The 288,358-nt window shown below is 39.7% G+C and overlaps 3 protein-coding genes and 1 pseudogene across 3 annotated transcripts; 3 read left to right on the top strand and 1 right to left on the bottom strand.

The window, feature by feature from the left end:
* Nucleotides 1-62,558: 62,558 nt before the first annotated feature.
* Nucleotides 62,559-148,542, top strand: PPP2R5A (protein phosphatase 2 regulatory subunit B'alpha). The gene is made up of 13 exons (XM_036753697.1): nt 62,559-63,793; nt 109,869-110,065; nt 118,639-118,740; nt 123,386-123,478; nt 129,978-130,108; nt 132,032-132,091; nt 134,623-134,731; nt 135,465-135,518; nt 140,149-140,199; nt 140,478-140,597; nt 140,688-140,815; nt 141,942-142,043; nt 147,257-148,542. Exons 1-13 carry the CDS (start codon nt 63,586-63,588, stop codon nt 147,390-147,392), a joined length of 1,491 nt encoding a protein of 496 aa, XP_036609592.1. The 5' UTR covers nt 62,559-63,585; the 3' UTR covers nt 147,393-148,542.
* Nucleotides 148,543-151,921: 3,379 nt separating this feature from the next.
* Nucleotides 151,922-188,855, bottom strand: PACC1 (proton activated chloride channel 1). The gene is given in 9 exon segments (XM_036753387.1): nt 151,922-152,771; nt 157,317-157,424; nt 160,486-160,630; nt 162,519-162,661; nt 166,024-166,175; nt 170,835-171,044; nt 182,213-182,303; nt 188,636-188,761; nt 188,763-188,855. Coding segments are annotated over 9 exon segments (1,230 nt in total). The 3' UTR covers nt 151,922-152,609.
* Nucleotides 188,856-195,884: 7,029 nt separating this feature from the next.
* Nucleotides 195,885-213,887, top strand: NENF (neudesin neurotrophic factor). Its single transcript, XM_036753712.1, has 4 exons — nt 195,885-196,105; nt 209,779-209,839; nt 212,811-212,914; nt 213,530-213,887. The coding sequence occupies exons 1-4, from the start codon at nt 195,932-195,934 to the stop codon at nt 213,704-213,706; spliced, it is 516 nt and encodes a 171-aa protein (XP_036609607.1). The 5' UTR covers nt 195,885-195,931; the 3' UTR covers nt 213,707-213,887.
* A 67,163-nt stretch (nt 213,888-281,050) lies between these two features.
* Nucleotides 281,051-282,153, top strand: LOC118848518 (annotated as a pseudogene).
* The last annotated feature ends 6,205 nt before the right edge of the window (nt 282,154-288,358 follow it).

Here is a 288,358-nt window from a genome sequence, read left to right on the forward strand (position 1 = left end):
GAAAAACCAACACTCTTTCCCTTCATCCTTCACACCCATCTAGCTGCCCCCCTTCACTTATAAATTTCTCGAAAAAGTTGTATATGCTCAATACCTCAACTTCCTCATTACACATTTCATCACCAAGCTCTAAGAATCTGGCTATTGCTCCCATCCCTCTGTTGAACTGATTCTCTTAAAGATTGCCAATGACCTTCTAAATGCTTAATCCAAAGGCCTTTTTTGGGTCCCCATCCTGTCTGATCTCTCTGCAGTAGCTGACAATCTTAAATATCCCTGTCCCTCTGGATTTTCTCTCCTCCTTTGACTTCAGAGACAGTATACTCTCCTGGCTACCCTCTTACCTTCTAACAAGCCCTGCTGCCCGCTGTCATCCTCTTCCTGATCCCTTAAGTTGGGTGTCACCCAAAGTTCTGTCCTTGGCCCACTTCTCTTCCCTTTCTGTACTCTCTCTCTCCCTTGGCAACCTCATTCATCCCCACTGACTCAACTGAGATTTCTATATAAATGATTCTCAGATAAGATCCATAGGTCTAGTTCTTGCTTTTCTTCCAAGCTCCAGATATGTATCAATAGCTGCCTATAGGATATCTCTGTCTGGATGTTCTATAGTATTTTTAATTTAACAAGTACAAACCTGAGCTTTTGTTTTCCTCAAAATCTAAATGCTACATGTAGCAATACCACTATTGATCTAGTCTCCCGTGTTTGAAACCTAGGGGCAATATTTGACTCTTCCCTCTTTCTCATCTCTTATTACTAACAAGTTGACAAGTCATGTCTAGTCTGTTTCCTCAGTATTTCATAAAAATAATTCTTTCCATTCTTTTCCTTCTGCCACCACTCTAGTACAGGTCCTCATTATGACCCACCTGGTAATAATCTCCTGTCAGGTTTTCCTTCTTCTACTCTCCTCTCTCTTCAAACCATCCTTCCATACAATTCCCAGTCTTACCTTCCTTATCCATTCATCTAGTTACACTCAAATCCCCATAATGACTTCCCCTTCCATGAAGTAAAGTTTAAATTCCTTGCTTGTCATAACTGACCTACTCACCATCTCCCCAACATGTCCCAACCCTTAACATCTTAATGCAATTGCTCATGATAGTCCTTATATCTGAAACATCATTCCCCTTCTGCCTCGCTCCATCTGTCAAATCCCAACCCAATAGTTCAAGTCAAATTCTCACTCTTCCTAGAAACCTTCTCTGACTGCTATGACCAACTGGTCTCAGAGTCAGAAATTTCTGTGTTCAAATCCTGCCTCTTATATATACTAGTTGAGTGACCTTGGACAATTAACAATTTTTCAGGGCCCACCCAACTATCCAACATGATCAGTTGCAAAGAAGATGCCAATCTTCATTGGCAGAGGCAGTTTCATCATAGGGAGATCCCTATGCAGATGTAAAATGCTGGTCATAGTCATAATGAGAGGCTATCAAAGCCGGAAGGGACCTTAAAGATTATCTAGCTTATCCCCTCACTTCACAGAAAAGGAAGCTGAAAAATATAAAGGGAAATTGACTTGCCCATTCATGTAAGAGTGAGAAAGATCTTTGCCATAGTGGAAGGAATGCAAGGATGTTTCAGGTTAATTTGCATGGCTTTAAACTCTAGCTTCCCAGTTCCTCATTTTATTCATTCCCTATGACTGACACAACTATTTCATGTCCATATTCATGAAGCTTTTCCAAATCTTTTCATTCCTCCTCAAACCTTCCTTCCACAGCCCTCCTCCTCTCACCCCCTCAGCTGAGAACCTTGCTTTACACTTTACTGAAAACAGTGTGGCATTTATTGATCATTTCCTCTTTTCTCCCTTCCCCTCATATTCAGCTCACATCACTTATATGCCTTCTCCTACTACCTTTACTCCCGGCTCACATAAAGAAGTTGCCCCTGTTTTTATTCAGGCAAATTCCTCTACATACACACATATTCCCATTCCATTGAATCTTCTCCAAAAGACTGATGCCTCCATCAAGCCCACTCTCTCAGTAATTTTCAATCTCTCCTTGTCCTGGTTGCTTCCCTGATACTTCCCTTGTCATTGAAACAAACCTTACTTGATCTAGCCAGAGTTGAATGGGATTGTTGTTACAGTGAGTCAGTTACTAGGTCAGGACTAGAATGCATATCTATGTCTATATATGTACCTTGACTATTTGAGGCTATAGAAGTTGAGCTGTGAGAGAGAAGTATTTAAGAACCATTGCTAGAAAGATTCCCCATTACTCTTGCGTTGGAGTTCAACCACAAGGCTCTTAACCTGGTAACAGGTCACTGGACAGGATTTCTGAGGGATGGGGAATGATGGTGGTGGTAGTGATGGGTTTCTCACATGTTGTTATCAAGAGACCAGTTTGAGATAAGAAGAGTGAAGGTCTGTGGTTGATTGTGATTGTTCCTTCCAGCTGAAAAGTAGGGGCCCACACTACAGGCTACCAGTCACATACTAGCATGTCCTAGTCAGAGGTGGGGAGCCTTTGGCCTCAAGGCCACACGTGGCCCTCTAGGTCCTCAAATGAAGCTCTTTGACTGAATCTTAAACTTCATGACGTCAAAGGACCACACTTGAGGACCTAGAGGGCCACATGTGGCCTCGAGGCCACAGGTACCCCACCCCCACTAAAGAGTGATCTGACATAGGGTGAAAACATTTTGCATACTGTTTTAACTGGCTGACCATAGGGACCTTCTACATAATAACCCTGGTTAACAGACATCCAGACAACTGAACTCCTTAAGCAGTTGGCACTGTGGGGCAATAAGAGACTAAAAGTCACAAGTGGAGACCAGGAAGACATTGTTCCTCCCCAAACCCCAGGATCTGAATTCAGAAGCTTCTTATTTCTGAAGCTTTTAAATAAACAAATGAAAAGCCTCCAAAAGTCACTATGGATGACTACATATATTAATTATAGCCACCAATGATTACAAAGTCTACTGTAAATTAGTGGGGCTACAGTTTAGATGAACTCAGTGACTCTATTTAAGAGTAGCATACCCTACAGGGATTATCCTGAGGCAATTAGATATTTTAGGCCAAGCATTTTTTTTTAGACCAATCACATTTAGCTATGTGACTGAAGTGGCCTCTGAGTCACTTGGCTAAGGAAAGGGATTGCAGAATCCAGCCTGGGAGAAAGGCCAATGATGGACCCTGGGGAAAGTGTCCAGGAAAGGGAAAGTTAGTAGATACTAAGACATTTTGTAGCTTCCTGCTTTGCACCTCTGTGCTTTCAACTTATTGGGAAAGTGATTTTGATTGGAGGGGAAGGGTCAAGCTCTGATATAACTTTACTCTTGGTATCCACAAGAAGCATCATCATCATCATAACAACTTGTTTTATGTAGATCTTTAACATTTGCAAAACACTTTACATAAGCTATCTAATAATAAGAATAAATATAAATAACAGCTAACATTTACAAAGCACCTACTATGTGCCAGGCACTTGCTGAGGGCTTTACAATTATTATCTCATTTGATCCTCACAACAACCCTGGGAGGGAGGGAGGTGCTATTATTATCATTTCCATTTTGCAGATGCAGAAACTGAGGCAGACAAATATTAAATGACTGGTCCACAGTCAGAAGGCTTGTTATCTCATTTGACCCTCACAATGACCCAGTGAGAGAGGTCCTATTATTATTATTTTTCCCCATTTTACAAATAAGAAACTGACATTTAGTGATTTGCCCAGGATCACACAACTAGTGAACATCTGAGGCAGGATTTGAACTCTGGTCTTCCTGACTCCAAGTCTAACATGTTAGCCATTGGGCCATTTAGCAGCCAGCAACTTAATATTTCCCCATTTATTAATCAGTCAACAGATCAATTAATCAACAAATATTTGTGCATAAACAAGAGACTGTAGTGTATAGTAAAGAACATTAGACTCAGAGTCAAAAGCTTTGGGGGTAAATCAAATCTTGACCACCATCCATCTGTGTTCTCTTAGTCAAGGTATATAACCTCTCCAGGTTACAGGAGAAACTTAGGACCTGAGCTTCTTCACCAGTAGCATAGAAATTTAACCAATATTAATCAATTGTCATAACAAGGAGACCAAAAGACTCACAAAAGTACCTTAGTCAACAAACATTTGAATTCCAAGACAAGCAAAGAAATTTGATAGCCAAGGGCAACCAACACCAAATTTAGAATAATAAACTTAATTGTAAAATCTTACAGGAAAGAATGCTAGAAGAATAGGCTTATTATTGTTCATAAAACAATAGGAAGGAATGGAGACTAAATCTAGCTTTAAAAAAGCTTGATGAGAGATCTGACTGAGCAGTCATCTGAAGGCATTTAGCTAAGAAAGTGGAAGGACGATAAATGAAAGAAAACTGAAAAAAAAAATAAAGCCCTGAAGTCTTTTTTATGAATGCAAATATTTAAATAAAAATAACTTTTCATCATCAGTAATAGAATCACCATGTAATTAACAGAATAGTCGTCACCCAGCCTAGTCTTGTAACTCAGGTTCCAGAGTGGAATGAAATGAGGCATTTGCAGAACATCTGACACTTAATAAAACAAGTTTACTTTTCCATAGCAGGGAAGGGGTATTCAGTGAGGATACAGTATTGATTCAGCTGGGTATAGCTTCCTTGCTTCTGTGTTGCCCACAAAGGTCATCAGTTAGAGGCTTGAGGGAAGATCAAATTACTACTTGCACCTTGTATTGTATACTTAGGGCAATGAGAAAAAGTTAAAGCAATAGCTCAAGTCTTCAGATTCAGAGCCAATTAAGCAAAGAGAATGATTTCAATTCTCTTTAAACAAAAACTGGCCAAGTCTGTGTGGGGCAGGGATTTAGGATATTGCTCGCATCACGTTGGACTTTAATATGGCAATACCAGATTGGTTTATAGAGGAAATAGGACTTGTTAGTCCTATGGAAAAAGATGGGAAAAGCAGCTGGATACAAGTATATACAGAGTAGTACATAGAGTATAACACACAATTGTGAGAGTATCAGACAATCAATTCACAAAATATCTGAAGGAAGACAAAACACCCGAGATGTACAAAATTATGGACTTTATTAATACCAAAAAGCAGCAACGGAGAGAACAGCAATTACCAACCTATATGCCTCCTTTCCCAACTATTTAAATTTTTTATTGGAATCATTGATGCAACATTTTCAACAAGAATATTAATAGAGAATAGGCAGGCGTTTTGCAAGCAATGTTCTGTAGTAGAACACATCTTAACCATCACAAAATTGACTAAAAATATAGAAAGTACAAGATCCCATTTTGCTTATTAATTTGTTGTTTATGAAAAGTGTTCGATTTGATAGAGCAACACACTCTCTTCTCAAAAGGTGCATCCTATTCACGCACCAAAATTACTCAAGATTCATTGAAAGCCATAATAGCGGAAATAATTTTATTCTGATGACACTTGTTAACATCAGGCAAAGCATAAGCAAGGAAATTTATGTTTAGCAAATGTGCTCTCCACTGTCATAGAGAAGATCCATCACAGAGTCCAAGTTGAAGAGGCATTCCTGACAGACAATAAAGTCCTACAGATGCTTTTGTTTGTGTATGATAGTATGCTGGTTGTATCAATTGCTAGAACATTGCAGAGTGTGTTAGAAGAGTTAACCATCCACATGGGTGAAACCAAGTGGATAAAAATGCCATTTGTTCAAATCATGATGTGCAGCAACCCTTTGAGCCCATTTAACAAAATATCTCAGATAAACAGCGCAAATGAACAATAATAAATTGGGCATAAAATTAAATATGAGAAAAGAAGTCTAGATTGCTTTGTAGAAATGGAAAGATTCCTTTAATGACCCTACACTTGTCCCAGAAATGAAAGCCCATCATTTTAGTTCCGATATTCTACTACTGGTCTTCTTGTCTAGTTCCTTGTTGTGGAATACTGTAGTTTCCAAAGAATTAAAAATGAATGTCACACAGATAGCAAGGAAAATGTACTTTATCGTAGGTGTGAGCAGCCTGCAATACATAAAAATAGGAACTATGAAAAGGAACAAGAACAAAGTACTTCGTCAAAGAAAAGGATAATCAAAAAGGCTATGTGCATGTAGAAAGAGCAAGAGGTAATTAACTAGTAAACAGTTTATGGGTTCCCCTAATGATGTTAGGAGAAGCTTGTTGGATAGAACCTCTGTAGTGAATTTACAGTAATGCACACACAAGAATCACAGAAGTTGGACTCATTTGAATGGGGCCTCATCACTGGAGGAAACATTTACTGCTGCTGCTGCTGTTTCTGTTGTTCCTATACTTTGTTAAGGTCTTAGATCCAGTTGAGTATTTGAATAGTGCATCCCGGACTCTTGGGTTCTTTCCTCTCCTGGCTAAGTAACTCAGAGGCAACTCAGATCTTCCTGTCACTGGCCTTACTATACCATAATACTATACTATACTATACTATACTAATATAATAAATATATTTATTTTTATTTATATTATATTATTATATAATAAATATATTTATACTATACTAATATAATAAATAATATAATAAAAAGTACCATAATAAACTAGAAATTGCACATTCAACTAATGGTTAAAGGAACTGGGGATTAATCAACAAGTATTTATTAAGAGGCTACAATGCACCTGGCACTCTATTAGGTTCGAATACTAATACAAAGAAAGAAACAATCCCTCTCCTCGAGGAGTTTTTACACTATTTAAGTGAGTGACAGAGATGGGAGAGAACTAGGAGATTTTAGAATGGAAAAAAGAATTTGGTGGGACATAATAGCTGTCTTCAAGGCATCTAGGTGACATAGTAGATAGAGCATCAGGCCTGGAGTCAGGAAGATCTGAGTTCAAATCCAGCCTTAGACACTTACTAGCTGTGTGACCCTGGGCAAGTCACTTAGCCCTATTTGCTTCAGTTACCTCATCTGTAAAATGAACTGGAGAAAGGAAATGGCAAACTATTCCAATATCTTTGCCAAGAAAACTCCAAATGGGGTCATGAATCGTCAACAACAACAATCCATTTACCTAATTTTTTTAGATAATAAAATTGGGGCTGACAAGGTGAAGGTCAATTCAAAAACCACTGATTGCAGGTACCTAATATGTTCAAGGCACCATACTAGGTGATGAGTCTACAAGATCAGAAACTTAACTTACTCTCAAGGATGTTAGATTCTACTAAGGGGTAGCAGCAGATTCCAGCATGTGAAAACAAAGCAGACAAGGAGAAAACACTGTAGGCTGGGGAGGGGAATCCAGAGAGACTTCAATCAGGAGATGGTATCTGAGCTGTCCTTCTAAGGAAGAAGGACTGAGAAAGGAACAACTTGTCTAAAGTCACACCTCAATTTAGTGTTGGAGTTGGGACCAGTAACTGGGTGTCCAGCGTCTAGGTCCAATATTTAAGTGGTTTAGGAAGGTTAATTTGCCCTGGTACGCTGGAGAGATTTGGCTTGGCAGAGGGAATGACCCAGGACAGGGAGTTTAGTTCATTGGACCCACACCTTTAAATGTGATTACTTTAACAAATACTTTCCAAGTGCCCCAATGCCTCATTCAGAACCAACTCCTTCTTTATAAGTGAAATTTAATTTTGGAAATACTTGTCATTTCTCAGGATTTCTGAGGTTTCCTGTTAGAACGTTTTGGAAAGATCTTTTTTTATTTCCCCCTTCATTTATTCTGCTTAGCTAAAGTCATCAGAGACAACTTGAACTTTATATCTTTACAAGGCCTCTTTCAGAGTGTGCTGAAACTGCCTTAGATGGTCTGGTTACTAGACTGAGGGGATGTCATTAGGAAAGTGCTGGATTTCTCAAAGTTCATAAGATCAGCTAAAACACCATGCATAATAAGAGACTTCCTTCCCCAGGAGTTAGCTGGTTCTCATATCCATGCAGGTCCTTATATTTATTCCCAGGGGGAGGTTCCTCGCCTGAGTCAGATTGTTTACGAAAAGTTGTTAATCCAGAGTAAATGAGAACTATTCTCCACTCTCTGAGGCTGTGGGAGAACTGTGGCATTGCTCCCTTAGAGATCTCTCCCTACAGAAGAACAGGCTCTGTAAGGAATGGGCATTAAAGGAAGTGATTTGTTTCACTGCCAAGCTCTAGGGAGTTTGGTATTTATAATGTTTGATGCTTGACTTTTTACATGATTTCTCCAGCTCTTACATTTTACCCCAAGGGCAAAGGCTAGCTACAAGGAGCAAAGGCTCGGGCCCTGAACTCAACATCCCTGCTATTGACCAATAGCAAACAACTTGACTCTAGCTTACTGACCAGTAGGTCATGTCAATTTTCAGCCTTGTCAATTTTGCCAGTTTGCAAGGCTGGTTAGTTCAGGTAGCTGGGGGAAAGGGAATGAGGCCAAGGTCATAGGTTTCCATCCATACAAGGGTCATTTAGCATTGCACAGAGTAAAGTCCTCCTTCATTATAACATGCTATAAATCTATAAATTGGGCCAGCCAATTCCTAAACACAAACTGCTGGCTCAGAGGAAAGAGCCTGGCCTTGGAATAAGGAGACCTGGGTTCCCATCTCATGTCCACTATTTAGGATCAGAGGATGTTTTGCTGTTCAGTTGTTTCAGTTGTGTCCAGCTCTTCCTGACCCCATTTTGGGGTTTTCTTGGCAAAAAATATTGGAATGGTTTGCCATTGCCTTCTCCAGCTCATTTTATAAATGAGGAACTGAGGCAAATAGGGTTAAATGACTCAGGGTCACACAGCTAGTAAGTGTCTGATACCAGATTTGACCGCAGAAAGATGAGTCTTGCTGATTCCAAGCCCAGTGCTCTAGCCACTGGACCACCTAGCTGTCCCCCTAGGATGGCAGATGCAGAATTGGAAGGGACTTCAGAGGCCATGCAGCCCAACCTCTTTATTTTATTAATAAGGATTTTCTTCATTTTACAGATGAGGTGGTCTAGGTAAGTTAAGTTTCTTCCCCTGATTTTTAATTTGTTCTCCCCAAGTTGGTGACTTCATACAGTTTTGTCCCTCTCTCTTGCACCTAACAGATAATCTAATACTGTAGAGAGTACCATTCTAGATCCTGGGAGATATACTAAATTGCCAAGTCATGTCAATTCTTTTTTTTTTTAATTTTAATCAATAAACATTTATTAAGCACTTACGGAATATACCATATTAGGGATACGAAGGGATCCCTAGGTATTGGGGAGATACAAAGACAAAGCTGAAACAGTCCCTCCCCTCAAGGATCTTACATTCTACTAGTGAGAAAGTCACGTCAATTCTAATATCATATCTCTCATTGGTAATCCTTCTCTCTATTAGCATGGCCACCAATTAAATTTAGGATCTCAGACCCTTTTTACTGGACTACTACAATGGCCTCCTAATTAAACTGCCCCCTCCCAGGGTCTCTCCTCTACCATCCATTCTGCACACAATTGCCAAATTAATCTTCTTAAATCATAAGTCTGACCATATCATCCTCTGCTCTACAATCTTCAATGGTTTTCACTTGCCTCTAGTGTGAACTATTCACTCCACAGCTTGGCCTCTCAAAACCCTTTATAGTCTGGATCTAGTCTACCTCTCCAAACTCATTTGCCATTACTCTCATTCATGAACTCTTTATTCTAGTCAAACCTATCAACTTCTTGTTCCTTCAATTCAATGTGACCTCTCCTGTCTCTATGTCTTATGCAGACTGTTGCATATGTTGGAATTCCCTTTCTCTTAACCTCTACCTCCTAAGATGCTTAGCTTTTTCCCCAAGACTCATCTTGGCAGCTACTTCCTACAGGAAGTCTTCCCTGATCCTCCTCATTGTTAATGTTTTCTTCCTCCTTAAATCTCCTTACATCTGTTTAAATGTTGTGTCTTTGACAGTAAGCTCCCCAAAGGCAAGGACATTTTTTTTTATTTTTGTTTTACATTTTCTTCATATTTACATATTGCACATTTGGGGAAGGGAAGGGCAAAGGACTGACCTGTAATTTCTTTGGTGTGGGGAGCTCCTCATACGTATACAGATGAACATCTCCCTTACAATTTATTGTCTTAGAGAGTTGTTCAGGGCATTTACACATTAAGTGACTAGCCCACCATTTAGCAGGGCTTAACACTCAAGGATGTGGAAAATATTGGGATCTTACAGCAGTCAGCTCACTTGTGTGGCTGCCCCACCTCAGCCTTCCTTACTCAGAGCTTTACTACTAGTCAGTTGCCTTCCTCCTTTCTCTCCCCCGTTATATCCACTCTCGACACATAAACTCACTGAAAGTTTTGTGTGTAGGCACTGATGAGCCCTGGAGCAACGAGAAATTTTACAAATTATAACCTTATCCAATGAGAAAATGTCCCTATGTAGTCCCGTGCCACCATAGTATTGGCAGAGATAAAAGATTGCCAACCTCTCTGCCTCATTACCTTGCAAAAGCAATCTCTTATAGGTCCAGATAAGACCTACTATAAAATAATTTCCTTCAATATCATGGGCTCATTCTTGTTCCTAGCAGATCTTGGAATCATTTATGTGATCCTGTATCACCCTCATATTTTCTACTGGTCTAAAAAAATTACATTTTACTACCCTAACAGCAATACCTTCCGCTTCTCCATGTGGCCACTGACCTTGTCCTCCGCCAGCCAACATCATGCATACTGGTCAGTGTCTAGTGTTCCCAAAACTAATACAGTACTCAGTTTTTCCACCTCAACTATGATTGTGAAGTTAATTTAGATATCTTCCACCATGTTCCAGAATCTTCTGAGTTTTGTTTTTCAGGACCTTCTGGATCCCAGTTTAGGGATCTCTTTTTATGACCTTACCTTACCCAAGATTCTAAGCTTCTTGCCTAAATAACCTATGTAGTTCACACCTATCTTTATAAGCACTGCCTCTAAATACATATTGCTAAAAAAAAAAAGTCCCAGTTTATAAACATATTGTGGCAAATGAATGTGATAAGATATTTCTGTACTGTGAGAAATGACAAATACTGAAGAATTCAGAGAAATATGGCAAAATATGTGAACTGACAGAAGGAAATATGCACAACCAAGAAAACAATTTATACAATAACTACAATGATATAAAGAGAAATAACAAAAGAAAACCAAACCCTGTGTAATGTTGATGACCATGTTTGGCCCCAGAAAAGAGTTGAAAAAATAGACCTTTCCTTCCTTCATTGTGTGTGTGTGTGTGGAAACTATAGGTGTGTAATATTACATATGCTGTCAGATAATGGTTGATGAATTGGCTTTGCTGAATTGATTCATTTTTTTTAATCTTTATGATAAGGGTTGGAATGCTAGGAAGAGGCTGTGGTAAATCTATATTTGGCAATAAAAGTGATGTGAAAACAAAATATATCAATAAAAACAAGATAGTTATCAGAGATAATTTTTCAAAAGAAAAAGAAACACATCAGTTTGACAAAAAGGAAATAGAATTTCTTGGGCACCTAATAAGCTAGAAGGGTATTAGGATGGATTCCTGGAAAGTGAATGTGGTGCTGCTGTGGAGAGACTTCCAAGACCTTAGAAAAATCCAGGGAGTGTGGGGTTTGTTGTTCCACTTAGACAGTCTACTAAAAAACTAAAGAGGAAGTTATCTCCTGTCCTCTTCTTTCCCTGCACATTAATTCCAAACATCTTTTTATGATGGAAACTAAACTCTAATTTATCAATAAAGATAAAGCTAGATGACTATAATGACATGGTGCCCATGACTTCAGAAAAATGTCTAGGACAAAGTGCAACTCGAGGTGGTCAGGGAGAGGGGCTGGGAAGAACTGCTTGTGTCCAAAGCAGCCATTGACACATGGCTATCCTTGATGGACTACAGCTATGCCTTGATGAAGCATAGCCCCTAATCCCCATATGTAGTGATCCCCAGAATTCAAGTTTAAGCCTCTGCGGTTTGCCTACAAAACCAGTGCTAGTATTCGGGTCGATTCCATTTTAAAATCTTATACTTCCCTGGAAGCCTGAACCGACCAGCAGCAGATATTCTCTTCTGAGAAGTAAGTCCTCTATCATGCTGAGAACTTCGTGGCCACCCAGTCTTCCCTTGACCCTCCCGAGTTTAATTAACAGCAATAACTGACTACACTACTACTACTACCACCACCACCACAACTACTACTATCACCACCACCACTATTACCACCAACATTACTATACCACCACCACTACTACTACTATCCCTACCACCAACCATATTATAACTATGACTACCACTACCACTACTAATACTATCACTACCACCAACACTATCACTACTACTACCACTGCTACTACTACTACTACTATCACTACCACCAACAATATTATAACTATGACTACTACTACCACTACTAATACTATCACTACCACCAACACTATTACTACTATTATTAATATCTTAATTATCCAGTCCTCTGGGAACGAAGCCATTTTATAATGAATTTGGTTAAGCAAAAATTTTAGTTCTGTGAAGCAGTATCGGTGAATATCATATAAATCATTGGTTATGTTGCTACTAGGCTATAAGCAAAGGCAGATACTAGGCATCTACCCCAAAGGGTTCGTTGACAAAAGAAGAAAGGTTCGATACACAAGAAAATATTTACGGCATCACTTTTTGTGGTAGCAAAGAACTTGAAACAAAGTAGATGATCATAGATTAGGGAATGGCTAAACTAATTGTGGCACATGAATGTAAGAGAATATTACTGCTCTGGAAGAAAAAACAAACATGAATACAGAGAATAATGGAAAGATTTAGTATCAACCAATGTAGAGTGAAATATATAGAGTCAGTATAACAATATACATAATGACTACAACAATATAAAATTTTAAAATGACATTCGCAAAGCAACGAAATAAAAAGTTGCAAAATGATAAAGAACAAACATGGCCCCAGAAGAAGAGCTATGGGAAAACACTTCTTCCTACTCTTTTGCAGAAGAGGAGCCCAGTCCACAGTTGTAGGAACATTGAATGTGTTGACTTTTTCAATGAAATTCTTTCTTCTTCTTTCTCACTTAGAAAAAAGTTCTTTGTTATAAGGGATGGCTCTCTAGGAGGGAAGGGGATAGAGGAGGAAATCTAGGAGATGCAAAAACAAAATACATTGATTTTAAAATCTATCTTAAAAGTACATATACATAGGGCTTGTACATATGTCTGAATAATTTCAATTTGTCCTCAACAGTCATAGAGTAAAAGGGTCCACCCTGGACAGAATTCTGAAGTCAGAAAAGTTTGCTGTTCTCCTCAGTTTCCCTTTTCTGTGCCTCCTCTTTCTTGTTTCCTTCCACCTATCTCCTTCCATACCCTAGGGCCCTCTAAACCCCTCCATTTAACTAAAATAGATAGAAGAATTTAAAGCTTTCCTCCCAGTATAATGAAGGTAGAGCACACCCCACAGAGCATGTATGAAGCTAAGCAGAGCTCTCCCTGGCCACTTCTGGGGGCACATGTGCTCAAGACTGAGGGATCTGAGGCTGATGCAGCAATTCATTGGTCTGAGAGACAGCAGGAGGAGTAGGGAACTGTGCAGAAGATGACTGGCCACTGAAACTAGAAGAGCCACCCACTCAGCAGACTTTAAAAGGAGAGCCAACTTCTACTCCTGATCTCCTCTTTCTTTCTCCAGGATATATGGCATAGAACTCTTTCTCTGGGTCTTCCTGTGGGTGATAGAGTGGCTCCTTCTCTGAACTGCCTCACCGTTTGCATATGTCAATGAGCACATGTACTGCCTAGGTGAATCGTTATGCATTCACCTCAGCTCTGCACTGTACAAACAACTCCATCAAGGTCCCTGTCTCTTAGCAAGCCAGAGTGTGATGTGAGTCCTTCTTGCTGTCAGTTTTCATCTTCTCTGAGAAGGGTGTGATTGCAGAAAAACTCCTTCTTCTTCCTGTCAACTCCAGCTGAGGAACCCAAGGGCTCCAGAGCTCTCAGTCAGGAGATTGCCACCAAGGCTGGAAATACCCACCTCAGGATTACTTTTTTAGACACTTTCTCAGGGAAAGAAACACAAAGCAGAAAAGGCAACTGGGGCCCAAGATCCAGCCTCAATGCACTTAGGGCAGCATGTGTGCTCATTGCCATATGTGAACAGCCACCATAGGAAGTCCCAGAGAGAAAAACTTCCATTCCATGCCTTCAGGAAGAAGCAAGTAAGAGCAGAGCTTGATTCTCCTTTTAAAGTCTGCTGTGAAGCCCTTCTCCCTAATGTTGTAATGAAGACAAAGAGATAGCCATACCATCCCAGAGTCTCTGGACATAGCCAAAGGGAGTTTATCGCTTATCCATCTGTACTGCATGGGGTATGAGATCCACATTACAACTGCTGAAGTAATTTCAAACTTGGCAGAATTATTTTTGAATTGAGGAACTTCTGAAATCATATACTAGTAAGGCTATTCCTGAAGGTGGACCTAATTTAATTGAGAGGGTGGGAGTGGAAATGTCTTGCAGATGACAAGAAGGCAATTGGTATCCTTTTCTTATCAGATGGTTCCCACTGGAAGACTGGTCCAATTAGCTGATGCATGCTACGGACTGTTTTGGAGAGTTGCCTGGTAGGCCCTTGCCTGATCTCAATTCCCCCAAATTTCCTAATTTGACCACAGGCTCTAGTCCAAACCTTTACTCTTTCTTTAACCTTTCTCTTCTTATCTAAGATTCCCTGATTCACGTTTTATGTATCCTGGCATGTTTGACCCTATCTTACTTGGGGTTTGATATTTTTCTACATAATAAACAATCCCTTCTCATATAATGAAAATTGTCCCCACTTGAATTTTGTTTGAAAGGCCTCATGCAGAAAAAGGCACTTGAACAGAGTCTTGAAAGAAACCAGGGATTTTGAGAGCAAGAGGTGAGGAGGGAGATCATTTCATTCTCATCTTTATATTCCATAGAAGAAACTTAATAGATGCTTGTCAAATGAATGAAGGATCTGTGCCACTTTTCCTCACCAGTAGTAAGATCAAATTATACACTCAAACACAGATTCCTGATGGATTTCTCAGCCCTTCTTTTCCCTTTAGATAAAGCATTTATTAAGCACACTGTACTAAATAAGCACTGTGAACACAAACATAAGCCTTCTACCCCAAAAAGGGGCAGCTACATGAATAGAGCACCAGATCTGGAGTCAGGAAGATCTTCTGAGTTCAACTCGGACCTCAGATACTTATTAGCTGTGTGACCCTGGGCAAGTCACTTAACCTTTATTTGCCTCAGTTTCTGATCTGTAAAATGGGGACACGCTGGAGAAGGAAATAGTAAACCACCCCAGTACCTTTGCTAAAAAATAAAAAAAAAAACCCCATGGACAAAGTCCACAAGGTCACCTAGAGTTGGATATGACTAAACGACTGAATAACAATCCTCCCCCAAAACCACAGCTACTCCCCTTAAGGAGTATACATTTTGAAGGGGAAAGACAACACAGAAAGGAGAATTGCAAAGTAGGAGGATTGGGAGGGGAAGGTATCCACATGAGACCAAGGTGGAGAAGTCCAGAGTCATGAGTGGAGAGAAAGGAAGTGAACATGGGCCTAGGTGCTTCCTGAAAGGGTGGTTATGGGTAGGAACTCACCAATTGGAGGAGGGAGCCACATGGGACAGAGACATCTCCAGGGTGAGATATCCTTCCCCTGGGTATGACCAATAAATGTAATAGAGGGTGGTTATGTGCAATAGCAATGAGTGGGTGGTCCTAACCTCAGCTTAGAATGGAGGGGAAGGCTGTAATCAGGAAAAAAAAAACATAGGATTTTTGTTTTCTGGTGGTTTGAAAACTTTGGTATTGAAATGGACTTTTTAAAAAGAGCATTCTTTGTTGGCCAATGGCTCTGAAATCATCTTGATGGTTTAGTTAATCATTTTAAATGGGTCTTTCAAAGTACATTCAACTTTTCTGTTAATAACAGGGGGAGAAAAATGGAGGGGGCTATACTTCAGTTCCTCTATTTTAAGGAATTGAGGGTTTGTCTTCCACAGGATTACTCCTGAAATGCCCTCACTGTTTCTTCCTTCTCTGACTCCAAACATTCAATAAGGGTGATTTGGTATAGGAGTCTCAAAGTCCATAACCTTCACCTAGCTACCAGGCCATTGTCTATGATGCTAGGCTACTGGGCAGGGCAAATAGGGCTAGGGCAAACACGGTACAGGAATTCTGGCGGGTGGTGATAATAATGACTCTTTGTGACCCCATTTGGGCTTTTCTTGGCAAAGACGCTATAGTGGTTTGCCATTTCCTTCTCCAGCTCATTTTACAGATAAGGAAACAGGCCAACAGGGTGAAGTGACTTGCCCAGGGTCACACCTAGTAAGCACCTGAGGTCAAATTTGAACTCAGGAAGATGAGACTTCCTGACTCCAGGCCTGGCACTCTGTCCACTGTGCCACCTAGCTGCCCCCATTTGGTAGCATAGGACCAAGCAAAAGATACACGATTAGTAGTGTATATGGTTCATGGGACTATACTGAGGCGTGAATTGGAAGGTGTGAGGCGTCGTGAAGGGTGTTGGATTTGCAATCAGAGAACACTGGGTTTAAATCTTGATTATCACTAACTGTGGTCACTTCCTTTCTGGGACTCAGTTTTCTCCTATGTAGAATGAGGGAACTGGTCTAGCTGACTTTTAACAGGTCCCTTGCAGCTCTGAATCTATAATCTATATAATCTATAATCCTAATTAAGATTAGGAGAAGAACATCTGGGCAAAGAACAAGGAATAATGGGCCCTGCAGCAGGTCTCTCTGGAAATGTGAGATTCCTGATGAATTTAGAAATCAGCTGGTCAGTCAACACTATGGATTAAATGACGATTTCATGAAGATCCATGATCCAGCAGCTACAGGGAGGTTTGGAGAAAAGAGGAGACACAACACCCTTAGGGACATTCTATTCTAATGGGGTAGACATAGTCCCTGAAAACAAAACAAAATAAAACTTCAGATCACTTTGGGAGCCTTAGTAAGTACAGCAAATAGGATCTAGACAAGAAGTACTGGGTAAAAAGGGGGGGTCCCTTTGTCACTTCAAGAGCCAGAATCTCATTGCAGGACAGCGCTATATCCCAAACTTGAGAGCTGAGGCCCCAAAAACTAAGGGAATGTATACTCACACTGTATTTTTTTTAAGACAGACCAATGATTTCATTGGTATAAGGAAATTTGGATGAAGAAACTCACTACATCAATTCAGATCAGTGCTTCAGCAACTTAGCATCTGAGAGAGTTGCCCAGGCTACTACAAGCTTAAGTGATATGTCCAGTCAGGGTCACATAACCAATAATAGTACTAAGAGATGGGACTTGAACCCAGGTCTTCTTGGCTGGGAGGCCTCTTTATTCACAATTTCACACTGCTTCTCTTGCCCACAAGATCATTAGCTATATTGAATATATTGAATTATAATTATATTGAATATATATGTATATATATTTATATACATACTGATATATGTATATGTAATATTGAAATCAATCAGTCTGGGCAGGGATTTAAAATAATATGAATATTAGCCACATACAGCATATCATTTATTATATTTATATATTTTATATTTTATTGATGGTTTACAAATTATTTTCCTGTGTTGATGACAGTTGCACAGAAGTATATCCTTTGTATTCCAATTATATTCCAGTTCAATAAATATTTATTAAATGCCTATTTCCTTAATGTGTGAACAATTTGTATTGCCACCCTTCCTTCCAAAATGGTCCAGGTGGTGGTCCAGCACTTAGTTCAAAATCAATGTAAGTGCTTAAAAAGTGTTTGTTGGTTAATTGACTGGTAACTGGCTTTGCCAATGGGCTCCTCATCTCTCCATTAAGTTTGGGTCCCATTATTATTACTGGTATTATTACTATATTGCTAACAAAGCTCTTAGGAAATATGAGCCTCACATTGTGGCTTTGCCTTTGGAAGGGAATGTTGTGGTCATCCCTCCTGTATGTTATCTGCGGATCACCTGAAAATACAAACAACCGTAATAGCAACCACAACAATAACGCATTTCCATAGTGCTCTGAGGTTTCTAAAGGTACATTTTTCACAACAGTCCTATGAGGTTGATAGAATGATTATCGCCATTTTACAGACAACAAAATTGAGGTTCAGAGAAGTGGCAGATAAAGACACGAAGCTAGGTCCTGGTTTTTGTTTTTTGTATTACATACATATCCTGCTGCTAAAAAAATAATACCCAGAGCCTAGTTCTTAGCACCCTGAGGAGAGATGGGATTTGCCCCAACCTATTTCACTCCTACCTGGGTAGATTATCGAGTCTGTGGGAGTATCTGTAATCAAAAACAAAGTATGTGGTCTCTCTTGAATTTGCCTTGGGGAATCATGGCATAGGCTAGTGTTGGGTACAGTTTCAACATCTTTGGTGGGGTGTGCTACAACTTCAAAGAGAGACTTGGGAAGGAAAATCTAATCTGCCCAGAGGCCTCCTCAGGAGCCAAGTTCCAAGGTCTCTTGATTTTCTACTTCTTTATAAATTTTATTTATTTATTTTCAGTTATTTCATTGCCTCAAAGGGAAACCACAGAGGATCTACATTGTTTCTTGTAATCAGTTCAGGTCAAAGGCCTCTTGAGGAGGAAAATGAACTTAATGAGTTCTTTGTATCAATATAATGAAGCAGGAGACCAGGCAATAAGGATTCCCGTCCTTAGAGCATGTGCAGTGTGTTTTCCCTGCTGGCATTCTTCGTGGAAGCTTGATGAACCTGCCTCTGGGGATGTGTGATTGTGTGTGCTGAAAGCATCTTGCTCAGTTTAATGTTTAGGTCAGTATCCTTTGACAACTTTCTGTTGGTTTGCTGTGCCTGAATTGAGTGTGCACACAAAAAACATTAATTAAAGTTTTCTGTGTACCTGGCAGCTTTAGAGGGAGGAGAGAAAGAGGGAGGGAAGAAGAAGAGGGGAAGTAGGAGAAAGAGAAGGAGAAGGAGGAAAAGGAGGAAGAGAACGAGGAGGAGGAGGAAGAGAGAGAGAGAGACAGAGAGAGAGAGACAGAGAGACAGAGACAGAGAGAAGCAATGGTACTTGCCTTATCTCTTCACCCAGGCCACCATGTGGTCTCATACTCCTCTTTTTCTTCTCTTCCTGTGTGTTTATTCTTTCCTGATCTTAGGAGAATGAATATTAGAGACTAAGTGTTTCACCTTGTGAGCTTTGAAAGGTCAGTAGAGCCACCAGAGGTCCCCTAACATGAGTCCATAGCAGAATTTGATGACAGCTGAAGCAGCCAAGCCCAGGGAAGGAGCCAGGCCTGGAAAGCAAGTTGCTAGACCTAGTCCAGCAGTGAATCAACCCAGCAGATGAGAGGTTTTGTCTTATAAGCAAGGAATACTACGCCCAGAAGTGAGCTTGGTGAGAAAGATGTTGGTAGTTACACTTTAAGTACTAGTCCATTCTCCTTAGAGTCTGAGGTGGTAGAGAAGAGATTTTGTTCTTTGGTTCTTGCTAACTCTACCAGGATAGAAGTACAGGGGCTACTCATGGGCCCCCACCCACTCTGATTAGCTCAGCAGATTTGACTTGCTCCGTTTTCTAATCTGGGCTTGTTCTAGCTGCCCTAGGCAAACTGGTGGCACCTGTTCCCAGGGGCTCACTATATTAATGCTGAATTTAGTGGGGACACCCGATTGTCTTAGCCCATGGCAGTTCAGAACTCCCAAGCTCAAGAGATCTATAAGATGTAACCTCACTGATAGCAGGGATTACAGGTATGTGCCCGTTCTTGATGTCTTAATAAATATCCTTTTGTTAAAGCTATTATACTATTATATTCTGTTGTTTTATTTATTATTTATTTTTAATTATTTTGTTAATTTATACAATTAAACATGTTATTTATATAATTTTATTAATATCTAATTTTGTATTAATTTTATTTATTGTATTAATTTTATTAATTTCTATAATTTAATATTTAGTAATTTATTGCTTTTTATATTAACTTGTCAAAATGATATTAGGGCAGTAATCACTGGTTAGATGTTATTGGGGAAATGTTAATTGGCAATTAATTATATTAGGGGGAATATACCAGTTGGGGGTTTTTGTGCTATAGTATAGTACAAAAGACAGTAATGTACCTCCCAAACTCTCAGGGTTAGCCATAGAACCCTGAGGGAAAGAGTAATAGTAGCTTGACTCTGGCACCCCAACCTGTTAATGTGACTGTGAGCTGGGAGTCTAAGCCTGTTCCTGCCCAACATCTTCATAGTTAAATTACTCAGGCCTCCAGTTCTCTATAATGAGCAAAAAATTCAAAATGAACAAAATCTATTTAGAAATAAGTTTCATCCAGCCATGCAAATTGTGTTCCAAGCTATTCACATTCCTTACAGCCTTTCTGTGTGGCCACCTTTTAACACTTTTCCATGGGAGGGTGGTCAGAGAATCCTTAAGTGGAAGAAACTGAGACAAGACATTCTTCTTTCAAGCAGGTCTACAACTAAAGAAAACTCTTTGTCAGCAGAAAAATAAAATACACTTTCTCTTCTCTCAAGAAAACTTCCACTATTTAATAGCCTGGATCTCCTTAGGTATACTTTAGCCTATTTCTTTCTGGTTAGCTTTCAGGGAAGATAAAGATGAGCAGTAGCCTTTTTCAGTGGTTCTTCAGGTATTACAGACTATTAAGTAACCTCTTTTTGAAAAGCATTGCTTCTGACTCCTTGCTAAGGCTTGTTATAACATAGGAAGGTCAGAATGATACCAATGCAAAGTATCTGGCACATGGAGACTTTGAAACACAGTTTGCACAGCAGGATGAACTTAATTTCTAACTGGAATTTGTCCTCAAAATTATGGGAGCATAGATCTAGAGCTGGGAGGGAACTCAGACACCAAGGTATCATTGGAAGTACCAAAGAGAGGATGATAAATCCAGTGTTAGCCTGCTTTCCCTTATACCACTCCCTGAGATAACTGTACCTCACTCTTAATAATCTATTCTGATAATTGGAGGGTTGAATCCTGGGTAAAAGCCAGAGAAGCAAAGGAATATTGATGACTCACACAGCCTGTATGATCTGCCCCCTAGAAGAGCACTAGAAATATAGCCAGAAGACCTCAGTTCAAATGGTGGCTCCACCTCTTCCTAGCTGTGTAACCCTGGGCAAGTCACGATTCCTGAGTTTCGGTTTTCTTACCTTTGAAATGGGAAGATTCTGTACCACAGCTAGTTAGCAGCAAAGCCTATACTAGAAGCTAGGCCTCCTGGTCTAGCGGTCATTGCACTGCAACGGTTTGCCTTGCGTTGACTCTTAGGCAATTAAGTGACGGTAGTAATCATACTCATCAAATGTCAGGGCTGGAAGAGAGATCTTGTTACTCAACCTCCTCATTTTACAGATGAGAAATAATGATGGCTCCTATTCAGATGACTCTTTCAGGTTTTAAAGCTCTTACCTTACGACAACTCTATGAAGCAGTTCGGTGGTGGAATGGATAGAGCACTAGGCCCAGGCTCAAGGAGACTTGAATTCAAATCTGACCTCAGATATTTACCTAACCTCTGTTTCCTCATCTGTAAAGTGAGGATCGTAATAGCACCTACCTCGCAGGGTTATTGTGATGATAAAATGAGACATTTGTAAAGTGCTTTAAAAAACTTCAAAGTACTATATAAATGCTAGCTTCTATTGTTGTAAGTGTAAGATCAATCTTCAATATAGTTCAGTTAACTTCACTGAGATCCATGACCATTCATTTTGCAAATATCATTATTCCTACTTTATGGAAGAGGAGGGTTAAGGAGGCTGTCGTTTACTTGGGCTAATTAGTGACACAGCTGGAAAATTCAACACATAATTGAACCCCAATTAGGTCTTAAATGTGTTTATTAGTCACAAGGATGATGAAGAAAAGGTATGGATGACTCAGCACAATCCGTTCCCACTCCTGGCCACTACAAAAAAAGCTCACGTCCTACAGAAAGCAAGTCAATAGCCAGAGTTAATTTGGGCATCACAACTGGGACTTTGCTCCAAGATGACAATATGGCGGTGGTGGTAGCGAGCTTCCTCCCCAAGGAGTCACCATCCCTTAACCACATACTACATACCCCAAATGTCTCCCTGTCCCTTACCCAACACCAGACCACCATCCCAAAGTATCCCTATGGTATCCATCTTCCAAGCATTCTTCATTGCCATACCCTTCTGTCTCCTTCCAAGTGAGAGGAGATGAAGGACCATCAACTATGATGTAGGGATTTTGATGAGAATCTCTGGGGAATGGGTTGCCTCTTCATCCAGCACAATTGCACCCAAGCATCCCAAACTGAATTTGTCCTGTGTGCAAGTGTTCCTAGTTATGGCTCTATCGATAGCAATCCTTTTCTAAAATGATAACAACTCATATTGATGATTATAAACATACCTCATATTTATATAATATTGGAAAGTTTAGAAGGTGTTTTCTTCCAAATAGTCCTGTGATATAGGTCATTTAAGCATGAATATTCCCACTTTACAGAAGAGGAAACTGAGGTTCAGAGAAGTTAAGCGATTTGTACATAATTTATATTAAAAAAGTTTCCATAAAACCTCATGAGATAGGAAATATAAATATTATTATTTCCATTTCATAGAAGAGGAAACTTAAGGAAGTTATCATTTACTTGAGCAAATATAAGTAGCAGAACTGGGAAATTCCACACAAAGAAATCAGAATTGTTGACTACAAGCAGTTAGACATTTAAATACTTGCTGATAATGGCGATAAAGACTTTCTAACAATATAACTTGGCTTTGCAAACCTACATCAAGCTTGGGAACAGACCAATCAGAGACCTATAAAATGAAAATAGAACCTAAAAGCAAGAGATTTATGAGTTCATTATGAGCAGAGGCCTGAAATTGGCTTGAATGTTAAAACAAGATGAGACAATTTTCTTATGGTAGGTGGGAGGGAAAGAGAGAAAATAAGATATCCTTGGACAGTTTGAGGGAGAGAGCCAGAGGAACCTCTGGGACATCTTGACCACTTATTTGCAGCATTACTAGGCTCGTCTTTTCAAAAGGTGTGTCACCGGATGAGTCTAAGCCAAGATGATCGTCCTAATTGCTTGGTGTGGCTTAAATGTAGTCAAGAGGTCACTTAGGGAAAGCAATTACTTTCAGTGAACAATGACTTGTCAAAAATTACTTAGGATAATAGGATGAGAAGCTTGAAGAAACTTTAGAAATTATTTAGTTCAATATTATTTTACAGATGAGAAAACAGGCAAAAGAAGGGTAGGGGACTTGACCAAGTACACAGAACTAGTCAACCAGGTTTCAAACACACCTGTTGAAGAGTAAGGAATCTTATATCTAAGAGTCTAAGAAAGGTGAAATCAGACATTGTGGCACACATGAGCTGCTTGCTCTGAGGTCATTATTTTCTCTGATATCTTAGGTATGGTTCTACCTGAATTCGAGTCTCCTCAAGGTTTCTGCCTGACCTGCCACTGTTAGAATCACAAAGCCTGCTAGGGAATATTTTTGTGTTTCTTTCCAACACTGTTTTTCCTGAAGTTTGTAAAATCAGAATAACTAAAAAGCATTGGGGCTTATTGACAGAGAAAGATCTGGATTCAAGTCTTGCCTCTGATATCCCCAGGCCATGTGATCGTGGGCAGGTTCTTTAATCTCTCAGTGGCTTTGGAAAGTCTAAAACTGTAAATAGTAGCAGCTATTTCTCTTCATTGGTGGAGTTCCTTTGGCACAGTTCCTCAGCACAGTGCCTGGCACGTAGTAAGAGCATAATAAACGCTTGTTAACTTGACTTACTGAAGTCTTACACCAATGAAATCACAGGCACACTCCCAGCACCCCCAACAAAACAAAAACAAATGGCAACTGAATGCCTGTGCAATCTGGAAGTTTTGGTGAAGCAAACTTTAAGATATAACAAAAAATATTATTAGTTAATATTTTTAGCTTTAATATAATACAGTGGTGATATTTCTTTGTCAGAACCATTGCTAGTATAATTAGGACCAATGCACCCAGTCCTCATGGGCATGTGTAGAGTGCATCAGCATGTTTGGCTGATGTGATTCCCCACGGAGAAGAGTCTCTGGAGCCTGCTGTCAAGAGAATTGTAATAATGTATAATGGAAGTGCTCTAAAGAGACTTCGGAGGATATGGAGATATTCCACAATGGCTTCTGGCCCACTCACCCCAGAATAAATGGCAGCCTCTTTGTCTGGCTGGAACTGGAGGTGGCTTCAAGAGACTTCTCTATTATTGAACTGCTGCTCTCAGTTTACTCCTTTCATTGATAGTGTCTGGTGAGAAATAATTCTGTAAGAAGAGAGGCCTTGAGCCCACTTCCTCTGAGGCCAACGTGGAGCCCCATGAATGAAGGCTTTTGATCTATACCTACCTTGCTGTTTGTTCTTTTTTTAAAAATGTAAATAGTATTTTATTTTTTCCAATTACATATAAAGACAATTTTCAACATTTATTTTTTTTATAAGATTTTGACCTCCAAATTTTTCTTCCTCCCTCTCTCCCAATCCCCAAGCAATCTGATATAGATTATACATGCTCATTCATGTAAAACATATTTCTACATTAATCATGTTGTGAAAGAAGAAATAGAACAAAAGAAAAAAACAAAGAAAGTGAAAATAGTTATGTTTCGATCTGCATTCAGACTCCATCGGTTCTTTCTCTCAATGTGGATAGCATTTTCCATCATGAGTCTTTTGGAATTGTCTTGGATCATTGTATTGCTGAGAAGAGCTAAGTCACTCATAGTTGATCATCACACAATGTCACTGTTACTGTGTACAATGTTCTGTTTCTGATCATTCCACTCAGCATCAGTTCATATAAGTCTTTCCAGGTTTTCCTGAAATCTGCCTTTCCTGAGATCATCATTTCCTAAAGCACAATAGTATCCCATTACATTCATATACCACTGATACTTGTTCTTTTGTTTTAGGTAAAGGATATTAATCTGGAGGCTGCAACCATTTAAGGTCTCCCAGGAGAGTGAGCTGACTGAGTGGGCATTTAGGAATCCCAGGAGCTCAGGAATTGGATACATTCTGGTATTTTCAGCCAGCCCAGCATTGATGCTCTGAGAATCAACCTTTGTGATCCAGTCCAACAGTAGTTGAGAGGAGGATTCATCTGGTAGAGATGATGGATTTGGACACAAACTTGGTGGGACTAATGCTGTGCAGAAATAAACCGCATTAAGTCTGAGCTCACTCTCCCTAGAGCCTAAGGTAAGATAGGGCAGAATGTGCCCCCAAGATAATAGGGGAAATAGTTATACTTTTATTCATGTTATATCTTTAAAATAAATATCCCTTTGTAAAAGTTGATTGATAATTTGTTAAATGGAGTTAGGGAGCTAATCACTGGTGGTTAAGAGTGGGAAGAACACATTAGGGGTGTTCAAGCCAATGACATTAAAGAATAGATACTCCAAGCCCTTGGGGGGTACCTCTAGAACCCTGTGGGGATATATGTTCTACCTTGCTCTGGGAGAGTGAGGCCTGAGAGAGAGATTCACTACACTGCTATCCCCATCTTACAGATGAGTGAGTTGAGGAAACATAACATATTATGTCTCAAAGTATGATTAAGTCAAAGCCAGAATCACCTGAAGCCACGCTGCCTAGCAAGCAGAGTATGTTGTGCTATGTATTTTGGATTAAGTTGGAGGAGGGCAAAGGAAGAAAGGGAATATTCCTGACCTAGGACTTCTTTTATTAGAATCAGGAATTCTCAGAGAAGAACAGTGGCTAGTACAGCCTTATTTAATTCTTCTCTCCCCACTGCAACCTCTTTCCCTCCCCTCTAACCCCCAAACAAAGAAGGTTGGCAAATAATTTTGTTCCCTGGGGCAAGTTCCAAGGCCTATGCTTCCCTCCCCTAAACCCCAATTTTGGGGAAAAGAACTGTGTGGAAAAACAATCCTGTAATTTAAACTATATTTATAAATCTCAAGCTTTGTCTAGTTCCTCCCTGTTCTTTCTTCACTCTCAACCTAACAGGAGGTTCCTATTTTCACAAAAGCAATCAAAGGAAATAGACTGTCATTGCAGGTCAAATACCCGTTTAGAAAAACATGGCAGGTTCTGGGGGCTCCTGTGGCTCTAGCTTTAGCTCTGGGCCCCCACCTGGGCTAACCTTAGGAGGGTTTCCCTTGATGTCTTGATCATAGCTATCCTACAGGCTCTACTGGGCCTAGGACGGCTCTCTCTTTTTACAATTCCCATTGGCACTGTCCTAAGACAACAAGAGGGAGTTAAAAACCAAAAGCCAATGAGTTAAATCTGCACAATGATCAGACAGGCTTGCCTCTTGGAGATAATTCAAATGGAAAAGAAAAGAAAAAATTCAGGTCATTGGCCTTTTTAAACAGACCGCCGGCAATATTTACTCCTCCTGAAATAGCAGTCACATGAAATAAGACTGTGTTCAGTAATGCCTGGAAAACAAAAGGACAATTTATAGGCTGCCACGTTCACTGAGAGCCCTCTGTTTGCTGGGCAGGGAAGGCTGTTTTCTGGCGGTGCTCAGCCATCTTCAGCACCCAGCCTGGAGGAGGTCAGGAGAGTGAGACAGATACCTGGAAAGCCTCACCCTGGATTTTATGAACTGGGAGAGGAAATCTGACCGTTTTGGGCAGGGCTGTGAAGAGGGTGTGGCAGGTCTGGTCTCCACCACTCCCTGGGGGTAGGGACAGCTGTATCCATAGCCTTAAAGAGAGATAGGAACTGTCTTATCTAAACTTTCTTTCTCACTAGGACCTGGCTGGTTGAGGACCATAGGAGAGTGGGACCTTAGATTTAGAACTGGTTGGGATCTTAAGGGAAATGGAGTCCAAGCCCCTGATCACACAAATGTCGGGGTAGAGACTACAGATGTAATAGGTAGGTAGGCTTTCTTTGGCACATGTGCCACCGAGGCAAAAGACCCTCTAGAATTCTTACTGTATGTACCACCTTTTTCCTTCTTTCTCCCTCATTTCTCCTTTCTCCTTAGTGTATGGCTTAGACCTTTTGTTGTCCTGCTCATGGCCCTGGAGACCAGGCTCCTAATCCCTAGGCTAATGAGCATTTGTTAATTGCCTCGGCTAATTCCTACTGGGATGCATGCAGACTTTCTTGTGAAGCAATCCAAGTACATGGTCTTTGCCTAAATTTTTGGAATCTATCAGAACAGCTGTCTGTTTTCCAAATGGACACTAAATGAAATATATACTTAATATATCTTAATATGTTTATATATCTTAATGTATATATCAGTAAATATATCTTACTTTTTAGAGCACCTTCAAATCTATTACCTCATCTGATCTCCACAACCACCCTGTGAAAGAACCAGAGCAAATGAAATGATAATTAATTTATGAAATTATGAAATAGAGGCAGGTACACGTGGTTCTTTGGGTACTCACCAGGAAAGACCATGATGGCAGTGGGAAATGGGGATGTAATCAGACCTTAATAAGGGACAGAGGGTGTCAGGGCAAACAGCAAAGAAAGTACAGACACAGAGAGCAAAAAAGAGGACAGAGGCAGCCAGTCTGGGGAAAGGAGATAGAGTGATAGAGGAAGGCAGCAATGGAGAAGAGGATGGGGAGGCAGGAAGGACAGCTAGGTGGTACAGGGGATAGAGCAAAGGGCCTGAAATCAGGAAGACTCATCTTCCTGAGTTCAAGTCCAGCCTCAGACACTTACTAGCTGTGTGACCCTGGGCAAGTCACTCATCTCTGTTTGCCTCAGTTTCCTCATCTGTAAAATGAGCTGGAGAAGGAAATAGTAAACCACTCCAGTGTCTTTGCCAAGAAAACCCCAAATAGGGTCACAAAGAGTCAGACACGACTGAACAACAACAACAAAATGAAGAGGGGGAAAGGAACAGATAATCATTCATGTAACCATGGATTAGAGTTGGGGCCACTGGGCAGCCCAGACTGGATGAAGAGGAGTTTGAGGTCTCAATTTTATCAAGTTTTATGTGAGAAACAGACTAATTTGTATCTGTGCCATCTTAGGGTTAGTTCATTAACATATCTAAGTCATCTCAAAGTTGTCAGTAAAAGTTAACATGGTCACACCATCTTCTGCTGGTCTAAAAGTGAATATCTGGAACTTGTCTGAAGTTTACATAGGGCATAGGATTTACATCATAGGACCAAAAGTCCCTGACAGCAAAGCTTAGGTGGCTTCCCCTGAGTTAACAGATACTATCAGGATTTGATTTTTGGTTAGCATACAATATGATTTGTAAATTATGCTCCTTTGATCTTTGGGAGAGTCTGTATATGACTTCTAGGTTCCCCTTTTACAATCTTACTTTCTGCCATTGCCACTTTATACTGACTAATTATAAACTTATTTATTATACCAACTAGAAGGTTGGGGTGAGGGTGATCATAGGAACTACAACAAAATACAATTTTAAAATAGCAATTTTTATTTTTCATATAATATAAATATATCATATATAAAATACATATAGATTATATAAAAATAGAAATTACATATTTAGTTTAGGAAAGTTTCCCTTTTCCTGTTGATACTGATAATGAATTACTTAATAAGCATTTGTTAAGTGCCTACTAATATGCCAGACACTGGGGGATACAAAGCCAGTCAAAGAGACTGTCCCTGCCCTCAAAGAGCTCAAAATCTAAGAGACTAAAATTCAGAGAGTAAATTATTTCCATTTTATATATGAGGTGACTAAGGATGAAAGAGGTTTATTGAAAGCCCCTTATTTAAAGAGTCATGAATTTGGGGAAATACGGGGGCATGAGGAGTGGGAGAGAGAAGACAGAAGGGAAGGAATAAAAAACAGTAAGAGTAGTTTTTTACTGGGACTATATTCTTGATGCCGGAGAGGGACTCCCCAGAAGGCAATGTGTCAGTCCTGTAGTCTGTGATGAGCTCTGTTTCATATACTTTAAAAAAATAATTTGTATATTTTTAGTTTGCAACATTTACTTCCATAAGTTTTCAATTTTCTCTACCTTCCTCCCCTCCTCTCTCCTCAAGACAGTGTGCAATCTGATACAGGCCCTGCATATACATTCTCATTAAACATATTTTCACATTAGTCATGTTGTATAGAAGAATTAGAATGAATGGGAGTAACCATGAGAGAGAAAAAAACAAAACAGAAAAAGAGAACAAATAGTATGCTTCTATCTGCATTCAGACTCCATAATTTTTTCTCTGGATGTGGATGGCTATATACTTCTTTAAGGGTAAACATGTTCTTAAATCCCTAACTTATCAAAATTTGGATATTTTGTTGAACGTTATTTTTTATTATTGTCTTATTATTTATGTCAATTAAAATTTCATATCCCAAACAAGATTTATATTGAACATTTAAGTTTTCATTTTACAATGAAAAACTGGCTTGCTTGAACTTCAGTTTTCCTGCTGATACTCATATTTAGTGGAGATTAGGTCACTGGAGACTTAGACAATGTACTCATTCCATGATTTTTTCCCAGATCTTTTCTATGTGAAATCCTCTATGGGCAATTCTCCCAAATTGACATTCACATTCACAAGTCGGGTCCCAAGCGAGGGGCTGCTGCACCCAAGGGATCTAGGGTACCCTGTGAATCCCAGCTCTTATAGACCGCATAATTGTTTCCCATTAACAACCAGTAGATACAATTAGCTCACAACAAAAGCAGAGTGAGAATAGTACCTACAAAGTATCCCCCCAATATAAGACACATTCTTCCACAAATGCACACGTACATACAACACACACACACACACACACACACACACAAACACACACACACTGTCCTTGTTAAAATTGGACAGAAATTTATAACATAACAGTAATGAAGCATACACATAGGGAGTATGTCTATGGCCAAGACAACTCAACTCTGGTACTATGGGAACTCAAAGTACTTTCTTTCTTCATTCAGTCCTTTCTGTAACTCAACTTGATTGTCAGGACATGTTCTCTCGAGTCCCTATTTGGTTCGCTTTTCTTTCTTTCTTTTTTTTTTGTTGTTGTTAATTGATTTTTATTTTTAAAAAAAGATAGTGTTTTATTTTTTCCCCAATTATGCGTCAAGACAATTTTTAGCATTCATTTTTACAAGATTTTGAGTTCCAAATTTTTCTCCTTCCCTCTCTTCTCTTCCCTCTTCCAAAAATTGTAGGCAATTTGACATAGGTTATACGTGTGCTATCATGTAAAACATATTTCCACATTAGTCACAGTTGTGAAAGAAGAAACAGGTCAAAAGGAATAAAAACATGAAAAAGAATAAGGTAAATGGAAAAAAATATGCTTAGATCTACATTCAGAATCTACCAGTTCTTTATCTGGATGCGGATAGCACTTTCCTTTGTGAGTCATTTGAACTTGTCTTGGATCATTGTGTTGCTGAGAAGAGCTGAGTCATTCATAGTTGATTTTTATGTAATGTTGCTGATACTTTGTACAATGTTCTCCTGGTTTTGCTCATTTCGTTTTGCATCAGTTTGTACAAGTCGTTCCAGGTTTTTCTGAAATCTGTATGTTCATCATTTCTTATTGCCCAATTACAGCCCATTACATTCACATACTACAGCTTGTTCAACCATTCCCCAATTGATGGGTATCCCAATTTCCAATATTTTGCCTTCACGAAAAGGGCTGCTATACATATTTTTGTACATGTAGGTCCTATTCCCTTCTTTAATGAACTCTTTGGGATACAGACCTAGTAGTGGTATTGTTAGATCAAAGGATATGCACAGTTTGATTGCCTTTTGGGCATAGCTCCAAATTGCTCTCCAGAATGGTTAGATCAGTTCACAACTCCACCAACAGTACATTAGCGTTCCAATTTTCCCACATCCTCTCCAACATTTATCACTTTCCTTTTTTGTCACATTAGCCAATTTGATAGGTATGGGGTAGTACTTCAGAGTCATTTTAGTTTGCATTTCTCGAATCGAAAGTGATTTAGAACACTTCTTCATATGCCTGTAGATAGCTTTGATTTCTTCATCTGAAAACTGCCTATTCGTATCCTTTGACCACTTATCAATTGGGGAATGACTTGTATTCTCATAAATTTGACTCGGTTCTCTACATATTTGAGAAATGAAGCCTTTATCAGAGATACTTGCTGTAAGGATTGTTTCTCAGCTTTCTACTTGTCTTCTAATCTTGGTTGTATTGGGCATTTTTTTTTTTGGTACAAAAGCTACTTAATTTAATATAATCAAAATTATCTATTTTACATGTCATAATGCTCTCTTATTTGGCTCTCTTTTCTGATGACAGTGGTCACAGTCCTTAAAGTTGCTTCCAACCTGGAGTGACTATCTCTCTGTATTACTGTCTCTCTGGAGAGTGTGTCTGCTCAATTGCTGGCTTCTGCCCAGACTCTCCTGAATTCATGAACTCTCTATCTCCTGGCAAGGCTATGAATTTTGGGGCCAGTAGCTCTGCCATTTGATGCCATAACGAGTGTGTGCAGGGAAGAGGAGAAAAATAAATTCCTACTCCTTTCCCATCCAAAAGGTGAAGAGCTGGCTTTCCCCCACTTTCTTCTGGCTTTGTAATTCACTAGAGCTACTTGGTTGTCCAACAGTCTCCAAGGCTTAGATACTGCAAATTCGAAGGGATATGGCCACATTCTTTGCTCACCCAGTGGCCCGGATCCCTTTAATTCCATCAGAGAAAAGTGTTCAAGCTTCATAAAGAGATCGCTGGGTGTTAACACCATGTCACCACATTAATTCACTGCCATGTGTGATTATGGGCAGCTGGGTGATACAATAGATGGAGCATAGAGAAACCTGAGTTCAAATCCATCATCAGACGCTTACTAGCTGTGTGTCCCTGGGCAAGACACTTAACCCTCTTTGCCTCAGTTTCCTCATCTATAAAATGAGCTGGAGAAGGAAATGACAAACCACTCCAGTGTCTTTGCCAAGAAAACCCCAAATAGGGTCATGGAGCATCAGATACAACCAAACAACAGCAACAAAAACAACAATATATTTGGTTATATCTACATCAACTGAGCTTAAGTGGAGGGACCAAATTTCTACCACATTTACATCTGAGTACGAAAATAATACTCATGCCATTGAGGAATTCTGTCACTCAATTTAGTCAGTATCTTTAAAGTACCAACTTTTTGCTTAGCCATCTTAGCACTATAGGGAATACAAAGAAGCATATGAGAGATAAGTATATCAGACATAGTTCTTTCCTGCCTTCAAAGAGATTACAATGTAATTGGGAAGATAAAATGAAAAAACATGATATGATTGTAGAACAACATAACTTCATATTAAGCATAAATTGTATAATAAACACAATAAAGGCTACTAGAGTCTAGGGAAATAGCTATACATTTAAATCTTTACCACAAAGTGAAAGTTTGCAAAGGCATCTACTTCCAAGCCCTCTGTTTTCGTCAGACTCCCTGAGCATCTCCCTGCTCTCCTGATCCTCTGAGTTAGGGTTGCTGGCATGGCCTGCTTTGTGGAGGTCACTGATCTTGGATGGGGCACTGTTCTATTTGTTGATGACCTCATTATCTTTGTTTCACAATATTACAAAGATCTGGGGATACAGGGATGTCTAGCAAATTTCCTGACCCATGACTGAGATATTGAGTGCCATTCATCTTTTCCAGCCACAGAGTAAATTTATTTTGCCAGACAAGATCATGATGTTTGATTTGTCTTTTCAGCCATTGTGCACCCTTTTCTTCCCCTCCCCCAGTAATTTCCCCTTCTAGTTTTGGAATTATGATCAAGTTGACCATTATTCCTGAAAGAGATGTGTCAATCTACTCCTCTATGGCCCCACTTACTATGCATGTAAATTTCTGGAGCAAATTGCCCCTTCATGGCCCCTATTCCTCCTTTATTGTTATTTACTTCATTAGGGTAGTGACTGACTTTCCTTCTGCATTCCCAACTCTTAGCTTTTAGCCCTGTGTTTGGTGGATAGTAAGCACTCGATGATGCTTTATCATTCATTTATTCCTTCATTGGTTTCTGACAGAGATCAACCTTAGTAAGGCTGCCAATTTGATATTGATCTTTTTCAAGGTAGACTAGACTCAAGGAATTATACATCAGGAAGGATCCTCTTTTCCAATCCCTCTAACTTTTTAGAGGAAACTGAGGAAACTAAGTGGCATGGTGGACATTGTACTGGGCCTAAAGACAGTGAGACTCCTCTTCCTGAATTAAAATCTGACACTTACTAGCTGTGTGACCTTGGACAAGTCGTTTAACTCTATTTGCCCCAGTTTCCTCATCTGTAAAAGGAACTGGAGAAGGAAATGGCAAAGAACTCCAGTATCTCTGCCAAAAAAACTTCAACTGGGGCCATGAAGAGTCAGACACAACTGAAAATGGCAAAGCTTAAAGGGGTTATAACATGTCCAATGTAGTTAGTGGCAAAGCCACTATGAGAATTCAGGTTTGTTTTTTTTTTTGACTCAAAGTCAATTTTCTTTTGAGAGGTCTATGAACTTGAACAAATCACTTAACTTCCTTTTACCTCAGTTTCCACATCTGTAAAATGAGGATGTTGTTCTAGAGAGAAGGCCTCTAAGGTCCCTTCCAGTTTTAAAAGTCTATGAGTCTATGAAGTCCATGTTAGGTTAAAGCCTATTCGCTGCAATCTATTCAAAAGTTACCAAAATGATGAAATTCCAGAGGAAGGGAAGATTTTTCTATGTTTAACTGAAACTTAGGTTCACTATCCCCAGACTTCGACAGTAAGTTTTACATTTCGTAGCCTGCCAAAATGAAAACTTGAGTTCACATGATCATAGATGGAGGATTAGAAGTCATTTAGTCCACCATTTTCATTTTATGGAGGAAGAAACCAAGGCCCAAAGATGTTAAATGATTAGCCCAAAGTCACACAGGTATTAGGTAGTAAACATTTGAGCCTAGTATCTCCTATTACCAGTTGAATCTTCTCACAATAATTTCTTCTTTTTGGTGTCCACAGCCTAGAAATGGTTACCTTCCACAGTTCATATATTATGATTACATACTGGTTTTGAAGACGACCCTGCTCCCTCCTGACCTGATAACCACATTGCTCCTCTGACAACCTGGATTTTATACGGGGATCTGTCTCCAGAGGCCCAGACCAGGTTGAGTGTTTATTCAGCAAGGTTTGGATGAATAGGGGTGTCATTTCCTTGTTCAGAATCTGGCAGGGTGCCTGTTCCCTCCTGAGTGGGCAGGAACCAAAGATGGCCCATGCACGCTATCCTCACTTCCCGTTTCCTTGCAGGCCTGTTCATGAACGTGAGCTTGGATATGGATCACATCTGAGACCTGTGGTTTCTATCCCAGATCTCTGTCTTCCTGGAAGGAGGATTGGGTGAAGAGGGAGAGGGGTAGAATGATAAGATTAGTTTATTCTGAAGGAATGTTTTCTGAGAAAAATGAATTTTAAAAGAAAAGTTAATCAGATCTGAGAACAGCAAAGCCTGCTGAGGACAAAACCTTGTGGACTTGGTATTTGCAGTAGATGCTTAACAAATGTTTATTAAATGAAAAAATGCTAGTTCTGGGCTAGATGCTAGTAGAAGAAGGAGGCAGGTCTAGTCATAGAGTCATAGGCTTTTTAAAAAGTGCATGGAATTCTTAACATTGCAAAATGCCATTGCCAGAAGGGACCTTAGGAAATCATCTAGTAGTCTAACTCTCTCATGTTACAGATGGGGAAATTTAGGCCTAGAGAGATTAAGTGACTTGTCCCATAGAAAGAAATTTTAAAGTAATCTTTGCCTGTAGAGCAGAAGCTAAGTATTGAGTGGGGATGGTGGCTGGGAGGGACTATGCCTGGATTCCATCTTCACTATCCCCTTCTTCCCCTCCTCCCTCCCATCTTCCCCCATAACTAATAGTACTCTTAAGACTCCTCCCCACAAAAAAGGGTTCTAAGGCCATTGGCCAGATGAGTTTTGTAGGCAGTGGAAGGTGAGAGAAATTAGAAGCAAAGGGAATGAGTCCAAACAGCCCAGGTATGGAGGAAAGTCAAGAATTTTATGTACATTTGTCCCATATAACTAATGAGATTGGAAGCTTCACAAGGATACGAACCATGAAGAAAGGTTTAGTCCAGTGATATCAAAAACCAATAGAAATAGGGCCTCTTTAACAAGGATCCCCTTGGGTCGCATATTGACTTAGCTTTAAAATGCACAATTATCTATGTTTTATTATATTTTAAAATTTGTTTTGTCAAATATTTCCCAATTACATTTTAATCTGATTCAGGCCACACTTTGGAGTGCAATGGAGTGGGATTTGTGGTCAGGAAAGCCAAGCGTAGTCAATAGCCTCTTGCAGCCAGGTTTTCCTCATCTGTAAAACAGAGATTATGATAATGGCTCTTACCTTACCAGGTTGTTTGGGTATCACAGGAAATAATGTATGTGAAGCTTTCTATAGTATTATATCTTTTCTGTCCTCTTTATCTGTCCATGGTACCCATTACAATAATCTACGCACAATGTGTGATCAATAGACACTGCTAACAGTGTTTATCAGTTGTTCAAAGACTGCTGCACATTGGAGGTGATTATTGTTCAGTTGTTTCAATCGTGTCTGACTCTCTGTGATCCCCTTTGGGGTTTTCTTGGTAAAGATACTGGAGTGGTTTGCCATTTCCTTCTCCAGCTCATTTTACAAATGAGGAACCCAGCAAACAGGATTAAGTGACCTGCCCAGGGTCACACAGCTACTAAGTGCCTGAGGCTGGATTTCAACTCAGGAAGATGAGTCTTCCTGATTCCAAACCCAGTGCGCTCTCCACTGTGCCACCTAGCTGCAATATAATATGAGACAATAAAAATAACAAATGCTTATTAAGTGTATGATGTATGCTTAGTATCTTTTAGGTACTAGACAAGTCGTAAAATTTCAATTAAATATAGTTCTTGTTCCTAAGGGAACTAGGGAAGGGAAGGATTCATATAGTCCCTACTGTGTGTCAAGCGCTGTGCTAATATAGTTATTATGTCATTTGATCCTCACAATAACCCTAGCAAGTAGGTACCATCCCACTTTTACAGTTGAGTAAACTGAGGCAGAGAGAGAGAGGTTAAGTAATTTGCCTAGGGTCGCATAGCTAGGAAGTGTCTAAGGACAGATTTGAATTCAGGTCTTCTTGACTCCGGGAAGGTGGCTCAATGGATAGAGCACTGGTCTTGGAGTCATGAAGACTCATGTTCCTGAGTTCAAATCCAGCCTCAGACACTTACTAGCTGTGTGACCCTGGGCAAGTCACTTAACCCTGTTTGTCTCAGTTTCCTCATCTGTGAAATGAGCTGGAGAAGGAAATGGCAAACCACTCTAGTGTGAGAAGATTCAACTGGTAATAGGAGATACTAGGCTCAAATGTTTACTACCTAATACCTGTGTGACCGTTTGTGAAGGAACAACTCCACTATCCCAAATGGGGTCACAAAGAAGTGGACGTGACAAACGACTAAGCAACAATGACACAAATTAATGAGTAAGATTTGGAGAGGTAAAAGACATTTCAAGCATGGAAAACTGGGTGAGCAAAGGCTTGCGGTTGAGCCTGGTATGTTTAGGGGCCAGTGAGAAGATCAGCCTCTTGAGCAGCAGTGGCAGGCAAAGTTAGATAGGTAGGGTGGGGCTAGATTATGGAGAAATGTCTGGAATGCTTAACTGAGGAGTTCAGAGCCTATACTGTAGGAAATGTGAAGCCGGGGGAGGAAAGCTTTCTACTGCCTCTCCTCTAGGCACTTAGGAAATCAGTGACTTAGGAAGATTATCCTGTAATCAGTGTGTAGGATAGACATAGAAGGTGTCATAGCAGTCTAGGTGAGATAAAGGGCTTGGTATAAGAAGGTGGTATAGTGGCCAGTGACCACAGTGGTAATAGAAAAGAAGGATACATGGCGGAGATGTTTCACAGGGAGGAAGAATTTAAAATGGAAAATAAAAAAAGAGAAAGAAAGAACTTGGAGGATTTGGTGACAAACACCATTTAGTTCAGTCCTTCATCACCTCTTGACTAGAGTATTATAACTGACTCCTAATTTGTTTTTCAGGCCTTTTTCAGTCAGTCTGACTCTTCATAACCTCATATGGGGTTTTCTTGGCAAAGACACTGGAATGGTTTGCTATTCCTTCTCCAATTCATTTTGTAGTTGAAGAAACTGAGGATAACAGAGCTAAGTGACTTGCCCAGGGTCACACAGCTAGTAAGTGCCTGAGGCCAGATTTGAACTCAGAAAGATGAGATTTCCTGACTCCAAGCCCAGCACTCTACCCGCTCTGCCACCTAGCTGCCCCCTAATTTGTCTCTCTTACTCAACTCTCTTCCCTTTCCAATCCACCTTCCATACAACTACTAAAGTGATTTTACTAAAGAGCAGATCTGTCCACATTATTCCCTCACTCAAAAAATCCCAGAGGCTTCTAATTTACTCTAATAACAAATATTATTTTGCCTTTATTATCTCATTTTATTTTTTGACTTATAAATTTTCAAGATTTTTTCTGTTAACAAGCATTTAAAAAATTAATCTATCCCTCCCCTCCCTTCAACTGAGAAAATTTTTAAAAGTCCTCAAGGCATAGTAAAACAAATTCTGAAATTAGCCATGTCTGAAAATTTATGTCTCTTTCTGAATTTTAAGTTCATCACCTCTTTATCAGAAGATGAGTGGCATCTACCATCATTCTTTTGGACTTGTGATTTAATCATTGTGATGATCGGAGTTCTGAAGTCTTTCAGAGTTGTTTTTGTCTATGACATTATTCTTGTAGAGAATCTTCTAGTTCCCATCTCACTCTACTTCCCAGTTTCCTCTGAAATTGCCCATTTCATCATTCGTTATGGCATGGCCATATTTTATTACAATCATATACCTCCATTTGTTTAGCCATTCTCCAATAGGACACCCCCTTTCATTTACAATTTTTGGATACAATTTTTAAAAAGCAATAAACATTTTTGCACATACAGCATAGCTAGGTCAAAGGGTATGTATAGTTTGGTAACTTTCTAGGCATAGTTTCAAATTGCTCTCCAGAATAACTAGACCAATTCACAGCTCCACTAACTTTGTACTAGCATCCCTAGGGGTGTACGGCCTACTAGCATGTGTAGAGGTGTGTGGAATATTTTAGGGAGAACTAGCATCTCTGGTGGGGGTGGGGGTTTCTGGGCCCTCTTCAGGGCTACTTATCTGATACCTTTGGCATGTACAGTAGCTACTCTCTGTTAAACCATTTTGGCAGAGGGGCTAAACCAGGCTAAGGGTAACTGAGGTTAAAACCCATTGATGAGTTAGCACATGAAGACTTCCCCTGGTGGAATGGGCAGATGAGGACAGTTTGTTCTAATGGCCCTGAAGGTGGCTGAAGCAGACACTGTGGAGTGCTTAGAGTTTGGTCAGGCATTAAAGATGACAAGGTCATCCACTGCATCCCGGGCCATTGCCAGTCCTCTTGGCTTTTGTCTTGCCACTGGACTTTGATGACTCTGGAAGAGAAAGTGAGGCCAATGACTTTATACAAGTCAGCCTCACTTAAATCCGATTTACCTGAAACTTAAGACATCATTCTTCAATGTCTTAGGTCCTCTTCAAAAACAAAAGATGAACAGCAAACTAGCATGCCTATTTTGCCACATTCCCTCCAGCATTTGTCTTTTTCTTCTTTTTTCTTCCGAGTCAGTCTGATAGTATGGAGGAGAATCTCAGTTGTTTTCATTTTCATTTTTCATCAATTATTACTGATTTAGAGCATTTTATATGATTATTGAAAGCTTGTATTTCTTCCTTTAAAAACTGCTTGTTTGTCTCCTTTGGTTGGGAAGTAACTTTTAGTCTTATTATCCATTTGAATCTGTTCCTTACATATCTTGGTTATGAGACCTTTATCAGAGGAGCTTGTTACAGAGACGTTTTTCCCTAGCTACCTGTTTCCCTACTACAGTAAATTTGTTCCTGATCTTCTCTGTTACTAAAAGTCACAAACTCTTCCCCATTTCAGAGATCCAAAAGGTAATTTCTTCCTTGTTCCTCTAATTTGTTTATGATGTAGCTTTTCATATCTAGTTCACAAATTTATCTGTAGCTCATCTTGGTGTATGATATATAGTATTGGCCTAAGCCCAACTTCTGTCAAACTGTTCTCCATTTTCCCAGGAGTTTTTGTCCAATAATGAGTTCACTCTGTCCAATTATTTCCTCTAATAATTGGGGTCTTTGAGTTTATCCAATACTTTGCCACCATATTAGCTTCTGTACTATGTAGCTAATCTATTCCATAGATCACTGCTCTCTTTTTTAACCAGAACCAAATCACTTTAATGATTCTTGCTTTGTAGTACAATTTCAGATGTGCAGTACAGATTGAGCTAGGTCTCCTTCCTTCTAATTTTTTTTTCAATATTATTCTTGAGATTCTTGACTTTCTGTTTATATGAACTGTTATATTTTTCTAGATCTATGAAATATTATTTTGGTCATTCTTTTAAAATTTCTCTTTTTTGTTTACATTTGATCGTATAAGTAATCAGTGTGGTAAGTCCATATGTAAATAAATGTGTGTATAGATATGTATACACACATACACACACATATGTTTTAGGGGCAATTGCTCAAAAATTTTTACTTTTAAAAGTGTGCAATCAAGAAAGTCTGGAGACCATTGTTCTGTACCCTAAGCAACTAGTAGCCTATAGATGCTACATTTGGGAAGCCAGCAATGGTGCTGTGGCCAAAACTGTGGATTTCAAGTCAAAGGACTTGGGTTTAAATATTGATTCTGTAACTTTGGACAAGTGACTTAACTTCTCTGGATTTCCCTTGGCACAGTGCCTGGAACATAATTAGGTACTTAATAAATGCTTTTTGATGGACTGACAAGAAGACTTCCAAAGTTCCTTTTAGCCTTCAATCTATGATACCATGACCCTATAAATGTTGCACGCTGACTTACTGATTACTTGTTTGTCTCAGCCTCATAGATTGTTGGGAAGATTCCTCTAACATGACTCTTTTTATAACTGAGGAGCAAACAAAGGGGAGAAAGGTCCAACAGTGGCAGGATTTTGAGAGCAAAGTTTCTTCAACTGCCTGGGGAAACAGGGTAATGTTATGCAACAAATCACTTCAGGGTAAAAAAGGCACATCAGGCCTTGGTCCCTCAGCTACTTGGAAGGAGGCAACCCCTTTTCTCTTTCTCTCTTTTGGATCTGTTAATATAAGAATAGTAAAGAGATGAAAAACTAAAGTTAGCAGGTTCAGATGCCTTTGTGATACCCTAGGAAGGTAGGTTTATCTTTTTGTTCTCTGACTTCATTTCACCCTGATTTAAAAAAAAAAGCACCATCTGAAAATGACATTTAAGACCAATGAGAAATGGATGCTTATGTTTTCTCAACTGTCTTCCTTCCTGCTAAGAAGTTTTCAAGTTTTGCCCTTGCCTTCTTTTTTCCCCTCCAAACTCTACCACAAACCCACTTCCTCTCCCAAAGACCCAGCCTACTTAACTACCCTCCCTTGTCACTTCTCCCCTGCTACAGGTCCTCTTCCTCTCTCATTCTAAAAAGCTCATAGATGTAATGCCCTGACTGCCTGGTCCTGGTGGAGCTCCTAAGCCAGCAACTCTACAAAGAGCCTGTACTGGGGAGATGGATAATCTTGAGAGAAGGCTAGCAAGAGTCAGTAAGGGTTGTGGGCTGAGTGTTCTGGTTACAGGCATGGTCTTGCATACCTTACTGAGAGCACTTTGGGCTGCCATTAAACTGCAGGAAGGTTGGCGTCTTACCACCTGCTGTCTCAGACAGATCATCAGAGGCTAGGAGCTACTTTTAGAGAACTGGTGAATTGGGGCCCAGGGCCAGGCTATCCCAGGAGGTATGTGGATCTGTGCCTGGTCAACTGCAAGGCAATCTGCACTTTCTCAGGGGATTGTTTGCCAAGATTCACTTCTACTATGCCTCTTGTCCTGGATCCTAGTCATTCTAATGTTAATGGGGCCAGTGTCATGGGTTGATCTCCATTTGGGTCCGTTAATTTTAAACTGTTCTGCCACAGACAGCATCTCTATTCCTAGCTATTCCAATTCATGCCTCTGATAATTTAACAAGCCAGTCACCACTAATGGAAAATAATAACAACTAACTGAAAATACACACCCTATGACACAAAAGACATCATTAAGGATAGGTAAACCAGTCATGTAACATATTGCTGGTATTCTCAAATATTAAAAGAATCAGAATAAGTGAAAAGCTTCCATGGTTCTTGAGTGGGCCCTCTTTTTAACGCTTAATGGAAAAGCACGTAACCAAATAGGATGAGACAGTATTGTGATTTGTGTCTATAGAGAAAAGCTCACAATGATAAAGTTACTGATTGATTTATGTACCTAAGTATACTCTAATAATGTAAGTCAGAAGTGGTTTTTTTCAAAATGAAGAAAGCAGCATAATATTAATGATGATTCTGTGTATCACTTAACATCAGTCTTTAGAAGGTCTGGCCCTAAAACATGCTAGCTTTCCTCAAGATGCTGAAGTTCCCACTGTATTAAGTTTTTGCCCTGATTATAGGTCCAAATACATTAAATCTTTTTCAACTTTTTCACAATTATCCTCACCTAATGTATAGAGGTCAACTAATTTTAGGGCATCCTCTCTTAGATTGTAAGCTCCCTGGGGGCAAAGGTGGTGTCTTTTGCTACCTTTGTAACTCCCTATGGAGTAAAGTTCAGGACATAAGAGAATTTTAATATTTGCATGAGGGACTCTCTGTGCCACTCTCTAGTCCAGAATAAACATCTGCTTACTAGTTGGAACTGTAAGTTATCTCACAGAACTCTTCTATTAAGTCCATTAACTTGAGTTATGACTTGAGTACCTATTGGGGTGCTCGTTACAATAGTTTGTGGGTTTCCCTTCTCTGAGGTTTATTTCAAATATAAGCTTCTGTATAAAGCCTACACTGATCCCCCTCACCTTAACTCCCTATTATAAAAGTGCCCTTCTTCCTCAACTCTTCCTAGAGAACTTTATCTGGATCTCAATTTATTTCTACCTACTTTGCTCCCTACCTTGCATTATACTAACCTTTGTACATGTTGGACCCACCTCCCAACACCCACCTTGAGAACAGACATGATAATTTTTTTAATCTTTATATCATTAGTGCCTATCACAATGTCATTCACATTGCAGGCACTTAAGTGTTTGCTGAATTTGTTGTTTACAATTCTTTTTGGAATTTTAGAGAGAGAGGACAGACAACATACTTTAAAAAAAAGTTGTAGAACCACACACAAAGAAATATAGGAATAAGTGCAACAAAAAATAGCCCATGCTATACAGAAAGGCTAAGGGGCATGGAAATGTGTTGGAAAAATTCTACTTATAAATAAAGAACTGAGAGAGACATCAGAAGTCTTCTAGCCCCCTCATTTTATTTTGTTTATTTTTAAAGAATTTTAATTACATATAATACAATAGAAAATAACATAACAATATAATACAATTTTATTCAACTTTAAACAGTTAATAAGTGACATAGGTAGAATTTGAACCCAAGTCCTCTGACTCCAAGTTCAGCACTCTTTGCATGGAACTAAGCTAGTATCTTGTAGGAAAAGGATAAATTTGGAGCAATTTTTTTTTTTTAAGAAAAAGACATGGTTTAAGGAGAAGACATTCATAAATCACATAAGATCACAGAATTCAAACTAGAATGGACCTTAGAAATCATCTAGTCTGGTTCCCTCATTTTATAGGTGGGCAAAGTGAAACACAGAGAGTTTCAATGATTTGCCCAAGGTCATACAGGAAGTTAGTGGCAGAACCTGGATTTGAACCCAGGTCTGCTTACTCCAAATCCAGAGTTCTTTTACTAAACTAAGTATTCATGGCCCAGATCAATAAGTGTCTTTGGGATCCTAGATGTGCCAAGGAGGATAATAAGTGCTGAGGAAGCTATTCTTCTTTTACTCCTCCATGACAAAGCCTTAAGAAAACCTTATAGGTTCTCTTGCAAACAGGAGACACAGTGGCTCTGGGGTTGGAGATCCTCTTTCCTGATGAAGTACAAAGAGGGGCAACCTCAACGTCCTTTAAAAGCCCCCTTTAAATAACCAAAAAGAGGCAGACCTCAGTTATCAAAAGATGACAAATCGTTTTCCCTAAAACAACCTTGAAAGGGATGGAAAAGTCCATGCTGCTTTAGACTGTGTAAATCTATCCTCTTTCTGGGGAATTCGTCTTCCTTCTTTAAAAGGCATACCCTTGTTCAGAAAGCTTTAACTCATATATCTGACTCATTCCCACCAAAACAGTTAAAATACCCACTTTAAATGTCCAGGAAGCAGTGGGGGTTGAAGGAATGGACTGCCTTTTTAAATGGGCTTGCTTCTTTCAAAACAGGAAGTGGCATTTGGCCAACTTCATAAAAAATCGTCACTAGAGAACATTTATTCAATAACTAATTATGTAATATGACTCTGGGTTGGACTAGAAGGAAGGGTTTTTTGAAAAAGGATAGGGTAGAACGATAAAGAATAATAACAATTAACATTCATATAGCTCTTTACAATTCATTGATATGGGTATTACAATCATAATTATCCTGATTTTACAGATGAGGAAACAGGTTCAGAGAATAACTTACCTATTGGTCTCACAGTTAAGCCTGTCAGAAGTGGGATCTGAACCCATATTCTCCTTATTTCCACTCTAGTACTCTATCCACCATTCCATGCTGCTTCTCAGGAAAAGAAAAGGAAGTGAGAAAAAAATAGGAACCAGATTCAGCTCTACCTACCCTTCCATTTCTCAGTCTCATTCTTTGTGCTTACTGTTGGTATAGAGACTGGGATAGCCTATTTCCTTGAAGTCCCACAGTAAATAGTTTGTTTTTTGAGTAATCAGTTGTTGTCCAGGGGTGACTGCTGAGTTAGCTCATGAATCACAATACAGTGCATTAGAATATTGTATTTGGGGACCAAAAGGAACTATTAGGATTGTTTAGTCCGACCTTTTCATTTTATAGATATAGAAATTAAGGTCCTGAGAGGTTGTGATTTGACCAAGGTCACATGCTGCTAGATAGTCGGAGAGGCAGGACTAGATTCGAGGTCTCATCTCTATTTCCAGTGCCCTGCCACTGTGCCATATGGGTTCACTGCTTATTGTATTGCAGAAATGAAGTAATAACTCTGAGACGAGAGCTGAACTGGTGCTATCCTGGAGATAGAGAGCACTTGCAATGCTCTGTGGCTCTGTCCCCTCTGGGACCTGTGCCACCACCACAGAAGCTTAAAGACTAACTGGCCCAAGGAGGGATCAAACCTATGACACTGGACTGTGTAACTGTGCTGTGAGATAAGAACACATACTTATTGTTTGCTAGAGAGCCCAGAAGAAGATATTTGCATTACGTGGTCAGAATTACAGAAAGGCTACCTGTAGCCAGAATGGACTTTGTTTTCTTTGAATGACTCAGCTCGCCTCGTTGAACTTCCCTGGACGCTGCGGCTTGCTCTTCCGGGGCAGGACCAGAGCTTCCTGTGTGATGAGTCGTGGCGCTGGCTGAGGGGAGGTGTGTTAACATGGTCTACGCTGGGGGAGGGGCCAAGTCAAGAACCAATCGGCCCTGGTTGTTCAGACGGCGCTTGATGATGTCAAAAACTCTATAAGAGGGGAGAGGACAGCTTGAAGATCCTCCTTTCCTTTTCCGGTTGGAGCCAGAGACACCTACAGCCGAAGCTGAGCTGCCGGTAGCAGAGCTGACTAGAGGCTAGTGGGTAATCTTCTTACCGTAGAGGGGAAGCATGTGTACGATTTTGCCTTATACCATCTTGCTTCTCTGTGGCCTTCTGATTACCCTTGTAAGGCGGACTTATTGGGCCTGGAAGCTTTTGATGAAAATATCAAAATGGGGACGCTGGTTTGTGGGCTTGTTATTGTGGAGTGTAAATACATGCTTTAGTTCTCCTGCCTTCTGCCTAGAGAATTCCTTATATCCTGCAGTTCCGGACCTTTTAGGCACATATGAGATTCTCTTTGAAATCATAAATTCTGCCTTCCTAATATATTTGGCGACGAGGATGGGATCCTCCTGGTTTCCCTTGTACATCTGGGGAAAGGCTGGGAGGACAATCCTAGTCTATCTAGGATGGGATCCTCCTGGTTTCCCTTGTACATCTGGGGAAAGGCTGGGAGGACAATCCTGGTCTCCATCTAGGGTGGGATCTTCTTGGCTTAGTTTCCTCATTGTGTTCCATTTAAAAAGAAACATTTCCCATCTGAGTTTGGCTCTGATATTGGATCTCTGCATAACTGAAATTTCAACTAAACTGGAGATGATTTTATTTAAAGGATAATAGCCCATACTTGCCTACTCTTTTTGTTCTCTGTTTTAGTTAACCTTGTCGCTAGTTCTGTCTCCTGCAGGTTTAAGCACCCTGCAGTTTCCGGTGACTGCCTAAGTACATAGCATTCTTGGAATTCCTGCCAGCTCGCTAAAGAACTGAACTCTAGAATGGGACTCTTTGGGGCAGGGACACCTCTACATCCAATTTCAGCAAGAAGAAGCTATGGAAAATGAGACCTTCACCCATTACCCCAAGATTTTGAGCCCCAATTGTTTGAAGGGGGGAATGATGATAGTGTTCTGTGTACTTATTTTGTGTTATCCTTGCTATATTGTTTTATTGTTATGATATTATTGATCCTATGTAATGGATACGAAGATCTAGGGGTGGACATTTGAATTATTAATAATTATTTTGGGATGATTGATTGAAGAGATTATCTGGCTGGGATCTAGGGGTGGATCACATTTGAATCATAAACCAATATTTGGGAATGTCACTGAATGATATGTTTTGCTTTATTGTGAATGATATGTTTTAGTTTCCTGCATAATTGGATCACAATGTTCTAGGATATATAATTTAATTTGAATTATGATTGGATTGTGCATCCTAGAACATTGTGAGGGGTGGAGTATAGCCAGAACGGACTCTGTTTTCTTTGAATGACTCAGCTCGCCTCGTTGAACTTCCCTGGACGCTGCGGCTTGCTCTTCCGGGGCAGGACCAGAGCTTCCTGTGTGATGAGTCGTGGCGCTGGCTGAGGGGAGGTGTGTTAACGTGGTCTACGCTGGGGGAGGGGCCAAGTCAAGAACCAATCGGCCCTGGTTGTTCAGGCGGCGCTTGATGATGTCAAAAACTCTATAAGAGGGGAGAGGACAGCTTGAAGATCCTCCTTTCCTTTTCCGGTTGGAGCCAGAGACACCTACAGCCGGTAGCAGAGCTGACTAGAGGCTAGTGGGCAATCTTCTTACCGTAGAGGGGAAGCATGTATACGATTTTGCCTTATACCATCTTGCTTCTCTGTGGCCTTCTGATTACCCTTGTAAGGCGGACTTATTGGGCCTGGAAGCTTTTGATGAAAATATCAAAATGGGGACGCTGGTTTGTGGGCTTGTTATTGTGGAGTGTAAATACATGCTTTAGTTCTCCTGCCTTCTGCCTAGAGAATTCCTTATATCCTGCGGTTCCGGACCTTTTAGGCACATATGAGATTCTCTTTGAAATCATAAATTCTGCCTTCCTAATATACTACCTCATTTTTAGCTAGGCAGGAATGGCTTCCTGGAGGAGGTGAAGTTTCTAAAGGTCTTTAGATATATGCAGGTAGAGAAGGCTGGCAGAATGAGAGGAAGGCAATTCTCATGTCCTGGAATAAACAGACTGGGATATCAGGGGGAAGGCTCACTGATTGTAAAATAATTTTTCAGATATTTGGGGCAATATGTTACTTTCTAGAGATGGGTATGGCTGGAAATAATGACTGTTGGAGGGGATATGGAAAAAATGGGGATCAGCTGTGGTTCTGGGTATGTTCTAGGGCAACAGTTTTATATTTTCCTCCTTTGTCCTTGTTCTCATCTTAACAAAACAGCTCTGTCTTCCTTGCTTCCTGCATCAACTCCTTTCTGGCCTTCCTTGTTATCTCAAACTTTCTTCTACATCTTCCTCTCTAGATGACACTTACAGAGGATAATTTCCTTTTCCTGAGTTGGTCTCTTGCAATTTTTCTAATCACCATGAAGCTCCAATGTGCATAAGATTGGGACTAGACACAAGTTGTGGTACATGATTGTGAGGGAATACTACTGTGCTATAAGAGACGATGAGCTTGATGATCTTAGAAAAAGCATGGATAGACTTGCATGAAATGATGAAGAACAATTGTTTTAAGAAAAACTTTGAGTGATGTCATTTTAACTATTATAAATACCCAAATCAACTACAAAGAAGGGGGAAAGAGTTCCATGATAACTTTATTATATATTTAAAAGGAATAGCAGGTTATACATAATAGATTTACAGTTTTACGTACAATCATCCTTTTTCCCAATTCTAGTATGTTATGAATATGGTTGTTTCATTTCTTAAGTTCAGAATAAAATAAATTAAATTGAAAAATAAAAGACCAGTAGGGCCGCAAACCAGAATCAGGAGAGCCAAAGTAAGCACTTAGGGATGAGGGTTTGAGGCAAGGCAGGCAGGGAGGTAGGACAGATCCCACATAGGACAGGGAGCTATGTAACCTCATGGATGTCATCAGAAGATTTGTGTTTGAATCTCAGCATCACTATCTCTACCTCAGCTCTGTGACAAAGGCAATTCGGTTCACCTTTTTGTGCCTCCTTCCTAATCTGTAGGAGGGGTAAGATGTACTACTTTCATCTTGGGGTTACTATGAGAATCAAATGAGATCATGCATGTAGAGCATGTTGTACTCATAAAGACTACAAAAAGACAACTATAATTATTTCACAAGTAGAACTCCAAGGTGAGGCAAGACCTGTGCTGCAGAAAACAGTCACAAATTACAAACAGGAACCACAGCTCACAGCAAGAAAGAGGAAAGAAATGACAAAAGTTACCAGAGGCAAAGAAGTATTGAGGATCTGAGATGTCAAACATGCCCTAAGCCAGATATTTGATATGCCCTCATAGTAGAGGTTAATAACTGATCCTCCCAGGTGAGGCCAAGCAACAACTTGCCTGGCTAAGGGCTTCTGTAGGATAGTCATTCAACCTTCCCTGGTGTGTTGCAACACTGAAAAATTTTTGAGAAGAGTTGTTATATGATGAAAGTGGCTTCTAGGAGAGCTAATTTGGTGGTCATATACAGGATGGATTAGACAGATTAAGATAGGAGTAAAGGGACCCCTTTACTTGACTATGTCATCAGAGGGAAGGGGCCAATTGGAGACGATACATCCAGCAGAGAGAGAAACATCAAGGACAAGTATGAACAAACTCAAACACAAATGAATACAAGAGGATAGCTACCCAAGGAAGAAGCTTAAGGAAGTATAATTCTACTCCCTGCCCATCTTAATAGTGGAGAGAATGCTAGTTACCCTAAAAAGGGACCTATTCTCAGAACCCAAAAGAAAGAAAAGGTAATGCCAGGACTTGTGAGGTATTCCTTTGTCCTGTATGTTAGTTCTCTCTCTCTCTTTCTCTCTCTCTCTCTCTCTCTCTCTCTCTCTCTCTCTCTCTCCCTCTCTCTCTCCTTCTCTCTCTCTCTCTCTCTCTCTCTCTCTCTCTCTCTCTCTCTCTCTCTCTCTCTCTCTCCACATATATATGTACATATTTATGTGTGTGTATGTGTGTACATATATATATATATAAAAGCCTCACTATCTTTCTTCTTTATGTTTGAGCCCACTTTCCCCAGGATCCTTAGATATGCAGGGGGACAATGTGCCCCAGTTTTTTGTGGGGGAAATGTTTTGTATCAACTGTTCTTATTATCACCTTAGTAAATAACCTTTTCTAAAAGCTAATTAAATTAAATTAAACTAAATTGAGTCAATGAAACCAGCTGGGAGGCAGTACCCCTGAGGTAATGTGATAAGGTCCTAGCCTAGTAGAGTTATCCTTTCCATATCGTGACTTTCCTCATTCTGCTTTCAATAGATCATGGGTTGGCGTAAGAAATTAAATGGGAATTTGAGGAAAGTTTTGTGGAAGCTGCAGACCAACACCCAAAGGCCAGCAGATGACACAGAAAAAACTTAGAAATTCAGAAATGCATAAATTATATGTGTAGTATTGTATAATGTCAACATATTTTATCTTTTAATACCATAACAATTCTTCTCTAGTACGAAGGGAGAGCCAAAATATTTTGCATGGATTTTCCAGATTGCATGGGTGCCACACCCCAAACCCCTGCAATGTGGAAGGTATAACTGTGTAACAACCTCTGGCAAGGCTTTGGGATGTTCATGAAGACTGGAAGAACTACAATTCCCAGGGTCTTTGTAGCCTCCAAAGCCTTTCCAGAGGTTGTTAGTAGGATGAGGGGAAAAGGATACTGATTTAAGAAAAATCACCCTAATTTTTTATTCTTACATTGCCTTCCTATGCTTTATTTTCAACTTCTTTTCTTCCAAATTCCATTTTCCCTACCTAATCCTCTCTCCATTCATCATGCTTTTGCCACACTCCTCCCCTTAACTTTATTCCTCTCCTGGTTTCTGCTTTTCTATATTCCTGCTTATCCTGGTATCTCCTATTTTTTAAAAAAAAATCTGCCCTCATTCATAATGTGACCTTCATTCTGCTTGTCTTTTGTGCTGATGAAACTTCTCATTCTAAAATCAAATAATCAATTGTCTCCTGACCAAACCAAATTGTTTTTTCTTTCTAATCATTATTTCACTCATACTGACACAGATCACTTCTTCCTCTTCTATGCCCCCTTCCTCCCTAGGCATCTGTGGAATTGTATTTTCCTTGTTTTCATTTTAGCAACCCATCTGTTCCTTTAGCTTTTTCTGTATCAGCACTTCATTCTCCCTTTTCCTGTGAGTGGGCATCTCTCAGGGCTCTGTTCCCAGACCCTTTCTTACCTCACAACTCTTTCTCAAGGACTCTTCCTTCCCTTCAGTGTGATAATCTGATCTGTGTTACCTGTTGTGTCAAACACTATAAAATAGAGTCATATAGACCCAAACAACTTTTCTTCTTTCTGGTCAGGCCTTTCTAAGCTGTTCTATTTGCTTTCCCCACCCAAATTTCTAATTGTCCTCTCAACCTCACCATTTCTAGGATATGGATTCTCCATTATTCTGTTCCCAAATTTTTCTTTTTTATGCTGGTATGTGTTCATTACTCTTAATCAAGTCTGGACAACTTCAGAAAGCAATCAGTCATTCAACAGTATATGTATGTGAGTAACCTGTTATTTAAAGAAATTTTTTTTGAGAATGAAGTAGAATGAAAGACATCATCAAGTAAGAACAGACATAGCCAGGAAAGTCAGTCAGTCAAGACGCATTTACTAAGCACCTATTATGTGCCTCAGCACAGGCAATGTGCTAAGTGCTAAAGATACAAAGAAAGGCAAAAGACAGTCTCTGCTCTCAAGGGGCTCATAATCTAATAGGGGACACGATATGCAAACAACCACTAAAAACCAAACTACACACAAGATAAATAGGGAATAATCAACAGAGAGAAGATACTAGAATTGAGAGAGATTGGGAAAGGCTGCCTTTAGAAAGTGGGGTTTAAATTTTTTTAAGTAAATTTTTATAAAGTTTAGAACTTTATGTTTTTTAATAAGGTTTCATAAGTTTTGTAAAAGTTTCACTTCTGTTTCTTACACCCTTATAGTTATCCCAAGTATTGCTCCCTTTCCTCCTCCCAAAGAGCCATCTCATATAACAAATAGTATTTGAGGGGAGGGGAAGGAAAAAAAATTGGTTTAACTGATCAACACATTGAAAAAGCCTGAAAACCTGTACAATGTGTAACACCTGTGGACCTTCCATGCCTACAAAGGCGTAGGTTGGGAGTGTCCTTTCACATCTCTTCGTTTGAGTCCTGTTTGATCTTTGTAATTTAGTTATATTCACTTTTGATTCTTTGGTGTGTAGTTCTTCTTTCCATTTAGATTGTTGTATTTACCGTGAATGTTGTTTTCTTCGCTTGGCTTATTTCACTATTCATTAGTTCCCATGCTTCTCTGTATTTGTTACACACATCATTTTTTACAGCAGAATAATATTTAATTACATTCATGTACTAAAATTCAGCTTTTCCCCAATTTACAGGCATTTACTTTGTTTCCAATTCTTTGATATCACAAAAAAAGTGCTGCTATAAATATTTTGGTATATATGGAGACTTTTTTCTTAACAATGGCTCTCTTAGAATATAACCCTATAATAGTATCTCTGATTCAAAGGGTATGGGCATTTTAGTCATTTTATTTGCATAATTCCAAATTGCTTTCCAAAATGGTTGTACCATTTCATAGTTCCACCAATAATGTATAAGTGTGCCTATCATTCTACAAGCCCTCCAACATGGAATATTGTCATTTTTGCAAATTTTCAGGATGTAAGACAAAACCTCAGGTTTGTTTTGATTTTCATTTCTCTTATTTGTGATTCAGAACATTCTTTTATGTGGTTATGAATGCTTTACAATTCTTCTTTTGTTAACTATTTGTTCATATCCTTTGACCACTAAACTTTTGGGGAATAACTATTGTTCATATACATGTATATATTTATTAATTGCTTACATATCTTGCTATATAAGCAATTTATATATAACATATATGTATATGACTATATGTATGTGTATGTATATGTGCATATATATGTATATGTATATATATATGTGAAACCCTTATCAGAAAAATTTGATCTAAATTTTTTTCCTCATTCAATCACTTTATCCTTGATGAATTAATTTTTTTCTGTGCAAAAGTTTTTGAATTTCATATAATCAAAGTTTTTTATTTTTTCTTTTGTAATGCCTCTATCTCTTGTTTGGTTAAGAGTTCTGATACCCATAGCTATGAGAGCTATATTATCTGCTTTCCTTTTAAACTTTTTAATATTATAATCTTTAATATTAAGGTCACATATCCATTTTGAATGTGTTGTAGAGGATGATGTAAGAGTTTGGGCTAAGCCCAATTTCTAGCAGATGGCTTTCCAGTTTTCCCAGAAGTTTTTATTAAATGAGGACTTTTTACTTAGTGATTTCTGTTTTCCACTTTATCAAATCCTAGGTTATTGAGTTCTATCATTCCTGATTTTTCCTTATCTAGTCTGTTCAATTGATCTAGCTTAATATCAGATGGTTTTTATGACTGTTACTTTATAATATAATTTGAGGTCTGGAAGAGTTATTCCGAGAAGGTGGGATTTTAGGTGGGACTTGAAGTAAGCCAGGAAAGCCAGGAGTTGGAGATGAAAAGAGAGCATTCTAGGCATGGGAGAACAACCAGAGAAAATGCCTGGAGCTAAGAGATAGCAATGTCTTACTAAAGGAATAGCAAGGAGGCCAGTGTCACTGAATCAGAGAGTACACGGTGGGGTATAAGGTGTATGAAGACTGGGAAGGGGGGTGGTGTTAGGTTACGAATGGCTTTGAATGCCAAATGAAGGATGAGGTGACAGGGAGTCACTTCAGTTTATTGAGTAAAGGGAAGGTGACATGTTCAGATATTCACTGTAGGAAAATCACTTTGGTGGCTGAGTAGAAGATGCACTGGAATGGGGAGAGGCTTGTGGCCTGGAGGCCAACCAGCAGTTTATTACAATAACTCAGATGTAAGTGTGGGAGCAGAATCAGAGGAGAGAAGGGAGTGTATTGGAGAGGTGTTACAAGGGTAAAATTGAATGGCCTTGCCAATAGAATGGATGTGGGGAGAAAGAGATAGTGAGACCTGGAGGATGAAACCTACATTGCAAACCTGGGGGACTGGGAATATGGTGGTGCCCTTGACTGTAATAGGGAAGTTTGGAAAGGGGAAGTATTTGAAGGGAAAGATAATGAGTCCAGTTTTGGATATTTTGAATTTAAGATGTCTACTGGACATATGGTTCAAGATGTCTGATAAGCAGTTAGAAATGCAAAACTAACAGTCATCAGAAAAGGTGGGGCTAAATAAGTAGATTTGAGAATTATCAGCATAGAGTTGATAATCAGATACATGGGTACTGGTGAAATCACCAAGTGAGGTAGTCTAGAGGGAGAAGAGGACTCAGGACAGAGCCCTATGTGACACCCACAGTTACTGGGCATGATCTGGATGAAGATCCAGAAAAGGAGACTGAGAAGCGATCAAAAAGGTAGGAGGGGAACTAGGAGAGAATGGTGTCCTGAAATTTTAGAGAGAAGAGAGTATCAAGGAGAAGAGGGTGATTAATAACATTAAAGGCTGCAGAGAGGGCAAGGAAGACAAGGATTGATAAAAAGCTATAGTAACTGGCAATTAAAAGATAACTTTGGAAAAAGCAATTGTAATTGAATGATAAGGTTGGAAGCCAAATTGTAGATAATTAAGAGACAAAGGGGGGAAAAAGTAGAGGTACCTATTGTAGATGGCCTTCTGTAGGAATTTTTTTTTTTTTTTTTTTTGCTTTTTGGCAGGGCAATCGGGGTCAAGTGACATGCCCAAGGTCACACAGCTACTACATGTGTCAAGTGTCTGAGGCCGGATTTGAACTCAGGTCCTCCTGACTCCAGGGCCAGCGCTCCACTCACTGCACCACCCAGCTGCCCCCTTCTGTAGGAATTTAACCACAAAAGGCAGAAGATATATGGGATAATAGCAGGGATGGAAGGATCAAGTCAGGGTTTTTTGAGGATGGGGAGGCATAGGCAGGTTTGTAGGCAGTAGGGAAGCAGCCAGTAGATAAGGAGAGATTGAAGATAAATGAGAGAGTAAGGATGATAGGGGCAGGTAATCTGTTGGAGGAGGCAGGATGGAATGATGTCACTTATGCAAGTAGAGGGGTTGGCCTTGATAAGGAGAAGGGCCACCTCTTTGTGTGAGCTAGGAGTGAAGGAGGAGATAATGGTAGAAGGCACTTGAGTGATATGAGATGAAGAGGAGAGGTGATAGTGAGATCTCAGTAAATGACCTCAATTTTTTTTCAGTAAAAGGTAAGGTAAGATTCTCAAACTGAGAAGGTGGGGAGAAGGGGAACCACTGGAGGTTTGAGGAGGCATGAAAAGATTTGGAAGAGTCTCTGTGGAGAGTGGAATAGTGAATTGATTAGGGAAATGTAAACGGATTGCCTAGCAGGAGTGAGGGCCCAGTTGAGATTATGCAGTATAAATTTATGTAGTATAAATGTGTAGTTGCATGATTTCCTTCACCTTCATTCAATGGCCCATGTGTAAGAGTGAAGGCAGTAGATGGTGAGAGTAATACAAGGCTGAATCTTGACAGGGCACAATTGGCATTATGATTAGGGGGCAAGGGACTCAAGAGGAGGTTAGTATAGAGTTGAATTGGTTCATCAAGGGGTAAAGATGGGGAAAAGGGGAAGTGGAGCTAGTGAGGCCCTGGGAGAGAACTGAGGGGTAGAGAGTTTGTACATCAGTTAAGTCAAGAAAGCCAAAATGGATATCCTGATACTGCACCAGTAATGACAAAATATTAAAAGATCCAGAGAAAAGAATTCAGTGCTTTGGTTGTAAGGGATGATAAAGGAGATACAGTTGACCGCTGTTCTGATCAGACTTCTTAAGTCTTTTGAAATTATTCATTTTTACAGTGTTGATGTTACAGTAAGTTGTTTTCCCAGTTCTTTACTTAGGTTTTCATGCAGATGGACAGACTGCAAAACCCTCACACATGAACCAATACGAAACAGGAAAGGGACATTTAATAAGCTAAAGTTAAATTTTTTTTTCTCCCCTGGACAAGGGTAGAGGTAGGAGATCCAGTCTCAGAAAAGTATCAAAGATGATCAAACAGCTCCACAAACTCATCATAGGTACAAATGTTTAGTACTTCAAGGCTGTGTGAAGTGAAGAACACCCTTTCCATTTGTATCCCCTTTAGCTTGCTTTGAACCATGGACAGTCCATCCAATGCAGTGAGAGGGGGCAGTCTAAGGAGGTGGCTAGCTAATTTCATGATAATACTCTGCTTGGACCAAAAAGAATACTAAAGAGCAGGCAAATAATTAGGCCATATTGGCTATATCACCATCATGCTATCTGGCCCTCCTGGAACCCCCCTTCCACTCCTTTCTGCCTTTTGAAATTCTATTCAAACTTCCACATAAAGCTCGTTTGTCACCTTTTCTGAGAAGCATATCCCGGCTACCTCTATGCAAAATGCTATCTCCCTTCTCTGAACTCCCTGAGTTCATACTGTCTAAACCATAGTCATATCATCTATTGTCTCACATTCGTAATTATCTTTTCATGTGTATATGTCTTAGCTCTTCAGTGATATAAACTTCTTGAGGGTTGGGACTGCATTCTATGCATCTCATATAAGGCCTAGCATAGAGCCTAACATAGCATATTCCTTGAATATTGTAGGCACTCAGTAAGTATTTGTTGACTAAATTATTTGAATTGCTTTGAGTTCTCTGCCTATAATGCCATCATTTGTCCTCTGAGGTATATTCCTTGTCTGAGTTTCTTATCTGATTCTCACTTGATTTAAAACATGGTACATATACTTATATCTCTCTACAAACTATAATTTCACTTTTAAGAACCAGGCACTGTAGCCCCAAATAAGCAACATTATAGGATTCATGTCACTGATTAAGGAAGCTCTTGGTGTTGAAAGTACCTTTCTTTCCAGTTCCATTAAAAAAAATCTAGAGAAGGTAACAGGGAAAGGGAATAGAGAGAACATCTGGCTCCCACATTGACCTTTATGAAAGATTAATGGGAAGCACCAGAAGTGAGATTGCAAATCAAGGAACCATTTCTGAAAGTGAAATGGATTATCATGAAAAAACTTCAAGGTAGACACAAGAGGGAATAACAGAATTACAGGACTCAGACAGACCTCAGCAAATAACTCCCGCCATTCCAGCAGGTAAATAAGAATATTTTCTGTGTGAAAGAGCTACCAGGGAACATTTTGTGGAACATAGTGGTTGCTCTCCATGATATCCATTCATCCATGAATGTTCTTCAAACATCCCTACACTTCCCCTTAATTACCCATTATAGGCCTGTCATCTCTGTACCCTTCATGAAATTCTATTCATACTTTTTGACTTATCCCTTCCCTCACCACCCCCCTCCCCCGCTCCCTGCCCCAATCCAAAAGCACAGAGCCTTTTACAGAGTAGGTAGGCATTGGTGAATCAAATACATGAATATTTCAACCATCTGAGCCAGTGGTTGAAGGTGACTCAGTAGCCCCTTCAATTGTTTTGCCACCTAATAGGAAAGAACTTCATTATGTCTAACAGCAGTATCTTCTGCTTTAATTTAAAGTCCATATCCTCTTGTTTAGTATTTCACAGACAAAGAGAATAATTTGATCATCCTCATCAAGGCCTTTTCACACACTGTCCTTGGAAACAGAAATTAAATTACCCCTAAGCTTTCTTCTTTCTAAAGAAAAGAAATCCAATTCCTTTAAACTTTTCTCATGTTTTCTAGCTGTTGCCTAAATTCTTTTCAGTTTTTCTGAAGGAGGAAAGGAAGATATAGATATGCATATGTAAATCAACTGTGTATATTAATATAGGAACGAAAGTTCTAGACATAAAAACATTGGAAATTTTTAAAAAATCAAAAAGTATTGAAAATATAACTCAGAGTACTAGAACTGTTTTTTGATAATGCTTCTTGACATGAGAGACAAGAAAGCTAGTAGAGGTGGGATGGACTGGTTACAACATTTCGAAGTTGATGTCTATCTGTAAGCCTGGTTTAAAGCAACAAAGCCAAAATGAAAGATGTATAAATGAAATACACACACACATATGAAAGATATATAAATGAAAAATACACAGACACAAACACACATTATATATACGAAACAACTCAAGGATATTCTTCTCTTTAAAGGTTATATTGACTTTTCTATTTATAAAATGGTGGGGAAGGAGAAGTGCTGAAGTAACAAATAAGCATCTGCTACTGAGTGGACAGGGACTAGGGTTTTGTACCTGCTCGTTTCCATAAGGAACTCCTTCTTCTCTAGATTCAAGTACTCAATAGCACTGGATTTACTTCTTCAGGAGCCTAGGCTCCAACAAGAGGACTTAGACTCTTCTTTCTCACTCTTCTGCAAGTTAAGTCTCCACCCTAGTAGCATAGGGACATGATTTAAAGTTTAAATTATGGCTCAAGTCTAGGTCTCCCTAAAGTGGCAAATGAACAATATGAATCAGGTATGGGACAGGTATTTTATTGCTATGCACAAAAGAAATGCTACGTATAAAACACCCACAATGGCTTAAAACAGAATTCAGTAACAATTTGTAACTACTGTTAAAAATCTGCTAGGAGGTTGATACTTAAACCTTAAAAGAAGATAAAGAAGCTTTCAGGACTGCTGATTAGGTATTTTACACTTCAACTTTTCAAAACAACTCCCAGTACATATTTGTGGTAAAATGTGTCTGGTCTGGGCCAATCCTCTTCTTGTTAGTGGTTATCTTTTTGGATGAAGAAACTCTTCTTGCTACCAGTCAGCTTCTTTCAATAGGTCTAGGACTTGAGACCTTTTGTACTTACAAGGTTATTTCCAAGCCTAGACAGATCCACCCTGAGGTTGATGCTCAGCCACCTACTCAGAAAAGGAAACACAAAGTGAAAAAGACAGCTATGGGCCCAGGCTCCCTTAGCTGAGTCTATGCTCCATGTGGGAATGGGGTGGGGGGTGGGAAAAAGAAAGGAAAGAAACAAGCATTTAAGTGTATGCTATGCGTCAGACACTGTGCTAAGCCCTTTACAAATATTGTCTCATTTAATCATCACAACAACCCTAGGAGGTAGGCACTATTATATCCCCATTTTACATTCAAAGAAACAGAGGCTGATTGAGGTTAAGCGACTTGTCCAGGGTTACACAGCTAGTGTCTGAGGTAAAATTTGAACTAAGGTCTTCCTCCCTACAGGCCTAGTGCTCTATTCATGGCCTAACCCTCCTACCTTCCTTGTGGGAGTTTAAAAACAGAATACACTACCTGCATATGGGAGAGTAGAAGCAAAGATACTGAACCAAAAGCAGTCTCTTGTCTCACCTGACGCAATCCCCTTTCTCCTTGCTGCTGTCGTGGGATGGAGAGACGACCGTAATACTTCTTAATGTTTGCCGTGTCATACCAAAGTGACAAGCTTTTTTTCAGTATTGGGGGACTACATAGGAAAGCACACCCCAAAGATCCTTTATGGTCAAACAGAACCAGGAAGAGCATCTCTGAGCATGCTCCATGGGATGGTTCTTGTTACACAAATGCTTGCAACTCTTGCCTCCCAGGTGGTGTTGCAAATCAGACGAGACAGTGTAAAATGCTTTGTGGCCACAAAGCATTATACAAATTGTCGCTGTTTTATTTCCCCATTTTCAACCTGCCACATATACTGAAATATGCCAGAGGTATTTGCCAACACTGGCATGCCCCTCCTTCCCTCCACACTACCTGAAATCCTTTTTTGTTATCAAAATCAGGATCAGATCTGGGGGAAATGTCATGTGCGATGGAATCACTGAAAAGTTCTGTTACAGAAGCAGATATCCCGAAAGTAGACCAAAAAACATGTGGCTGGGTGAATGGAGGAGGGGTGCTGGAGAGTATTTTTCCTTAACGAGCTTACACATGTAGGCACATACACACAACACATTTTCAGTTTTGTCCACAGGGATTATAATTTCCTCTACTGGGTAATTACTAATCTGTCCAATAGAATCCTGACTTTCTCTGTCTGGAACTTACTCTCTTCCTTTAAAATTCTGCTTTTAAAATCCTCTCTTCCAAAAAAGTTTTCCCAGACTAATTCCAACTCATTCTATTTACTCCAATTTTTCCAGCTACTCCATCCCAACACTCATAAATGTAGCTTTATACATCTGCAACTAGTTATGTACTGTATTTGTTTGTTTTCTGTTGTATAACAACTCAGATTAAGACAGTGCTTGAAGTTTTACAAAGCAATTTCCTTGGAACTACCCTGAAGTAAGTAGAACAAATATAATTTTCCCCACTTTAAAAATGAAGAAATTGAAGTTCCAAGATTTTTAGTGACTTGCCTACATTTACACAGCCAGTTAAGTGACAAGAGAAGGATTAAAACCTAGGTCTCTTCTAAGCCAGGACTGGTTTTCTTTCTACTGAACCATATTGCCTCTCTCAAATATGTTTTGCCTCTTATATTCTATTCAAGTATAATAAAAATTCATGGGCTTAAGAGATCACATTTTTTAATGAAAATGAGGTCCAGGGAGCGACTGGAGAGGTGAAGTAACTTGGCTAACAGCTAATAAGGGACAGAAGAGAGACTTCTGATTCCTTGCAGAGTGCTCTTTCAACTTTGGGGGCATAGGGCTGAAATGGAACCAGCTACTTACTACCTTTATGACCAACGGAAAATCATTTAATCCCTCTGGGTCTCAACTGTTTTATCTGTAAAGAGGCTGGACTGATGAGCTCTAAGATCCCTGCTTGTTCTAAATTCATGACAATGATTCTTTCTTCATTGCCAAAAGATAATATTACATAGCAGTGATCTTAGAACTGACTGACATCAAATAATATCTCAAAAGCCCTAAATGAAAACAGACATTATAAATGACAGCAAGAATCAATCATTTATTTTTTAAAATTATTAAATACTATGTGCAAGAAACTAGATCATGATGAAGAAAATATGAACATCCTCTAAGACTTCACAGTCTAGAAGGAAAAATAAGAACTTTAGACCATAGGATCATATGGCTATAGATCATTTGGCTTCCTTAATGTATGGGTCTTATTACCATTATGCTGCAAGTTTTAAACCCATTTTTTCCCATAGAAGCTGGGTGTATTTGAGGGAGAGTATGCCTCAGGTTTATGGAGTAAGTGTTATCTAGGTATATTTTTACTTTTATCACCTTAGTAAATGCCTTTGCTAAGAATTTATTGTATCTACTGGCTTACTGTTTATGGGAAGCACACCAATGGGAGCTCAGAAATTATATTTGTAGGAACAGCCACACACAGTGTTATCCCTAGAATTCAAGGTAACCATCACCCTCCAAGGCCCTAACCCTGGAATGAAAGTGTTAAATTAGGGAGTAGCTGGTGAAAGAACTGAGGCATTGAAATGACTTGCCCAAGGTCTAACAAATGCTAAGTAGCATAGCCAAATTTGAACTTAGGCCATCTTATTCTGGATCCAGTGCCTCTTCTACTGTATTATCCTGAGTCTTGATAAGTACAACACAAATCAGTTTTTAACTGCTGTATGAATGAGACAGTTAATAAGTGCGATGGAAAGTCCTGGAAAGGAGGACTGAGCTCATCAGGGAAGGCTTCTTGGAGGGTTTGATCTGGGCCATGAAAAAAGACAAGCATTTTGAAACACCTCGTAAGATCATAGAGTCACAGATTTAGAGTTGGAAGAGATCTTAGAGGACATAGACCAACCCCCGTCTATTTAACAGGTAAAAAAGTTTAACCCTAGAGAGACTGGCCCAAGGTCATATGAGAAAGAGGCATAACTGAGATTTGGTGTGAAGAGGAGTAAATAAGCATTAAATACTTACTGTGTGTTAGCCTCCCTGCTAATCACTTTAAAGTTATCTCAACTGATCCTCACCACAACCCTGGGAGATAGGTACTATTATCATCCCCATTCTACATCTGAGGAAACTGAGGCAGACAGAGGTTAAAGGACTCAGCAAGGCTTCAGAACTACTAAATGTCTGAGGCTGGATTTGATCCAGGTCTTTCTGACTCCAGGCCTAGCCCTCCACCCACTGGCTGCCTCTGATTTGAACCCAGGTCCTCTTGCCTTCAAGTCCAGCTCCTATGATATAGATTGGGGGAATAAAAGCAGGTTCTAGGCCAAGAATTATTAACTTTTTCGTGTCATATCCCCTTTGGCATTGTAGTAAAGACTTTGGACCCCTTTTCAGAACAATGTTTATATATAATATATATAATACATAGGATCACAAGGGAAACCAATTATATTGAAATGTGGGTATAAAAATATTTTTAAAAAAAAGTTCACTGACCCCAGGTTAATATATTGCTGTTGTTGAGTTCTGTCTGACTTTTCATGACCCCACAAGGGGTTTTCTTTGCAAAGATACTGAAGTAGTTTCCTATGTCCTTTTCCTTCTCCTTTACAGATGAAGAAATTGAGGCAAACAGGGTTAAGTAACCAGCCCAGAATCACAGCAAGTAACTCAGGTCTTCCTGACTTCAGCACAGTGTCCTATCCATTGTACTACCTAGCTGCCCTTACCTTAAGTGAAAGGAAAATCATAGAGGTGGGAAAATCAAGGTATATTTTGGGAAAGTGAATAGATTTGGTTTAATGGATGGAGCTGTCATATCAAGGATTCTTGAACTTCTGTGTGTGTGTCATGGACCTCTTTGAGAGTTTCCGGAGTGAAGCTATTGCACCCCTTCTTAGAATAAAGAGTTTTTTAATGCATAATTGAAGGAAATGCTCAATTTCAGAGGTTAGTGAAAATAAAGATGTAATTTTTTTCCATCCAAGTTCACAAACTCCCTGAAATCGACACCCCGGGGAAAGAACCCCTCTTAGGGTAATGGTACCACAAGGACTAGGAAGGTCTTTAAAAGTTAGGCTTGGAAGCCCTGGCTAAGACCCTGTACTTTAACGAAAAGATAGTTTGGAGAAAGGTAGTGAGCAGGAAGCAAGGTCGGGCCAAGGGTACATGGCAAGTTTCTGAATAAACAGGGCAGTTTTTTTGTTTTTTAAGCGAATATGTACTCTCTGGTTAGTATTTGCAGGCCTTGAGTTGGGGAAGGGAGGGAAACCTCTTGTTTAATCCAAGAGAGCGGTCTGGAGGACGTCAGCCTTGGGGCTTTTTTGGAAAGATGTGCAGGTACTTCAGAACCTAGAGCATGTGCTCAAAAAGAGCCGGAGAGAGGGGAGGCGCCTGAATTCCCCAAGACACGTAAAAACTTTGGGGAAGGGTTTTATCTCCAACGCCCGCCCTTAGAATCCTTCCCTTCCCTCCCCTCGCGTTCCCCCAGGATCCCCGCAGCCCGTCAATCAGCGCCCGCTCCAGCCCCGACTGGACCGTGATGCTGCCCTTCTAAGTGACTGATCACCTGGCGTTCTTTCCTCCCCGCGCCCGTCCCTATGGTTGCTGTCAGTCGCTTCAGTCACTCATTGGCCAGCGGGCCAAGGAGGTGGGCGGGAAGGGAGGGGGGGGGGGTGAGGAGAGCGTCCGGCAACGCCAATCCCCCTACTCCTTTCTAGTCTCCCTGGACTTTCATTGGCTACCGGAAAATTAACAGGCGTCCAAGCAATCGCACGCGAACACACGTGTGTATGTATGTGTGTATGTGCGTTTGTGTGCGTGTGTGTGTTGGGGGGCGACTGTACTTCCCCTCTCCCACTCCGGAGTGTTGGTTCCACTGCCGTGACGGTAGCAGCGCGCGTCCCTCCCTTCATTGGCGATTGGTTGAAAGACATGTCCGTCACACAGCAGCCCCACCCTCTTTCCCCTCCTACCCTGCCCTCCCTACTCAATCTCCCGAGCTTTTCTAGGTGCTACCCTAAGCCGTTTGATTGACTGTGAGGCGTGTCCCGCCTCTCTCCGATGGCTTCGGTTTGCATTGGCTAGTAGTGCCTGTCACTTCTGTTTAGTTCACCACCCCTTTATAGGTTCTATCCCCTATTAGCAGCTCCCCTCCAGCCTCTGGGAACCTTAATTAGCTTCAAGGTTTTCGTCAGTGACACAAGCTGCTCTTCCTCCTCTTGCTCTTCCCCTCCCCCGCCGCAGGCCCCTCCCTCTCGCTCGGCGAACTCCGGGCTAGGAGCGCTGGCGCGCACACCCTTCCCAGTATCCACCACCCTCTCAAGTTGTAGCGGTCGCTTCGCTGCGGGGGTTGGCCGTGGGCTGTAGACTGGCAGGCGGGCGGGGTGGGGGAGGGGGGTTTGAACTTGGCGGCGCGGAGCAGAGCGGCGGTGAGCTGGGACTGGTCCGGAGGATCAGGGACTGCGGGTCCACCTCCTGCTCCGGGAATGAGGGGCGGCCACTGACCAGAAGCAAGGAGACACCGAGGGGGTGGGGGGGGACACCACGGTAGCGGCGGGTGGTGGCAGCGGCAGCAGCAGCTCGGGCCGTGCGGAGCCCCGGGATGGCCGCGGCGGGGGAGCCCCCCGGCAGGAACACAAGCAGCGGCAGAGGCAATTGAGGCACTCTCTTGGACGGTCCTCTGCTCCCAGGACTCCGCAGAACTTCCCTCCAGCTCCGCACGCCCTCGACGCCCGCAGCCCCCAACTTCTAGCAGCCCGGGAGGAGCGCGTGCAGCGCTGGGAACCCGGCCCGAGATGGGGCTCTGAAGATTCGGAGGGCGGCCGGCCGGCCTGGGGCAGGAGGAGCAAGAAGAGAAGGAAAGGGGTGCTTCGGCAGCGCGGGAGCTGGTTCCCCTTCTCCCGGGAGCCGAAGGTGGGGAGGGTGCGGGCAGTTGGGGGTGACGGGGCCCGGAGGGGGGGGCTTCCGCTCCTCCTTCTCCTTCTCCTCCTGCCGTGACCGCTGCTGCCGCCGCCTCCATGCAGCGCCAGCCTGAGCTGCCAAGCTCGGCGGCCGCGATGTCGTCGTCGTCCCCGGCCAGCGCCGCCATCTCAGCCTCGGAGAAAGTGGACGGCTTCACCCGGAAATCGGTGCGCAAAGCGCTGAGGCAGAAGCGCGCGCAAGGCTCGTCGCAGTTCCGCTGTCAGAGTAGCCTGCCCGAGCTGCAGCCCTTGCCCCAGCTGAAAGGTAACCGCAGTCCCCGCCGTCGGCCCCGCCACCGCTGGCCCCGGGCCCCGGCCCCTGCTCAGGCTCTCCCTTCCTCCTCCTGGCCACGGTCACTCCCCATCCCGCCACCTCCGGCTTGCCCTTAGCCCTCGGGGTGCAAGAGGTGTCGGTTTCACCTCTTTGTAAGTGCTGAGCTGGTGATGTTTTTGTTCCCGAATACACTGCCCCCCCTCCGCCCCAAATCCAGTCTCAGAACCACCCGAAGTATTGAAGGCCTCCTGTAGGGAAAGTGGCGGTGGCCTTCCCCTTCTCACTAGCTGGAGTTTGCAACCACCTTGGTCTTGCCTGCGGTTCTGATTTGAACTCAGGTTAAACTTATGCACAATTCTGCAAAGCTCGTCTGTCTCCTCCTTGCTTTAACACTGTCGGGGTTTCTTCTCATCTTCCGACTTTCGCTTTCCTCGGGTCGCCTCACTTTTCTCTGCTACTCTATGTCTTCCCTTTGGCTTCTAGGGTAATGACTAGGCTGTCAACACATAGACACAGACACAGGCACACACACACACATACATACATACATGCATACATACACTCAAACTCCCCCTCCCACTTATTACTCCTAGAGGCCATATTGATGAAGACTGCTAATGTAAACAGCTGCCCTCTTGGTTGGGTTTTAGGAAATTAAGTTAGGTATTTCTTTTTAAGTGAAACTTTTCACTGGATAATGCAGAACAAATGCATTTTTCAGCTTTGGGGACCAAGAAGACTTTACAACCACTGTGGGCTCCGAATGCATCAAGGGTAAACTTGGAAAGGGATAAAATGAAGACAATACTCTTCAAAGTACTATGAAATTTTCTCCACTGAGTGCGTTGTGCCCAGTTCTATAGATTTATATGGCAATTCAGAAACACATTCTGTCCTAAGCTGTGCAGAGAAAATTAGCAATCTCATTGGATTTTCCTCTCAGTTTTTAAGATTTTGACTGAGTTGTTTCCCTGGTGTTATTGGGAAATACTGTAATTTTCCTCTTTCTCTAACAGAAGTACTTTGCGTTTGTATAGTTTTGACGGTTTATTGGATAAGGATGCTGTCTGAGATTGAAGTAGGATTCCATTTGACAGTTTTAGAAAGCAAGTCAGTAAAAGCTACAAAGACTGGCTAGACACCATGGAAGAAATTCGGTAAAAATTTAGATTTTTTTCAAGGCCTGAAAAATAAAAGGTTCATAGTCAGATATTGAACTATGAAATACACAGAGTGATATTGAACTATGAAATACACAGAGTGCATTTTAAAATCTTTTCTCTCTGCTTTGCCCACTCCTAAAACCAATCTGGTTCCCAGCTGTGTAAATCCAGTTAAGGCTGAAAGAAGCCCCAGAGAAAACCTTTATAGTGTATATGAAATCTCTAGAACTGTTTCTGCTTCTTAAGCTCTAAGCAGAAGACATTCTTCTAGGAAAAATAAGGCAGGTACTGAACCAGAACCAAACTGAATAGAGGTATGAAATTTGTGAATTGTTGCCTCTGTTATCAACTTTAAGCTTACTCCTTAGTATGTTATAAAAATTAATTGGAGCCTACATATCATGGTTACTTGAGTTCATTCACTGGTAGGCATTGCCAAGAAATATTTTAGAGTGATGTCATTCACATCTATAAGAAACTTGAGTTGTTTGATCCTTTGTTTAACCTAAATAATCAAAATTGGGGTTTTTAAAAAGCCATTTAGCTCTAACTTATCAATTTGATTTTGTAGTTAGCTGAAAGAGCATGAAATAGTTTTCATTTCACTATGTTAAAGGCAAGTTTAAAGTACAGCATAAATTAGCTTCAAACTTTTTCATTCTATATCCACTTTTAACTGCTAAATAACAACAACAAAAAAATAAGCAGAGAACAAAAGTTCTTAATTATCCTGTAAAGTAAGGAATTCTACCTTTATAAGTTTCCCCTCCCCCAAACCCTTAGTGCTGTTCATACTGTCCTAAAAGGTAATTGGAGAGATGGTTGCTCCATTTCATATGATTGGTGCTAGCTTACTGCTCAAGGTCAAATGTAAGTGTGTTCTTTATAATGGCATATAGTTTGAACAAGTGAAAAGGTATTCATTTTATTTAGTGTTTGGTCTTTGAGGAGGGTAACAATAAAATTAGGGTGTTGTAGCAATAAATGTAGCAGTGAATGTAGGTTTGATTTTTAGACTTATTAGTGAAAATCACCTTTTGAAAAACAAACATTCCTTAGGAAGGTGCTATTTATTTAACAAAATGAGCTTATGCAAATTTAACCTTTCTTTGCCCTATTTACACCAATAGGGACGACTAGGTTAATTTTAATAGAATTTCTAAAATGCTGGGAAAGCACATTTTAATCCATTGCTTCAATTAGCGTTACTTGTGCTTAATTAATGTAAGAAACTAGTGTGTGGCATTGTAGGTACCAAATACAATATTTCCCCCCTTGGCAAGTACTATTGATTTTCTCATATGCTTAGATATAGCCCTAATAAACAAAGAAAGACTGTAGTGTATGTGGGAAATTGCATATTCCTCCATGCCCTCAGATTTTATCCTACTATAAAAGTGAAATAAGTATACATATGCATTCAGAAACTCTCATGTGTTTGTACCAACCTGCTCATGTTACAACTTTGTTCACGTAGGCCCAGTGTTGGCAGGGTGCCAGCTAGCTTTCTCCAGTATACCATGTGCAGGGATTACTTAACCAAATAATCCAATCTTTAGTCTATCTCTATAAGAAGCTCATTTTTGTAAAATGATTTCTAAAATGGATTTTGGCGTTTTATGGGGAAAATGTAAGTCTTTAGCAAATCTGTTATCCTGAAGAGGAAGCAAGTGTTTAAAAAATAATATGGGCCTAAAAAACACCACTACTTTGAATTTGTATAGCACTTAACTTTTTTTCAAAACATCTGTTGTTTCACTTGAGCCTCCCAACCACCCTTAATGATAAAATAGGACAAGCTTATTAAAGTTTACATGGCAATAATAAACACTTTTTTTGTTTATTTGAATTTACTTCAGGACAAGGTGTAATTACAGTTTTCCAGGGAAAAAATTCCCCTCTTCTCCCCAACCCAAGACTAAGGAGCCACTTAAAGTTTTCCATTTTTTATTGCAGACATTATTATCAGGTATGTTGGGGGATCAGCCTTGAGTAGGTGTGGAAAACAGATCAGACAAATGTCTATATTAATATAGATGTAACTTGCTTTAAGGCTGGGGTTCTTAACCTTTTGTGTGTCATGGAACCCTTTGATAGTCTCTTGAAGCCTGTAGACCTCCAACTCAGGATAATGTTTTTAAATGATTGAATGAAATGCTCAGTTTCAGTTAGATGTTAGTGAAAATAAAGATGTAATTTTTTTCCAATCCCCTGAAATTTATCCATGAACTGGTGGTTAAGAACCCCTGCTTTAAGTAGACTTGTTATTTTAAAACTCAGATTTTTACAAAAGATAAGTTATGAAATGATTTGCTTTTCAAGAGGATTCACAATGTAATTTATTTAAATAATAAATTATTTAAATTTCTCATAACTTACTTGTCAAATAAGGACTCAGATTTATGTAATTACTTAAGTCTGGTTAATTTACATAGCTTACCTAGTACTTCTAAAATATGACTTGGATGTATATTGAATTTTTGTAAATCAACATTTGCCAGTACAAATGCCACATTCTTTAGATGCATTTGTATAGAAGTGAGTAAGGTAAAAAATAAGCTCATAAAAAGGATGCCGCACTTATAGACCAAGAAAAAAGCAGACGGAACTTACAAAATGCATGGTGACTTAGCACTTGGAGAAGAGTAGACACTCAGGAAATTGATAAAATAAGAAATTGGGGACTGGAGGGTCTCATGCCCTGGTGGAAGTTGGGGATAAAACACTCACCCAACTATCAATCAGATAGTATATTTTGCCCCTCATCTTGCAGAAGTGATCAGTGCATTTATTATAATAGTGACTATAGATGCTCTGCTTCCTTTTAGAAAAATATTCCAGAAAATGCAATTTTCCAAGACTGAAATTCTTATCTCCTGAAATCTGAAAAATTTTCTTAGAATTTTGTTCACAAATATACAACCCACCCCTCCCCCAACTTTTTTTTTCTGAAGTTTTATATAGCCTACAAACCTTGGTTTTATTTTATCTAAATTATTCATTTACACTGCTGTAATGTTAAATAGGAATGTTTACATTTTGTATATTTTTTAAAAATTTTGTTTATAGTGGATCTGAGAGTTGTAAAGTTTAAAAAATAATTTTTAAAATGTGTTTATAAATGGATATATGTATATATATATAAATTTACATATGTACATACATGTTTGGCCTTTAATTTGATCATGTTAGCAGCTTGTTCTTGAAGATCTATCATGTCCCTAGAACACAGTTGTTTTTATTTATTAGAATATGGATCTAAGACTAGTTCCTAAATATAGTATCCATTGCTAGTCTCCACATACAGACTTTTCTATTTAAGTCTTTCAGTCTTGTACATGCCTATTTAGGATCAAATTTCTCTTTTTCCAGTTCATTGCCTTTTCCATTCCTTGATGAGAATTATTTTGTAAATGTCTAATTGAATAGAACAAATCGCATTAGAAAATAAAAATTTACTTAGAGAGCCTGGGCAGTGAGACACTTCATTCCAGTTTCTATGTTTTCTTTTTCTTTTTTTTTCTTTTCTCCCCCAAGTGTTTCAATGTCATCTCAGACAAGTTGTCTTTGAACTTCAATTTCTTCTTCTGAAATTTGTCAGTGTCTACTCCCCTACCCCTGTCCGACCACAGGAGCTAATGTAATGAAGTACTATCATTTTGGGGTTGAAATTATTGCTTTCTGACAGGATTGGCTTTGATTAATTAAGAACAATTGAGAAGTTTGTGGAATTATACTTAATTTTTTTATTAGCTTTGAAATGATTTTCAAGTATATGAGAGAGATCAATTTCATTATTCCATTTATAGAATAGCTTAAGTCCATAACTGAGATATTTTCCTATTGATTTTGGCCTCTTTTGACACCTATGTCATTTTTTGTTCTTGGTGATTATAGCATGTTTGCTGTTTCTATTACTTTTACTACTCTCTACCAAACCTCTCTTATTCCATGTGTGTGGCTCATTAGCTACTTACATGCTAGTTTTTGAAATAAGAAGAGAGCTTTTGCTAGCTTTGATGTGGTGGAAGTGATCCCAATCCTTGTTTTTTTTTTTTTTTTGGTTTTTTTTTTTCCTCTACTTCTCAGGGTTTAAGAAAAAAACCCAACTTTTTTTTTCATTTGGCAGTCATGTTAGTTATTTTTAGCTCATGAGATTTGGTGGAGTCAGGGCTAGGACAGGCCAGATGGTATAATCTCAACTGACTTCAGCTTTTTTTTTTTAAACTATGTAAGGTGCAATGATTATGGAACTAACTCATTCTCTTTGGAATATGGAACTGGTTTTTTGTCACATGTTCAAAACAATTTTAATATTACAAATTTATCTGTGATCATTACCCAATAAGAGTCTGTGGCATACTAAGTGTTAAACAGATAAAGTTCCTCTTATGGAACTTAGCTGTTGTATTATGCACATACATGTAACTCTTCCTGTCACCCCTCCCCACAAGATGTCTTCATATCTCATTTAATCCACACTAGCAGACTAAGGAAGGTAGAGCAAGCAGAAACCAGACCCAAGACCCTTTCCACTGCTTATATGATACTAAAGCAATTAAAATAGAAACAAAAACTCACCATCAGTGTTCATTTCTACAAGAGTTTTTGAAATGTACTTCTTCTCAGTGTATTTTTGTCACATCATGATCACATTTAGTTTTTAAGCTTTCTATTGATCTAGAATCCTTACCCTCCAGTTAAACTTTTTGTGTTTGTTGCTCTGTAAACATATTCTTGTTTTTTATAATGAATTGGAGTATTCATTTTGCTTCTTTACTTTGACTGAAAGATCCTTAGTTTCATCTTTTTAGACATTTCTTCCACCAACATAGTAAATCTATCACCTGATACAAATGTCATGCTCTGACCCCCTCAACTTCTTGAAAGTAGGAACCAGGCCTTCTACTCCTGTATAATATAGTTTTTTCTTATAATGTTCTGCAATACATTTTGACCTATTAGATATAGCAGCAAACTCATATCGACTGTTACCATTAATTGATTTCACATAGACAAGTTGAACATTTTGTTTATAAAACTACCTGTCTTGGTAGTTTTATCAAGTTTTCCCCCCTCCCCCCAAGGTTTTTTTCAACCTCTTCATTTGTCTTTAGTGCTTCTATACCCCTGAAGGATCTTTAGTCAAGGTCTAAATAAAGAATACTTTGGAAAAAACCCAATGAACACCAATAAATTTTAGTGTTTAAAACCAAACCTCTGCTGAAGTCATCTCCCAGCATCTCATTGTGATGTGAAGGGTGTAATCATGAGGTTTCGAAAAGGCTATGATAGTTGAGTTAAGGTCCAGTATTTCCTACCAAGGTGGAAAGGCTTTCAGTATTGGCTAGCAAGAGTCTTGTATTTTTTGTCTTTTAAAGATCAGACTAGAGACTCTGTGTTGGTGGAAGGAATATGTATCTCCACTGAAATCACCATCCTTGAGGTAAAGTTGAGCACTTAAATTCTTGACGATATTAAGAAAATGAAGTGTCCAGGTTTATGTTTCTTGAGTTCAAGTTTAAAGTAAGAGATTTTTGACTCCCTGGTTCTCTGTCTGAGATAAGTGGCAGGTGATGTTGACAAAAGATTTGTTTCATTGTGGCTAAAAAAGAATTGAGCACCTTTGTTAGGCAAATACTTTATTTGTATTGTGGTAAGCCTGATACTGAATGAATACCATATATTTGTGATTAGACAGACTAGAGCTGTATGCACTGATTTGTCGTATTTAAAGTGAATTGTTTGTCAGAATATTCTTGGGAGAACAGAAAGAGAACAGAATTAAAATATATAATCACTTGTAGTAAGTTCACCATTATGTAACGAGAACTGAGTGCTTTTTCTCTTAAGTTTTATATGACAAGGTAGGCTTATGCAAAATGGGCTTTACTTGTCTGTGCAGGATATGGACTAATAAGCAGTTTCAAGCCTACTCATTATGCATATCTTTTGAACTCTCTTTTCTGAAGGAAAAAGTGTAATATTTCACATGTATTTTGGAGGGGAGGGAAATAATGAAGAATTTTAGAGAGCAAGTGTTCCAAAGATAAACATTGATACACAACGTTCATGCAGTTGTTTTTTTTTTTTTTTAATGCTGAGAAATGACATTCACCAAGTCAAAATCATGGTTGTGTTACTGACTTGGATACTTAAGGTGAATAAAGAATTTCTTGGGAACAAACTCCTCCTGGTGGAATAATGCTGTTAGTTGCATCCACAGTAGCATTACTAGCATACTTTGTTATTTCATATATAACTTGAAAATTGATTCAATGATTTTGTTGATAAAAATTTTCCTTATTTAATTTCCTTATTTAATAAAAATAATTTTCAGATCTGTGGAAAAGAAAGTTTTAAATTTGTGAATTCAGGCCCTCTAAAAAAATTTGCTTTTGGTAACAGACTGATCCAGAGATCTAGCTAAAAAAGATTAATTAAGGTATTAAGTTTTTATACTAATCTTTTTTTTATTAGTAGATATCTATGGTGGTAGGTATAGGATTAGAAATATACAGCAAAGGAATATCAAGTTTCTGCTTAAATCACCTTATAATGTTTCTAATATGTTGTAAAGACTGACTTGTAAGGATAGTTCTAAAACTGTTCTTTCTGAATCAAAGGAAAGATTAGATTGTTATTCAAAGTCTACTTTGTTTTTGTCTTTAGGGCATATGACAAATGGGTCAGAATAGAGAGATTTTCTTATCCTTGCTTGAATTAGCAAAACGGTATTTCTTTCATTGACTGAATGTCTATTGAGTAGCTAATGAAGTAACTCTTCTAAAAATATGGTATTTATTGTTTATTCCAAAGAACATCTGTTCAAGCCAAAAGTAAAGTGTAACTTATAGCAAAATAGGATCTGCTGTTTTTTTAATTGTACTTTCAGGATCAAAGTGGGGAAATTGGTTCAAGGCTTTGAAACTTGATGTGAATTTCTTTCCCTTTTGAAACCATAATATAGTAATATCTTGTTTTATAAGTTAGGCTTTTTTGAAATATAATTAGAAGTACCACATAAGCAAACTTATAAGTAAGATCATAGCATAGAATTGTAGCTTTAGAGCTAAAAGGAACCTTAAAGGTCATTTAGTCCAGCCATCCTCATTTTACAGGTGAGGGGAATGAGGCCTAGAAAGATTAAACAATTTGCCTAAGGTCAAATATATAGTAAGTAGCAGAGCAGGGATTTCAACATAACTCCGAATTCAGCACTCTTTTCGCTGCCCTGTTTCTTCATCCATACCATGTTTTTTAAAAGCATGTGTATTTCTCAAATTTTGCAGAGTTGATTCTTTGGATTTGTAACAAACGTATTCAGTATTTTTTTAAAAAAACTTTCTGGTTTATATACATCTATTTACTAAAAATTATAATTTTGGAAATTCAAAACTATTTCCAGCCAAATAGGAGGTAGATGGTGTTTTTTTTGTTTTTGTTTTTTTTTTTTAGAGAGAGAAAAATCTACTTGTGTGGAAATTTTCATTCTTATAAATATCATTTATTGACTTAATTATATCTGAAATATCAGACTTATAATCTGTATTGATTTCATCTTTTAGAGTTGCTGTTGGAATTATATCAGCATGAAAATGAAGAACATTTGCATTTCTAACAGTAATGAAAATTGAATAGCTCTTTTTTATGTAACAATGAACATGAGAAATATTTATTACCACTGAGGGACCATAAAATGAGATACCCAGGTCCAGTATATTTTCATTACTGGATATGGATCTCTTTATTTTGTAAATGTCTTTTGAAATCTTTCTTACCCAAAATTAGGATATTTTGTGTCTCCATTTTGGTCTTGATTTATTTTGTTTACTTATATGTTTACTTTTTTCCTTTTTGAAATAACCTGAGTTTTGTAATCAAAATAATTTTATTAAGTTTTAAAATGAGAAATAAGACAGAGGTGTTCATGTGTTTTGGCTAAGGTCACCTGACAAATTAAGAGCCACTGAATTTAGTCATCTAACGAAGAATTTTGATTTAGGAAAATTGAATGGACTGAGTTGTAGCTTTGGCTATCTTCTTGCAGAAACATAACATAGTATCAGAAGAACTCTAGGTAGGAGCACAAAAAACAAATTAGAACGAGATTAGATTCAGAGATATCTTGATTTTCTCTTCTTCCATACTATACTGGTTGAATGGTGTGGGGGGGGAGGGGCGAGGGGCTTGGGTTCCTGTAGACCATGTCATGATTCTAGTCTGACTACTATTTTTCACCACAGGAATAGGTATGTAAGTAGAAATTGGATGCTCACTTCACAGAGATGTTCTTGGTGGGGGGTGGAGATTCCTGTTTTGATTGAAGGTGGATTAGGTAACCTCTAAGGGCTCTTTTAACTCTTAAGATTCTATTTCTATGATTTTAGCTTTTGTTGGGATAGAAGGTGGGGGGGGGGGGAAAGAGGTGAAGAAAGCAGTGACTATGGGCTAAGACTGGTTCTCTAGACTGGTGGTAGGAGATTAATTCCTGGACTCAGTGTAAGTATACGTGAGTGAATGATCTGCTACTGACTTGTGTCAAGAATGTATTGAGTGCTTACAATATTTAAGATACCATGCTTGCTTGGTGCTGGAGATAAAAAGGCCAAATGAAAAGTTACTCCCCTTAAGAAGTTTACATTCTGTGGGGGTGTGGGAGCAAGAACATGTAAGGAGATGTGTAAATGCAGGATAATATGAAAAATTAGATTGTGTGTGTGTGTGTGTGTGTGTGTGTGTGTGTGAGAGAGAGAGAGAGAGAGAGAGAGAGAGAAGGTGGCCCATGAATTGACCCTTGAAGACCCTAGAGATTCTAAGAGGTAAAGGTAAGGAGTGAGTACATCTAAGTATGAGGAGCAGCAGTGTCCCATGTGTGGGACATGTGGAATATGGGAGATAGAATGTCAAGTTCTGAGAAAAGCAAGTACATTTATTAGACTGGAACATAATGTATAAAATAAGTCTAGAAGGGTCAACTGGAGCCAAATTGTGAATGGCTTCTAGTTATAAAGGCCAAGTTCAGGAATTTGTACTGTCAATCATAAATATAAAGTGCCTACTGTGCACCAGGCACTGTGCTAAGTGCTGAGGATATAAAGGGGTTACCTCAAGGGGATCATAGTCTAATTGGAGAGACAACAAACAAACAACCCTGTACAAACAGGACAAATTGGAAATAATCAACAAAGGGAAGGTACTGTTTTGGAGAACCACCAAAGATTATTGAACTGAGGAGGATGTTGTAAAACTTGTGCTTTAGGAAGATTTTTTTGGTAGCCATGTGGAAGATCAATTGGAGAGAGGAATAGGAATTGGAAGATCGAGGAGGAAACCTATTTTGGTCATCCAGGGGAGAGGTGACGAGCACCTGAACTAGAATAGTAATCATGTTGTTGGAAAGAGAGAAGATGGTTGCAAGAGACGTAGAGATAGTCAAGAAGAACTAGACAAACTGGTTGGATTTGGTGGGGAAAGAGGAAGAGGATGTAGGGGTTAAAATAGCCCTGAGTTTGTAGTCACAAACTAGTCAGGCAATTGAAAGGATGGCAGATAAATACTTAGAAGGGGAGGAAGACCAGTTCCATTTTGGACATGAGTTTGAGATGCCTATGGGCCATGCAGTTGGAGATATTCAGCAGGCAGTCAAGAGAGAAACTAGGTCTGGATATCTATCTAGATATAGCTATAGCTACAGGTCTATATTTATATGGATCTTGATATCTATAGCTAGGCATCATCTGTGCAGAGGCGATAATTGAACCAATTGGACCTGATGAAATCACTATGTGTAGGTGTAGAAAGAGAAGATGGCAAGGGACAGGGTACAAAGCAAGTTATCTTTCAAAAGCTCAGGTCTAATTAGGTCACTGCTCCCTCCTTCCCTCCCCCCTACTCAATAAACACCAGTGCCTCCCTGTTCCCTTCAGGATTAATATAAAATCCTCTATTTGGTGTTTCCCCCACACCTTTCCAGGCTTCTTGTTTTACACCCTGCATTTTTGATCCAGTGGCCTGGCCTTCTTGAAGAAGACACAGGCTATCCTCAATTTCTGGAATGCTCTCCCATATCTCCATCACCCGGCTTCCCTGGCTTCCTTCAAGTCCCAACTAAAATCCCACATTCTATAAGAAGTCTTTTCCAGTATCTCTGTGAATTATTTCCTATTTACCTTGTCTGTAGCTTGTTTTACAAGGTCTTTGCATATTCCCTACCCCATTAGACTGTGAACTCCCTGAGGGACAGATATTATGTTTTTACCTTTCTTTATTTCCCTAGTACTTACTACAGTGTTTTGGTACATATTATTGTTTTTCAGTCATTTCAGTCATGTGTGACTCTTCATGACCAAATTTGGGGTTTTCTTGGCAAAGATACTAAAGTGGTTTGCCATTTCCTTTTTAAATTCATTTTACAGGAAACTGAGGCAAACAGGGTTAAGTGACTTGCCCAGGGCCATACAACTAGTAAGTGTCTGAGGCTGGATTTGAACTTGGGTCTTCCTGACTTGATGTTCTGTCCACTGTACTGCCTATTTCAAGTTCCAGATTTTCTCCTCCCCAGTTTCTCCCCCATCCATTGAGAAAGGCAAGCAGTAGGATATCAATTATATGTGTGAAATCATGCAAAACATTTCCATATTACCCATGTTGCAAAAAAAGGGGCAAGGAAAATAAAGTGAAAAAATTATATTTTAATCTGCATTCTGAGTTTATCAGTTCTCTCTGGAAGTGAATAGGATTTTTTATCGTGAGCCCTTAAGAATTGTCCTATATCATTGTCTTTAGAATAGCTAAGTCTTTCACAGTTGATCATTGTTACAATATTGCTATTAACGTGTACAATGTTCTCCAGGTTTTCACTTCACTTTGCATCAGTTCATATTAGCGTTCTCAGTTTTTTAGGTGACTTTTCCTACCCATTTAGTACAGTGGCAGAGGATGGTAGCTTGGTAGGGTTTGTTTTGATTTGTATTTTTAAGGATGAGAGAGAATTGGACATATTTGTATGGAGCGAGCAATTCACCAGTGGATGGGAAGAGATAGAAGACGAGAGAGGCAGGATGGTTGAAGAGACAGTCTCCCAGAGAAGAGATGGAATAGAAGCAAGGTCCACCCTCTTTTTTAGAAACTGGAACAGAATAAGAGAGAACTGGGCGGATGGGGGCATTGTCGAGGGGTTTTATTAAGGTACAGAACAAGGAAGAAGAAGGATCTTGGGATGAATGTCTTGAATTTTTTTTTTCTTGGTAAAGCAGAAGGTGAGCTAATGAAAGGAGAGACTGGGAATGTGCTGTAGGAGACTTGAGGAGAAAAGAAAATCTGGAACAGCAGCTGTGGAAAGTGTGTAGAAAGATAGTTAAGGAGTAATGAAAGGATAAAAGTGAGAGGCCTGAGATTACCTAATTTATAGCAGATCCAGTCTACTTACTGTCTATGGTGCATCGAGCACAGAATTATTAGGAAGCTAGTCTTTGTAGCTGTGTAACCAAAGACTACAATGTTATAATATAGCCAAGATGGCAACAATGTAATAACTGAGAGAAAGTTTTTCCTGGCAAAACAGTCGTAACTTCTCTTGGAACTTTAGGCCTTCTCGTATTTGAGTCAGTAGCTGGCCTTTTTCACGGTTACTTTGTAATACAATTGTACTGATACTTTTTTTAAAATTGCAATTGAGAAAGCTTATTCTTACAGATACTATTTCTAAAAGTAAATTATCAAATATATGGAAACAAGCTTATTTCTCATTAGGAAATACTGAATTAATTTCTCATTAGAAAAGACTGAATTCTTTCAGAGGCAGTGTGGAATAGTAGATAGTGTTAGATTGGGAGTCATGAAGAGACAGGTTCAAATCCTGCCTTGCGTTAGACACTCAGTAGCTATGTGATCGCTGTTTCTGTTTATTCATTTGTAAAATGGAACTGGGCTTCGTGGCCTCTAAGTGCCTTTTCACCTCAAAATTTGTGATCCTATTACTTTAATCTCAAATTCCATCAATCAATGGAAAAATATTTCCTAGAAGATGTTAACAACCATTATGTAGTTGGAGTAATATCTTTTAACTATAGTAGCAGATCTTTAAGTCAAGAAGAATGATTTTCTTAAGGTGAACATAAATTGAGGGATTTATTTATCCTATGTTTTCATGTATTTTGCAATCCATGTCAATTTACCATCTTTAAAAAGGCCTTACTTTCCTAATATTGAAGTTTAACCCGTGGCTTGACTTTTTAAAGGCCATTTTTTTTTTTAGCTAAAAGGGACAAAGGTAGGAAGTAATCTACCTTATGATTGATCCCTATGAACTCAACTTAAAATTTTCTTTCTTATTGATCTATCACTAAGAATCTAGAGCATATTTCTTTCTTTCTTTTTTTTTTTTTGGAGGGGGAAGGCAAGGCAGTTGGGGTTAAGTCACTTGCCCTAGGTCAGCTAGTAAGTGTCAAGTATCTGAGGCTGGATCTGAACTCAGGTCCTCCTGACTCTAGGACCAGTGCTCTATTCACTGCACCACCTAGCTGCCCTAGAACATATTTCTAGGGTTCCATTTTTCTTTTTCTGGGATATCTTGTTGACTTTTTGCCTTTCTCTTTCTTCCTTTTTATTTCCCTGAATTTCAGCTTTCTCTCATATAGAATAAAAAAGAATCTGTTAAATTCTTATTTAGTAGTCATTCCACCCATGAATAAGTTATCCTTTGGTATACTATTTCTAGTAAGTTAATTTAAATATGTTAAGTGAACTGTCATGATTTCTCGAAATGTTGGTTTCAAAATGTTGTATTTAAGGATTCCTATTCCACTCTGCAGGACAGCTAGATGGCACAGTGGATAGAGTGCTGGTCCTGAAGTTTGGAAGACTCATCTTCCTGAGTTCAAATCTGGTCTCTGACACTTACTAGCTGTGTGACCCTGGGCAAGTCACTTAACCCTGTTTGCCTCAGTTTCCTCATCTGTAAAATGAGCTGGAGAAGGAAATGGCAAAACATGCCAGTATCTTTGCCAAGTAAACCCCAAATGGGATCATAAAGGGTTGGACATGACTGCAATGACTGACCAACATCCTAACTCCACCCTTCAACCCCAGGAGAGAATAAAGAGTACTTTTTCTGGTACTTGTAGTTCTCTTAATATTCATTCTGGTCATCACAGCACATTTCTTATGCTCAAACAGAATTAATGTTTTTTGGGGGGAGTGTACTGGTGTCATAGATGTATTACAGTAATTTGGCTAAGGGAGAGGGGTAGTATGAGAGGTAGCAGCTGAGCTGTTTGCTTAAGAGCAGGGATTTTTGGTGCAGGATAGAAGGAGGAGTTGGTGGGCAAAAATAGAGCAGCTCTTAGGATAGTTTTGGGTCAAGGACAAAAATTAGAAAATAGTGGTAGAGGAAGAGAGTAATAACTAGAAATCTGGACTTTTTACCTGGTGAATTCTTTAATGAAATGTCAGCCCCCGAAGGGTATACTTAAGACTTTTTACATCCCAGTAGAGTATTTAACACAGTATGTGCATAGTGAAGAAATCAGTGCAGAAAAATGATAGGGTAGAGGAAGGTGGGTGGAAGTTTAATTTGTCACTTAGATTCAAAGAACCTTGATTTCATTAAGACAACCTTTGTTAGACTTCATTCTGGGTTATGTGAATCAGTCCAAGGGCTTCCTTGAGAAACAGTTATGATGATTGATGAGTATGTACAGGAAACTAATTTGCTTTGTGTTCTGTGGTTGTGCACAGTATGTGTATTCTGTCAATGTTGTTAATTGCGAGAGACTGGTAGAAATGCATCATGTGACAAGTTTACTATGTGTTGGTCTAGATCAATTTTTGAGGAGATCCAGTAACAGAGGGTGCATAATCAGTATTTTGTTCTGAGTTGGCAGGGCATGTATAAAACAACCAAATGTCCATTTGTATTCTTATCTTTTCCTATAAATATTTTTCCACCAATACCTATGAATCAACATGGTAACAATGAAAAGTACTGAATTCGAGTCAAAAGACCTGGGTTTGAGTTCCTCCACTACTTTGTTGTGATCTTGGGCAAGTAACTGGACTTCCTCAATTTCCTCATCTGTAAAGTAAAGGAAATGGACTAGGTCACCTCTAAGGTCCTTCCAGCTCTATATCTATGAGTTCCCATTGGGGATGACTGAATACTTGAAACAACTACAAAGCAAGTTTAATAACCAAGATAGATGATGGCAAATATCCACTAACTTAGTTTGAGAACTAAATGTCAAATGAAAGAGAAACACAAATGTGAGTGACCACAGCAAACTACAACTTGTGTTTATTTCTAGTGATCTAAGGTCCTTTTCAACTCTGAAATATCTGACCTTTGAAATTATACTGTATATATCTGTCTGTTTACATGTTGTATCCCTCTCAGTAGAGTATAAGCTCCTTGAGGGTATGAACTTTTTCATTTCTTTCCTTGTACTTCTAGTACCAAACACAATGCTTTGCACATGAGCTTTTAATTAAAAGAAATTTTTTTGGGGGGGGTGGGTGGGATTGGATTGGACCAGGTTGCAACCCACCTATTCTCCTCTGTTACTAATAGAGTTGCCTTAGGTTCTGAGAGCCTGAGTGACTTACTCATGGTCACACAGTTCAGTGTTAGAGGTGGAATATAAACATAGGTCTTCAAGACTCCAAACCTAATAAACTATCCCTCCTGCCAATTCACTTCTCAGTCCAAATGGTACCAGAACAAAATGTTCTTCGTGTTCCCAAAAAGTAGATATGTAGTCATTCTTTAAAGACATGTAATGACAGGGAATTCACTACTTCCCTCACCAACCCATTCCCCTCTTAGATAGGTCTAATATTTAGGGAGGAATTTAGAGTAATGTATATAATATTGCACTTGAAGTAGAGAAGACCTGAGTTTGAATCCTGTCTCAGATACTTAGTGTAGGTAGGTAATCTTACTTAAGTCATATAACCTTTATCTCAATTTCCTTGTCTATAAAATGTCAATCACAATATAACTGACCTTACAGGGTTGTTATAAGAATCAAAGAATGTCTGTAAAGCACATTGCAAAATATGAGCTGTTACAGGAAATTGTTCCTTAAATCAGGCCTGTCCACCTGTAAAGCGTTCATCTTTGCAATGTTAAATAATATTACATAGCATAGGGCTGACTGCAGATCACTGGAGGATTTTACCAATAAATTCTTTGCACCTTGACATTCACCTATTAATGACTACCATTTAGATTCAATCATTAAACTAGTTCTATTTCATCTTCTTTGGGAAATTTTCTAATGGAGTTATGATGACTGTGTTTTGAGGATGTCATTGGTAGGAGGAGAGTTCTATTCAGGTACAGGTTTTAGCAGACCACTGAGGCCAACTTTTGAGATTTTAGGATTATTCCTTTCTTCCCAACGTATAAGGAGGGTGGAGAAGGGAACCACAAGATAGAACCTTATATGGCACCCACTTTTAAGATTGGAAGGAAACTATGAATTAATTCATTGTTCTGGAACCCAAGGGAGAAGAGAGTTTCAGAAGATGTGGGTGGTCAGTCTGCAGTGCCAAATGCTGCTGAGATATCAAAGAGAATGATCACTGAAAAGAGTCCATTGAACATAGCAATAAGGCAGTCACTGGTGACCATAAAGCTCAGTAGTTTCTATGTAGACTTATAAGCAGGAAAACCAGCTTGCAAGATGTTCAGGAATGATGGTTGGCAAAAAAAAAAAAAAGGAGAGTTGTTGAGTAAATCATTCTTTCCAGATGTTTGGTAGTGAATAGGACAAAAAAGGGTGATAGCCTGAAGGAATAAGCATAACATGGAAGAGTGTTTAGGAGAGGGGACATCTGAGCATGCTTGTTGACTGAGAAAATGAATCAGTAGGCCGTGAGAGAGAGCACAATTGTAAAGATCCTGCCCCAGTGAGTCTGAGTGAGAAGATCAAGACTGTGTGGTATAAAACAGGTGATTGGGGTTGGAGTGGGTTAGAGGTGGTGAAAGAAGAGAAAGTTTAAAACGGTTTCTATGGATAAATTGGACATAAATTTTGCCAGAAATGAATAATATTTAAAGCCCTCAACAGTTTTGCTCCATCTGTCTTTCTAGTCTTCTCATATGCTATTCATTTTCAAAGATACTATCTTCTGTTGAGACTGGACTGCTTGTCTTTCCCAATCTTACTCTTCCTTTCGCTGCCTTTGTGCTTTGGCGCATATATTGTCCCATACCGGGAATGACCTCCTCCCATGTCTCTGTCTCTTTTAGATATTTCCTTGCCTTCAAATCCCAGCTCAGTTGCCACTTCCTACATTTTAATTCAACCAACATTTTAAAACTGCTGTATATAAGATATCATGTTAAGTACTGAGGATTGGAAGGAAAGTGTATAGTGGAATGCTGGCCTCAGAGTCAGGAAGACCAGAGTTCAAAACCCATATATTAAACTTACTAGTTGTGTAACTATGAGTAAGGTGTATTTCTAAAATGAGGAAGGGGAGAGTAAGAAGCATTTATAAAGCACCTACTGTTTGCCAGGCACTGTGCTAAATGCTTACAAATACCATTCATTTGATCCTCACAACAGGTGAGGAGGTGTTGCTGTTATTTTACATCTGAGGAAGCTGAGGCAAGGCAGTAAGTATCTGAACTAGCAAGTGTCTGAGGCTGGATTTGAACTTGGATCTTCCTGACTCCAAGCCCAGCACTTTATCTACTTTGCCACCTAATTAGAAATAATAATACTTGTAGTACATATATTGCAGGGTTTTTGTGAGGCTCAAATGAAATTTTATATACATATATATGCAGACATATGTAATATAGAATATGGTTCTGCAGACTTTGAAGCACTATGTGAAGATAAGGGACTATGACTGGAGAATTGAATTTCAGGTTTCAATATCATGGACCTGTGACAATTTCAGGTAACTGTAAGGTTGAAGGCATGGCTACCTTGGTCATGAAGTAGAGTGGAAAATTGTGAGGACATGGGAGTTGAATTGAGGGGAAAAAAGGTATTGAGATTATAAATGAGGCTACTGAAGTCAACCAGGAAAATGACAAGGGAAAAGAGAGTAAAATTGTGAACAAGGTGCTGGCATTCGTAGCTTGGGAGATGACAGTGACAATTAGACTACTCTCAAGGAGCTTATTTTCTATCATGGGAGACAATTGTACAAAGCCAAGAAATAAAAAATCAAAGCAAAACAGTAAAATAACAAGTAGCTAGGGAGGGAGGGGACTGATAGTGGGTGGAAAAGGGATCAGGAAAAGCTTATGTCAGAGGTAGTGCTTGAACTGCCTCTAAAAGGAAGACAGGAATTCTCTGATGTGGAGGTGAGGGGGTTGAGCTTTCCAGGCATCTGGGACCATTTCAAAGGGATAGAGATGGGAGATGGAAAGGAAATGGATTACTGTGTGTAAAGAACAGAGAAGTCGGTTTAACTGAATATAGAATGTGAGGGAGGGAGGTAAATGAGTAATACGTCTGGTAAAAAGGTTGGGGACAGGTTGTGAAGGACTGTAAAAGCCTACTAACCACAGGACAATGTGAGTGGATAGTATGTAATATAATGGCATCATAGTCTAAAGGGGAAAGGGAATGAGCATTTATATAGCACCTACTATATACGTGCCAGTTTTTGAACCTTACAAATATCTCATTTGAGATCAAGAGCAAAAGGAGAGATTCTTGAATGATGGTGGCAGATCAAGGGTCTAGAAGGCTAGTAGTTGTTTTTGAATACTATACTGTGGTAGTAGTAAACTTAGAATATGAATTAAATGAAATAGTAATTTATGGCCTGCAATTTATGGGCTGGCTAGTTTGTTAGGTAGGATTCCACTGCTCTCATGTTTTCTTATGGTTAGGTACCATCAAGTTAATTACCAAACTGGCGAGATTCAGTAGTTTTTCCATTTGTGATGATTTTGAATTCTCATGAAAAAAAAGCCTTAAAACTTAAGTTTCAATATTAGTCAAAACCATAGAAAATATCTGAGACTGAATGTTTTCATTAAGTTACTTTTATAATAACCTGATCCACCAAAGTATCAAATAAAAGCTGAGTTTAGACTCTTGGTTATTAACGTTCTAGGGGTGATGCCAAAAAAAGCGACATGTCCTATATTCCATGCCAGTTTCTTAAATTAGAATCTTGGATTGCATCCTCAGCGTGTCACTGTGGTGGGATTGCTGGGTTGCTATGATACAGTGCTTGTTCTAAAATTTGTAGCATGAATCGTATAGGAGATCCTACTTCAAATTTCAAATATGTGAGCAATAGCATTTGGAATATTTGGTACCTTTTTTTAAAAGTACAATTGTACTTGTCAAACAGTTAACTCTCTTACCTCTATCATATTATTATCATGAATCATATTTGTCAGTTATTCTTAAATGTAAAACAGAATTGAGCAAGAACAGTTTCAAATAATTATCACTAATGTTATAATTCTTTGAAATCAATCTAACTTTTTAAAGAAGGAAATGAGTTTCATCTTCTAATGGCCTTCATAAAATCTCAATATCTTTCTATGTCTTGATAAAATTTCAATGTATTTAAGGTTTTGAGAGATTCTGTATATTAGTGGGGTTTTTTTTTTTCACATGAAAGGGATGGTTTTGATTTGTAAAGTTTATTCTCATATATGTCAGTGTCCACAAAAGATTCATTTAAAAGCTTCTGAATTCTTCATTGTATTAGACTTTTAAACTCTTTGTTTCCCTAAACCATCTTTAAGCTGCTGTATTAGCAAAGTTGTACTTAGCCCTTAATTTTTGAGTTTTTTTTTTATATTTGGCCTATATATTTTTAATGTTTTGTGAATAAGGTCCCCTCTGTTTTTGATCTGGTGGTATAAATGAGGGAAGATGAAAGGGATCTTCTACTGTATGGCAGTCATTCACACTCCCAAGTATCTATCTAAATGAACAGTGAATGAGGCAGGTACAATACCCTTGGCATTATTTATTTGTTCTTTTGGGTTTTTGTGGTCCCTCATAACAATATGCTCCCCTCCCCTCTTTCTCTTCCCTCCTCTACTCCCTTCTCTTCTCCCCTGTCCCTCTCTCCACCCTCACCTCCCCACTCCACCCAGTTATTATCATAAGGATAAGAAATTATGGCTAGGGTAAGGAATTTCAGTGTTCACTGAGGGGGGGGGCGGGGAGAGAGAATACTTGAAAAGATAAGAAACTGGAATGTCATATTTCATAAACAATCATTTTTGACTATCAGTTGAGGTGAGAAATTCAGTGAAAATTTTGTTGTAAGGATATTAATTTAATGAAATATATATATCCTTTCTGTCTAAATGAGAGCAGTTCTCTCTGTTGATTGTTGATAAGTCTGTTTCATTGCTTTTTGATATGTTTATTTTCAGAAATTAATTGGTATAAATATTAAAAATTCAACAAATTTTATTGGCTATGCAAAATTTAAATCTAAGGATGATCCCTGATCCCCAAATTCCTAATGTATCTGAAAGCCAAATTTAAGGCATTTATCCTATTTTCTGGGAGGTTGTTTTTTTTTTTTAAATTTTCTATGACACTACTTTTCTTAATTGGGGATAGTGTAATTTCATTGGTTCAGTGAATTCTTCATTAGAAAACTCCTTCTAGCAAGGCAAGTCAGCACTTTCTCTTCAATTTATAATCTTATAGAACTGCTTAGAGCACCAAGAGTTGTTTTAGAGTCACACAGCCAGCATATGTGAGAGGGAGGATTTGAACCCAGGTCTTCTTGGCTTTACAACCAAGCTTTCTATTCTGTGCTAGGCCACTTCTCTAGATCCCTTTATTATATGTAGATTATTAAAAGTTCATTTTTAAAAGCAGGTTTTTTTTACATTTTCTCCTAAATTTGGCAGTAGTTGAGTTTTCAAACCAAGAAGTAGAAAAAATGAAAACAACATTAATCCAATTGAATACTAGAAGGGTTCTATCTAGTTTCCTTCTTTTGTAGATGAGGAGATGGCTATTCAGTGGCAGTTGATACTAGAACTTAAGTTTCCTGCCCATCAGTTTAGCCTTCTTTAAGTAAAATGTATAAGATGAGTTATGTTAAGATCAGACATTTAAAATAATAAGCCATACTGTTATGAAGGTTTTCCTGGTTTTTTAAAAATTTGCATTACAAAAGGACAGGAAAATAATGGTATGGATGCCCCCAGACATTTACAGAGCACTCACTCTCAGTTCTATCTCAATTGATCCTCACAACCACCTTGAGGGATAGGAAAAGGACTTTCAGAGAAGTTAAGTTACCTGCCTGTTAGAGCAGCTGGTTAGTCATTGTCTGAAGCTAGATTCAAACACTAGTCTTATCATTGTACTTAAGTTCTTTCCAAATAAATGAAGGAATAGATTTTTTTTTAAAAGCAAATCATCTGTGGGACTGTAAAAAGCAAAATTGACTGCAGATTTTTGTTCTCATCAACCTATTAACTTACTACTTCATGTATCGTTTGGTGATATCCCTTGTCCTTTTAGCTTTCTCTTCTTGTATTTTTCCCTGTTCCCTCTTTCCTCTCCTCACCGCCCCCCTCCCCCCCAATTCAGTAGATGATTTGAAATGTGGTTACTTTTGAAAATGAAACAGCCATCCATATTAAATCTCTGGGTTTCTCAGAGACTTCCTTGAGGAGAAGTTAAGGATGGAGGGGAGTTTCCCAGGAATTTTGCTGAGGCAAATTTGCCCCTGTAAAAAAAAGACTTGGAAGGACAAATTGTAATTGCATGGGGCTTCTCTAGAACTAGGATTTCTAGCCCTTTACTGCATACAGTCTGTACCCAACAGATGGTTTTAGGGCATGCCCTTGGCCCCTGTTAGTATGAATAATTGAGAATTGGTTGCAGTCAGACTAGAAACTTTATGATAGCATAGTGTGTCCTAAGAAATTTAATTTGAGAGATTGTATTTGCTATCTCCCTGTCACTACCCTACCCCTACAATATCTTAGAATGTATTTAAAATAGAATGCTCAGAAACTTTTTCACCTATATGCACAATTGGTGTTTTTGAGAGTCTGAATATGAAAATATGTTCCAAAAAAGGCCTATAAGAGGTTTCATTTTCACACAAAATTTTGAATAGCTCTACTCAGACATGTTAAAACCTCCCCTTCTTCCTATGGTTAAATACATCCAGAGCCATAAATAACAGTTCTCATAATATCTTAACAAAAAAGAAAACCTTGAATGACTTATTTGAAGTAAATCCTGATTTTCATAATTTCTATTAAAAGAAAAAACAGCCCTCTGTAACCCATATCACGTAGCTGCCCAGGGAAGAAGGGGAATCAGATCTAAAAGTATGTGTTAGGCTTCCCAAATGCCATTTTGGTTAAAAACACTCACTATTTCATCTTAAGTCAGGCCTCTACAAACTTGTGGTGGGGGTGATCTAGTCAATTTCTCCCCTCCTCCAAATTTAAATATCTTGAGGAAGATCTAAGAATTCTTCAGTCTTAAACTGGCAATGGTTGAGGGTGGGGCAAAGAACACTAAGAGGGAAGTCTTTGGCTTCCTGGGAACTATGGGGAAGAAGTGATATTATTGACTTTTTAGCTTTCTCACCTCCTTACTAGAAATGGTTTTGAAGGAGGAAAATTATAAATGGTTGTTTCTTTATTAACATGATTGGTTTATAATCAAGGGATTAGAGACCCCTCATAAATAAATGAATAATTTTAGTCGTTTAGCAATGTTAACATATAAAGATGTCAGAATGCTAGAATTTGGTAGGATTTATTTTTGAAGAAATAATCTTTGTTTTAGAATTTCCTGGGATAATATTGTGGTGTAATGAATACCTTCTCACCAGATAGCTAAAATCACTATCTCTTTCTAGAGAGAAGAATTGCAGAAGCCATGAAGCTAGGAGGGGATAACTAACACTTTGGATACAAAGGTTGAGATTCAAAAGAATCTTGACAGGCTAGAACATTGGACTGAATTGCCTAAAATGTGCCAACAACTAAATACAATAGTCCAGATATAGGATGACCAGAGCAGGATACAGTAGAATTCCATTCTTAGACCTCAACAATACATCTCTCTTAGTATAGTCTAAGGTCACAATAATATAAACTAAAATGATAAAATGAATTAAAAAGTAAGACTTTTGGGAGTACATCAACTACATAAGTATGAGACAGGAGAGTCTTGACTAGATAGCAGTTAGTGGATTATAAATTAATTATAAATCAGTAGTATGATATAGAAGCCCCATAAGCTAATGCTGTCATAGGCTACATTTTTTACAAGAAAGCTTTATCAATTGTTAGGAGGGAAAAAAAAAACCCAGCCATTTCTGATTATAGTCTTCCCTCCAGTGAGACTTCTCTTGTAACCAACGTAAAATAAAATCCTGTCACATGTTAGTGTATGAAACATTCCATACCCATAGTTCCCTACGTTCTCAATGAAAGGAAGGAGGTGCATTAACTCATCTCTTAAGGGTCAAGGCTCAATCATTATTATATACTGTTCAGTTTAATTTTATCATTTAAATTTATATTATTGTCATCTTAGACTCTATGAAGAGGCTTTATTGCCACATTTTAGGAAGAGCACTGATAAGCTGGTGAATATCCAAGGGAGAGCAACCAGAATGACAAATGACCTTGAGGTCATGTGACATGAGGGACTGGTTGAAGGAAAAGGAGAAAATGACAGGTACTCAATAGCTCTCTTCAAGTATGTGAAGGGCTGTCATACAGGAGAAAGATTAGACTTGTTTTGGGTGGCTCTAGTCCTGCTTTGAGAAAATCTGTTTTAGAATGTCCTAGGAGGATACTAAGTTCTAATGAATACCTGTTTACCAAACACCTAAAATCACTTGCTGTAGATGAGAGAAAATGTGTGGCAGTCTCAGAGAAGTAGACTTGGAAAGTTTTTCCTTATAGCAATCCTCATTATCTGAGATGTCCCAAAGTGGAATAGATTATCTCTCAAGAAAGACTTCATCAGAGGTCTTAAAGCAAAGGCTAAATAATTACTTGCCAAGTATATGTTAGAGTAAATCTTGTTCATGGACTTTGAGATCTCTCCAAATCTTGAGATTTTGTGATTTGTAGACATTTTACGCCAGCACTAGAAGCTAGTAGAATCATTAAAAAATTAGGCAAAGAGATAAAAAAAAATATGAATTTGTTTCACTTTCTTTCCCCCCCAAACTTTTGTTCTTTCTCCTTATCCCTGTCTCTGTCGATGGTATTGTCATTCTTCAAGCATTATCTGGATTAAGTTCTCTAATGGGTTGCTACAGGTCACTCTTTTGGACCCTAATCTATTAAATATTTTTTAATCAGTGATTCGAATAAAAGTATAACTACATGCTTATTAATTGTTAGATGATGGGAAGTTTGAAAGAATAATTAATATATCAGATGACAGAATTAGGAGTTCAGAAGGTCTTGAAGACAAAAACAATAGACTGAATCTAAGGAGGGGATATTTAATAAATAAACATCCATTGCTGTACTTGGATTTTTTTTTTTAAATCATCTTCACACATACAGAATGCAGAAGACATGACTAGACAGCAGTTCATGTGAAAAAGTCCAGTGAGGGTTAATGGACTGCAATCTCAGTTGATGTGACACATCAAGAAATTAAGGTGCTTTTAGGCTGTGTTCATAGAAATATAGAGTCCACAATAATAGGTGATGGTCCCACTGTATTCTTACCTGATCAGATCATATCTTGTGTCCAGTTCTAAGTGCCATATTTTAGGAACAGCATTCATAAGCTGTGAACAGCTAAAGGAGGGTGACAAAAATGATGCATGGTGTACTAAGTTTTATTGAGAACAATGGGCTCGTTGATCCTGAGGTAGGGGAGACTTCAGCAGGATTTATTTGCTGTTTTCAAATATTTAGAGTTGACACTTTGACCACAGCTCTTTTAAAGAAGAGAGATTAGAGTTATTCTACAAGTGGTCCAAGAACTTGGAACCAGTGGGAGCAAGTTCTAGGGAAGCAAGGTTTGTTTTTTTTTTTTCCCTAGTGAGGCAAAGGTTCCTAATGGAGCTGCACAGAAAAGGGATATGCATTGCCTTCTTTTGGGGTAGGCAATGGGTTCCCTGTCATTGGATATCTATAGATAACCACTTCAGTTGTAGAGGAAGCAATCCCTATTTCAAGTAGGGAACTGGGCAAGATATTTTCTGAGGTTCCTTCCAGTTTAGATTTTGATGATTTTGTTCCATTTTTAAGGCTCTCCAACTGTACCTCACACTTCTCCCCCCTCACATAGTCTATACTCCAAACAGGCTGGACTATTTGCTATCTACTAAACATGCTCTGCATTTTTATGCTTCTCCCTTTGCTTCCATTATTTCCTTTCTTTTGAATGCCTTCCTTTCCCTCACTCCACTTCTGACTTTTGACGTACTATTACTGTCTCTCAAGATCTAGTTCAGATATTCCTCCACAAAGCCTTTACTATTCTCCCCTACTCAGTAAAACACAGTGTGAGGAAATAGACTTAACTTTGTATCATATTTATCTGTATAACTATGCCTTGTCTTTCCCTATTGGATTCTAAGTTCCCTGAGGATGGGGATAAATGAACGAAGAAGCATTTACTAAGCACTTGGTATGTGCAAGCTACTGTGCTAAGTGCTACAAACAGAAAAATAAGACAGTCCTTGCTTGCAAGTAGCTTCTAATAGAGGGAAACACATATCAAAGGTTTCAGCTGCCAGTCAAATGGAAAGATTCCATGGTTTTTAGGGTTCAGCAGAGCAAAAGGTAATACATCATCTTGAATGTCATTTCCACTGATAAAATGAGAACATTTTCTGATGTTGGACCATTTGCCAGTACTAAGGACTTCGGTGAGAAATTTCTTTTCTGGGACTCGAGTAACTGTGGCTGTAACACCTGCAGAAGCACTTGCCATCTTATTTAATTTTACATCTCTTCTGGCATCTAGCCCATTATTGAATGAAGGCTATCTTTGTTGAAGGCGTACATATTCCCTTAGCCTATGCAACTATTTTTCTACCTAGCAGTTTGAGACTACAAAGGAGAGTCAGAGAAGATCTCCAAGAGACTTAAGTGGAAATCAAAGGCAGTTTGGCAAATTGAATGCATTCACTGACCTTTTGTTAGGGTTGAAGTTAAGTGGAAAGGGGCCTGATACAGTTTCTCATTCCCTTGCTCTATACTGCTGAATCTTTTGCTTCAATTACACTGTTGTTACTAAATATCTTAGTCCAGCTTAACTAATAGCGACAACAAAAGGAGATGATGGTAGATGATAGATTACTTCATTATTATTTCAAGGAGGTATAATTTTATCAATGTGGATTCTCCCTCCATTGATGCAGATTGTAACTCGTCTGTGTCTCAGATTTTTTTTTTCATGAATTTAGATGGCCAGAAAAATCCATCATCTCATAGCCAGCTTGATTATGAGCTGCTGTGAATTTAGCTTTGTTAGTCGTTAGATACAGACACTAAATTGCTGAGCACATATCTAAATTGGTAGAACTTTTTACAGTTTGCATTACATTGGCATAATTTTCAGGAACCCAGAGATAACTTTCGTCCCTTGATGCATCACAAAAAGACTTTAGTGAAAGTGTGTAGATTAGCAGAAAAATATAATTAGAACTGATTTTGGCTTTTTTTTTTCCAAGGATAATACTTGAGTGAATCAGTGATATTGATGTAAATATCCTCAACATGGTGAAGATCACAACTTTTCTGTTCCTTCTTATGTGACTTTTGTCCATATCTTTCCATAAATCTGCCATAAAGGAGCCACCCAATGTGCTAGAGGCCTTCTTTTGTTTCTTTTAATGTTTAGGAGCTACCAGTGCAGTATTGAGATTCTTTCTCCATCTGTTGTCCCATATTCTTGCTCCATGACTGACCTAACACATTCTCTGATTTATACCAGGCCCTTGAGGATTTTTTATGCCATTTCTTTGGAATGTTAAATTTTACAGAGTTTCTGCATATAATGTTACATGTGTAACAAAATGGCAATGGTCATTTTCCGTTCACTTTGTTTTCCTTATGTGTATGGTTATGCCAGTTATTCAAATGCCCGTCAAGTATTTCGATCCTAGGTTTGTAGCATTCTATGCATGTTATCTTTGAGTAAAAGTGTTTGGAGAGTATTGCCAACTATGGAGAATCCTTTTATTTGGACTCTATACAAAAAAGCTTTCATAACACTGGTCTGGTGTACACCTTAGATGAGCTTACCTGTTTCTATTTATGCCTTATTTAATTTTTATACTAAATTTTGTTTAACAATCAGTGATATCCATGGACGTTATAAAATTTATCATGATGATAAGATGTCAGAGACACATTGAGTGAGGCAAATGAGTATATGCTTTGTTCTGTATTAAATGAATTTTTTGAAATCAACAAACAATAAATGCAGAAATCTTATTTTTTATAACTCAATTAGCAAGCATTTATTAAGAAATTACCATGTATTATATATCAGACATTGTGTGAAGTGTGGGGAATAAATAAAATAAAAAGCAAAAATAATCCCTGCCCACAAGGAGCTTACGTTTTAATAGGAGATAATCTGTATATAAACAGGTACATACTGGTTGCATATAGAGTAGATGGAAAATAATCTTAGAAGAGAAGGTACTAGCTGCTGGGGAGACTGGTACAGGTCTCTCGCTTTTGAGCTGAGTCTTGAAGCAAGCCAGAAACTCTTTAAGAGGCGGAAGTTAGGAGGGATGACATTCTAGGCATGGAGTTAGTGAAAAGGAGGAGAGTAGATGAAGGTATGGTGTTTGAGAAACAGGAAGTAGGTCAGAATGGCTGAACATGGTACATGGTACATGGAACATGGTACATAGAAAGGAGTAATGTATAAAAAGACTGGAAAGGTAAGAAAGGTACCAGGTTATGAAGAGCTTTAAATGCTGAAGTTTATATTTAATACTAGACTATATTGAGTGGGGCTGGGGGTGAACATGGTCAAACCAGCACTTTAAGAAAATCATTTGGTGTAAAAAATGGATTGGAGTAAGAGACACGCTTGAGACAGGGAGACCAATTAGGAGGTTATAGCAGTAGCCAAGGCAAGAGATGATGAATACCTCCATGAACTAGGGTGGTAGCTATGTGAGTGGGGAGGAAAATATATATGAGATGTTATAGAGATAGAACTAACAAGATCTGACAACTCTTTGGAGAGGTGGGGTGATTGAGAGTAAAAAGACAAAACTGGTGCCAAGGTTGTGAACCTTGGTGATTGGGAGGATAGTGGGGCCTTCACCTGTAGTAGGGAAGTTCAGAAGAGAGGCAGGTTTAGGAAAAATGAATTCTGGTTTGGACATATTGAGTATGAGAAGCCTATATCCATCAATGGTGTGATTATAAAGATGGCTATTATAGAAAAATTTTGTTCAAACTTGACCTTGAAGCAATGAGGAAAATACGTCCTTCCTTTCTTTACAGAAGAAGTAAAGGCCTGTGATGTGGAACTTTGTGTATACTGTCAGACTTAGTTGACATATTGGTTCCTTTCACTGAACTGCCTTTTCCATCTCTTTTTATTCTTTATGACAAGGGTTGGCTCACTGATTAAGAGAAGGATATAATTTAGAAATGAAGATGATATAAAAACAAAAGCATCAATATAAGTTTTTTTAAAAAAGGAAAGAAATAAAAACCTGTCTTTTTCTTTGTTCTCATGTAGCATATTGCCCTTGAAGCATGGATAGCCTTGATGTATACATAGACTATTCTGACAAAGCTTCTACAAAAATGGAAAAGTATTCATGTAGGTTAGTAGTTGCTGACATCTTCTTGGTTTGCTTTTTGAGTTAGAATACCATCTGGTCTTTCTAATTCTTTTGGAACCTTATCCTTTTTGTGAGAACTTGAAAATCACTCCTCGAGTACCTTTAAAATTGTGTCACCTTCTGCAGAGATTTTTTTTTCCCCTGTCTGTATCTTGTTAGATCTAGCTACTTTTTCCAACTTCATATTTAAATGTCATCACCATTTTCTCACATTGTTCAGAGTACTGAGGCAGTTGAGACTCCATATGTGATTCTACTACCATCACTAATGATACTAGATCACTGTAAAAATGCCATGAGATCTTGTGTTCTGAGAATGAATGGATTTAGTCAGGGTCATGTGACATGCAATTAGCTCATTCTTCCCTCAACAGTTTGGTGCTGTTTTGTGAAGCAATATTTCTGGTAGTCTTTTGTGACCTTCTGTCATGTTTTGCAAATGAGCTTGTATGCTAAGCCAATGTTGCTCTTGACTGCCATGGTTTTCCCTTTAACAAAGAAAGAGAGGAGAGCAAATAACTATTGGCTGAGGCAGTTTGGGGCTTTTTTGGCCACCTCGCTGCAACTGTTCTATGTTTCTAAATTTCTCCAAGAAATGGTGATTGAAGAATAACTTGTTCATTGTCTATTTCCTGATTTTTGGTGTCAATAGCTTATTTAAACATGTTGGATTGGTTTGTACATAGAGTCTTCTTATATTTAGCCTCCTAATGTCTCCTGAGCGCTAGTCCTGCATCACTAACTACCTTGTGGATATAGGTTTATATGTCTAATTTTCTATCTCAAACTCAGCATGGTCTAAACAACTCTTTAAAACATCTTTACCCCCAAAACTACCTCACTTCTTAACTTTCCCATTTCTGTTGAGGATGCCTTGATTCTTCCATTCATCCATGTTCATAATTTAAGACTTCCTTGTTTCTTCACTCTTCCTTATCCCACACATCCAAGCAAGTTAATAAGTCTGGCTGATTGATTTTTCCTCCAATGTCCAGTCATGTGGCCAGTACCCTGATCAGTCAACAAGCATTTATTAAGTGTTTACTTTGTGCCGAGGCAGTGTACCATGCCCTGGGGATACAAATACAGATGAAACAGTCTGTAATCCTCAGATCCTCATAATTACTTGGAAGGACTATGGCTAGCCTTCATATTTATATCTCTTTCTCAAATCTCTCCCCGCTCCAATCCTACATATTGTTCCCAAAGTGATATTCCTAAGCACAGGTCTGACTGTGTCACTCTTCTACCAAGAAAGTATTTATGGTCTTCTGAGAACCTCTGGCCTCTTCATTGCTGGATGAAAAAAAAATCACAATCTAAGAATGCCAATAGTGAAATTGTGTTTTGTTATTTAAGGTCTCTGTGATTGTGTCTCATTCTTTGTTCTAGTCATTGTCAAAGTGAAAGGGAGACTGCTGGTATTGAGGGACTACTTTGGTCTTATTTCGTCAATTGCTGTGGTCAGTTTTTTGCCTCTTTCAACTCTTAGCTCCATGATACAATGAAGCATTGAAATAGAACTTCTATAGCTGTCAAGAGAGTTTCGTTTCTTAAGTCAACATACCTGGGCATAGAACACTTTTTGTGAAATTTATCTGTGGTTGAGAGAGCCTTGTTGGTCAGTGGATGATAATTTATTCTGTCATTTTATTTTGGTGATATTTTGGTATAGTCTATAATATTTTCCATTGTTTTGTAATTTTCTTTTGTTAATGCTCTTGAGAGTATTAAAGATTCCAAAATAATGGAAAAGATTATGATTGCATCAAAACACCACAAATACACACACACACACACACACACACACACCACAAGCACACACACCATTTTTTAAGTGCCTCTATGTGACATTACTAAGCTCTGGAGATACAAAAAAATAAAAGACAGTCCCTGCCCTCAAGTACCTCCCAATCTAATAAAGGAGACAAGAAGCAAACAAATGTGTATAGCAAACAAGCTATATACAGGATGCATAGGAATGAAGAGGGACTGGGATGTTTTGTGTGTATATATGAGAAAGAGAGGAACTTCTTCTTCATTCTCTTTGTGGCAAGTCAGATTTTTGAGGTTCTTCTTTTAGCCAGATTAATCTCCCTGAAAATGTGGCTTCAGTCATGTCACTTCTTTGCTCAAAAATGTTAGAATATAAATAGATTGCAGCTGGCTACAGATAAAATCCAAATTCTTTAATCTGACATTCAAGGCCCTCTATCATCTAACCCCATCTTACTTGTTAAATCTTCTCTCAGTACCCTTGTACATAAACCCCCTTTATATAAACTTCATCCAATACACCTTTCACTTTCCCACTTTTGCTCTCTTTCCTGTTTCTTCCTGTCGTTGCTAATTAAGTCATATTAATCTCCCAACATCTAGTATTTAGCAACTATTTGGGGAAGGCTTTCTTGTTACTCTTGTATCCACAGTGATCTCTCTCTCCTCAAAACTTTGATGTCAAGTGCTGTCTGTACTGTTAATTTGACATTTAACCATGTAAAATTTTTTGTCCTCGTTTACCCTTATGATGATGGGCAAATCACCTAACCTCTCATTGTCTGCATGTGTCAAATGGGATGATACTTGCACTAACACAAGATTATAGAAGAAAGCACTTGGATTTACCAAGTCCTTCCTTACATAATGAGGATATAGTATTATTAATAATATTTTCATGGGTGTTCATTTCTCTTCCCTACCTAGAGTACAAACTCTCTGAGGATAAAGGACTGGATTTATGCTACTTTTTATCCTTCCCAATGATCTTCTCACATTATGATCTCAAATATTTTATAGGTTAGAGAATTTCATCAGGTATTTTTGTTTGCTTTAAACAGTTTTAGATTATTTTGACTGCCCCCCCCCCTCCCGGAATATTTTTTTTAAAATCTCAAGATAATTTTCACAATGCCATTTTATTTTTGTCATGTTTTAAAGTCCAAGACTTTTAATAACAAACCTGAATAGAGTGGTCTTAAATGATTTAGAAGTTTGGATGTTTTAAATATCAGATTAATTTAGAGAAATTAGATTAACCACATCTGAATAGCTCAATGCTATTTGTGTTTAAAATTACTGTGTTTAAAATACACACACATATGTGTGTATCCTTTCTGTATGTCTTAGTTAGCCTTTAAAAGATCCAGATTTCATTGATAGCTGTTCCCTCAATGAGCACAGAGTATAACCTCTTTATCATTTTAAAAATGAGAAAACTGAGACAGAGGGAGGTTGTGAATGAACTGCATCTCATGAACTACCAAGTGTAAACCTGGCATCTATCACTACAGATTTGATCCTTAGTTTTCTAGCTCCTTGTCAATGTTCTTTCCATCGCTGGCTCCCTGATGTTAGTTACCACAGAATTCTTAGGTCAATAAGCTTTTGGGGGTGGTTTTGTTGTTGTTGTTTATTTTTGGCTTTGGTTATTTTGCTGGAAGCCAGATCAGTGGCCCTCTTAACAAAAGGTATATACATGTGTGTGTGTGTGTGTGTGTGTGTTCATGTATTGGGAATACAATTTTACTCCTGTGAACATTGTTTCTTGGAAACTTATGTTCCCCTTGGTTGCATTGTCTTACATGTAGTGTGCACTCAGTGAATGTGCTTTGAATAAAAGTTGATAGATGAATCATGTAGTTTAAAAAGTACAGGTATTCTTTTTAAAAATCTGGAATTATAAGAATAGATAAATATTTGTTTTACAAAAGGAATCATCATGCTGTTTTTTATTTGTTGTTCAATTGTATCCATAAATGTACATTTAGTAAATATAATTTGATTTACAAAAAGAATCTAGGAACATGTCTATACTAAGTAATACATATGTATTCTAATTAATAAAATCCCTCAGTTAATTCCATTGAACTCTCTTCACAATTACTGTGCATTTTCCCTGCATTTATATATAGTACTGTTTGTATCATGTCATGCACTTAATAATATTGCTTTTTAGCAATATCTAATTATTTCCTAGTTATGCTTTACTTCCTTCAGTGTCCTTGGGGAAAGGGGAACATCTATCTTCTTTTGCCTCCTCCCCAGTTATCTAACACACCTTGTGCTCAAAGTGGCTGCTTTATAAATGCTTATCCCCTTAACTCCAGTGGTTTAAGGGGAATATATGCTTAGCACATATGCAATTCAGAATACATCAAATGATTATTGGATATAGTAAGGGAGTGGAGAGTTCTTGAAAATTTTGACAAGCAGCATGATAACTTTCTAGTAACCAGAGCAGGAATATAATAAAAGGCACCTATATAGCATAGCAATCAGCTGATAGACAATGATTTCAGTTTTTTATTTAAAGTTCCCTTGGGAGTATTTTATATAAAGTGAAAGCCATTAGTAAATCTCATATACATAGTGCCAAATATGAAAGAAACTTGGAGTTTCAAGCATAGGAAGGTATACTATGAAATATCAATAGAAAATAAGAAACTTTTTTCCTCTGGAAAAGAAGTATTGCACTGGAGATCTATGTGCTAGTATCTAATAAATATCAGTTGACTTTGAGGTTCAGAAAGTCTACTTTAATAAGGAAACAGCCCAATCTTATGAACTTTATGGTTATTACTTTCTGTGACCTTACTGCTTCTAGTGATCATGTTTGATATATTCTGTTTTCTCAGCTATTTGCAAAAATGGATTTAGCAGATATTAATTTCTGTATTACTCTGGGGTTTATTGTTACCAAAATGGCAACACCAAAGTACTAACATTAGGATCCTCAACATATGCAGAATATCATAAATGTTCAACACTATCTTTACTGGGGGAGCTATGTCAGGTTGCATGAATTCAGGTTCCCAAAATAAGTTCTTTTTTTCCTAGTTGATTCAACAAACTACATTCTAAAGGAGAGCAGAGTGATTACTTCAGGAATCTTTCATGTACTACCTGAAGCATCATTGACATCAACTCATGAGTGACCTTGGGCCAGTCACTTATTTTTTCGTATCAGTTTTTATGATTCTTTTTTCTCTAATGGTAGAATCTGGTTTTCTTGTCACCTCCAGCTTCACAAATCTGCCTTGTTCAGTACCTCTTCATTTGGAGAAATAATCTGCTGTGTTAGAAGTAATTAATTGTGGTTTCTGTTAATACAAAAGCAGACTGAGCTGGAATGGCACTCATTCCTACCTACCACATAATTTTCCGATTGATAAGAAATTCATTGAGTGTTTTAGAAATAATAAAATGCTTTCTGTAGGCTTTAATATTTTAAATTTCATTTTATTTTTTCACGGCATATTCAACAAAGTTCTTTGCTAAATATCAGGAGCAGGAACAGACCTTGTTTGAGTAACTGAATGGATGAAGAGCTGGACTTAGTCTTAAAGAACTGGGTTCTAATCTAGCTTCCTTCATACCAACTACATGATCATGATGCTGCTTCCTCATCTATAAACAGAGATCATATCTATAGTACCTACCTCATAGGGTTGGTGCAAGGTGCTGTTGAAATGTTCATTTCATATATTAAGAAACATAGGATGGAAGAAATTTGGCTAGTAAACAGTTCCTGTTAAAAAGTTCTAGGGGAGAGAGGGTTCCTTTAGAGTTCAATATGCATCAACAGTGACATGGAAGCAAAAAATAAAACAAAACCCCTCAAACCAAAACCAGACTGTAATTGAGAGGCACAGTGTTCAGAATAAGGATCAAAAGATCTTGAGATAATAGTTCTGCTTTACTCTGCACTGATTAGGTTTCATCTAGTGTATTTTCAGTTTGGGGTCCCCATTTCTGGAAAGACATAAATAAACTGGAAAGGATCCAAAAGAGAAAGATGAGAATGGTGAAAGGAAAGGAGACAGGACCATATTAGACTCTCTTGAAGCAACTGGATTACTTTTGGTCTGGAGAAGAAAAAATTTAGGTGGTACATGTCATCAGTTTTCATATGTTCAAAGACCTATAAATGAGAAGACTGACTAGATAGAACTAGTTGTTGTTCTTCCTTCATTCTTGAAGAGGACCCATGACATGACAAAGGTAGTTTGACTTGTGAGTGAGTTGGATACAACCAGTGTGATGTGTGGAAGGAGCATGGAGCAAGGAAAAGAGAGCTGAGTTTGGACTGTAGGATACCTGATTTCAAATCCAGGCTCTGCCTTTTATTGTCTACTATTTTGAGTAGATCATTTCACCTCCCTGGTCCTCCGTTTCATTACCTGTAAAATAAGAGGTTTGGACTAAACAATCTCTTAAGGTCTCTTCTAGCTCTAGGTCTATGGACCTTTAAAAAGGTCTCTGTCAATGTCAGCTATCCATACGTAATAATGCTATTGAATTGCACATTAAATATAGTTGTCTTTAATTTTAAGTGGCTTTGGTTCTACATATTTTCCCCAAATGGCATAGGTTTTCTTTTGAAACCATTTGAACTCTAAATTTGTCCCCTTTTTTGTGCTGGCATAGCTTGAATCTTAAATTTCAAGATTTTAAGCCTAACATGCAGGGCCTTCTGACATCTTTCTTTGCTGGTATCTCAAGTCATTAATACAAATTCCTTTAGAAAAAAAATCTTTCCCCAGAATAAAATCTGTGTAGTTCTATTTTGTTCTTATTGATAACTGCCATGCTTTGTGACTATTCAGACTAGGTTCCTTTATAGTTTTTTCTCCCTAACTAGATTAAATTGCTTGGTGTCATTTCTTTTCCCCTGTTACTCCAAAGTGGAGCCTAGAATCATGTTCTCAGTAAATACTTAATCAAATCTTTAAAAACTTAGTAAAAATAAATGTTGGTATGTAATACTCATGTAGTAGAAATTAATGGTTACATTTATAACCTTGTATGCCTTTAAATTGCTAGTGAAAATTAAGGTCTGCTTGTTCAAAGAAATCTTCTATAATTATATGGCTCATATGAATGAATTTTGTGGTCCTTTTGTTTTAGTTTCTAGTAAATACTTGTTTATGTCACATGAACTTGTATCACAATTGGCCTCCTAGCTGAGACTTTTAAGGGTGCAGAAGACTGACACAGTAGCAAGACTGAATTAACCTTGGAGATAGAGTTACGAAGTCAGGGCGCAGGAAACTTGACCTCACTTAGGGTAGCTTTAATTGTCTGTAATCACCAAACTGTTGCAGCCTAGGTCACTAGCTATGTATTCCATAGACACTGAAGCAATGTGGAAAATCAAAAACCCACTGGAAATTATCTGAATAGAAATATGTTATACTAACTAATGAGGCAAAAGCAGTTGGATTTTTTTTTTTGAAGTACTGTAACTAGTTCAGGGAAAGCAAATAAGCTTTTGGTCTGATCTGTGACCTTTAGTAAATATCTGAGTTTGTTTCTAGCAGCATTCAGGTTTTGTTTTTTAGAATAATTTAGAATGGGATGCATTATGTAGCTAAGGGATTTCTTTTGGAGAAGGGAGGAATGGATGTTTTAAAGCCAGTGTGTCCACGTAAGGTCTTAGGATACCTCAAAAGCTGGCTCTTGTGATCATCTGCTTGTGCAGAAGCCTGACTGCTACTTCCAGTTCCCTCCTTGTCTGGAAATGGCAGTGCTGCTGTGACAAATACTGCTTTATAAAAGAAGAGAAGAAGCTCAGAATTCTGGTCATATGTGCTTGGAAGTAGGTGAAGATAATCCCTTTGTGACACAGTGCCTTGCACATAGTTGGGCCTTAATGAATGTTTGACTTGAATTATTGATACATGAAAATGCTCAATTCTATCTTCTTACCAATTGAATGAATATCCAGACATATTCAGTGTTATTTAATTAAAAAGTTTTTATAAATGATAAAGACCTAACAAATAAAAATTTACAATCTCATTTCTATGTCCTCATAAAAAGTAAGTGGTTCACTGGCCATAGGTTGTACAGCCCTGATCTAAAACATTGATTTACAGAGTGTGGCTCAGGGACCTCTGGAGGCCTCCAAAGCTTTTTATTGGGGGGAGGGGTCTGAAAGGTCAAAAATATTTTCATAATAATGCTAAACCATTTTAATTTCTAACACAGCAAAAATCAATAGATACGAACCATATAAAAATGCTTGGAATGGTCAGGTCTTCAGTAATTTTAAAGAGGGTAAAGGGGTCCAGAGCTAAATGACAGCAGAGATGTCACTCAACAGTATGCTGCAAGTATAACCAGAACTAAATTAAAATGTAATTGAGTAATATTTAATAAAATAAATAAAAATACAATAGAACATAGATAATGTTAATATGTGGTTTTCTAATTCAATATGCTACTGGCAGAAATCTCTGCATGTTTTAATAGCCCTGAGTTTAGTGGTTCATTTCTATTTGAGTTTGTCGCCAACTGGCCTAGAGTGTGGAATTTCAGTAAATGTTGCTTTGGTAGCTCTAACCAAACTTAATGGTTCTTTCCTCATGCCCCTTTTTGTGATCCTACCAGATAATTTAAATTCAAGCTTAGCAGTGATTGTGTCAGTTGAACCTGAAGTGTTGACTAACAGCCTAGTAGCTGAACTCTGTGCCCATAACTGCATCTTTTTCAGTCTGATTTGCTAAAATTTATTCATAGTCTGTGTCTGTCTCTCTGTCACAGTCTGTCTTTCTCTTTTAGCCTACTTGCTCTTCTGTCTCTCCCCAACCCTTCCTTCTCCCTTCTCTGTCCTAATGCTGCTAAAATAAAGAAAAGCTCACTTACATATTAAAACTCATGTGGTCCTAATTCTGGTTGTAGCCACTTTTAAACTAATTGTAAACTAGGGAAAGTCTGTATTCAGTCTGAATTAAGTGTAGTTTCTGGTGTTATATTTTTTCCCACTTACACAACAAGTGTTCACAAATATAAAGATAATACCAAGAAATCATGTAACACTTTCCTGATGTTTAATCTTATATTTGGGAGAGACAAGGCTGCCTGGTTAAATAATTAGAGGAATAACTTAAAAATACTAAATTGAGTAGTGCAAGTAGTACCGTTGAAATTCAGACAAGGGAAAAATCAATGTGTACCCAAGTTAGTGGACAATCTACTGGGGAAGTGGGAATTGAGCTGGATATCAAAGGTTCCCATATAGGGGATAAGAAAGCTGTTTCAGGCTTTATTTTATGATTTTCTTTTAAATAATTCTTTTGTCAGACAGTTTTTTTATTTCAAAAGATGTGTTAGGCATGGGTTATGGCATATTTTGTTGGTTTTCATCATATTCTTTGGACCAAAATTTTTTAGAGGGAACACAACTTCATATTTATAATGAAAAAATTTTTAAAGCAGTTTTAAAAAATTAACTATCCAGACTTTTCAATATCTTTTTTAAAAAACTGTGATATAACTGTATTTTAAATTGAAGTTCCTAGAATATTCATTACTTCTTTTTTATTGTCTTATGGCCAAGTTCAAGTTTCTTCATATAATGATGGACCTTTGATAAAAGTACCTGTTAAGTGCTCAGCCTAGCAAAGTGTCATGTATGGAGCAAGCTTCCAAAAATACATTGAATGAAGAAATGTTGACTTCTTGATGATACTAGAATATTATTAAGCACCTGCTATGTGCCAGACACTGTAATAGGAACTGGGGTCACAAAGACAAAAATAACAGTTCTTGCCGTTAAGGAATTTACGTTGGATCAGTAGGAAACACACACACATGAGTATATACAAAATATGTAGTTATAAATGCTAAAAAAAAAAATAGAGCTTGTATTTTATGCTAGGGCAAGGGGTCTTTGACTATTTTGTGTCATGGACCCCTATGGCAGACTTGTGAAGCCTACAGATTCTTCCTCAGAATAATCTGTTTAGATGCATAAAATAAAATGCATAAAATTACAAAGAAAATCAATTATGTTCAAAACACAGTTATTCAAAAAAAAGTTTTTTAAAGTTCACAGACTCCAAGTTGAGAACCCCTGTCCTGCAGGTAGTGGGAAATACGTAGAGCCACTTGAGCAGGGGAGTGAGGTGGCCATATTTATTACACTTTAGGAATATCAATTTGTTCCACTGTGAGGAGAATGGGATGGAATGGGGAGGGGACTGTGGAATCAGTTTCTTTGAAACATCATTGAATGCTGATGAAAGAGGTGTGATCATTGCCTGAAGAGAAGCTAGCTGTACTTTCTTTGGCACGGCAGTGTCTGAGAATAGTCAGATTTGTCTAGCCTTCATGCTATACTATCAGCCATGTGATGTAGTGGATGGTGTACTGGCATCAGGATGACCTGAGTTCAAATATTGCCTCCAATACCTATGAGCTGTGTGACCCTGAGCAAGTCACTTATCTCTTTTAACCTCAGTTTCCTTATCTAGAAATTGAGGATAATAATAGGACCTACCTCACAGGGCCCTCATGATGATAAAATGAACATATGTAAAGTGCTTTGCAAACCTTAAAAGTACTGTAGAAATACCAGTCATTATTATTTTCGTCATCATTATTCAGGACTTTCTTGCCAAAGTAGAGTGCAGGCATGAGTGAGCCAGCAGGTGCTAGTAATATATTAGTAGAACTATGTTTTGCTTCCAACTAATTAGAGCAGGGCTAGACAGCTTGGAAGTTGTTACTGAGAGATTGAGCACAATCCAGGTTGAAGAAAAATAAGGGGATATAGGACAAGATGAAACAAGGGGGTCTGAGACTTCATATGAGGAGTCAAGCTGAATAGGTAAAGGTGAGGTCACAGATGCAAACCAAGGTTGGATGAGAGGAGGAACAGATAGATAGATGATATACAATGAGCCTGATTCTAATCAGAGAAATCAAGAGGGTATTGAGGTGGCTGAGCTGAGGCTAGAAACAACGGTGGAGATCTCTCTTCCAAGAGGAAGAGTTGTGCCATCAGGCGCTTATAGTAAAGTGGAATGGGCAGCTCAGGGCTTTTTGAATAGTCCAGGACTAGAAAAGAACAGTCCTGTCTTGCCTGAAAAAGAGGTTCAGTGGGACTGGTTTTGTTAGGCCAATGTCTTCTTAGTGTCTTCGAGCATCAGAATCCTTTGCAGTAGAGGCAATGCTAATAGGTCCTAGAAATTTACCGGGTTTGGGAAGCCCTCTTTATGTTTGATTCTTCCCTCAAATTGGGCATCAGGGCCCCTGACAGCAGTGGTGTTTGTTTATTTGCTTGCTTTTTAGTGCTGTGATTTCAAAGTAGATAGCTAACTAAATGCAATATCTGGTTGAATGTCAGAGGATCATAGCATCTAGATCTAGATTAAACATCTAGAACACTTATATTAGAGATGAAAAAATATCTTCTAGAGATGATACCTACCTTTGTCAAATATGATAATCAGGAAATAGGATCACAAAGTGTTTTTTCATAAAATCAAGGGCATCTGCTTGTAGCACATCAAATATTTCTTTTACAGTATGATACTGGACTTATGGTTCTACACAGGGGCCTTACCATTACCAAGAGACTATGACTTCTCTGAGCCAGGACAAAGAATTAGAACACAGATGGTTTTTCCCGATTGCCCTTATCATTGCCATAAGACTCTTCTAAATGGTGAACTCCTTGGATGCATTTAACTTTGAAAAAAAATCCAATTTATATACACTTTTTCAAGAATACATTTATCAGATAAATGTGAATATGCTTACATAGAAATAGCAGTTTGCTAGTAATGTATTCAGAGGCTTCAAGAATCTGTGATTTCATCCATGAGTATCGTTTCCTTTTGACGATCACAGCTCCTATCGGTCTTACAGTTTTTGTGGGCTGTTAACAGCTAAGACTGGTGGCCACTGCTGTGGTGCTCAGCTTCTCCAAACTTTATTGCCTTTCTACTATCTGTATTCAAAATCTTTTCAGCTTTCTAGTATCTCCAGACCTTGTAATCTGATGGCATGGTCTTCAGGATCTCAGGGGGAGCTCTAGACTCTGCTGAAGCATCAGAGTGGTACTTTGGCGGAAGATACAAGTAATTTAAGTTGAATAAAATTTGCTGGATTTGTTGAGAGGTAGAGATATGGATTTTAATAATGAAGTTCCTAGAAAGCTGAAACCATCTTTCATTCTGGCTTACAATGTATCATGAATGTTTAAAAATATTTAATATTGAGAATTGTGTGTAGATGTAGAGTTTTAAGAGACCTCAGAGGCCCCTTAAAGGTGTTGGAGAGATTATGGAAAGGCAGGCAATGTTGGTTGAGCTGTGAATTGGTATAACCATTCTGGGAAGCAGTTGGAAGTTATACCAATAAAGTGATTAAAATGTCTGTACCTTTTGACCCCAAAATTTCTACTTCTAGGCTTGTACTCCAAGGAGGTTACTGACCAAAAAGAGAGGCTCCTTATACACTACATTATTTATAGCAGCACTTTTTGTAGTAGCCGAGAACAAAAAGCAAAGTAGATTGCTATCATTTGGGATTGTTGTTTGTCCTATGTTCTAGAAGAGGACCATGACATCAGGGAGGTGATACCATCCACCTTCAAAGGGAAACGGCAAGAGTTTACAAGGAGCCCTGCTTTTATATCTCCAGATATTCTGTCAGTTGAGGAATAGCTAAACAAATAGTGGTCCAGGACAGTAATGGTATATTACTGTGCTATAATCAACAACGAATGTGATAAATATGAGAACCATGCAGAGGCTTAGAACAATATGTGAAAGAACTGCAAGGCAATCAAAACCAAATGTATAAAATTACAAAGGTTCAACTTGACTGCAAAGAAGAGATATAAGAAGACACACCTCTGCACTCTTTTTGCAGAGGTGGGGGTCCACAGATGCAGAACACCATATATAATGAGATTTTTTTAAAAATATGTTGGTTGGTTTTGCTGAATTTTTTCCTTTTATCCCTATTTTTAAAAAAATCTTTGTTATAAGAGAGGGAGAAGAAGAATAGAGTGGGAAAAATAGACAACGTAAAAAGGAACAAACGATACCAGTAAAATCTAATTTTTAAAATAGGAACTGCCACTGTAACAATATCTTCACATACAACAGAAATTTTCTGTTCACCATTTAAAAGAATCCCATAGTGATGTTTTACAAAGAAACAATTTAAGGACAATTAGGAAAAATCATCTGTGTTCTGATTCTTTGTTCAGATCCAGGAAAGTTGTGGTCTCTTGGTAATGGCCAGACAACCTATATCTATAGCCTTACTTTCAGTATTATATCTATACTGTCTTTTACACGCATCTTGAACCTCAGAGAAGTATTCCCAACTAGCAATAGTTGACAGCCAACTCCTTTACAGCCTTAGCAATCCTTTTGTGTTTTGACTCTCACCCTCTCCTGAAATTTTATTCCTAAAAGTTGCCACATGCAATGTCCTTTCTAAGTCCTCATTCTCTTTGACTTCTCTATGGGAATTGTCACCATTGACTAATGTCCATCTTTGAAAAGCTCATCCCTTGGTTTCTGTGACACAGTATCTGTTCTTCCTTTCTCTGATTATTTCTTCTTTTTCTTTTCTGGCTCTTACTGTAGACATCACCCAAGTTTCAGCCTTGGCCTTCTGTTCCCTCTTTATTTTCTACTCAGTGATTTCAGACACTGTCATACTTAACATGATCCCTTCTCTTAAACCCCTAAATGTATACTTCAAGTCCCTCACCCCAATCTAAAGGTCATGCTTGACTTTCCAACTACCTGCTAGACACTTCCATTGAGTTGTCTGCAGTCACCTTAAAATATAGGGTCTAAAACTGACCTCACCATCCTGTTTCCTAAACCACCTTCATCTTTCTGAACTGATTTCCATTAATGAATGCCACCAACAGAAACTGTGTAGTTCTCTTAGATTTTTACCTTTTACTTGTTAAAATCCTGATATTCAATTAGTGGCAAACTCCTTTTGGTTGTTACTTAAATGTGTGTGTGTGTTTCATTATCTCCACCACCATCCTAGTTTAGACCCTTATCACATACCTGGATAATTGCAATAACTTTCCAAGTAGTCTCTTTATAGTCTTGTTACTTAAATCTAATCCATTTTGCATACCTATTAAACATCTGGATGACCGTATCTTCCTAAAACATCAATTTCATTATGTTGCTTTCCTATTCAGAAATCTTCATTGTCTTCCTCATTACCCACAGGTGGAAGTCCAAACTCCTTACTTAGCCAGATGTTCGGGCTTACCACAAATCATATTCCCGACTAGCTTTCTTCCTGTGTAAATCTTTGGTTCTAGCCAGACTATTCTACTTATCATGCCCTGAACATTCCTCATGCTTTGTACCTCGGCCCATGCTTTTTCCCTTCCTAGAATGCCTTCTCTGCCTATCTGAATCTTAATCATTTTTTAAAGCCCAGCTCAAATTCTACTTTTGTGAAGCTTTCATTGTTTCAATCACAAGTGGTATCTCTTTCTAAAGTCCTATCATGCTAATTTGTTTAGTGCTAGTAATTTACTACATGCTTAGAATGTTTTCCCATGTGTGTATCCCCTTAACTAGCTTTTAAGTCTTGAGAACAGGGACCACAACTCTTACCACTTTCTCTCAGTGTCTAGCATTACAGCTTGAATATTTTTGGTATTTAATAAACATTTTTTAATTTATAAGATGGGACATATAGGAAAAGGTGCTGCATTTTGGTAGCATAGGAGTTGGCAGCCTTTCAGAGGTGACTGCAAAGTCTTTTATTTATTCACTCTACAGTTTCAAGTTATAGTTAACAATAGCCCCTTTCCAAAAGCATTGTGGATTGGAAAACTTCCACCATTTCAGCCTAGTATTGGAGTATAATTTCATTATAGGTATGCTTTATTTCTCAGGAGAAGACACATAGACTTGGATAATGGAGATAAGATCTCTGTGACACTTAGTCCCTACTATTATAGAGGAGGATGTGTAAAAAGAATCTGGACCTTTTAAGAGGGAACCTATGTATGTTGAGATATAAAAAGAAAGATGAAAAAGCTATGCAAAAGGAACACCTGAATAAGGAAGCTGACCCCAGAGACTCAAGGAAGGAAACTGCACAGGAGACTATCTGCCCTGAGATTCAGATTTATGGCTTCTGCTCTCCCTTTTGAACTCTACCATGGCTTCCACAAATATCACAATTTGTAACAGTTATTTTTAAAACATTCACCATGTAAATGCTGGGATAGAAAGGTGAAAATTATAGTCCCCATTCTAAAAAAGTTATAGTACGGGAAATGAGAAACACGTAAGTATAATACAAATTCAAATAGTATCAAAATAAGCAAGAGGGAGACAAAATGCTGTGAGAGGAGGAGAGAGAGATCACTGTGGGAGAGTGGTAGATGAATTAGGTAAAGTTTCATAGACAATGTGGTACCTGTATTGAACCTTGATGGAAAAGAAGAAAGGTCTTTAACTGTCGAAGATAGGAATGGAAAGAGTCTATTCTAGACAAAGCACTCATTATGGACAAAATGGAGAGATGTGGATTGGATAATACTAGAGTTAAAGTGGGTTCAGAACTAGTTGAATGACCAGCCCAAAGGGATGATTAATTTACTGCTAATTGAGCTCCTTTGATGGAATGTGCCATTGTTCTGCTCAATATTTTTAAATAATTGGATGAAGATATAGATAGGATAATTTGCTTGAAGGGGTGACTAATACATTGAACAACAGAAATAAGATCCAAAAAGACCTGTGTTGGCTAGAGCAATGGGCCAAATCCAAGGAGAGGAAATTTTTAAAGAGAGAAATGTAAAATTTTCTGCATGATTGTTTTTTGGACCCAAATACAGGATGTGAAAATGTTGCTAGGCAACCATTCATGGGGAAAAATATATTTGGATTTTAATGGACTACATGCTCAATGTGAGTCATCAGTGTGACACAGCAGCTAAAATAGTAATGCCATCTTTGTCTTCATTAAGAGAGGTGAGGAGTCATAATATCTAGAATGAGGGAGGTGATAGTCCCACTATACCCTGCCCTGATAAGCACCACACGTGATACTGAAGTTCTAGATACCATATTTTAGGAAAGACCTTGATAAATTGGGGTGCATCCAGAGAAGGACAGCAAGGTTGGCAAGGAAACTGGAGACCATGTCAATATAAGGATCCACTGAAGGAACTGGAGATGCTTATCTCAGAGAGCAAGAGACCTTTAGGGATCATAGTGGCTGTATTCAGCTATTTGAAAAGTTGACATGTAGAAGAGTATTAGACTCATTTTACTTCATGCCAGTGGGTGCAGCTTGGACTTGAGAGTTGGCACTTGGAGAAGTACAGAGTTAGACTTGATGTAAAGTAAAACATTCTCAGCCAGTAGGGTTATTCAAAAAAGCTAAATAGCCATTTGTTGGGGATTTTATAAAGTAGATTCTTGTTGAAGAATGCAATGACCTAAATGAAATTGTAGGTCATTTTTAAGGTTTGCATTGAATCAAGAAAGGATACTTGTGGTATGGTAGAGATCACTACCACTACTGTGGAAGAGTCAAAAGACCAGATTTTGAGTCTAGCTTTGCAATCTACAGGCTTGTTAGGGGGCATGCTGTTTCATCCCTCTGGGCTTCATTTTCTTCATCTATAAAGTGGAAGGGTTGAATTGGATTATTTCTAGGATTATTTTTAGTTTAAATAGTTTGTGATTCCAAATACAAGACATGATCCTTGCCTCCAACTCATACATAAGAAAGTTAAATAACAATTTAAAAAATTTTGAACTGTTAAAAGCAATAGACCTCTTTTGCTAACTTAATTTTTTTATGCACTACTAGGAAAACTGTTGCCTTTGTAGGAAGACAATATGAAAATAGTACCTTTTAAATCTCTGTAATGGTTCTGAATAGTCTATAATTTGTTTACTTGTGCTCTGGAAATGTCCAACAACTAAATAAACAGGTCCCTTGAAAAAACTTTAACCATTGAGCTGATTATTTGAAGTCCTTATTAGATATAAAGTTCAGAATTGAAACTCCATTTTTATTGAAATATTTGGAAGCATTTGATTTATAATACTTATAATCATGCTATCATTTGTCTTAGTAAATTTTTTTTGTGATGATAAAATTTTCTTCATATATTCTACTTGAAATGTGGTATTGGATCCAGGTTTCCTTCCCGCATTTCAAAATGCATTTCTTACTATATTTCCATTTTGATACAAGTACTTTTGTGTGAGATTTTGCTTCAAGAAATAGTTTGCTTTAAATATTTTAAGTCAACTTTTGAATAGATAAATAACACCCATGTTTTTCTATATTTTTGTCTATAGATGCCTCTTCAAATGAACAACAAGACCTTTTCTGTCAGAAGTTGGAGCAGTGTTGCATACTATTTGATTTCATGGACTCCGTTGCAGACTTAAAAAGCAAAGAAATTAAAAGGGCAACGCTGAACGAACTGATTGAGTATGTTTCAACAAATCGTGGTGTGCTTGTTGAATCAACATATTCTGATATAGTGAAAATGGTAAGCTTCTAGATTTATGTTCCTTTAGATTAACCCCTGATTAAAATTAGGTGTGACTATATAACTGTCCAAAGTGATGAAATTGCCTTTTTAAAAAAGCAAATATCTCAGAATTTATATATCCAAACAGTCACCTTGGAAGCTGGCTACAGCTACAGAAGAAAACAGAAGGAAGACCAGAAAGAATCACAGACAAGTAGGACAACTTTGAAAGTTACATATTGAATTTATTTTAACAATTATTAAAAAAAACAAGTTATACACAATAGATATAGTTTAACATACAATCCTCTTTTTTATCTACTGTGTATATGGAAATACCAATTTTAATTTTAAAATTAATTTTAAAATTAAATTTTAAAAAATCAGTTGAAGATGAGTTAGTCAAAGATTTGGTAGGCATGTTTTACTTCCATTTATTAAGTAAAAGAAGAGATGCTCAATTCATAATTTACTTGTGAAATAGTAAGATTTTCTTTTTATCACTTAGAATTTACCTAAAACTTTGGCAGAAACATTTTGTTTATAGGTGCTTAGGCCAAAAGTTTAAAAAGAGACTTTCTGTCCTCAGTGTCCAATTCAGTAAGCATTTATCAAGCTTACTACATGTTTTCCTTCCCATATTTTCATATTCCATTCCATTCCATCTCTGGGCCTTCATAGTGCTGCATCCAGATGATGTGCCATGTCTAGACTACTCTCCCTCCTCACCTGTACTTCATGGAAGCTCTGGGTTTTTTTTTTCCAGATCATTGCTCAGCTGCCACCTTCTTTAGAACAGCTTTGCTAATCCTCTTATTCGTTGGTGCTTTCTCTCTTGAAATTATTTTGCTTAACTTTTTACCTATTTTGTATGCACTCATATTCTTGTATAGGTTATATCTACCCCGTCCCACCAGTACAATGTAAATTTCTTGATCCTAGAGTCTGTTTTCTTTAGTTTCTGTCTAAACAATTTTTGCACTTAGTGTGTTTTTGAATGTTTGTTGAAATGAGCTGAAGTCACAAAGATTGAATAAGACTTGATCTCTGGCCTCCAGAAGCCTAGAACATTGAAGAAAGGGACAAAAATAACAAATCAAAGTATAAGTAACCATTATAGTGGATGAAGATCTGCTTGTCCTTTGAAGTTTTAAAAAAATAAAAAGGACCTGGGTTCAACCTCCCTCCCACACATCTGAGCTGAGTGACCATGCAAAGTTCAAGTCAGGCCCCTGGCTGGTCAATCTGTGACACATCTCAGCTGAGTGGCTACAAGGCTAGTGTTACTTAATCTCTTAGGGCCCCGAGGCAACTATGTCTTCAGGACCAATTAAATTGTGGTTCTGACTGGAGAAAAGCTACTATGAGATCTCACTGAGTACTTTAAAATTATAAAGAAGATCTAGTCCAGTTCTTTCATTTGACAGTTGATGAAACTCAGGCCCAGACAAGGAAGGAAAGGAAATCATCACTGAAGCATAAAACTTCAAAAGTTAAGCTTTGGGTTTTGTGAAGAAATCATTTTACTGCTTTTACCAGAGGTGCTGGAGTTAACATATCCAGATTTAAGTGATGCCTATTTGTTTTCATGAAAGTGTGATTACAAACGCAAATGTAATCTTTAGATTCTAAGCCTACATATAGGAAGTTTGCCAAGGCGGGTCAAGTCCGTTCCATATGAACATCATTGAAGAAATTGAGGATGTTTAGCTTGGGGAGAGGAGAGGACAGAAGAGAGGAGGAGGAAGAGGAGGGGAGGGGATGAGAGGAGCAAGGAGGGGAGGGGAGGGAGGGGAGTGTTCCATGTAGATTAGCTTTTTTGTTGTTGGCCTCTGAGGGCAATATTAGCATATAAAGAAGAGCTTCCTAACCACTGGAACCCCACACTCGAATTCCCCTGTCTTTTGGTCTTCGTGCAAAGACTGGATGACGTGTTGTGTATGTGTAGAGGGGAATTCTTGCTCAGGTACTGGTTGGATTATGTGACTTCCAAGGCCCCTTCCAACTCCACAACTCTGTGCTTCTCTGAGGTTGTTTATTCTAAATAGTATCAGTAGGTAGATGGCATGAACTAAATGGAACCAAGAGGTGCATTTGAAAACATGCAACTTAAAATGTCAGGTTCACAAATTGGGTCACTGTCTGTTTTATTAAATGAGTAAAATGAACAAAATAATATTTTACTTCTGTGGTTATTGAGCATCTTATTTTGTAGTGCCTGTTAATTACCAGTAAAACAGATGTACTTTTTAATCCTACGTTCAAATCAACAAAAATATTACCTAAATGCAGTTGATGGGAGGGATCTGGGCCCCTTAAAGGAAAGGCCCTTGAACTTTACCACAAATTTCAGGAACCCAATCCCTGGCATTCACCTGGAGCATCTGGCCCACCCCAGTCCACCATGATTACTTAATTAGTTTACTTGACACTCCTTAATCTTACCCACGCCCCTTTCTCTGTTATACTGGACCACTCCAGGCTACTTTCCACTCCTTAATCCTGTCCAGACCTTCCCACACTCTTTCTGTATAAAAGTGTTCATTTTGCCCCCATTAAATTGCTCAGATTCTGAAAATCTGGCCTGCTTCTGTTGGTGTTACAGTAAACTTGCTACTTGGACTGAAAGAAGGCTTGAGTGGTTGAATTCTTTTGAGGCAGACCCTCACGCTGTAGCACCCCTAGACCGCAACACAGCAAGTAAATGTAAATAAATTAAAATCTAGATTATTCTCAAGTGGTAGTGCTTCTTCTACCTTCTGATTTAACTCAGGCTCCTCCTCTATGTTTGTGGTCAAAGGCACTATGATATAATGAGTCTTCTTTGAGACAAATGATTATGAAATACTAGGATAGATGTTAAATCAAGCACCCATTAAATGCCTCTAAAAAAGATCTCTACTCCCAGTCTATTAGGGTGGATGATACAAGAAAGCACTAAGTAGTCTACAAAATAAATATAAATGCACATGAAAAGTATGAGTCAAATGTGAGAACTGAGGAGGGAAAGTAAGTTCTGTTGAGGATAATCAGGTCCAACCTTCACTTGAAATTTCTGTGCCTGAGATAAGGAGCTAGAAAGATAGGTAGATAAAATATTTAATATGTGCCAATCACTGCGCTTAGTACTGGGGACACCAAAACAAAATAATCCCTTCCCTCAAGGGGCATCATCTATCCTAGTCAACTGTAAAGCGGAGTAATTGGGTGTGGGGAGAACAAGGCATCTGGTTGGTATTTAGGTGGGGCAGAGGGAAAGAAATGAGCAGCCTGGCTGGGACTTTTGGTGATGTGGATAGAAACAATAGTATGAGCCCTCAAATCAGTTTGACAAATTTGAAGAGAATATAGAATCCTCATATACCAGTTCACCTAGGAAGCCAAGACCCTTCTTGAGGAAGGGAAAGGCCAATCAAGGAGGAATTTATCTGAAATGCTGGGAGTAGGAGGTGGGGTGGGTAGGGTGGGGAAGAAAGCCAATTCCTTCCTGTTTAACCAATCTGGCTAACTAGATGCTAACCGGGTTGTTTAGGTGCTGCTTTCAGTGCCTTAAGGCAAAGTCTCTCCTGGCTTTCCATCCTAGTTTAATCTGACCAAGGAAGACTTCATGAAAGAGGTGGCATTAGAAATGGATCTTGAAAGATGGTTACAGTTTCAGAGATAGAATAAGATGCTTTGGGCATAGGGAATGGTATGCTCAAAGACACAAAAGGGAAGACTTCAGGAAGCTTTGGTGCACGGTGAATTTCAGTACAGTTTGGCTTGAGGGGCAACAATAGGAAAGAGCTGGATAGTTAAAGTGCCACAGATTTTGGAGGACCTTGAATATAAGGCTAGGCATATGTGTGCCTAGTTCAGCACACAGTAAAGAGCCATTGAAGAGCTTTGATCAGAGCAGTTGCATATATATATACATATATATATATGTATATGTATATATATGTATATATTTATATACACACACACACACATATACATATATATTTATGAAGATTAGAATGGCAAAGAGTTGAATGATTTGCAAAGAAGAGATCAGAGGCTAGAAGACCACTTAGACAAATTCAGTCATCCAAGTGGGAGATAAAAGTCTGTATTAGCCTTCAAAGTTCTTCCTATGTTTAAATCTCTCCATCCATCAAGTTGGGGGTGGGAGGGTGGGGGAGGGGAGCCGAAGAGCTGCTTATCAATTGGGAAATGGCTGAACAAATTATGACATACAAATGTAATGGGATATGATTTTACTATAAGCGATGATGAGGGGGTGGTTTCAGAGAAACCTGAGAAAACTCGTTTGAACTGATTCAGAGTGAAGAAAGGAGAATCAGGAAGACAATTTATACCAAAGCAAGAATATTGTAAAGACACACAACTTTAAAAGACTTAAGAACTCTGGTCAACTACAATTTTAGAGGACTCATTATGAAACATGGTATCTACCCCCTGACAGGTAACGGACCCAAAAAACAGATTGAGATATATCTGATTTGGACACAGACAATGAAGGAATTTGTTTTGCTAGACTGCATATTTATTGCAAAGTTTTTCTAGTTTTTTCCTCCATTGGTTCAAGGGAAAGAGGAGATAGAGAAAATAGATTTTTGTTCTTCTAAAAAATTAATTTTAAAAAGACTTGAAAAAATTCTTCATTGGGCATTGGGGAGTAAAGCCTCAACATGATGAAATGAGCAAATTTTTAATAGCAACAGATAGGGTGGAGAGAGACACCAATCAAAATTAATTTGGCTCTATTAAAGTCCAAAGATGGTAAAAATGGAAGAACAAGATATAAATACTAATAGCGTCTTTTGCCTTAGAAATGTGTATCTGCCTTTTGGTGGTAATGAGGTACTTTTGTGCCAGTGGAATACTCATTGACCACCTAAAAATTGATATGTGTTTTATTGTGAGAGAGAACCCTATTTCAGTATGAATTATGCTCTATCAAAGATGTTATTAATGTCCTAAATCCCTGTCAGTGTCTATTATAAGGAACTCATTCTAAAGCTTAATCTAATGCAGGGGTTCCTAATCTTTTTTTCTGTCAAGGATCCCTTTGGCAGTCTAGTGAATTCTGTGAGCCTCTTTTTAGAATAATGGTGTATCGACTACATTGATAATTGAAGGAAATGTTAAATTTTACTTAGAGGTTAGTGAAAATCGATGTAATCTTATCTCATCCAAAATCTTAGGCTGTCCTCAGATCTGTCCATGGACCTCAAGTTAAAATCCGCTGTTCTAAAACAATATGGTATCCCACCACATGTGTTGGCTTTTGCTTCAGAGGGCTTGGATTTGAATCCAAAGTCTGCTATTTGCTACCTATGTGATTGCGGGCAAGTTACTGTATTTCTCTGAGCCTGATTTCCTTACCTGTAGAAACAGATGGTGTGTAGTGCTTAGAACATTGGGCCTGGAGTCAAGAAGAGCTGAGTTCAAATCCAGCCTCAGACAACTAGCTTTATAGCCCTGGGCAAGTCACTTTACCCTGTTTGCCTCAGTATCCACTTCTGTAAAATGAGCTGGAGAAGGAAATAGCAAACCACTCTATAATCTTTGCCAAGAAAACCTCAAATGGGGTCATAAAGAGTCACAAATAACTGAAATGAATGAACAATAACAACTTCTTCTTGTTGTTTTTTAAAAAGGGGGTTAGACTAGATAGATATGTAAGGTATCTTCCAGCTCTAAATCTTGTGATCTACTGTGGTGTGTTCTTTGTTTACATTTTTATTTGCTTTTCTTTATAAGTCTCTAGTGAAGAAAATGAAAATTTCTCTCTTGTCTTTAGTGACTTAAAATATTTCTTGATTTGGAAATCTTTGTAGCTTTTAAGAAGACATCTATATTCTCCATTAACAAAATTGTTGACTCTAGAGACAAAAGATATGTTGTTGAGTTGTTTTCAGTCATGTCTGACTCTTCGTGACCCCGTTTGGGTTTTCTTGGCAAAGATACTGGAGTGCTTTGCCATTTCTTTCTCCACTTCATTTTGCAGACAAGGAACTGAGACAAACAGGTTTAAGTGACTTGTCCAGGGTCACACAACTAGTAAGCCTCTGAGGCTAGATTTGACTTGTCCAGGGTCACACAGCTAGTAAGTCTCTGAGGCTAGATTTGAACTCCTGAAGTTGAGTCTTCCTGATTCCAAACCCATTGCTCTATTCATTGAGACACCTAACTGCCACAAAAAACACTATTTAAGTCAGATTGGTGAAGGTACCATGCCCTAGTCTAGTAAAATGTGATTCACTGTCTTAGATCAGGTGAAATTTAGTTTCTGCTTTTGAAAAGTAATGAATATTTAATTGAATTTTTCTGAGTAAGAATGGTTCTTCCCAAGTCTGTCAAGACAAATCAAGCAATGATTAGGCACCTATAAGAGCCACACACTGCGCCAAACAATTACTAGGGTTACAAAAAATGGCAAAAGCAGCTCCTTCCTCAAGGAGCTCATAGTCCAAATGGGGGCAAAAACATGTAAAGTATAAACAAAACATAGCAAGGATAAATTGGAGGCAATCTCCAAGGAAAGGCATTAGCAATGAAGGGGTATCGGAAAAGGCTTCTTGCAGAAGGTCTTTAGCTGAGATCTGAAGAAAACCAGGAAAGCCTTGAGGCTGAAATGAGCCAGGAGAGAATTCCAAGCATGGGAAGGAGATAGCCAGTGAAAATGCATGGAGTTTGAGAAATGGTGTATTGTGATCTATTAACAAGGAACAACAGGGAGCCAGGTGTCATGGAGGGGAACAAGGTAGAAGACTGGAAAGGTAAGAAGAAACCAGGTTATGAAGAATTTTAAAAGTTAAGCAGGATTTTATATTTGAGCCTAGAGGTAATCAGGAACCATGTTATTTGTATATAAATAATATAAGCGGGACAGCTAGGTGGTGCAGTAGGTAGAGCACCAGCCCTGGAGTCAGGAGGACCTGAGTTCAAATCTGGCCTCAGACACCAGACACACTTACTAGCTGTGTGACCTTGGGTAAGTCACTTAACCCCAATTGCCCTTCCTTCCCCCCTCCAAAAAACAAAAACAAAATAATATAAGCAATGTGAAACTAGCTGAGCTCTTAAATTGTAATGACAATCTGACTTGGAAAAATATTTGGTTGTTAGTTTATTTTGAGGTATGACATTAACATTAATTTAATTTTAGATAAAGCAGGTAAATCCTCATGACATTGTTTCAAAGAACCTGAATATCCAACAGTTTATGAATTAGCATACGTGACATAATATCTTACTATTCTGAATGTTTTATAGTTTTTAAAAAAAACTTAAAATACCACATGCTAAAAACCAAATCTATATTTCCAAGACTGACAAACGTTATGATGATTATTGATAAGTCTTCTCTCTCTGAGAGAATTAGGTATAAATGACAGTCCTCTATGTGACTAAAGGGGGTTCAGTGGGTTCATGAGTCGTACCAAGAACACTTGTCACTTATTGAATGCTGCATCAGTGATAATAGAGACCTGTTGATTTATTTATGATAAAACTGAAATTTCAGTGAAATTGGCATCCAGGACCCTGATCTTATTTGCTGGTCCCTTTCAAATGTTTAGTTCCCTTTGTCTATGTCTGGGGGTTATAACTATGTAATTTAGTCAGCCTACTTAAGCTAAACTGTAAGACTGGGGTTTTTTTGTTTGGGGAGGGGCGGGTGGTTTGGGGGTGGTGGTGGTAATAATGTTTAGTTTACTTGCTGTCTCCAAATATTATTTCCCTAGAAGGCTTTGTGAATGTAGAGGTGAGATACAAAATAAATTTTTCTGAGGGAGCTGTTTACTGTATTTAAAAAAAGGTTGAATTCAAATGAACAAATTAAGTGCTTCCTATGTTATGTTAGGTGCAGGAGAGACAGGGGAAATGAGCCAGTCAATACCCTCAAAGAAATAGGAATTAGACATCTACACAAATGAAGAATGATACTGTCCAGTGCAGAAAGAATTTGCCAAATATTTGAGAGGTAGGAGCATATTGAAGAATTATACCCATGTTTTATAAAGCAAGCACTTAATAAAACTCTTGTTGACTTTTCAGATTCACATCATCTTTTGCAAGAAAATGAAAGAAAGAAGTAATAATTCAGGGAATATAGGAGGGAGAACCAGCCCTCTTCGGGTCTGGGATCTGAGGTCTGATGAAATCAAAGAGAGAGATTAGAAATAAAGAAAGCAAGCAACTTGTCTTGATTTTCAAGAGAGAAAGTTTTTTTTTCTTTAAATCTCACTTGGAGTTGTGGAGTTAACCCTAAGCCAAACCTTTAAGATATGCAAAACACTTAAGAAATATTATCTCACTTGGCCCTTACAATGATCCTGGGGTCATTGTTTTATTGTTCCCATTTTAGGGGTAGTGAGATAGACTGGCTGAAGTTAAGTGACTTGTCCAGGGACAGATAGTTAAAAAGTATTTGAGGCTCAATTTGAACTTGATTCTTTCTGACTCCAATTCCAGGACTCTATCCACTGTGCCTCAATTTCTGAGTTATCAAATAATAATCTTAAAAATAAGTCCCTTTTGATTGTCAAACTGTCCTTATCTAACAACAGAATTTAAGTCTATAAATGTGTTTTTGTTCATAGATCAGTGTCAATATCTTCAGGACTCTTCCTCCAAGTGATAATCCAGACTTTGATCCTGAAGAAGATGAGCCAACCCTTGAGGCATCATGGCCTCACATACAGGTGTGAAACAGAATTGTATGTTGACTATGAATCATTCAAAGTGAAGATAATTCTTCTCTGCTCATTGTTGTATATTGTAGATTCTGATTATTAAATTCATAGATAAATTTATTTTAAAATTTACCCACTTAACAGTTTCTTGCTTTCTAAAGAAACAATTAAACGTATTGAGAAGTCTATTCCTTAAAGTGTCCTCAACTACCGTCTGTTTTTCCTTCCTCCTGCACCCCCCCAATACTGTTATTTTTTTCTGTTTGAGTAGGCTTGTGAGACATGAGGAAAATGTTGAAACTAAAGGATTTTGACTATTGCACAGAATTAATTTTTTTTTTTTTTGAAAATACAGATGCATCATTAATGCGCAAAAAATGTTAATAACAAGCAGCTGGGTTGTAGAGTGGATAGAGCGCTGGGAAGACTTGTCTTTCTGAGTTCAAATGTGACCTCAGACACTTAGTAGCTGTATGACCCTGGGCAAGTCACTTGACCTTGTTTGCCTCAGTTTCTTCATTTGTAAAATGAGCTGGAGAAGCAAAAGGCAAACCAATCCAGTATCTTTGTCAAGAAAACCCCAAATGCAGTCACGAAGAGTTGGACATGACTGAAACAATTGAACAAGAAACAATCATCCTTACATATGTCAATTTTAGCAAAAGACTGAATTTAAAATTTTGACACTGCAATTTGATCACAAGAATGATACAGGTAGGTGAAAAATATCACCAGATATACTGGCTTAAGGTATTAACAGAGTCAGGAAACAACATACTATATAGGTTCTTGAGATTTTTTATTTTTAATTGTCCAGTGTATCATCTTCCCACTGGAGCACAGCTTAGGAATGCGTAAAGTATGACCATCTTAACAACTAAGTATCTTCAATAGGCCTGAAATAGGAAGGATAGCCATCCTTTAAGTCTTACTTGATACCCCCTTGAGGTTCTGTAGTACTTAAGTAATTCCATTTTATCTTCTAGAATTGTTTGGTTCTCAAAATATTTGCAATAGGTGCTTGTTAAATTTATATAGCTTTTTAAGCAACAGCAGGAAATTATTAGATTTGCTCAAAGTGGAAGTCGAACTGAAACTACAAATACTATACAAAATTTATAAATTTTGTTTGCTTTTTACATTGGACCAAAACAATTGTATAAACTGAAACCGAATTGTATAAACAAAATATTTGAGGTAGTTGGGACTTGTTGCCTCTGAAGTCAATGAAATTAAATTAATTTTTTTAATCGGCAAGTAAGCTAGCAAGCAGAGTTTTGAGATGTCAAAAAAAAAAAAACCAAAAAACAAAACCCACAACTTAGTTGTCAAATAAATTGCCAGCAAATTTAAGTTCTACTTGAAAAAGGTATTATAGGCGACTCCCATTCAGATTCCCACAATTCTGGACTCATGACCCTTCTACAGAATTGGGGCAAATTTTAAGAAAAAGATGTTTACTTAATTTTCATTTACTGTTTTTAAAGTAGTACCTATTTGCATATAAACACTGAATTTAATTTAATTCAGTACTAATTTAATATGATGCTTTCTATTTAATCAAAACTTTTATGTACAATTGGATCCTTACTCGGCAAATTTACCTTCCCCCCGAGTAATTTTTCCTCATATGACATAGAAACTAATGACACTTCTTTACTAATATTCTGTATTTCAGGCATAACCAAACAATCCTGACCTTTCCCAAAGTAAATTTGAATTAATAAGACTTTACAATATAGAGCAAGGAAATTCATGTATGATTTAAATTAAGAACATTGGACTGGGAGCCAGGAAACCTAGATTTTAGCTCTGCTGTTAGCTAAGCAAGACATCTAACCTATCTGAGCCTTTGCTTCTTCTTCCTGTCAAATGAGGTGATTGAACTACATAACCTGTTCAAAGTGCTTTCCAATTCTAGGAGGCAAACAGGGTGAAGTGACTTGCCCAAGGTCACACAGCTAGTAAGTGTCTGGTGCAGGATTTGAACTCAGGTCTTCCTGACTCCAAGCCCCGCACTCTATCCACTGTGCCACCCAGCTGCCTCAATTCACTTTTGGATAGTTTCAGTTGTTAAGTTTTTTGTTTTTCCAGATGTCAATCGTAAATTTAACTTTTTGCAATTTCCACCCCTTCTTCCTGGTTCTGGCCTCTAGGGACAAACGGAACAAGTTTAATCTATCTTACACATGACAACTGCTCATCTGTTGAAGATAATTATCATATCCACCTGGAGCCTTTTCTTTTTTATACTAATCAGCCCCAGGTGGCTCAACCAGTCCTCACATCGCATGAACTCAGGCCCTTTACCATCCTCATTGCCTACTCTGGGAATGCCCTCAAGCCTGTCAGTATCTTTCCCAAAATATGGCATCCCACTGAACACAGCATTCCAGACATGATCTGGCAGCTCAGAGTACATCTTGTATATTGGGACCCACTTTCCCCCCCAGATGAATATATTATCTTAATATACTGAACCCATTCCCCACCATCATCATGTGCATTTGGGAGGAAAAATATACCTAAAAAGTTCTAACCAAAATAATAATAATAATCCTATTTGAAGTGTTAAGGCCCTCTACATTCCCTAATCCTCAAGTTTCAGTAATGTCTTGCATTCCCGTTCAAAAAATAATCAAATTCACTTAATTGCTGAAGTGATATTGTGTTTAAGTGGAATTTCTCTTCAATTAAAATATAAATATTTAAACTAACTAGCTCTCATTTTCATTTATCTGATATATATCTTTTGGTAGTTTTTCTGTTGGGGGTCATTTTAAATGTTCATGGAAAGGAGTGAGTAAAAATTCAGTACAATAAAATATTTGCTGGGCTTACTACATGTAAACCAACTTCACTCTCCTTGGTCCTTGAATATCTTATCCCGGTGTCCTGTTGCTATTCATCCCTTGCTAAATCCCAGCCCTAGATTGCCCCACTCCCAACACACACACACACACACACACACACACACACACACACACACACCTCTATCCACCTTTTCTATTCCTCTTTCTCCATCAGCATTCAGCATCAAAGGCCGCCCAGCTACCAAATGGGTCTGCTGAATATTTGTTATCTAGTTTCCCTTGGAGCTTCACTGCAACATTCCAGTCCTTTTATTCTTCCCTGATAGATGCTGTATTGTATTCCCTTAAGCACATGTTCCAAATGTTATCTTCTATTTTCTCCAGAATTGTCTCCTTTCCTCCTTAGCTGGTGATGTTGGGGAGGGGGGAGAAGATGTCATTGGTGGCAAAGTTCTTTTCTCAGCCCCCCATTGCGTGCTTCACATTACTTCAGCATCATTCTCCAGAATCTTCTACTTTGCTCTAGTCTTGGACAATGAAGCTGCCCTTCTCCTTGCTAGTTCCCCCCAGCCCCCTTCTTTCCTTGATCTCATCCCTTTCCTCTGGTAGCTTGCTTCTTCCTTTGATCATCCCAGCTTCCTAATTTTCAGAGCTTTTTCTTATCTACTGGCTTCTTCCTTGCTGCCTGAAAATATGCTAAAATATCCCCTTGATCTTCACTTGACCCCTATCATCTTCTCTACTTATATACTTCTTCCCTTCACAGCAGAATCCCTAAAAACGGGCTGTCTACTGCATCGCCTCCACTTTCTGCCTCCCAATCACTTCCCTCTTACCTCCCATATTTAATCAGCTTTATCTCCCACATTTGTGCCTTTGCGTAGGTTGTTTCTCCCCACCCATGCCAGCAATGTTCTCCTTCACCTCTGCTTCTTGGAGTCCTTAAATACCCTTCAAGGCTTAACCCAAGTCCACCTTCTTCCAGAGGTCTTTCCTGATTCCCCCAGTTGTTAGTGATTCTCTTTCAATGTAATGTAGATTTACCTTGTACCTATCCTGAATTTACTTATCTTTGGCCGTGTTGTACTGATATGCTCCCTCCTTTAGAACATAAGCTCCTTGAGGGCAAGAACTGTCTTTGCAGTTGTATTCCCCAGTGCCTAGTACCTAGCAATCATTTAATGAAGTTGATTTTTTTCAATTTTGGACTGTTACAGCTTAAACAATTCTGTTTTACTTCTCGAAATAAGTGTATAGGCAAAATCACACCAATTATTAATAAAAAGCTTAATTAAAATTTTTCTTTAATGTGATTAATGAGCTAGCTTACCAATTTTCAAAAAGCACATGCATCTGCAATCGTCATTTGGGATGGAATGAAAGGTTGCTCTTTTAGAGTAGGTCCAATAGTACTCCTGTAGGAGACCAATTTCATAGCATTTTTGAGAAGTACCCATTCTGGTTCACATGCCAGCCAGCTTGCTCTTCAATCTGGGAAAATTCCATTGCCTCTGTGACAGCTGGTAGGAGTGATGGGAGAGGAGGGTATAACTCCAGCCTAACTAGTCAGATCTCTTAATATGAATTGCGGGTCATGCCTCCAGAGGACTAATGATCTAGATGACCTTCAGGTTCCATTCATATCTGCTCCTGACTCTAATTGCTTCCTGGTATGTCTATGCTGCCAGCCTCTGTTCCCTTGTCTAGAATCTATAAGCGCTTACTCTGTTTTCTAAAGTTCACTCCAGGCTATGTGTGTTGCATGCATATCTACTATTAAATAGAATCTTGGCAGAGCTGTATAACAATTTCTTTATTTGCCCTTTAAATTTCTGTTATAGTTGGTATACGAGTTCTTTTTAAGATTTTTGGAGAGTCCTGATTTCCAGCCAAGTATTGCAAAGCGATATATTGACCAGAAATTTGTACAGCAGGTAAGGAACTCTTGTATTTTAAATTATCTGGTAATTAGAAATTAAGATTGTTTTATTAAATACAAGAATAAATACATAAGATAGAAAATTTACTTCATTTGGTCTATGCTTCTATACATTTTCTTGGACATTTCAAACTTCCCCCACCACTACCCTCCATCCAGGAAGATCAGCTTAATTTCTCAAAGGCCTTCTTTTATAGTTGGTGTAGCATTTGTTATTCTTACAAGACTATTAAAGTATGTCCATTTTTCAGATCTGTGTTCAGACATATTCCATCTTTGCAACAGACGTAAAATAGTTGCTGGTGATGCAGGGCTTTGAGCAAAAGGTGAACTTCTTGTAACATGAGTCAAATTAATTCAAGTTTCCATAGTTCTTTCATGTCTAACACAAGACTCAGATTTTGCACTGTTCCCTCCAATTTCCAGAACAATGCTAGGCTGTGGTAGCTATGGGTTAGTTTTACTTCCTAAGCCTTGTCAGAAAGCACTGCTTTCCCCAAATGCTGAAGTAACAGCTACCAAACACCTTTCCTTTATTATGCAGGCAGGTTGGGACTCTATCCAGAAGAAAACTTTAATGTAACCTGAAAGTTACTTAAATGCATTTTGTGGTCAGCCCCACATGCCTCTGATAGCTTTCTCTTTCTCCCTTTCTCTCCCACTTTCTCCCTTTCTCTCTCTTCTTCTACCCCTCTTTTCTTCCTCTCATACCTTTCTTTTCCATCACGTAGCAAGTCTTTCCTCCTCTTTGCCTAGACCTTTCATTTTTGGAGTGTCTGGTGTGTATTCCTATCTAGCTTCAGACCCCATCTGTATTTCTGAACTCACACAAATCCCGGGATCCATCATGGTACAGTGGGAAAAGCACCAGGTTTAGAGTCAAGAGGACCTGGGTTCAAATCCCAACTGTGCTCCTTTAGAACCTGTGTGATATTGGGCAAGTCACATCCATTCTCTCTGTTTTACTTTGCCCATCTCTAATATGAGGGAATTGGATTAAATGGCCTCTTGGTTCCCCCCCACTCTTAAGTCTATGATTCTGGCATCTGTACAAGGTAGCTAGACTTCTATAACATTAACTAAGAATTTTATATACAGTCTAAAACTATCACCAAACATTTTAGTTTTGAGGTTAGACTGGGCCTGCACAACCTGCAGCCAGTCAAAGGATTTCCTCTGTGTACAAAGGATGTTTTCCTGTACATTTTTAGTGGGTCACCTGAAATCCTCTGACATGCCGCAAGCCACCCAAGGACTGTAAGCGGCCAGCAAGCCACAGGTTGTGCAGGCTCGGACTAGACAAAGGTTTTGAGTTTTATGTTCTAAAGGACTAGATAGACAAGTCTGATAAGTCAACCAAATTTAGGAACTACCAGTGATATAAAGATATTTTAAATGTTTAAGTCCTAAGCAAAAATGAGATTGAGTACTTTTGTTTTCATCATGAAAGGGTTTTTTTTAGATTTCAGATTTTTTTAGATTTTTTTTTTTGTTTCATTTTGAAAGACCCTGATGTTAATCTTTTGGTGACCTTTTTATGCCTTCCTGTCAAATCCTACCTCCTGACCCATGAAGTTCCTGACTCTTCTAGGTTTTTCTTTGTTTTAAATAAAATCTTTCACATAATTTCATGGCACCTTTTCCAGGGCTATTTATATTATACTTACAGGATACTGGGAGAGGTTCAGTGATTAATATGAAGGAGTGGATGTTCATAATAGAATTTGTGGCTTCATTTAGGGGAGGTATTTTTGGGTCAGATCTGCACTCTTCAAGTAATTACTGGACGTTTGTGACCGTTGTGTTAGAGATTAAACTTTATTTGCTTAATTTAGGTGTTTGTTTTTATCCAATAGTTATCCAAACTCCTTTTTTAAAAAAATTGAACAAATGCTAGGGATAAAGAATATTGTCAGCCTAAGATAACTCCCTTAATAATTGCCTGAACATATTGCATTAGTTTAGCCATTCAAAAAGCATTTAATAAAATGTATAGAAATTACTGTTTTATTTTTAAAGTCTAACACTACATGCTTCAAGTCCCTTTCAGTAAAATTAGTCAGTTTAAGTTAATGAAATTGGGCTATTTAAGTAGTTGAGACTATACGTGTGTGTGTGTGTGTGTGTGTGTGTGTGTGTGTGTGTGTATTTCTTTATATGGATGTACATTGTGTGTATATGAGGAAGAAAAATTTAAGACTTTAAAGTCTGAATGTCTGGACTTATGACATCATCTTAAATTTACTTGATACAATTTATAGCTGGTTTTCATTTTGCACATTCTTTCTTAGTTCAGGCATCTCACTACAAAAGCATCCCTGATTTCATAGCTATGACCTTTGTGAAGTATTCTTAATTAATCTCTACATTCTAGGTGAATGGATTGGGAAGCCAAAGCAATGTTTTGAAATTAATATGTGGCAAGTTTTAAGACCTAGAACTTTATAAAATTGAAAGAGTATAAATAGGTAAATATCTGAAAAGACATATTTACATAGCTCATGTTTGCCATAGTCTGAAAAAAATTTGTCTTTTAATGAATAACTAGGTTGAGGAGGTTGGCTTGTTTTAAAGTGTGTGAAATAATCTACACTTGATTTGGGAATAATCTATTTATGACCTTAGCTATTATATTAATAGATCCTTCTGTTAAAAAGTAAATATGGCTTAGTACCTTAAATATAAGATACAGGATTGGGAACTTGAGTTTAAAAATGTTTATGTTGGGCGGAGCCAAGATGGCAGCTGGAAAGCAGGGACTTGCATGAGCTCCCCGCCAGGTCCCTCCAAAAACCTATAAAAAATGGCTCTGAACAAATTCTAGAACTGCAGAACCCACAAAATAGCAGAGGGAAGGAGGGCTCCAGCCCAGGACAGGATGGTTACTGGGTAAGATCTATCACACGGAACTGGGAGCGGAGTGGAGCAGAGTCCAGCGTGAGCCGTGCCTGGACCTACCAGACTGGGAGCCCGGCAGAACAGTCCCTAGCATCCTGAATCAGTGAGCTGTGGCAGTTACCAGACTCCTCAACCCACAAACACCAAAGATAACAGAGAAGTACTGCAGAACCCACGAAATAGCAGAGGGAAGCAGGGCTCCAGCCCAGGACAGCCTGGATGGTTGCTGGGTAAGGTCTATCATGCACAGAGCTGGGAGCAGATCCCAGCGTGGGCAGCGGCAGGACCAACCAGACCAGGAGCCAGGTAGAACAGGCCCTAGTGCCCTGAATCAGTGAGCTGTGGCAGTTACCAGACTTCTCAACCCATAAACACCAAAGACAACAGAGAAGGTTAGTGGGAAAAGCTGTGGAGAACAGAGTGAAAGGAGTTCTCCCTTTGGCCATCATCCGGGGGGCAGCAGGGGTGGTGCAGCTACAGAACTACAGCTGCAGTTGCTTCCAGCCCCAGGCCCACCTAGTGGGAGGAATTAAGTGGCGGATCAGAGCAGGAGTGCAGAGCCTGTTTAAGATCAGAGTCCAGTCAAGGTTGGTGGTTCTTGAGGGGGGAGGAGTGCTGGTGTGGCAGAGCTGGCTGTATAGAAATAGCTCTGAAAACAACAGCACATCCCTTCAAGCTTGGAACAAAGTACTCTCTACTCTACAAGCACTCATACCCCAATGAAAAACTCAAGGGTCAAGTAGTTGGCTGGGAACATGGCCAGGCAGCAGAAATGGACTCAGATTCAGACTCAGACTTTGGAATCAAAACGTACAGCCAGAAGAAGTCAACAAAATCAAAGAGCCCACATCAAAAGCCTCTAAGAAAAACATACACTGGTCTCAGGCCATGGAAGAGCTCAAAAAGGATTTGGAAAAGCAAGTTAGAGAAATAGAGGAAAAACTGGGAAGAGAAATGAGAGTGACACAAGAAAATCATGAAAAACAAGTCAATGACTTGCTAAAGGAGACCCAAAAAAATACTGAAGAAAATAACACCTTAAAAAAATAGACTAACTCAAATGGCAAAAGAGCTCCAAAAAGTCAATGAGGAGAAGAATGTCTTGAAAGGCAGAATTAGCCAAATGGAAAAGAAGGTCCAAAAGACCACTGAAGAAAATACTACCTTAAAAATTAGATGGGAGCAAGTGGAAGCTAGTGACTTAATGTGAAATCAAGATATTATAAAACAGAACCAAAGGAATGAAAAAATGGAAGACAATGTGAAATATCTCATTGGAAAAACCACTGACCTGGAGAATAGATCCAGGAGAGATAATTTAAAAATTATTGGACTACCTGAAAGTCAGGATTAAAAAAAGAGCCTAGATATCATCTTTCAAGAAATTATCAAGGAGAACTGCCCTGATATTGTAGAGCTAGAGGGTAAAATAGAAATTGAAAGAATCTACCGATCACCTCCTCAAAAAGATCCTAAAAAGAAAACTCCTAGGAATATTGTTACCAAATTCCAGAGCTCCCAGATCAAGGAGAAAATACTGCAAGCAGCCAGAAAGAAACAATTTGAATATTGTGGAAACACAATCAGTATAATACAAGATCTAGCACCTTCTACATTATGGGATTGAAGGGCTTGGAATACAATATTCTGGAGGTCAATGGAGCTAGGATTAAAACCAAGAATCACCTACCCAGCAAAACTGAGTATCATGCTCCAAGGCAAAATATGGGTTTTCAATAAATAGAGGACTTTCAAGCTTTCTCAGTGAAAAGACCAGAGCTGAATAGAAAATTTGACTTTCAAACACAAGAATCAAGAGAAGCATGAAAAGGTAAACCACAAAGAGAAATCACAAGGGACTTACTAAAGTTGAACTGTTTTGTTTACATTCCTACATGGAAAGATGATGTGTATGATTCATGAGACCTCAGTATTAGGGTAGCTGAAAGGAATATACATATGTGTGTGTGTGTGTGTGTGTGTGTGTGTGTGTGTGTGTGTGTGTGTAGAGAGAGAGAGAGACAGAGACAGAGACAGAGAGAGACAGAGGGCACAGGGTGAGTTGAATATGAAGGAATGATATCTAAAAAATAAAATCAAATTAAGGGATGAGATAGGAATATATTGAGAGAGGGAGGGAGAAAGGGAGAGATAGAATGGGGTAGATTATCTCACATAAAAGTGGCAAGAAAAAGCAGTTCTGTTGGAAGGGAAGAGGGGGCAGGTGAGGGGGAATGAGTGAATCTTGCTCTCATCAGATTTGACCTGAGAAGGGAATAACATACATACTCAATTGAGTACCTTACCCCACAGGAAAGAAGGAGGGGGGAAAAGGGGGGATAATAGAAGGGAGGGCAGATAGCAGGAGGAGGTAATCAAAAACAAACACTTTCGAAAAGGGACAGGGTGAAGGGAGAAAATTGAATAAAGGAGGACAGGATAGGAAGGAGCAAAATATATGTTGTCTTTCACAACATAAGATTGTGGAAGGGTTTTGCATAATGATACACATGTGGCCTATGTTGAATTGTTTGCCTTCTTAGAGAGGGTGGGTGGGGAGGGGAGAAAATTTGGAACTCAGTTTTAAAAATAGATGTTCAAAAAAAAAGTTTTTGCATGCAACTAGGTAATAAGATACACAGGCAATGGGGCATAGAAATTTATCTTGCCCTACTAGAAAGTAAGGGAAAAGGGGATGGGAGGGGAGCAGGGTGACAGAAGGGAGGGCTGACTGGGGAACAGGGCAACTAGACTATATGCCATCTTGGAGTGGGCGGGAGGGTAGAAATGGGGAGAAAATTTGTAATTCAAACTCTTGTGAAAATCAATGCTGAAAACTAAATATGTTAAATAAATTTAATTAATTAATTAAAATGTTTATGTTGAACACAAATTTAGCCATTTTGACCTTTTTCTGTGAAACTAGTATAATTCTGACAGCTTTTAGTGGTGGTATAACTTCCCAGTCAGCCTTTGAAGTAAGGAAGACTTAGGATATGTGGTGGCTGTTTGTCCCTGGCCTCATATCCTGAATTCTCAGCACCTTCTAATGACTACCTAAGATTCAGAGCAGGTGCTGACCTGTTCCATACCAGTGAAATCTTCAGTCTAGGGCCCCCTTAAAAAAAAAAAAAAGCTTAGATGTATAAATCTTTCCAATAAACTTGATGTTTGAATGTATATATTTTTTAAACTGTAAAACGGTTTTATTAGTGATTTTAAATCTATGGTTTTATCTTCAAAAAGCACATAAAAAAGTTTGCTTACATTTCGGCATTGTATATGGGAGAAAACCATGTTCTTATAGAAAGATATATAATTAGCAAACAAAAAAAAAACAAAAAAAACACACCAGTGCTAAGCTAGAATTTTGGGAGGTTTCCCCACCTTTCTTGGGAATATGAAGTAATTAACTTTGCTGTTAAACATTTACGTGTCTTCACTTTTCAGTTACTAAGAACAGAATTGAGCCCAGAAAAGGGGGGCAGGGGAGGGGTAGTAGTTCTACTTAGATAGTATGATCTAGGAATTGAAAGTAGAATGAATTTTTAGTTTGATTATTTTTTAAAAAGTAATTTCTCAGACTTTTTTTAAAGCTCTTGGAGCTTTTTGATAGTGAAGATCCCAGAGAGCGTGACTTCCTGAAGACGGTTCTGCATCGAATTTATGGGAAGTTCCTTGGATTAAGAGCATTCATCAGAAAACAGATTAACAACATTTTCCTCAGGTAAGTAGACTGGATATACAACTTATCCCTTTCTTTTGCACATTATTTGTTTCACCTAGGCTTCATTTGGGCTAATTTTTGAGCATTAAGAAATCTACAGGTTAAGTAATAGCTTCCAGGTAATTTTTTAATAAAATAAAGACTACTTTGTAGTGTGATGTTAATGTTTATGTCATATTTGAGATTCACTGTAGTGCTAATATTTACCCAGATATGTACTTACCTTTCATCTTTTTAATAGAATAGTCTCATAAATATTTGCATTACCTGTCCTAGCCCTAAATACCTAAACTTAGTCTTTTTTTCCTTTTGGTTCAGAAATATTTATGTAAAGTATTGAAGACCATTGCTGGAAATAAAGAGGGTCTGCAGAAGAATTAACCTCACTGGCTGATGTTGAAAGCCTTTGGCCCACTTAGTTAGTGGTTAATATAATGGAAGGCAATGGTATAACTGAGGTCAGCACAGGGCATGTAGATGACCAAGGAGAAGAGTCTTGACTTTCCGCCTCAGCACTGGGACTGTGATGAACCTCCAGAGTGGAACTGAGAGGGACAAGGAAGGAATACAAGAAGGGATGGTGCCAGGCAGTTCCCAACTATGGGGCAGGAGGAAGTCCATAATGCTCTTGGACTCCTGGATGCCGCCTCACTCCATTCTTCAGGACAGTTCGGAATTTGTATAGAGGATCAAGGGTCTTGCTTTAGTTAGGTCTCTTTGCTCTCCTACCTCTAATGTCGCATATAGGGAAAGACTGGTCAGTTAGGAAACTGAAAATTTCAAGGCTGTAAGAGAAAAGAAGGAGTAAGGTAGAAAGTGGATACCAAGCAGAAGATATGGTCATATAGACAGTTTGTTGGACAGAGAGAGATTAGGCCTAAAAAATGCCGAGATTTTTCTGGCCCCCAACAGAAAGTTTTTAGTATTGTCACTCTAACCCCACAAGGTATTCAGTAATTTATTTTGATACAATTTTTAAATATTTAAAACAATATTAAGAAACAGTATCTAGTTTGCTATGTTACCAAAATCAACTCCCTATTGAATTGTACAATATAATGGAAAAAAGTGTAAGTAGGAGAATTCACTGTGAACTTTATAGTCTTATACCCTGTGTGGTTTTTGTTTTGTTTTTAAAGAAGTCTTAATGTTTTATTTTAGGCTAGTAGTCTAAACAAATGGCCACATAGAATTCAACTTTAATTTTTCTAATGTAGTTAATGAAATATATCAAAAGTTTCTATTGTTACTGTTTTAGAAATGGAAGTTGGGTGATGGGTAATTTATTTTACTAAAATAGAATGTACATAGAATATCTGCTCCTCAAAGACATTCTTAATTTGGATGCCTATCTCTTCTTGTGAACCTATAGCATCTTACAAGCACTGAAGGCACTCAATAAATAAATGCAAGTAGAATTGAAACTTGGAAAATGTGGGTGGGGGAGGGGAAAAGAGACCTGAATAATTCAAGAGTCAGACTAATAGGGCTTTAAAATGCTTTTATTACACTGATGTTATTTCCTTAGCTGTTTTGATTTGACAAAACCCATCCTTCCTCCTCATTATTGAGGTAGAATATTTCAGTTAAAATGTTCTTCTAAGGCTGACATGATTCTCTTAATGAGTCATGATAAAAGTAGATATGATTTAACAGGAAGTTAGGCATTCCTTGACCAAATCAGGAATTCCTTCACATTTAAGAGTGGAAAGATTTTAAGTTTGAATATTCTTTGATAGTGAGAGCAAGCACCATTGGTCCCCCGCTCTGATCTTAAGTGATGTCACTTAAGACAAAACATATTTGTTTTAACTGATTGTATTTGGTGAGAAATTGGTTTCTTCCTACTCTCTTCTGTCTTTTAGTTCGACTTTGCTGATTTTTTTGACTAACAGTACCTCCCTTTTAATTATTAAAATGCAGGTTTATATATGAAACAGAGCATTTTAATGGTGTTGCTGAACTTCTTGAGATATTAGGAAGGTAGGTCACTTTTTGATAAATTTTCTTAATAGATCTCAAATGCTTTTTGCATTATAATTTTGAGTTGCACTGGGGGTATAATTTAATGCTTCATGTTTAAAAATATAGCACAAAATGTTTTTCAATTGAAACCTTATGGCATCATAGGAGGTCGGACACTTGAAACATGACCATGTAAGAAAATCTGTTGCAGAGTAGACATCTTGCTTTTGAGGTTGTGGCATGTTTCCTGCATGAGCCCTCTAAACTGCCAGACTCCTTCCCATATGCCTTTATTTAATTTGAGGTTGAGGGCATATGGGGAGAAAAAGGAATTAAAGAGAGCTATAGGGAATATTGATAGAGATTTTTACAATTAAATTGTATTTTTAAAACTTTAACATCTGTTTTCTCTTCCCACATCCTTATCCCATTGGTGAGGAAAAAAAAATCCTTGTAACAAATATGCATAATCTAGCAAAACAAATTCCCTCTTTGGCTATGTCCAAAAATATGTCTCCTTCCGTAACTGCTAATAAAGATATATTAAAAACGTATATTAATCTATCTTTCTTACAGGGATATGAGTCTAAAGTTATAAATTTAAGTATCTTACCCTATTTTCATTACATAAACATTGTAACTCTTCTCACTGGGGGATTTTAGCCATATGTTTGGAGATAGTTTGCAGGTAGAAGTACTCTGATCAAAGAAAGAAGAAAAGGACCCATATGTACAAAAATAATTATAACAGCTCTTTTTGTGGTGAAGAATTGGAAACTGAAAGAATGTCCATCAAGTGGGGAATGGCTGAACAAGTTGTGTTTTATAAATGTGATAGAATACTCTTGTAAGAAATTATGAAGGGGGCCCTTTTAGAAAAACCTGGGAAGACTTGTATGAACTGGTAAAGAATAAAATGAGCAGAACCAGGAGGACAATTTATACAATGATAATGTTTTTTAATTCAACTTTATTTTTAGTTCCAAATTATCTCCCTCTTCCTTTACTTTCCCTCAGCCATTAAAAATGAAAGAAAAACAGAAACCATTAGAAATACATATAGTCGAGTGAACAAATGACCAAATTAGAGGGGAGGGGGGAGGGAGAGGGGAAGGGAGGGAGGAAGGAAGGGGGGGGAGAGAGAGAGAGAGACAGAGAGACAGAGGGAGATAGAGAGAGAGAGATTATGCTTTAGTCTCTACACTTTGGGTACATCACTCCTCTATCTGGAAGTGGATAGTGTGATATATTGAGTAATAGTAATTATTATATATATATATAATATATATAATATATTATAGTAATTCTAAATTAGGGCTTATCTTTGTGCTGCTTAGGGTTCCTAAGTCTTTCAAAGATGTTGATCTTTACAGTATTGTTATTAAATAAATTCATGCAAGTCTTCTCAAGTTTTCTGAAACCATACCTTCATTTCTTACAGCACAATAGTATTCCATCACATTCATATGATATAACTTGTTCAGTCATTCCCCAATTGATGAGTACCATCTCAGTTTCCAATTCTTTGACACCACTAAAAGAACAGCTATATATATTTTTATGAATATGGATCCCTTTTCTTTTTCTTGCATCTCTTTTTGGGTAAAAACCTAGTCACAGTATCATTAGTTCAAAGGGTATACACAGTTTAATAGCATTTTGGGTATAGTTCCAAAATGCTTACCAGAATAGCTGGGCCAGTTTATAGCTCCACCAACAGTGCATTACAGTACCTATTTTCCCACAGTCTCTCCAGCATTTATTTCCCTTCTCTGCCAACTTTTTATCAATGAAGTAGTCTTACAAAAGGATTGCAAAGACAAACAACTTTGAACTATGCAGGATCACTGGTCAATGCAGTGACCAACCACAACTCCAGAGGACTCCTATGAAACATGCTACCCACCTGCTGATAAGAGGCAATTTGTAGATGAGAGGGTTTTTTTGGACATAGCCAATGTGGCAGTTTGTTTTGCTTGACTATACGTATTTGTAATAGGGATATTGTTTCACTTGTTTTCTCAGTAGTAGAGGGAGGAGGAGGGAGGAAGATGAGAGGAAGAGAAGATAGATTTTCTTTTGAAAAAAAATAAAATTTAGCTAAAAAGAAAAGAAATGCTTTGGCATTTTCGGGTCTTATTGCAAAGCGAAGGAGAATTTACCCTACCTATTTATTTCTGAACAAAGAAAATTTGTATCCAAGTAGAAATTAGGTTACTAGTTGTCTTAAAAGTTTAAGAAAAGGAAATTGTGTGTAGAGAGGGTATATATGTGACCTTGGGTGAGTGATTTCATTTCTTTGACCCCCATTTTCCTCATCTATTAAATGAAAATGATGTATAGTTGATGATAATTTTGAGTCCCAATCATCTGAACGTTACTGAATGACCTAAAGGGAAAGTTAGTAATAGTCTTTGTAAGTTAATTTACCAGTTGCTGAATCATAAATCTATAGACTTAAAAGAAGTCATCTGGGAACACGTGGATAAATACTTTCACCACACATGAACAAAGACAGAGTAATTGTATTTACTGCTTATATTTTTCAGTATTATCAACGGTTTTGCCTTGCCTCTGAAAGCAGAACATAAACAGTTTCTAATGAAGGTTTTAATTCCTATGCACACTGCTAAAGGATTGTCTTTGTTTCATGCTCAGGTAGGTTCAGAAAAAAAATTGAATGAATTAATAATATACTTTTAAAGTCCAACATGGATAGAAGAGGTGAGAAATATTTAGCTAGCTCATTTTGTAGATTGCCCTATAGTATATACTCACATGTGTTATATCATGCAGATTAAAAGATAGAAAGCAATTAATTTAATCACTAGTGAATAGAGCCAGCTTTAAAATGAGAAAAGATTTGTATTTAAGACCATCTCTGATGGGGTCTCTGGTATATAACTTTGAACAAACTTTTTAACCTTTCCTAAACTTAGCTTTTCAGGTCTCCTCCAGCTAAAACATAAAAATGGGATAAAAGTGTATATTGAAACACACTGAAAACCAAAGTACTTGTCTCATTAAAATGGCCTGTAAAATTGTGATATTGGCTTAAGACAAAATGTATTTTAAAATCTTGTATTTGCCTTTTTGTTGTATGTTATTTTGTTGTATATTCTGCATATTGTCACAGAGACAGTAATTCAATGTTTTCTATATTACATGAAGACAATAATATATTTTTATATATGAATGAAACTTTGGAAATAGTACAAAACTCTTCTATTTCCAAGTTGAGAAATTAAATACCTAGTTATATTAGAAGTTTGCATATGTCAAGATAAGGTAACATCTGTTAAGACATAATTTCTAGTTATTCATGTTCTAAAACTACATCTTTAACTGTTTCTGCACAATAATATTCATGTAATTGTCACTTGTGTTTTAGCTAGCCTATTGTGTTGTACAGTTCCTGGAGAAAGACATAACACTAACAGAACCAGTAAGTGCTTCACTTATTTTTATGTGTTCAGTTATTATAGAAATTAGAGAAATGGTATGTGGTGCTAGTAATGCACGTGAAACTTACTTTTCTAAGAGTTGTATGTAAAGTTAAAGACCTTCCAACAAGTAGCGTGAATAATGAAAATGTAGATGTTTAAAAATAAGGTACTTTAGATGACTAGATCAAGTGATTGTGATATGGTGTATTGGAAACTAGTGAAATTAAGAGTTTTAAAAGACTCGCTAAATCAGTTATTTCTTAAGTAGCTTTTAAAATGTGGCATTTTCCCCTACCTTGGTAATCAGAGCCCAAGATTCAAGTTAATTCTTTAGAGGCAAACCATTTCTTTGTCCTTGATGAAGATAGTATTGCCCCATTTCAAATTGTAAATTAAACAGTATTTATTAAGAAATCTCAATTACTACTTGCCACTAAAATGAACCTCATGCAGACTGATGGTAGAATAAAGGTCATGGGATTTCACAGGACTATATTACTAAATTTTAAAAAATTACTTCTGATTCAAGAGTTATATAAATAACATGAAGTAGAGAAATAGGCAAATATGAAGACAAACCTTATATTTTTAACTCAGTGAACCCATTTGACCTTTAAGAAGCAAGTCTGGTGTTTGATATCCAAAAACACTTTAGATAAAGAGTTTATGGAAAATAATGAAGTATTTGAAATACTAGAATTTCTTTATGTAATATGTCTTCTGGAGGTATTTTTTGAAGTGCATTTTTTTAAATTTATTTTTTATTTTTAGTTTACAACACTCAGTTCCACAAGTTTTTGAGTTCCAAATTTTCTCTCCCTCCCTCTCCTCCCCCCTCCCCCCCAAAATAGCATGTAATCTGATATAGATTCTACACACACCTTCACATTGAACTTTTTTACATAATAGTCCTGTTGTAACAAAGAATTATAACCAATGGAATGAATCATGAGAAAGAAGAAATGAAACCAAAAAAAGAAGGAAAAAAAGAGCAAATAGTTTGACTCAATCTGCATTCAGATTCCGTAAATCTTTCTCTGGAAGTAATGCATTTTTTTAAAATTACTGAGTATTATTACTTTAACACTGTCAACATAAAGTAACAAGAATCATTTCTCTACTACCCCCACCTCTTTTTTTTTTAATTTAGAATTCCTCTTGGAGACAATTAAAAGCACTTTTTAACAATGACAGGCCAGAATAAAAATATTAACAAATACACTTAAGTCCACATAAACTAAACAAGGTGAATATAAATAAAATTCAGTAACCAATTCTGAGGCTTATGCCTCACCCAAATCTACAGGCACACTCACTAGAATTAACAGTAAGAAAACCTTTTAAATAGCTAGTCACCCACTCATGCATAGTCAATCAAGCTTTGTGCTGCATTAGTAGTAAAGAAAGCTGATTTCATTTAATATGTGTAAAACCTCTTGGGAGGGAATGGGGTAGGGTTTTGTTTGCTCTTAATGTGTTTTAAAAATACTTAATATTTACTAGGAGGACTGCCATCTGTAGTCACAGGCTTTAATTAGGTTTCCTTCCTTGAAATTTGTAGCAAGCATTTGCACAAATTTAAATCCTGGTTTCCTTGTCAAAATTTTAAAACCCATTGTCAGTTGCAAAATAGAACCCTTGCAAAAAAGATCCCACACCTTTGGTGCCTGTTCTCAAAACCCATTATTCGCAGGGCTTGCATAGTATTTGGGCACAATTTGTACAGAACCTCAGAATCTGAGTTAGGACCTCAGGACCATCCATTTGGGACCTAAACCTAACCAAGAATCTCAAACCCAACCCAACTAAATTCCAATGAGAAGGTACCACCTCTCTCTCAAGACAGCCATTATGCTTTTGAACAGCTTGGGTAGGAAATCTTCCTTTTTACAGTGCCCAAAATCATCTTTTCTACAATGTCAGCCCCTCTGGAACCAAGGAGAACAAATTAAATCCTTATACATGACAGCCCTTCAAATGCTTGAAGATAGATTTGTGTTCACATCCCTGGCCAATCCCCAAGCCTTTTCTACTCCATATTATTAAAAATTCTTTGGTTCCTTCAATCAGTTCTTATATGGCAAAGCCTCAAGGCCTTTTATCATCATTGTAGCTCTCCTGGAAGCTTTCAGCATCCTTACTAAAAGGAAACAGGTGGCTACCTGTTTTAAACAGCATAACTTCTCTTCCTAAAATATGGTCCAAGGTAATACCAAGTAGTAACTTCTAGAGATATAGGAATTTGGATGCAGTATTGGGTAATGGTTAAGAAGAGAGAGTAGTTTCTGTGCCCTCCTCCACATATATTCATAACATTTTTTTTTAAATAGAGAGTTTTAGGCCTGTTTAATGGCCTAATACTATTTAATAGTTTATGTGATTCCATTCCCTTTTCCCGTTAAGGAAAACAGTTTTCTGGTCTAAAAATGCCAGGAAGGTCACAGTCATTTATTTTACTCTAAGTAGATTTCAAAGTTTGTGTCAGGGCATAATCCTATGTGTTTTTATACTGGAACATTTCTGAATCAATTCAAATAATGAAAAATATCCCAATTGTAAGTTTTTTCTTCATGCATAAAACATTTGTGATTTTGCCTCAGTCTTATCTGGCTGTTGGTTAATACCGATTTCATTAAGAAGACCTACTTCATAAATGCTAGTATGAAGTAAGATTGTCATAGGATCATACATAGATAGCTCTAACACAGTCACTTTAAAGAAAAGCAAGTTGAAACTTTAAGTTACTTTCATGTTTGTCTTTTTCTACACATTTCATAGGAACTTAATACTAGAAGGGCCCCTAATGGGTCATTTAATCTAGCTTATTTTACGGTACTATTCCAGATTACCTAAAGAAAATTGTTTTCTATCTCCAGGAAGTGTGATTTCATAACCTCTATCTGTATTAACAACCCCTAAGGTGAAGTTTTTGTGTATACATTTTCTCACAATTTAAACTTTTTTTTTCAAATTATATCTTCTGGAAATATAAAATTCTATTTGCCCTCATTCTTTTGTAATCTTTCACATTCCCAAAGACTTTAGGTTGTCCCTCAGAGTCTTTAGTCTGAAGTTATACATCATTTCCTATGCTTAATGACTCATAATATCTGAGTGTTAGACAAACTTGACTTTAATTGGTTAATGAGATACACGGAGAAAGTTAGAAAGTATCACCATAAGAGTTTATGAACCAAAGTCTAAAATATGTATGATCTGATAGATTTAAAAAATGCATATTCTTATTAATTTATATATTTGATTTAAAAATATATTTATATGTTTTATTTATTTTTATATATTTTTCTTTCTTAAAATGTATATTAAAGTTTGTTTCAAAATGAAGTTCCATTTATTTTTATGCACTTCAACAAACACTAACTTGCTTGCTGTATATAGATTACTGAACTAGAATGCTAGGTAAGGCATCAAAATGATTAAGAATGAGATCCCTCTCCTTGAAGCTTAAGACTGATTTAGTGGAAAGAAATACAATGTGTATACAAATAGTAATAATATTTCTAAATCATTTTAAATAATTAAAAATTATATTGTATATAAAGAAATAAAGGTACATTCTCTGCTTTAAGTTATGTTTGTGAAGCCTTGTGGTCAGTAAACTCTTCAAATTTGTATCATGTGCTTAATGAAGATATATCTAATAGTAGTTGATTACATGACCTGTTTGTGTAAATTAAGACTCAAGAAATTGACTCCTTGGTATGACATCATGAAACTTAGGGGAGAGGAACATACAAAGCAATGAAAGAAAACCATGTCTGATTTACTATAGTAATTGAAACCCACCCACCCCACCCCCAAATCCATTACAAGTCAAGAAAATATGAAAGGCAGCACAGGTAATTTATTAAATCTAATCCTTGGTAAAGAGCTTTAAAATTTTAAGGAAAATTACACAAAAGGCAGCCTATTAATGTTATGTGAAATTAATATTATGTGAATTGCCAATAAATCTAGATACTTGTTTTCAATTAATTTTGAGCCAAAAAAAATGAGAATGAAGTATGGTGCTATCATAACTATTTATATTTGAAATTGAACTGATTCAAATTTTTATTCTTAAAATTAATCTTGATGTCTATATTGCTTTCATAGGGTCATAGTGATATTTTATTAGAAAGGGAAGATGTAACATTAAGTCTTTAACTGAGATGTGCCTGTCCATCATAAGCACTAATATAATCACCATAATGGTGGCGTGTTTGGTCACAAGAAAGGTAATATGGTATAGTAGAAGAGAGAGTGGAATCTTGGAGTCAGAAAGCCTGGGGTTCAATTCTGTGGTTTGCTGTTTATTTGCTTGGGGAGAATACTTCATCTCCTGAGTTTTTCTTCATCTGTAGAATAGGTGTGATAATGGCTGCCCTACCAAGTTACAGACTTGTTCAGAGTATATCAAATGTGGTAATATATATAGAAGTGTGTTAGCTGTAAATACTAAGCAAATAAAAAGTGTTATCATTAATTAGATTTAAGTCCTTAAGTACACTTTAAAATTTGTTATGGTTAATTGGAATTTATTAATATGTCATTATACCATTTAGAAGCTTAATTAAGTTAGTTTAAAAAGTAAATTTTGCCTGCTATTAAAAGTTTTCTTTTTCTTAGGTGATCAGAGGATTGCTGAAATTTTGGCCAAAAACATGCAGCCAGAAGGAGGTAAATCTTAGAAAATATATTTTGACTCAATAAAGTTTGTGTTTATTTTAATAAAAACATCCATCCCCTCCCCCCCATAGCTGTATCTTCTCATTAGCTAGTCTTGGATTAGTTTCAATATTTCAATATTCAATATTCAATTTCCATAAAAATATCCATTTAGGATTTGTATTTCTATACCCCTCTATTTGGACATAGAATTCAAACTTTTTTTTTCCAATAGGTGAATGCTGTCAGTGGTATAATTTCCAATTTTTTATTGTTTCTTTTTCTCATAGGTGATGTTTTTAGGAGAAATTGAGGAAATCTTAGATGTAATAGAGCCAACACAGTTCAAGAAAATTGAAGAGCCTCTCTTTAAGCAGATATCCAAGTGTGTGTCAAGTTCTCATTTCCAGGTTTGGTAGCCTATTTTCAGTGAATCTATTTCATTTAAAAATTGGTCTTTTTTGTTTTCTTGTTCTAACCTTGCAAAATATCTGTTTCAGGTTGCAGAAAGGGCATTGTACTTCTGGAATAATGAATATATTCTTAGTTTGATTGAGGAAAATATTGATAAAATTCTTCCAATCATGTTTGCCAGTTTATACAAAATTTCCAAAGAACACTGGAATCCGTATGTATTTCTTTTTATACTTTATCTCATTCGGCCTCTAAATTTTACTTAACCTAATCAAGTTTGGTAGTCCTCTAAGCACAGCCTGTCCTAGTCATTCCTTTCATCCCCTTGCACTCATCTTTGTAAAATTTTGTATATTATTATGTATGTCTGTTTTTAACGTGTGTTGGTTGTCATTCTAGCTGTAATTATAATCTCCGTGAGGGCAGGGATTATCTCATACTTTCTAAGGTCACAGCATCATGGATTTAATGGTGAAAGGAGATCATTTAGTCCAACTTCTTCATTTTCCAGATGAGGAAACTGAGGCCATAGGAAAAGATTTGCAAGGTCTAAGGTCACACAGCTAGTAATAAGCAGAGCTAGGATTTGAAACCAGATGATCTGAGGGAAGAAGCATGATAGAGTAGAAAGGTCCCTGGAGTTTAAGTCAGAGGATCTGGTTTAGACACTGGCTCTGCCAATCACCTGTGTGACCCTGGGCAAGTCATTTCATCTATCGGAGTCTCTTTCCTCATCTGTGAAACTGGGATTTTTAGGTCCAAGAGACTGGATGAGACGGTATATAAGGTCACATGCAACTCTTTGGTCTATGATCCCCTCACTCCAAATCCAATATTCTCTCCACTATAGTTAGTAGGAGATCAATAAATACTCAAGCTTGATGGATGGATGGACCCATGGTCTCTTTATTGAGGGTGCTTATCTCTTCAAAGTGAAAAATTTTATTAATCTATTCAAAGCACAAAAACCATAATCACTTTGAATTGATTTTATGTAGGCTCTTGCTCTAGAAGCAATACTACCTTAGTATCAAAGCTAAGTCCTGGCCACTAAAAGTCCCAAGATTGACAATTAGGTCTCTCGTTTATCGTATAGTAAACTTCTTCACTGCAGGAACCCTTGCAATGCTGTTGCTTTCTTCTTATCATCTGCCTTGTGGGTCAGAATGATAGCATCATAGCTAGGGGGCACTTTTAACTCTCCCCTTCCACCTTTATTCCTGGAAATGCAGTGTCTCAAACAGAGTGAAACATAGAGCAGAAATGAAAATAACCATGCTTAATTCAACCAAATGACCTGTCAACATCAGTAACAACAGATCTGGATTCTTTTGTTCTAGGACCATTGTAGCACTAGTATACAATGTGTTGAAAACATTAATGGAGATGAATGGCAAGCTTTTTGATGATCTTACGAGCTCATACAAAGCTGAAAGACAAAGGTATTTATTACTTTAAATGACTTGAGTGTCCGTGGTCGGGGTCCCCGGTGTTTCATATTGAAAATATCCATGTGCTATTTAATCCTGACCAAAATGAGAAGTGACTTCATGAAGATATATTTTAGAGTATCTATTGAAAAGTTAATTGTATTTTGAGCTTTACACTAAATAAAACTATCCAAACAGTACCCACAAATCATCTTCACGTGTGCTATCTCTTTTTAATAGATTTATGCTAAGCAGATATAGCAAAATTTTGTCATATCTTGGAAGAGACATTATATAACTTCAGTAGTATAGGTCAGCATTTCTCCAGACTAATTTGGCTACAGAACACTTGGGTTTAAAATACAGGATGGAATGCCCCTTTTTTATTGTTCTGCTTTGTATAAGGAAATGCTTGTTTTCTTTGATAATTACTAAGTTCAGAATTTGAAAAAAAATATAAAAATAAAAACTGTGATGAACCCATGAATGCCAGTCCAGGAATACTGTAGAGGATGGCATTTCCCAAAGGCAAAGGGGTCTGTGGAAGAATTCTGGTCCAAAGTAGAAGAAATAAGGCCTATTTTCTAACCCCAAAATCTCCACAAGTAATATTTTTGATCCAGATATAGCATTATTGTTTTTGGAAGAAAAACTATAATTATAAATGCCTTTTCACATTGTACAGACCATTATGGTTTTATGAAACAGGCATAGATGAATACTGGTAATCATCAATAATGTTTTTATATACATTGCCCAAATCTTCCATTCACCTAATACTGACCACAAATATATACAGCTAAATAAAATGTGTCCAGAAAGCTAGTATCCATCTATACTTTCCTATGGATGATGTACTTTTTATAATTTTTTCCTCAATCATGTTAAACAATTTTTAACTTTTTTTTAGTTTTGAGGTCCAGATTCTATTGCTCCCCGCTCCCTGAGACAGTAAGCAATCTGATATAGGTTATACATGTGCAACCGTGTAAAGCATTTCTGTATTAGCTATTTTGTACAACAAGACTCCAGGAAGGAAGGGAAAGGAAAGGGGAAAAAAGTGAAAAATAGTATGTTTCAGTCTGCATTCAGACAATATCAGTTCTTTCTCTGGAGATGGGTAGCATGTTTCATGATGATTATTTTTAAAATGGTGTTTGTTTTCATTGACCCTTAGAATTTCAGTTGGAAGACACTTCAGAGGTCATTTAATTCAATTTGTATCTTAGCAGGAGTTACTTTTACAACATGTCAAGTGAATGGTCATGCAGCGTCCGCCTACAAATCTCCACATTTAGTGGCAGCCTAACCTACTTTGGGGCATTTTAATCGTTAAGACATTTTTCTTCATGTCAAGCTGGCTGCTTCTCTGCTATTTCACCTCAATCTGACTTCTGCCCACTGGGCAAGTAAGACAAGCCTGATCCTTCTCCAGGTGATAGCACTTGGGCTGCTTGAAGATGATGCTGTTCAGTTGTTTCAGTCATATCTAGTCTTCTCTGGGGTTTTACCTGGCTGATACTGGATACTGAAAGATATTGGAGTGGTCTGCCCTTTTCTTCTTTAGCTCATTTTACAGCTGAGGAAACTGAGGCAAACAGGGTTAAGTGACTCGCCCAGGGTCATATACCTTAGTAAGTGTCTGCGTCGGTATTTGAACTCAGGAAGGTGAATCTTCCTGACTCCAGGCCTTGTGCTCTGTGCACTATGGCCCCTACCTGATAATACCTAAGCCCATTAAGTCTTCTCTTCCCCAATCTAAGAATCCTCAGTACCTTTAACTGATGCTTGTATGGCCTGGTTTCTTGTCCCTTTTCTGTCAAGGATGCCTGTCTGAATGTGCAGCCACTTGTGAATATTCTCCCTAAAATAAGGTAACTGGAAGAGCACTTATGTTCAGTGGAAATGTGAGATTCCAGAGCAGTATTATAGGATGAGAATATTTCTCCCTCTGGAGCCTCTGCTTCTATGAATACAACCTAGTTTTTGACCGCCATGTGTCATTGTTGAGTCATTGAGTTTCTGATCCATTAGAACCTCCAGGCCTTTCCTATGTGACCCATTGATTTGGCGTCTTATATATTTTAAAACTAAGTGTACATTTATCTTTATGAAATATCATTTTACAAAATTTTCCCATTGTAGCCTAAAATCTTTGGAGATTATGATTTTTGTCATCCAGTGTGCCAGCTCTTTTCCTGAGCTTTGGGTCGTCTCAGGCTCGTTAAGCTCACGTGCCATCAGCCAAGTCATTTATGAAAAGGTCAAACTGACCAGGGCCAAGGGGCAGACGCTTGAAGTATTTCTCTAGAAAATCTCCTTTCAGATGGACATTGATCCACTAATCACCAGACCAGGTCTCACCATCAATATCTCTTGGCCTTGGCATCCCCTTGATCTACCAGTCTAGTAACATCATTACCTTTTGTTAAGGATTGGTTCGGCATGATAGAAAATCATAGCTTTAGAGCTTGAAGAAATTTTATCTCAACCTAGTTTAACTCTTAAGTTTAGAAATGAAGAAACTGAGGCACAGAGAAATTAAGTAATGTGTTCTCAATGAAACCATAGTGACTCTTTTTTTTTTACTGATGATTTAATGTTTTCCCCCAATCACTTGTAAAAATAATTTTTTTAACATTCATTTTTAAAAATTTTGAATTCCATATTCTCTCCCTCATTCCCATACTGGCTCCTAATGATCACCTCTTTCTTCAGGGCTTACAAACCATCCCTCCTGTATGTTCTAGAATTTAGATAGGAATCAAAGTCAGACACGTGATAATTTAAAGAAACTATTTCTCCCCCTTTCTCAGTTGCAGTAATTTAATACTTTCTTCTCTCAAAAAAACCTTTATTTTTAGCATTCTTTTTTAAAATTTTGAGTTCCAATTTCTCTCCCTCCTTCCCACCCATTGAGAAGGCAAGCAATATGATATCAGTCATACAGTCATGCAAAACACATTTCCACACTAGCAAAAACAAAGCAAGAAAAAGAAAAAGTAGGCTTCAGTCTTCAGTCATACTTCATTAGTTCTCTCTCTGGAAGTAGATGGCATTTTTTTCCATTGGTCCTTTGGGATTGTCTTGGATCATTGTCTTGATCAGAGTACCTAAGTCTTTCACAGTTGATCATTGTTACAATATCCCTGTTACCATGTATGAAGTTGTCCTCGTTCTGCATCAGTTCGTACAAGTCTTTCCATGTTCTGAAAGTATCCTGCTCACTGTTTCTTATAGCACCGTGATGTTCTATCACATTCATATACCACAATTTGTTCAGCCATTCGCCAATTGATGGGCATCCTCTCAATTTCCAGTTCTTTGCCACCACAAAAAGAACTGCTATAAATACTTTTTGTACACATAAATCCTTTTCCTTTTTCTTCAATCTCTTTGGGATATAGACCTAGTAGTACTATTACTGGGTCAAAGGGTATGCCTGATTTTATAGCCCTTTGGGCATTAGTTCTCTAATCGATAGTGATTTCGAGCATTTTTTTCCCATTTGACTATTAATTGTTTTGATTTCTTCTTCTGAAGACTGCCTGTTCATACCCTTTGATCATTACAATAACTTACTTTCTAAGGTTTTTCAGAGATCACCAAAAATAGTTCAGCAATAACATCTAAATCTTTTGCTTTAAGGTCATTGAGAGCAGCTTTTACTGTGTACTCCTTTATGTTGCCTTTCAATTCTCTGTGAACCATTTTTGTTGTCCTTCCGAGTCTGAAAACCATTATTCTTAGTAGAAAGAACAGACACAAAATTAGGTCTTTGAGTATTTTTGCATTCTTTTTCCATTATCATTGATCCATCAACTCCCAGTAGCTGTCTAGTCTTTTCTTTGATCTTTCTCTTTCCCTCATGATAACTTCCAGAAAAATACTTTTCATTTAGAGTTTTGGTGCTCCTGCCATTCTTATAAGACCATCCCACTCTTTTGTTATTTGTTTCTAACTCCTTTACCTTGCATCCATCTTTTCCACATGTCTTTTAGAACTCTAGGTTGGTCATTAAGTTCCCTTTAGAAGCACATCAATCTCTTTAGACAGTTCCCCCATTTCTTCTTCATCAGAATTATTTGTGTTATGTCATCAGAATTTTGTTACTCAGAGTGGACCCATCCTTCTTCACCTGACATCTTCTGAGGCCCTGTGTTTTTCATGATTTTAAAAATAAAACTTTTCCATCATCTAGGAGGTACAAACATGATTATATTCAACGTTTCCTTATTTGTTAGTGACTCTAGGACAGCATGCTCACTTTTATTCTCATTATTTTTGCTTTGGCCCCTAATGTCTCCTCACTGGCCAGAAACACCAGAATAAGACCTCCCCGCTTCATTGCTTCCCTCACCTTCTGAAGCCTGAAATTATCAACAAGGCAAATCATCTCTCAATTGCTTTGCTTTTTTTTTTCTAAGCAGAAAAAGAGATCTAGATGATATCCAGACAATTAAAGCTTTCCCATCACTACTACCGGCCTTATTCTCTTTGTTTTTCATTGATCTTTTGGACCACCTTCCATTTCTTCCTTCCAGCTGGATGTCTTGTAATATACTCACCCCACAACGTTGCTTCTGTCTCTCCATCATCTGTGCTTTCCACCATGCTTAGTGGGGGATATTTTTGCTTCTGAACTGTTCTTGCACAGTTGTTTGTAATTGACTTCACGAATCAAGTTACAACAAAGACAATATTTTGAAGTCAGCACTATTTTTTATTGGGAAGGTGGAACTCATATATGTCATTGGCTCTGAATCAACCAGTCAGCAAGTATTTATGAAATGCCTGCTATATGTCAGGCACTGGGGTTACAAAGAAAGCCAAAATCGGCCCCTGCATTTAAGGAGCTAACAGTCTAGTGGGAGAGACAACATGCAAATAACTATATGCAAACGAGTTATAGACAGGATAAATTGGTCAGTAGATAAGCATTTCCTATGTAGAAAAGACAGTCAAGTCTCATAAGTCGTTACCTCCAAGGCTTCGTTTTGGGGCTATAAAAATGAGAGGAGGAGTGCACATACTGGTTTGTTGCTTGAGATGAGGCAGATGCATCTTATTTGGGAAATAATAGGAATCGAAAGCTTTCATCAAAGTATGGGTTAGTGAATGTGGATGAAGGCTGTTCTCCCCATCAATGTTATGATGCATGCTAGGTTTCTCTTAGCCCTGGTCTAAACACTTCTGATTGCAATTGTTTTCGATCTTTTCTGCAGAGAGAAAAAAAAGGAATTGGAACGTGAAGAATTATGGAAAAAATTGGAGGAGCTAAAGTTAAAGAAAGCTTTGACTGAAAAGCATAACAGTACTCGCAGTGTGCACAATGCACTCAACAGTACAAGTGCCAAATAAACGAAATGATGATGACTTCTGCTTGAAAGGCAGACTTTTTGTACACACTTTTTTGAAATATGTAAAAATTTGCAAAGGAAAAACCTCAACAGTATAATGTAATTAAAAGGCCAATTTTTTTTTTCTGGCATCTGTAAATGAAAAATTTGTGGACTAAACATAGCCATATGTTACATCATGACCACAGTATATTGTAACTTTTTTGTCTAATCATTGATTTATTGTGTCACTTCTGAGGTTTCACAGAAATGAATGAATTTTTATTATCCATGATACGAGTGAGATAATTATGGGAGTGGTGAGAATTATGACTTGAATTTTTTTTGATTGTGTTGCATCGCACATAGATGTAGTAGTCTGCTCTGTACATTTTTTAAATGTGCTTTTCACTTTGCTGCACACCTTGGTTGAGTTCTAGGAAAGGCAATATTTCCTAAAATAAAACTAAGGCACAATCCTTCCTTTCCTTTTTCCTTCCAATAACACAAAGGGAGGAATAGCCTAGCTTGCCCTTTTACCTTTTGTCCTTAAAGATATTACTGTATTCTGGAATTTGAGTGAAAAACTTAAAATTTCCAGGAAAAAAAAATTGTGATATTTTTAAAGCACAAGTTAGAAATAAAAGCTGGGAAAATAAACCAAAATTCTCCAGAATGTTCCTCATGGTCAGCTGGAGAACATCCCCCTTTACCTGCCATCCCATTAATGACATTCACTGGTCAGCAGGCAGCTTCATAGAAGAGCGATGATGACGTGATCTCTGACATTACCTCTCATTCATTCCTCCTCTCTCCTTCCCCCATGAAGCACAGGGCTGAAGGCAGGGCCTCTGGAGCCCTTCCTCCATCCCTCTCTCCATCTTTTCCCCCTCCCCCCACTGATGGAGGCTTTGGGTCATTCAGTGTGGGGATGCAGAGCTCTAATGATCACTGCCTGGCTTTATTTAAAAGAAATGCAGTACGCTTCCTGAATAGAAGACTCAAGAAACTGATTCTAGGGGGCCTTGTACATTTTTACTTGATCAGATATTTCTCACATCTTTTGTTATCAGAGTACCATTCCAATCTCTTGCGGTTGCATAGAAAGCTGTTTTGTAATGGAAGATCTTCACTGAGGGATTGAGCAGCATTTAATAAAGTCTATGTTTGTAGTTTGTCGTATTCTTTCTTTGTCTTCTGACCACCAGGCTCTAGAAATATCACCGATGGAATTATCCAGCAAGGTTCACTTGCTAAAATAACTGAACACAAGTAAGAAGCTTACCCTGGTGTAAAGGCAATGATGGAGCCTGTAGGTATACATGCTGTTTACCAAAACACGAAGGTGAGTGTTACAGCCAGTAGTGATCGGCAGCCGTCAGCTGGAGCTTACCCTGGTGTAAAGGCAATGATGGAGCCCGTAGGGATACGTGCCGTTTACCAAAATGTGAAGGTGAGTATTATAGCCTGTAGTAACTGGCAGCTGTCAGCTGGAGCTTACTCTGGTGGATTGGTTTGTAGGAAATTTTAAAATCCTACATTGGCCTCCCCAGCATATCACATGGCCCATGGGAACTTAAAGAATACCAACTAATTCGAAAATTAGTCTTCATAGAATAGACACAGAAAGATCCGTTGTAGTACAAACCATTGCTCTCCTGTTAGCACAGATTGTTTTTGGAAGAAGTCAAATTTTTTGGAGTTAACTGCCTCAGCTATCCATTCTCTTGCCAGGCTTTCTTAACTACAAGTCTGTGAACCTAGGTGAGCCAGAGGAAGAGGGTGTCAGGCCTGGAGTCAGGAAGACTTGAGTTCAACTACGGCCTCAGGAAGTTGCTAGCTGTGTGACCTTGGCCAAGTCACTTCACCTCTGCCTAATTTTCCTTAACTGCAAAATGAGGATGATAATAATAGCACCTACTCCCCAGGGTTGTTGCATCAACTAAGATAATAATTGTAAATTGCTTAGCACAATGCCTGGCCCCTAGTAAGTGCTGTATAAATGTTTATTAGCTATTGTTTCTGTTTTGATATTTTGATAACTATTCTTCACTATAATTGGTTTTCTCTGTAATCCTATGTATTTTACTTGACTCATTTAAAAGGCAGTAGCTAGGTGACACTGGATAAAACACAGGGCCTGGAGTCAGGAAGCCCCAAGTTCACATCCAGTCTCACACTTGTTCTAGCCGTGTGACCCTGGGCAAGTCACTTAACCTCCATCTGCCTTAGATTCTTTCACTGTAAAATGAGGACAATTATAGTACTTACCCCACTGGGATGTGTGAGGATTAAATGCGATAGTATTTGTAAAGCACTCAGCCCAGTGCTTGGCCCATAAAGGCACTTAATGAATACTTGTTTCCTTTCTGCTAAAACATTGAGAAAGAGTTTGTGACACAAAAAAAGGCTAAGAACCCCTTTACCCATAAAAGTAGCCATCCTTTCTTTGTGGACTCTGGGTTATTTCCCTTGGGTGCTAAGGATCCTGCCTTTTCTTGCAGAAGCAGCCTTCTCTGAAGTATTCTTGACCATGGCTGGCATCCTCCCCTAGAGTGTGCTCGTTGGCCCAGAACAAGGTCTTTCTAGATTCCCATTCCCTCATTCGAATCCCAGCCACATCACTTATGAGCTTGTGTGATCCCAGGCAAGTAACTTCTCTGAATCTCCATTTTTCACAGTTTAGCAACGTCTGGCACAGAGTAGGTGCTGTATAAATAAATTTCTCTTCTGTCCTCTCCTCTTTTTCCAATCTGCAAAATAGGAATAATATACCACTGCCCCCTTGTTGTGAGGAGAGCTCTTTGTAAACTTTTAAAATGCCGTTACTCAGAGTGCTTTAACTAAAGATACCAATTTAATGCCAGCCAGCACTAACTATACTGACAGTAAGATTCAATGAGCGACTCCCAATCAAGAAGTGTGGGTGAAGGAGAGGGGCCAGCAGCAGCAGCTGCCTTCCAAGAGAAAGAAGGGTAGGCAGGCAGCCTTATCCTTCTGCCTGCTGGGAGGCTCCCTTTCTATAAAGGTTCTATTTTAGGCTAAGTAATAGGAGTACTTTTTTTTTTTCACTTGAAGAGTGGGACTACAGTACAGGCTTTGGCTTGGCTATGTAGCTAATTATTTTAACAGTATTTTTCTTTAAATAGCTAAAGATGCTTGTATCCTTTTCTGATTCTCCAAAGTTTATTCTGTCAAAATGCATTTTAAAGGGTCTCTGTGAACTTTCTATGATATAGGCAACACAGTTCAGGGTGGCCTTCGAAGTATGTTTTTATTAAGTTTTAAGCAACACTAAAGTAACCCGTCATCTTTAAAAGATATTTATTTCTAAAATACCTCTAAATGAGGCTACTTTTAGTCCCATTAATGTAAGCTTTCACAAGTGTTTTTTGAAATAAATTGTATGCTTGGCTCTGCATTTGCCCTAGAACAAGATGTGAGGAGAAAGCATCACTGGGATTGTTTTCTCATGCTTTTGTGGAGGGGAAAAATTGCAAGGGACAGTTTCTTTTGGATGGGCTTCCTTAGTCAAAGGCAGAATTCTTCCTTCCCTGATGGACACAGAACAAATGTGCCTCAATTACCAACTTGGAACACCCTCCCCCCTGCTGCCCCCCACCATTTTAAGAGCAGCAGCATAGTGTTGAAACTGCTGTTATAATTGGATCCATGATTGCTTATGCAACTGGAAGACTTCAAGAAATCCTGCAGCCGTTGTCTACCTGTTTGTAAAGTTCATTTCTCTGGCACCGGGGGCAGCTGATGGCACAGCGTATACAGCACTAGACCTAGAGTCAGGAAGTCAAATCCAGCCCTTAGATACTTAGTAGCTGGCCGACCCTAGGCAAGACACTTAACCTCTGTCTGCCTCAGTCTCCTCAGCCATAAAACGAGGATCATAATAGCACCTACCTTCCCACAGTTGTGAGGATCAGATGAGATATTTGCAAAGTATTGAGCACAGGGCCTGGCACATAGGTGCCATTAAATGCTTCTTGCCTTCCCCCGCTAAGTACTGAGACCCATCCCACTGGAATAGAAGCATTAAAAGTCACAGACCAGACCAGTAAGGGGAATCTTAAACTGGTGGAACCATGAAGGGTACAAAGAGTTAGCACAGTTCATTTGTAGAGCCTTAATGGGGGCCAGCTTGAACAGGAGGCCACTGTCACTTCCCTTGTGTGCCCCTTCCCACCACTACGCACCGCCCCCCTTCCCATGTTCCTTCCCTCTTGACATGGAGGGACTGCAGCTGAACTGAGAACCGGATTATTTTGGAAGGGTAAAAGTGTTAAATATTTCTCTCTTCCTCCTCAGCATAGAAATTCTGGCACATTTTTTACTTTTAGAGAAGTCACAAGATGAAGGAGCAGTTTCAGCAAATGCATTTAGGCTAAAAAGCCTGCTTAGACCTTCCCCCCTCCCCCCATCTGGGCTGGCTTCCTCCCCATGACATTTGTTCTCCCCACTACCTGTCCTCATGTCAAATAGAACTGGTTTTTTCAAGCTTTTGTGTGGTTATTGATGTATAACACTCAGCCAATTAAGTGAAGGGCCATTCAGGAGACATTTAATCACTCATTTCAAGTAGCTTTAAAAGATGTTATGTTACTTCATATTCCACATGAAAAAGCCTGGCAGCTGCTGACAGTCTCACGCTGATGGGAGATAATGCACTTGTACTACAGGGCAATGCATAGACTCAGGGTGGGTGCCAGACCCCAAGCTCTCCTAACTGCTGCCCCGGTGGATGCGGAGAAAAGTCTGATTTCCTAGGAGCACCATAACCATCTTAAGTAAAAGATCCGCAGTTCACCTGGGAGGCTCTTAAAGCAGCTGTGTTTCCTCAAAACCATAGAAGAATGTTGAAGTGAATCTCAAACACAGAGAAAGATATATCACAGCATCTTACACAGTTGATTGGTCAAGCTTCCTGGACTCCCACCCCTGATCTGCATGTTGGTCCAATTTTTTAAATGGTTCATTAATAACTTAAACATTTAAATAACTTTATGAGTTGCAGTTGGACCTGTCCTGAGCTCCAGTCAGCCTCTTCCTGGGCCACGTCAGGAGGGTCATTTTTCCAAACCATCACTTTTAAGCATGACAAATATTCATTCGGGCAAATGCAGAATTAGTGGTGACTGGCCAGCTTTGTCGCACACAGCTGGGGTGTTAGCATCCATCAAGTTCATGGTTCTACCCAGTGTATAAGTGATGTCCAGCACAGATGCATTCAGCTGATGTGGTTGGTTGCTTGACCCTTCCTTTTCAGGTATCGTTTTCGGATTTTGATCATCCACTTCACACTTAGTTTGGCAAACTCTGCTGCCTTGAATAACGCTAAGAAGGCCCCACAAAGAAGAGCAATTGTATTCCAAGGGTTGGCAGTGATGATCTGAAAAACAGAAATTCATTTAGTTTTTTTTTTGGTTGTTTTTTAGTCGTATCCAGCTCTTTGTGACCCCATTTGGGGTTTTTTGGGCAGAGATATTTCCTTTTTCCATTTCCTTCTCCAATTCATTTTACAGATGAGGAAACTGAGGCAAATAGGGTTAACTGACTTGTCCAGGGTCACACAGGTATCAAGGCCACATTTGAACTCAGACCCACACACAGATTCGAATTTAGGCTTTCCTGATGCCAGGCCTGGCACCTTATCTACTATACCACCTTGCTGCCCCAATGTAAGATTAATTCAATTTTTTAATTTAGTTCTGCAATACTCATTATTTCCCATTAAGTAAGGGCCTCTCTTTGAATACTTTCCTGAAAAGACGGTACCAATCCAATAAGTTAAGATCACCATTCCTATTTTTTCCTTTGCTTTTTTTTTCCCTTGGTGTGTTTCCTCTCAACATTCTGCAACTCATACTTGGCACTTTAGCCATGATGGTCCACTGATTTTGTTAGAATCTGTCTGCCTTACGTATTCCTGTCTCCAAGCTTTTACTTACACCGCGTCCCTCACCTAGAATGTCCTTTCCTCCTTTGCATCTCCAGAGCCTTCCCATCCTTCAAGGCCAAGCTCAGGGGTGCGGAACCTGTGGCCTCAAGGCCACATTTGGCCCCCACTCAGTCCTCAAGTGTGGCCCTTCGACTGAATCCAACCTTCATAGAACAAATCCCCTTAATGAAAGGATTTGTTCTGTAAAACTTGGACTCAGTCAAAAGGCTGAACCTGAGGACCTAGAAAGGCCACATGTTCCTCACCCCTGGCCTAGCTCAAATCCCATCCCCTTGGTGGATATCCCATTTCCCTTACCTATGCCTCTTTCAAACTCCTACTCTATGTACCTAATTATACAATGAACTTCTGGAACTTTTTGTATACTGTCTTGTACAGTGTTGGAATACCTGTACCACTCTGTCTCTACACAGATCCTATATATAAGCAGTCTTTGACACCAATTGTGGCTCTAATACATAGTGTGGGAAATAGACAAAAGCACCTGCATTCACTCTGGGAGTAGAGTACATCCATGATACATGGTCTTTGCTGGAACTCACACCCATGAAACTTATCCACTGGAGATATCCCTGAGGAGAGAGCCCTCTGCTACCACATCAGGACAACTGAGTGACTGGATTGTAAACCAGCTCTGCCTCTGAGGTGTGCTGTTGTGAGGTCAATACAAGGTGGTTTGAGCCTTTTGTAAAGCTGGCCCATGACTCAGGCTCAACATTTTTGAGCTCAAAGGGATACTGGCATTTATCTAGGTTCAATGGTTAGCAAATTTTCTGCAATAATGTAACGCTTCATTTTGAAGAAAACTTTAAAATCCTTAGAGTAAAATTGTATTATGCAGGGTGTCCTAAAAGTCTTAGTTGAAAGCTTAAATAACTTCAAAAGTATAAATGTTATAAACTTTAAAAAAATTTGACAAGTAAATCATCTAAAGTTTCAAGATATGAACGTTTCTTAGTAAATTCAACTTAACCAAAATCTTGTGCTGTATGTGGTTCTGGATGATCTTCGAACTCTATAAAAACTCATCAGCTGCTGGTCAGTAACTGAAAAGAGATTGCATTTGTAATCATGGCCATTAAGAGGGGCAGCTAGGTGGCCCTGTGGATACAGCACCCGCCCAGCAGGCAGAAGGCTCTGAGTTCAAATCTATCCTCAGGCACTTGACACTTACTAGCTATGTGACCTGGGCAAAAAATTGGACACATAGGCAACAGTTTTGATGTAACCCCACAAGAAAAATATCAGGTGATTGAGGTGACCAAGAGAGAGGACCCCCTCTACTAAGCCCCTGGTCTAAGGCTGAGAAACTGTCAACGCACAATGAGAGGGTGTCCTATGTTATTAAATTTAAATAAACTTCCAAATGATATTTAAAATTTGTGGGGCAGCTAGGTGGCGCAGTGAATAGAGCACTGGCCCTGGAGTCAGGAGGACCTGAGTTCAAATCCAGCCTCAGACACTTCACACACATACTAGCTGTGTGACCTTGGGTAAGTCACTTAACCCCAATTGCCCTGCTAAAAAAACAAAAATAAAAATTGTAACATTTATACTTCCCGAAGCTATTAAAGCTTAAACTGCATTAAGACATTTGGGACACCTTATTTAAAAAAAAAAACTAATGGTAAGGCCACCTATTACTGTTACAAATAAGATTGATTTTAAAAAATAAATTTTAGTCTGAATAACAACTACAATTTAGTGAGAATGATTGCTTTTCAATAAATTGCTTTCTAATTTGGAATAATACTTGGTGAAATAGCTCACCTTATATGATCCAACCAATTTTCATTTTCCCCTTAAGCCAGTATTTAGTATTTGGAAGAAACTGTCTCAGTTTACAATACTTTTGCTTAAATTTTAAAGTCATCTGAACCAGGCATGGAACTACTTTTTAAAATTTGGTTAACAGAATGAATCAAGATCACTAGGAGCAAATCTGATAACCAGCATTTCTTCTCTGTGGCATCATGAATAAAGAACCAGTCTTCCTTCTGGGAGGACCAGCTTACAAGTTCTGCCTCAGACACACAAGGCTGTGTGACCCTGGGCAAGTCATTTTGCCCTCAGTGCACTAGGCAACACTTAGATAAGACTGTAAGTTACCAAGAAGGTGATGACCTGCATAGGTTAGGAGTTTCTTCACACAGGAGTTCCCTGTGCCAATGAAATTACAGGTCTAGGCTTTATCCTGCATGTGGGATTTGGTATCCAAACCCCGTTCTCAGATGGTTATTCAATTTTGGTTATATATGACTTGCTTTCTATCTTTCCAAACTTCCCAAACTTGCCCCAATTATTCATGACTTGGTTCCAAAAATAATCATAGATTTTTTAAAAAAATGCATATAAACACCCCAATTGTTTTTCACACCTTCTGCCAAGATATCGACCTACATGATATGCCATCAGGCACATTCATTGTTTCTAGACCAATAAGATGCCAACTTCTCCGTCAAGCATCTATTTTGATTAAGGGATGACTTTCTGCCTCGGCTGAAGGCATACGATGTTACACCATGCTCAAACAATCCAGGGAAGCAGAGAGGTCTGTCGTGGGTCCTTGTCTGCTCTAACAACTGTTTTCTTTGGGGACTGCTCTGAGAATTGATCTGTTCTCATCTAGCTAACACTTGGGTGAAGTCACAACCACTCTGGACAGCCAGGTGGTAGGTACAGCGGATAAAGTACTGGGCTTGGATTTAGGAAAAGTCCAATAAATTCCTCTCAGATACTTCCTAGCTGTGTCATCCTGGGCGAGTTACTTAACCTTGATGTACCTCAGTTTCTTCTGCCTGTAAAATGGGGATAATACTACTTATCTCTCAGTGTTGTTATGAGGATCAGTGGGATAATACATGTAAAACATCTTGTACACTTTTAAGATTTATTATTATTATTATTATTATGGTTATTTGCTCATAAGTAAACCAGGAAGATGATGATACTCTCTACTTCACAAAGTAGTGAAGAGAATCAGATGAAACTTGGTATGTAAAAAGCTTTGTAAATCGTATACCACCATATAAATGTAAGTTATCGCCCCCCTTAGGGTGTAAGCTCCTCGTGTGTAGGAATTGTTTGACTCATTCTATTTGAATCCCCAGAATCTAGCGTGGTACCTCTGACACAACGTAAGTGCTTAATAAATACTTCTTCGTGGACTGGTCTAGTCAAACCCCCTCGCTTTGCAAATGGTAAAATAAGACAGAGATGCCATGATGGTGATAGCACTTATGTAACACATGAAGTTTGCAAAATACCTTACATGTGCTGTATTATTGTTTTTAGATGCTAACTTCAGCTCCTGTTGGATGGAAAAACTAGTAAAAAAAATATTATTATTGGGTATTATTATTACACCCATTTTACAGAGAAGGATACTAAGGTATACTGAGGTTAAGTGACTTGTCCAGGGTCACCCAGTTAGTAAGTGTCTGAGGTCAAATTTGAACTCAAGATGAGTCATCCTTACTGTAGGCCTGGTGCTCTGTGCACTATGGTGCCACCTAGTGTCCCCAACTAGTGAGTGAGGCCTGACACTTGTAGCTATAAGGCAAAAGGTGATTGAACTTGGGTCTTCCTGGCTCCAGGTTCACCTCTCCATCCATCCCACCACCTAGTTGCCGCCAAAGGTCACACGCTAGGCAATCATCCAGACTTCTTCGCCACAATACCACCCCTGACGAGGGGGCACTGATTTTCATAATCTCTTATTTAAGGAAAAGTTTGCCTTTTGCTACCTTCCTGGCCACTTTACTCAATTATTTGTACTTTTCTGCTCTGGCTGCCTATGGCAATAGTCCCTTTGGATTTTTTTAAAACTAGTTTTTTCTAGATTACATCCAATAGGAATGAGCTAAAGTTTGCATATAAAAAATACGAAATGAGGACATTTTGCCCAAGGAAAGGAAGCCGCATCCCACACCGTAGAGGGAGGGAGCTAACCAGCTAATTACAAACATTACTTACATCTTGGACTTTCTGAATGAAGGGATCTTTCCACTCAAAGACCACAAAGAACAACTGCACACTTTTTTCTGCTTCTGGCCTCTGGTCAATGTAGTTCACCACACTTGTCTGGAAGGAGAGAAAGCAGAGTTACCATCCTCACTGTGCAACGCCCCTCCTTCAGACCCTCCTCCCTTCCCTTCCTACTTCACCGCACACCATCAGACCCAGGAAAGTCCAACAAAAGGATTCAAAGTCTGCATCTGCTGGCTCTCCCCATCTCTCCCAGGCCACACATGCTGGGACATGGGTCCAATCCCACTGCTGATCAGAGAAGCTTTGACCTGCGTTTCTGACCTGGACTGTTAGGCCCCTCCCTAGAAAATGTGGTTCCCTCTTCTCCTCCTTCCCTATTACCGGGAGCTCACAATACTGATACTGTATGTACATAGTGTAGTCACCTATTTGGTGTAACCCATTGCAACTTAGCACTCCTGAGCTCAGGGCCAAGAGACAGCCGGGACCCTGAAAGCAGGGATTACAGGACAGCACCATGCCGGGCTAAAATCTGCATTTCTAAGGCACACCTATCACTACAGTCACGCAGTTGTGGCCCAGTCTCAGAAATTCCAACTCATCAAGTTCATCTGTTGCTTCAGTCCCTGTACTCACAACAAACCCACCCTGGACCAAACCTTCATCAACTCTTCCCTAAATGCAGTATTGTAGTCTCTTAATGGGCCTCTGCCAGTCAGTCAACATTTATAAGAGTTTACTATGTGTCAGATATTACTATGTGTCAGATACTATGTGTCAGATATTGGTAGATATTCCTACATGTCAGTTACTATGTGTTGGATATTGTCAGATATTACTATGTGTCAGATATTGTCAGATACTATGTGTCAAGGAAAGCAAAAACAAAGTTGCTGACCCTCAAAGAGCTCACATTCTAATGGAGGAGAGGTAATGTGCAAATAACTCCCACACAACATACAGACAGTATGAATGGAAAGGAGGCTCAGAGGGAAGGCACTAGCATTGGGGGGTGGAGGGGAGGGAGAAGGTGTTGGTTGGTAGGAGGCTTCTTGCAGGAGGAAGCATCTGAGCTGAGCTTTGAAAGAAGCCAGAGAAGCCAGGAAGGAGAGATGTGGAGGGAGAGCATTCCAGGCATAGGAGACAGCCAATGAAAAAGCATGGAGTTGGGAAATGGGTGTCTTGCGCAAGAAATAGCCCAGGTCAGTGTTACTGATGCAAAGGTGAGTCAAGTGTCGCATCTCCATCCAATCCATCTTCCACATAGCTGCAAAACTATGATGAAAAACTGGTTTTCCTAAGAGACAGGTCGGACTACATCATTCTCTTGTTGAAGGATCTTTAGTTGTTCCTCATTGACTCAAGAACAAAATACGTTCTGCCGTTTGACATTGAAAGCTCCCAGGATTTGGCTTGAGTCTTTTAGTCCAAGCTGATTATGCTCTACTTCAGACTTTAACTTACTTCCCAAAGCTTAGCACTGTGTCTGACACAAAGTGGGCCCTTGAATGCTTGTTGACTCTATATTCATTCTACATTACATAATCATACATTCTACATTATTCTATATATTCTCAACATCCCAGCCAAACTGGCCTAATTGCTATCTCTCATACACAACAGTCCATCTCCTGCCTCCATGTGCCTTTGCCTTGGCTGTGCCCCCTGTTGGGAATAAATATTTTACCTCTATTTTTTTGGAACCTGTAGGGGCCTTCAAAGCTCAGTTTAAGTGCCATTTCCTTCAAAGAGCTTTTACTGGTTTCCTCTACTTTGAACAGCATTTCTATCCCTGTATTTTTTTTAAGTTTTATTGATGCATTGTTTCTTTCTAATTTGTATCATATCTCTCTCATGAGGATTTTGGTATCCAAGATGTGTAAATTATATACATATATATGTATATATAAAACATCCATTCCTCAAAAGATAAGTAGTCAAAGGATATGAACAAACATTTCTCAAAAGCGGAAATGCAAAGTGTTCACAACCATATGAAAGAATGCTCCAAATCACTAATAATAAGAGAATTGCAAATGAAAACCCTTCATACTCTGAAGATTGGCAAGAAGGAAAAAAATGTTAATGCTAAGACAGTCCCCAGATACAACAAAACATTTATAGCAAAGAAATGGAGATAAAGGAGAATGGCAGAATAAATTGTGGTAAATGAATATAATAGAACAGGGGTGGGAACCTGCATCCTCGAGGGGACTTGCTCTGTGAAGGTTGGATTCAGCCAAAGGGCCACACTTGAGGACCTAGAGGGCCACATGGGGCCTCAGGGCTACAGGTTCCCCACCCCTGTAATAGAATATGACTGTGCTGTAAGCAATGATAAATGTGATGGATACAGAGAAGTACGGAAAGAGCAACATGAACTGGTGCAGAGTGAAGTAAGCAGAGCCAAAAAAACCAATACATGTGGTGACTACAATGTAAATAGAAAGAACCCTAACACACACACCCAAAAGTGAATGTAGCAAAACTATAAAGCTCCAGCATGACTTGAATGAAGAGATAAAAGAGGACACTTCCAACCCACCCCCTCCTGGAGGTGGAAGGTCCAGAGGTGTAACATATACCTTCAATCCATTGATATGTTATGCTGCTTCCCCACCCCCCTTCATTTCCTTTTTTTTTTTTTTTTGATCTCTAAAAAAATACTGTTTGGGGATATAGGGAAAAGATACTGGGGAAAACCATGATGTAAAAAACTAAAGACATTAATAAGAACTTACTTAAAATTATAACCTTTGCTTTTACATCACCTTCATTTGCAAATAAATCCCACCCAATTTTCCACACATCAGGCCATTCCTTTTAAGAATAAGTGAGAAAAAAGGCAATTCAGAAAAATGAACCAATACATCAAGTGAGCCTGACAATATATGCAATATTCTATACCCACAATTCCCCACCCTCTGCAAAGAAGGAAGGACAAATGAAGGACATTTTCTTATCTCTCCATCAAGGGCTTGCTCTTTAAGAGGTTTGAGACCTCTCAAGGGTACCAGACTGTTACTAGTTTTTGATGACCATGATAACAAATGGTCAGCTTTAGACATCAGTAGAGAAATGCACACGGTCACCCACGAGGGGTCTCCTATCATTTCCATATTCCCGGTGCTGAAAGGAGCCTAGAATCAACTACCTCCTGTCGGAACTCCACCGCTTCCCGTCCATCCTCTTCTTTTGTTTTCACAAGTGACATCTTGACCCAGGTCCGGAAACCCCCAGAGAATTTCCAGCTGGAATAGGCACTCTCACAGTCCTGCATGAAGCGTACTTTGTCTGGGCTTGAGAGGAAGGGGAAGGGTGAGATAGGAGAAAAGGACATGCTTATTTATAGAATTAAAGAATAGGAAAGATCGTGGCAATCATCTCATTCAAATTTCCCCATCCCACCTTCCAGAGAAGGAAGTTGTGTAACTAGCCCAGGATCACTGAGCAGCAAAGCCAGGTTCTGATTCCTAGTTGCTCTGCAGTCCTGAGAGGAAAATGTAAGCAGCTAGACCCAACATCCTATATCCACTCCAGAGAAATTCCTTCTCTAGAACTTGCTACCTTCCAAGGCAGGCTGTTTCATTTCTGGATAGTTCTGTTAAGAAGTTTTTCCTTACATCAACCATGGTACAGTGGAAAAATGCTGAATTTGGAATTAGAGGATCTCATTTTGTGTCCTGAGTCTCCCTCCTACCTGCATGACCTGTAAAAATGAAGGGATTGAACTACATGTCTTCTAAGGTCCCTTCAAATAAAATCCATGATCCTAAGCCTAAATTTGCCTCTGCCAGATCCACCCACTGCTCTCAGTACAGCCCTCTGGGGCCAAACAAAATAAGTTTAATTTCTTTTCCATATGACAGCTCGGGTCTCTGCCAAGTCTTCTCTTTTCTTCTTTTGATTACACATGCCCTGTGTTTTTTTTTTTTTTCAGCTGATCCTCATATGACACGATCTCAGGACCTGTCATCATCCTGTCTCCTACATGTCTCACTACTCCTTTGCAAACTCTTTGGCTAAATCTGTTCTATCCACTATGTAGGTATACTCCAGAGCACTGTCTTAGAATGTCCCCTCTTTATGCCCTTTCTCAGTGATCTCATTAGCTTCCAGGGGTTTAGTTATCATGTCCACCCAGATGACTCTCAGATCTACATATCTCACTCTTGTCTCTCCTAAACTCTAATTCCGTATCTCCAGCTTCCTGCTGGACATCTTTACCTACACAGCACAGAATCCCAGAGGGCTAATGATGAAATATGCTACCTGATTCATGACAGACTCAAGTTGTGGAATGTGAGACATTCTCAGATACAGTCATTGTGGGATTTTATTGTGCTTGACTATGTATATTTGTCACTAAGGTTTTCTTTTTCTTTTTTCTCAGCTTGGGCAGGGGAGAGAAATGGGAAGAGCTAGGAATTGAGTTGCCCCTCCCAAAAAAAAGGAAAGAAAGGAGGGTTATTGAAACATGTCTTTGAAATGCACAAAAGAGAACAGAAGGGAAGCCAGAAGGAATCGCGGACAAGGACAGCTTTGAAAATAACATGTAAAACTTATGTATTTCAAAAGAAATAAGTTGTACATAACAGAGATTCCCAGTTTCTTGGACAATCTTCTCTTTCTATTCTATTATACATAGGGAAGTGTGCATTTTAGTTGATACTTAAGTTCAAAAATTTTTTAAATCAGGAAAAAAAACCAAAATAGACATCTTCCTCCTACACACTCTTTCCTCACATCTGTTTTGGAGAGATTTGACAGTGTTACATAGGGATAAAGGGCTGGCTGAGCCAAATGACCTCTCAAGGATACTACTAGCACTAGCATTTGGCAGAATACTGCATCCTATGTCTCACTAATTTCCCTGTCACCTGTGCACAGCTATGTGGTTTAGTTGTGATTACAATCTCTGCCAAGATCAGATTTTTAAAAGGTTTGCTGTAAAGGAAGGGTAGTGGGCTTCTCCAGGTCCTCTTCTGGTCTTGGGATTCTGTTTCTAAAGAAAGTCAGGGAAGACAAATAGCTCATCCAGATAATTTATTCCTCTTAGCCCTGCCAGATCTGTTTCGAACCCAGAGATTCCAATGAAGGCTCCTGATCCTCTGTGAAGATGCCTAGACTAGACTGACCTATCCCAGCCCAGCCTAGCCCAACCACCCAAGCCTAGCACAGCCCTACCTCTGCACAAACTCCTGGAAAGAAGAGAAGAGGAGGTAATCAATGGCACTGAAGTCTTCATTGGTTTCATTCAGGCGGAATTGAAGGAAGACCAACTCTCTCTTCTTTACTTCCCGGGGTCCCTGGACGATCAGAGCATATTTCTACAGCAAAGAAAAGAGCAAACACAGGAGTCAGAGCTGTGGGCTGGGGGGGAGGAGGACATGGGGAAGGGTCTTTGATAGCTCTCCTCAGGCCATATCCTACTCCATTCAAGCCTTCCCATCCTAGTGAAAAGAGCCGATGGCTTCCCTTTGCTCTGCCTACTGCGCGAATCACATTCGCTCTTCTTCAGAGTTATTCACCTGCTCTTTCCCCTCCACTCCATCCCTATCATCCAAGCCAAGCTTTACAGCACATGAAATGAACAACAAATCTCAACCTTTACTAAGCCCCTGCAGATGCGTGTCTAATCAGGAACTGCCACATAACACATGAATGTACTGGAATATTGCTGGGCCATCAGATACAATGAACACAAAGAGAAGCATAGAAAGACATCTATGAACTGAAGCAAAGTCAAGAAGGGAATGCAGTACAGGGAAACTGAGCTATGACTCTCAAGTGCGGAAACCTGGGTTCAAATCCTGCCTCTGCTGCCTAGTACCTGTGTGATCCTGGGCAAGTCAACCACCCTGGACCACGATTTCCTCCAGAGGTTTCTTCTAGAAGATCTAATGGCATTATGAACTAGAAAACAGGGTACCCCATAAGGACAACGACGTAAATGAAAAGAATAACAGTAAGTGGGAAATAGTACGATTATAAGGAATGGTCAAGCTTGGCCTCAAAGAAGAAAGGAGAAAATGGGCCTCCTTCCCTTTTATCATTCTTTTTTTATTATTATTTTTTGGAGGGGGGAGGCAAGGCAATCAGGGTTAAGTGACTTGCCCAAGGTCACACAGCTAGTAAGTGTCAAGGGTCTGAGGCCGGATTTGAACTCAGGTCCTCCTGTCTCCAGGGCCAGTGCTCTATTCACTGCTCCATGCAGCTGCCCCCTCCTTCCCTTTTTTTTAATAGAGGTGGGGGACTATGGCTGCCATACTAGGTTGATCTGTCTGTTAATTTTGGTAAACTTTTTTTTCTTTTGTCCTTCTTTGTTATTAAAGATGGAGACAAGAGGGAGGTATATTTGTAAATGCAGATTTCCCTTCATCCTGGAAACTCACTCCAGGCCTGGAGTTCACACTATCCCTCTGATTGGATGGATATCCACTTAAGGAGAGTGCCCAGGTCAGTCATGTTTTCATTCCTCTTTAGGCTGGACTTTCTCTACTAGGCTCCCAGGTTCCATTCTCCTTTTTAGGTTCCTCTTCTGTGTTGTCTTCCCCTATTAGAATGAGGGGAATCTCCCCCTTGAGAGGACAGACTTTCTTTCCACTTGTATTTGTATTCCCAATGCCTGGAATAAAGCGCTTAATAAATGCTTGTTGACTGGTGAACTGATGCAGGTGATGTAAAAGCAAAAGACTTCAATTTTAAGCATTTATGGAGTATCTACAGTGGGCAGAGCCCTGTGCTAACCACTAGGGAAATAGAAAGAGTAAACAGTCATTGGCCATAAGGAATGGAAAATTTAGTAAGGAAACACAGCACATACACCTAATAGAGGTTGGACTTTACTTGACTTTGAAATTACACCTCCGACACTCAGCAGCTTTGTGATCATGGGGAAGCCCTGTAATTTCTATGAGCCTTCTTTGCCTCACTTGTAAAGTGGAGATAATAAGAATACGTGCCTTAATAATAATAATACCATGTAGTGATAGGTACTACAAGTACTAGATAATTATAACACCTGGTAATCTAGGCACCTGGGTGGTCCAACGGGTAGAGAACCAGGCCTGGAGTCAGGAAGATCTGAGTTCAAATTCAGCCTCAGACACTTACTAGCTATGTGACTCTGGGCAAGTCATTTAACTGCTATTTGCCTCCATTTCCTCAACTGTCAAATGGGGATCTACTTCTCAGCGTTGTTGTGAGAATCAAATAAGGTAATATTTGTAAAGCGCTTAGCCCAGTTCGTGGCACATAGCAAGTGCTAATTAAATGTTAGCTATTATTATTATTATTAAAGTGGTTAGCAGGGTACATGGTACACAGTAGGTACTATATAAGTGCTTATTCCCCTTTCCTCTTGCCTTTGAAGGCTTTTGTGAGAATTAAATGAATTAATGTATGTAAAGAACTTAGCAAAACTTAAAGAGCTATGTAAGCAAATATTAGGCTATATCTTTAGATTTCCCCTTCAACAATGGTATGAAAGTGGGACTGGAAGAAGGAAGACCTGTGGCTGTCTAGGCCAGTCATAAGGAGGGCTTACGTTTAGTAGATGCAGTGAGAATAGAGAGGAGGGGTTATGTATATGTAATATGTAAATGTATATGTAATATATGTAATGTGTATGTGTAACATCTAACGTGTAATAGGTATATGTATTGTGTAATATGTTATGTAATGTGTATGTGTAATATGCATGTGTGGTATGTACATGTAACATGTATGTGTAATATGTATGTCTGTTGCATAATATGTTAGGTGTGTGTTTAATATGTATATGTACATGTAGTGTGTGGTATGTGATAAGTATATGTAGTGTGCATATGTATATGTATATAATGTGTATATGTAATCTCCCCTATTAGAATGTAAGCTCCCTGAGAGTGGGATTGGTCTCATTTTTATATCCTCAGCAATGAGCACAGGACCTGGCACATATTAAGTGTGTAATAAATGCTTACACATTGATTACAGAAGTAGAAATGGTGACAGGGCTGCTAGACTCTTGGTTTCTAGGGACAAAATTTCCTGGCTTGGTGGCATCTCCCAAGATGCTATTAGGGAGTTGTCCTAGAACAAGGTTAGGGGCTAGGATGCCACATTTACTACCTCATCTAATCCACAGACCTGGGGAGAGTCCATGAATGCCCTAGAGGGAAACCTACCCATAAGAATGCCAGAAATCAGCCTCCATCTTTTAAGCCTTCTTCCCTCAGTGACAATATCTGCTGCTCCTCACTACCACCTCACCATTGGCCCTCTCCATCACACACACTGACATTCATAGAATTCCCCACTGAGGCAGAAGAACGTTGCTTGCAAAAGAATCTTGTGCTCCCAGGGGAAGCCCTTTCTACCTGTCCTCAGACAGAAGCTATGCCATTTCAGTATCCCATGAGGTGCCATTTGTAAGTTGTCTGATCATTATTAGGCAAGGCCTGGAACAAATTTCACTTTACCTGCCCAATGTAAGGGATCTTGCTGGGGCTGTGTTCACGTTTATTCCATTTTCTGCCCTCACAGAGGATGTTATTAGGAAAACGGGGACCCACCCAAAGAATCGTCATCAATCAGCCTCTCAGGGCCAGGCTGGAAAAGGAGTTAATGTAGCCCACATGGCCAGAGTCCATGAGGTCTGGCGCTCCCAGGCTGAGTTGGCTCCTGGACCAGCCCCCAGGAGAATTACCATGGTTTGGTTGGAGAAAGGGTCCGTGTAATTAATCCTCTTGGTGGTGCAGTTCACATCTCCTGGCTGCCCGGGCCTGTTCAGAGGGGGAATGACGTCATAGTGGTGCTTGCAGCTTAACAACTGAGCCTGCCCAGGGTATAGGGCAATACCTGATTTGGGGGGAGAAAGGAAACAAGCAAACATCAGAAATCCTCAGGGTCCCAGGTTCGACACCTTGTATTTCTTGTACTTTTTGCCATCAGCAAGCTGTATAAGGCAACCTGTGAATTAGCAAAAGACAGCCTTGTCTTGAAGGCTCAGGGTCTGATTAGGGACCTGGATTCTTGGCTCTCAAGAAACTCCCATCATACTGCTATTACTCCTATGAGTACTACTAAGTCCAATTTCCAAAACACTTTTAGGTTTACAGAGTACTATCCGTTATGTGCTAGTGGGATATATGTACAAGTATTAAGATGCCCCATTTCACAGATGAGGAAACTGGAACTTGTAGAGGTTACATGATTTGCCCAAAGCCATCTCTTGACTTCCAGTTCTAGCAGTCTTTTCACTAAGTGATTCTTTCTACAAATGCTGGGAGAGCTACCATTCATGATCCAGGAAAATTCAAATCCTATCTGACGTTTATTAGCTTTATGACCTTACTAATTACCTCCCTGGCCCCAAATTTCTTCATCTGTAAAATGTGTGGGGGTCAAAGGATATGAACAGAAAGTTCTCAAGAGAAGAAACCCAAGCTTTCTATAGCTATATGGAAAAAATGCTCAAAATCAGTAATAATTAGGATAATGTAAATTAAAGAAACTCTGAGGCTCTACCTCACACCCATCAGACTGGCAAAGAGGAAAATGGCAAATGTCAGAGGGGCTGCAGGAAAATAGGCAGGCACACTTGGGTATTGTTGGTGAAGTTGTGAATTGGTTTATCCATTCTGGTTTTTTTAAAAGCATTTTTAAAAAAAAAAAATTGTCCCTCCCAGAAATCTTCATCGAGTAAATAAGAAACCAAACCTCCACATTAAAGGCCTACATAGAAAAAAAAAAAGTATGTCTTTTTCTGCATTTTTAGTTCATTACCTCTCCTGTCATGGAGTGAGTGGTCTGGCCATTCTGGAAAGCAATTTGGAACTACGCCCAAAAGGTCACTAAACTGTCCATACCTTTTGACCCAGCAATACCACTATTAGTCCAGTGCCTCAAAGAGGTCCAAGAAGGAGATAAAGGATCCATATGTACAAAAATATTTAAGGTAGCTTTTTTTGTAGTAGCAAAAAACTAGAACTTAAGGGTTTTTTTTTTCTGTAGTAGCAATAAATTGAAACTTAAGGGAGTGCTTACCTATTGGGAAATGGTTAAACAAATTAGTGTGTAATATAATGTAATAGAATATTATTGTGCCCCAAAAAATGACAAAGTGGACAGTTTCTGAGGAAATTGGGAAGCGTGATGCAGAGTGAAGTGAGCAGAACCAGGAGGACAATTGATACGTTGTTAAAATGAGCAATTCTGAACAAAATGAAGAACTCTGATCTCTATAACAATCAACCATGATAAAGAATGGCATTCACCTCCTGAAAGGAAGCTAATAGACTAAATACATAGAATGGCACTCACATCTTTGGACACGACCAAACCTGGAGATTTATTTTGCTTGACTATGTGTATTTGTTACGCCCCTCCCACCCCCCACCAAAAAAAGAAGGTTGGATTAGATCTCCTCAGAGGTCCCTTCTAGCTTTAGGAGGCCCATGATCCTGGATAAAAGCAGCCTCAGACTTTTCCAAAACTGGCTACGGAGTCAGATGCAGACACTTTGCCTGAAAAGGTGGTGCCCTGCAATTTGACACTACACCAGAGGTGTGCTGGTATATGTTTAACAACTAACTCTCCAGTGGGAGAAAAAAAAATCACAGCACAAAACACTTTTAAGTTTAATCTAAAATTAAGTTTAACATGTCCTCTAACACTTTAAGTCTAGACAATCCACAAAACAATAAGTCCTGGTTTGTAGCATTTGCTGATTTCCAAGGTGGACATGATCACATTAGAAATTTAACAATCAGCTCTCAAGAACTCCAGCACATCACTGCAGTACGCCCTTGCCGAACATGGGTCACCCATGAGGGCACAGACTTATCCCCACATTCTGCCAGAGTGGAACAGTATTGTCTATTCCCTTCATGGGAAAAGACACAGTTGCTGGTTCAAACAGGATGCATTCTTAATTTAAAAAAAAAATAGAGGTAGGTAATTTATGTAACATTTTAAAGTTAACAAAGCACTTTCCTTAAAACGCCCCTGTGAGGTAGATAGTGTAAGTATTATCCCCATTTCACAAATGAGGAAATTGAGGTTCAGGGTAGTTAATAGAGTTTACCAATGTTAAATGAATCTAAGGCAGAATATGAATTTACATCTCCTGACTCCAAGGCCACAATCATTTTACATACTACAACATGTTGCCTCACATTATCTCCCAAGCAGAACAAGACACACAAAGGCAAAAAGTCCAGCACAGAGCCTGAGCCCCACTGCTGGAATAGACGGTAGATAAACCACTTATTAAGCACTGCTAAGGGCTTGGGGATACAATGACAAGAAAGCAAGGCAGTCCCTATCCTTAAGGACCTTCCTAAGGAGGGAAACAACACACAAAAAAATGTTGAGGGAGGGGAGTGGATGTGGTGTGAAAATGGCAGAAGGAACTTGGAGGTCTGCTCCTGGGAGCACAGTCCAAGCTCCTAGCATAGGGGAGATGAGTTAGTGAGACTCAGATCCAGAATGGAATTTCTCCCTTGTTCGTTCCCCTGTCTTTTGAAGGATGAAATTATTGTAAAAACAAGTCTCGAAGTTATTAACTGCTCTGTTTTTCTTCCCTAATGCCTCTAGGATAAAAACATAGATTCCTCTGTTTTGCTTGTAAAGCAAATTTATCTTTCCAGCCTCAATCCAACCCAACTTGCCTTCTCTCTGTTGCTAACATGTGGCACTCTCTCTTCTAATTCTGTAACTTTGTACTGTCTGTCCCCCATATCTAGATTTTATTCCCTCCTCACCTAAGATCTCTCTTCCTTTAAGACACAGCTCAAGTACCACTTTCTACATGAAGCTTTTCCCAGTTCCTCCCAACTTCTCATGCCCTCCCCCCATGACTTTGTGGGGTTTTTTAGTTTATTCTCTTCATCTCTGATCAGTAACTTGTTTTTGTTTTTGTCATTTGTTTTTGTTGGTTTTCAGTTGTATCTGACTCTTCATGACCCCATAGGGGTTTTCTTTTCTTTTCTTTTTTTTTTTGGAGGGGGGAAGGCAGGGCAATTGGAGTTAAGTGACTTGCCCAAGGTCACACAGCTACTAAGTGTGTCAAGTGTCTGAGGCTGGATTTGAACTCAGGTCCTCCTGCCTCCAGGGCCAGTGTTCTACTTACTGTGCCACCTAGCTGCCCCTCATGTGGGGTTTTCTTGACAAAGATAGTGGAGTAGTTTGCCATATCCTTCTCCAGCTCATTTTATAGATGAGGAACTAAGGCAAACAGGGTTAAGTGACTTGCCTAAGTTCACACATCTGATAAGTATCTGAGGCCGGATTTGAGCTCATGAAGATGACTCGTCCTGACTTCAGGCCCAGCACTCTATCCACTGCATCACCTAGCTGCTCTGTAGCCTGTCGTAGCTATATTTTAAGCTATGGCCCAGAAATCTAAACCTCATTCACCACATCATCATCTTGGCTTGTTTGCTTCCCAAATCAGATTTTTTTTCTCCCTGCACCCCTACTTTCAGTGGTGAACATTGATGACAACACCTGCTGAGCTCCTCTGATTTTCCTTCTTTGGCCCAAGCTTTTGTAACCTTGGCAATGCATTCTAGCTTCCTTCCAGTAGCATTTTTGCCATTATAAATCACCAGAAGTAGACAGTAGTAATCTATTCTGAGAAGTCTTGGGAGGTTTTTTTGTCATGTCTTGCATCCAGGTAGGCAGCAGACCTTTGCTGTTATCTTCAGACGAATAGAGAGCTACCTCAGTACCCCTGAACAAAGAGTCACTGACCACCATAACTCCCTTCTCTTCTTCCTCTTACCCTTACTAACCTGGCAGCACCCCTGACTCTACTCTAATCATCATCGCTGAAAAGTTAAGTAGTAATATTTCCTCCTCTGAACACCCAGCTCTCTCCTCTTAAAGAAGAATCACAAATGGGTTTTCAGTTCAGAGTACAGTGGTCCTTCTTCCTTTCCTCCTCAATGTAACATCCTCCCATTCCACCTCCAACATACTGGGATAGGTCAAGTTTCCCTTCTGCCATCAGATCCTTGACTCCCAACTGCCTTCGGCCCCTAGAGCCTAGAATAGGGAGAGGCACACTTCAAACTCTTTCACCTTCTCTTGTGAGAAGAAAGCCAGCTTGAACAAAGAGCGACACAGAAATCCAAATCCCCACATCTCAGATACACCTAGGATCACAGGATTGGGAGCTAGAAGGAACCTTAGAGACTATATAGAGTGTAATCTTCTCATTTGACAAATGAGGAAACTGAGACAAGGAAAGTGGAGTAACCTGCCCAAAGTCACAGGGGTAGAGTATAACAGAGTAAGTTATAGAGCCAAGTAAAACAGGGCCAAGATTTGAACCCAAGTTCAGCTCTCTCTCTCTGCTATACCAAGCTGCCTTCTCATGCACTCAATAAGGAAAACCACAGAATGTGAGTGTCAGATTTCAGTGCTTCAAAGATCTTTCAGCTCAACCGTCTTTTGATTGAGAGCTAGGGCCTGAAAGACAAGCTGGCGAGGGGGGTTGGGAGCAAGTCTTACCTGGCGCATCGTAGCGGTCTACCTCCTTGTAGGAGACAGACATGACTGGATGCTTGAGCTTCTCCCGGAAGTCAGTGATGGTCTGGTAGACCAGGAAGACAGCCACGGCCATGAGCAGCAGGTAAATAAAGATTAACAGCACCGAAAACACATTCTTCAGGCACGCCTTGCTGAAGCGGATGCTGCTGATGACAGATTCGCTGTCTACGACTGGGGAAAGACAAAGCAATGATGACAAGATTATCCCTCATCTACAGAAAAAGATGCCCCTAATCTACCTAATCATAAGACACTCAAATTATGAGTCATCTTCCCACCTGTAGGGATTAGCTGCACAGACACATCTGCACTCACTCATCTGGTTCTCCTGATGATAAATGACATTTATGAGTTGGTTGGCTAGGATGGGGGGCTATGGGGTGGCCCATCACCATAAAAATTGAGGAAAGGTAACTTAGCCCTCACAAGAACTGAAACTTTGACCTTTACCCCTATATTTGGGATTTAAAAGAACTATTGGTGTAGACCAGGGATGGAGAAATTTTGGATTCAGTCAAAAGGCTGTACTTAGACACCTAGAAGGCCACATGTGGCCTCAAGGCTGCAGGTTTCCCATCCCTGTGTGTATAGGCTATTTATAATAATGATCTAGTTTAGGCATTTTTGGATATTCTACACCTGTTATGCAGGGATTCTGGAAACCACTAGAAAAACTGTTCAGTTTTTTTTCTTAATAACCAGGATAACTTAAAATAAACTGAGGGGGGCAGCTAGGTGACGCAGTGAGTATAGCACCAGCCTCAGAGTCAGGAGGACCTGAGTTCAAATCCAGCCACTTGGCACACTTACTAGCTGTGTGACCTTGGGCAAGTCACTTAACCCCAATTGCCCTCCAAAAAAAAATAAACTGAGGCACCACCTGACACCCCCAAATTAGCAAAGATAGTTAAGAACAATAAAATTCAACATTGGAGGGGTCATGGCACACTATTAGATTGCTGGTAGAACTGTGAATTCTGCAGTCTTTTTGAGAGCTATCTTGCAATGAATTACAAAACTGATTATACCTTTTGAGTAAGTGATCTCACCACCAGGTCCATCTCCTGAATATGTTATTTAAGGGGAAATAAATGATTTATTATAAAATATCAATATAATAACTTTATAAAAATGAAAAACTGGAAACAACTTATATGGCCAATGACTAGGAAAAGATGGAATTATGACCTATTAATGCAACAACATTATTTTAAAAATAATAAATGTGAAAAATGCAATGAAATGTGGGAAAATATCCTGATATGGATGAAAGAAAACAAAATCAAAACAATGAATTGCATGCTGTGACTATATTAAAAATAACAGCAACAGAAATCTGATAAGAATGCAGATAGAAAGAGATGGCGTGGAGCATAGAACTCTACCAGCCAGAATCCATCATAATTACATTACGATAAGATCTCTTGGCTCCATAAATGCCACCATTCCTGCTCTTTTGTATTTTGTTTTGTTCTATTTTCCCTCAGTTGCTTGGTGAAGTTTCTTCAGGGAAAATCATAAGCTTGTTTTGGAGGGACTAAGGGATGAAGAGGTCTTTTCGCCCATATCTAGGATGGGAGAAGTGGGAGCCCCACTCCCCCAAGAGAAAGCAGTAGCAACAGTCTCCATTCCTTGGATGAAGCTTCCTCATGCATGATGTCAGAAGTTAGGGAGAGCTGAAAGGCAGCTCTGATGGCTGATCTCTTCCCACCTTAGCTTTCCCTCTTGCATACTCTCCCTTCTCCTGGTATCATTCTCTGGGGCTTCAAAAGCCCACATCAATAACGGTTACTCTTTTACTTGAGAGGGCCAGTGGAAAGGGCACTGGATTTGGAACCAGGAGACTGTAGCTTCAAATTCGTGGCTCTAATGCTTTGTAGCTCTGTGACTGACTGCGGGCAAGTCACTTAACCTCTTCAAGGTTCAGTTTATTTGTCTATAAAATGAGGATGATAAGACTTGAACTATCTACCTCACACTGTTGCTGTGAGCAAAGTGCCCTGTAAACCTTAAAACGCTACGTAAATGATTATTATTATTAATCTCGATTCTATTTTAGCCACCTATTGGCAAAGTCACACTGGAGACTACCTCATTACTTGGAACAACTGATTTTCCAGTGCCCTGTTCAAGAAACTACAATGGCTGCCCTCCTACCTCTGAGATAAAATAAAAACTCCTTTGTTTGACTGGCAAAACTTTTCACAATCTGACTGCAGCCTACCTTTCCATGCTTATTACACACTAAGCAGTCTTCTTCACGCACTCTATGTACCAACCAACATTCTATGTACCAACAGGTACTGTCCCCAGTACCTGTGCTGTTCCACCAGAGTGCCTGGCACTCCATGCCCAGAATTCTCTCCCTCCTCTCCCACACTTCTTAGAATCCCCAGTTTCCTTCAAGGTATAACTCAAGCCCTTCTGCGTGAGGACTACTGTGATCTGCCAAGATCAGTTGCTCATGTCTTTCCCACCCAAAGTTGCTTCATATTTATCTGGGTACCTGTTGTTTCATTGCAACACCATCTAAACTCCTTTAGGGCAGGGGCTGTTTGTATTTGTCTTTGTAACCCAAGCATCTAGCAACTGCCCAGCATATTAAAGGCATTTAATAATCTCTTTTTTAAAAAAAAATATTTTCCCTCAATTACATGTAAAGACAATTTTAACATTATTTTTATTAACAATCTCTTGTTGAATAAACGAGTAAAGGCAGGGAATGGAGGGCTCTCACTCTCTAGCCACAAGCTCCAAACATTTTACCCCTCCCATCTACACCAAATCCCCTTCCTATTCCCAGGCCAACAGCTTCCTTCTGTTCTCACCTAGCTCCCAGAGTCAGCCATTTCAATGCCATACTCTCTAAGACGATAGTTGGGGAGGGGGGAGCAATTCGAGTAGGGACAGGCTCCTCTGGCACCATGTTCCAATGACCTCCCATCTTTCTTCCATCATTATCCTTGAGTCCTCACTCTCACCACAAATATCTAATTAGCTGCCAACTATTGGCATTTCTACCTCCACGATATCTTCTCAAATTTGTGTCAGATTCAGGCCCTCATCACCTTTCACCTAGACTTTTGACACAGCCTCCTAGATGTCTCCCTACCACTCGCTCCCCTCTCAAATCCACCCTTGATATGGCTGCCAAAGTAATTTACGTGAAAGGCTGTGAATTGCCTAAATTGATCATGTCACTTCCCAATCCAATGAATCGCAATGGCTTACTGTTGCCTCTAAGACCAAACATAAGCTCCTCTGTTTGGCTTCTAAAAGCCTTTTCCCACTCTGGCCCCAATCTGCTTTTCCTGATCTGTTGTACAATACTTATCTTCCTCTATTCTATGGGCCATTGAAACCAGCCCTCTCCGTGTTCCCCATGTACAACATTCGATTTTCCAGCTCCCTACCTCTCTACAAGCCTGGAAAGCACTCCCACCTCATCCCAATCCAGTTAGGGTCCCTTACTTATTTCAACCTTGTGCTGAAGAACTACCTTCTACACAAAGCCTTCCCTGATCTTTGCCCTCCAAATTTATATTTCTTTGGCATATTTTTTACATATCCATATTTACATACATGCCATCTTCCTTGATCAAATGTAAATGCCTTGGACTGTTCCCTGTTTTGTTTATTTTTTTTGTAGCCTCTGTGCCTAGCACTGTGCCTGGTATATAGTGTTTAATAAATATTTCTTGACTGAGTATGATCTTCAATCTCTTCCCTTTCATGAAGTCCCTCCCCTCTGTTTGCCAATATTCTCTGAAATCCCCACCTTAAAAAAAAAAGCATCACCACACACACACACACACACCTTTCCTCAACCTTAATATACCTTCCACATGTCTTTTTCTATCTTCTTCCATCTACCTTCTTTGCTTCCCAACCAGACTTCTCCAAGTTTGGAGTGATGTCTTCACTGCCTCACTACTCACCTGCTCCTCAAACCCCCAAGATCTAATTTCTATTCCTACCTTACTGAAATTACTCTCAAGAGAGTAGAAGTCACCAAAGACCTCCTATCAGATGCAATGGCCTCTCTCAGTCCTCATTTTCCTTGTCGTGGGTAGCATGTGACAGTGAACTTCCCTTCCTTGAAATTTTTCCCAGAGTTCCTGTGAGAAATACTCTCTCCTGATGTTTCCACCTCTGCAGTCATTCATTCCTTCTCCATCATTGGCTCCACCTCCCTGCTCATTCTGTACCACAAATGTAAGCATATCACAAAATTTAGTCATATGCTCTTTTGTTCTCTTCCTTTATGATTTCATCTGCTCTCACAGATTCAACTATCACCTCTACTCATTCACTTTCAAACCTCCATGTCCAGCCCAGACTTCTGTCTTGAACTTTAATCTAATGCCACCGATAGCCTTTTAGACATCTCCACATGGATATGCGATCAGCTAGGTAGTACAGGGGATAGAGTGCTGGGCCTGGAGTCATGAAGACCTGAGTTCAAATCCAGCCTCAGACACTTAGTAGCTGTGTGACTCTGGGCAAGTCACTTAACCCTGTTTGCCTCAGTTTCCCCATCTGTAAAATGATCTGGAGAAGGAAATTGCAAATGACTCCACTATCTTTGCCAAGAAAACCCCAAATGGGATCATAAGGAGTCAGACACGACTGAATAACAATAAACAACAAACGTGGATATGCTACTGTCATCTTAAATTTAACATATCAAAAACTGAACCCATGATCTTTACCTCAAAACTAGCTTTCCCTCTGGACTTCCTTGTTTATTTCAATGGTCCCATAATTCTACTAGTCACCGAAGGTCAAAACCTTTGTATGACTCATGAAATTCCCTTCCTCTCCTGGACCTAATTTATCACCAGATTCTATTACTTTTTCCCATGGTGTGTCTCTTTAATCCATCCCTTCCATTCCAAATATTACCAGCTCTAGCTGAAGCCCTCACAACTGAGCTATTACCATAACCTCCTAACCAGCCTCCCTGCCTCCCATCTTTCCCATATCAAGTACATTCTTTACGCTGCTACCAGGGAAATTGTTCTTAAAGTACAATTCTGAGCATGTTGCCACGTGGAATAATGGTAAGAAGCAATGAATTAGGATTCAGGAAATCAAAGGTCCATGATTAATCCTGGCTCCAAGACCCACTTGCTGAATGATCTCTCTGAGCTTCAGGCTACCCATCTATATGATTTCTTAGAGATTTATTACCGATCACGTCTCACCTTCCCCATACGACGTGGAACAGAGTTCTGGAAATGATATATTCTATAGCATAATATCCAAATCCTTAGCTAGGCATTCAAGACCACCCACAGCCACTCTTCCAAGCTTTTCTTTCACTAGTTAATAAAAATTATATTAATAGCTAGTGGTTCAACATGACTAATGTGGAAATATGTTTTACATGATTACACATGTATAACCTATATCAGATTTCTTGCTGTCTTGGGGGGCAGGGAGAGTACGGGAGGAGGGAGAAAAATTTGGAACTCAAAATCTTACAAAAATGAATGTTGAAAATTGTCTTTAAATGTAATTGGAAAAAATAAAATACTCTTTTTAAAAAAATTTAAAATATAGCTAATGGTTAATACTCTGTTGGTGGAGCTATGAATTGGGCCAGCCATTCTGGAAAGCCATTTGGATCTATGTCCCCAGAGCTATTAAACTGTGCATACTCTGAGCAATATCATTACTGTATGTCTATGCCACAAAGAGATCAAAGAAAGAGGAAAAGGACCCACATGTACAAAAGTATTTATAGCAACTCTTTCATGGTGGCAAAGAACTGGAAACTGAGGGGGTAGCCATAAATTAGGGAGTGGTTGAACAAATTACAGTATACAAATGTGACAGAATATTATTAATATTGCAAGAAATGATGAAGGAGATGGTTTCCCAGAAACTTGGAAAGACATGAATGAACTGAAGCTGAGCGAAGTGAGTAGAACCAGGAGAATTTATGCACTAACAATATTGTAAAGACAATGAACTTTGAAAGATTTAAGAACTCTGATCAACAAAATTACCAACAATGATTCCAAAGGACTCGTGATGGGAAATGCTCCACATTTTCTGGATGTGGACTCAGAATACAAATTGAGACTTTTTTTGGATGTGGAAAATGCAGAAATTTGTTTTACTTGACTATAAATGTTTAAAAAAAATTACCTTCCTAAAAATAGCTGGTATTTGTATAGCCCCTTAAAGTTTGCAAAGTGCTTTACAAACATTACCTTGTTTGATCCTTACAACAACCCTGGAAGGCAGATGCTATCATTGCTCCCATTTTACAGAGGAGGAAACTGAGGCAAACAGAGGATAACCAACTTGCTCAGGGAAACACAACTAGTGTCTGACCCTGGGCAAGTCACTTAACCCTATCTGCCTCAGTTTCCTCACCTGCAAAATGAGCTGCAATTTCCAATTACATTTAAACAGCAAACCACTCCAGTACCTTTGCCAAGAAATCTCCAACTGGGGTCACAGAGAGTCAGACACAATTGAAATGACTCAACCACAAAACGTTTCAAATAAGAAAAGTTCTTTTAAAACATTTTAAATTGAATTGCTGAGAAAATGACTGTAATTTCCATACCCTTTAACCCTGAGAATCCACTGCTAGGTATTGACCCCAATCAATGCCATGACCAAAAGAAAAGTCCCATATACACCAAAATATTGAGAGCAGAACTTTTTTGTAAAAGCACAGAGCTAGAAACAAAGCAAACACCTATCAATTGAGGAACAGTTTAGACTACGCTGAGATATATCAATAAAATAGAATATTATTATGTTGTAAGAAACCATCAACATGATGAATACCAAGAAACATGGGAAGATTTAGAAACAGATTAAAAAAGAGAGCCAGGAAAGTTATCTCCATAATGACTACAACCACGTAAATGCAGCAACTACAATGACAACCAGATCGAAACTGAATGCTTCGAAATTATAGTGATCAAGCTCAGCCCCAAAGAAGAGATGGGAGAACACAACCATCCCCACAAAAACCCATTGCTTTATTTTTTTTTTCTGATGAAGGGGATGAAGGCGTGGCACACTGCATATAACATCAGACTTTTTTTTTTTTACTGTGTTGGTTAGTTTTCCTGAACTTTTTTCTTCCTCTTTTAAAAAATTCTTCATTATGAGGGATGGCTCCCTAAAAGATGGCAATAAAAGGATATTTTAAAAAACAAAACAAAAACTGAATTGCTGGATTCAACTCAACATGCATTTATTAAGCACTTACTGTATACAAGGCACCATGATAAGAATTCCAAGATGAAAATGAAACAGTCTTACTCTGGGTAAGTTCACATTCTGTTTGGTAAAAAAAGGGTGGCAGTGAAATATATGTACACAGATAAGTAAATATGGAGCATTTAAAAAATAAAGACAAGACAATTCCAAAGGACATATCAAGAAAAATGCCATCTACTTCCAGAGAGAGAACTGATGAACCCTAAACACAGATTGAAGGATACTATTTTTACTTTTTTTCTTGGTTTTTTTTTGGGGGGGTGGTTCTGTGTTTTCTTTTGCAGCATGGCTAATATGGAAATATGACTTCACATGTATAATCAGTATCAAAAGCTTTGCCTTCTCAAGGAGGGAGGAGGGGTAGGAAGGAAGAGGTGAATTTGGAACTTAAAGTTTTTTTTTAAATGAATGTTAATTTTTTTTACATATAATTAGGAAATATTTAATGAAATAACTAAAAATATATATTTTTAAAAAGAAAACAAATACCAAGTCATTTCAAAAAGACCCTACATCTTTCCAGGAACTTCTAGGCCATCTCTGATCTTAGTCTCCCATCTCTTACTGTAATCTTAATGGTGTCTATGTCTATTCTTTAAAAAACAGTTAAGTCAGGCCTTTTTCTCCTAAAGGCAGGAAACAGGGGTCTTGGCTGTCAGTGGAACTTCCTAGAAAACACTCCAGATCTGAAAACAGAAGATGCCAGCCTGGGGCTTCATTTCCTGCCCTGACGGTTTGTATAGTGCCCCGGAGCCTTAAACACAGAGACTAAAACACAGAGAGGCTGGGGAGGCTAAATTCCCTGCAATCACTTCCTGACTAGTCTCTCCTTCAATAAGAGAAAACACCAAAGAAAGATCCTCCCATGGAATCAGCCTGGCAGGTTCTCACATTCTTTTAGTGGGTTAAAAAAAAGTCACCTTCACACAAACAGGATGGCAAGAGGGATAGCTGGAGAGCAGTTCAAGTAGAAGTTTTTGTTTGCTTTAATGTAGCTACCAGTTCAATATGAGTCTCTGTGGCATATGGTATGAGAGTCATGAGGGTGCTAAACCTCAGGCTGCACTGAGAGATGCGTAGTGTGGATACTGAGGGAGGTAATAAGGCCATTGGCTTTTAACCTGCTCACATCACATTGGGAGTTGATTGATTGGTTGTGGTCCTTCGTCCTTGGAGAGGACCAGAATAACATCGCTATGTTGGGGTCAAGGTGCAGTGTGTCTGATTATGGTTGATCAGACCAACATGAGCTCTATCTTGGGTCGGGCACAAATAGTCCATAGGAACATTTGGAATGGAGGTGATCTCATGTTTCTTTTGAGCTACTGCAATTCTACTTTGATCATAGAACATAGTGCCTTCTTTGATGTGGGCATGGCACACTGAGAGGTCCTTGGCCAGTATCTCCCATGTCATGCAATCGATTCCAAAGTTCTTCAGAAAGGCCTTAAGAGTGTCTTTGTATTGCTTCTTCTGACCTCCAAGTGAGTGTCTTCCTTGCCTGAGTTATCCATAAAAGTCTTTTAGGCAAACATACTTTTGGCATTCAAACAACACAGCCAACCCATCGGAGTTGTGCTCTCTGTAGTAGGGTTTGAATGCTTGGCAATTTAGCTCCAGTGAGGACCTCAGTGTCTGGTCCAGTGTCTTTCATGCTGGCACACCATGCTGGACGGTCCCGTACCAGCATCTCTCATGTCTCACAATTGATTCCAGAGCTCTTCAAAGAGACCTTGAGAGTGTCCTTGTACATTGGAAGTCCTAATATTTAGTTCTGTGCACCACACTTTAGGAAAGGCATGGACAAACTGGAGAAGACAAACTCAGAAGACAGTGATAGGACTGGAGGACCATATCATTTAAGCATCAGTTGAAGGAACAAGGGATGTTTAGCCTTGAGAAGAGAAAACTTAGGGGACATATGGTATTTGTATTCAAGTACTGGAAGGCCTGGAAAGAGGATTAGGCATGAAATTTATTATGTAGACTTAAAAATACTTATAAAATGGAGATTCATGGTTTCCTATACAATCCCCTTTTACTGTTCTGCTCTTTTTTCCTAGTGTTAAAGGTCAAAAGAAAGTCCAAATTTTTAAAAAAGAAAGAGAATTAGATTTGTTCTGCTTGGGCCCTGAAGGCAGTACTAGGAATAACAGAGGAAGCTGTGATATATTTGGAGCTTAATTTAAAGCCAAAATTCCTAACAATTAGAACTATCCAAAAGTGAAATGAGCTGTCCCAGAAGGCAGTGGGGTTTGTCGTCACTGGAGGTCTTCAAGAAAAGGTTGCATGACCACGTGTTGGTTGTCTTATACAGACTAGATGGCCTCTGATGTCCCTTTCAACGCTAAGCTTTTGTTCTGTGATTTCTCTCCCTCGGCTCAGGTCCCTGGGAGACCAATGGTTCTTGCTCCCTTCAGGCAAGTGAACGGAAGATGCCTATCTCCTCTAGAGAGCCTTCTCTGACTAAATGCATGACAGCCAGTGACTTCATAGACTTTCCTAGTTCATTACCCTCCCTGATGCAAGTACTGGAAGAAAGAGCATCAAGTTTAGCCTAAATCTACTCAGAAACTTAAGAAAAGCCAAGACTATCACTTGTCAACTGACCTGCCTGGCAGGCTGCAGGTGTACCTATCCCAAAGATAACAAGTACTCATATTCTCCTAGCACTTTGAGGTTTACAAAGCAGTTTTTCTCACAACAACCCTGTAAGATACATAGTGCCAGGGTTACTATCCCATATTAGAAGATAACGAAACTACGGCTCAAGGACTTGATCACAAAGCTAGTGCCAAGAGATAAAATTTGAACCTAGGGCTCCTGATGAGTCCAGATCCTATCCCACTATACCAGGTGTTCTTATCCTGGGGTCCATAAGCCTTTCCCTTTTTAATACTGGAATAACTGTATTTCAATATAATATAATATTCAATATAATTTCATCTGTAATCTTCTATGTATTTTGTTTTGTACATTTAAAAACATTATTCTGAGGAGTCCACAGAGTTTACCAGACTGCCCAAGGGGTCCATGACTTAAAGAAAGTTAAGAAGCCTGGTACTGAATGATGTCTGAAGAGAACTAAAGAGGATTTCCCCAAGGGCACTGGCACATGTGCCCTGAAGGGCACTTTGAGGAGTAACCCTTTGGCAGGGATGGAGGCAGTGGGAAACCTCTGAACTTCTAGATATTCCACGAAGTGGCCTAGTTTGGCATTCGAACAGCGTGGCCAATCTGTTGGAGTTGTGTTCTCTGCATTAGAGTTTGAATGCTTGGCAATTTAGCTTGAGAAAGGACCTCACTGTTTGGTCCAGTATCTTTCAGGTTGCAAGAAGACCTGGGATTGAATCCTAGCCCTAATGGTATGACCTTGAACTAGGCACTTCAACTCTGAGCCTCAGTTTTTTCATTTGCAAAATGGAAATAAAACTTACACTACCAATCTCCTAACATTATAGTGAAAAGGTGTCTTGTCAGCCTTAAAACACTGTGTGAACACGAGTATTGGTTATTAACCATGCTGGACCATGCTATGCCAGTGTTTCCCATGTCTCTCACAACTGATTCCAGAGTTCTTCAAAGAGACCTTGAGAGTGTCCTTGTATATTGGGAGTACTATATTTAGTTCTGTACTATATTTAGTCCTAGTGTCATTGAGTTTCCCCAGACAGATTTGGGGGAAATCAGCCCACCCCAGGATGTTAGACACAGCTAGACAGAAGGGATGTCATCGCCCATGAGTCCTCTGTCGGCAGAACCTTATTAAATATGTATAGCTTCAGAAATAAGAGAACAGGGCCCTGTAACAAGAGCACCATCTGGGACAGAAGAGCATGCTCAGCAACCAGACACCAGAGGCAGATAAAGGTGTTCACTCACCTACTTGGGGCCATTCTCCAGTCCCTGGGTGTCTCAAAGAAGGTTCTTGCTGCTCCCAAGGCTTCTTTCAGCCTTTACTGAGGACTCTTCACACCAAAGCCATAGGGATACATGAGCTCTACTCCAACCCAATCCACTGTACTCCTGCTCCTTCTCCCCTTTTCACCCCCTACCCCCTCTATCCTGGTATTCATCCCCCAACTCACCTGGCAAAATGCCCGAGCCTTTGGAATCCTTCCTTTCTTTCTCCTCCACTCTATCTGAGTTCTCAACCACTTGATCCAGCTCTTCATTTAGCTAAGAGAGAAAGACCATCAAGCAAAGGATGAGTAGTGAGTGATAAGGAACCTTCCATATCACAAGTGGCCAGCCTCATCCTCAGGGACCCTCCCCTTCCCCATTACACCAGTGTGTCATGGTGCAGAAAGCACCGGATATATTGCAGAGGACGTGGGATTGAATCCCAGCTCTAATGGTATGACCCTGAACTAGGCACTTCAACTCTGGCCTCAGTTTTTTCATTTGCAAAATGGAAATAATACTTATACTACCAGTCTTCTAACATTATTGTGAAAAAGTGCCTTGTCAGCCTTAAAACACTAGGTGAACACCAAGTATTGGTTATTAATTCATTCTGCTCTATTCTCTTATTTTAATGATTTCTACTTTATTACCCCAATCCAGAAAAGTAGCATTGCTACTGCACACTGGAAATTATTCTCCATTCTACTCCTCTTCCTCTCATTTCTATTATTTTTTTCTCTTCTCTTTTTCCTGTCTTTCCTACCTATGTTTTAAGATTGCCAATGATTTGAGGTGATGCTCATCAGTTGGAAAATGGATGAACAAGCTGTGGCATGTGATTGTGATGGAGAACTATTATGCAATAAGAAATGAAGAGGGGGGATGGTTTCAGAAAAACCTGGGAAGACTTATATGAACTGATGTAAACTGAGGTGAGCAGAACCAGGAGATAATTGCACACTGTAACAGCAATATTGTAACAAAGATCAACTATGAAAGACTTAGCTACCCTGATCAAAACAATGACTTGAGACAATTCCAAAGGATTCATGATGAAAAATGCTCTCCGCCTCCAGAGAAAGAACTGATGAACTCTTGAGTGCAAAATGAAATATAAGTTTATCACTTTATTTTTCTTGGGTTTTTGGTAATATGGATAATATAGAAATATCTTTTGTACGATTTCACATGTATAATTGATATATTGCTGGCTTTCTTAGTGGGTGGGAGGGACAGAATTTAGAACTCCAAATTTAAAAAAAGAATGTTAAAAATAAACAAATTTAAAGAAAAAATAGATTTTAGAGGAGATCAAAGAAGAGAGAGAGAGAGAGAGAGATAGAGAGAGAGAGAGAGAGAGAGAGAGAGAGAGAGAGAGAGAAATTGCCAATGACTCCCAGAAGCTCCACTTAGTCCCTGATACCCAGTTGCTAAACCCTAAAAGGGATGTGCTCTGTGGGCAAGCAGACCACTCTACCATTCATTGGCTTCATGATCTTGAATACTGTAAAATGGGGATATGTGATAATAGCAGTGGTAATAAAAATAGACCTTTACGTAGCTTAGTTAGGCAGGTAGAACAAATATTACAATCCTCTTTTTCCAGCCAACTGGCTGATAAGTGCCAGAGTTGATATTTGATCCCAGTCCCCTAATTCCCAAGTCCAATGTTTTTGTTTTGTCCATTCAATGTACCACACAGACTTCTCCATGGGTACATATCATCACGCATTATGGCATAAAGAATCTTAAGAGTTGGAAGGATCTTTAGAAATCATCTGTTCTAAACTACTCATTGCAAGAATATCTTCTGCAACAGCCTCTGCTTGAATACTTCCATTGACCAAGAGCTCACCACTTAGCACAAATCAACCCATTCCACTGTTGGACAGTTCTAGAACTAGAAGTTTTTTTCTTATCTCAAGCTGAAATTTGTCTCAGAAATTCCTACCCATGCCTGTTTCTGGACTAATAATACAAAGCAAGCCTAATATTTTTTTTTTCTACATGGCAGCCTTTCAAATGTTAGAAGAGCTATCCTGTGCCCCAGAAATCTCCTCCAGACTAAATTCTTTGTACTGCAAGGCTATCAGAAGGACAAGGATAGGGACTGGTGTTTTCACCGGTATAAAGAATTTCCAGGTGAGGAGACTCCCTCTACGTATGCAGATCAACACCTTCTTGGCAACTTACAGAGCTGCCTAGAACACTGAGAGGTTAAGTAACTTGCCCAAGGGAGTGGAGGGAAAGTGAACAAGCATTTATTAAGCCCCTACTTTGTGCTAGACATTGTGTTGTGTTTTGCAAATATCTCATTTGATCCTCAACCTGGGAGGTAGGTGATATTATGATCCCCATTTCACAGTTGAGGAAACTGAGACAGATAAAAGTTAAGTAATTTGCACAGGGACACACAGTTGGTGTCTGAGGCTGGATTTGAATTCAGGGCTTCCTGACTCCAGGCCCAGAACTCTATCTCTACTTCGCACATACATACACAAACACACATAGCTGCTTCTAAAGTCACAGAGTTATGTATCCTAGGCAGTATTTGAACCCAGGTCTTCCTGTCTTCAAGGCCAACTCTCTAGTCACCACGCCACAGATTCTCACCAAAGTGATGAAATAGCATGAGAAAGTTCTCTGAATTTTCAAGGTGATTCTATGAGAATTCAAGTCATCTTGATAATTATTACTATATTTTTAAAAAGAGAAACAAAGTATGAAAGCAACTAGACAGATATTGAGAAGGCTGGTAGTGTGACAGAGAGAGGGGGCTGGGATAGATAAGGCTTGCCACAGCTCAGGGCTCAGAGACTTAAGGAAACATCTGAGGTAGCTGTCGCCAAAGCTTTGTTTTGTTTAGTTTCTGTCTAGACCTATGATCAGACCAGATCTGGATCCATATGTTAGCGCAGAAACTTGTTTCATTGATGAGATTAGCAAATAATGGCATGGGATATTCAGGAATTTAGGAACTTCCTAACGTCAAGGTTAGTTCTCTATTTGGTAGGTCATGCTGCATTTCAAAGATCTAAAGAATATTTGAGTTTCAGTTGCTTATTTAGGTCAATGGCACAGCAGCACTGAAGGACCTGCCCTGTGGTAGCTGGCCCCTTTCCTTTCCCACAGTCTTCTAGACCCCTACTCCCTCCCCCCAACAAAGTTCCATATATACTTTCCTAAAGCAAGTTCCAAACATGCTCACTCATTCACATGACCCAGGCCAAAGAAATCTGCAGTCAGCAAATGTTGTAACCCCAAGCTAAATTCTCTCCCAAAGCAAGAACTACATAGACAGCTCTCCAAATTGCATTTTCCTCTGGTATGAATCAAAGGGCAAGAATCTCAGAACACGCACTGGCTACACTCTATTTCAGGTATACAATATAAGGATGATCAAAACAAATACGAATGACTCCATACCTAACCATTCTTTTTTGTCCCTGCAAGAGCAATGATATTATTTCAATGACAGAATGGCTGCAGATAGTTAGGGAAGCTTGGTCCAACCAAAATGGAACATGTGATTCGAATCTTCCCAATGACAGGAGGTATATCGCCTTGGACTGAGAGTTTCCAGGAACCATGTCTCCACCAGATGGTCTGTCCCATGGTTCTCAGTCCCGTTCAGTCTTCTCTACATATAGAGAGGTAGTGTGGCTCAGTGGATAGAATACTTGGAGTCAAGAAAGGCTGAATTTGAATCCTATCTCAGACCCTCATAACCTGTGCGACCCTTGACAAATCTCTTAAATTTTTTTAATCTTATCTATAAAGTGGGGCTAATAATAGCACCTACTCAGGGATGGTAGTAAAGATCAAATGAGATAGACTATAAGAGCCTTGAAGGCAAGGACAGTTTCATCTTTGCCTTTGAATCTCCAGAGCCTAGCACAGCCACTAGCATAGAGTAGGTACTCACTGCTGATTGACTGAAATGAGATGATGTATATAAAGTACTTGACAAACTTTAAAGTGCTGTGTAAGTGGGACTTCCTGTTATTACAATGGATATTGAATTGAAAGTATTCAATGAGGAGAGTTAGAGATTCCCAAAACTAGAATGATTAGCTTGGGAGGGGATTTCCCATTCCTGGAGTTCTTAGCTAACTGAATACTTCTTGGAGGACTGTAACAGCAATTTAGATTTGAAGATCTTTCCCACCCATTAATAGGCCATGTGACCTGCTTATATCACAGGAAGCCTAAGCCACATGTAGTAGGAGGAGCTTACTGAGAGGAAAAGGAAGTTGTGTCACAGGAAATGCTGAGAGAGAGCTGTTACGACTGTTAATGGCCGTCATGATAGAGCTGAGGTAAAGAAAGTCAACCTGTGATAGTTGTATTGTGAGTTTGTTTTTGGGAAGACCCCAGCAGGGGGTCAGAGAGGTTTTGGGATGGCTAGGCTCCATGTTGTGATATTGTGTTTTAAGTTCCTTGCTGTTATGATAAAGTGGGCTTACTGGTTGTGGGAGCAGATTGTTTGGTTATGGGATACGGTTCTCTGGTGTCTGAATAAATGTTTTACTTCTTCTACCTTCTATATGGAGAGTCTTTCATACTTTGTGATATAGAACTACATAGGTATATTCATAATTATCGTCAATGTTGTGTTTATTGCCTTGCTATTACAGGGATGCCATAGAGCAGAGGTGTCAAACTCTGCACCAGCCCCTAGTGTGGCCAGAATCAAAGTAAAATGTAATTGGGAAATGTTTAACAAAATAAAAGTGTAATACTGCATAGATAATGTTAATTTGTGGTTTTCTAATGTAGGGTTTAGTGACCCCTGCTTCTATTTGAGTTTGCCCCCACTGTTGTAGAGATGGTCTCTGAGATGCTATTATTCTATAGCCAACAGTATACTACCATCAATAGAGATGGAATGAAGGGAGAAGAAAAGAACCTGACCCAGAGCCAGGTTCTAGTACTGGGACTACCATTAGCTAGCTGCATCGTATAGTTCCTTTGCCAGTCAAATGGGGATAATAATACTCCACCATACATATTTCCCCCAATCTCTATGAAGATACAAAAAAGTTATGAGAATTTAGAAAAGGCAAAAATTACTTTCAGCTAGGAAAAAGCTTTGAAGAAGGAGCAATTGAGCTGGCCCTTCAAGGAGGGGCTGAATTTTGGTAGACAGAAAGAGGCATTCCAGGCAAAACAAAGACTAGAAAACATGGGACACAACTGAGGAATGATGAGCAGACCAACTTGGCTAAAACTAAAACTGAATGTATATGTATAGAGAAATTGGGAGACAAAGTTGAATTGGTATAGAAACCTTGAATTCCAGGCAAGGCTGTTACAATTTTGTTCAAGAGGTAATGGCCAGCCATTGAAGTTTTTTGACCATAGAAGCGAAATTATAAAATCTGTATAGGAATAGCAACTGGATCCATAATTTCCCTGGCAGAAGGAATTCCACAATAAGGAAATTCTACCACTGCAGGTCATTACTTTTTCTGCAACTTAAAGTCTTATGAAAAGGTCTAGAACACAGAGAAATTAAGGGACTTGCCCACAGTCATACAAGGTATGTGCAATAATGTGAAGGATGGATTGGAGAAATGAGAGGCTGAAGTATAGGAAAAAAAGTTAAAAGGCTATGCAGTTGTCCTGGTGAGGTAATAAAGAGATGGATGTGGATAGTGGGAATAGAAAAGTCAAGTCAGCAAAAAGATGCAAGAGACATTTTAGAGGAAATATTAATTAATTGACTAACGGGTCTTGGCAACAAGCTGACTAGAAATGGGGGGAGGGAGGGGAGGGATGAGAAAGAGGAAAGGAGGAGTAGTCTAAGACTGATACTGAGGTTTCAAGCTTGGGTGACTATATGAACAGTGATGCCACTGGTGAAAAAAGGGAAGTCAGGACCTGTTGGTTTGGGGGAGGGGAAAGTGAGTTTGATTTTAGATAGCTTGCAGTGCCACTGAGCCATCCAAATTGGAAACGTCCTTCCAGCAGGAAATGTATCTGATTGGAGCTCAAGAAAAAGGCCCGGGTCTGAAGAACAAGATTTAGGGATCATTTGCACAGAAGTGGTAGTTAAAGCTGTGTGAGAGGGTGTCTTCGATGAGAGAGAGGAGATAGGTGAAAGTTCTTGCAAAAAGTTAATGGTGTATTTGGGTGTAGGGTATTATCATTATTATTACATTAATAACCAGTCTGGCCATGAGCCCTAAGGACCTGGGAGGAAAAGGGTGATGCCATCTGGTCACGACGGCAGGAGAGTAAAGGGCATTTCTAACTTGTTGCAAACATTCCGCTCCCTATGGCAGTCCAGGGGTCCCAGCTCCAGTCTGGCTTCATTTCTGACAGTGCTGGAGATGCAGAAATCATTCACCTGCTGGTTATTTAATTACTCCTCTTCGGGTTATGGGGCTTCATAACTGTCCCAGCAAGTGAAGACAGCCCGAGTCCTTCTGCAGCCAGTTTTCTTCGTCCTTTGCGCACACACACGCACACACACACACACACACACACACACACACAATCTCCAGTTGCAACTAGAGCTTGAGAAGGTGACGCCCACGACCTTCCCCCCACCTTCCCCGCCACCCCAATAAACTTTTCTTACTCCCCTGGCTCCCCAGTACCTCCTGATAAGATGAAGACAGCTCCTGTCTGATCATGGCATCGATTGAAAGAGATGCTGCAGCCCGGAGCCAGCACTGGTCCCCAGGGGTGAAGAGTAGGAAGAAGAAGAGGAGGACCGCAAGGATGGGAAGCAGCAGGAACAGCGAACAGCGAGAGGGTAAATGGATTCGACAGAACCTTACCGGGAGTGCCGGCCCCCCGGGAGGCTCTGGGGCGCATGCGTCTCTCTTGGAGATGATTGTCAGGGTTGAAGGAGGACTGATTTCAGAGCCTGCTGGGAAATGTAGTCCTCCATTGGGAGCGATTCAGAAGCTGTTGTTAACTGCAGTACAGGAAGGAACTGGGCCAGTTTGTCCAGTTGCGCAATTTTTTCCTCTATAATTTTTATTTTTTTTTCGATGGGAGACGGGGCAGTCGGAGAGTTGAGTGAATGGGGGGAAAAAAGGGTAGTCAAGTCGGAAGTATGCTAGAGTCTTGTAATTTCGAATTCCTGGAGACATGAGCGTGACCCGAGGGTGCAAGCTTTAACTTTGGAGTCCAAGGTTAACTTTAGAGGAGAACTTGACGTTGCCCACGTGACTGCTCTGGAACTCAGTGGCCACATCTTCCCGCCTCAGTCCTCAGAGATAACAAGTGAGGCCTCCCATACAGCTGGGGATGAATGGCCTTTCTTTGTGTTTCTGTGTGAGGCTTCAGAGGAGAGGAGCAAATAGTTGGCTGCTTATACCTTAATGAATGCAGCTCTGTGCCCACTGCAGCTGCAGACCTGGATGCCCTCTCCTTCCAGTGTGGGAAGGCAACTCCCCTCACCCCAAGCACATTTGGAAGTATAAACAAGAATTAGCTTTTTCTTTTTTTAATGGGCAAGCAATCAACATAACTTGGGGGTAAATGCAGAATGTTATAGCTGGAAAGGCTCTTTGAGAGCATCTCATCTAACTGGCTCCCCATTTTATAAAAAAAAAAGGTAAACTGAGGGAGGCCTCAAGAGAGGAACTTAGGGCGCAAAGCTAGTTGTCCTTGGCTTTTTCATGTCTCTCTTCTCTTCCTTCGTTGAGGATCTAAGGTGATGCTACTTCCAGGAAGCAGACTTCCTTCAGCCTTTCCTTATATCCCCAGCACTTAGCGCAGTGGTTGACACCTGGAAGGTGTTGAATAAAGGTTTACCGACTCCCTGATGGACCTTCACTGTACTTTCCTCTGAGCAAATCACAAGTCAGTATCTTATTCAGTACAAGACACCACTGCTTAGGAAAGAAATTGTTTTTTTTTCTTTTCATTTTTAATAATATTTTCTTTTTCCCCAATTACATGTAAAGATAATTTTAAACATTCTTTTTTTAAATTGAGTTAGGAAAGAAATTGTTAAGCTAGAAGAATATCCAGAGGAGGGCATCCAGAATGGTAAAGGGCCTGAAGTTCATAGGATAAAATGATTAGTTAAAGGAATAAGGATGTTTAGTCTGAAAGACAGAAGATTTAGAAAAAAATGCAATAATTATTTTCAAGTTTTTGAAGAGCGTTTATATGAAAAAGGAGTTGGATGGTGCTTGGTCCTAAGTAGGCCACCCCCTCCAAGTAAAACTAGGAGATTAATTGTTCTCTGCCCCTCTGTTAATTCAGTTGAATTTGCCCTAGAGGCAATTAGCTTCTGGGTCCATTTACTTAGGGCCCTGGGGGCAGAACTCGGAGCAATTAGATAAAAGTTATAAAAAAAAATAAATGTAGACCTGCTTGTTGTTGAGTTAGGCCAGAGGAAGAGAGGAAAAGGAAAACTAAGCTTCATACATTTCAAATCTATTTATCTACTTCTAATCTCTCTATTGACTTCCAGTCTCACATCTCCAACTGTCTATTGTACATCTCAAATTAGATGTAGACATCTTAAACTCAACATTTCCAAAACAGTTCTTCTCCTGCCCCCAAAACCTCTCTTCTTAACTTCCCTAATACTATTGATTGTGCCTCTGATGGGGGTGCTTGAGTGCTTTGCTTGGACCCTAATTCTAACATGACATTTCTCTTTAACCTCTGCTTGGGTACCTGTGCCTGGACCCCAATTCCAAAACCACGTCCAGTTCTAAAATCACATCTCTCCCTAGCCTCAAAATACTGTCTCAGGCAGTCCCTCTCCAGTTCAAGGGCAGCAAACCCTAGCAACACACTTATCTCTCCTCCTGATACTGTGGCCAGCTGCACCTATAGAATTTATTAGTTTGGACTCCCTGTGTACATGCTGAACTGGCCTATTATGTGCATGCTAGACCCAGACATATGTATACTCCTTTACATTTATCTTGTCTAACAAGACATTTGATGGAAGCAGCCTGGGTATTTCCAGTCAGCCCTGACCATTAATTGACTTAAAAAACCACACCTCCATGTTGCCCCACCTTGGGCTGTTTCCCAGTGAATTCTGGGTAAGATACCTATGCAGTAGATACAAAAAGTGCATGTTCCTTTAAGAACTGATCACCCCTTAACCACTCCCTAATCCCACCCCAAAACACCTAATTGACATGTTTCACCCCCAAATCTCTTATAAAAGCTCTCTCTGCACCCCTCTAAGGTTGCAGGTTCCCTAAGAACTCTTGCCTGCTGTAAAGTGTAACAAATCTTTGCCACCTTGACTTAAAAAATGCTTGAGATTGTGAATTCATTCCAGATGGCCCTGAACCTCTCCAGTACTTGGGTCCTTGAGAGGTACTCCTCCTCAACAACCCTGCCTGGGAGCTCCAGTCTTGGGGTTCCTAGACCTCATCTCCCTCAACACCTCCATCCTCCCAGTCACCCCAGCTGGTAACTTAGGTGTCATGCTCAACTTCTCACTCTACCCCCACCCCCCCCATATCCAAATTGTTGCCAAAGCCTGTGGATTTTACCTTCATGAAATCTCTCAGACATGGACCCTTCTTTCTCCTGACACTACCAACCACCCTGATTCATCATATTGCACCTCAGCTATTGAAATAGCCTCTAGACTGGTCTGTGTAGCACTAGTCTTTCCGGTACATCCTTCACTTAGCTGTCAAAGCAAACTTCCTAAAGTACAAGTTTGATCATGTCACTCTCCCCTCCCCCAATCCCTCACCACTCAATAAATTGTAGTGATTTCCTATCAATGTGGATACAAACAGTGCCCTAAGAGTTACTTTCTCAGGCCCCCCGAGGGGGGTTTGAGGCTCATTCTGTAGCCCATCCTGTAACTTGAGATCCTGTAATTTAAGGGTGTCTTAATGCCCTTTCCCCCTTATCTTGAAATACCATGCAACTTGTACCAAAAGAATTGCTTTTGTCCCCCTTATCCTGTGTTCCTCTATTCTGTCATTCATCTTCCTCATCCTGTCATGACAATTTTTCCATATTCTGTAAGCAATCATCTTCCTCATCTTGTTTGTAGTTTTCGTGTCCCCAAATCTCCAACCCCCATAAGAAATGCTAAAAATTACATCATCATCCTGAACATCTTTTTATAAGCATAACTCCCCAAACATTGGGATCTCATTTAGCTTTCTTGCTGAGGAGGCCCATGATGCTTTTTCACATAAAATAAAAAGCTCTCATCGGCTAAAAGAGGAGGTCTAAGTGAATTCTTTCACACCTGAACCTGCTCTCCCAACTCTGACCTCAAAACTATTTTGGAGGAATCAAATATAAAATCCTCCATTTGGAATTCAAAACCCTACAAAATCTGCCCTCCCATACCTTTCCTATCTTCACACTTTACACTACCACCACCACCTTGTTCTCTAAGATCCTGTGGACTCCTTACTGTTCCTCCAACAATACACTCTATCTTCTATCTCCATGCATTTCCCCACATGCCTGGAATGCTCTCTATCTTCATCTACACCATCTACACCTGGCTTCTTTGGCTTTCTTCAAATCCCAGCTAACATCCCACCATCTACAAGAAGTCTTTCCCAATTCCTTAATTCCTTTCCCAACTTCCTTAATTCTAATACCTTCCCTTTGATGACTATTTCCACTTTATCCTGTATATAGCTCCTTTGAACATAAATATTTAGCTTCTTTGTACATAGAGTGCTGGCACCCACTAGTGCTAGGTGCTTAATAAATGCTTGTCCTATTCCTCTTTCCCTAGCCCCCACAAAAGACATGGAATTCAACAGTTTACAAAAAATTAAAATAGTTTCTATCAGAGGGCAATGGAGAGAGCTACATGGTGAGCATAAGAAGGCTGCAAAGTGTAAGCAATGAGGAACTTTATAGAATGGGACTAAAAGATGTCAGTCATCAAGGAAATGCATGATGGGAAGAGGAGATGGACTAGTAATGCTGGGAAGACTCTGTTGGTATCCTGTTATTGTCATTAGATATTGGGAATGTTAGATGTCATTAGAAATTTATCATGCTAGGTGGACCCCCCAAGTGGCAAACTTATGTGAACACATGTCGGGGTTCATGGGCACCCCAGAATGTTGGGTGCACCATAATCACAAAGAGAAGCTCAGTGTGTTGAATAATTAGCTTGGACCATCTCCAAGTTAATAAAGGCATTTATTGGGGTGATGCACCCAATGGGCCTTGCTCCCCATGGGAAGCAGAACACTCAGCCAGGTTAGGTATCTGGTCTATATACAGTCTGACAGGATAGGGTGAAGGAGAGCAGGAGAAGGGGAGGAGGAGTGCTGCTCCACAATGTCACCTAGTCCATACAGACAAGCAAAGAGAACAGGAATGGAGAGGGGAAGAGCTGTTCTGGAATATCAGGTAGTTAGGGGGTGCTTTGTAAAAGCACACAGACAAATCCGGAGTGGGGGTCTTCAGTGCATAGTCTTCTTGATCACTTTTCTGGCTGGTCACATCCTGCATCTTATCTCACATCTCACATCCTGTGTCCTGCTTGCTCCATCTGCCTTGAGCACCTCACCTCATCTCACACACATACACAAGAGTCAAAGACACAGGATGGTCAGTCACAGTTGGTTTGTGCATTGCAGAATTGTAGAGAAATTATTAATGAGATCATAGGACCTTTGAGTTCATTGTTCATTCCTTTGGTTCTTCTTTGTTCAAGGCCAAGGGTTTTAGGAGAGAATTTGCCCCTATGTTTATGCCCCTATGTTATGCCCCTTGTACGTTTATTTGCCGTATTTAATTATATTTATTTGTTCTGAATGTTCATTTGATTGTTTTTGTTAGTGGTTATTAAGTTTATGATAGAAAAAAATCTTTTAATAAAGCCAAGGATGGCATGTGGGGCAGAGAAACTGCTCAGTCCAGTACCATGAGCTCTTTGCTGCAGTAGGTAGGTAATGAAATCAAATATGAAAATCAGTAATGAGGAGACCCTTTGAGAACAAGACTGACATTGACAAAGCCCTTGATCAGTCAGTGTATCTTAGGGGAAGATCTCATTTTCAGGGAATATGCCTTTGAGGTTGGTTGCTTTTTTAAAGTCTGCAAACTCCTTGGGTCTAGTTATCTAAAATCATTCAAACCAACAGTTCCAGATTACACTGTGGCCTTCAGAGTCTGTTTGAAGGGCTCCACATTTGACTAGTTGGTTGTTTTATCAATGAGGAAACAATTGGAATAACTTATTTACATAGCACTTTCAGGTTTGCAATGCAAAACTACCTTGTGAGCAAAACCCAAAGAAGGCATTTTTGCTGCCCAGGCAAAGTTTAAAAATTTAATAAGCCCCAACAATTGGGGAATGACTGACCAAATTACAGCGTATGAATGTAATGGGATATTATTTTGTGAAAGAATTGATGAAAGGGATGGTTTCAGAGAAACCTGGGAAAAATTGTATGAACTGATCGAGAGTGAAGGGAGCAGAACCAGGAATAAAATGTGCACAACAACAACAACAACCCTGTAAATACAAACAGCTTTGAAAAATTTAAGAACTCTCTGGTCAATGCAATGACCAATGATTCTCCAAAACCAATGATGAAACACCTTTCCTGACAGAAAGGTGATAGATTTGCAAGTGACAGAGATATAGAATGAATGATCCTAAATTGATGGGAGGTAGCTAAAAGAAACCTAGGATTTCCTTTCTCCACAAAAGGCTTAGTAAGTACCCAGAACTGAGAATAAATGCTCAATAAATGCTCAAATCCGGTCTGTGTGTCTAATTCAGCATATATATAGCAATGTGTTCCTTAGCAAATCACTTAACCTTCAGTGACCTGAGGCAACTCTTAAGATTTCAAGGTGTGGAGAATGGTCAATCCTCAATGGCAGAGGAAGTGTCTTCCCTAGGAGTTCTCTGAACCAATGAAATCACAAGTCCGGAGCAAAAGAAAAACCTAAGTATCCAACAAACACTGTATCAATGTATTTTTTTAAACATAGATAGATTTTTATATTCTTTTAATATACACAATATCTCGATGGGTTCTTCTTCTATATAACTTCTTCATTTACGTTGTTCAAATGCAAAGCTCACGCTTGCCAAAAAGACTATTTTATGGAGAACTCACACAGAGCAAGCGTTCACATGGTGGTCAGAAGAAGTGATACAAGGACACTCTCGAGGTCTCTGGAATTAATTGTGTGACATGGGAGGACAGGACCAGTCAGCATGGCGTTCCCACATCAAGGAAGGTGCTGTGCTCTATGGGCAAAGCTCAAAGGAAACGCAGGATGCCTAAGTTTCGAGTATCGACCCCAAATGTTCACATGGACTCTTGGTGCCCGACCTGTGGTAGAGCCTTCTGAGCTCGTATTGGCCTGATCAGTCACAGTCGGTCACCTTGAATCTTGACTCAAGCATAGCCATTTTGGTCCTCTTGGAGAACAAAGGACAACAACCAACCAACTTCAAAGGTAGATAGGAAGAATACAGGACTGAGGTCAGAAATCTGGGCTGTAGTCCCTGAATTTGTCAATAGCTCCTTGCGGGACCTTGGACAATAATAACTGTCACTCATATAGCAATTTAAAGTTTGCAAAGTGTAAACACCTTGCAGGCATTATTACTCTCATTTTGCACATTGGACACTTGGAGGCCGTGCGGCCCACCTAACCTCACGCAACTAATAGTCGCTCAGACTCTGAATTCAGCACGCCAGGTAGACTGTCTCACTAAGTCTCCTCTATGGGCCTCAGTTTCTCCAGCTGTGAGACAGAAACGGAGGGGGAGTGTTGGGAGGACATCGCACTGGCTGATGTCTAAGTTCCTTCAGGCTCCAGGATGGGGCGGGGTTGAAAGCCTGCCCAGACCTAGGGCGAGGCGGGCCGGGGCGGGGCTGGGAGGCTCCGGCTCTTTGGACTCTGCCAGCCTGAGCCTCCCCCGCCGGGCCTCCCAGCCCCTCACTATGGCGGCTCCCGGGCTGCTGAGGAGACTGCGCCTGGGGCAGTTTCTGCTGGCGGTGGTGCTAGCCTTGAACTTGGCCGCCGTCCGGGCCCAGCAGACGCCGCGCACCCCAGAGCGGGGGCCCCCGGTGCGGCTCTTTACAGAGGAGGAGCTGGCCCGCTACGGCGGGGAGGAGGTAGTGGATGGGGCGGGACGGGACTTGACAAGATGGCCTTGAGCACAGACGGACTGATTCCCAGGACTGACGGACGGACCGAAAGCCCAGCCCAGGACTCTCAATCCTGGGAGTGCGGGGGAAGGGGAGGGAGGGGAGCTGGGAGACTCGGGGGGCTCCAGGAGAGGTGGCAGAGAGACCGCGAGTGACTGGGGCTGGGTCCAGTCTTGGGCCAAGGGGCGGGACTTCCCGCGGCGGACGTAGGGAGGGGGAGACTGTAGCCATAAACCGAGTCCGGGGCTCCTAAGGGAGAGAGAGAAAGGAGAAGGAGGAGATCAAAGAAGGAGCTGTGTTCCTAGCAGAGGCCTCATTCTGTGTCTGACCTCTCCTCCCCCTAGTGAAACCCCAGGTAATCTCCTGGATTTTGGTCCTAAATCACTAACTCCTTGTGTGACCTCTGGGCAAGTGGCTTCCCTTCGCTGGACCTCAGTTAACTCATTTGTAAAATGACGGAATTGAACATCTCTGCCTCCCTGCTTTCCTGGCTTCCTTCAGGTCCTAGATAAAATCCCATCTTCTACAAGAAGCCTTTCCATATTCCCCTTAATGCTAAAATCTTCTTTCTACTGAGGATGTCCAGCTTATCCTGGGTATATTTCGTTTGTACGTAGCTACTTGCATATACGCTCCATGTGTGTCCATTAGACTGCTCTTTGAGAGTCTTTTGCCTTTCTTGGTGTTCCTAGCACTAGGCACAGTGCCTGGCACATAGTTGGGGGTTAGTAAATGCTTATTGACCTACTGACCGACCTTGTACAGGGTGTAAACACATAGTTTTTTCTTCCCTCTCCCCCATCATTTTAACGTGTTTCATAGTATTTCTGGGGGCGCCTTAATATAAAATGTCTGCATATGATCTTTATCCTAATGCAGGCTCTCTCCCTCAACCCCCTAATCTCCTAGTAAAACTTCAGTTACCCTCCTAGTGTGGTGAGTAATGCCACCACTACAGGACAGACTATCCTACCAAGGCCTTGTGTGATCCCAGCTTAGATCATCCTGACTTAGTTTCTAACAACTAAAGTTGTCTTCAATGCTGAAAATTTATAGGCAATGACCTGGGGAGGGGGCAAGATATGAGTTCAAATCTATCTTCAGACACCAGGTGTATGCTTGCTACTTAACATCTCTCAATTTCCTCTCCTGGAAAATGGAGATAGTGGCACCTCTCTCCTGGGGTTGTTGTGAGAATCAAATGAGATAATATATGTAAAGTTGTTTCCACTCTTCATGGCCCCATTTGGGGTTTTCTTTGCAAAGATACTGGAGTGGTGATTTGCATTTTCTTTTCCAGCTCGTTTTTGCAGATGAGGAAACTAAAGCAAATAGGGTTAAGTGACTTGCCCAGGGTCACACAGCTAGTAAGTGTCTGAGGCCAGATTTGAACTCAGGAAGATGAATCTTCCTGACTCCAGGCCTGGCACACCATCCTAGCTGCCCTTAAAGTGCTATATAAATGCCAACTATTATTGTTGTTATTATTATTATATAGTAAAGTCCCAGTGCCCAGAGTGTTTCCTCCCCCACCCAGGACACTCCTAACACTGACTAGCATACTCTTCCTCCCACCCCATCAGAAAGTCCTTTTGCAATGTAAAAAACTCACAGTGTCTAAGAGTAAGTTTCTTCTCTGTCTTCCCACCTGTGCCCCAGATGGACTTCCCAAGGAACAAAAATCCCTAGTTTCAACTCTGACAAAATTTACCATTTCAACCTTTCTTCATTTGAACACCCAATCCCGGCACCTTTCCTTACATTTACTAGGCCTTTAATTCACTAATTAGAGAGAAACCATAGCCCAACATAGCCTTTCTACTTCCTTGTATGCGATAAAATTCCAAGCAGGAGACAATACATATTTCCACTTCTCATACATGCTGCTCTTTCCACCGCCTGTACCACTTAGGTTGTCTCACAGAATAATCTAGTGCCTGAGCTTGGATTTTTCCCTGGTTATTTCATGTGCATTGTGGTATAATGGAATATAATGGAATGAATATATGGAGTTCAGCAAGCCTGGGTTTGAGCTCCACCTCTGCCCCTGTGACCATGGCCAGGCCGATCAATCACTGAACTTCAGTTACCTCATCTGTAAAAATCAGTATAAGAATGCCTGCCCTACATCACAGGATTGTGAGAATCAGAGAAGCAGAAGGACTTTGTTAAGTTATCAAGTTTTATATTTATTTGAACAAATACTGATTAAGCACCTACTATGTGGGAAGCACTGAACTAGACCAGTGTGGTTTGTTCCATGAACCATTTTCAACAATAACAAAAATGTGCTGTGAACCTCCAAGGTGATTAAATACACTGCTCATATCTTTAGATTTATTCATAAAATGCTTACTAACTGCAAGGATATCTTTTGCCACCCAAAGCTCTAAATTAACATTTACATTGTGTTATAACACATCACAATTACACAATTTTGAACCATAACATTTTATTCTATCTATAATTATGAAAACTAAATATAAAACTATAAAACCAATTAAAAGAAGTAATCCAGAAAAATCTGGCATGTTATCTGTGAGACTTCATATTAAATTTTTTTTTGTTTTACAAATTTTGTTGAACAAAAATAACAATTTTAATGATATAAGTTACAACTTTGAAGATGTTTAAAATAATACTATAATCACTTATAAACTTAATTTTAATGTTGGACTTTTATTTGAAGAGAGGTTTGCAATATTTGGCTTAACAACAAATACAGTCAAATCTGGTTCCACGTTAAGTTCATTTCTGTATTTTGATTTAAAGCAAAAATAAAATGCAAATGCTTTCTCACATAAATATGAAGTGGAAAATGATAGGAAAATTTTACAAGTTCTCTTGCTGAAAGATAGAAATTCATTTTTAACTTTTAGTTACCTGAGCAAATGACTTAGAATGTATAAAATGTTTATTCTACCGGCTAATGACAAATACTGTATTAAGTGATAAATGCTCTTAAAGTGAAATTGCATATATTGTTTCATTTAAATATAAATTAATCTTTATAAGGAAAGAATCTCTTCAGACAGGATTTCCTTCTCTTCTAACAATGGCACACCAGCTATACCATCACAGAAATTCACTGACCAGTGTTACCATTGAGTTCATTTAAAAATTCACCAGATAGAATAACAGTAAGTAACTAATAAGTAGTAACTAAGTAACTAATAAGCAAATAAGTAGTAGTAACTAATAAGCAAAAGATAAGTTTAAATCTGAAAACAACCTTAAAATTACTATAGGTAATATATGGTTTGCTTATTCAGAACATTTGTGATAGTCCCTGATGGTTTCAAAATGGCTTGTAAGACACATACCCAGTAAGCATGGTTTTCAAATGGTCTGACATTTGCCCTGGAACACAAACATTGCTCTGATGCAGTGTACAGAACAATGAGAGTATTTACATACGTCTGACCATGCTTTAATTGTTTAATGGTCCAATTTAAGCAACTGCTAAATAGCAACTGGCGGGTAGGTGATGCAGTAGATAGAATGTTAGGTCTGGAGTCAGGAAGAGTCTTCTTCCTGAGTTCAAATCTGACCTCAAACACTTACTAGCTGTGTGACCCTGGGCAAGTTCCTTAACCCTGTTTGCCTCAGTTTCCTCATCTGTAAAATGAGCTGGAGAAGGAAATGGCAAACCACTGCAGTATCTTTGCCAAGACAACCCCAAATGCGGTCATGAAGAGTTGGATCCAAGAAAAAAACAAGTGAACAACAACAAAAACCAAGAACCACTGGTATAGATAATAAGTACCCTAGGAATTCAGAAAAGAGAAAGCTCATGGGATATTATGGTAGAAAAGGCTTCATGGAGGAAGTGCAAATTGGGTTAGGCTTTGAAAGATGAGTAAATTTTGGATTGAGAGATAGTGGAGGGTGAGAGGATATTGTTCTATGGATGTTGGGGGATGGGAATGATAAGTGGCAGAAGTGAGCATAGTTTTATATGAGGGTGAAGTCTGGCAAGATTTAAGAGTCTGTGTAGTAGAGGAGAGAGTGATGAGGTCACATAAAGAAGGTAGGGGACTGACAATGATACAAGAATAACTGTTAGAGACATTTATCTCAGAGGAAGATTGAGATGTGAGAGTGACTAAAATCTTTAACATTTTCTAAGCTTTGAGACACACATTAGGTCAGCACTTGAAGAACATTTGTTGACTGGCTGCCTTTGGATTAAAGGTGCTAGGTAAATGACTATTGTTTATTTTATCATAATTATTAAGTTATTGAATCAATTCTGCTATATAAATGAATAGAATTTTTTTTTTGGTGTCTGAAAAAAATTAGGCTTTGCTGGTGTAAAATCAGCTTCTGTACCACTTTTGTCTTTGTATTCCTAGGTCCTAGCACTGTGATTAATAAATGCTTATAGACTGATTTTCACCTTGGCAATAGGATTCTATGGTATTTACATTTGTCTGAGGCTAGAGCTGATGCGTCTCCTTGGGAAGGATATTTAGCAAACCCATGAAATTTTCTTTGTTCAGGCTGAAAACAGCACTGAGTCCTCCAAGAAACACTCTGATCTCCCTGATCAAAGTGATCTCTTTTTACTGCTATTTTACTAGAGCACTTTCTATGGATCTCTTTTAGGCTTTCATTACATTCTACCTTGTGAAACTTACTTATGAACTTTCCTTGTCTATTACATTGTAGCCTCCTTGAAAGCAGAGACTGTCCTTTTTTCTTCTGTGTATCCCAGCACCTGGAACAGTGTGCCTTGCACTTAGAAATCATTTAATAAATGGTTGACTTCAATTGAATTGCATTGTGCTTGAACTACCAGGCTTTTCATCCATGAAACTTTGCATCTGACAAGTCTTGCATTTCACATCAGTTAACCAAGCTCCATGAGTGCTTTCTGATCAGAGGATAAAGCATAGCTTCCATTCATTATTTAGCTTTTGGAATTGAGGAACAATATAATTAACAGGATAATTTACAAATTTCCCAATTGTCCACGTGCTGATGAAGGTGAGGGTGAAATATTAACAGTGAAGGCAAGGGGGAAGGGGATGGGAAGTGCTTTTTCTGCTGACTACCGATGCTGGTGATCTTGGTGAGTAGGTGGGCTATTTAGTTTCTTAACAATTTTCTCAGAAGGAGGAGATTCACTCGCTTTGTCATTGACTGATAAATGATATTTTTCCTGTCTTAGTGAGTTGGTGTAGGGAAAAAGACCAGGGAAGAATCAGCTTATTAAACAAAACAGATGTTGGGAAGAGATTAGATTTGGGGAGTAAAGCCTGCTGGCTAACCTCTTAGTCTTTTCATTCTAAGACAAGATATTGTCCATTATCTGCAAAGAGTGGAACTACAGCTATAATCATCTTGTAGGAAACTAAGTATGAATAGGATTCATTAAGGATTCATGAAGTGGCATTTACCCCGTCAGAGAAATAGATTGTTTCTGGCCTAACTTCTGGCTTCTCAACAGCAAGTCCTCCCTCCCCACCCTTCTCCTGGTGGAAATACGTCATTGCAAGCTGTGGTCCCGTTTTAGGGACCATGCTTAAAACAGTGCAGGGCACATAGTAAGTCTTTAATATATTCTTAATGGCCTGACTTGACACTGGTCTAGTCTAGAGGTGGGGAATCTGCTCTGGTCCCAGTGGATAGTGTATTGAAGTATGGAAATAATTAGAGTTGATACAGGAGGGAGACAACATGGTGCAGTAGAAAGAGCCCTGTCCTGGAAATCACTTGCTCTCTGTGGGTCTCAGTTTTCCTCATCTGTAAAATGTGTCCATTAGACTAAGCAATCTCATAAGTCTCTTTTAAATTCTAGGATTCTATGGCTCTGGGAGGCTGACTGAAACAAGCCTCTGGTACATGAATTAATATAGCAACCCTCTGGATTTAATATATATCCTGAGTAAGCGGCATTTTCCTATACTGTGATCTTGTCTGTCCTACACTGGGAGTGCCACTCCCTCAGCTTATTATGCCAGCTGTCCTTAGGGCCATTTTTCCCAGAAATTTCTAGCAATGTACAACAGGGTCACTAGTTTTATTTTAATGAACAAAACTTTGAAATTATCCAAAACTGAATTTTATCCAGTACAATAAAGGCTTATTCATTCAGAAAGGACTATTATGGAGAGACATAAGGCAATTCACAGTGATAAAATGCAGGATAAAATCAGATACAAAAAAAATGAGAACAAATTTGCCTCTACATTAGAACTTAGGTGGAAATTAAGTAATTTCTTGAGGGGAAGGGGTAGAAAGCTCTTGTTCCGTTCTATGAGGAGAAAAGAGGAACAAGTGTGAGATTTATGCACGGACTATCAGTGGTCTGAGGGCATGTCAAGGGGCAAAGTGCCTACAACTTATCAGCCACAATGCCAAGGCCTACATCTCAAGATCTCTCTTATGGTTATATCTTGGAGACCTAGTATCATTGAATCAGTTTTTCAGCCCATTATTTCTTGTATTCTTTCTTTTTCTAAGTCATCACTGTCTCAGTCTTGTCTTACAGTCATTATATTTTGTCAATATTCAACCCGGGGTCACCACTTTCTTTACTTATACTCCCAAGACAATGGTGGAGAAGGAGGGAGGGGCAGCCAGATCTACTACTGGTACAAACCACTTATAGTTTAGTCAAACAAAGACACGAGCTCTGGCAGTTAGAGGTGGGATGGGGAGTGGACTGGTTGTTCCCTAGGAATCTGTGACTTTGTTAAGCAGACAAAATGTACACATGTGGTATATTACATGGTAGTATATCTGTTTTATCCTTTGTCGGGGAGGACTGACGTGCCATTGATTAGTGCATCAGGGAACTCTCCCAGCCAGTAGCCAGAATATATCAGAAGTGGAAACTGAATCCAGGCCTTCCTGGCTCCAAAGCCAACTCTCTGAATTCTCCATTCACCACTTCCGGTTGCCTTTATATGTGTGTTATTTATAGATGCTTTATTGGGGACACTGATCCACTGAGGAAGGCCCAAGCCCTCCCTTACTTTCATTACTTAGAATTCATGACTTTTTCCAGGGTCCCATTACCAGGCCCTGTGTCTGAAATTCCCTCCCTCCTCCTTTCCGTCTCTCAGGATCCTTAATTTCCTTTAATGTTCAGCTCAAGTACCGTATTTCCCCATGTATAAAATGCACCTTAATTTTGGGGCCTGAATTTTGAAAAAAAATGTATTACATAAAGTTATTGAACTCAAGTTTTATACATTTGCTCATACCTTTCAGGCATCTTTTGGGCAAGTCTGGTGCATGCTTAGTACATTCCGTTTCAAGAACCTGAAGCACCAGTTGTGTCCTCCTTTGAAATCAGTAACTTCTTTTTCATCAGCAATTCTTCTCGCCTCATGCTGAACAATCTTTGTGGACACAGGAATTCCAATTGCCCTTTGCTCTTCAATCCATATCTTCAATTCCCTCTCTAAATTAGGCCATTTTGCTGACTTGCCTCTCATGGCCTTCTTCTGCCCTGGCATTTTCAGTAGGGTTTCTTCTTCCCGTAGCCAATCTTGGATTGTTTTCTCAGTTGGAGGAGGACCACACTTACGTTCAGCAGCACGATTTCTATTCACTTTTGCAAACTGGGTCACTTTTAACTTGAATTCAGCACTGTATGAAAATCTTTTCTGAGCCATTTCAGGGCAGAGCGTGGCAAAATGTAACCTAGTGTACTGTTGACAAACTCGAAACAATGAGCACAAAGACAAGAAGTGAGAAAAAGAGGGAAATGCAAGTAAAAAAATCTATAACAATGAGTGCAAAAGCAAGCTCGAAAAAGCAGGAAATACGAGTAAAAGAAAAAATCTACAACCACTGTCTAAGACACACCCAGTTTTTAGACCCCAAATTTTTCGAAAAAGGGTACATCTTGTAGATGGGGAAATGAGATAATATCTTCTACACAAGGCTTTTCCTGATCCCTTGTTTGCTACTGCCCCCCCATTACCCTGTACTATATTTATTTTACATATGACTTTTATGTACTTATATGTGTACTTGTTGTCCCCTCCAGTAAAATGTAATTTCCTACAGACCAGGGATTTGTTCCATTTTTGTCTCTCTATCTCTAGAACCCAGTACAGTGCCTGGTCCGAGAATTTATTGATATGACCAGATGTGTAATTATAACTCTACCTGGGGCTCAGGGAAATCATACATTCAGTGATTTGGACATAGTATGTGCTTAATCAATGTCTACTGAATGGAGAAGTGAATTCAGGCATGAGTCAGAAAGGAAGTAATTAATCATTTAAGTCATTCCTGACGGTAGGCCTTCTCTCCATCATGCTTTCCTGAATATAAAAGAAAAAATACTGATTCTATATTCTGCGTTTTAGACACGTCTGCCAATCACCATTTTAAAAAATTAATTTAACATTATTCTACATCCAAACATGTCTAGTTTAGAGAGAGAAGTGTCCAAACTGGAATAATCCCCCTACGTCCTCAGACATGTCGCTAATACCATTTGAAATAACTTTAAGAGGAATCTTGAATGAGGGAAAAGGTCACAAGATTTTTTTTTAAAAAGTTTGGGGTTAACGACTTTTGATAGAACAATAGTTACTTAATCGTTTGGGGGAACATACCTAGAGAACCTTTCTCCTAAAATTATCCACCCCTTCTTTGACCACTTTCCTCAAGGGCTTCCCCCCAGCTATTGTGTAGTTGCAAAGCACTTTGCATATATTAACTCATTTGATTTTCACAACAGCCCTGGAAAGTAGGATGGCTAGGTGGCGCCATAGTGCATAGAGTGCCAGGCCCGGAGTCAGGAAGACTAATCTTCTCCTGGATTCATATCTGGCCACATGGAGTCAGGAAGACTCATCTTACTGAGTTCAAATTTGGCCTCAGTGTGACCCTGGGCAAGTCACTTAACCTTTTATTACCTCAGTTTCCTCATCTGTAAAATGGGCAGGAGAAGGAAATGACAAACCACCCCAGTATCTTTGCCAAGAAAACCCCAAATGGGGTCATGAAGAGTCGGACACAACTGAAATGACAACAACAAAAAGCTTAGTGTCTGAAGCAGGATTTCTGCTTTGTTCTTCTTACTCTAAGTCTAGTGCTCTATCTATAGCTCCACCTGAAATAATCAAAGGCATTTCCTCCCTCTGATCAATACCCTAATCCTTTCAGGAAATGGGGAAAGAAAGACCTGCCACTAGATGAGTCCATACTCTTATGCCTTCATGGGAAGAGGGAAAGCAATGATCTTAGATAAACAGGTGGTAGGTATTTCTTGCTCTGAGTTGGATTACCCATCTTGATCCATTCGCTGGCATGTCAGCTATTGTGCTGGACCCTTTACACACTTTTGTAAAGGGAAAAGTCTGTAGAGAACTTTAGAAATATTGTTCCTTAATATTTTCAGTTGAACTAAAAACTTGTTTTTAATAAGCTTCCATATAGTGCCCCTGGTAAAGTCCCACATTGCCTTCCTTTCTTTGCCTATCATTTCTCCTGCTGCTTTTCTCCTAATTTATATCAATTTCACAAGCTCAAACTCTGACAGGAAGCTTTCTGGCTTACCTGCACTGTAATGACCCTTTCACTCTCAGGAGCTCTCAACCTTAATCGTTTTCATAAAATACTAGGGCTCAGAAGGACCTCAGAGGTCATCTAGTCCAACCCCTTCATATTACAGATAAGAAACTGATGCCCAAAGATTTTGACATCTCTGCTGGTTAGCATAAGAGCTGAGATGGAACCAAGGTCTCCTGACTCCCCTTCCAGGGCAGGGATGCTGGAGTGGTTTGCCATTTCCTTCTCCAGCTCATTTTATAGATGAGGAACTTACGAAGATGAGTCTTCCCGATTCCTAGCCCAATTCACTGGACCACCTAGCTTTCCCCTATTCCCTCCTCCTGTTCTTACCTTCAGTGTAGCCCTAGGTAAGCCTAAGTGAGTGCAAGACTGTTAATAAAAGTTCATATTGAGTGGCCTTCAAGGCCAAAACTCATCTTAAAAGAGAGATCATCAGCCTGGAGTGGGGGGAAACACAACACCCCAAAAGCAATGTACTAATGAACATTTTGAACTCTAGAGAAATAATAATGTCTCATTATTTTATTATCATAGATGATATTTATGTTATCCTTAATTACTCATGTAATGCTTTATATCCATTATAAGCAAACAGGTTAAGTGACTTGCCCAGGGTCCCACAGTTAGTAAATGTCTGAGGCCAGGTTTGGACTCAGGAAGGAGTCTTTCTGACTCCAGGGCTGACGCTTTATCCATTGCACCACCCAGCTGCCCAGAGGTTAGTCATGCTAGCTACTTAAGATCAATCCTATACTTGATCCTATAATAATATGGCCTAGAACTTCACCAGAAAGCAAAGTCAAACTCAGTAGTTTGCAGCTTCATGTGTCCTTCCTCTTTTAAAAAATCAAGACAACATTTTCCCTTCTCCATCCTCCATTCTCCATGATCTTTCAAAAGTCACTGATAGAGACTTAGTGGCTACATCTCTTTTATTTTTCAATCATTCTGGACACATGTGTATGTGTGAGATCTCTTTGATTAGAATTAAGTTCCTTGGGAGCCAAGATGGTGGTTGGAAAGCAGGGACTCACTTAAGCTCTCTCCCAAATCCCTCCAAACACCTGTAAAAAATGGCTCTGAACAAATTCTAGAGCTGCGGAACCCATGAAATAGCAGAGGGAAGCAGGGCTCCAGCCCAGGATGGCCTGGATGGTTGCTGGGAAGGGTCTATCACACAGTGCTGGGAGCAGAGTACAGCCCAGAATGGCCTGCCTCAGGACCAACCAGAGCAAGAGTCATGCGGGTGGAGCAGGACTTAGGGCCATGAATCACTGAGCTGTAGCAGTTACCAGACTTCTCAACCCACAAATGCTGAAGACAACTCAGCAGGTTAGTGGGAAAAGTGCTGGATCAGGGTGAGAGTGGTCCAGCCCCTCAGTGACAGCAGCAGGAAGCTCCTGTGGCTGCTTTCAGAGCTCCAGCTGCAGTTGCTTCTGGCCCCAGGCCCACTCAGTAGGAGGAATCAAACTGTGGCTCAGAGCAGGAGTGCAGGGAGCACTTTGCTAGTGCAGAGGCAGGGTTCTTTTGCTTTGTCCTGCTTGGATCTGGGTCATAGTCCTGGTTGGCAGTTCTTGGGGGAGGAGGAGTGCTAGGGTGGCAGAGCTTGCAGTGATGGTGGAGTAGAAGTAGCTCTGAAAACAGCAGCGCAGCCCCCAAAGCTTGGGACAAAGTACTCTCTACTCTACAAGCAGTCATACCCTGACAAAAAGCTCAAGGGTCAAGTAGTTGGCTGGAAACCAGCCAGAAAAAAAAAACAGGCAGTGAAAAAGGACTCAGACTCAGACTACAGAATCTTTTTTTGGTGACAAAGAAGATCAAAACATACAGCCAGAGGAAGTCAACAAAATCAAAGAGCCTGCATCAAAAGCCTCCAAGAAAAATATGAATTGGTCTCAGGCCATGGAAGAGCTCAAAAAGGATTTGGAAAAGCAAGTTAGAGAAGCAGAGGAAAAATTGGGAAGACAAATGATAATGATGAGAGAAAACCATGAAAAACAAGTCAATGACTTGCTAAAAGAAACGCCCAAAATACTGAAGAAAATAACACCTTAAAAAATAGACTTACCCAAATGGCAAAAAAGCTCCAAAAAGCGAATGAGGAGAAGAATGCCTTAAAAGGCAGAATTAGCCAAATGGAAAAGGAGATCCAAAAGACCACCGAAGAAAAATACCACCTTAAAAATTAGATTGGAGCGACTGGAAGCTAGTGACTTTATGAGAAATCAAGAAATTATAAAACAGAACCAAAGGAACAAAAAAATGGAAGACAATGTGAAATATCTCATTGGAAAAACCACTGACCTGGAAAATAGATCCAGGAGAGATGATTTAAAAATTATTGGACTACCTGAAAACCATGATCAAAAAAAGAGCCTAGACATCGTCTTTCAAGAAATTATCAAGGAAAACTGCCTTGATATTCTAGAACCAGATGGTAAAATAGAAATTGAAAGAATCCACCAATCACCCCTTGAAAAAGATCCCAAAAAGAAAACTCCTAGGAATATTGTTGCCAAATTCCAGAGCTCCCAAGGCAAGGAGAAAATACTGCAAGCAACCAGAAAGAAACAATTTGAGTATTATGGAAACACAATCAGGAAACACAAGATCTAGCAGCTTCTACATTAAGGGATCAAAGGGCTTGGAACACGATATTCTGGAGGTCCAAGGAGCTAGGATTAAAACCAAGAATCACCTACCCAGCAAAACTGAGTATAATGCTCCAAGGCAAAATATGGATTTTCAATAAAATAAAGAACTTTCAAGCATTCACAATTAAAAGACCAGTGCTGAATAGAAAACTTGACTTTCAAATACAAGAATCAAGGGAAGCATGAAAAGGTAAACAAGAAAGAGAAATCATAAGGGACTTACAAAAGTTGAACTGTTTTGTTTACATTCCTTCATGGAAAGATGATGTTTGTAATTAATGAGACCTTTCTCAGTATTAGGGTAGTTGAAGGGAATATACATAGATATAGACAGAGGGCACAGGGTGAGTTGAATACGAAGGGATGATATCTAAAAAAAAATAAAATTAAGGGGTGAGAGAGGAATACATTGAGAGAGGGAGAAAGGGAGAGATAGAATGGGGTAAATTATCTCACATAAAAGTGGCAAGAAAAAGCAGATCTGTAGGAAGGGAAGAGGGGGCAGGTGAGGGGGAATGCATGAATCTTGCTCTCATTGGATTTGACTTGAGAGAATAACATACACACTCAATTAGGTATCTTACTCCACAGGAAAGTAGGAGGAAGGGGATGAGAAAGGGGGAATGATAGACAGGAGAGCAGATCAGGGGAGGAAGTAATCAAAAACAAACACTTTTGAAAAGGGACAGGGTGAAGGGAGAAAATTGAATAAAAGGGAACAGGTTAGGATGGAGGGAAATATAGTTAGTCTTTCACAACATGAATATTATGGAAGTGTTTGCATAATGATACATGTCTGGGCTAAAAAAAAATAATTAAGCTCCTTAAGAACAAAGACTCAGTTATACTCATATTGAATTCCATACATACACAGTGAGTGCTGAATAAGGTGATTGCCAGCTCCCTAGCCACTTGTTAGAAATAATCATCCTACCAAGAATTCCACCTGGCCATGAGTTAATTTAGAAAAAAAGATTTTTATTTCACGTTATTATCTAACAGGTAACTTGGCCTCTACACCTTCTGAAAAAAGGCCAGGTGTAAGCACACTTTAGGCTAGTTACAAAAACCCTTTTATAATTCATCCAGAATTGAATTTCCTGCCTTGCTCTCCATTGGCTAGATGCAGCCTCCAGAACCTCCCACTTCATGTTCTCCTCCCTGATAGGTTCCCCTTCAAACAGCTCATTAAGCATGCCTACAAGCTTCTGACCTTTTACCTGATCAGAAGCCTGGTTCTGCTAGGTCACAGCTCTGATTAGAACCAGTCACCTCTGACTTACATTCTGCTATCACTCAAAGCTGGGAGGAGTTTTAATCCTGTGGAAACAAAATTCCTCCTTTTATTTCCCACACACTGGAGGTGTGAGACCTTTGGAGATCCTTCACCTGCTACTCAGATTTTCCAGGAAAATGTTCTCACCCCTTCTCTTTGCCTTCTAGGAAGACCAGCCCATTTACCTGGCAGTGAAAGGAGTAGTATTTGATGTCACTTCTGGAAAGGGTGAGTTGTGTAGTTCCTTGAATTTTCTTTTCATGAGAAGCTTGGGAGATGGAGGTAGAAGGTGAGGGGGCTGCAGGATAGAATCAACAGAAGAGTTGGGAAACTACTTGTTGTAGTTCAGAGGACAAAATCTGGGATCTGGAGACTTGAGTTCCTCCAGCTATGTGACTGTGGGCAGGTCACTCCATCTCACCACCATTTTCCTCATCTATAAAATGGTAATATTAGTAATACTTGCCTTGCTTACCTGACAGGGTAGTTGTGGTAATGATCATGAAAGCTTCTGTGTAATTATAAGTGCAGCTGAGGTTCAGAGTGCACCCCCAAATATTGGGGTGCACCAGAATGACGAGGAATAGACGTGTGGGTCACAGGGTCATGGTGTCTCAAGTAAATTTGCTCAAGCCATTTCCAAGTTAAATAAAGGCATTTGGTGGGGTGACACACCCAGCGGATTCTGTTCCTTATGGGAGGCCAGAATGCCCAGCGGGCCCTGCTCCCCTTGAGAGAGAGAGAGAGCACTTTGCCAGGTCAGGTGTCTAGTCTATATACAGTTTGGATAGAAGGAAGGCGGGACAGGAGGAGAAGAAGTGGGGGGAAAGCATGGCTCTGGAATGCCTGGAATATCAGGTAATCTAGAGTGTCTTTGTATGCACGCAGATGATCAAGGGGAAAGGGAAAGGGGAGGGGAAGAGCTGTTCTGGAATGTCAGGTAGCTGGGGATGCTTTGTGAATGAATACAGATAAGTCCAAGGGTGGGGGCATCAATGCATAGTCTTCTAGGGCACTTTTCTGGCTGGTCACACCCTGCATTTTATCTCTTATCTCAAATCCTGCATCTTGTTTGTCCCATTTGCCTGGAACACTCCTATCTGCCTCATCAGTATCATATGAATGTAAGCTAGAATTTATGATTCCTGACTTCCATGATCAGACTCAGTTTTTATTCTTTGCTAGTACTAGTCATGAGAATGAACCCCAAAATCTGAAATAGTTTTAGAAAGAAATGTATTTGGTCATTTGTTAAGGGAGAGAGCAGAACACTCTCAGTCAAGTCTATACCAGGCTTACATTATATAGGGTTCAGACCAGCACATAAACCACACAGCAGTTAAGCTATATTGTAGAGAGGGCTGTTCCCTGATGAGCTCCAATGAGCTATATATATCAGTAAGCAGTAACATCAAATTAAGATCAATTGAGATGTAAGCTTAAACATTCGTGTTTGGGGGACTCAAAACTCAAGTTTTTGGTAGAACCTAGACCTGGGTGGGATCAAACCATTCCTGAGCCATCTGGCTCCCTCAGGAATGTCTCTGACCTCTGCAGTAAGCTTTCAGGTTAGGCAATTTCTAATCGCACAAAACAATGATTATTAATGATAAATAATGAAGTATTTTTTTTTCCACACTAGGTTCTGACTTGAGTAATACAAGTCACTCCTTACTCATCCACTCTAGTATATATATTGGCCTTAGAAAGGGGGTACAATTTGACTGTGATCATTATTAATAATAAGAACTAGAAATAGTGTGCTTTATGGTTTGCAAAGTGGTTTATAAATATTATCTCATTTAATCCTCACAATAACCTTGGGAAGTAGGTGCTATTATTATCCCATTTTACAGATGAAGAAACTGAGGTAAACAGGGTTAAGTGACTTGTCAGGTTCACACAGCTAGTAAGTATCTGAGGCAGGATTTGAACTCAGATATTCCTTACTTCAGGTCTAGCTCTCTATCCAAAACACCACCTACCTGCTTTTTGAATGTAATCTATTTTAGGTAATTAGATAGAATGGAAATGTTGTAAATGATTTATGATATATTAGAAAATAAGGAATCTATTATATTTCCAATATTAACCCAAAAAGGCAAGAAAAATAAAGTGAAAAAAGGTATGCTTCAGTTTGCACTCAAAGTTCATCAGTTCTCTCTCTGGATGTGGATAGTATTTTTCATCATGAGTCCTTTGGAATTGTCTTGGATCACTGTATTGATTGGGGTAGCCAATTCTTTCACAGTGGATCACTGTTACAGTATTGTTTTTACTGTGTACAATGTTCTCTTGGTTCTGCTCACTTCACTTTGCATCAGTTCATATAAGTCTTCCTGGCTAAAGCATAGGTCTGACCATGTCACTCCTCTACTCAATAAATTCTAATGACTCCCTATTACCTGTAGGATCAGATATGGCTTCCTCTCTCAGGGATTTAAAGTTCCTCACAACCTAGGCTGTCCCTACCTCTCCAAATCTTATATGTTAAGTCCTCTCCACATATTCTATGATCTAGGCATAAGTACCTATTTGATTTTCTGTATACATTATGTTCTGTTGTGCATCTCTGTGCTTTTTCACTGGTTATTTTTCCATTCCAGGAATCCACTGCCTTTTCCCTTTTGCCTCTTGGAACCTCCATTCTTCTTTAAAACTCAAATGAAGTGCCACCTTCTACAGGAACACTTTTTTCCCTCACTTCTAGTAGCCTCCCACCCCAAACTATCTTGGATATATTCTGAATATCCATATATATGTGCATGTTTTTCCCCCATTGGAATGTGAACTCCTTGAGGGTAGGAACTACTTCACTTTCATATCCTCAATCCCTAGCACAGTATTTGGTATAAGTAGAAGTTTAATGGTTGCTTTTGGATTTATTAACTGGTAGATGTTTCAGAGGTAAATTCAACCTAGCACATTTGAACTATTCCATACCAGAAATGATGGATATAGAGCATTATATGAGTAATTAAGTACAACATAAATATCATCTATAGTAATAAAATAATGACACATTATTATTTCAATAGAGTTTAAAATATTCATTAGTACATTGCTTTTAGGCTGTTATGTTTTCCCTACCTCCAATCTGATCTCTCTTTTAAGAAGATTTTTGGCTTCAAAGGCCACTCAATACACACATTTATTAACAGTTCTACACTCACTTAATCTTTCTTCTTCCCTGGTACAGAGTTCTATGGGAGGGGAGCACCATACAATGCCCTGGTTGGGAAAGACTCCACAAGAGGGGTGGCCAAGATGTCTTTGGATCCTGCAGACCTCACACATGATACTGTAAGCCATTTTTGAGACCCCTTTCTCCAAACCTGTCATCTTCAGAAATCTTACTTTTCCTCCAAAAATTTAAAAATGCTCATCCTCATTTTCCAGCTTCACTCTAAGCCATTAGTATAAGTTGTGATGTTAGACTTCATTAAGAGAGGCATAATACCCAGGACAGAGGATGTGCTCATGGTCTAATTTCTTTTAAGCCCCAAGGCTGGTCTTTAATGGTACTTTCTCTTTTGTCCTGTTATTTAAAGTCCAGTTGTATATAATGATATACACCACACTTTGTTCAGCTCTTTCTTATTGTGCACTTACTTTGGTTCCAATTTCTCCTCCTCTTCTTCCTCTCTGTAAGTTGCAAAACAGATGCTAATCTGTATTGGTACAGGGACACCCTACAACAATGTCATCTTATTATATCCCGCCCAAAATTATATACACCAACCACTTATATCCTGGGGTGGCTATTTTTTTTAAATTTTTCTACATTTGGTTTTGTCAAAAGGTTTCTTTTCCTTATCAATTGATTTGTGGAGAGGGCAAAAAAAGAAAGGAAAAAGCCCAGTGAAAAATCAGTCCTTCTCCTTTAAACTCTCTCTTTTTGGATTTTTCCTCACTCAGACTGGACTCACAGAAGAAGAACTGAAGTCCTTGGATGATGTCTTCACTAACGTGTACAAAGCCAAATATCCTATTGTTGGCTACACAGCACGCCGAATCCTAAATGAAGATGGCAGCCCCAACCGGAACTTCAAGCCAGAGGACCAGCCCCATTTTGACATTAAGGACGAGTTCTGACAGTCTGTAGAGTAAATGCCTGTGGAGAAGAGGCCAAACACAGAGGGCAGGGTACAGCCTTCTGCATTAACTGACGACTGAGTGAAGTAACTTCATACCTCAGAAGTACTCAAAGTAGCCCAGTCTGGAATCTCTGAATAACTTTTTGATATGAATAAAATTAATTTTTACATAGAACATTTCTCCTCTCCTCCTCCTTCTTCTGTTCCTCCTGCTCCTTTTTCTCCTTCTTTCTTCTTCTTCTTCCTTCTTTTTTTTTAAACATTTCACCCACAAGATCATGGGGTTTAGAGCTGAAAGGAGCCTTAGAGATCAACTCATCTACTGCACTCATTTTACATAGGAGAGAACTGAGATTGTTGTTGTGTTTGTCCTTCATTCTCGAAGGGGACCATGACATCAGGAAGATGATGACAGAACTTGCAGTTGACCTTGATTTGAATGAGGGAGGGCCATGCAAGGTCACCAGCCTCACCTTCTCCTCCAGAACCATCTGGGTCCAGTGGCCTGATGTTCACCAGGACAACTGGCGATGGCCCAGGATGCATTAAGAGACCCTGGCCCAAACAAAAATAGTTAAAGTACTTTTCCCAAAGACAGACTGTTAGTAAGAATGTGGAATGCATATAGTGCCAAATCTGGTGTTAGAAAGATGTGGATTTGAATCCTGGCTCAGATACTTTTTAGCTGTGTAACCCTAGGCAAATCACTTAACTTCTCAACTTCAGTTTCTCTATTAAATGGTGATAAAAATTGCACCAACATCACACAGTGATTTTGAAGATCAAATGAGATAATATATGTAAAGTATTTTGTAAACCTTAAAACACTATGCAAATGCCAGCTATTATTTTTAACAAACTGGATTCCAGCAGGCCACTCAAATTCAACAGTCCAAAAACAATATTCTTCAAACCCACCCCTCTTCTGAACATCCCTATTACTGCCCATCAACACTGTCTTCCTAAGACATGTACTGATGAACAAGTTCTATGGGTTGTCCATCTAACTGATCTGCATAATAAGGCATTCTTCATCCACTTGGTTTTTCTGGTATGGATAGTTAGACCAAACTCTTTCATCTAGTTATAGATCAATTTAGGATGCTTCGCTTAGGCTTCATGTGGTTAGCACAATATCATTCCCCAATCATTGGCCTCTGTAGGATCTCACCATCTGTAGGGAATCTCTCTTCAATTTGGACTCTGCTCTTCATCACTCACAGTCCTAAATAAGAGGGCTTCTTTGGCAGAGTCTCATTCCTAAGCGCTGTTGCTGCTGCTGTTTTTCCTTCATTCTCTAAGAGGACTGTGACATCAGGAAGGTGATGCCATGACATCCAAGTGAATTGGATTGGAGGGAGGGAGGGCTGTGCAAAGTCACCAGCCTCACTTTCTGCTCTGGAGCCATCTGGGTCCAGTGGCCAGCTATGGATCAGGATGACTGGAGATGGTCCTGGATGCAGTGGGAGACCTTGGCCTTTTCAAGCTAAGGTCTTTAACAGGTCTCAGTTTGACTGAGACCTCTGCTGACTTACGGGAGAGATAAAATGGTTTTCCCTCCCCCCCACCACCTTCCTCTAGTTTCCTGCTATTCCTCATGACTCTCCTTGGCCCCATACGCAGTTTCTCAGCCAAGGAGAACCTGAGTCTCTTAGATTCTCCAATATTTCAGTGCCACCTCCCCCATTCCAGAAGAGAGCAAAACTTCCAGCATATAATTTCCTGGGTGTCACCATTCCAGCTCTAGTTCTCCCTCTTTCTATTTGTACTCCACATTTTGTCTTTATCACCACCCACCATACACATCTTCACATACAATTCATTCTCTCATACACAAATAGAAAAAGGAAAGGGAAGAGGGAAAGATTCCAACATCTCCTTCATCTGTGATATCCCCAGTGGATAGGCTTGAGTTGGAACTGTGCAGATGGCATCTGGCATTCCCTTGATATCTGGTGTAGTCTATAAATATCATTGGGCAAAAGCCTCTGGGTTGTTTCAACTCTTCCAGGGCAACTGTCCAGGAAAAGATGGAGACAGGGAGTCGGGAGGGAGGAACAGGAGAGAAATGAGTAGTAACTTACCCTAGTCTCATTCACCCACCTGCCCCTTTTCCACATCTCAACCAATTAAACTCTAGTTTTACAAAGAAAAATTGAAGAGTCCCTGACCTCAAGGAGCATACATTCTAACGGTGGAGACAACTGGTACATATATTGATATACCTATAGAGTTAATACAAGGAAACAATAGAGGAGAAGGAACTAATTCTACAAGAAGGGTCAGTCTTCTCTGAAGGGGGGCGTGATCTTCACTGGGAAAATGACCTGTTGCCGGGCATGAGGCGGTTTCCAAGGGTTTCCTTTTTAATCTGTTTCTATCCTGTTGAGGCTGTGAACGTTCCCTCCAAAGACTCAGCCTCATTGAATCCTGGAAGATTTTATCTTCTCTCATCACCATCCCCCATGTTTTAGACAATAGCTTTATAAAGGCTATCTTATTTGATCCTCACAACAACTCTGTGAGGTGGGTCCTGTTATGGTTCCCATTTTACAAATGAGGAAACTGAGAGGAGAGGGATAAAACTTGCCCAGGGTCAGACAGCTAGTAAGCATCTGAGGCAGGATGTGCACTCAGGTGTTCCTGACTCTAGGCCCCGAGCTCTAACCACAATTCTACCTCGTCTCATCCTGCCCCCACCTTTCTTCGTGCCAAAGCTGGCTGTTCCGTACAGGAAGAGTTACCTTCGTGATTGTTTCACGGTATTTCAGTCTGTACTTTGTTAAAACTGACTCAACACGAGGTGTTAAACCGGTGCTGCTTTCTGCAAAGAGCTATGGATGATTCATGGGCTAAACAATAGGGAACGTGGGGCCTGAATGGAAGAGAACATCAACCAGTGACGAAAATCAACCCAGCAGGATGCAAAAAGGAAGAGAGAAAAGATGGTACTTAAAGACACCCATCAGATATGGAGGGGGTGGCAAAATCTTCCCAGTTCCCTAAAGAATTAAACACAAACAGACAAGAGGAAAGGCTTGGTGCTTAGTTCAGTTCCTTTGAATTCAGTTCAACAAATACTTATGCATCCATTTACTTTTAGTCTCCTACTATAATAATGATGATGATGGTGATGAAGATGATAATAACGCATTTATACAGTATAGCACAAGCTCATAGGATCATGGAATTAGACATGAAAGGAAACTGGAGGCAGTCTAGTTCAATCACCACCTTTTACAGATGAGGGAGCTAAAGCCCAGAAAGACACGCCAGCTATAATAATAGCTAACATTCATAGAGTGCATGCTATATAATCACTTTACAATCATTATCTCATTTAATCTTTACAACAACCCTGGCAGGTAGGCCCCATTTTACACATGAGGAAACTGAGGAAAACAGTGTTCAGTGGCTTGCCTGGGACCACACAGATAATAAATGTCTGAGGGTAGGTTTGATCTTAAATCTTCCTGATTACATGATTTTTTGACTGTGCCACCTAGCTGCCCCCAAGGTCATATAGTCAGTCAGTCCTGACTGGCAGAGCCAGGATTTCAACTGAGGTCTTCTGATTCCAAATCTGATGTTTTTACTATTCCTACTTCTTATTCAGATAGAGTTAGGAAGTTCTTCCTCAAATCCAGTAAGCCCCTCTCCTGTTCTTTCTTCCTTAGGGCAAACAAGGAGCACCTGAGCCTTGAAATTTTCCTGACTATTTGAGAGAAAGAGATGACAGTTTCCCCGAAGTCCATTCGAACTGAGTACTGAAGTCTCATGAATGTCTTTCACTCATTGATCATTAATGTGTTTAGCTTTCAGCCTTCTCAAATATACTTTATCCCTTGTTCATCCACAGTGTGTGCCCTTTATCTGTCATCTACTTTGGCAGTGGGCAGTAGGCCCGAGCTAGGGAGCACTAAGAGGTGAGGAAGCATGTTAAAAAACCTCCTTTTTAGTTCAGTTCAAAATATTAAGATGTAATAATTTCACTAATCTAAGAACTCTTTCCAAATTTGTCCCCTGTGGTGGGTTAGGTCAAGAACAAAAGGTCTTTTTGAAGGAAATGTGTTAAGGATGGAAACTAACCTTTGGACAAAAATACTTCTGGTCCAGTTTAGACTCTTGTTTTCCCTCCTCCCAGGAGTGTTTGGGCTATTGATTCACTAAGGGTGGTTTCTTCTTTCCCTATCCTCTGAAGTGATGATGTTGACCTACGTGTGACCCATTCTCCATCCAAAAAGGACTGTTGATACTGATCATAGGGAGGAAGCGTTTAGACCAAGTTTTTCTCTTTTGACCTTGAGGAATGTTTTGCCTGAGGGATTTAGTTTGTGGGAAGCAGGAAAGATATAGGAGCCAGACCAGGCCTTGATAGACATCACCTTGGACATTAGGAAATGGGTAGCCTTGGTTTTTGGATTGACGGTATGGATGTGGCTGCCTCCCCACAACCTGCTGGAGCTTCTACTTTGTGGAAGGGTAGAATTTTTGCACTTAGCCTGAGTAGGCAGGGACATCAAGCATGTCGACCATTGGGAAAAAAACCACCATCAGACTTCACCAAATAGGGAGAGGGACCTGTGGTGCTAGATCTCCCAGGTAAGGCAGAGAGTAGGAACAGAGGACTAGGATGAACATTTTATCATGCTAAATCCTCTCTGGATCCTTGAGAGAACTTCAGGGGAGGTTGTGCAGTCTGGTCCCCTGCCCTTGAGCAGACATATGCTCAATCCATCCAGTATGGGTAATTATTCTGTTCTGGAAAACCTCCATGGATCAAGATTCCATAAACTTTGGCCAAGCATTTCAGCGTTTATTACATTGATGAGGTGGAGAATGGGTTTACCAATATTGAGAGAAAAAGCTACAGAGATTAGTAAAGCAAACATTGAACCACCTCCATCTCCATGCTTACATCTTTTCCAAAGGATGCTCTACAAATCTGAGCAAACACGTGAGCCCACCAGGGCACCTCATGTCCGGGAGACAGGAGCAGGGCGGACGCATGCCAAGGCCAGTCGCCAATGACATTATGACTCTGAAGTACATTTTCCTCCCCTGAGGTTGTCATCATGAACTATTAGTTATGAGCACGGCCCAGAGAATCCAATTATCCAGCTGACAGCATCTCTGAGGGCTCCAGGGGCTCTCTCGATAGCACACGGCCTCACCAGAGAGATCAGGCCAGGTCATCCCACAGGTTGGGTAGGGGAGATCATCCTCAGATTGGACAGAAATAGTTGAAGCTCTCCCTTGCCAGCCAGAGCTGCCTGGTTCATGCATGCAGAAAGCGCTCTATTTAGTGGCTTAGATCTGACTACCATCTGCAAAGTCATGAAATAGCATGTACTCTCTCTGCCCCGGGTACACAACAAGCTCTTAATGAATGCTTCGTCTAATCTAATCCGGTTCCTTCACTCTCTGAACCAGAGTGTGTCTCGGACTTTGAGATGCATGGTTCATATTGCCATAGGGTGGGCATTTGTCCGGTGGCCCATGGGGTTATTAGCAGGCAGGGGAGAAGCAATGGAGAATAGGGGCAAAATGGGGTACAGTAGAAACGGTGATGGATTTGGAAATTAACATAATTATGACGTGATATAATAGAGTACAATATAATATAACAGCATAATATAATAAATATAATATAACACAGTGTAGTATACTATACTGTAACATAACATAACGTAGCATATATGCTATATACACACACACACACACATACACACATATACACTACAGGGTGTCCCTAAAGTCTGCACACATAGGCAAAAATGCATATTTTGAAATATTTGGAATATTAACAGACCTTAGCCCCCTTGACTTCTTTTTCTGGGGTATGCTAAAGGAGAAGGTGTGCTCAATGAAAATCACAGATGCAACACACCTGATTGAATGCATAAACACATAAAGAGGGAATGTGCTAAACTTGACGGCAATGTGCAATTACTGCCTCGAGTTCACGCGACTCTTGCAAAGAGCAGCAATCTTTGCATCACAAAGGAAGGAAATCATATTGAAGATGTTATCTGTTAATATTCCAATTAAATAAAATGTTGTTGAAAAATTCATTCATTTCATTTCTTGAAAATATGCATTTCTGCCCGCGTGTCCAGACTTTAGGAACACCCTGTAGTATAGTATATAGAGGATAGTACACTATATATATATCACAGTCTAGTATAGTGCTATACTATATTGTACTCTACTGTATTATACAATGCTATACCATACTATAACAATATAACATAACATCACATAATACAGCGCTTTAATATTCGCTTTGCACGCATTACATCATTTGGCCCTCCTAACCGCCCCGTGAGGTGGGTGATGTCATCCCCATTTTACAGGTGAGATAACCGAGGCTGAGAGGAGTCACTCTTTCACAGTAATTTGCTCAAGCTCACACAGTGAGTAAGCGTCTGAGGCAAGACTGGAACTCAGGTTTGCCTGATTCCAAGCCTAGCACCACACCCCCAGCTTGCCGAAATCAGAAGATCCGGGTTCACCCTCACTCTGCGATTTACTGTCCGCGTGACCTTTGGCGAGTCACCTATTCCCTCTGACCCTGTTTTCCTATCTGTAGAATAAGGGGGGTGGGCTAGACGACCTCCAGGGTCCCTTCTGGCTTTAAATCGATGAGCATCTGCGTGCTTCTTTGGCCCTCTCTCCCTGGCGCGATATTGGGGAAAGTAGCTTAGTTTTCCTGCTGCCGGTGGCCTGAATGCGAGAGTTTTCTTCACTTCTCTGGGACTCCGACAAAGCAAGGGCCAGGAAGGATGACTGCAAGCCTGAAGCTACCTCTCTTTTCCCCCAGTTTTCAGGTGTTTTTCACCCCTTTCCACCCTTTCTTTGTTTATATAGAAGCACATAAATCTTTCTACATCCTCACAACAGCTCAGGCTTCTTTGGAGGCGATTTCAAGGGCCTTGCTTGTTAGAAGGATTGTGGAGAACATCCTGGGAGATGGAGACAACACTTCAGTCAATCCTGACATTCTACGCATGGCGGAGGTATTCAAATCAGCTCCTCCTTCGGTCTGACTTCTCTTGTTGTTGTTCAGTCGAGTCTGACTTTTCATGATCCCGTTTGGGATTTCTTGGCAAAGATACTGGAGGGCTTTGCCATTTCCTTCTCCAGCTCCTTTTACAGATGAGGAAACTGAGGCAAACAGGGATTAGTGACTTGCTCAGGGTCACTCGGCTGGTAAACGTACGAAGCCAGGTTTCAATCAGGAAGATGAGTATTCCTGACTCCACACCTGGTGCTCTATCCACTGCACCACCTAGCTTCTGACTTTTTAAATATATAATAATTTTATTATTAATATAATAATATGAACAACGCTAATAAATAATAGCTAGCATTTATATAGTGCTTTAGGTTTTGCAAAGTACTTTACAAATATTATCTCATTTGATCATCACGACAACCCTGCAAAGTAGGTATTATTATCCCTATTTTACAGATGAAAAAACAAAGCCCTACAGTAGCTGAGTGAATTGTCCGGGGTCACACAGGGAGGAGGAAATGTCTGAGGCTGGATTTGAACCCGCGTCTTTTGGATGCCTGGTGCAGTGCTTTATCAGCTAGGCCACCTAAGCCATATTCTAGGATCTGATTGGTAGGCGCATCAGATCCCAGTTTCAAAGCAGTTTATTCAGAGGACAAAGCTGTTATGTTTTAGGTCTTTGGATTCCATTTCTTCAACCCTTCACTTTGAGTAGAGAAGCCTTTAGTACTGCTCTCTTCATGAAAAGAGTTTTGTTCCTCACTGGATAGCCTGGAGAAAGACCCCTTTATCTGCCCTGGATCTAGACCTTCTCAACCTGTCTCTAGCAGTCTCCCATAAGGGCTGATTGCTTCCATTGGAATATGCTTGCCATGGAGACCAAAGAAGAAGAGGGGGGCGAGAAGCATTAGGGTTCTTTTTCCTTTTGTCCTGAGCTATTATTCATACGTCTTCGTCGATGTGAGTAATTCTTCTGGCTATCTCCCACGGTGGGGGTTGGAGCCCTCTTTAATATTCTCCATCACTTCTGCCTGCCTTCTCTGAGAAAACCCAGAAAATTTAAATACCCATGATCTCTCTTAACTAATCCTCACATTTGCCTGAATCATCTTTCACCTGAACCAAACGAATTCTCTTTGTATTCCTAAACCACATGACCTCTAATGGCCTGCCCCACAATTTCCACTCATTAGCCTAGCTCAGAAGTTAGAAACACCCTGGTGCCAGTGAACACTGGACACCATTCTTCAGCCCATTTCTTTTCTCTAAAAAAGAGGCAGGTAGGAGGATCTCAGTGTTAGACCATTCCCATATGGAAAGTGACTGTTCCTACATGTTTGGTATAGTGACCATAAACAGAAAATGCATAGGTGAGCCAACAAATATTTATCACAGCTTGGGGAAGTGTGGATAGTAGGCCTCAGAGTCAGGAAGACCTGAGTTTATGGCCTTCCTCTGACATATATATGGTCTATATCTCTTACCCTCTCATTGCTTCAGGCTTTGCTAGAAGGCAAATCCTTTTTAATTTTATATAATCAAAATTATCCCTTTTACATCCCACAGTGCTCTCTATCTCTTGTTTATTCATAAATTTTTCTCTTATCCATAATCAGATTTTTTGGGGGGGAATTCGTATACCTCTAATGGAGGGGAAGAAGCAATGGCCTTGGGTCCCTTCGAAGTCAGCTTCCTGGGAGTTTGCTGCCTGATTGGGAGAGATCATCCTATCTACCTGTTCCAAGGATGAAGTAGGCCGTTGGCACATTCCTACTTCCAAGAATCCCCCTGCCACTCAGTCTTGAGACCCTGAGCTAAATATCATCTTCTCCTTTTTATCTGTTGAAGATGTCTACAATGATGTAGGGTGATCCTTTCCTGTCCCCACCCCTCCTCAATTCAAAGGCTGCTCAGGCATGTTTACTCACCCAAATCTCTCTGCTTCACCAGCCTCATCACCTGCGGATATATGAAAATAGTAAGTGGTTCCCTTAGCAACAAACATAGCAAATGGTACAGCATCATTGAGAAGAGAAATCAACTCTGCTTTGTACAGTGAATATATTGTCCTGGCCTGGCCAAAGAGCCATCTGAGCTACATCTCTGATTCTTATCAATTTCCTGGGAACAGCCTGCCCTGAACACCCAGAGGCAAGCACTCCATTGAAAAGCCACTCAATGCATCCTAGGTGACTCTGAGTCTAAAGTGCTCTTTTCCATACTAGGCTATATTCTCTAATTCTAAACTATTCTTGCAAAATATATTACAAATATTATCTCATTTGATCATCACAAAACCCTTGCAAAGTAAGTGCTATTATCCCCATTTTACAGATCAAGAAACTAAGCCATGCAAAGGCTAAGTGACTTGGCCAGGGTCACACAGGGAGGAAATGTCTCTCCCATTCTTGGCTAGTCTTTTCTATTCTAGGCTACTCTCTTCCATCCTAGGCTACCTTATCCCTGGTTTATCCTGGGGGGGGGGAATGATTTCTTTCTCTGGGTCTTGCACTTCCCCAGGGCAGCAGACTTCAGAGTACTAGCCTGGGTGATAGGAAGCCTGAGCTCTTTTCTTGGCCCTACTCCTGAGAGACCACCTGCTCCTTCCCCCCACCCCCTTCTGTGGAGTAGGGCTGATAATGTCAGGATATCAGGAACTTTGGGAAAACACTGTCTAGAGATGAGTGTCTCAATCTACAGTAAATAAGGAATTGCCTGCTCTGAGTGTAAGGCACTTACAGGGGGCCCCACACATTGTGTTCTACCCAAACAGGAGCAGTCTCTGTCCCTCCTACAAATTCTGTACATTCCTACCCTTGCTTATAACATTGCTTAGGCATTTTAGCAGCTCTGTCTTTCAAAATCCTACCTTCCTTTTTTTTTCTTTCTAAAGTATTATTTATTTAGTTATTCTTAAAAATATTTTAACATTGCTTTTTTAATTTTTGAGTTCCAAATTCTCTCCCTCCCTCCAGCCTCCTTCCAACCCACTGAGAAGGCAAGTGATCTGGTGCCCATTATCCATGATAAGTCCTGTAAAATATATTTCCATTTTAGTCATCTTACAAGAAAAATAAAGTGAAAAAAATATTCTTCAACCTACACTCAGATTTCATCAGTTCTCTCTCTGGAGGTGGGTAACCTTTTTCATCATGAGTCCTTTGGAATTGTTGTGGATCGTCAGAATAGTCTTTCCCAGACATTACAATTTTGCTGTTAACATGTACAGTGTTCCCCTGGTTTTGCTCACTCCACTCCTCGGTTCATCTAAGTCTTCCCAAGTTTTTCTGAAACCACCCCCTTCATCATTTCTGATAGCACAATAGTATTCATTTATAATCCTATATCACCATTCCCCAATTGATGGGCATCTCCTTAATTTCCAGGTTTTTTCCACTAGAAAAAAGCACTATTACAAATGTTTTTGGACATGAAGGTCTTTTTCTTTTTTCTTTGATCTCTTTGGGGTACAGACCTAGTAGCGCCTATTCATTTTTCAAGGACCCATCCTGATACGGCCTGCTCAGACTGGGCCCTTTTCTCGAGAGGAAAGAGTAGAAATAATTCTTGGCACAAAGAAAGTTGGCTGATTGATGTGTAAATAGGAACAATTGGAATGATTCTGCTCATGATAGATATGTTCAAAGATGCCTGAGATCTCTTTACCCAAGATTGATACATGCACTCCAGCTCCTCTTGGCTATCTTAGTATAAAGCAATATAGAACCTAGCGATTTGGGGCAACTCCAAATCTGTCTGTAGTTATGGATAGAAACAATATCCTGGGTTGAGGTTACATGCACTGCACTATTTCTCAGAATCAGAACAAGACTGGCACCTAAAAGTGGTGGTGAGGTGATATTACTCCCCAGCTCAAGAACAGTCAGTGGCTCCCTATTCTCTTCTAGGATGAAATACAAACTCCTCTCTTTGTCTTTATAATCTATATAATCTATAATCATAATCTATCTTAAACCAGATAATGATTCAGACTTATTTGAATATTCTTGCTGAATTGCCTTTACTTGCTTTTCCCTACCTCCACATCTTTGCTAAGCTGTTTCTCTTTTCTGGAATGCACACCAACCTTACCTCCACCTTGAAGAATGCCTTACCTCAAAAGTCCAAAGTTCACCTCAAGTGCCATACTACAGAAAACCTATCTGGATCCCCCAGCTGTTAGTGGCCTTTCTCCAGAAAGTTGTTGTGGTTGTCCTTCAGTCCTTTCAGTCATGTCTGACACTTTGTGACCCCATTTGGGGTTTTCTTGGCAAAGATACTGGAGTGGTTTGTCACTTCCTTCTCCAGTCTATTTTACAGATAAGGAAACTGAGGCAGAGTTAAATGACTTGCCCAAGGTCACACAGATAGGAAGTGACTGAAATAGAATTTGAACTCAGGTCTTCCTGCCTCCAGGTCAGGCATTCTATCACTGAGCCACCTAGCTGTCCAGAAAGTACATTGTATCTATTTAGTATTTCATTCACTTTAATGTACATATTGCCCTCTCCCCAATAAAAAGTAGCACCTTGAGGGCAGACACATTCATTTTTGTTTTTACATCCTTAGCACCTAGCACAGAACCTATGATATAGGTGATTAATAAATGCTTCTTAGATAAATGTATGACTATGTCTACTCAATTAATAGCTGCATGAAGGCAGGGATATTTTAATTATCTTTGTATATTCTGCCATACCCTAGCGCATGCCTCTGAATGTTATCAATTTTATATATACATATATAATGTGTATTACATATATGCACACACGCATATATATATAAACAACTGTTTATTATAGCCAGTATCCGTACATACACATATGTATTCTATATGTCCATATAATGCACACTAGCTGTAATTAATGGCTAAGGTTTGAGTGAAACAAAGGAAATTGGTCTTTGCCTCTCTGAGCCTATAATTTAATAGCTGGGAGTGGAGAATAGGAAGAGCGAATGAAATGAGAAGCACAAAGCAAAACAGCAACACGTGGATATAATAAATAATCATGGAATCACAGAATCTCAGAGCTGTAACGAACCACAGGGGCCATCTAGGTCCGGCCTTTACTGAATCAGGACCCATTTCATAGCATGCTCTACAAAAGGACATAAAAAAAAAATCTAGAGGGGCAGCTAGATGACATAATAGATAACACCCAGGTCCTCCATCCATCTTTAACCTCTCAGGTCTAAGCTCCTCTCGTTCCCTCCCCTCTATTTTCCTTCACTTGGTGCTCCCTTTTTTTAACTTCAAAAATGTAACAGTACAAGGCAACACATGTGCACTGTTTGAATAGTACTGGTAGTAAACGCTTAGGAATCAAGAGGAGATGGGGATCACGGTGGACCCCAGTGGGCAGAAAAGCTTTCACAGCGGAGGCAAGACCACATCCTCATAGGGTCACAAATCAAAAGCAGGAAGGTACCTTGGAGGCCCTTTAGTCTATACCCTTCATTTTACAGATGAGGAAACTGAGACACAAAAAGGTTAAAGGATTTGCTGAGTCATGCTGGTAGTAAGCATCAGGGATAGGATTTGAATCCAGATCCTTTAACACCAGAACCAGAGTTCTTTCCACTGCACTACGTCTTGAAGAATAAAAGCGATAATCTCACGAGGAAGGTAATACAAATATTATTTTCCCTGTTTTATAGATGAAAAAAGCCGAGAGAGGTCAAGTAACTTACTCAAGGGCACATAACTAGTAACTAGCAGAGTCAGGATTTGAATTCAAGTCTTCTGGGGGCAAGGCCAGTGCTGTTCATTTAAAATATTTAAAAATGATTTTTTTATGCTGAATTTGATAAATACCAACCAACATGAACATTTCCATATACAAAAATATACTAGCTGTATAATCCTGTATATTTTTCCATATACAAAAAGAGGTTTATATATTAAGCCACAAATCTCTCTTTTTAAAGTATATACAAAATTCAGTATGTTAATTCTAAAAGCTGTCCTGCTTGTCTGTTTTCCTCTAAACTTCCTTCTGTTCTCTATGAATTTTAAATATTTCATTGATGTTGTCGTTCTTTTGTTATTTCTATCCTTCCTTCCTCTTCCTTCCTTCCTCTTTCTTCTCTTTCTTTCCCCTCCCTCCCTTTTATCCTCCCCTCTCTCCTTCCCTTCCTTCCTTCCTCCCTCTTTCCTTCCCTCCCTCCCTCCTATCTTCCTTCCTTCCTTGTTCCCTTCCTTCCCTCCTATCTTCCTTCCTTCCTTCCTTCTTTCCTTCCCTCCTTTCCTTCTTTCATCAATATCACTATCCTTTTCTCCTCCAATTCCACTTGCCCAAAATAAAAACTCTTCTTTGCAACAAGTTAGCAGTTACACAAAACAGATATGCATCTGTCCATTTCCAAAAATGGATCTCTTTGTACCTCTAGTCTATTAAGTCTCTGCCAAGAGGTGGGAAGCTGCTTTACCCTTGATCCTCTTGAGTAGTGGTTAATCACCAAATCCATCAGGGTTCTTAAACCTCCAGCACTCTTTTCAAGACACCATGCTGTCTCTGGAGGAGGAGACTAATATTCTGAGAGCACCCACTCATGTCTGTTTCTTGTATTTGTCCAGTATATGGTCTCTGAGGACAGGAAAAATGCTGAAGTTGGAGTTAGGTGACCTGGGTTTGAATCCCAGCTCTCCCTCCTTGTGTAAAGTTGGGCAGATTACTTAACCTTTCTGGCCCTTAGCACCTTCATCTTTAAAAATAAGGGAGTTAGATTATTAGAGATGTCAAACAGGCAGCCCTCACCTGAGGGCATCTCAAAGCAGATTAAAATGTAATTGAGAAATATTTAACAAAATAAATAAAAATATATTGGAACCTAGATAATGTTAACATGTGATTTTCTAAATCACACAGTGGGTAGGTATCCTTATGTATGGTTTAGTGGCCCGTTTCTATGTTAATTTGACACCCCTGGGTCAGATGATGATCTCTAAAAGTCCCTGCAAATCTATGCTCTAGATCTAGTTCTAAATCTATGGTCCTATTATGCTTTTTCTCCCTCCTCTGGATTCTTTACCTTCCTAGAGCTTTGTCTCTGCACAAAGCAATAGTAATTACCACTGTCACCTATGACACATAGAATGTTTCATTGCTTGCAAAGAGCTTTACACACATTATCTGATGAGATCCTCACAAGAACCTTGTGAAGTAGGCATTATTATTATCCCCATTTTTCCACTTAAGGAAATGGGGATCAGAAAGGTTCAATGATCTTCCCAAGGTAGGATTTGACCTGAGCTCCTCCTGACTCAGTGTTTTATTCATTAAACCATACTGCCTGAATCCATAAGGTTGAATGACTGGGGGGACACATAAGGAATAAAGATCTAGCCCCGAAAGTGAATGAATGAGCATGTATTTGATTCAGATCCTTAGAAGCTAGGTGGCCACTGGATAGAGATACAGTGATGGCCCTGGAGTCATAAAGATTTCAGTTTAAATCATGCCTCAGACACTTACTAGTGATCCTGGGAAAGTCTCTTAACCTCTCTGTGCCTCAGTTTCCTCACCTGTAAAATGGGGATAAAAATAGCAACTACCTTCCAGAGTTGTTGTGAGGACCAAATGAAGCAATATTTGCAAACCTTAAAGTGATAAACAAGGTGTCCCAAAAGTCTTTGGGGTCACCCTGTATAAATGTAAGGTGGCTATTAAAAGCTGCTCCGAAAGCTCAGACATATGCAAACCAAACGTGTAAACCAATTCCTGGCTACTACTGGAAGGTCAGAAAACTTCCCTAACTGGCCAACAATTTGACTAGAGGAATGGGGTGAGAGATGAGACCAGTGTATACTCTCTCTACCTTTCTGCTCACTGCTCAGTGACCCTATCTGTCCTGTATTCTGGAGGCGGAGATTCTGTGGTTACAGTCTGCAGGTCTACAAAAAGCGTCTGGCTACGGAGCGAGTTCACAAAGACCTAGCTCGGAACAAGTTCAATTTACAGGGCTGCCATTTTTAAATTGAGCAGGACCACAGCGTCACCTGGTGGTCAATGTGTGGAATTTGCTCCTTTTCCATATCTAGTTTTATTTCCTCCTTTTGACTAGCTTCTAAAGCAAGGGTTCTAAAACTGGGGATTTAGATGCTGGGATCCATAAAACCCCAGAGGTCCATGGATATATTTTAAGGGGTCAATGAACTTGGATGGAAAAAATTTCATTTTTATTTTCACTAATCTTTTTTTCCCCTTTATTTTATATATCATTCTGAGGAGTCCTAGACTTTACCAGACTGAAAAAAGGGCTCATGATATAGAAAAGGTTACAGACTCAACTCTTATTCTAAAGGATCTGAATCTAATCTGTGATCATTCACTCACTGACAGTGAATGTTTATGTCTTTCAGTCACTAAACAAACAGGTAGTGCCAAACCGTGAAGAGAGAAATGGACCTGAAGTCAGAAAGTTGAAGGTTCAAATCCTGCCTCTCCTTCCACTTTGGAAATCCATAACTCAGAGTACTCCTAGTTTTGCTTTTAAGTAAAGAAAAACAGAAAAATACTTGATTTTAAGACATCTAAATGAATTTTCAGTACATATTTCTTTTTAAAAATGACTTTAATTGTTCTTGTTTAATATATCACCAACATTTCTCTCAGAGAGAAATTTCTGGGAGGCTTTCCTCCTCCCAGAGAGCCATGCCAAATATAGTAAAAGATCTTCTTAAAGGGAAAAAAGAAGAGAAAAGCCAGCAAAAACTGATCAAAAACATCAAGAAAGTCTAACAACATACACAATGAACCTCCCACCTCTGCAAAGGAGTGGAGGGGAGAGGGCATCTTCCCATATCTCTTCTTTGGAGCCATGCTTGCTCTTTGTGATTTTTCAACATTCACTTTTGATTGTTTTGTGGTTGTTCTTTCCATTTCCATTGCTTTAGTCATTGTGCATATTGTTTCTTTGGTTCTGCTTACTTCACTCTGCATCATAACATATAAATCATATCATATCATCATATCAAATAAATTGCTTCCATGTACTTATCATATTTGTTGTTTCTTACTGCATGGTAATATTCCATTATATTCATGTGCCACAAATTTGTCTAACCATTCCCCAATCAATAGGTATCTATTTTGTTTCCAATTCTTTGCTATCACAAAAACTTTTGCTATAAATATTTTGGTGTATATGGGGATGTTTTTACTTATTAGTGTCCTCCTTAGCATATAAACCTAGTAGTAGAATCACTAGATTAAAGGGTATGGACAATTTGGTCACTTTATTTGAATAATTCCAAATTGCTTTGCAAAATGGTTATACCAATTCACAACTCCACCAACAATGCACTAGTGTGCTTATCTTCCCCAACAGATCCTGGGCAAGTTGCTGAACTCTGTCTGCCTCCACTTCCTCATCTGTAAAATGAGCTAGAGAAGGAAATGGCAAACTGCTCCTGTATCTGTGCCAAGAAAACCCCAAATGGGGTCATGAAGAGTCAGACACTACTGAAATGATTAAATGACAACAATAAATCCTTTGCCATCATTGCCACTTTGCAGGGTATGAAGTGAAACCTCGTGGTGTTTTGATTTTCCTCCCTCTTATCGTAGTGTTTCGGAGCATTCTTTCACAGGGTCGTTAACAGTTTGCAATTCTTTTGAGAACTGTTCATGACCCTTGACCCTTTGACGATTGGAGAATGGCTTTTGATCTTGTGTGTGTGTACAGGTATGTATATGTGTATATATACGCAGACATATATATATACACTCACATATATACACATATGCAGATATACAAACATGCATATTAAAACATACATGTACATCTATGTACATATATCTATCTATCTATTAGTTGTTTATATTTCTTGGTCACCAAACCTTTATCTGAGAAATTTGATATGAAGATTTTTTTTTCCCATTCATTTGCTTCCCTTCTTATCCCAGGCAGCCACGTGATATAGGGAATAGAGAGCTGGACCCAGAGTCAAGAAGATATGAGTTCATATTTGGCCTTAGAAACCAGCTGTGTGACCCTGGGCAAGTCACTTAATCTCTCTGTGTTTCCGTTTCCTCACCTATCAAATGGGGATAATAATAGCACTTAGCTCCCAAGATTGTTGTGGGGATCAAGTAAGACAATATTTGTAAAGTGCTTGGCACAGTGCCTGGCACATAGGAGGTGTTATATAAATGCTAGCTATTATTGTTGTTAACTCCCAAGTAACGACATCAGGAGCAAATGAGATAATATTTGTAAAGCATTTTCCCAACCTTAAAGAGCTACATAAACATTATCATCATCATCATCATCTTCATCTTCATCACCACCATCATCATCATCATCACCAGCAGCAGCAGCAGCAGCACTAGCATCATCATTATTTAGAAGCTTTTCAGATTCCTGCAATCAAAGCTGTCGATTTTATCTTTTGTAATTGTCTCTATCCCTCACTTGGTCAAGAATACATCTCCTACCTACAGCTGTGAGAGGGTATATGATTTGCTTCTTTTTTATGATATGATCTTTAATATTTAAGCCATATATCCATTTAGGATTTATAGTAGAATAGAGTAGGGTGCTGGTCTAAGGCTAATTTTTGCTAGACTCTTTTCTGGTTTTCCTAACAGTTTTTATCAAATAAGGAGTTCTTTCCCAAGTAATTTATGTTTTCCATTTTACTGAATATTGGGCTATTGAGTTCTATTGTTTCTGATTCTCCCAGTCCAATCTCTTCCATTGATCTTTCCCTTTATTTTTTAACCAGTACCAAATTGTTTTGATGACTATTGCTTCATAATATAGTTTAAGGTCTGGAAGAGCTATTCATCTTTCATTCCTATCTCTTCTGTGCATTTTAGTGTGTTTCAATAACTTTCTTTCCTTTTTTCCCCTTTTCCTAGAGCCACTTAATATTAAGGCATAAATCTTCTCTACATTATCCCCATTATCATAGAGATGGTAAACCTACCACTACTTCCTGGGCCTGCTCATTGTACTTTTGGACAGCTCTAATTATGAAATTTTCTCTTGTATGAAAAAGGAATCTGCCTTTCTAGAACTACAGCCCCTGCTTCTGCCCTCCCAGACCAAACAGAACAAACTTAATCCTTCTTTCATGTGAGAGCCCTTCAAATAAATATCCAAAGACTGCTATCATATCCATTCTAAATCTCCTCCTTTTGGTTTAAACACCCACCACTCTCTCAGCCAATCCTTGTTTGGCATGGTCCCACCATCTTGGTCACCCTCCCTTCCCACCTACAGAGGAGTTTCAGTTTTTTAACATGACCCAGTGAAAATTGGTTTGCCTAGGATGGCCCCAGCCTCCCAGGATGCATGCCTGCTAAAACTAAAAAATCAGGAGGCTGGGCTGGGAACCTTCACTTCCTCTTGCTTTTGTGACACAGTTAGGGTAAGGGTCCTTGCCCCTCATTTCTCATCTGTTATTATGAAATTCAGAAAATTCCCTCATTTCACTGGCCTGAATTTTCTTGCTATCTTCTCACATGGGTGACAAGTGGCTTCCTGTTGCTGCCACAGTCTTTTGTCTAAAATTCTTTATAAATTTGAGCCCCAAGGGCTTCAAGCCTTTGACCAGAGTCTGAATACTATTGTATTGTTATATGCTCAGAGTCAACTCACAGTGTGGATTGTCAGCCCTTGGACTGAGAGCAATGTGAACCTTACACAGAGATCGTTCCCTGCTGGCATCTGTTCTTCTCTCTTTGTGAGTTCCTGTATGATGCTGCTGCATTTCATCTAAACCTCTTCTTCCTCTTTTATGCTACAGTCAATACCTTTCTAAAATGTGCTGCCCAACACAATGCTCCAGACGTGGTATGACCAGAGCACAGCCTCTGTACTATCTTCTAGCTTCACCAGTAAGTAGGGTTCCAGCAAGATAAACTACCCTGCTCCTTGATAACTAAAACCTTTAAAAAATATTTTCAGTGTGGTATTGGCCATCTTTTATCATTCTAGTTTGGAAATGAAATGAACGAAGCTTGGCAGCACCTAGATAGAAGGAGCAGGAATAAGACAAAGGTATAGGAGACTAAGGCCTTCAAATTGAGGGCAGAATGAAGTAAGGCTTATGTACTATCAGAGGACTAGTGAGGTTTCAAGAACTTGAATGAGTAGATTGGGATGGAAAATGATGGTCTTAAAACAAAGAAAGAAAAGCCGAAGCAAGGGTTATGAATACGCCATAAACTGGGCAGTTAGCCCACAAATAATAAAGACTACGTGGAATAACTTCTGAAGTTATTCAGGAGACTGATTTCTAGAATGTGACATCACCAAGCAGAGGGAAAACCTCAGGTTGGAGTGAGAAGATCCAGGTCCAAATTCTAGCTCCACTATTAAAATTTTGGATGGGTCAGTTAAACAGTGAATGACGATGATGATGATGATGATGGTGGTGGTGATGGCGATGGTGATGGTGACGGTGATGACAACAATGATAAAGATGATGACATTGATGGAGGTAGGGAATAGAATTTTCATTTCATCTGGTATTGGGAATTCCTATAGAAGGAATAATTATAACGAAAATAACTCAAATTTATGTTGTACTTTAAGGGTTGCAAAGTCCATCCTCCCAACAACCCTATGACACACTATGTATTAAGGACCTATGACTTTGGTGTGAAAACTTTCTCCAAAGGAGGCCACAAGTCATTCGTAACTTAGTAGATAAGTATTTAGGATGTTACCTGAGCTCAGAGAAGTAAAGTGACTTTCCCAGGATCCCAAAAATTCAAGTATTATCCCCATGAGTCAAGTGAAATGACTACAATCTGTGGAGGTCTCTACAAAATTATTCATTCTTGGGTCATGCTGCTCTATGCTTATACATTTTTTCCTCTGACTTTCTTAATTTTGTGCTTACCAAAAGCCCCATACGACTCTTCTAACCACAAATTCTCCTTAGGCAAGGATGAGGTTGGAACTGTCGTCATTGGTGCTTGTACTATAAACATTCTGAACAATGGAAAGGGGTCATCCCAGTTTGAGTCTCCTTCTTTAGTAAAGCATGCCTACCCCAAGGCTGCTGTGTTGTCCTAAGTCAGCTTTGGACATTTATCTGGTTCCTTGCCCACCAGGAGCTTGAAGTCCATTGAGGGGCATAAAACTTGGACATCTGGACAAAGAATGTAAGATGTTATCCAATGAAAGGTTAAATTGTATTCCTGATGTCTGATTTTGAGGACTCTCTTTCCTCAAGGTGAGAGACTTCATTTTTGGTCTTTTTATCCCCAGAATCTTGACGACAGTAGAAAATTAACAAATGCTTATTGAAGTGAATTAAATCCTCCATATGGTTACCCAATATTCTGTAAACTTTTGAGGGAAAGGCAGAATTATTTCATTTTTTTGTCTTGCCTGTGCCTGGCACATAGTAGGTGCTTTAAAGATGCTCTTTGATTGTTCTATACATTTCCAGGAATCCCCCGCTTTCTACATCTTTAATATCTGACTCGCTACCTTTCTTTCCATTCTACCCCAACATTTTGAGAGAGTAATTGCCATGACCCTTTTAATTGTCTGATCTCATAGTTCTTTAGCTTCCTCAATTCTATTGACTTTCTTCCCCACCCCTTTTCAGTTACCTACAGGCAAGGCCACACCTTAAGCCCTACCCTTACCTGGAAGTGTACCACCTTGTAGATCCTGAATCTCGCTATTCCTCTCACTGACTACAATTTCCTGATCTTTTACCTTTCCGATTATTACTTTTTTTTTTTTTTAAAAGATTGGGTCTCCCTATTTGCCCCAATCTGGAAAGGAAGGGAAGGGGCTTCTTGTGGGTCAGGTCTCTCTCTGATTGGCTTGGAAACTGGATCTGCTTGGTTTCCAACTTGGGCTGGTTTGACCCTTCTTGGGCAACCTGGTGTCCCCTGCACCCCCAATCCTGGGGGCTCACCATAGTAATGATGAACTTAGTGTGGACACTTAGTCCATGGTCTTAGCCCATTGCCCCTCAGAACTCCTGACCTCAAAACATCCACCAGCCTCAACCTCCTCTGTAGCTGAGAGTAGGTGTGAGGTGAATCACCACACCCAGCCCTCACTCCTATTGAATCTGCTTTTTGTCCACACTGTACCCTCTGCTCCCTCAATCCTCTCTTCTCCCATCCTGTCTCCTCTGTTCTGGCTTCACTTGCTTCTGACCCAACCTGGATCTCATGGCCATCTATTTATAATCATAGGATCAGAGATTTTGAACTAAAAAGAAATTCAATGATTTCACTTATCATTAGCCTAGAATCTCTGACCCCTTGACCTTCAGCTATTCTCATCCTGCTAAACCTCAGACTCGCTTCTGAGCTGAGGGGCATAGGATCAAGTTCATAGATCCAGGGTCACAGATTGGAAGGGACCTTAGAGGTCACTCGGTCCAACCCCCTCATTTACAGGAGAAAATTGAAGAGAGACATAAAGTTACTTGTACCAGGTCACACAGATAGGTATAAAATAGATAATTGGGCCCATTATACTCAATCTCATCTGGGCCCTCACTGCTGTTCAGTAATCCTTTTATTACAATCTTACTGACCGCATAAGATTCTTTGCAGAATTTAGGAGTGCCAAACTTTTTCCGCTCTTCCAAAGACTCCTAGTGTCCCAATTATACGTATACAGAACATATACACATGCGCTGTATACACACACACACACACACACACACACACACACACACAACTGTGAGCTCCCTGAGAGTGGGGATTGCTTTTTCCCTTTCTTTGTACCCCAAGCACTTAGCACAAGGCCTGGAATTAGTAGGTGCTTAATAAATGCTAGTGACTGCCTGACTGACACACACACACAACAAATTCCTATTCTTCCTTTCCCAGCAGATGATCTCATTCTGGACGTGCTGCGGGGCCCAAATGAGATCATGGATATGAAGCCCTTTGCAAACCCTAAAACCCTGTAGTGCCAGTTATCATCATCATCATCATCATCGTTATGATCATTATTTTCTAGTGACCAGGTTTCCAGTCTAGTAATAACTTCATTCTCTGAGCCTTCTATTTCACTCTTGCTGAACTTAAAGCAATGTTCACAGGGAAATACAGAGGAGTTCTGGTAAATGTTTAACACCTGTAGGGGATATTGTTGTCGTCATTCAGTCATTTCAGTCACGTCTGATTCTTTGTGACCTCATTTAGGATTTTCTTGGCAAAGACACTACTAGAGTGGTTCGCCATTTCCTTTTCCAGATCATTTTACAGAAAACTGAGGTAAACGGGGTCAAGTGACTTGCCTATAAAGGTTTAGTAGAGAATGTATGTACACATACTTTTAAGTTTAATCTGCGTTGTTAATACTTTCTTAAGTCTAGAATCAAGAAATCAGTAAATCAAACCCTGTTTTGTAACAGTTTCTGAGGTGTCAATGTGTTGTTGTTCAGTTCTTTCAGTCATATTTGACGCTCCATGACTCCATTTGGGGTTTTCTTGGCAAAGACACTGGAGTGCTTTGCCATTTCCTTCTCCAGCTCATTTTACAGATGAGGAAACTGAGGCAAACAGAGTTATATAACTTGCCCGGGGTCACACAGCTAGCGAGTGTCTGAGGCCAGATTTGAACTCAGGAACTCAGGTCTTCTTGAATCCAGGCCTGACTCTCTATCCATTGTGCCACCTAGCTGCCCTTGAGGTATCAGTGTTCACACTGAAACATTTTTTATTATTTAATTTATTTATTTTCAGTTTTCAACATTCAATTCCATAAGTTTTAAATTTTCTCCCCCTCACTCCCCAAGATGGCATGTAATCTGAAATGAGCTCTACACATACATTCCTAATAAACACATTTTCACACTAGTCATGTTGCATAGAAGAATTATAATGAATGGGAGAAACCACGAGAAAGAAAACAAAGAAAACAAAAGAGAAGAGTCTGCTTCGCTCTGCATTCCTGAGCTTTCAACAAATGACTTTTGCAAGGTTAAAGCTGACATAGTGTACCCCTCGCTCCCTGCAGACTGAGATCAATATGGAGTTCTTCAATTTCCTTCTCTGTACCTCCAAACTTCCCTCTCTTGGTCCATGCGTTCCTCCTTCACTATTGCTTTAGAAGAAGACATCCTTTCCTCCACCTTGGCAAAGGCAGCCCCTCTCTGCCCCCGTCCCCTTCCCTCTCATCTCTGTGTGTGAGAGTTTACCCAGGAGTTCACCCGCTGCTAGATCTGATGGGTGGATGAATGCAAGGAATCATCAGTTCAGCTAGAGGGCAATCCAGTTACATGGTCCAGCCCTTCACAACCTGCTCAGTGAGGGAATGGCAGGGAGAGAAATAAGTTCCCTGGAAGGCAAGGCAATCCAGGAAATAAGAGGCTGTGACTAGGGGAATTTCTGAGATTCCATGCTCAGGAAGTCACTTCATCCAGGTGAACCGAAGACTATATTTTCCAAACAGGAAATTTGATATTTTTTGGTCTAATTCTAATTTACTGAGTTTCCCAAAGGTCATAGGACCAAAGATTCTAAGCTTGAAGGACCCCAGAGGCCACCTAGACCAACCCCTCCATTTTACAGTGGAAAAAACTGAGGCTGACAGACATTAAGTGACTTGCCAGAGACTGCACAGGTTTATAAGTGTCAGTGTAGGATTTGAACCCTGGCCCTCTGACTCTAGGACAATGCTAGAGGGAAATCTCATGGAGTGCTGAGCTTGGATTCAGAAAAACCTGAGTTTAAACCCAGCCTCAGACACTTACTAGCTCTCTGAACCTGGACAGATCACTTAAACTCTGGCTGCCTTAGTTTCTTCAACTATAAAGTGGGGATAATAATTGCACCTCTCTCCTGAGCCTGTTGTGAAGACCAAATGAGATATTTGTAAAGTGCTTAGCACAGTGCCTGGCACATAGTAGGTGCTTAATAGATACTTGTTCCCTTAATACCCAGAATTTAGGAGTGCTGAGGGATATGTGGAGAATTCTGGATTCTTCATTATGTAGAGGCTGGGCAGAGATGTGGTCCCAAATAGTCTTCATAATCTGGGGAGCTCCTGACCACATTCTTGGTCTCCCCCAAGTCAACTGGGTGGCCCCATGAGGCCTGCTGCTGAAGTCTGACCTCTTATGTTTTCCTGACCTATGTCAATAAAGGTTAGAATGGGAAGGGACCTCAGCTCTGAGTTGTTCCAGGAGTAGGCTGAACATGTGTGAAGGGGCCACACAGGCATTAGCTGGGATTATAGAATTTTTCCCCTTTGTGAAGCAAAATTGACCATTAAGGGAAACCTGTAACTTAAGACCTTCATCTAGAATACGTGGAATTTAGAACCAAACCGAAAGACAGAGGCAATTGAGTTCATCCTGCTCTTTTTTATACAAGAGAAAATGGAGGATCATGGAGGTTAAGTGATTTGTTTAAAGTTACACAGATAGCAAACGACAAAGCTGGTATTCAAATGTAGGTTCTTTGCCTCTAAGCCCAGGGCTTTTTCTGCTAGCTAAACTCACACTGTGAGCTAGCCCTATATTCTAACCAGCTGAACTAATGAACTCAGTTCATCTGCTCCACTTGTCCCATTATTAAGACACCTTAGCCCTAGATTTACTAGACTTAGAGCCCAAAGGGATTCTAGAGCAATGCTGTCAAATTCAAATGGAAATGGATTCCACTATAGTGACTTAGAAAACCACAAATTAACGTTATCTGTGTTGCACTGTATGTTTATTTATTTTGATAAACATTTCCCAACTGCATTTTAATTTGGTTCAGGCTGCACTCCAGAGTTTTGTGGACTAGGAATTTGACACCCTGTTCTAGAGATTATCCTCTCAACCCTGTCTGTCTTTTTCTTTCTTTCTTCCTTCCTTCCTTTCTTTCTTTCTTTCTTTCTTTCTTTCTTTCTTTCTCTCTTTCTTTCTTTCCTTCTTTCCTTCCTTCCTTCCTTTCTTCCTTCCTCTCTTCCTCCCTGCCCCCTCCTCCCTCCCTTCCTTCCTTCCTTCTTTCTTTCTTTCTTTCTCTTTCTTTCTTTCTTTCTTTCTTTCTTTCTTTCTCTTTCTTTCTTTCTTTCTTTCTTTTTCTTCCTTCCTTCCTTCCTTTCTTTCTTTTTCTTTCTTCCTTTCTTTCTTTCTTTTTCTTCCTTCCTTCTTTTCTTTCTTTCCTTCTTTCTTTTCTTTCTTCTTTCCTTCCTTCCTTCCTTCCTTCCTTCCTTCCTTTCTTTCTTTCTCTTCCTCCCTCCTCCTTCCTTCCTTCCTTCCTTCCCTCCTTCCTTCCCTCCTTCTTTACCTCCCTCTTTCCTTCCTTCTTTCCTTCCTTCCTTCCTTCCTTCTTTCTTTCTTTCGATGAGGAAAATGATGTCTACAGAAAAAGTCATCTATTCAAGGTCACACAAATAGTTTATAGCAGATGATGGATTTGAACCCTTTTCCAACTCCTGGTCCAAAGTTCTTTCTGCTATACCACTATTCCAGAGGAATGCCAAAGAAAAGAGAGGGGATGCCAAAGCTAAAGTAAGTATGATCTCCAATACAAGGTCTCTGGATGATCAAAAGAGTAGAAGGACCAGGAAGGAGAAGGCTTGGGCATAAAAGCAGTAGGCTTGGAATTAGGAAAACTCAAGTTGGAATCTTGCCTCAGACGCTTACTTATTAGTTGTATAAATGGGGCAAGTCATTTAATGGCTTTCAGCCTCAGTTTACATATCCATAAAATGAAAATAATAATCGCATTTACCTCCCAAGGTTTTTGTGAGGATAAAATGAAAAATAAAGACACATCACTTTGCAAATCTCAAAGCGCTGTACAAATGTAATTATTATTACACTTCCAGCAGCTGCAAGGGCCAGGGGGAATTGTGGTTAGCATGACTTTCTGGTCTCTGATAAAGGAATGCAAAATAACAGGTTTGCAGGTTGGGCTGGGAGGGGACGTGCAGTTTCTTTGTAGCCTGGATCTCCGCAGCCCACACCCCTACTCACACCACATCAGGGTGTGTCTCTGTCTGTTTTCATAGGAAAAGGGCTTGCCAAAGTTACAAGCACTTGGAGCTTCTGGGGGCTGGGGCTGGGTCCCATTGAGTTTGCTGGATTGAAGCTAACTCCCAAATATACAGAGATGGGGGTGTTGAAAGAAGGGTACCTGAGCATCTTTTGAAGCTGTGGAGAGAATAGTGATTCCTAATATAAGTCCCAAAGAGTACCTTATTTTGTATGACAATATATACTAGTTAACAGGCATTACATGAGGCATTCTCCAAAGCCTGACTCATTAAATCCCAGGACTGAGAGCTGGAAAGACCTTCGCCATCATCTAGGATGACTGGAATTTCAAGGGTTTGTGAAATGAGGGGAGAAAAAATTACATCTTTATTTTCACTAAACTCTTATTGAAATTTAGCATTTCTTTCAATTATTTAAAAACACTATTCTGAGAAGGGATTTGTGGCTTTATCAGATTGCCGAGGGGGTCCATGATGCAGAAAAGGTTAAGAATTCCTAGTCTAGTCCATTGCTAGTAAAGTAGAGGCAAATAAAATTTATGTTTCATTTGCACTACGATTATTATTATTGGGGTAGCCATGTGGCCCAATGGATAAAGCATGGGGCCTGGAGTCAGGAAGACCTATTTGTGAGTTCAAATCCAGCCTCAGACACTTACTAGCTGTGTGACCATGAGCGAGTCCCTTCACCCTGTTTGCCTCAGTTTCTTCATCTGTAAAATGAGCTGGAGAAGGAAATGGCAAACCACTCCAGTGTCTTTGCAAAGAAAACCCCAAATGGGGTCATGAAGAGTCAGACATGACTCAATAACAAGAAAAGGTGATTATTATTGGCAGCGGATAGTTTTTTTTTTTACAGCCAGAGTAGCAGATTTATCTTCCTAAGTATACTTTTCTAGAGCAAATGGTAAAATGATTGCGTATTACATCCATTGGTAGTTTAGGGAGGAATTTCCAGGAATTAAAGGCCCAGGGTGACCTTGGAGTCATTCTTGACTCTTCACTCTCCCTCCCCTTCCATATCTAGTCAGTTTCTAAGTCTTAGATTCTACACGCAAGATATCTCTCCCATCCATCCCTTTGTCTCTACTCCTACAGCCACCACTCTGGTTCAGGCTTCTTTTACCTTTCTCATTGGATCACTGCACCAGCCTCCTAACTGGTTTCTCTGAATCCAGTATCTCCCCACTTTACTCTATTTTTTGTATAGCAGCCAAAATCTTTATCAGGCCCCAGTTTAATGATGTCACCTTCTACTAGAAAACCTTCATTGGTTCCCCATTTTCTCTATAATAAATGCAAACTCCTCAGCATTACATTTCTAGCTTCTTCTTCTTCTTCTTCTTCTTCTTCTGCTTCTGCTTCTTCTTCTTCTGCTTCTTCTTCCTCTTCTTCTGCTTCTCCTTCTTCTTCTTCTTCATCTTCTTCTTCCTCCTCCTCCTCTTCGTCTTCTCTTCTTCCTCCTCCTCCTCCTCCTCCTCCATCTTCTTCTCCTCCTTCTCCTCCTTCTTCTCATATTCTTCATTCAAGCCAGACTGGACTATTTGAACTTGATGATCTATCTCCTACTTCCTTTCATTTATTCAAGCCATTCTTCCATGCCTGGAGTGCACTCCTTTCTCACCTTCGTCTGCCCAAATCCTTTAAACCTCAATTCAGGTGCTACCTCTTTTATGAAGCTTTCCCTGATCTCCCTATCCCCCAGGCATTAATACTCGTTCTATAATCAAATTACCTTTTACTTATTTATATTTGCAAGTTTTATCTCCCTAGTAGAATATATGCCCCTTTTGAGTCGAGAACATTGAGTTATTCGCCTTTTCTTATTGCAACTTGAACATACTAGGGGAAAAGGATAAGCATACTGTGCCTACTATTTGCTGGGCACTACTCTACACACTTGGCAAATACTATCTCATTTGATCATAGTAGGTGCCAATAGGTGCTGAGTTGAATATATGGGATGGGAGTAAGACATCAGCCCAGAAGCCTCAATACTGCTCAATCCATGATGGCAGAGCAAGATTAACCTGTAGGCAAAATATCCTGGTATGCTTTAAGGGGCATCAGGAAGGCCTTGCTGCCCCTTCCCAAAATATATTGTTTCCTCTGCTTCAGCCTACCACACTACCTGAAATTCTTCCATTAGAAACGCATACTTTTGACTTCAGAAGAGTTTTCTTTTCTTTTTTCTTTTCTTTTCTTTTCCTTTCTTTCCTCTCCTCTCCTTTCTTCGCCTTTCGTTTCCTTTCCTTTTCCTCTCTTTTCTGTCTCCCATGCCTGCAATGCTCTCCCTCCTCACATCTCTCTCTAGAAATTTCTGCCTCCACTCAAGGCTCAGCTCAAGTACCATGTTTTACATATGGCCTTTCCTTCTCCACCTCCCCCAATTGTTAGTGCTACCCCAATTACACTGGATTTCCTTTGTGTATATTTTGTATTTATTTTCCCGTGTGCATGTTTTTCCCTAATTGACTCCTTAAAGACAGGGACTGTTTTCATTTTTCATCACCTAGTAAAAAGTCTAGCATACAGTAGGGGCTTAATACATGCTTATTGGCTTGAATCAAATTGAACTGAATTTCAATGAGAACAAGCTCAGGAGGGGAGAATCAATTCAGTGTAATAGAAAGAGGCCTGGCTTCGAAGTCAGAAGACCTAGCCTCTAGCTCTGGCATTTTTGATTAACTTGGACAGATCACTTAACACTTCTGGGCTTTAGTTTCCTCAACTATAAAATTTGGAAGTTGGACTAGATTAGAAGTGGGAAACCTACAGCCTCAAGGGCACATGTGGCCCTCTAGGTCCTCAAGTGCAGCCCTTTGACTGAATCCAAACTTCACAGAACAAATCCCCTTAATAAAAGGATTTGCTCTGTAAAACTTGGACTCAAAAGGCCAACTTGGTCAAAAGGCCACACCCAAGGACCTAGATGGCCTCATGTGGCCTCAAGGCTGCACGTTCCCCACCCCTGGACTAGATGATTCCTAAGGTCCCTTCCCTTTCTAATATTTTATGATTTTAAGGTTTGAATACAGAAAACTACTACTAATCATTCACATCTTAGTGTGTCAGTATATTGATTCAGGGGGCTTAGTATATCAGCACGCGGCTAGCTGGACGTAGGGAGCTGAGGAAACGGCAGGTTTTAGTTAGCATTCATAAAATGCTTTAGATACCCTCACTTCCCTTTTGCTAAAGTTTGTAAAGCACTTTACAAATATTATCTCATTTTATTCTCACAACAATCTGGAAGATCGGGACTATTATTATCCCCATTTTACAGAAGACAAAGCTGAGGCAGCCAGAGATAAAGTAACTTATCCAGGGTCACACAGCAAATGTCTGAGGATGGATTTCAAAGGGAGTCTTCAAGTGGAGCAACCTAGCAGGCAACAGAGATGCCTGGGATATCCCCGCTACCTGGTAATGAAAGGGGTTGCACGGGCGATTCACAAAGCGAATTATCCAGAGGTGACCATATGGTGACTACCAGCCCTTGGATATAGATTCAAAGATTTAATCTAAGCAGTTGGTTGAACCATTGGGTAGAGCACAGGATGGAAAGCCTTGAGTTCAAATCTTGCCTCATATACACCCTAGATAGCAATCCTCAGCAAGTCATGTAACTTCTCTCAACCTCATTTGAAAATGGAAATAATAATAGCATCTGCCTCGCAGTGGTGTGAGGATCAAATGGGTTAATGCATGTGTGAAGCATTATGCAAACTTAAGGCTATATAAATGCTAGCTATTATTGTTATTATTATTATTATTATTATTATGAAGAGAGAAATCCAGGCATGGTTGGAGGGTCAGGGTGGAAAGTGGCAGCTGTTCCCTTGGAATGGAGCATGATTCTGGGGACTCAGCAAAAACTGGAACCTGCTGGGAGCCCTACTCCAGGAGCACCAAAAACCTCCTCCACATTTGACTTTGGGGAAATGGCAGAAGGAAGAAAACATTGTAGACTGCTTACCTAATTCCTAGCCACATCCCTGATCCATGTGGGTAGCCCATAAAGGGGCAGTCACTTTAACTCCTGTTCTGCAAGTTCTTCCTTTACCCCTGGTAGGTATTACCAGTTCCTTTTTCCCTCCTTCTCTTCTTCCTTCCATTTCCTTTCTTTCTTTCCTCCCTCCCTCCCTTTTTTCCATTTCCTTCCTGACTTTCTTTTCCTTTCTTTCCTTCCTCCCTCTCTTCCTTCCTTTTTCTTTTTGTTCCTTCCTTCTTCTTTCCTTCCCTCCTTCCTTCCCTCCTTCCTTCCTTCCCTCCTTCCTTCCTTCCTTCCTTCCGTTCTTTCTTTCTTTCTTTCTTTCTTTCTTTCTTTCTTTCTTTCTTTCTTACTTCCTTCCTTCCTTTCCTTCTTCCTTCCTTCCTTCCTTTACTACTTTCTTTCTTTTTTCTTTCTTTCTCTTTCTTCCTTCCTTTCCTTCTTCCTTCCTTCCTTCCTCCCTCTTTTTCTCTCTTTCTTTCTCTTTCTTTCCTTCTTTCTTTCCTTCTTTCTTTCTTTCTTTCTTTCTTTCTTTCTTTCTTTCTTTCTTTCTTTCTTTCTTTCTTTGTTTCTGTTTGTCTGTCTGTCTTTCTAAAAGAAATTGCCCTATAGTTGCCCTGCTACTTCAGTAACCTCAGTTGCAAAGTTGTAAAGAAGGAAGTGGTTCCTGTTATACTCCCACCTTAGTCAGTATGAGGATGTGTACTTAATTAACACGCATTACGTCTGACATTCTCCAAAGCCTGACTCATAGTATCTTAGGAAAGATAACTGGAAGGACATCAGACAGCATCTTGTCAGCTAGGTAAAGCAGGAGGTTGCCTATGTGATGATGAGATTTCAGAGGCTGGGGAGGGTTTTTCATTGCTCTCAAACCCTTCTTGATTGCATGGATGATGACCGAAATGCTACCTTTAGTATTTTATTAAATAGTTTGTTCCTATTAGAATGCAAATAACTCTGCAAGAAGTAACATTTTAAGCTGCAAACTCATCCATTAATTTAATGAGGATTTTTTAAGCCTCCATTAGCACCCCACACTGTGCTAAAAGCTGATGAAAGTACAAAAATGAATGACACAATCATTACCCTCATGGAGCTTATAGTTTATGGTGAAGGTAAGACATTAGAAAGCAGATAGCCATCTTAAGTAAGAATGAGGGATTCAAAAGCCAGTTTTGATAGGGGAAAATGAATAAAGACATTGGGTACCTGGGGCTTTAGGGAGAGGGCACAAAAGAGAGAAAAGTTGGGTACAATGAAGATGAGCCAATGTCTTTCCAATTTTACCTGGGTTTGGATAGGTACCAGAACCCTAGTAAGACCATTTCCAGGTTCTCTGTAGCTTGGCCCATTTGGATGTCTTTGCCACTTGAAGAGGAACCAGGGGAAAGCAGGGAGACCCTAAACTTTGTCTAATGCCATGAGTCCACAGTGTAGGGAACCTCTGAACACATGTACGTAGAGGTGCATGTACGCTTGCAAGGCCAGTCTCTTCTGTTGGTTCCTATTGTTGGAGAGCTTACTGAAAAATTCTCCTTTCACCTTGCTTCCTCCCTACAAATCTAAGCATATGACAAGTACTTGACTCAGTTTCTTTTCTTCTATAAGTATATGAAAGGTTTGAAGAACTGACCTAGAAAGAAGGAAAAGGACCCTATGAGAACTACACTGGTCTGGGAGGGAGGCAAGAGATTGAATTCTAAAGTTTTACTACTAACTAGCTGTGTGACCTTGAGAAAGTCACTCTATGCCTCTACTTCATAGATCATACAGCTAGAACTGAAAAGAACCCCAGAGGCCATGTAGTTCAACTGCCTCATTTTACAGGCAAAATTTAGGCCCATGGAGATCAAGTGACTTATACAAGGCTACATAGGTAGTAGATGGAAGAGACAGGATTTGAATCCAAGTGCTCTGGTTCCAGAACCATTGGTATGGTCCTTTATAGTAGTAATAGTGGTGGTGGTAGTAGTTGTAGTAGTAGTGATGAGGTCAGGGAACCATGTTTAGGTCTAGGAGTCCTCGAGACCCCAAAATACCAACATGCTGGGTCCTGCTCGAACGAATTCGACTCAAGCCTTCTCACAGTCAAAGAAAAACTAACTTTATTAAAGATTCGCCATAATGGGCAGAGTCTTCAGAAATCTCACCATTTGTGATGCTTGTCTGACAAGCTAGATTGAATCAGAGCACCTTCATGGAGTAGTGGTGGTGTTGGTAAGTAGTAATGGTAGTGGTAGTAGTAGTAGTAGTAGTAGTAACAGCAATAGTTGTGGTAGTAGTAGTAATAGTGGTGGTGGTGGTAGTCACAATGATAGCATGTATATAGCACTGTAAAATTGGCAAAGCACTTTACAAATATTATCAGATTTTAACCTCACAACCACCCTGGGAGGTTTATGTCATTATTACATTCATTTTACAAACAAGGAAACTGGGGCAAATAGAAGTAATGTGACTTGTCCAAGATCATACAACTAGTAAGTATCTGACATAGGCTTTTAACTCAGGTCTTCCTGAACCCAGGTCCAGTGCTCTATTCACTGAAAGAGAGACGAGTGGAGAAGACAGAAGTTGTAGTTTTAGTAAATTCTTAGACCTCTTTTTCAGGCTTGTTTGGGTGATTGATGTTTGTTCTCCCCTCACCTGCCTCCTTAGTCTCTCCTCCCAGTTTCCTCTGAACTATATTATCCACTGTTGTTTGACTTTCTTTGTGACTCAGATTCCTTTTCATCTTTTGTCCCTACTGGTGTCTGTGGTCTTTTTGGAGGCTTCTTAGAGTATGTGACAGACAGCCACCAGACCCACCTGAACTACCAATCTTATCCCCAATAAATTGCTCAGATTCACTTACTTTGTGGGCTGCTGGGGGATTGCTCCGTGAAATGCCTTTATCAGTCCTGTCCCTGAGAAGTTGCCATTAGTCACACCAGAAAATGACTCTTTCACTTCTTACTGTTCTTTGGTGACGGTGTGCCAGCCAATCTTGAGATGAGTCACTTCCCAGAGTGTGTTATTATCCAGGCACCCAACACAGGCCTTTGTCTGCTCCTTTTGTGTCTAACATTTCTTTTATTTGATGAGTCAGAAATAGCAACCCACCCAGGGCCCTGTGACCTCCCAATTTTCCCTCAATAAATATTCTGAGGAAACTGCTGGAAAACCCTGGAGGGAAAGGAAAAGGGAACTGGTTTTGGAAATGGTGGCTCTATACTGAAACTATGGAGAAAGGAGTTGAAAAAAGAGAACTGGAAATCGTATTTCAAAAAACCATTGTTATCAAAGAAGATTCATTAAGCACTGAGGCACTTGCAGGGCTGTGAATTTTAAAGTCTTTGTCTTTTCAAAGTCTCCAGTCAGTTTAAGGCATCTGTAACAGTCTAAGGATGCAGATTCTATGGCCCCTTAAGACCTATATCACTCAGAAGTTTATCTGCGAGTTCGTAGTGTGATGAGCCTCCAAATATGGACATTTTTGAGAACACTGACATTGACATTCCATCTGGACTTCGTGAGAGCTAAGCTATAGCCCAGAATTTCAGTGATTGTCCAGTTCCCATGCCAAGAAGCCAGCACTCTCAAGTTTGCTTATGCTTAGAGACTCCACTTATTGCAAATCCATTAGGATGTAAGTACCTTGAGGGCAGAGACCGGGTTTTTTAAATTTATATTTGTATCTTTAGTACTTAGTACAGTGTTTGGCACATAGTAAGCCCTTAACAATGTGTTTATCTACCCATCCATCTGATGGGGTGATGGGACCTAGATCCCTAAAAGGAAAAGACCATGTCTTTGAAAGCAGCCCAGTCCCTGGCAGGTCGCCTGAGGCATCTGGCCCAGCTCACCTAGAGATACTCAGTAATTTTTAACTGCCCTTTCACTATGGCTCTCTTTATTTCCTTTCATTGTCTGCACCTGACCCACTCCAGGCTATTTACCCCTCCTTAATCCCATCCAGAACATCTCACTGTCTTTTCTTGTACCAATTTTATTCCCATTAAATTGCTCAATTTCACTTAGCGTCTAGCCTGCTTCTATTGACTCACAAATAAACCTTGCTACTTCGAGGCAGACCCCCTGTACCCTTGCATTTTGGGGTTCTTAGCACCCCAAACCACATTATCTATCTACCATCTATCTATCTATCTATCTATCTATCTATCTATCTATCTATCTATCTATCTATCACCATAATCCAAAAGACCCTTGGTATGGGACTCTCCTTACTGGTGGAGATCAATGCTTTGCATGTCAAGAGTAGGACAGTGGAGAGCCCAAAGTGCCCGTCTCTTCAGGTCTTTGAGGGATACTCTTGTTCTCTTTGAGCTTCAAGTATTTCTGACTTCCAGCTTTAGGAGAGAAGATGGATGATGCCAACCTCATTTCAGGTCACTAAAGAGCAGAAGTAGACATGAGAAGCTAGCAGTCTATCTAATGTTCTTATCCCCATCTTCCTACACTAGAAACTTCAGTGACCTTCCCCTTGGGTGAAATCTGGGACTCCCTCTCTCAATTGAGCTGTGACCTTTCTCCTATTGGGAGAGCTCCTTCACTCTGTATTATCTGGCATATAATCTTCTACATATACCTTCTCTGATTTCTGTTTTGCTTTTTGACTTGGATAAATGGGTTTCTTTGCTACTTACTCTGTGTATTCATTGTGGAACTGGTATTTGGTGAGAATGGGGTCAAGCCTTGGATATAAAGCTTGGAGTCCTCCTTTCCCTATAGAGAAACAATGATCAGAAGTTAGATCGAATCTGAAATCATGTCCCCTAAGACTATTAATATTTAAGGAAGCAGATAAACATAATTCTAGCTCAGTGCCTCTTCTCTCTAAGAAAAGCAGAGTGGCCAAGTTTTTAACCCCAGCTTCTAGCTTCCCTTCTTGGCAGGAAATCAAGTCTCTTTTGGAGAAGGATACAGGGAGAAGAGCACAGAGATGTCTTCTGCCTGCTTTTTTGCATTGCAAGATTTATTTAAAAAATATTTTTAGAATTCTTTTCTTTTTAAATTTTGAGCTCCAAATTCTCTCCTTCCCTCCCATCTTTCTCTGAGAAGGCAAGCAAATGGTATCAGTTATACATGTAAAATAATGCAAAACATATTTCCATGCAAGCCATATTTTTTTTTAAAAAATTAAAAATAAAGAAAGTGAGAAAATTATACTTCAATTTGCACTTAGAGGTCATCAATTATCTCTCTGGAGGTGGATAATATTTTTTCATTGTGAGTCATTCAGAATTGGCTTAGATCATTAAATTGCTCAGAGTAGTCAAATCTTTTACAGTTGATCATCATTACAACATTGTTGTGCACAGTGATCTTTCCTGGTTTTTCTCACTTTGTTCTGCATCAGTTCATATGGGTCTTGCCATATTACCCCCCCCCCCATTATTTCTTATAACACAGTAGTACTCCATCACAATCATATGCCACAACTTGTTCAATTACTCCCTAATTGGTAAGCGTTCCGTCAATTTCTAACCACAAAGAGTGGTTATAAAGATTTTTGTACATATGGGTCCTTCTCCTTTTTCTTTGATCTCTTTGGGATACAGACCTAGAAGTGGTATTGCTGGATCCAAGGCTCTGTACAATTTTATAGCCCTCTGGGCATAGTTTCAAATTGTTCTCCAGAATATTTGGATTAGTTCACAACTCCACCAATAATTTATTAGTGTATTTGTTTTCCCTCATTCCTTCCAGCATTTGTCATTTCCGATAGGTGTGCAGCGGTAGCTCAGAATGGTTTTAATCTGCATGTCTCTAGTAAAAAGTGATTGAGAGCATTTTTATATGACTATAGATAGCTTTGATTTCTTCTGAAAACTGCTTGTTTATATTCTTTGATCATTTATCAATTGGAGAATGGCTCTTATTTTTATGAGTTTGACTTAGTTCCCTATATATCTGAGAAATCAGACCATTATCAGAGAAATGCTATAATTTTTTTTATATTTCTTCATTGTTGATAGTACATTTTAGCTAAATGTAGTTTCCCTGATTATCTCTTTTAATTAGGTCTCTTTTTACTTTTGCTTTGTTTGAGCTCATGATTGCTGCCCCTAGCATTTTTATTTCAGCTGAAGTATAATAGATTGTGCTTCAGCCCTTTATTTTAACTCTGTGTGTGTGTGTATCTGTTTCAAGTGTGTCTCTTGTAAACAACATATTGTTGGATTCTCATTTCAAATCCATTCTGCTTTCTGTTTCCATTTTATGTGTGAGCTCATCCCATTCACATTCAGAGATATGATTACTAACTGTGTTATTTCCCTCTGTCCTATTTTCTTCTGTTTATTCTCTTTGTCTCATTCCTCCTCAAAAGTCTGTTTTGCTTCTGACCACTGCCTCCCTTAATCTACCCTCCCTTTTATCACTCCCCCCAACATCTCTTATCTCCTTCCCTTCCAATTTCCCTATTAGATAAGATAGATTTCTATACACAATTGAGTGTGTATATATTCTTCCTTCTTTGAACTAATTCCAATTAGAGTAAGGTCCAAGCCTTGTCTGCCACCCTCCACTATAAAAGTTCTTTCATGTGTGCCTCTTACATGAGAAAATTTTCCCCATTCTACCTCTCCCTTTCCCCTTCTCCCAGTGCATCCCTCTTTCTCAACCCTTCATTTATTTATTTTTTTTGGGAGATCATCCCAACATAATTGACTCACATTTATGCCTTCTGTCTGTGTAGACTACTTCTAACTGTCCTAATAATAATAAACAGTTTGACTTTATTGAGTCCCATATGTTTACTCTTTCATGTTTACCTTTTGATTATTCTCTTGAGTCTTGTGTTTGAATGTCAAATTTTCTATTCACCTCTGGTCCCTTCATCAAGAATGCTTGAAAGTCCTCTATTTCATTAAATATCAATTTTTCCCCTAAAGGATTATATCCAGTTTTTCTGGGTAAGTGATTCTTGATTGCAATCCTAGCTCCTTTGCCTTCTGGAATATCATATTCTACGCCCTCTACTCCCTTAATGTGGAAGCCACATTAAAGAATCTTGTGTGATCTTAACTTAAATATTTGAATTATTTCTTTCTGGCTGCTTGCAATATTTTCTCCTTGACCTGGGGGCTCTGGAATTTGGCTATAAAATTCCTGGGAGTTTTCATTTTGGGATATCTTTCAGGTGGTGATTGATGGATTCTTTCCATTTCTATTTTACCTTCTGGTTCTAAACTATCAGGGTGGTTTTCCTTTATAATTTCTTGAAAGATGCTGTCTAAGCTCTTTTTTTTAATCTTGACTTTTCAGTAGTCTAATCATTCTTAAATTTTCTCTCCTCAATCTGTTTTCCAAGTCAGTTGTTTTTCTGATGAGGTATTTCACATTTTCTTCTATTTTTTCATTCTTTTAAGACTTTGTTTTATTGTTTCTTGATGTCTCATGGAGCCATTAGCTTCCACTCACCCAATCCTAATTTTTAAGGAATTATTTTATTCAGTGAGCACTTGTACCTCTTTTCTCATTTGGCTAATTCTGCTTTTAAAGGAGTTTTTTTTTTTCCAGTGAATTTTTGTACCTCTTTAACGTTAGGCCAATTCTGTTTTTTAAAGTATTATATTCTTCATTTTTATGCCTCTTTTTTACTAAGCTGTTAATTCTCTTTTAATGATTTTCTTGCATCCCTCTCATTTCTTTTCCCAATTTTTCCTTTACCACTCATCTCTTTAACTCTTCAGGAATTCTTATTGTCCAATTAGCATTTATCCTTGAAGTTTTGCTTGCAGCTGTTTTCACATTGTTGTCTTCTTTTAAATTTATGTCTTGGTCTTCCCTGACACTGTTGTAGCTTTTTATGGTCAAGTTCTTGTTGTTGCTGTTTGCATATATTTCTAGCCTACTTCTTGACTTTGAACTTTATGTTAAAGTTGGGCTCTGCTCACTTGAGAGTAGGGAGGCAATATTTCAAGCATCAGGTTTGTTTGTGCTGCTATTTTCAGAGCTGGTTCTGGGGTCTGCAAGTTTTTAGTGCTTCTAAGGCGATGTGATCTGGGGAGAGCTGTGGTCACTGCTTTCCTGGTCTGAGCTCTGATCTTTACCCAGGAGGAGCCCCTTCTCCCTTGCAGCTGCAAGTGCTAGTGCTCCTCTTGCCCTTGGAACTGCAACTAGAATCCCTTTTCCCTTGTGACCGATGAGAAGTGCTCTTCTCCACCCTGGACCTGCAACCTAGAACTGCATATGGGCACTAGAGTTGCCAATCAGCACCAGATCCTGTACCCAGTGATAGCAAAAGGCTCCATGTAATCTCTTTCTGACCATTTATCCAACTATCCTACCATGTCTGGGCTGAGAGTTCCTGAAGCTGCTGCTGCTGCTGCTGCTGTCAAAACTACCTCCAAAGCTTACTGTTGGTGCTCCTACCCCATCCAGGGCCAACTCCCACGCTGGTGTCCCAGACCGCTCCTCTTGACCTCCCAAGTTGTCTTAGGCTGAAAAAACATCTCACTCTGACCTCTTGTTGGCTCTGCCACTCCAAAATTTGATTTGAGGAATTACTTTAAAGTTGTTTAGAGGGGAATGTTGGCAGAGTTCAGCTGGGTTGCTGACTGTATTCTGCCATCTTGGCCTCCCCCCTATTCTGTCTGTCTTTGAACCACACAACAACAGTCTTATGCTACAAGTGGGGACAGCCCTTGCTACATATCTGTCTATCTATCTATCTAGCCACCCTCTAAATTCTCCTAGTTCTAAAATGAGGTGATGGACTAGGTGATTTCTAAGGCCCCTTTCAGAGCTGACATTTTAAGATTTTGTGATCAGTGGTACAAACATGTAAGATCATTCAAGGTTAGAAATTTTAGTCTGTGCCTCTGGATAAGTTTTTCTTAGAGTGAAGCTAGGTGGGTTTTATGATGGTCGATCCCTGTGACCATAACTACCTAGTCTAACAGACCTGAAAACATGCCTGATTCTGTATGTTTGGTTTAGTTCTGAGACCCCTGAAATCTCTAAGACTATAAAGAATTTGGTTTAGTTCTAGCTTCAAGACAGCTAGGTGGCACATCAGGCCTGGAGTCAAAAAGACCTGAGTTCAAATCCAGCCTCAGATACTTACTAGCTGTGTGACACTAGGCAAGTCACTCAACCTTGTTTGCCTCAGTTTCCTCATGTGTAAAATGTGCTAGAGAAGGAAATGGCACACCACTCCAATATCTTTGCCAAGAAAACCCCAAATGGAGTCACAAAGAGTTGGACATGATTAAAACAATAAAAAGTTCCAAGATTTGGGAGACTTTTTTTCACCTCTGCCACTAATCAGGTACTTTGTTGGCCTTAAACAAGTGATTTAGTTTTTCTGGGCCTCAGTTTCCTCAGTGGCAAAATGGAAGTAATAATATCTGTCCTACTCCCTTTTTGTAGAAAATATAGATAAAAACCACTATGAAAACTAAAGATGAACACTAGGCAGCTGTTATTGTGAAAAGAGTACTGGATTTAGAGTCAGAAAATCTGGATTCAAATACTAACTCATCTTGTGTGACCATGGGTAAATCTTTCCTGGGTAAAACTTTCCTGGGTTTTAATTTCCTTAATCTGTCAAATGAGAGAGTTGGATAAGATGACCTCTAAGATCCCTTCCAGATTTAAATCTATAATCCTAAGCCAACCCTGGTCTACCTTAGCCTCTCTGATGTATGTCAATAGGAACCTTCCTTCTGATTAGCTCGTTTTTCTAGAGGAGTGCTTCCTAACCATCATTCCACAGCATTTTCACCAGTTGGCAAAATGTTTGCTATCACAGGTTGTTACTTCTTAAAACCTATGTGGAGAGTTGATCAGAGAGTTTCCCTCATCACTTTGACCAGCTTACAGGATGGGGAGTGTTTGGAACTTGGATCAAATTTACATATATGCACAATCAGGTGGCTCAGTGGATAGAACACAGGGCCTGGAGTCAAGATGACTCATCTTCCCTGAGATCAAATCTAGCTTCAGACGCTTCCTAGCTGTGTGACCCTTGGGCAAGTCATTTAACCCCATTTACCTCAGTTTCTTCATCTGAAAAATGAGCTGGAGAAGGAAATGGCAAAGCACTCTGGTTTCCTTGCCAAGGTCACAAAGAGTTGGACATAACTGAACAACAACAACCACCTTTGAATCACCCAGGTTTTCAATCTTAGTGTCATATGAGATATTACATGAAACTAGATGGCATGACACAACTGGTAAATGTCTGAGGTTGGATCTGAACTCTGGTCTTCCTACCTCCAGGCCTAGCACTGTACCACATAGCTGCTGTGTTAAGGGATCTCTCATTTTATGCATCCCTATACAACTTGGTCCATAGTCCTTATGAAACTTCATCACTTGTATTTGTGTGGATGGATCATCCAACGCACCAAGTTATAAACCCTCTGAAGGCAGGAACCTTGATTTGTTCATGTTCTTTCTGGATCAAAATATGTATAGCTGTTCTTTTTTTGTGCTGACTTAAAAAAAAAACCCCAAATTGGAAACTAAGAAGACGTTCAACAATTGAGCAACGGCTGAATAAGTTGTGGTTTGTGAATATGATAGAACGTCACGGTGCTGTAAAACATGAGGCAATAGATGATTTCCAAAAAGGCATGTACTTATGTGAACTGATGCAATATGAAGTGAACAGAACCAGAAGAGTAACTTATACTATTCCATCATTATTAGAAAGATGAACAATTTTGAGGACTTTTATAAACTGATGAAAGAAATGAGCAGAACCAGGAGGACAACTTATACAATGACAACACTGTAAAAAAAATACCCACAATTTTGAAAGCTATAAGAACCATGATCAGTACAATGACCATTCATGATTCTAGATTAGCCCAGGGAAGACTCCATGTGGCCTGCAACACTCCCAATGCAGCCAAAACAAATTAAAATGTAAATGGCAAATATTTAAAAACATAATTAAAATACAATAGGATGTAGATAATGTTAATATGTGATTTTCTAACTCAATATGCAGCCTACAGGGATCTTTGTGGACTGTTTAGTGGCCCTGTTTCTAAATAGAAACACCACTGTTTTAAAGGACTGATGATGAAATATGCTATCCATTAAAGAGAGGTGATAGATTTAGGGTGTAGAATAAGACATTTTTTCATATACATCATTGGGGGAAGTTATTTTGTTGACTATGAATATTTGTTATAAGAAATTTGTTTTTCTTTTTCCCCTAATAGAGTTAGGGTGGGGTAGAAAAGAGAATAGATTTCTGTTCATTTTTGGTGGGGCATATTGTACGCACTTTCATACAGGTTACTGTATAGTTTTACTTAATGGTTTTATTTTATTACAAGAGACTGCTCATAAAATAGGTAGGAGGTAATCTGTAAAAGTTTCTAATGTAAAAAGAAAACACACCAATAAGATTGAAAGTGGTGGGGAAGCGGGGGAAACTGTAGGTGATGACTAGAATGCAAGTAGAGGGCTTGACTTTGGAATGAAGAAAAGCCTTTTCTTCTGAGACAGGAAAGAATAAAGAGATAATCAGGAAGAGACTGAGATATTTTCAGTTCAAATAGCCTTTATTAGCACCTACTATGTGCCTGGTACAGCTAAGTGCTGCAGCTACAAAGTTTATTCTGCTGGGGGTGGGAAAGGAGTGGGAAACAGTGCACCTATAGTCTGTACATAGATAATTAAATACAAAATATATACAAGATAAATATAAAGTATTTTCTGGAGAGGAGGGAAGCATAGACAATGGGGGAATCAAGAAAAGCTTCTCATGACAGGCAGCATATAAGCTGGGCCTTGAAGGTATCATGAGATTTCAAGAAGGAGCAGTGAGGAGGCAGAGCATTCCAGGCAAATGGAAAAGCCTGTGGGAAGGCAATGTATCGTGCACAGGGCATAACAAGGTCAATGGACCTTAGAGAGTGTGAGCAGGAGCAAAGTATAAACTCTATATAATGACAGCTTAGAGCCAGGTTGTGAAGGGCTTTAAATGACACTTTAAGAGGCATTGATGATGACGTTTACACTAGATATTAAAAGCATGATGACCCATACCATGGGACATGGATGGGCAGTGTCTACCTCCAAGGCTGGCATGTTTAAAAGCCGACACCAAATGGCAGGACCCTAGGCTACTGCCTTGATGACCTAATGCTTCCTATTGTGTTTATTGTAACCCAGGCCTACTTATTCATAAACAAGACAGGCCCTTTGACACTACTGTATTTATAAAAGGCTGTCAATCTACTAAGTCAGTACCTCTAGACTAGCTCCGACATTACAAGCAAGACCTTGATCATAGTATAGGACAAATGTTGACCGAATTTGGCTCCTACCAGACTTGAACAAATTTCAAACATATTTTCATTTGTTTGTAGGCAGTGGTGACTTTAATGAAGGAAAAACATGTTTTTTAAACTATATATTCATTTAATATTTTATTTTTCCCCAATTACACATGAAAACAATTTTTAACATTCATTTTTTAAAAATTTGAGTTCTAAATTCTCTCCCTCCTTTCTACCCCTCCCCCTCATTGGGAAGGCAAGCAATTTGACATCTTACACATGTGCAGTCATGCAAAATGTATCTCCATATTAGTCATGTTATAAAAGAAGACACAGACCAAAAAAAAAGTATGCTTCAATCTACATTCAGACTCAGTTCTTTCTCTGGAGACAAAGAGAATTTTTTTTTTATTATAAGTGAAGGAAAAACATTTTACTCCAAATTAATGACTCGCCTTCCTTATAGAAAAATAAGCAGACTATTACTTAATTGGATAATTAACGTTCCTCTCATGAACATCAGACAGTGTGTAGATTATAATTGCTCATATTTACATGAGGGATTAACAGTGTAAAAAGTTTACTCTGATTTTATAGGCAGTACAGATATTACTGTTTCTGGTTACAGATGAGAAGACTGAGGCTCAGAAAGGTTAAAATGTACCTGCCTACTGTCACATGAGCAATAAATGGCAGGGTTGGGACACATCTTCTTTTGTCAATGCTGGTGCTATTTCCACTAACTACTGTATCTTTCTGGGTCTATTTACAAGTTATTATAGTCACCTTTTAATTATATTGTATAGAATTTCAATTTGTGGGAAAAGAGTGGGCAAGTGTGAGACCCCTAGGATGTCCTGCCTCCACCCATTAGGCTCGTAGACAATTGATTCTTAGAGTGCATAGCTACCAAGAGGCCACCATAGTGTAGTGGAAAGAATGTTGGATCTGGCATCAAAGGACTTGAGTTTGAATGCTGGTTTTCTGACTTACTACCTCTGTGGCTTTAGGCAAGTGGATTTACTGCTCTGTGTTTATGTTTTCCCATACGTAAACTGAGGGCTTGGGCTAGATGAACTCCAAGGCCCCTTCTAGCTCCAAGTGCCATGAAGTTCAAATTAGTTTCAATAATAACATCAGCAGAATAAATGCCAGTAAAGATGCTACAAAAAATATAATATGTTTGCAATACCAATGGAAATGAGTTTTAGATGACTTGTTCTCACATCCTTTCTATTAATGGGGAAAATTGAGATCTGACGGATCTTGTCTCTTCCCCCTTATAAGTTCCTTGGGGGCAGGGAATCTCCACGATTATCTCTTTCTATGGAATAAATTCTAATCCAATAGTGGCCACAAGGTTCATGGTCCCATGTTAAGACTGGTCATCTTCAATGGGGATGGGAGTAATGGACAAAATATGCTTTGGACAGAAAATGGGAAGATTTGGGTCCTTGGCTGCCAGAGTCCTCTCTTTGGGGTTAATTTCTAATTGGAAAAGTTTAGCAACCAAATCCTCTTGTTTCTTCCCTATCTTGGAAGAGTGGGTTGAGAAGGGGCAAGGGGATGAAGAGAGGGAAAAGAGGAAGGAGGAAGGGAACAGTATTTGACTCTGTGATGCCTTTTTTTTTGGTTTTTCTTTGTATCCCCAGGATTTAGCACAGTGACTGGCACATAGTAGGTGATTAACAAATATTTAGTGACTAATTGGCTAACTGGAGATGAATTTTGTGTTGTTCATGTGGCTGTACCAATTAGCCCAAAAGGATGGTGATTACCCCTAGGCATCTCCATCTCTTTCTTTTTTTAAAGTTTAATAATATTTTGGTTTTTTCCCCAGTTACATGTTAAGAAAATTTTTAGTATTCATTTTTACAAGATTTTGAGTTCCAAATTTTCTCTTTCCCCTCTACTTTTCTGAAAATGGTAGTCAGTTTCATATAGCTTATACATGCATTATCATGTAGAATCCATCTCCTTCTTTAAAAAAAAACACTAGTAAATTCTTTAAAAAATAATACTAGTAGTATTAATATATTTGGCTCTACCATGGCTTTCAAAATGTTGTTCACATTTCTACCCTACCCCTTTAAAGTAAGAATTAGTTGTCTGGCACCAGATAATGAAAAAGGGATTGAAGGCCAAATGGCCAAACAGTTGTTTGGGGGTTCTTAGAAATACAAATAATTCCATGTTAAATATATCTTCATTCAACAAGCACTTTTAGGTAGCCAGTTCAATGTATGCTATGTGTCAGACACTGCTATGGCAAAATGATGATTACATTACAGAGAGAGGACTCTGTGCTCAAGATTAAGAAGGTGATAGCTCTACCCTGGTCAGACTGAATCTGGAGTGCTGTGTTCATTTCCAGGTACTGCAGTTAAAGAGGGGCATTTACAAGCTGGAGAACCTACAAAGAATGATGACCAATGGCCTTGAGGTGTATCTGAGAAGTCATTGAAGTACCTGAGATTAGTTAGCTTTGAGAAAATATGATGACTCTTTTCAACTATGTAGACACTTAGTATGTAGAAAAGGATCTTATTAATTTGGTTTGGCCCTAGAGAGCAGAACTAGGTGCATGGAAATAGCAAAGAACCAAACTGGAGATCAATGGAAAGAAAACTTCCTGACAAAGAGCTGTCCAACAGCAGAATGGGCTGCTTTAGAAGGGCTTAGGTTCCTCCTCACTTAAATGCATCAAGCAAGGGCTAGACGACAAAGGTTGTTACAGTTAGGATTCTTGCTCAAGGAAGAGTTGGATTAGATGGTCCCTGAGGTTTTTTCCAATTCTCAGATTTTATAATTCTGTTCATCATTTTATGATTCTGTGACTCAGTGAACAGAAGGCCTGGTTTGAATTCCAGCTCAAATACTGAGCAGCCATGAAATCTTGACTAAGTGTCTTGATCTCTCAAAGACTCATCTCTGAAATATGTATAATAATGAAGAACTCTCTCTTTAGATTACATGAAAATTCAAACAACTCCCACAAATTTTCCTTCTTTTAAAAAGTTGTAATACTATGTATCTAGAACCTTTCTACTCCTCACTTTGGGGCAACTCTAGACATGAGCCAAACATAGTCTTTAAGTGTGATGGAGGATATAAAGAGCCAAAGAGTATGAAAAAGAGCATAATCCTTCTTTTAGGTAGCCAGGCTCCCCCAAGATTAAACCAGGTCACCAAGTAAGGGAGTCAGAGCAGAGGAGCCCCATTAGTAGAGAGAAAGAAGGGTTCAGTGCCTCCTCCAACTTTGGGCCCAGTAAAGTGGTTTGTAATTAATTCACAGAGAATAAAGCTCATCATCATGTCTGAAAGGACTGTTATATGGTAGACTGGTGGTAGAGGGAAAAGAATACAACTTTTGGAACCCCAAAACCTGGGCTTAAATCTTGCTTCTAATATGTGTTTTATATTGTCAATTAACCGCTCTAAGTCTTGGCTTGGGAGAAGAAAATGACAGATCACTCCAGCATACTTGCCAACAAAAGCCTATGGAACAGTATGGTTCATAGGGTCATGAAGAGTCAGACGTAACTGAACAACAACAAATCTTGGTTTCCTCATCTGTGAAATGAGGGTAGTGCTTATATTGCTTTCTTCACAGAGGATTGTTCAGAGGAAAGTAGTTTGTAAACCTTAAAGTTCTCTATAAATATAACACACAAGTGACATTGAGATTTATTGCCCCAATCTGGAGGTCAGAGTCTAAACATCATCCCTTAATCCTTCCCATAGGGCTATAAGCTTTGTCACTGGGAAGGGGAAGTTGGAAGTTAGTTCCAGGCTCCAAGGAGGGCTTATTTGGGCAATGAGGCACTCTGGGTAAGTGGGAGACTGACCGTGTAGTAGAAAGAGACCTGAATTTGGAGACAGAGGTACTAGATTCTTTTCCCAGCTCAGTTACTTATTATCTGTGTGAGCTTGGGAAAATCACTTCCAGTTTCTGGGCTTCAGCTTCCTCACTTATAAAATGAAGACTTTGGACTAGTTGATTTCATTAAGTTCTGTCTCTTCCTACCTTGATATTCAAGGACTCTGGTGATTTTCTGAAATCCAATGAAAAGCATAGCCACTAGAGGGCAATAGAATGTAGGCGATGGGAAAGATCGAGGCACTTTGCTGCCATGACACCTACAGGTCCTACTGAAATGTCTTCATGTAGGTATGGTGGTGATATTTTCTGAAACAAAAATTGTGACACGTAGTCTGACAAACGTTATTCTTTTTGGATTGGATTCTTTCCTTGACATCAGGTTATCTGGTATCTGATGGGAGTGTCTGTGGTACATGGGACATGGTACTGAGATAAGAGGGGTGGTACGGGGTCCCGTTCAGGGAGGAACCAGCACCTCCGGTGTAAGGGCTTGCTGAGTCCCTTTCAGAGCTGCTCATCTGCCTTTGGTGTCCACCTGCCACCCAAATCACCTGTGGTCCAAGAAGCTGTGGCATGTACAGTGGCTACACCTCAGTAAAACTTTAGATGGGCTAGACCAGGCCGAGGGTAACCAAGGGGGCCTCAAACCCATCAATAAGTTAGGGGGATGTCTACCCCAAGCATGTAAGACTTCCCCTAGTGGAATGGGCAGATGAGAACAATGTGTCTCAAATCTGGAGCACCTGGAGCTTGGTCAGACATCAAGGATTCCAAGGGAATCCACTGCATCCCAGGCCATCACCAGTCATCTTGATTTTTGTCTTGCCACTGGACTCTGGAACGACTCTGGAAGAGAGAATGAGCTAAAGACTGTGCAACTCTGCCTCCTTTAAATATAATTCACACACAAGTCAAGACATTACCCTCATGATGTCACTGATCCTCTTTGAAAAATGAAGGAGAACAACAGAGATAATACATGAATTCTAGAGTTAGTCAATAAACATTTATTAAGCACCTAGTATGAGCCAGGCTCTGTGCTAAGTGTTGGACATGGATCCAGGCTCAAATCCCACCTCTGACACTTCACTTTATGTGACTTTGGACAAGTCCCTAACTCACTTGGGCCTTTAATTTCTTCATCTATAAAATTAAGGGGTTGGAATAGATGACCTCTGAGACTTCTAGCTCTAAAGTGATGCTCAATAAGCTTCATTTTCTTCATCTGCAAAATAATCAAGATGATAAAAGCGTTTATTCTTCCTCTGAAATGTATTTTGGATCTACATTTTCCTCTCTTTTTCTACAACCACCACTTCTCAGGTTCTTATCCAGAGGTGTTCTGGTAAATGTTTATCAACTGGCTCTCCAAAAAATGTAATCAAGACATACTTTTAAATCTAATTTGCATTATTAACATTTTCTCCACCACTTTCTTATGTCTAGACAATCATCAAAACAATAAATCAAGCCCTGGTTTGTAGCCTTTGCCAATTTCTAAGAGAGTAAATGGTCACACTGAAAATTTCACAATTGGCTTTTGTATGACCTGGCTCTATCACACCCTCGGACCTCTTGTCACATCATACTGAGCTGCTATAGGAATAGCTCTCCCAATCCCTGAGTGGATAGCCCAAAGTCTCAGCAAGTTAGAACTTCTAATTCAACAAGGTGACCCTCCTCTTTGGATATTATAAGTTATTATAATGGGTCATCCATTTTACAAGTGAGGCATCTTCGGCTCAGAGATGTTCAATAAGATTTGCCCATGGAAGGTTACACAGAATAAGTCTCAGAGTTAAGATTCAAACACAGAACCCTGGACCTCATGGCCAGGAACCTTTTCAGTACACCATTCTGCTTTACTAATGATACTAGTAAATGGTTCTGAGATGCTTCCATTGAGAAGGCTTTGAGGGGGAGGAGGGAGAGTCTGAATAACTAATGTGCAAAGATAATCCAAAAATGTCATTTAGCCAATACTTTGAAGCTCCTGCCCCATCTAACTTTTTTTCCAATTCAGTTCCACTCAACAAGGACACAGCTCAGTAGAGCCAAATATACTAGTGCACCTATCATCTCTCTCTCTTTTCTAACCTTTCTTGTTCTCTTCCTACTGATATTACAAACCAAATAGGAAGAAACAGCATACTTCTTATATCAAGTTTCAGATTTCCTTTTCCTTCCCTTTGCATTTTAGTATTATTTCATTTGTTTTTGGTTGTTTGGATATATGACAACTTTTGGTTACAATTTGTAAAATGTATAATAATACTAATATCTAGCATTTATATGATGCTTTAAGGTTTGCAAAGTATTTTACAAATATTACCTCATTTTATCCTCACAATAACCCTGGGAAGTGCTATTATTATCCCCATTTTACAGTTGAAGAAACTGAGGCAGAGAGCGGTTAAGTAACTTGCCCAAGATCACAGAGCTAGTGTCTGAAGCAGGATTTGAACTCAGGCCTTCCTGAGTCCAGACCCAGCTCTCTCTTGCTTCCTTTGCACAACATAGCTGCAATGGTGATATTTCCCTGGGATTTCTTCATGGATCAATCTGGATTCCACTGTACTGGTTAGAGCCATAATTAGCTAATTCTGTACCCTCAGTGAGATTCTATAGAATTATGCTCCTTTGTCCTAAAGGAATGGGTGTTCTTGGGATAGTAGATACATATTTTATATATTATTTTTCTGTGCCCTTCCGGTTTTCACACCTGAACTAAGTGAGTCAGCTGCCTCACTCTAAGTGCTGGCTACGAGACTCCACCAAATCAGTACCAATTCGCTTGCTGGCAGAGAAACCAGAACAGGGCATAGTCCATGAAGAAGTCTTAGTTCTCTCTGGGACTCGTTCCAGCCCACAGTCACCACAAGACTGTCGGGATCGTCACAAGGTAAACAAGCCATCAACAAAGGAACTAAGGAACTCTGAGGAAGAGAGCTCAAAGGGCAGGATCCTTTATAATATTGACTCATGACTAAAACAGGTCAACAGCCAGTTTAGGTGGGAAAGTGGTGACATGAATTTTAAACATATAAAGACATCAATTGCTTTCACTGGCCCATAGGACAAAACGGACTGAGGGAAAAAAAATCTGAAAACAAAATGAATCAAGGCCATGGGAGGCAGGAGAATTGGAACTAGAGCAACTGGGTTCAAATCCCCATCTTCTCCACTGACTACTTGTGTGACTTTGGATGAGTCTCTTAGCCTCTCTGGACCTCACCTGTAAAGTGAGAGTACTGGACTAGATGACCCCTGAGGTTCCTCCTAACTTTAAATCCACAATCTTATGACCTTAAAATCTAGGATCCCTACAAAATGATATCACTTACAAACATTTTCCTGGGAAGAGAAAGAAAATGTGGCTGCCTTGGTGGAGAGGGTATGCTGTGACCACTCTAACACCTCCATCGCCATCCCTATCCCCCTAGTTCATGACTAAAACAAGTCAACAGCAAGAATAGAGAAGTAGCAATAGAATTTTTGAATCTTCGGTTTGGTTTTAAAAACCCTTCATAACCAATTGCCCTCCTCCCTTGCTAATCTTCTTGTGCCTTCCTCCCCTCCATGTTCTTCATGATCAAGTGACGCTAGCCTTCTTGCTGTCATCCAGCATGTCATTTCCTGAGTGTTCTCACTGGCTGTCCCCCAGTTCTGGAACTCTCTCCCTCCTTATCTCCATCTTCTGGTTTCCCTTCAAGTCTCAGCTAAAGTCTCACCTGCAAAAATCCCTTTCTGGCCCTCTCTAATCTTAGTGCATTCCCTCTGAGACTCTCCCCAACTTATCCTGTATTTATCTTGTTTGTACATAGTTGTTTACATATTGCCTTCCAATTAGATTCAGCTCCTTCAGAGCAGGAACTGTTTTTTGCCTTTCTCTGTTTTCCTAGTACTTAGCACAGTGCCTGGCACATACTAGGTTCTTAATAAAAGCTGCAGACTTGACTTAATGAAGACACCAATTGTGTTCCTTTGCCCACAACCTACACCCTCCTAGATCACTTAACCTGAAGATTGGTTAAGAAAAGGGCTTTTGTTTCAAACTCAGTTTTTTCAAGGTTCTGCCTAGAGGTATGTATGTGGTTAGAGCACTGTCACCAACAATCAGGAGACCTTGTCTGTGGCCAAGCCTGCCTCTCTAGCTTTGTCATATCATTGAAAAATACACATAGTCTTTTGCATGTGATCAAGAGAGGGTTAGTTGACTCAGCAGTTCTGGAAATTAAACAGAGAAAGGTGAAATATGAAGAAATCGAGGAAGCTCAGACTCTTAGCCAGTCACAAATGTGGAGGAGTTGGAAAAGAACTTTTTGCTTTTTTAAAATTGGTCTTGGTAGGAGAGGAAAGAGCAGGGCATCAATCAGGGCCTTAGAAGAGTTGGAGATAACTAAGGGTCAATGAAGCCAGTGGTAGAAACAGTCCTGACCCAAGAGCCACAAGGCCTGGGTCAATACTGGCTCCAGCTCTGAGTTCGCTCCTCTCAGCCACAGTGTGCTCATCTGTGAAACAATAACATTGGAGTGGATGATCTCCAAGGTCCCTTTCACCTATAGACCTATTTTCAGTTTCAGCCTGCCCTGTGGGGGACTGTAGCTTCTAAAGTTGGAGAGTTTGGAGACCTGATCTTCTAGAAGGAGAAGGCATTTCCTAAATAATACCTTCTTGGAAAAAGAAGAGGACTGCTCAGGCGCCACCTCCTCCTCCATGGGGAGAGGAGCAGTAAATGGGACCCTCAGCTTGCAAAAGCAACAGACTTGGACCACTTGCTATTAAGCGATTCAGACAGTGTAGGCTCAGTGGGAAGATGCATTGCATATTCAGCAGCTTTCCAAGGATTACTTCCTAGGAGACTTTACAGGGTACCCCAGTGTTTTCTATTTTCCATATCTATTTCAAAGTTGGTCCACTAGGTGGTGCCATAGCGCATAGTGCTCCAGACCTGAAGTCAAGAAGACTAATCTCCCTGAGTTCAAATCTCACCTCAGACACTTACTAGCTGTGTGACCCCAGGCAAGTCACTTAACCCTGCTTGCCTTAGTTTCCTTATCTGTAAAATGAGCTGAAGAAGGAAATGGCAAACCACTCCAGTATCTCTGCCAAGAAAACCCCAAATGGAGATGCAAAGAGTTGCATACAACTGAAACAACTGAACAAATTCCTAAGTTGCAGTGAGTCTTTGCATTTTTTCTCATGTTCTAAAGGGTAAAATATAGGTTGTCCCATCCTTTATTTGAATATATTACTCTGAGTGCTTGTGAAGGAGCTAGGAATCCTGTTCTCCAAATTTGGAGAAACCTAGGCATGATATCAAGAGATTGTCCCGAAGTAAACTCTGGATAGGGAAGGGGAGAAGATAATGTTTTGGGGTTCAGAACCCAAGATTATCTAGTGCATGTGAGCCCAAAAGCTTTGGGGGTGGGGAAGGCTTATACGAGTCTTACTTTTTATAGTTGAAGCCCGCCTTCAGGGATCAAATTCAGGTACCACTTTTTCCATGAAGCCTTCCCTGGAATCTACCACAGAAGGTACCACCCTTCCCCACAAAAGTGATCTCTCCAATTTCTCATAGCCTTTTGCCTGGATCTGTCTTTTACCTTTATTGCATTCTCCCCGGACCATAGTATTTGTGTACTCTTCTTCCCTTATCAGATTGTAAATTCTCTTAAAGGAGAGTATTATATTTTTGTGAAGTGCTCAGATCACCCTCATGCATCCCGCCCCTAAACTACCATAGGTTTAAAGCAGGGCAGTCCAACCTTAGGTTTCTATTGAAACAATAGACAATATATTTTGATTTGACATTAGTGAGAGCTCTGTGGTAGCTCAGCTTCGTTTACTAAAGCATTTATGTCAATTTCTAGGCTTGTAGTGGGGCTGCATAAATTGCATTGTGGGCCACGGCTGCATTTTGGACAGTACATTATAGATGAGCATGCACTAAAAACCAGAGATCCTGGACCTCTGCCAATCTATTTCTTTGTAAGACCAACCAGAGGACACATTAGCTCAAAACAAAAGGCATTCAACTAACAGATAAGTGAAAAGAAAGATGGCACCACCACCTTCACCTAACCCCTACCTACACATGGGGGTGCACATCCCCTCACAAGTTACTAAGTCACCAGTAGAGGAAGGGACACCCACAGGAAACATGCATGACCAAAGAGCACACATGAAAGGGAAAATCAGTTGGCAACATGTATGTACTACGAAAACACATACAGAGGCATACCCACAGGCAGCATGTATGGCTAAGAAATGCTTGGTCAGAGTACCTCAAACCTCCAATGCTGCAGAACTGTCACTGTGCCAATGTGATCACACAACTGCTCTCTACCACCTTCTTCTGGGAGTCTCCTTTAACCTGCTCTCTGCTAGGCATTTTTTAAAAATTTATTTTATTTTATTTTGGTTTTATATCCTCCTTCTCTCCCTCCTACACCCCTTCCCACAACTGAGAAAGCAAGAAAACCAAAACCCTCATTATCAATATGTATAGTTAAGCATAACAAATTCTCACATTAGCCATGTCCAAAAAAAAGTCTCAGTCTATACTCTGAGTCCATCAGCTCTCTATCCAGAGGTGGAGAGAATGCTTAATCTTGCGTCCTCCAGAATCATGGTAGGACATTATGTTGATCAGAGTTCCCAAGTCTTTTAGAGTTGTTTGTCTTGATGATATTGCTGTTAATGTATAAATTGTTCTCTTATACTCCTCACTTCACTCTTCATCAGTTTATACAAATCTTCCCAGGTTTCTCTCAAATTATCTCTAAAATTTCTTACAGCCCAATAATATTTTATCACATCTATGTGCCATAACTTGTACTGCTATCCCCCAGTCGATGGGCACCCTCTCTGCTGGGTATTTCTGCTGAGCTGCTCTCCATTCTCTGCTACCATATGAATATTTGTCTTCATCTACAATATAGCTTCTTTACTGAGCTACTCTGGCAGCTGCTGGGATCTTAGCCCTTAAGAGCTCATAGCCTCAAGTTTTCTTGTTTGTTTGTTTTTACTCTTTTGAGATCCTGATCCCAGCCAGCTATACCTAGGCAGCTTTAAAAGCCTTCAGGCATTTAAATATATCCTTCTGAACTAACACTTGTTCACAAGTTTCCAGCATAATTTTATGTTACGCTTTTAATTACTGTTAAACTTTTGGTCTCAGCAAAAGATTCGCATCGACTCCACTTAACAAAAAAACAAAGGATCTAGGTGAAGCTAGGATGAAGAGATCTCTCTAAACCTTGAACCCCCTCCCCCCATACCTCTCATGTTTCAATGCAAATCAGAAGGCTGGGCTGGATGGAGAAAAATACAAGGGCTGGGACATTGGCCTTACTGTCTCTCCAGCAATAAAACTGCCTCCATTCTAAGTTTGTATCTCTAGCACCTAGTACAATGCCTTGCATATAGTAGGTGAGTGTATGTACAGGATAGGTTACTCCTTCAAACAATGGGGTGTGAGTACCTTCTGTCTGCAGAGTTCTAGACTGAGCTGTTGTTATTGTTTGTCCTTTGTTCTCTAAGAGGACCATGACTCGCAAATGAATTGGATTTAAGTGAGGAAGGCTGTGCAAAATCACCAGCCTCACTTTCTCCTCTGGAGCCACCTGGGTCCCGTAGCAAGATATAGGTCAGGACGACTGGAGATGGCCCCTCTAGACTGAGCTATACTAAAGATGAATAGGAGACATGTTCTCTGCTCTTAGGGAATTCATAGATTAATAAGGAAAAGCAAACAAAAATCATCAGTATCTAAGAATAAGAATATAAACAATGTTCCTTCTGTTTTTTTTTAAAACATGAACATGTAGAGAGATGAGCACACTAATGCATTGCAGGTGGAGCTGTGAATTGGTAAATCTGGAAACCAATTTGGAATTATGCAAATAAAGTGACTAACATGTTCACACTTTGACTGAGAGATTTCATTGTTAGGTATATAATTCAAGGAAGTCATTAGAGAAAAAAAGAAAGTCTCCATATATAGCAAAGAAACAGCAAAATATTTATTGGGCACTTTTTGTGATAGCAAAGAATTGAAGACAAAGTAGATGTCCATAGATTAAACAAATTATGGCACATTAATGTAATGGAATAATACTATGCTGTAAGATAGAGGTGTCAACTATGGCTACGAGGCAGCCCACAACACTCCCAAGTGCAGCCCAAACCAGATTAAAATGTATTTGGGAAATCTTTAGCAAAATAAATAAAAATACAATTAAACATAGATAACATTTCATTTTAAAATTAAGTCAATATGTGACCCACAGGGATCCTTCTGTATGGACTAATGGTCCTGTTTTTACCTGAGTCTGATACCACTGTAAGAAACAATGAATATGATGATTATAGAGAAACATGGGAAGACTTATATGAACTAATGGAAAGTGAAGTGTGCAGAGCCAGGAACACAATTTATACAATGATTATAACAAAATAAACAGAAAGAATAACAATCAGAAAACAACTGCAACCGAATGTTGTGAAATTACAAAGAACAAGGTTGGCCCCAGAGAAGAAATATGAAAAGACACTTCACCCTATGATTCCCATGCCTGTCACTTAGGTATGTGACACTGGACAAATCATTTCACTTTTCTGCCTCTCACTTTCCTCATCTACAAAACTTGTTGGTGGGAGTGGGAAAAGGTTGGATCAGATTATCTCAAAAATCTTTTCCAATTCTAACATTCAATTATTTCTTGAGCAACAGAAGACAACATGGATAGAGCCAAGTGCTGGGATAAGGTAAAATGTGCCCCCTCCCCAAAAGTTGGATACTTTAAGGACATACATGGGTATCATACATATGTGAATTATCCAGAAATAGTAAACAGTTCATATATGTTACTCAAGTATCCAAGGAGCTATGATTTCATCAGTCTCGGTGCTAAATCCATTGATAGGTTGCAAGCCCTACTGCCTTCATTAGACAAGTTCTTGAATTGCAATAGCCAAAAAAAACCCAGCTGTTGGCCAACCTTCTGGTGATGAGCCTTGTCACACCTAGCTAGGCTTGTCCTTGGATAATAGACACTAAGCCCATATTAGAAACTTGTTAGATTTGCCAGAGCTTGTACTGCACTGGCATAGCCACCACGACCCCAGGATTATTGATGAAGAGGAATTGGAGGAGCAGATGATTCCTTAATATTACTTTGACACAATTAAAACAAGATTAAAAAGTTTTTCCTTCTCTCTTTGTTAGTTTTTCAGAATTACATCAGAATTGAAAGGGAGCTTGGGAAATCTAATCCAACCCATACATGACCAAGAATCCCCCTCTACATCTTCCACAAGTCTTCATCCAGCCTATGCTTGAAGACCTCCAATGAAGGTAGATCCACAACCTTCCAAGGCAGCCCGTTTCACTTTTGGAGACCTCTAAGTGTTAGGAAACTTTTCTCTACATCAAGTCTAAATCTGCCTATCTATAACATCTACCCAGTGATACCAATTCAGTGCTCTGGGGCTGAGCAAAACAAGTCAAGTCTTTCTTCCATATGATGGTTCTTTGATCTATAAATAACACTGCAAAATACCACACAGATTCAACTCCCAGAGTCCTGGACCATGAGCTCTGGTTCATCGTTTTGCCCTTTGAAACTCACACTCCAACTTTCTTCATCTTAAATGAAAGTACATCAAGGCAGGTAAAGAACCACAGCTAAATTTAACAGGGCCACATGTTGGACTCAGATAGGGAGAATTAAATTGGAAGACCCAGGAACTTTAGATAGACAGACAGACATATACACATATATATGTGTGTATGTTCACTGACATATATGTATATATTTTTGTGTGTACATATATTTTAATACAGTTTTTAATGAAGCATTGTATAAAGAACCTATTCTTATGAAAAACAGAGAGAAATGCAGGTTAAATGAAATGTGGACATTATTCAATGACTTTGGAACTGGGGATGGCCAGACTCAAATAGTAATCATTAATGGTTCAATAAAAACCTGGCAGGTCTCCAATGGGTGGCCGAAGGATCAGTGCTTGATCTTGTGTCTGATATGTTTATCAATGCTTTGGACAAAGTCAAAGATAGAATGCTTATTAAATTTGCAGATGACACAAAACAGACTGGATGATAATCAGTATCTAAAAAAAAGATTGTGACGGGATAGAAAAATGGATTGACATAAGATGCAATTTAATAGGGATAAAGGTAAAGTCTTACAGTCATATTCAAAAGATCAGCTTCACAGATACAAGATGGGAGAGGCATAGCTAGATAGCAGTTTCTATGAAAAAGATCTGGGGTTGTTAGTAGACTGCAAAGTCATCATGAGTCAACATTGTGATACGGTAGCCAAAAAAGCTAATGTAATCATAGGCTGTGTTGAGAGGTTATGTATGCTTCCAGGAATAAGGAGGTCAGAGTCCTGCTCTAGTCTGCCTGTGTCAGACAACATCTCTCGTGTTGTGGTCAGTTCCAAGTGTCACAGTTAAGGGAGAACATTGATAAACTGGAGAGCATCACAAGAAGGGCAATATGGTTGGTAAAGGGCCTTGAGTCTATGGCATATGAGAATTGGCTGCAGGAACCAGGAATGTTTAGCCTAGAGAAGACTTGGGATGGAAGAGACATGATATTTGAATCAAAGTATCTGAAGTGCTATGTAGAAGAGGGATTGATTAGGTGTTCTTTTGTTTGTTTGCTTAATCCCAAAGGGCAGGACCAGAAGCTACTGATGGAAATTACAAAGAGGTAAATAGATGCTCGAAGTCAGGAAAACTGCATAATAATTAAAACTCTCCAAAAGTGGAATGGGTCATTTTGGGAGGTAGTGTGATCTCACTACACGTATTTACATAAAAGGCTAGATGACCATTTAGTGGTTATGCTGAGGGGGAATTCTTTTTCAGGTATGTGGTGGATGAGATGGCCTTTCAACTCAAAGTGAACTAGTGGGAAAACTGGAGGCATGAGTGCAGAGAGGCTGTGCAAGGATCGCTGTGGTAGGGTGAGATAGAGGGGCCCGGGTCTGTTGGGTGAAATTGTTGGGCTAAAATACTAACTTGAATAGACTACTGTGGCTCCTAGCTCCTTCTACCCAAGCCATTATTAGCTCCATAGAGAGGAAAGAAGAGACAATTAGCCAGGGAAGATTAGACGGTGTGGCCTGGATCCATTTGTCCAGTGGTGTGTGTGTTATCAGACTTGTCACTAAAGACATTTTCACATGTGGCTAAAATATTTGGGGGAGGAGGCAGTGGCAGAAAAGACAGCTTGTACTAGCAAGAAAGTTGAACACTGGATCCCCTGATCACTTTCCTCAAAGTCTTTGTGGCACCTCCCCCAAGTTTTTTACAAATGGGAGGGAGAGAGTCTCCTCTGCCTTTGATGGTTTGGGGGTAGGCTTGACTAGAATCAAAATCCTTTTAAGATCTCTGTCATTACTCCTTGTGTGACCTCACATAAATCACTTTAACTCTCTATGGCTCAGTTTCCTCATCTGTAAAGTGAAGTATGTATGCTAAGTTGCCTCTAAGGTTTCTTGTATCTTTAAAGCTGTTATCCTGTGATCTGAAAAAGTGGTCTTGCACTTGTCACTTGACTCCCAATCAAGCTGGGTGAGAGGTGGTGCATGGTACCAGGTCAATATGATTCTGGATTGGTGGAGAGGATCCTGACACCACCCTCTATGACTATGTGAGGGATGAAGTCAGGGGGAGAGCTTTGGAGAAGAGAAGCATCCTTCATTCCTTCTTCGAGAGAGCAACATATGGTTCCTTCTCTTTGGGTAGCTAGGCAGTGCAGTGGGTAGAGTGCAGGACCTGAAATCAGGAAGGCCTGCGTTCAAATTCTGCCTCAGGCACTCCCTACCTGGGTAACCTGGGCAAGTCACTTAGCCTCCGTCAGTCTCAGTTTCTTCACCTAACCCTCCCTTTCTTTCTTCCTTCCTTCCTCCTTTCCTTCCACCCTCCCTTCCTTCCTTTCTTTTTTGGCTTTTGAACCTAAAAACATCGTGCTCCTAGATCAGCAGTATTAAGAGGGACAGACGAGATGCAATTCCAATCTGGTGCTCCCCTCCCTTAGAGGACAACAGAATGATCAGCCTTATGGTCTTTTCTTCTTTACCCCACAGGCAGGATTCAAGGTCTTCTTTGGAGACAGAAGAACAAAATTTCACAGATTTCATGATTTCAAAATTTCATGCCTCCCCATGAGCCATATGTAAACAACCCATATGTATATGCATATATATATTTCTCCATGTAAATGTATATCTCCATATATATGTATATCTCCATATATGTATGTATGCACACACATCCCATGTATATCTCCCATATGTGTGTGTGTGTAGACCCCACATGGGCAGCACACACACAGAGGGTAACCCTCAAAAGGAAGAAACTGGTGCGTGTATTAAACTCCCTCTGCATAGCACCAAGCCAAGAGCTATGTGCAAAGTAAATGCCATTGCTTTTGAGACCACCAGTAATGGTCATTGCAGGGTACCCCCCAACTCACGTCTTTCCCCTCTCTCAGAACCCAGCTTAACATTCACTTCCCCCAAAAGGCTCTCCCTATCTAACACTACCCCAGAGACTGAGGTGGTGCATACCAGGGGAGGGAGACTTTGCTTCCCATGTTTTGGGGGATTAAGTTTGTATATTTGTGAATATATCTTCTGGAGTAAATACTTCTGTGTAGAAGCTAATCTGATGTTAGTGGCTAACAGAAGCAGAGTACAGGGGACCCTCTCCATTCACTTGAGGTGACATGAGCTGGGGGCAGATCCATCTAGATCCGTCTCCCCACTCAAATCCCCTTCAGGGTACTGGAGAACCCTGGGAGGAGAATGAGGGCCACAGTAGTATGTGATCTCATTTGATCCTCACAAAAACCCTGGGAGATAGATGCTATTATTATCCCCATTTTACAATTAAAGAAACTGAGGCAGACAAAAGTTAGTCACTTGTCCAGGGTCACATGATTAATAAGTGTCTAAGGCCAGATATGAAGTCAAGTCTTCCTGACTTCCACTATACCACCTAACTGCCTCCCTCTGGCTAGAGCAATGGACTGGTCAGAAAGACCTGAATTCAAATCTTGCCTTAGACACTGGCCAATTCACTTAATGTCTCATTTCCTCATCTGTAAAATGAAGGGGCTGGACTCACTGACCTTCAGAGTCCCTTCCAGCTGTAAGCCCCTTTCAGCCCCAAGGCCTTTTGATACATGAGTTTCTTCAACACCATCCCCTAGCAAGTGGTCACCCAGGTGACCTGTTTAAATATCTCAGGTGACAAGGTGCTCGTTGCCAGGGAAACCCTCTGTGTGTGTGTGTTCTTGGGTGCTCTGTGTTATAGCTCTAAAGGCTGTAAAATTGTGCCTCTTCCACTTAACTGGGGGCTTTCTGGGGTCAGAGCTCTATCCCTTCCTTTCAAGAGAATAGGAACCCCTTTGATGCAACTGTTTCCTCCTTCCTAAGTGACCCCACCATTACCACCATCACCACCATCACCTCCCCACCCAACACACACAACCTGCTTTAACCTCAGAACGAACGCTCCACACACGGCCCGTGGGCCATACATATCACCAACCAACTGACAGAGATTAGATAGCTGGAGAGAGAGGGATGGAGTGAGCTTTAGACCACAAGGAAGTGGTAGCCAGGACACATCAGGCCCTGGGGAAAGATAGAGGCGTGATTCAGCTAACCCTGGACGTCAGTCTCCCTGTTATGGTTATTTACTTTTCTCTATTATACAATAACAATTCCTTGGCTGTGTGCCTTAGTCTCCATAGGAACCAGAAACCACACTGGATGCCATGAAACCTCTGGGTCAGGGTCTTCTGAGATAGATTAGGTGGAGATGAGACCAGATAATAGAAATACTTCCCTACTCCTTCATCTGGACTCTGGACCCAAGCCCTGGCCTCCCAGGTCCCACCCTGGGCCTAGTTTCTCTCATCCTGGCCTTGAGTGGATCAGGTAAACAGCCACAAGGAACTAAACTGTCTCTTGGAATGTCTGATCTTATCTAAACCTGGAAGCCCTCTGATGATCACAAGTCCATGCTTGTGGGTCTCTGGGCCTGAAATTCTGCTGAAGAGTGGAGGTCTTTGCCTCAGGTCTGGAGCCATCCTGATTTAAGCAGCCTTATACTATGAATTATGGGAATAGAGAGGAAGGAGCTAAACGCCCAACTTCAGGGAGTTCCCCCAAGTCTAATGGAAATAGATGAAAAACCCATACTCAAAAAGAAGCATAAAGGTAAGCATACAAATGACTGCACATTCATATATTATGGTGCTGGGCAGCAACGTGGTTTAGAAGGCAAAGCTCTGGACCTGGAAGACATGGGTCCAGTGTCCTTTCCTAGACCATCATCCATACACTTCCCGCTAACCATGAGTATATCCCAAAGCTCTGTCCTAGGCTCTCTATTCTCCTCTCTAGAGCTCCCATTGGTTCAATCATCATCTCTGCACAAATGACTCCTGGTCCCGTTCTCTCTCCTGAGCTCCAGTTACACATCATTAATTATCTATTGGACATCACACTGAACGTCCTGTAGGCATCTCGTCTCATTATGTCCAAAACAGAATGCTCTATAATTATAGCTTTCAAGGGTGCCATCATCTTTCTAGTCACCCAGGTGGGCAACCTCAGTATCATCCTCAGTTCTCATTCACAGTCACCCCATGTATCTATTTGCCATACTTTGTTGATTTTACCTCCATAATATCTCTCACCTCTCTTCCCTGATTCCCAATCACATAGTTATCATGCTAGTTCAGGACATCATCACCCATTTTATTGCAATATTCTCCTAACTGGTCTCCCTGACACAAATCTCTCCCCTCGACAACCTACCAATATAATACAGTTTGCTGAAGTGATACTCCTAAAACACAAGTCTGACTACATCACTTCCCTGCTCCAAAAAACATAGCAGCTCCCTGTTGCCTGTTAGAGAAAATAAGCACTTCTCCACTTGACATTTAAACCCCTTCTCAGTCTGACTCAGATCTATCTTTCTAGGCTTATTACATGTTACTCCAGTTGAACTAGGTTACTTGCTATTCCTCATACCTGACATTCTATCTCCTGCCCTCCAGGCCTAGAATGCACTCTCTCCTCCCCTCTGCCTTTTAGAATCCATAATCCTCTCTAAATCTCTGCTCAAATGCTACCTTCTCCGTGAGACCTTTCCTGATACCCCCAGCTGCTAATGCCCCAAGAAATTACTTAATCTCTACCTTATACATGTTTTGCATTTACTTATATAGAGAAATAATAGGGGCCATGAGTATATACCCAGAGCTCTTGGGCCTTTTGGAGATGAACTCCCTGGTTGCTTCTAGACATGTGGTGGTCAAGAGTCAAAAGAACTGGGAATTTCAAAGTAACATGGAAAACCCTGAGTGATCTTTTAGTCCTATCTCTCACTCCATGATAGTCACAACGAGGTTTAAAGATGAATCTGTTAAAAGAAAAGACAGCTTCTGGCTGGTGCTCCCAACTTTGGCTCTCCAGGCAGCATTATGTGATTCCGTTGAGGGGTGAAGGATGCAGTATCATGGCAACCCTGCTACAGAACCCCACCTCCTCCCATTGGTGGACAGACTTAACTAGATAGGCTTGGCTACCTTCGACCTTTTGTATTTGTTCTTCCCTGAGCTCAGGCAAACAAGGCCTCTGAAAGGGACCTATCTCGAGGACCTTGTGAGTTTGGAAGATTTAGATGTCCCGTGGGAGGCAGTTTGAGCCGAATGGAGGCAGGGGAGGTGACCCCAGAGTAACAGTGGCTGATGGTAAGGGAAATGTCTACGTGGGGGAAGTTAGCAACCTGAAAGAAGATCAAGCTTGGCTGTTTCATTGACTTTGGCCAGGTGAAATGTAAAATGGCTAATTAGCAGCCTTTCAAACTCTTTTATGTTTTGGTGAGGCATGAATACTAACTAGTCTTCTGACCCATTGTAACTGGAATTGTCTTATTGATGGTCAATGCATGCTATGATTCTTCCATGCTTTGCATTATCTAGCATAGGAATAAATTACCTGTCCCATAACTCTTTTGTTCCTCCCTTTGAGGAACCACTTAGAATTTCCTGCCATAACTTTTATTATAATTAGTACTGGCCCCAGGATAATGGGGTAGGGATTTGCTAGTGAGTCATAAAGTGTGGAAAAGCAGAGCCTAATCCCCCGATTGGAAGTCAGCTCCTCAGAATGGAACCTGGTCCACAAAGCACGATGACTGGTACACCACAGAGAAAAGTGCCTTTCAGTTTCTTAACGTGAGACTTATAAGACGATGTGTTGCTCTCCCCAGTAGACTGTAAGCTCATTGAGGGCAGGACCCATTTTGGTTTTGTTTGTTTTTATCCCTAGTGCCTGACACAGAGTAGAGGCTTGATGCTTGTTGACTGATTAAGTGACATCCTTAATGACATTGCGAATCAATTGTGGTAAGTCTGTTTCCAAAAGACAGTTGAATAAAGTGATCTTGGTTGTTGTACCTAACAAAGAATCTTATATGATCTTAGTATCTGCAGAGAGATTCCATGTTGTAGAAGAGCCTTTAAGGCTGCTGCATTTTGCTTAATTGAACTGAATGCTTAAAAAATAATCAATAAGGAATAAACACAGTGGTACATTTATTTGTTCTCTGCACCTTTTAGTCAGCTGCATAACTGCAAAGGTTAAATTTCAGAACATTATGCGTGAAAATCTGACGGTCCCTTTCTTACATTTTCATCAAGGATACCTTCTGATCCTCCAAAATGCTAGGCAACTGGTGGCTTAGTGGATGAGATTCTGAGCATCACAATGGCACTTATCTCCCAGGGAGCAGGCTCTCTATAAGTGCTTATTCCTTTCCCTTCCTGCCTTCCCTTCCGAACTATACTATATTATCTAATTTGTGTGTGTGCTTTATATTTATTCTGTATATCTTTTTCAATATACTCATCTCTCCCATAAGAACATAATCTCACTGTGACTAGTGATTGTTTCATTCATTGTACTTTTAATCCCAGGACCTCGCACAATGCCTGGTATATGCTAATAGGTGCTCTAGAAATACTTTTAATAATAATAACAATAGCTAGCATTTATAAAGTGCTTTAAGGTTTGCAAAGTACATTACAGATACCATCCCATCTGATCCTCACAATAACCCTGGGAAGGAGGTGCTGTTATTTCCCTCATTTTACAGAAGAGAAAACTGAGGCAGAGACTCTAAGTGACTTGCCCAGGGGCACACAACTAGTAAGCATCTGAGGCTAGATTTGAACTTACATCTTCCCTACTACAGGTTCAGTGCTCCATCCGCTCCACCACACAGCTGATTGATACACGTGTAAGCTCATTCTCATGAAGATTTTGAAGAGCTGAGAAATCAGATATATATGTAGTTATAGATATTCTTTCCATTGCTTCTATAATAATTGTAACAATTTATATAGTATTTTTAAGACACATTTATATAGCGATAGTCAAGTAATTTCCTTATAACCAACCTAGGAGTCAGATGGTGCAAGTATAATTGTAACCTGTTTAGAGATGAGGAAACCGAACCTCAAAGACATGGGACACAGTAGGGCAGGCAGGAAAAATGTCCAAGAGATTCAGGGAAATATAACTTCAAAAAAGCCTTGCTAAGGGTGACTGAGAGGGCAGTCTGGCAATCATTCACCAAGTGTTTATTAGTCATTATTATTCCTGACAGGCACCTACAGTCAGGAATAGTAAAGGAGTTGTATGTGTGAGGAGTGACTATCATTTGTCTACAAGTACAGGGTTGAAAAACCTGTTGGTCAGACATTAGCACACATACACATCCCACCCAGACATATGCCTGTATGCATGTACACACACACACAGACAGACACACCTCTCTCTCTCTTTCTCTCTCTCTCTCTCTCTCTCTCTCTCTCTCTCTCTCTCTCTCTCCCCCTTCTCTCTCCCTGCCTCTCTCTCTCATACAGAGGCAACAACCCATATAGAAATGTGAAGGACCACAAAATAGTAATACCAAGGTCACATCACAGAATGGGACATCTAGAGCTACAAGACACCTTAGCGGTCACCAAGTCCGATATCCTCATTCTATAGATAAGGAAATTGAATCCCAGGGAAGTTAAGAGACTTGCCCAAGATCACAGAGGTAATATGCATCAGAGGTAAGATGTGAACCCAGGTCCTTTAACTCCAGATTTAATGCTCTTCCCACTGTAGAAAGATGTAACCTACAGTTAACACTAGGAGAAATTCCCATTCTGGGAGAACTGCAGAGAAATCTTCAGACCAAAATAAAAATCTTCCCAATTTGGAATTTTGCTTAAAAAAAGGTGATTAAGTGTCCTTACCTTTTGACCCAAAAATCTAACTGCTAAGTATATACCTGAAGAAGGTTAAAGACAGAAAGGTCCCATGTGGACCAAAATATTCAGAGCACCTACCTCCCAGGGTCATTGTGAGCATCAAATGAGATGATATTTACAAAGTGCTTAGTACAGTGCCTGGCACAGAGGGAGCATTATATAAATGTTAGCTGTTACTGTTATTATTATTATAGCAGCACATTTTGTGGTTAGAACTAGGAAACAGATACATTGCTGCATGTGAATGGAATGGAATGTTATTGCACCATAAGAAATGATGAAAATGAAGAATTCCAAGAAGACATATAAACTCATTCAGAGTGAACAAAGTAATCAGAACCAGGAAAACAACACACGTAATGACTACGATAATGTAAGTGAAAAGAACAAGAAGAAGAAGCTGAACATTGTGTAATTATAATGTTCAAGGTTAGCCCCAGGAGAAGAGATGAGAAAGTTCACCCCTTTCCTTTCTTTGCAGAAGTCCTGAACTATGGGTGTAAAGTACTGTACATGATGCCAGATTTGTCTGACATTTTAAATAGTTTAGCTGAACTACTTTTTTTTCTTCTTTGTTACAAGGAATGGCTCCCTGTGGGGAAGAAAGAGAAAGGAGTATGTTCAGACATAAAGGTTATGTAAAAACAAAACATCCATAATATAAAAAAGCAAATAAAAAGTTTCAGAAGTCCCTTGGAAATACTGTACATGTTATTTATGGATAGCAAATGTCACCATTGGGGAAGCACTGTATACTCTCGTTAAAATCTTTACCATATAAGGGATTATAGTTAGGCTGACTAAGAGTTATGTGTAACCTGTCATTCCCCCAAGGACTTTCGTAGGTTTTTGTTTTCCACTTCTGAGCTTTTAAGAGAGTGACCTGAAGTTTTGATCTGAAGGAAAACATTGACTTGGTCTGTAGACTAGGCTGATTCTACTAGCTAAGCAATTCCCAAGCAGTTTTACATTTCAAATGCTGTTAGTTTTCACATGGACTTTCCTACTGTTTCACTGAATCTGTCAAAATTCTATTTTTAAGTAAACTTCATTTTAGAAATATGTCATTTCTCAATGCTGTAGAAAATTTTGGAGAAAGATTTGTTTTTTCTCCTTTGTGTTCATATTGTTTCAGCTAAAGTCAAAGCAACTTTATGGTTACATAGAAAAAGGAATTGGATATGAAATCAAAATATGAAATCATGAATTTCATTACATACAACTGGCTGTTGGGTTTTTTTCGGAAAGTTTTATTGAAGTGTTTTGGTTTATATTACAGATATTTCTAGATTACCCTAATTCTTTGAGAGATACTGTGTAACAAAGTAAAACATTTAAGTAAAGCTAATAATGTAAGGCCCTCTCTGAAAGTACATGCAAAGTCCATATCTGAAGCACTCCATCCCAAACCTCTCTATTTAAAAAAAATTCATTAATGGAAATCTGTTCTCTCTCCCTCCCACCTCCCATCCTACTGGGAAAAAGAAGAAAAACAAATTCTTTGTAACAAATACGCACAGCAAGAAAAGCAAATTCCTTACTAGTTGTAACATATGTATGTGTATAAATATATATACATACATACATATGTGTGTGTGTGTGTGTGTGTGTGTGTGTGTGTGTGTGTGAGAGAGAGAGAGAGACAGAGAGACAGAGAGACAGAGAGAGAGAGAGAGAGAGGCTCCAGAGGCTCAGATCCCTCCATCCTGTGCCTGAATGGGTTAGCCTAAAATGACTCATTTTTCCAGGGATGCTGGGTAACTATATGTACCAATCACAGAATATATCTCATTTATGGAATGTAAAGTAGGCCCTTCTGGCCTACAGACTGCTAGGGATCAAGAGGCTTATTTACCTTGAGTAGGTCTTAGGTTCTTGAGGCCCTCACTTTGTTCATTCATTCATTCCACTAGAATCCTTCTACTCATGTCGTGGAGGAGATCTTGGGTTCTGACAATAGAACACAACAATAGAACACAGGCCCTGTTCCATCCAGCTAAATGGGAAAGCCTTCAAGTGTATATCCACCAATGGTATGTATGTCCATTCTAGCTAAGTGACCAGAGGTTCATCACTGAAGTTAAGCCACTAAGCAATGAATTCTTTGGCCACAGCAACTCAAAAAATTGTCTCATGAGTCATATGGGTTTTGATCTGCAATGGTGAAGTGTGGAATACCTACACCACTGAAATAAAAGATTTTTAAAGGCATATTAATTAATTTATATAATCACTCAACATCTCTACTTTTATTGAATGTCTACCACTATACTAGGCTATCTCCACTTTATGCCACCATCATTTTAAAATGAATGCTTCCAAAGTCCAATCCATCCTCTTTCCTCTCAAACTGGCCTCCAGGTGGTAACATCATCCTTCCTGCCTCTCAGGCTAAAAAAATCTCAGAACCATCTATGACCCTTCCTTTTCTATCAGTTCTAGCCAGTTCCATGATTTCTCTCAGCATGGTGTTTCTTCCCCTATTCTTTCTGCTTCACTTCTGGGCTCAGTGGAAGACTGAAGACCCAGCAGTCATGTGTAAGGGCAACTGTGAGAAGGCTTTTGGTGCTGGAACAGAATTCTAAGCCAGGTTTTAGAATGTTTTAGCAGCTAGATGGCACAGTGGATAGAGTAACAGGCCAGGAGTCAGGAATACCTGAGTTCAAATCCAGCTTCAGACACTTACTAGCTGTGTGTATGGGATGTTCCAGGAGGACTAATGCCTGTGCCATGAGGGTTTGCTGAGCCCTTTTCAGGACTGCTCATCCACCTTTGGTGTCCACCTTTCAGGCACCTCTCTCCTTGGCTCCAAGAAGCTGTAGTATGGCTCTCGGTCCCATATTGAATCCAAGTTGGAGGCGGCGAGTCAGGTCTCAAAATGGAGGTAAAACAGCCGCTCGGCTACCCCCAGCCCAACTCTGGCTGCCATCGCCACCACCCGGGGGAGGAGGGTCACGATCCAAAGGAACCAGAGCAGTTGAGAAAACTGTTTATTGGTGGCTTGAGCTTTGAAACTACGGATGATAGTTTAAGAGAACACTTTGAAAAATGGGGCACTCTTACAGATTGTGTGGTGATGAAAGATCCCCCAACAAAACGTTCCAGAGGCTCTGGCTTCCTGACTTATTCTTGTGTAGAAGAGGAAGATGCAGCAATGTGTGCTCAGCCACGTAAGGTTGATGGGCATGTAATGGAACCAAAGAGGACTGTTTCTAGAGAGGATTCTGTAAAACTTGGTGCACATCTAACCATGAAGAAAATTTTTGTTAGAGGTATCAAAGAAGATACAGAAGAATATAATTTAAGAGACTACTTTGAAAAGTATGGAAAGTGGAAAGTATGGACAGCAGAAAGAAGAGAGGATTTGCTTTTGTAACTTCTGATGATCGTGACACAGTTGACAAAATTGTTGTTCAGAAATATCATGCTATTAATGGGCATAACTGTGAAGTGAAAAAGGCCCTTTCAAAGCAAGAGATACAGTCTGCTGGCTCACAAAGTGGTCGTGGAGGTGGCTCAGGCAATTTTATGGGTCGAGGAGGAAACTTTGGAGGTGGTGGAGGAAACTTTGGTGGAAGGGGTGGTTATGGTGGTGGTGGTGGTGGCGGCAGAGGCAGTTATGGAGGCAAAGATGGCAGATATAATGTATTTGGTGGTGATGGTGGCAATTACGGAGGTGGTCCTGTCTATGGTAGTAGAGGGGGTTATGGTTGTGGTGGAGGACCTGGATATGGAAACCAAGGTAGTGGATATGATGGTGGTGGAGGAGGATAGGATGATTACAATGAAGGAAGAAATTTTGGTGGTGGTAGCTATGGTGGCAATGGAAACTATAATGATTTGGGAAATTATAGTGGGCAGCAGCAATCAAATTATGGACCCGTGAAAGGAGGCAGTTTTGGTGGAAGGAGCTCAGGCAGTCCTTGTGGTGGTTATGGATCTGGTGGTGGAAGCGGTAGATATGGTATCAGAAGGTTCTAAAAACTCAACAGAAGAGGGCTATAGTTCTTAGCAGGAGAGAGAGAGTGAGGAGTTGTCAGGAAAGCTGCAGGTGACTTTGAGACAGTCATCCCAAATACATTAGAGGAACTGTAAAAATCTGCCACAGAAAGAATGATGATCCATAGTCAGAAAAATTACTGCAGCTTAAAGAGGAAACACTTCTTGTTCAGGACTGTCATAGCCACCATTTGCAAAAAGTGCAACTAATGCCAAGTAGTGTCGATTAGATGTACATTCCTGAGGTCTTTTATCCGTTGTAGCTTTGTCTTTTCTTTTTCTTTTCATTACATCAGGTATATTGCATTGTAAATTGTGGTAGTGGTACCAGGAATAAAAAATTAAGGAATTTTTAACTTTTCAAAAAAAAAGAAGCTGCAGTATGCACAGCAACCACACTCTGGTAAACCAGCTCAGTAGAAGGGCTAAACTAGGACCGAAGGTAACCAACAGGCCTCAAACCCATTGGTGAATTAAGGGGATGTCTATCCCAAGCATGTGAAGACTTTTCCTAGTCAAATGGGCAGATGAGAACAATTTGTTCCAATGGCCATGAAGGAAGCTAAAGTAGGTGCTACAGAGCTTGGTCAGACACAGAAAACTCCAAGATCATCTACTGTGTCCCAGGCCATTACCAATTGTCTTGACTTTTGTCCTGCCACTGGGCTTCAATGACTTTGGAAGAGAAAGTGAGGCTGATGACTCTGTACAACCCTGCCTCTCTGAAATACAATTTATACAAAAGTCAAGCCATCACCCATGATATCATTGGTCCTTTTTGAAAATGAAGGACAAACAATAATAACAGCTGTGTGACCCTGGGCAAGTCACTTAACCCTGTTTGCCTCAGTTTTCTCATTCATAAAATGAATAGCAAACCACTCTAGTATCTTTGCCAAGAAAACCCCAAATTGGGTCACAAAGAGTAGGACATGACTGAAATGATTGAATAGTAGAATACTTTAGATATGGCTCCTGTCTGGAGAAGGGACATGGATTAGATGACCTTGTAGAGTCCCAGCTAGCATTGGGATTCTATTCCCACTGCCTCTGCACTGCCTGTGCTATGATTCACAGGGTCCTGACAGATCCTTCAACTGAGGTTGGGTTTGGAAAAGAATTTAACACTACCACAGGGAAATCCCTAGAGAATTTCATCTGTCGCTATTTTGTCTGATACATTTCCTCCAGGGCACAGAATTTGGGGGGCTTCTACAATGCTTTTTTACGTATTTGGAAAACCTCAGGACTCAGCTCCACAGTCACTCTGTAGCCAGGACTGATGGAACACAGACTAGCCCAACACCTGACTTTGAGTCCCAAGACACTCTGTGGTCTAGTGTATGCCATCAAAGCAGAAATTCAAGGGAACTTGGGGGGAGGTGGTTTGCTGCTCAGGCCTGCCCAAATCTCCTACTTCCCCCTTACCTTCTAAATTCATCACACAATACACCATAAGCAACTTTCTTTGTGGCATTCACTTCATCCCACATGCCCTTAAAAAGCAAATTCCAAACCCAACCCAACTCTACCATGTAATTTTCCCTGACAAACCAGATCACCTCTGTACAAACTCATAAATAATTGCCACATGACCAGTCTGGGCAAAATCCATTCATCTCTCTCTGCCTTAGTCTCCTTTTCCGTAAATGGCAACAAAGATACCTGTCCTGCTTACCTTCAAGGGGTGTTCTCAGGACCAAATGAGATCAAGTAAAAAGTACTACTACATAAGGTAATAATGGGGGTTGCACAGAACATTATCAAATTTTCTCTGCCTACATCCAGCTACATGTATGTGACCCAGTGTTATGAGGCCTGGCGCTTTGAGATTACTGACCACTGAAGTTGAAGCATTGATGACTCAGTGGCTCTTTAAGGAAATTACAATCTCAGAGCACTGAGCCCCTAAGGCGCTGAGTCATGAGCATATGGTCGGTCTAAGAATGTAGGGAAGTTGTTCATTGTCCGTGCAACACCACCCCACCTAGATAAATGTCAGCGATTGTGTCAGCTCCCTTTCCCTCTTCCTCTCCAAAACAGCAGTGAACTTTACAGGTCGGCTGGTCCAGCCTCCTCATTTTAGAGATGAGGAAACTAAGGCCTAAAGAGGCCAAAGGACTTGTCCCAGGTCACCCAATCAGCAAGCAATGGAGCCAAGAGTCAAATCAGGCTCTGAGACTGGCTTTAGCTTTCTTTGTACTCTATCATGCTTACTCGTCATTCAGTTAATTAGAAAATATCTTATATATGCCTACTATACGTAAGGATGGCACTACAAAGGTCTATGAGGCATAATCCTCACCTCCAAGTGCTTATCATCTACTAAGAGAAATGATATATATATTATATATAAAATATATATAATATATGATATGATATGTAAATATATGCATATAAATGACCATAACACCAGGCCACAAATGCTACAGGAAGAAAAGATGATTTCACAGAAAGACAATCAAGGAAGGCTCCATAGAAGAGTTGGCTTGTGTTGAGGGAAACTGGTCAAACACAAACAAAATTGAATCTAGGGACGAAACAGGGCAGCTGGATGGTGCAGTGGATAGAGTGCCAGGCCTGGAGTCAGGAAGACCTGAGTTAAATCCAGTCTCAGACCTTAACTAGCTGTGCGACCCTGGGCAAACCACTTAACCCTTTTTGACTCAGTTTCCCCATCTGTAAAATGAACTGGAAAAGGAAATGGCTAAACCACTCCAGTATCTTTGCTAAGAAAACCTCAAATGGGGTCATGAAGAGTTGGATGTGACTGAAACGACCTAACAACAAAAGGGAAAACATAATAACATGTACAAAGGAAACAAGTGTTTATTAAGATATGGAGTCCCCTGACTAGCTACGGTTTTCAATAACAGGGGCTATGGGGGAGTTGATTTGCTTAAGGCTGGACCATTTGTGCTGAAATAATACCTCGAGTCTGTGAAGAATAATTTCTAATTAACTCAAAGAGTTTTGAAGGCAAAGGCAATGGTGGTCTTGAGAGGTCTTGCCAACTCCCATGGCACCCAATAGCTTTTCCTTCATAGGCTCAAGGCATACTGAACATCTATCAGGAGGTTTCCTCAAGGCAATAGAGATTTTTGAGTAGTTCTGAAAATCAATCAAGAAACTTCTGGAGTGCATGTTGGTCTATGCTACCTGATGAAAAGAGGCACTGTGCACGAAGTATCCCATCACATGCCCAAGGAAGCCTTCTTCTTACCACTGACAATGAACCCAGACATCATGGTGCAGCCAAGAGCTGCGGATTTGGAGTCAGGTCAAGTTCCAATGCAGGCTCCACTGATTAAGAGTTTGCTTGTAGGTAATTCACAGAGTGATCTCTGAGTCTCAGTTTCCCATCTGGAAAAAGAAGCAATTGGACTAGATGATCCCTAAGGTATCTCCTAGCTCTAAACGGAATGATTCAACTTGCCCTTAGGACAGACAGACAATAAGCTCCTTATTCTCCACTTGAATGGCTGACATGCTTAGGTCACAGCTACTACTGCACACCCAGGAAGAAATGACAAAATTCAGATTTGACATCCCAGAGCCCTGAATCCTAGACCATTGCTCTTTTCTCTACATGGCAATAAGCCATGTGAAGCTGACCTCATCCCAGCCCTGACAGACCTCAGGGTCGCATAGTATGTAACCCAGAGTCACCAGTTACCCTGATTCTTGTGATAATAGGTGATAAGTCACTCTAGCTGGCCAGGCTGGCCCCAGCCCCGGCAACTTCAAGCACCCTGGCTTGAAACCTTTGAAAATGTTTGAAAATGTGTTCTGGGGATGATGCAAAAAAGCAGCCTGGCCACCTACAACTGCCATTCTAGCGCTGGGGTAGGGGAAGGGGTTTTCAGGCGAAACAGTGCAGGACTTCAGAGAGGAAAGGTGGGCTTGGGAGGAGCTCTGTCCCCGAACATGCCCCGGAATATTTTGCAGTGTCAAGCCTGGAAATCCATTCACCCACCCCCACCCCTCCGTTACTATTAACTAAAGATAAACAGATTACAATCAGAGCAGCAGCGGTGATGCAAGTATGGAGGAGCCTCAGTGATTGGCACCTCGGGATGGTGAAACACCTGGAAAGCCAAGAGGTCTCTTATGTCATTTGGTGAAATACTTTTTGCCCTACAGTAAACCTGACTCACGTGTCCCGGATTCAGCCCGCTCCAGGACACGTGGGGGAGGGGGATTTCCCCGTTGCGATGAGTCTCTCGGTCTCCAAACTCAAACAGAAATACAAGAAACAATCAGTCACTAGGAAATCGGCGAGTCACGTGACGCGCACTGTTTCTTTCACCGCAAAATTCTGAACGGAGCCGGGAGGCCAGGCGCTCCTTACTTACTCAGCGGGATGGCAGCCTGGATTGGCAGGCGACGGTACTTTTTGCTTTGGAGGGGATAATCTGCCTTTTCCCCCCAGGGCTTTTCACATCACTTTCTTATCCTGGAGACTTAGTGGAAAACTGCTTCAAAGCCCTTAGGTATAAATGTTTCTTAAAAAAAAAATATGCCCCCACGTTTGGGGAGCCACATCCCCACCTGCGCTCATCAAACTGCGCACCTGTGTTACAATAAGATCCAATGGCGGGGGTGTGGGGGGGGGGCGGGAGTATTCCCGCTTTACCTCTAGAAAGGGGGCTGCCCCGGGTTCTTTTCCTAGCTTCCCAGGTGAAAACACCTTCCTCCTGTTCTCCACCTCTCCCAAATCAGTCATCAGTCAAAAAGCCTTTAAATGTTTACTATATGCTAAGCACGGTCCGAAAGTTCTGGGACTTTGACCTCTGACACCTGCCCTCCTGGAGAGAAGATTGTCACACATAAAGCAAGGCAAACACATACCAAACAGCATATAATATACCAAGTATAAATAACCAAAATACAAGTTCCAAACAGCGTATAATAAAATGCTAAATTGTAGTATAGATAAGTAGTCGCCAAAGTGGAGGCTGTGGCTTGAACCCTCAGGGGGCCATGTCATGACCCCAAAGGGTAGGTGATCAATCAGAGGGTCAGAAAATGAATTGATCCCACCCTCCTGCCGTAGCCAGGCCTGGGGCTTATCTCCAATACAATCAGACTCTCTCCCACTCTCAATCCCGGGCTCCCAAAGGCTCCCCTTCTGAGCCAGATGGAGCAGTTACATATAATCTAAGCACTAACTGGGCCTCCACAGTAACTGCCCCATTGACATTGTAAAAATCTCCTCACTGGGTCAACATCTTGCCCCCACATCACCTCTTGGCTGTGGCAGATGCCTCTCGGAAAGTAGGCTCTGCCTTCTAGGACAGTAACCAGAAAGGACCTCACCACTCTCCTTTTCAATTTGGGTGGGACAGATGAGTCCAACAGGATGAGCCAACATGGATAGGTTGCAACAAATCACCAATCTCCTTACCTTATTTACCCCTTGAAACTTACCCTTCTTCCCAACTTTCCTATTATTGTTGAGGTCCTCTTAGTCACCCGGGTTCACAACTTCAGTGTCATCTTCCACTCTTCATTCTTCTTCCCATACATCCAATCAACAGCCAAATGTTTTCATTTCTACCTTCACACCTTTCCCATCTCTTTGTTCCCATCTGTTCCCTTCTCTCTATTCACACAGCTGCCATCCCAGTCTAAACCCTCTCATTTCTTGCCTGTACTATTGCAATAGCCTCTTAATTGGTCTCCTAGCCTCAAGTCTCTTCCCTCTCTAAGTCATCCTCCACAAAGCTGCTGAAGTGATTTTCCTAAAGCTCAGATGGATTGTGTCACTCCCTACGAATTCTAGTGGCTCACTGTTGACAAAGATCAAACTCTATTTCATCTTAATCTCATTTTTTAACTTTTATTTTTTAATAATGTATTAGTATAGTATTAGTATAGTTTATAATAATTTATATATAAATAAATATAAACATATTGGGGATTCATGCTCAAGAAAGTTTAAATGGCTATGGTTATAGATTCTAGGTACTATAGAAATAAGGAAGATACTAGGAATAATTAAGAGGGCTTCATGGAGGAGCTGGAATTTGGGTTGGGGGCCTGAAGGATGGTTAGTGTAACTGGTAAATAGAGGCCCAATCCTTTAAGCATACAAATCCTGCTCTGCCTGGTGCCTACAGACATAGATACTTAGCATGCCTGTTTTGAGGAATTGTGTGATGGCAGGTCATGGAGAGCTATGTCC

This window comes from Trichosurus vulpecula, chromosome 4 (genome assembly GCF_011100635.1).
Source record: "Trichosurus vulpecula isolate mTriVul1 chromosome 4, mTriVul1.pri, whole genome shotgun sequence".
NCBI classification, from domain to species: Eukaryota; Metazoa; Chordata; class Mammalia; order Diprotodontia; family Phalangeridae; genus Trichosurus; species Trichosurus vulpecula.

Excerpts from the sequence above, each read along its gene's own strand:
- NENF (XM_036753712.1), top strand. The coding sequence starts at position 195,932 with ATGGCGGCTCCCGGGCTGCTGAGGAGACTGCGCCTGGGGCAGTTTCTG. Across the intron at positions 196,106-209,778 it reads CCCGCTACGGCGGGGAGGAG|GAAGACCAGCCCATTTACCT; the intron begins GTAGTGGATGGG and ends TTTGCCTTCTAG. Across the intron at positions 212,915-213,529 it reads CAGACCTCACACATGATACT|ACTGGACTCACAGAAGAAGA; the intron begins GTAAGCCATTTT and ends TTCCTCACTCAG.
- PPP2R5A (XM_036753697.1), top strand. The coding sequence starts at position 63,586 with ATGCAGCGCCAGCCTGAGCTGCCAAGCTCGGCGGCCGCGATGTCGTCG. Across the intron at positions 123,479-129,977 it reads ACCAGAAATTTGTACAGCAG|CTCTTGGAGCTTTTTGATAG; the intron begins GTAAGGAACTCT and ends CTTTTTTTAAAG. Across the intron at positions 142,044-147,256 it reads TACAAAGCTGAAAGACAAAG|AGAGAAAAAAAAGGAATTGG; the intron begins GTATTTATTACT and ends TCTTTTCTGCAG.